The sequence below is a fragment of the Rousettus aegyptiacus genome, unplaced genomic scaffold (assembly GCF_014176215.1).
Source record: "Rousettus aegyptiacus isolate mRouAeg1 unplaced genomic scaffold, mRouAeg1.p scaffold_m13_p_15, whole genome shotgun sequence".
NCBI lineage: Eukaryota > Metazoa > Chordata > Mammalia > Chiroptera > Pteropodidae > Rousettus > Rousettus aegyptiacus.
In genome coordinates this window covers 3,059,749-3,347,450 of record NW_023416290.1, presented here as the reverse complement: position 1 = coordinate 3,347,450, position 287,702 = coordinate 3,059,749, and the positions used below count along the sequence as shown (strand labels likewise).

Sequence of the window (287,702 nt, the reverse complement as noted above, 5' to 3'; positions counted from 1 at the left end):
AGAGGGGATTCTCCCAGCTCCTTCATCACTATAAGTACCACTTACCGTCTGAATTTTTAAAAAATGTAACATGGTAACCCACCCCTTTGGTGATCTGCAGCTAGTCATGTAAACAGAAACATTATACCTGTTATTATAAAAGCAGTTTCCTATAAATGAGAATTTATGCTTATACCTAAATAAACTTGAAACCCGATCAAACACCCTGACTCCAGGAAAATAACTTTGGGTTTGGACAACACAAACCGGCGTAACGTTTTCCTGCCAGTTGAAGGTTTTTGAATATACGGGGTCATTTTTAATCACATGGTAAGAGAATAACTCGTCTGTTACAGACAGGAGAAGCTGAGATTTAGGGACGGGGTAGGGTGTGGACGGGGGAAGTAGCAGATTGAGTCCGCTCCTAACTGGGGCTTTCTTCGCCAGCTCTGTGGTATCGGTCAGATACGTGTTTGCAAATAATTACTTTTCCACTTGAGTTTTCATTGGGGATAGTAATGCTGTTGTGTTTTAGCAGTTGATTTAGTAAGCTACCATTCATGACCTTTCTGGAACATCCTCTGCAAGGTCCAGTTCTCACACTCATACAGGCTTTAGGAGTTTATCACTGGAAACGCTGAGAAACTGCTCATACCCACCACAGTGGCAATGACAAAAAAAAAAGACAAACCCTAGCAAACGTTGGCAAGGATCTGCAGAGGCCGAAACCCTGATGCATGGCTGGCTGGGAACTTAGGGCCAATTGAAGCAATTTGTCAGTTTCCTTGAAAGTTAAACATAAATTGACCACATAACCCAGCACTTCTGCTCCTATTTTCCAAAGAGAAATGAAAACATGTTCACACAAAAACTTGCATGTGAATGTGCATAGCAGCATTATTCGTAACGGTCAAAAAGGTGGAAATGTCCATCAAAAGTCCATCGACTGAGGAATGAATAAACGAAATGCGTTTATATTTATACCTCATGTGCTGGGACGTGATTCAGCAATAAAGGGGAAGTACTGACTTACTACGGAACCTTGAACACATGCTAAAACAAAGAAAGCGGTCACAAGAGATGACAGCGTAGGGTTCCATTTATAGCAAATGTTTATGAGAGGCGAGTCTGCAGGAGACAGAAAGTACGGTCGTGACTGCTTAGAGCTGGGGGCTGAGGAGCGAAGGATTGCGGGGGCGGGCGGGGGCGCGAAACCTAAAGTTTGCAGGATTAAGAGGATGTAAATGTTCTGAAATTGACCCTGGCGATGGTGGCATTTACCTGTGAATAAGCTAAAAACCAATGAGTCGTTCGCTTTAAATGGAAAATTGCACGGCACACGGATCGCATCTCAACGAAGTTATTATGCATGTAACGAAGCATCATCCCTTCCATCAATCTCGCTGACGTCGCCTTGGACCAGACGCTGGGCGCATGCGCAGGGAGCTCCCCGCGGCCGGTGCGGGCGGGCGCGCGGGGTTGGAGCGGCGGCCCCTGGCGCTGGCTGTCCCCCGCCGCCGCCCCTCGCGCCGCACGCGGCCAGCGCGGGGACCACACGTCACTCCCTGACTGCAACCCGAGCACGTTCCCCGGCGCCCGGGCGCCCGGTGCCGGCGTCCCGCGGGGGCGCCGGGTCCCCGCGCCGGGCGGGGCGTGCGCTCCCACAGGGGCGGGTCCCCAAGCTGTCGCCAGGAGGCTATCTGATGACTGTCTTTCTTCCCTCTCTTCCCTAACAAAGGGTAACCGACCTCCCGCGTGACCTGGCAAGGGCCGAGGCTCCCTAACCACGTTTCCCCCCATTGTGTGGGGACGCTCGCAGAAGGCAGGGGGTGGCCGGACCCACTGCCGGGACGGGGGGCAGGGAGGCCCAGGGGCCCCGGACCCGCCGGCCCCTCCCAGGCGGGAGGGGTGCGCGGTGGGGGAGGGGAGCTCCGGACCTCGGCGAGGCCCCGGTTCCCACGCTCCTATTGTTGGCGACTTTGTTTCCAATTCCGATCACGTGTGCTAATTAGTTAGCGATGCTGGCTGGCTGGGAGGCGTGTGGCCGCCCCGCAGCGGGAGGATCGCTTCCTGGAGCGCGCGACGCCCCCCCCCGCCCCCCCCGCGCCCCCTTCTCTGCCGCCCAGGAGGGCGGGAGTGGGAAGGGAAGGCGAAGAAATGCCGATTGTGGAGCAAATGCCACAGAACTGCACCAGCAACCAAGGAGCGGGGTGGGGGAGGGCGGGAGGGCGGGAGGAGTGGAAGACGCGGGATTAAAGGCGAAATGCCTGTCGCCCTCTCACGTAAGAGCAGCTTTGCAAAGTTCCCTGCACAATGCCATTCAGCCGAGCCTCCTCCGGGAAAGGCATGATGTTTGCACGCGGCATAAAACAAGCCCAGGGGACCAGGAGGGAGAAGGCAGCGCAGTGCAGTGACTGGTGGCTTCCTGTGCACTTTGGGGCTGCGCTTCCGGAAGGGGCGCAGAGAGGCGTGAGACGCCCCGGACAGGACAGCAGCAGGCTTGACAAAACTACTTGGCTCCATGCAAAGAAAACGTGCTTTCTGTGTTTCTTGGCTTTTCCTTGCTTTACAAGATACAATAGTATCTGATCTACACGATCAGTGAGAGGAAGACCGGCTTTTAAAGGACTGTCCGCATTACCTCATGTGCTCTAGCAACAGAGAAGCGACCGCCCTGTCCTTGGAAAGGGGCAGAGCGGTGGAGGAAGGGGGTCAGTGCCCAGCCAGCCAGCATGTTTCCAGCACCCTCAAGTGCCAGGCACTTGCCTATGGCCAGAGATGGAGCGATGAGATGCCCTGTCTCTAACTAGCTCACAAATCTAGTTGAGGAGACAGACGAATCTGTAAACCAATAATTAAGGATGACTCAGAAGCATCCTTACTGCTCAGGGACTTTGAGGGCCGGACGAGGGGGACCAGATCCAGGCAAGGGAATCTGGGAAGGCTTCTTGGAGAAGGGACGATTCATCTGGCACTTAAGTGACAAGTAACAAACAGCCATGAAAAGGGAGAAAGGACAACCGAAAAGAGGTCTGGGTGGTTCGAAAGGCCCTCGGGCCTTGGTGGGGGGTGGGGTGTGCCCTGCCGTGGCACAGGGCTGGGGTGGGGGGCTCACGAAGTCTTGTTAAGAGCTTTATGCTGTCCCCTAACCTCCACGAGAGAGTTTAAGAAAAGGAGTGAGCCCATCAGATTCGTCCTTTAGAACGATAACCTGGGCTGCGGTCTGCGGGATGAACTGAAGGGGCTCGGGCTACAGGTGGGGAGAGGAGCTCGGGGACAAACCCGATGAGGCGCTGGTGAGGAGCGGGACGGCGGGCAGGGGCCAGGTCCCAGAGGTATTTAGAAGGCGAAGCTGACAGGACGTGAGGACCGAACTCCCTCTGGCCAGCAGCAGCTGGGAGAAGTGGGGACAACTTCGGGCGCTGGCGCGCCCCGACGAAGGGCAGTGGGATGCACGGCGTGGGCACCCTGCAGGACAAGGAACAGGCTCGAGTGGAGTTCGACCCGGGCTGCGCTGTGTTAGGAGCGACTGTGGGACGCCGAGACGGATGGACACAGGAATACGGGGCTTCGGCCAGACAGGGTCGGGCGGGGTCGGATGGAGCGATCAAGACAGGAAGTCAGCTTGGTCCGCCTCTCGCCCACCGAGGTGGGTCAGTGCGCCTGTCCTTCCGCAAGCGGCTCCTAGATGTGCTGCTCTAATGGGGACTCGGGAGAAAAGACCATAGGATCCCACTCATGTGAGGTGTTGAAAGCGGTCAAGTCCATAGAAATCCAGACTGGACGATAGTGGCCGGAGGCTGAGGGAAGGGAGAAAGGGGTGTTGTGTCCTAAGGGGTACAGTTTCGGGTCTGCAAGTCGAAAACGTTCTAGTGACCCATTTCACGACAATATCAATATACTTAGCACTACTGAATGCTTAAAAATGGTTAAGATGGTAGGTCTTATTATTATTTTTAATCACAATACTAATATTTTTTTAAAGGCTAGGGGAAGGGCTTGGGAGGGAAGATAACCCCACCAGCTTCCTCTGGCCAGAACTAGCATGAGTTCTCTGCCTTCTTTCTGCTAACACACTTTCGCCTATTCTCAGAGGGCAGGTTAAGTTGGAATTGATATTTTGGATTAGACGGTGTGAATCAGGAGCCTTAAAAAATGTTTATACCCTTTGACCTACATATTCGCTGCCTGACATCCAGAATAAGAAACCAAAAACACTGGGGGGAAATGATGATGGAAAATTTTAGACGTAATTTTTAAACTAAGTGTTCAATAATAGAAAAACGAATAATAAAACATACTCAAATACCATAAAACTGTTCTAAGTTTTTACAAAGAATTTACAGCAACATGAGAAGTACTTATAAAGTTAAGCAAAACAAAATTCAGGAAACAAAATTGTATTTATACTTTGATCATGACTGCGTCAAACACAATCTATACACGGAATAAAAGCCCTGAGGAAAATATGCTAAAATGTTTATAATAGAGATTTGGGGGCCATAAGTCTTTTCCCATTTATTTTTCTATATTTTCCAAATTCCATATTCAGCATATATTGTTTTATAATGGGAAATGTAACCTATACAAATTCTTTCTCCTTATTTTTTTATATAACATTTTCTATGATTCTCCTGACTTAAAGAGCGGTGATTTGCATTTAGCTCAAAGCTGCAACAGATTATTATTACAAAAGTGTTTATGAATGTGTCGAAAGCCAAAGGGAAGGAGAAACCATCTTTCCGCAAAAACTCGAAAGACTGAAAATGCCTCAGACCTTGTAACAGGTCTGTTTCTCTTTGCCACGCTCGCTCATGTGGGAAAGAGGAAATGGAGGGCCGGCATCCGAGAGTGATGGCGGGCATTTTAGCTGATGACCAGTGCTACAAAGGCCAATTAAGACCTTCCCTTTAACTGGATGTAATGGGTTAAATGAGGTAATAGGCCACCTGTGGCTGGGACAGGCCTGGGGCCTAAGGAGCCCCGAGACCGCAGCTTTGGCGTTGAGCATCCCTACGGTCAGCTGGGATGGGCTTTTGATTCCTTGTCAAGTTACACAGGCTCTGTCACAAAGACACATTCAGTCAGACCCGAGCATACTGTTTGGTTTACAATGTGTTGATAAAAGAAAGAAAGGTATAGAAGTTTTCAAAGAGTTTATTTCTTTAAAAATCATCAACAGACGAGCGATTGAAGAGCCCTCCCTATGTGCGAGGGACTCTCCTAAGCTAACAGGCCACAAAGTAGATTCTGTTAGTATCATCATACTCATCCCTACTTTGCAGATGAGGAAACTGAGGCACGGAGCGAGATCGACTGCAGGCCACAGAGCTGCTTGTGGTAGAGCTGGGGCTTGGACCAGGACAGGTTGACTCCTCCACACCTGCCGGCTGGAGCTCGCACATGGGGCGAATGTCTGCGGTCCACTCCCACCTCTGTGTGGCCGCATCGTGACTGCAGAGGCTGCATTTGGGAGGGAAAAAGCCCATCGAAGATCATCAGATCAGCAAACCTAAAATTACCCAGAGACGACAAATGTCACAAACGCTTGGCTCATTCGCCATCGCAGCTGGGCTTTGAGCCTGACGCGAGGTGATTTAGCAAGGGGCATTCATGGAGTCCCCGCTTGGAAGCCGGAGCATGTCCTCGACGTGGTTTTGCCACATTGTGGCAGGATGATGGTCTTTACCACAGCTAGGATGGCACCTGGCTTTGCAGGCTCCTCAAAGCAGGGTGGCTTCTGGGGTCCATACACTTCTTCGCTAAGGAGGTGACCCCGACAGTTCGTCAGCTTTAAATGGCGTGAGGATCTGAGCAGCATGGTAAAATCTCATAGCTCCCGGCTCCGTCCCGCCCGGAGCGCGGCTGGTCCCTTCGTCCAGCACCTCTGCGCTGTGGCCACCTCCCGCCCGTCAGTCACTGAGCAGCCGTCTCAGATGGACTGCCGGGGGGTCACACTGCCACCCTTATCTCACTTCATAGTGCCATGTTCACATGACTTTTATTACAGTATATTATTGTAACTTCTATTTTGTTATTAGTTATTGTTGTTGACCTCTTACAGTGCCTACTTTATAAATGACACTTTATCACAGGTATGTGGGTAGGAAAACGCACAGCATATCCATAAGGTTTGGAACCAGAAATCTGTGGTTTCAGGCACAACTGGGGGTCTTGGAACGTATCCCAACAGATAAGGACGACTGTGTCCATAAGTCTCGGCAACCTCCTACACATGTGGCAGGTGGCATGTTTTAACCAACAGAAAGAGCTAACTAAACATGTTCAGGCTTTAAATAAAGTCTAATTTTCTGAAAGCGTAGCCGGCATTTTAGGAGGGAAAAAAAACTTCAGGAATGGAAATGCTCTAAAAGAAATTCAAGGAGCTATATCTTCAAGACGATAGATGAATGGGTGCCCAAAGATACTCACAGCTGACGGGAAGTAAAAATCAGCCGAAAAGCCACACAGCTGAGAGCAGTTGTCCTTGGGATTTCCACGAAGCCTCACGGTGCTCAGAGCCCAGGTGTCGCTGTACCCCTCTTTCCAGGGGGTGCCTTTGCCCAGCGCTGTGCTGTCTGGGGGCTGAGTCGTTCTCCAGTCTGTCGTATGTGTCTGCAGGTGGGGGTCCCCGGAGCACTGCCCCCCAGACCCACGGCGCCGCCCCTCCCCGGCCCCCACACTGTCGGGCGCCGCGACTGCCCCCCAGTGTGGGACACACGCGGCTCGATGCTGAGGAGCTGGCGCCGTCGCCGGGGGGAACCCGCGCAGGAGGACAGAGTGGACTCCAGGCTCTCGCCGCCGCCCGTGAACCACACAGAGGAAAAGCTCGAGGCGCAGGCCTCTCAGGAAAGCGTTCGCTCCGACACGTCCCTTGTCATCTGTCTGTCCCGCACTCCTTTTTTAAAGTCCCCACAATATGCTGGGCCCTCGTCGGGGAATAAAAAGGCCTCGCGCCTACCCAGGTCCCAGAGCCAGGGGCAGGGGGTCCGTTCCACTGAGGGCCCAGCTTCCTCACCAGCAAGGGACGGAGACCTCCGCCTCCTCACGGGCCACCCTGCAGAGCGTCTCTTACTTAGCAACACGGACGTCCGACCCTGAGACGGCGCACAGTCCCTGCACAGTGCTGGGGGACGACATATCGGCAATGGGACCTTTCTCCACTTAGCAGAGCCCCAGTCCGGTGCGCCTGAGGCCAAGCGTTGCCCCTCTAAATAACCTGGAAAATGGCACTCCAATTACAGCCTTCGGATCCAGATGATCTGCCTGACAAAAGCGGCTGCGAGTAGGGTTTGCCGAGAACGGTATTTGCCCCACGCCCCAGCTCTATTCCTGTTTTTGAAGGACAATAGAAAGACACGGCCACCTTCTCTGGGGAAGACACAAAAACATCACTCGACTATATTCACATTTCTCAGACAAACACTGGCAACGACTCCTAACGAAATGACAGCGAAGGCCATTCTGTCACAGAGCCTGAGTCAATGAGCTTCTGCAGATTTCTGTTTCACAGGTGGCGATGCCAGCGGCTTGGAGAGGGGGAGGGACTTGCAGAGGCGACTGCTTGGTGTCCCGACCCCTCACCCAGGGTGGTTTGGGAGCCCGAGGTTCAGAGGCTCCACCTGCCCCGAGCAGCGCGCAGACAGGGCGCCCACGTCTGCTGCACGGACCCTGGGCCCTGGGGCACCCCTGCTCCCCCGTCACGGGGTGCGGTTTCCTCCGCAGTTACACGGGTGACTTACCCTGTCTGAAGCCGCCTGGGGCGGGGCTTTCAGAACTGCGGTCCCGGCCCGTTCAGTTCCACGGGGTACGACCCGCATTCGTGAAAGAGGAGGAACAGAGCCCAGTGCGCTGCGCGCGGTCAAGGTGAGCTGCTTGGCGAACCTCAGCTTCAGGGGGGCGGGTAGGTCAGAGAGGCACTGTCGCCGCGGGCCGTGTCACACTGCGTCCTACCGAGCAGCGGGGCCCGGCGCGGGCCACACGCTGTTCCCAGCGGGTCTGGGGCCTCCCTTTCTCTGCTCGCGATCGGTCCACCCTGCCTGGCTGCGCCGGCGAATGCGCAATGCGCTTCAGACTCCTTCCCGCGCATGCGGAGTCCCCGGAGCTGCGGGGCCCCAGCCAGGACCTCGCCTGCCTCCGAGGGCGATGGCCAGACGGGTGCGGCTTTTTATGGTGAGAGCCGCCTGCATGGACGAGGGGGATTTGCAAAAATTCCAAACATGTTGCAGAACTTAGACTGGTTACACGCGCACACACACACGCACACAAATGCATGCACACACACACACAAACACACACACGTTCTGGTCAAGGTAGCAAAAGGTAGAGCATCTTCGGGATTGACCTAAGACTCACCAGAGCCCCCCGGACCACGGCGCCCTCCACTTTTAGGCTCCTAAAGCCCCGCTTACTGGCGAAGGCCCTCCATGGCCAGTGGCCTAGCCTGACCCCACAGTCCGCCAGCATGTGCGGTGGCTGAAACAGACTCACTGCCAGCGACTTGGCTGCAGCCAACGGGTTAATCCTCCCCGAGCCGAAGCCAGACCCCGGGGGACTCCCGCCTCCCCCTCACAGCTGCCGCGGCCCTTCACCAGCCTGACAAGGAGCCTCGCTGTCTGACCAGACCTCACCTGCTAAGACAGGACTCCCCCCCCCCCCGCCCCCTGTCAGATGGTCAGAGGGTGATCTCCAGCCTCTCCCTGGGCTCCCCACTGCACGAGGCTCTGCGGAGCCTGGGGTGCAGGGCGGGCACGCACAGCCCAGTCCCCCATCTGTCTCAGTGCCAGGCCACGTGCAGCTGAGGTCGCTGGTGTGACGAAGGCAAGAGGGAGGGGACAAGAAGAGCGGGCTCGGGAGGTGTGCTCTGGCTTGCGGCCGACCGGCGCGACCTGAAGCCGTGGGCGTGGGGTGGAGACCGGTCGCTCTCCTTCTCCGAAGAGTATCTGCCCCTAAACTCCTTCTTTTTCAAGTCTCAGCTCAGTATCCTAAATTAATCAGGCAGGCTGTGGAGACGCTCCAGGACCCCGACGAGGCCACCACACCACCCGGACCAGGCCCGACGGCGGGAAGATGGCATGTGTTTGGCTCCTGACGCTGCCAGCAAAACTGGGATCATCTACACTGAGTCCAGCTGGCTAACTTCAAAGGTGGAGTCCAGTGTGCCCGAAGCCTCATGAGCAAGGGGGTGTCGTGGCCAACCTGGAGGTCCCGGGGGCCATGGGGAGTCTTGGAAGCCAAGGGGAGATTTGAGAGGCAGATTTTGAGATACATTTTGGGCGTAAAGCCTTCAACAGGACTTGTTGAGGGATTGACTGTAAGACAAAGGGAAGTGAGGAGTTTGGGATGACTCAGGTTTTGATCCCGATGGGCTGAGGGAGCCCTTACGGGCGTGGGGAAGGTCTAGGTGGGACAGGGAAGGGAAGGCAGGACCAGGAATTGATGCCCATTAGAATGGCCAGCGGCCATGCCATGTGGGAAGCTGGGGACTGGCCTCGAGACCGGGGAGAGGCCGGGGCCAGAGACAGGAACTGGGACCCGCCCACACACACTGGCATCTGAGTCACGGCGGCAGGTGACTTCCTGGCCAGAAGGCGCAGATCCAGACGTTTAGGACACTCAGGTGTAGGACGGACCGGGGGGGGGGGGGGGTACCGCCACGGGGGACTACGGGACGTCCAGGGACGTGACCCGAAACCAGGGGCTCAGAGAAGAAGTGTCTCAAGAAGGAGAGCCGTTCCCTCTGCCGAACGATGCTAAGGGGCTGAGGACAGTGAGCCGCGGAAGAGGTGGTCGGATTTCGAGCTTCAGGTTCGTTTGGCGACCCCGCCGAGGGCGGCTTCGGAAGAGCAGAGGACCGAAGCCGGTCGCAGGGGGTTCGAGGCCACGGGCGAGGAGGAAACGCAGGTGCCGCGTCCCCCGGGCCCCGCGCGGCCTCAGAGGGAGCAGACGCAGGCGCGGGGGTGCAGGGCGTTTGGCTTAAGGGGCGCCTCGGAATCTGGGCCTCGCACCTGTTGGCCGTGCGGCCTGGACCCGGCGCTGAACTCTCCACGCCTCGGTTTCCCCGTCCGAAAACCGGATTCGGTAAACTTCACGAGAAAAAAAAAACAACCACTTTACTGGATTCGATCTGAGCAATTCAAGCCGGTGCTCACAAGCGACGGGCGTGACGACGAGCGTGAAATGCACACGGCGTCGCGCGGCAATGGGGCCCGCCTCTCCCCAGGGCCGGGAGGTCGGCCCCCGCGTCTGTCGGCTCGGCCCCCGCGTCTACCGAACGGACACGCGCAGCCACCTTTCGCTACGCGCCGCGCGGAGCCCGCGAGCCCGGCGTGACACGGGTCCTGCAGTGTCCCTGTCCGCACAGGGCGTGGAGGCGGTGACGACGACGAGGCCGGCGACAGCCGACACCTGTTCACGGCGCGCCCGGCCCCGCCGCCTCCTCGCAGCGAGGAGCGGAGCGGGCTCTGTCCACCCCCCTCCCCGCTCCTCTGCGCTGTCGCCCTTCCCAAGGGGATCGTCTAGCAAGGAGAATGAAGCCCGGCGCCCAGGAAGTCGCCCCGCTGTGTGAGGACACGGTACCGAGGGGCAAACATCGGGGGCGGCGACCAACCCTCCTCGCCTCCTCCCGATTTCCCAAAGGGCCCGGCGGAGCCCGGCGAGGGGTGCTTTCTCCCCGCATCCGGCCCGTGTCCCCTCCCTGCTTCCTTCCCGAGGCGGTTAATTAACCAGCAACACGCACGGGAGCCGTGTTGGGTCCTGCGCGGCCCAGAGACAGGTGCCGCGGGCTGGACCGTGGCCCCTCCGGACTGGCGCGTGGGAGCCCTAAGCCCCCCGCGCCTCGCAGCGGGGCTGCGGCAGGAGAGGTGGTCACACGGGTGGCTCATCTAGCACCGCGGTGTCCCCGTCAGAGGAGGTGAGCGCACCCGGACGTGAACGAAGGGAGACGCAGCATCGGCCAGCCCAGGAGGGAGGCCCCGGAGGAAGCCGCCCGCCGGCACCTGGCCTGGCGCTCCCGGCCTGGGTCTGTGAGGAAGCGAAGTCCTCCAGGTCGCCCGCCCGCCCGCCTGTGGGCTTTGCTGTCGGCCCCCGCGGCCTGAGCACAATGCCCGTGGCCGCAAGGCCAGGCGGGGCCCCCATAGAGGACCCGGGCGCCCCGACTCACCACCAGGTGGGAACTGCGTGACCAGCCCCGAGGCCGAAGTGCCGGCCCCAAGGGTAAGGTGGCCATTTTGGTCAACAAAGTGTCCAGTCAAGGGACGATCCCAGGACGAGACGGATGCTGAGCTGGGACTAGAAGGCCCTGGGGACCCCCTGGGCGTCGGGCGGGAGGCCAGGGCATTCTAGGGAGGTGGCCCGGCACGCATCGTCCTCCTCCTCTGAGGGCACCTCTTTGCCCCCCGATGCTTTATGGCTACCCGGCTCTGTGATGAATGGCTCCACGTGGGCCTTCGCTTCTTCCCAACGGCTTCCGGGCCCAGAGGCCACTTCCTTCTCAAGGCCACCACCAGTGGCACTTCCCGTGACCCTTCTGCAGACAGAAGTCTTCTTCTTCCTTGGGAAAGTCATAGCTGTATCTGCCCAGTTTTCCGCTTTCCACTTCACTTCACAGTCGTTTGTTCATGTCATATCTCTCTGATCATTGAAGAAGGAGATAAATGTTCTTAAACACTCTTTAGAAAAAAATAAAGGAAGAAAATAACTCAGCACGCCTCAGGGTATGCATGTAGAATTGGTTTATTCTCCCTCGATATTTACGAGACGCGGAGCTTCTTCTGGGCGCTTGGTGGGGGGGGGGGGCAGAGCTGCGAGCTTCCGACGATGGCCTCAGTTTGTGTGGTCTGACGAGTGGTCCCAGGGGGCTGCCTGTGAAGCAATGGGAACCTGCAGGAAACCGAGCCACGAGGAAAGCAGGTGACACGATGTCACATCGGTCAGGAAGAAAAGAGCCTCACCCCAGGGCAAGGAAGGCCAGACGCGGGAGGCTGGCGTGAGCCCCCGCCACTGCCTGTGCTAATGGCAACCTGATGCCGGCCGCTCCCTGAGACCCTCCAGCCCCGACTCCCAACACCAGGCGGCTCGTCCTGCAGGCCCCGGCCGGCCGCAGTCACAGGCTGCGCTGCGGGCACCTCGCCACCCCACTCCCACCCCCACCCCGTGGGCAGCACAGGCCCCGCGGGCACCCCGGCAGGGCTCTGGGGCCGCCCCCTCCGGTTCCCCATACAGCACCCGTCCTAATGCGCTCCCCCACAAAGTCATCCAGACTCGTCTCAGTGGTCCCCACGCGCCCCTGGCTCCAGACCCGGTGCCGGAAAGCTCACGGGGCCCGCTGGGAGTGCAGCCAGGTCTGCACACGTGCAGTGACCTCGGGCCCTGCGGACCCTGGCTGATGGGGTGGGCGGTGCCAGGAAGGGGAGCCCCCGGGCGCCTGTCCTCGAGGCCTGCCTGCATCCCCTACTTCCGTTTGCCACTGGCTGCTGACAAAGTCACCGGCAGAGCAGCCTTGTGTTTATGTGACTGGGAGCGTGTTTATGGTCCCTGGTGTTTGGGGTCAGCCTGAAGCCTGGTCCCTGGTGTTTGGGGTCAGCCCGAAGCCCAAGCCCGAGGCAGGCCAGCTTGCCCCAGCCTCCTGTTCTGGGGGGAGGGGTGTCCCGGAACGTAAAGCTTCCTGGGATCGATTGTCTGGCTTCGGTTCCCACCGGCAGCCCCAGAGTGTCCCCGTGCTGAGATTTCTAAAGTCCCCCTTTTTTTTTACCTCCCTTATCGACACAGGAGGGTGAAAAGGTAGGTGTTTAAGACAGACAACAACAGCTGGGATAAACCGCCTTGTAAAAGCCTCTCTCGGTGAAATGCATCTCTTCATGTTGGGGGCGTTTGCAGGCAGGACAGGAATGAAACTCGAGAAGATTCTGTGATAACCAGACTACATCCTGTCAAGAGAGAATTTCTCTAATGACACAAAGATGAGCTCCCAGATAGCCCCCCCCCCCAGCCCCTCTTCCGCCCAGCATCTCCCGTCGTAAATCTTCATTCTTACTCAGGTTTTCTGTAAATCTTTTGAGGATAGAGCTCATTTCCCTGGAGAGACAGGGCTACGAAAAGATCTAGAATTCCTCCAGTTAAAAAAAAAAAAAAAAAAAAAAAACGCCGCCATTCTGCTAAATCCACATTTGCTCCATCAGAATTAACATCCCGCGCGGGGCGGTTTGCATCGTTCTAAAGTCTGCTTGCAGGCGGCAGAACACAGATAGGTTCCTGCTCAAGACCTGCTGAGAAGGAAAAGAAAATATTCCTCAGGACAGCAAAGAGCCTTCTGAACTCTTTTACAAATAAGATTCCTCTTCTGAGACAGTCTGCCGGGTGTTTGTACTCTCAAGAAACTTCAGAACCGCCCCCCTCACCGCCCCCAGACAGACCACATCTCTCTTCCCGGAGCTGTTGGTTCTGACCGAAGGGGCATGGCCATCTGCGGGGCCTCTAAGTCATTGGTCCTCTTTGAACTTTCATTTCTTCATCTTTGATAAGGGCTTCCCACCCTGCAGGCTGTAAATGTGAGCCCGTGTGGGGAAGGGCCCAGCCCAGGGTGGACCCTCGATCGCAAACTCCCTACTTAGCTGGTTTTGCCCACAGAATGGAGGGGAGAGAGCAGATTTTAGAATCTGAACGGGGTTCAAGTTCTGGCCCCTTTTTTCCTCAGGAGGTGTCCCCTGAAAATCCCCTCGCTGGGTGTCTTCCCTGAACTTCAGTCTCCTCACCTGTAAAAACAGGGTAACGATACCTCTCCTGACTTCAGGAAGGGCTGATGAACCCAACGTAATATAAATGTACATATAAATATAAATCTCGTAATAGACATTTATAGATTCGTACACTGTAAAGCACATGAACCTTGGCAGTTATAATCATTACTCTTCTTTGCAATTGAATAAAATACACCGAGGACTATTGAAACCACGAATACACGTAAGAAATCAAGAAAAAAAATATCTTTCTTTCTTAGAAAACAACGATCTTGTTCTCGTTTTGACTGGTTTTCTTAAAATGTGGCCTTGTCTGAGGAAGGCTCTGATGGCTGAGGTCACCAAAGCGTGTGCCCTTGTACTAACCGGGAAGAAGCCCAGGAAATTAATGACGGTCTCTTGAAGTTGGAAATCCATGGACACCCCAATCATTAGCAAGACTCCATCTAGTAGAAGGCGGTGAGTGTCCAGGCCCATCCTCCCGCTGTCCGGGCTCCCTTGCTTCCCGCCGGGGGCCAGGCACCCCGGGACCCAGCGAAGGGGGGGCAGCTGGAGCCCCTCGGAGCTGCCTGGTGTCACAGCTTATCAGTGTTGACGGACAGAGCACAGAAGGCCTCGCCTTGCCGGCTGAACGGAAAACACACTGCCGTCTTTCTACCGTGTTCTTTCCTGCTCGCTGAGAACAACTTTATTTGTGACACTGAAATTTACAGGAAGCCATCAACGCGCTAACGTCGCTTGGCAAATCCCACCCCTGGCCCTCACTGAAACCTCATTCTATTAGTGAGTCAGCTCGTGGCAGCTCCAAAGTCCAGCACAGTTAACCTTCGCTCATCCTCGAAAGAAACAGCCCAGATTTTATGCAAACCACAGGCCTGCAGGACCCTCCTTGAGATGTGCCTAACTGGGAGAGGAGAAGGACGCTCAAACAATTCGCAAACTGAAGAACATGCACATTCGATAAAGCAAATCCACCTGAGGCAAGGGACAGCCCCGCCCCCACCACCTGCCGATTCGCAGTTGGGAGGAAGTATAGTGGACCTGAGGCTGAAGATTTCGGACAGATCCATACGCCCGATGCGTGGCAAGGTCCCAGTGGGATGCATCGGTTGTGTTGTTAATCCACCTCTCAAATGAGAAAAGCAGCATGATCCCGAAGAGGTCCAAAGTCACTTCCTCACGACGAGAGAGGTGAACACCTACGCGCTCATTCACTGTTTATTCCGCAAATACTTAGTGAGTCCCGGCCGCGCGGCAGGTGCTGGGCCCGGCACGGAACAGACGGCCGGACACGAGCCGCGGCCCCGCCCTCCGCCCGGCCTGTGTGCCTCACCCCCTCGGTATGGAGAAAGCCAGCCCCGCGCTGCCGGTGAATCCCGCTCGACGAGGGACCACAGGCAGGAAGGAGTCCCTTGTCACTTGCCAGAGCAGCAGCCTGGCACAGCCACTGAGAGCTCAGGCTCTGGAGTCCAAGCGTCTGGGCTGGATCCTGGCCGCCCCGTCCTCTAGCCATGTGCTTTTGGGCAAGATACCAATCTCCCTGGGAGTCCGTAAAGCAGAAGTCACGTCGGCTCCCAGCTCCCGCCTCATGGGGCTGCTGTGGCGATTAACCAGGTCAAAACGTGCGAAGCCCTCGGACCAGCGCCCGGAAAGCGCAGGTGCTCATAAATGCTGGCGGCTGTTATTCACATCCAGCTCGTCTCCCCTCACGGCTCCACACACAGCCAGGGCCCGGGCGGGCAGCTTCCCTTCTCCACACCTGCCCGACTTCCCTCGCCTGTCCAGCCCCCCGTCCCCGCCCCCCAGCCCCCCAGCTTTCTCTCCCACACGGCGTCCCACAGGCCCAGCAGCCTCGCCGCGTCTTTCGAGCCCAGCAAACTTCTCTTGTACCTTTGGGGCTCAGCTCGAGCACTCCCCTGGGAAAGTCTCCTTAGCCCCGAGTTGCCAGCGGCCGGGGGCCCCTCCGCATGGCTCAGGCGACAGCCCAACATGACTCGGGCGCTCTCGGGCACGCTGGACTCGGAGCGCTTCCGTGTGTCTGTCCCACCAGATGGGGGCTGCCGCGAAGCCACAGCAGAGATCGGTCACTGTTTGTTACGTGAACAGATGAGTTGGTGAGTAATTCGGCAGAGGGAAGGGAGCGGGTAGGGAGCCCTGGAGCCCCTAATTGGGGTACTTAATCGTAGCACGTGGGCTGGACAGTGAGCTCTCCCGAGGAGCTGAGCCTGGTGACCACCAGCTCTCCAGACACCCCGGCTCTGCTACTGGTCTGGAGACAATAAGGGCGACTCAGCCAATCGTGGGAGCAGCCGACTTTTTATACAGTTTTTCCACCCATGAACTTGGACCACACCAGAGCCTGCAAGCAGTCCTATGACTGTGTGTACCCACACTGCCTTCCCGCACGGGAGGCCCAGCTCTTCCCAAGGGGGCAGCTGTCCACAGCCTTGTGTGCGTGGGTCTGAAAGCGCCCGGCTGCCCTCTGGCCCCTCGTCCGGCTGTCCTGGGGGCACTCGCTTCAGGACACTTCAAGACAAAAGCTCTTCACCTCCCTAAGCCACAGTTCAAGTCCACGATTGCCGTCTCAGACCTGGTCCATTCTCTCCACCTCTGGTTCACTGACGGCCTGTTGGCATCCTCGACCAAAAAGTGAAACGTAACAAACCAAAGACCCCGGGCTCATCATTTCCCAAACGCAGGCTGAGAGAGGGGTGAGGTGATGTCATGCTTGAAGGTCACGCAGACCAGAGTGCTACAGGGATCAGCAATCCTGGCCAGTCTCGGCCGGAGGCCGCTGAAAAGGGCGGGTATTGTGTGCATCGCCTTAGACCTTTCGACTAGCAAGGGCGTTGTATTCCCCTGATCTGCACAGAAACAATCAAATGTCAGAATAACAAAGTCTAGTTTTTCAAGTTTCCAAGCTGAGCTCTCCACGCCCGCCTGCTCTCTCCCACCTCCCCTGGCCCTCTGCGGAGGCACCGCCTTTGGGTGAGTAACGAGCTCTGCCCTCACCTTGACGTCTGGTGCCCGGTGCCCGACGCCCGAGGGGACCTGCTACCATTTTAAGGAGTAAGACAGTCTGGTGGCTGTCCTCGGAGTAGGTTCGGTCTCGACCCTGCTCATTCGTTTGGGAATTATGGGCCCAGGGCACCCTGCTCTCACCGGAGGGGTTTCCAGGAGTCTGTGATTTCCTGGCGGGAGGTGATTTGCATGTGCGCATCGAACAAAGGTTCACCGATGAACATATTTGAAAAACACATTCCACACGGACTGACTCTTTTAAAATCGAATTTAGTCTTTGACAAAACAAGATACTTGTGTTCTCAGCATAGTATCTGGGCTGTCGCGGGCACTAAGTAAGCATCCATTTCTTTTTCTCCTTATTTATACAAATTGGGTCTTCTCAAGGAAAAACACGCCTATAATTTGCAACCAAACATCAACTCCAGAACGCAGGGCGGTGGGATTCTGGCACTTTGGTCATTTTCCAGGATGGATTATGACAACCACCTCTTCCTCAGGAGCCTGTCCCGCCCCAACATGTACAGGGCAGGCGGCTCACACCCCTTGCAGGGCCTGGGTCTAAATCACGCTCGACACTGATCTCACTGCCCTGTGCGCGTGGTCGATCGAGGCTGACCGAGGAGGCCGTGTGCGCTTTAAGTTTTCTCTCTTTTGTAACACATCCTCCCCAGCACCCGGGCTTGGGACTGTGACTTCGGAGCCCAAGGTGCCAGCCGACACACCCGTCCCAGGAGCACCACACCCCACCCTCGGGTCGCCCATGCGAGCAGCCCCTGTGTGGGGACACCCTGCCCGCCCCCGTTCGTCCTCCCGCGGCCATCGTTTCCATCAAGTCACGTGGGTCAAATGGGCCCAGCACGCAGTAGGCGGCTCGGCACGCAGTAGGCGGCTCAGTATACAGTACGTAGTGCATTGCACTTGGCAGAGCTGGTGACTGAGGGAAGCCAACGCCCCCCCCCCCAACACACATGCACACCCAAGACTATATTTGGAAAAATTTTAAGATAAAACAGTAGTTCTTGAATCTGGGCGAGTCTTGGACTCTTGAAAGTCTGTTGAGCCCGTAAGAGCGCTCTTCCTGGGGCTGGGGGCAACAGCTAACTTTTGCACACGGCCCCCCTGCTGTCTGCCCGGGCACCCTTCTGGGCGTGCGCCTCGAGGGGAGGCGCCAAACAGCACCAGCACCCGAGCTCTGGCTGGATTCTCATCGTCTGTCTGCATCACGAGAAACCCAGCCAATTGCGGAGGGTCTAAAAAACCCAGCACAGAGTCGGGTCAGACAGCAGCCTGTCTCTGCTCTGGGCGTCCCTGTCGGTAACGGAGGGGTGACAATTCATCCTTCTGGGGACACCCTGGCCAGTTCCGCAGCCCAGACATTGTGCAAGACACTTCTTAGTCCAAGGAAAGAAGCCGCGTGGGGACAGCTCGCTGCATGGCCACAGCAGGGGCCCCGGAGCTAGCCACTGTGCGAGGTCATTTTCTCGTCGGCAGCAGCGGGCTCAGAACTGCCGTGCGAAGTAGCCGATTCCGGGAGCTGGCATAGCTCAGGGCTGTTTTCTGCCTGGTTCCAGGGAAGCTGGGTCGGAATTTTTGCCTCCAGCCTCTTGCTGAGTGACGGGGAAAGAAAACAAGGATCATTTGAAGGCTGCGGGATTCAGACGGCCGGGCGGTCGGCGTGCACAGAGTGCCAGGCCCTCCCCGCCGGGAGAAAGCCACCCTGTGCCAGACGAGGGACAAACGCGTCCCGCTGTGCTGGGAAGGCTTCCCCCCTCTCCACCAGCCCCCCCCCCCCCCCGAGGCCGTGGCCTGCGAAGCCGCCGACTTCTTGCCCTTTTTTAAAGGGCTGAAAACGTTCCTGCTCTAATTCTAGAACATTCTCCCCATGTCTCACTCCTCTGATGCCCCCTCGCGAAAGGCTGGCGAGCCGGGTGGCTGCCATGGCGTCAGGTGACGAGATGAGAGGAGCAGTGGAGAGCAGCGCGCGGTCTGGCGCTGAGAGCTCGCGGCGCGCGTAAAGGAGGGTGTGGCGCGCCAGGCCCCGACGCCCCCCCAGGGAGCGGCCCCCACGCCCCCCTGCAGCTGCTCCGCGGCACCCCTGGGGCGGCGCCCCGGGGTGGCCCGCGCGCCTGTCATCGGCAGGGAGCAGGAGCTCTTTCCCAGCTCGGATCTAAGTCAGCTGAAACCCGATCTCCGTGCGAGCGACGCCGCCCGCGCCCCAATGCAGGCGGAGGCTGCACCGCCCCATTGCGCGCTGCGGAGACTCACTCACGGGGTCCGCGGCCAGCCCCCGGGGCCGGCCTGCTGCCCCCATCTCTGCCCGGCGCGCGCGGGCTGGACGGGGCTGTGAGCTATCGCTGCAGAGAGGGCAGCCGAGGCCGAGACCCCGCATCAGATGAAAGCGACATCTGTGCATCTTCCACGCCCCGGGGGTTTATGGCCCCTTTTAGCCTCCTCTAACACAGCCTGAGCTGGCCTCGTTTCACAGCAAGGAAACAAGCCTGGCAGTCACATGGAAAATGGCCCTGCGACGGCCGTCCCCAGGCTCCTTTGTCCTCCCTCTCTTAAGCCGCAACCTTGACCTCTGCATTTGATGGGAACAGTCCATCACCTCTGCCTAACTCCGCCCCGAACACCCTGGGGCTGCCGCGGGCATGGACCCTAAGTGTGGTGCACCATCTCCATCCCGAACAAGAAAATGATGAACGGCTTTTAGAAAGGTGGGGACCGCCAGGGGTGAGCGGACCTGGCCCTTTCCCCACCCCCTAATTGTCCTGTAATCACGCCACACTGGATCAGGCGCACTTTCTTTTGACAAAGAAAGCTTTGAACTTTGCTTTGCCCTTCCTGCGAGAAGGTTTTCCCCCGGGGCAGGGAGGCACAGGAAGGCAGAGGATTGCGGAGGTTTTTATAAGCCCTGGGAAGCAGAGGGAAGGGGTTCACAAAAGCCCGGTAATTAGGGGCGATGTGTCGAGGCAAGCCGGCACCTCTGGAACCGGACCCTGCTCTCCTCCCCCCGGGCGGCCAGCGCTAGGCACCCAAGCCACTCCCGAAGCCGCCGTCCCTCCCCCCATTCATTCCACTGCGGAGCAGGAACTGGGGGGCCAGGTCACGCTTTTATTGTTATTTTTTTTAAGAGCAATACAGCCACCACGAAGAGATTCCTTCTGGCCAGTAACCAGCTCGCTTATCTTGGTGGAGAGATAAAGGAGCTGTGGACTGTTTCCCCACCTCCTGCAGGCCCCGGAGTGGGGCGTCTGGGTCGCGCCCCCCGGGGCACCCATCCTGCCCACACAGGGAAGAGAAACGCCCACTCAATTCAGCCGCGTAGTTCACGGACGGCTGGAAAGCTCTCGTGGCCAGAAGGAAGAAGTCTTGAGCACGTAAAAAAGTTTTTTTTTTAAGTTAGGCTGTGACATGGAGGGAGGTGTCATGGCATAAGAGACGAGGTTTGTGGGGAGGAGTCTCCCCAGTCCTGAGGAAGCGCCCCGACGTTAACACGTCGAGCTTAAGGAAACGCATCTGGCTCTTACCAACTTAATTTCACACAATTATTTCAGAGTTTGAGTCTTTACAAGAAAGAGGGCGTGGAGGAAATGAGGAGAAGATTGCCGGGATGGGGTCGGAGCCGTCTCTGCCGTGGGCTCCGCGGTTCTGCCGGTGCCCGGGGCCGCGTCCGCGTTTCCGTATTTTGCGCGGAGTCGCGCGGAGGGCACCGGTTCCGGCTCGGGCCTGCTTTCCAGGGACACTTCAATCACGTGTCCCCTTGTGTCTTGGGTCGTGGGACACTAAACGTGCAGGGAAATGAGGCCGCCAGCCCCGTGCGCCAGGCCCGGCTCCTGGCCCCCGGGCTTCAGTGTCATTAGGTCCCAGGGTCCCCCCTTCCGTCTCTTAAATGGTAGTAGTAGCTCCTCGCCCGCCCTCCTCAGAGGAAAACGCCCTGAAAGGTTAAAAATGCTGCTGTACAATGAAAGGTCTTACTCTTACGAGAATACAGCCTAATTATGATTAGTATTCTGTGAGTAAATAAGCTTGACTACGTCTTGTATTCATGAGTCGGATGCATAGCCTTTGGTAAAGCAACAAAAACTCAGCCATCGCCTAGTGGATTTAAAACGAAATTACAAAGCCCCGTCCTCCAGAAGTTTCGGAGCAGGAGGTACAGAGGCCGGCCTAGGAATCTGTATTTGAAACAGACGCCTCGGGGCAGTGGCGGCCGGATGGGCAGGCGAGCCGGCCCGGAGAAGCACTCGGTTTTGAGGGATGAGGACACTCTCCTCCTCCCCCTCCCTGACCACGCCCGCGCTCCCCTCAGGCCCGGGCGTGAGGCCCGAGGACATTTCTCTCATTCACATTTCAGTATCTACAACATGCCGGACCACGGGAAAGGAACCAAGCAGAGTGGGGGATTACGCGCATGGGTTTGGTTTCCCTTTCATGATGGGAAAAATGCCCGTCCGCTCTGAGCGGGCGATAAACTGATCCAGAAAACGTTGCACAAGTGTTCTTTGCTAAGCTTCAGGGTCAGAGTCAACAATATAAAAGAAAATATACCTCTGCTGAGTTGAAAAGGACTCACGCTGAAGGCGTTGCACAATGGGGCCGGTGTGGGTTACACGCTGTCAGATGGCCCCGTTCAGTTATTCAGCGCTCCGCAGAGCTTTGCCAAAGAGGACAATAAGGGAGAGGGAGAGGGAGAGAGAGAGATTTAGCTCTGTGGTTGAGTTTGTTTCTGCACCTGTGGGCTGTGTTTTAATAGCAATAGTTTGAGGACATCACGATAATGTTTTTAAAGCGCGTCAGTGAGAGATCGTATGTGAAGTCGGGAAAATAACATGAAGAACCTCTCTTAAAAGGAATACCTTTCCGCTCACCACTGCCTGCTCTGGAATTAGGTGAAAAACAAAGAATCAAACTGAGGAAGAAGTTTCTAGAAAGAGAGATGACTCCTAGATATCTGGGAGTCACTTTTCACCAAAGTTAAACTCACTTGTCTTGCAACTTTCGATGTGCAGAGACGTTCATTTGCTAAAATGAGCGAAATGTTAACAAAAATGGCCTCTGGGAAATCAAAATAGAGAACTCGGGGCTTACTCGATTGACTCAGAGAAAACTCACAGGTCCATCACGATCCTTCACACACAGTTCTAACACAGGCACGCGTGTGCATGAGCGTGTGTGTGTGTGTGTGTGTGTGTGTGTGTTCCATGCCCACGGCAAACAATGAAAATTCAAAACTTAGGGCAGAGGAGTTTCTGAAGACCGGTACGTCGATAACCAGAAGTGACCGGTAAAGGCCGATTAAAAGCGGGGAGGCAGGGAGTCTATTTACGGGTGTACAGAATAACTTCAGAGTCACAGAAATCGAGGACCCCTCCTGTCCCATGTCCCCTCCCCAAGGCCCTCAGGGCCCTACTGCGTTGCAGCCAGTGTAAGACATTGTTCCCTGTAAGGATCCCCAGACATCAAGACAAAGTTAAATTACAGTCTATTTTCTCTGTTTAAGAAAGTTCTAAACAATGTATTTTGGAAAGATTTCCATGAAAACGGTTAACATTAAAGAAGGTTCGTACCGAAAGTGGCAAGTCCTTATCTTTCCAGAATTCTCACTTATTCAAAAATACTCTCTTCCCAGTTTCTGGATAATCAAGGTTTGTCTAAGGAGGAAAGATTGGGGCTGGGGTCGGGGGAGGAACAGCTGTTCTGAGTTAAACAAGCAGCATGTTACTGATAGTGCAGGAGTCAAAAGAGACTCAGGTTCAGCCCACGGGTCAGAGATGATGATGCACCGAATGGCTGAATGTGGCGATTCAGGGTCTGCGATCAAGGACCCGAGGAGGGAGAGTCGCGAGGCAGCGCTGACAAATGAGGTACCGGTGGCATAAAGCCGCCTCCCCCCCGCCCCGGCCTTCGGCCCACGGCTGGAGCGCGGGGCTCCCGGGGGGAGGGCGTGCTGAAAAGGGCCCGGCCGGACTCGCCAGCGCTGCGGAGAGCGTTTCCTGAGCAGGGCGATGACCCGAGCCGCCCGTGGGCCACGGTGGAGACAGCGGGGGAGAACACGGATGCTTTCGGCTCGACATTGATGATAAACACAAAATGTCACGGTTACCAGGAAAGTTACAGGCACCGAGACACCAAGCAAAGACGCCAGTAAGTCACCGTATCTTAACGGCGGTTCCAACAGGGGTCAGGGGGACGCGGCAGGAACAGCCAGTTAATTATCTCTGCAGGTCTCTAAGCCGGCAGGACGCCTCTGCTCAGGAAGCTCCCACAGCTTCCCGAGGAGACCCTGAGCTTGCTCCTGAGCTTGCTGGTGCCGACTGGGAAGGCGGGGGGTGCGGGGAGGACCCCCTCTCCTGAGGACTGGACAGACTGGCACCAGCCCGCACCCCACATCCCCCTTTCCTTGCAGCCCTGCACCGACACCCCGCAGACGAGAAGTCCCTCAAACGTCCTGCTGACCAGGGAACGCTGTCTCAGTGGAAATGAGACTGTGAACGAACCGTCCCTGCCCTACAGGTGGAGACCGGCGCGGGGACAGAGCCAGACTCGAACGCCGCTCTCGCCCGGCCGCGAACACCCGCTCCTGCCCTCACCTCTCCCCAGACACCCGGCGGGAAGCAGTAGCCGCAGAAACCCTTCAGAAAGGCTGTCGGGTTCTGTGTCACTTTATCTAATTTATGCTGGAGATTCTAGGAAATACAAATCCACCATCATCATCATCATCATCATCATCATCACTATTATTATTATTATTATTTTTAAAGCTGCAAGGTCATGGTCATCAACCTGTACGTAAATAACTCCGAAATCCAGCCCGCTCCTCAGCCCTGCTGGACATCTCAGACGCGGAGACCCTATACCTTCTCAGCTTTCAGTGCCTGGCTTTGCTTTCCTTCGTCCTCTTCCTGGTAGGTTCTCGAGATACAGTAAGACTAACAGGGCGGCCAAGCATGACACATGCCCCACCATGCCTCAGAGACAGATCGGCACAGGCCGCATCGCCAGGATGTTTGCGGGGTTCGGAGCTCGGATGGCAGTGCAGACCACGGTCCCGCACACACTGGCATCACTGCTGAATCGTGGGTACCTGAGGTACAGGAGAGCATGGAGTGTAGGTGGGTAGAAACCCGCTCAGTCAGATCGCCATTCGGAGGGCCGCTGCCCACCGGGGCTTTCCTCGTAGACTCAGCAAAGGCAGACCCCGCGAGGAGTCATAGAGATTCTTCTAGTTCGGCCTCCGTGTGCAGACGAGGCCAGGGCCGTTCAGAGGTGCTGAGCTCACGGCCGCAAAAACCCAGCGGCCGAGCTGCCACCAGACCGAGACGACCCCCTTCTGCCTTCGCAACCACGACCCGACGAGGAGAACGCGATGCCCTGCCCGGGGCCACCGACACCCTAACAGGCTTCAGAGACCCCAGCGCCCGGCTCTGAGGGTCCGGCGTCCGGGGCAACCGCAGGCGGAGCGCGGCGTTCCGGGGCGGCTGCGCGCGAGGCTTCGTGGTCCAGGATGCATCGCATCGGCATCTCAGAGGGCTGATGTTCACGCGAAGCTTCGCTGTGTCCTAGCCTGCCCCGACTAGCAACGCCGTGACAGCCGCAGAGGAAGTCCCTGGAGCGCCGCCCCGCCCCACGGCGCCGTCGGCCAGGCGTGACCACACGGAGTTCATCTCGTCCCCCGCTCCCCTCCGACACGCGCGGCCATCTGCACTATTTTCCCCAAGGAAACTTGAGGCTCATAAGGAATTCTCATTTCCTTCTCCCGCTGTTCTTGGTATCTGGTGGCCAATGCCGTGAGTGCTCAGTTATAAACCTGGACAGCAGTGTGGACCGATGGAGTAGGTGAGGCCCCGGACACGGGCTTGGACCAGGAGATCTCCGCGATTACGCCCCGCGGTGACTGTCGAGCCGTTTCCAGCCTCGCTGAGGCGCCGGAGAGCCCGCGGGCTCGGTAGCACACTGCTTCCTGAACGGGGTCTGTCTCCCGTCTCACGCCTCCAGACTTCCTTCTTCAAAGGCCGGAGACGGCGTTGCCATTTCCGTTTGCCTCCACCCCTACCGTCCCATCTCCCTCCCATTTATCTTAGCGAGGCAAACGGAAAAGAAACCGTGCAGAGGACACACAGCCCCCCACGCACGGGCGCGCTCTCTGAGAGGCCCTCGCGACTGGCTTCCTTCCCCCTGCACCTGTGAGCCGAGGAGCCGGGAGGGTCGAGCGTGGCGTTAGCTGTCAGGTGTTCGCATAGGCTGCACCTGGTGAAGATGGAAATGCTGCTTCACCGCTCGTGAGGATGAGGACTACGACTCGGGGCGGGGTCCCGGACGCGATTCTAGGTCCTGAAATGCTTCATGAACCTGAAGGGCTTCTCGCCATGGTTCCCGATCCCGGAGCGGCTCCCGATCCCACACAGAGTGCCCGACGCGCCCACCAGCACGGCGTGCAAGTTCTGCTCCTGGCTCTGAGAACCACGGCCGTTTGTCAGTCTGCTCTAGCAGACGGGCACGTGCGTCGTACTGCAAAGCCCTCCCACAGTCCCGAACGCGACAAGCGCCCCGAGAAGATGTGCCACGTTTACTGTGGCGCTCTGCCCGCCTTGTGGCCACACTGCATATTCTGATGTGAAAAACCAGCTCGGCCACGGAGGGAACCGTTCAAAGAGCCACGCTCTTTCAAGATCTGGGTTACGACTTTATTCTACCAACTTTATTCTGTCCCTTTTTTTTTTTTCCCCCATCAACTCTATAATCTGACAAACGTTTCTGTCGAATAAGCGGACAGGAACTTCGTGAGAGCCGTCCAGTCCGCATGGCATCGTTTCCTGCCTTGTTTTTACCCGCAGCTCTGCTAACGGGGCAGACCAGGCCTCCTAATGAATTCTGCGTGCCAGCTGGCTGGCCCCGGCCCACGCCGAGCCAATCAGACACTTGCCTGAGAGTTTAGAATGGGAAACCCCATGGTGATGGGGGTCGGGCCCCAGAGCCGGGAGGTCATCCTGACTCAGAGCCGTGGCGTTCTCTTTATGCCATGAACATGCAAAGCGAGAGCAAGCCGGAGCGGAGAGAAAAAGAGAAGAAGCAAGAGCATCCAAAAGGAGAAAGTAACGATAAACAAGTCAACGAAACACCTTTCCGAGCAAAATGGGATTGCATTACAAATCAATAACAAAAAGCTATAGAAAGGCCACCAAACACTTGGAAATTAAGCAGCATACTTCGAAGGTCAATCACAGGTCAAAGAAAAAATCCAAAAGCAAATGGGTGAAGGAAACCACACATTAGTGTTGATGACGGGTCTGAAATACCTGTAACTGCGAGGAACCATCGGGAAGCTGATGTCTGTGCTCAGATGAGAGGCCGCCCCACCCCCAGCCCCCACCCCCGTCCCGCTCAACTGTGACCTCTGCACATCATTACAGGGTAAAGAAGCCTCGTGTGGGCTTCTATAGGAATCAAAAGTACACGCGATTCTTCTGAGGGCTCGCTGACTGCTCTCAGCGCATCATTTTCATTTTCATCTCTGGAAAACATCAGGAACAAGGAAAACACGTCCCGCCCTCACCCCGCCAAGCCCCGGATCCATAGGAAGCGCGGCACTGAACAGCACCGAGGGCCTGGACGGACCCGCCTCTGCGTGCGAGCGGGACCCGCGCCTCCCCGCCCCACACGCAGCCCAAGGTCTGCACTGCGCGTCCGCCAAGAGCGGGCTTTGGCAGCACTCCTCGTAAACTCCAGCCGCAGGAGGCCTCGGATTGAATGGAGATTGTTTCCTCCGGGCAGGTTTTGTTGGTGGTGCAGCCCCGCCGGGAAGCGAGTTCACAGTGTTCCCCGTGGGGCAGACGGGGGGCGGGAGCAAGGGCATGTGGAGTGAGCGGACGCCACCCCCGAGGGGGCCCGGAAGAGCATGTTCCTTGGCCCTCATCCTCGGGACCGTTGAAACGCGTTGGAAACTAAGCGACAAGAAGGCGGAAATGGAAATGGCAAAAGGCGAAGACGAACTAAGCGGCAAATGTTCCACGAGGCATTAATAACCCCCCCCCCCCCCCCAAGGGTGCACCCGTCCTTCGAAGAGCCAGCAGGATTCCAAGGGTGAGGACCGAGTCCCCGGCTTCGTGGGGCCACGGGAGAGGGGAAGGAAGCGGGCTCGGGCTGTGGGGAAAGCCCACCTCGAATCTGGCGGCAAAAATCTCTGCTTCTTCAAAGCAAACCCTGCCATCTGAGCAAGGATGCTCTTATTTATTATTATTGTGGTGAAAAACACATACATTTACCAAGTTAACCATGTCAAGTGTCCAGTTCAGTAGTGTTCAGTATATTCACATTGCTGTGCCGCGGATCTCCAGAACATCCCGCCTTACGAGCCTGAAACTGCGCCCCCTTTCCCGCCCCCCCGCCCCCCCCCCGGAAAGGACACCGGCCTGTGCAAGTCTTCCTGGTGCCCCCGCCCTGGGCTCCCACGACCGCTCCCCGGGGAGTCACGGAGACACAGGGACACCGTGGCGTGTCTTCCGGTTCCTCAGCTTCGGTCGGTGGTAAGTCAGTCAAAGCTCCACAGCACAATATTCACTAATTACGAATCACAGCACGACATTTACGTGCATTTTTTAAAGAGAAAGCGCAGGCCTCCGAGGCACTGGCCGCCCGCAGTGGGGTGCCCTCAGCCACACGCGACACCCCGACGCCCGGGAGGGGTGGGTGCTGTCTCCGCCGCCACCGGAAACCTGGGGCCCGATCTGAACGCTCCCCCGGGGCCCGCAGCGCTCCGTGAGCAGAATAGGGGGGATAACCCTTAGGGAACACCTCGCCCCCACTGTCACTCCACAGAGGAGGCGACGACGGAGGCCCGAGAGGTGACATGCTGGGGTCGCACGGCGTGGCGGTGCCTCCCGCCCCCAGCCCAGGTGGCTCTGCGGGTCACGGCTGCGGAGACTTAAGCTCCTGGGAGAAGCGGCCCATGCTGCAGCTCAGATACGCAGCGAAGAGAGACGCGTCGTTTGCTCTGGGTTTAATCCGATGTGGCCTCTTCGGCTGGGAAGTGAGAAATGATAACTAAATTCTGTCCTGATCTTTAACCCGGAGCAGTACACGGAAACCGTGGGCTCCCCAGGGACACTTCGCCCCTCGGTTCTCTGCTGAAGGACGGCCCGGGGCTCTGAGAGGCCCACGGACCGCCTGGGGGCAGGATGGCCGGCTCCGAGGACCGGCCTGCTGCCCTCTGCGCCAGCTGCACAGTGGCTCCTCCGGCGCTCACTGGGGGGCGGTGGGCTCGATGGCGGAGGGTCCAGCTGGTGTCTGCCGCTGACATCGCGGGCGACAAACTCGCAGTCTAGTCTCTGTCCGCCCATCCGGGGAGCCGCCCGCCCTGCTGACTTGGCCTCCCCTTGACTTCGCTGGCGCTCGGCCCCTCTGAGCTTCTGCCCATCGTCCGTCTGGTCTGCCAGTGCCGGTGTCCCCGGCCTTGCCCCGTCTGTGTGGCGAGGCCACCCTGCTCTCCCGCGGCGGCCCCGCGAGGACTCGCTGACTCCCGACACCCACGTCACCTGGACGCCCGGACGGCCCCAGGTGCCCCCTGCTCCAGAATGCTTCCCGATGATCGAAACGAATCGGCACCTCTGAAGTCCAGCTCTTCCCTGCACCCGGCCCCTCCGAGCAGGATGGAGTCGTCCGAGTCAAAGGCTGGGGCATCCGCTCCGTCACAGGGCAAGTTGCGTCTATCACATTTACAAAAGAAAATTCTCACGCTGTCACAGGAACAAACCGTAGTTAGTTATGCGACCGATGCCGCGACTTTGCTGTCTTCTCGATCGCTGCACCTGCGACGGGTCTTCGCACCCTCGGATCGCGGCGGCGCCGAGAACACGAGGACCGTGGAGGCCGTGCCTGCGATGACCGGGCCGGACGTCACGGCCACGTGCCACCGTTTTCGCGGCGCCGAGTCCACCTTCCGACGTCGTTCTCCCTTCTCTCTCCATCTCCTCTCCCTCCCCCGCCCACCTCTCATTTACCAAACCTTTACTGACAGCCTCCTGCGCACTAGATGTTGAAGGTGACAAAAACGTAGGGACTCCCCGCTCTTGGGGACCCTCCGGCCAGAGGCATGGAGGAAGGAGCACAGAGAGTGGTGACGACTGAGAGAATTCAGTCTCCATGTTAGTTTCCTAAAAGTAAAAGGAAAACAATACGAAGGTGGCTAAATAAGAGGTTAAGAAAACACCTTCATGTTTCCATATTTTAACTGGGTCTTCGTCATCCTCTCACTGTACTTGTCTTGTATTAATGCTTTTTCATGGAAAGGTGAATCGTTAAAAGCATCTTTCGAGAATCAAAATTTTTCTGAAATGTTTATATCATTGGCCAATGGAATTTGGCGTATTACCTAATATGTATTCTTTGCTTTTGAGTGGCCAGTGATACCGTGAAAACAGTGTTGCATTGTTAGTTTGAATCAACCTGCACAATAAAAAGTCATAGGCAGAAGAAAAGATATAACGCGCAGTTTTCCGGCATTTAAATAACTGTTCTCGCTCAAAATTTCAGCTGAAGGCATGAATGGCAGTCGGTAATTAAGAACGAAACATAAAGATGTTATTATTATTGTTATTTTAAAAAAAAAAACCTTTGGGGGCAGGGCGGGGGCGGATTTTCGAGACGCATCCCCGAACGCGCCCCACGCCCCTGGAACCCACGTGCCCCGCTCCTTTGGAAGCGAGGGTAGCGCCCAGGCAACAGGAACGCAGGTCCCGCCGTGGAGTATGTGCGCTGCCCGCAGCCGAGCCAAGGCGACACAAGGCGCAGCCCTCATCACGCACCGGTCTCCGTGAAAAACGCCGCACAGTAACAACGTCCAGACGCCGCTGGGAGCCGCGGCGACGCCGAGACACCTTCGTCGGCGTTTTTCCCCTTGAGCTGAGAACCGGCAACCACCGGCTCTGCGGCTCCCCGCACCTGCGCCCTCGTCCGAGCAGGAGGCGCTGGGATCCACCGGCGGTCACTGCGGCCACCGGCCCGGAAGAGAGCGGGCGAGTGCAGGGGGCGACGTCCCCTCCGCGCCGGAGCCTGGCGGCGGCGCGTGGGCTGGCGGCGGTGGGCGCCCGGCACCCCGCTCCCCTGCCGCCGGCCCCTCGTCCGGGGACAGTCGGGCCAGCTGTCTCGGCCGCAGGAGCGGCACTCCGTTCCCAAGCCCGGGCCTGTGGGAAAGTCTTCGCTGGCCAGTAATTGATTCCGCCCTGCCGGCTCCATTACTCTAGGCTCCAGTCAAACTGGCAGCAAGCAGCGGGGGGAAGGGGCCCGCCGGAGGGGCGCGGGGGCCGGGGCGAAGGCCGCCGGGGGCCCCGCAATGAACACTAATCTGAAAATTGGCCTCTGCCAGCAAAGCCCAGCACCTGACAGCTAATTACTTATGTCAGGCTGATGTGCACTTCATAGAGAAAGGTTATTTAGCAGAGACCGGGGCTTCCTCCCCCGTCCCCCGCCCCCCCCCACCCCGTTCTTCTGTTTGCTTTAGTTGGAGACAGTGGAGAATCGTCGCTGGTTGCTGAGACCCCGGAAACCCTGGACATTCTCATACCTCATTTAACCGAGAGGCTCCCAAATGTCCTCACTAAGCCCCAGCGTGCGATGCCGTGCTGCTCACCTGTGCTCACCTGCGCCGGGGCCAGAGACAGAGAGACCTGGATCCCCCAGTGCGTGGGCCCGTTTCCGTTTATACGTGGAGCCCAAGCGATGAGAGGCGGGGAATCCAAAAATTCAGCGTCGACGCCAGAAGGGCTCCCAAACCAGCCCCCGCGCCTCCCCTCGGGAAAGCCAGTGCGCGGTGGGGGAGCTCGGCCGACGGCTGAGGTCGCAAACGAAATCGGAAGCCTTCTGTGCCACACGATTTTAAAACGTGTCCCCTGTCTCCACGTCTCTGCAGCGAGCGTCCCGGTACGCGGTCTTTGAGTCGCTGATTCCGCGGCCTTGCCGCAGCGGAGGCGGTGTCGGCAGAGGATGGGGGTGCAGCTTGGACCCCCCCTTCTTCCTTCGTCCTTTCTGTCGACAGCTGTTTCTGGGCGCCCGTTTTCTGTGAGGCGCGGCGCCGGGTGCTGGGCACAGGCAGTTCTTTGAGGACACGGATCAGTCAGGAAATCGCCAGGCGGCATGTCGCGCCTCACGAACGGCGAAACCCGAGGTGTGTGAGCACGTGACACGAGGCGCACCCCGGGGTGCGCGGCCGAGGACGCGGCCTCTGAGCCGAGAGCCGAAGAAGCCGGAGTCAGGCGGGCGGAGGACGGAGGACAGGGCGGCCGTGGGCGGAAGGGACGGAAAGGAAGTGCCGGGCACACACGAGATCGGTCGTGAGAGGTTCCGGCAGCGTCGAGCCTCAGGGCGCGCGACCCAGGTGAGGCTGGTATGTCAGGCTCAGGGTTAATTTGTCCCCGGGCCACCCAAGCAGAAATCGTGAGGCTTCCGCTGTGACGACCGTTTCGCCGTCCACCCTGGCTACCCTCTTCCGCCAGCCCGGCCTCACCTCTGGTCACCACGTGCTGGACAAGGCCAGGCCACGGGAACCCCAGGCCGACCGAAGCTCAGTAAGGGTTGCCGGGTAAATGCTGGAGCTGGAACCAGGGGACCCGGGAGAGAGCCCACCGGCCACCTGTCCCTCCCGTGGGGACCCCTCGCCCCATCACATGGGAGTCTGGGTTTTCACAGAGGTCGGCTCATTCACCCAGCAGGTGCCGACCGTGTGTTCTGTGCCAGGTGACAAAAGGCTCCGGGAGGCGAGAGGGAGCGAGGCAGGCACGGCGCCCCGGGGCCACCCCAAGGGGAAGACAGACAGACGTTAGGCAGCCGTGTAAAGAACAAATCCATGACCCACGTGCAAGTGCTGGGAATTAAGAAGCCCCCTCTCAGAAATCACCCTCCGTTTAGAAAACGGCGTGTAACATCTAAAACGAAAGAGACCGTCATTGCGATGCGTAGCGTAAAGTCATGGGTCAGGAGAGGGAAGCAGACCCCGCGGGAGCTGAGGCCTCGCCGTGCGCCTGGCACTGGGCCAGGCCTCGCACGTGCTGGGCCGCTGGTTCCTCGTAATGGACCCACGAGGGGTTGATGTTTCCCAAGAAGTTAAGAGTCAAGGAACTTGCCCATGGCCGTCCGGCCAGCACAGCGGGGAATGGTAAGGCCTGGGCCGAGCCGGTCGGCACCACCCCCCAACACCAAGAACGCCCCCCGTCAGCGCCCCGGGGGGCTCGGCTCTTCACACCCGGCGTATTGCCACATCGAGCAGCCAGAGCAGACCTAGCCAGGACATTCGGGGGCTCCCACGGGACACCTCCCTCAGCACAAGCGATCGGCGAGTCTCGCCTTGGGAAAGATACTTATCCGCTCGCAGGCGTGAGCCCTTTTCCTAAGTCCTGGTGGACATTACAACACGAATCTAATTTCTATCCCAATCTTTCTTCTGCACTTACCACCAGGCCCTTTAAGAAGCGTGATGAGTTCCACAGAAAAACTCATTAAATTTATGGGGTTCGCGAGGTAGAGAAGTCACTATCGAAGCAGAAAACCAGGGCTATTGGTTGTTTCTGAAAACAGCAGACCGGAGGAACAGCCCCCAAGGAAAGGAGCGTGCATGCAGATGCCTGTCACACGCAGGTGATTTCCGACGGGCCCCGCGGCAGAACCAGGACAGGACTGTCATTACTGCCCAGTCATTACTTAGGGGGCACGGCAGTTTCCACAGTCACGGCCAAGTCTCTGGGCATCTGCACAAAATAACCCCGCTCTACATAAGTAGTGAACAGCGAAGCACTCCTCTGGCTCAGACGCAAAATCCGGGGGAGAGCGAGCAAGCGAGCTCGCGGGCCGCCGTGCGCCCAGCCGCCCGGCTCCGAAGCCGGCCGGGGGACGAAGCCGCGGCTCCCGCCGCGTGACCCCAGAGCTGGGGCTCTCGACAAGGCGATGTCGGCAGCAGCTTCCGGAAACCGCGGCCACTGTGATCTGCGTCCGTAACAGGTCATTGTGCTCGGGCTACTCAATGGCCACCCCGGAGCACGGAGTGAGCACAGTGGCCGGGCTGTGGCCAGCGCTTGGCCCCCGCCCCTGATCAGAGGCCACCTCCCCACACCGGCTTTTTTTAGCCACTCCAGCGGGCGGGGCAGGCTCTTGGCCCCAAGCGAGGCCTTCATTCCACAGCTCCTGCTCCCGGTCCAGAAACCCACCCAAGGGTGCGATGACGCTCACATCCCCTCGTGGCTCCCAAACGCGGCTTCGGCCGGAGTAGAAAATGCTGAAACTTCGCACCTGTGCTTCATGCATCTTTCAAAACAGCTTCTTCTTTCCCCTTTTTCTTCTTCTTTAATTTTTTTTTTTTTAAGTAAAACAAAACAAAATGCCTCTGGTATCGAGAGTGACCGTGATATTTTTTTTTCCTTTTTGGTTTGGTTTTTGGTTTGTTTCTATAAACTCATCTCATGCCGATTTGCTGTTAAATCGTGAGACCGTACGATTTCTGATTAAAGCGTCTGCTTTCTATTGAGGACTCACGTTCTGGTCTTCTCAGAAGTGTGTTTTTCGTTTTGTTTCGTTTCGTTTCGTTTGGTAAGAAGCGGCGCCGGGCAGTACCTTCACGCCCAGCGCGGAGTTTCTCGTGAGCCGGCCCACGGAGCGGCCGGCGGCCAGTGGGCCCGCCTGGCTCCCGCCAACGCCGCCAGCGATTCCCAGCCCCTTCCGCTTAGCACGTACCGCGGAAGCATATGTGTGCCCGAGACCCCAAGACATTTCTGCATGAGGTGTTCCCCACACGGCCCTCTGCCCTGCTGGAGCTCAGCCATCGCTCTCAAAGCTCCTGCGGTCCCTGGACGCCCCTCCGAGCCGAGTGACACCTGCTCTCCGCCCGTCTGGACGGTGAAGCCTGCTGAGACATCACTGGCACCATGGTGGACCCCCCGAGAACCCCCTCAACCAAATGCTGGGCGGGAGGGTGCCAAGGCCGCTGCTCAGGGGCCAGCTGGGCGCTCACACTCAGAATCACCCTTGGCTGGGAAAAAAAAAAAAAACCCGAAACAGTATTTTGGCAGCCCAAACTATGAACTCCCATCAAGTTTAATTGAGAATTATTACGGAGACAGGCCTGACTTCACGCCCCCCCTCTGATCTCTCTGGGGCTTATCTGGCTCCCGCAGACAAGGACCGCATTGTTCCACCTGGAACCCCCTTTCTTAACCCGGATTAACTGCCCTGAGCAGCTACTTTACAGATCAATACTTTCTTCTTTGCATGAAGGTGATTTTTTTAAAAAAAAAAATACATAATAACAACGGCTTCCGCCTGTTCGGTGCCCATTCCGGCGAAGAGAAAGGCGCCTCTCCACACCGTCTGGCACCAGGCACCGTGCACACGCACCCCGCACCCGGCGCCCAGAGCGGCAAGCTGCACAGCTGTGAGTCATCAGACGTTAATGTGGATTTAATGCGCACGGGTGCTGGAGGTGGCGGGCGCGACTCAAATTAGACATGTGGTGGGCGTTTGACCGCCATGTCGCCAAGTCCCGCTCTGACATCTGACAGCCCTTCATAATTAACTGCATGGAAAGGGTCGGACCCCACCCCCGCCGGTCCCGCATTGTGATTGTCAGCTGAGCTCGAGACAAGTCACAGGCGGGAGATCAGGCGGCTCCGGGAGCCCTGCGCCCGCTGATGGAGCTGTCTGTTAATTGTGCTGGGAGGGCCCCCGGCAGCCCCCACGTGCTGCCTGCCTCCTTGGAAAGGCCGAGTAGTCTCTCGGACGAGGGGGAACCTGGCGGTGCTTTGAGGCCTCGCCGAAGGCTCTGGGAAGCGGCTCTCACAGGGGGACGGGCAGGGGCCGAGGCGGGCCTGCGGGCCGGACCTACACGCACGCGACTCGTCTTCTCAGCCCGCCCCCTGGTGTGACTCCTCTTCCTTCTCCTTCTGAAAGGTCTCACTCAGATTCGGGCCCCAGAGGCACAGAGCGAACTTCTTTTGGGTCTTCCACCAAACAGAGGTTGGAGCTCCCCCAAAAGCGAAGGGAAACAGTCCAGAGGCACCGAACCCAGATTACAAACCCCTCCCCTCTCGAACAAAGGAACATCAGAGTCGGGCTTGGAAGCCCACGAGCAAACACTCCACTGCTTCCCCTCGGCCCAGCTTCGGTCCGGGCCGCAGCTGCCTTTGCTGGACAACAGGGAGAGTCCGCTGATATATTCAGGAGACTCCCACTGTCCCCATGAAGATCGCACAGCACACGCACACGAACCAGTGACAACTCCACTTCTAATCAAATGATACATAATGTGGATAGGAAGAGAAATGAGTTTATTTTCGTATTATGGTTGGAAAAGACTTCACTGAGCCAACGGAGGATATAAAACTGACCTCAGAACTCGTAAAACAAGCGGAAGCATGAATTTCTGCGACGTGCCATTTAAGGACACTTGATACGCTAATTACGAAGTCCGTTCACTTTTTCACAAAATAGAACCCCCAGAACCCCCAGTGATGTGTGTTGCCCTAGTCGGACATCTTCAAAGCAGAAATCTGCACTTTTTTTTTTTTGTTGTTGTTAAGATTCTATGCTCGGAGTTGAGGCTGGATGTGCCCGCGGAGCGCGGTGGCAGGAAGGTTTTCCGTGGCGTGCAGGGCACACGGGTGGGAGGTGTCACGGGAAGCCCGCCATGCTGCGCTGAGGGGTCAGAAAGGAAACCACGAGGTGGAGGTGGCCGCGGCCTCCTCGGCCTCCTCGCCCCGGCCTCGCCCCGGCCTGAAGACTCTGCTCCGCTGGAACCCGGGGGAATGAAGGCAGGGAAGCGAGAAAACAGAAATGCGTTCAGGAGAAGGAGAGACGCGTCCCGCAAAGACCACCGCGTGCATTTGCGCACGGCATGCGCGCAGCACGGAGTAGGTGTGAGAGCCCTTGGAACTGAACCTGGGGCCGGGTCCTGGTCACTCCTCTTCCCCAGAAAAAGAATCAGCCCTTCCCGAAGCAGGGTCTGAAGGAAGGGCTGAGGTCACGCAGCCTCAGAGCAGCCAGAGGATTAAAGGCGGAGGCTGCGACTTCCGTCCTTGGAACTCACTAATCCACTTGGAGGTGGAAGGTGTGGTGGGGGCGGGGGGGGGGCCTGGGCGGGGAGGGGGTGCTGCCCGGGTCAGCAGCAGCTCGGGGCGCGCTGGAAGGCCTGGGGCCAGGAGTACGGGGACCGAGGGCCGCGCTGTCCACCCCAGCTCTGCCCCGTGACCTTGACAAGTGCACACGTGCCCCTTCTCCAGAGGCGAGCTTGCTGGCCGTCTCCCCGCGTGGCCGCCCTGCCCAGACACGCTGAGGCACAGGCAAGGCTTTCTGGCTGCAGGGGACATCGCCCGGCTTCTGGGGCCCCCTGCGGCCAGTTCTGCCATCCTGACCGCGGCGCGGCCAAGGGCACCTCCGACCTTTGCGCGTTCTCTGACTCCTCACTGGCCCCCGGGGTCATCCTCAGCTGCTCGTTCCTCAGCACTGCCCGGTCCTGCCAACTCCTGGGTCTGGCTCTCCCTCTATCCCCTCCCAGCCTCGCCCCGGCGGTCCCGAGTCCTCAGCCGTTGTTCGGGTCCATGGCACGGCCATGGTGCTTTAACCAGAAACCGAAAGTATTTCGGAAAATGCCCACGAGCCAATATGAGAGGGCAGAGCCACCTCCACCAACAGCCATGCCGACCGAGGGACCCGGTACCCTGCCGTGCGGCGAAACTTAAGAGAAACTTTGCAGGAAGTTTTAATAACACCCCAGCTTTCCCCTCCCCCCAAAGTTGAGTGTGTGTATTTGTCAGGCTTGCATCCCTGGGTACAGCTGACCAGCTCATGAAACTGAGAATACTGTTAATACTTAAACTAAAAAAAAAAAGAAGTATCTGTAAACATCTCGTAGTATCCTCAGATACTCGCCACGTCACAGAAAGTAACTTATTATATCATGTACTCCAATCTATGCAAAAGGTACTGTAACCGTCTCTTTAATGAACAAATATCAATGTTATAAAGGCAAAAATACCATCAAAATTGACGGGATGCTAGTCGGAGGTAACTTAATGCTGAAACGGAACTAACTGTAAGAATGCGTTTTCCTTTCCAGAGGTAACTTATGGTCAGACCATCCTGACCGGCCAGCCCCTCCTCCGTCGGCGCACTGACCGCCATTCGAGGTGAGTGTTATCTCGACCTGCGGTTTCTCCGAGAAGAGAAGAAAACAACGTGAACACTGATCCAGAGATTACGAATGTTCGTCAGGCAGCACCTCGCTCAAGCCGATTCATGACATGCCGGCCGGATTGTGAATGGACAGACGGACGGACGAGGGAGCACGTGAATGAAACCCCAGCCGTGCTGACGGCTGCGGAAGAAATTCGAAACCAGGATCTGGCCTGTTTTTTTTCAAATCCGGTAGCTCGGAAGCCTCGCCTCCGTCCGAGGTGGCATTCAAACGACAGCAGTACATTCAAGATGAAAAGCAGCTCACGACTCAGGTTCCTTTAAAAAGTCGAACGAGTCGGACCGGGTTGGTCTTTCCCTGTGTGCACCTGACCCCTGCCCTCCTTGGCTGCTGGAGCTGATCAAGGGGTGCGAGCGATTCCACCTGAACTGCTGTTGGTTCATAGCGATGCACCCCAAGACGGGCTGGCTTACAGAGAAGGCAAAGCGGAGAGCTAATGGTCACAATCCTGTCGGTAGCTGCGGAAGGCTCCTCTCGAAGTGCCTTTGGCGCTCTGTTTGGGCACTTTGTTTGTTTGATTGTTTTTGTTAAAACTCGATAGTCAGTGACTCCTCCAAGTAGAGAGGACTAAGTGCCCCACCTCCTACCTCTCCGGAGCCATTCCTGAACCCACGAAAGGCCAGGGGCGCCCGGAGCGCGGACTCGTGGCGCTCACACGCTGCACCCCAGACAGCTAGCCTGGCGTGGTGGAGAGGGAGCGTGAGCCGGGACGGGCAAGGGCACGCGCAGAAACCCGCCGTCCACACCGGCCGGACGAGCGGCCACCGCGGCCCAGCTGGCCGTCGGCTCTCGCCCGCCGCTCCGGGCGACCCCGGCTGCGCGGCAAACAGCTAGATCGCACACGTAACGGCGCTGCTCACCAATGCATTTCCCACCGGCGTGTGGAGGGACAGGAGAGCACAGCGCTTGCCCGAGAGGTGAATGCGAGTTGTCACCTCAACCAACGCGCTTTCTGAACGGTCTACAGCGGGCACATTGTAACTGAAAGCTGATGACTGTGCCGACCGCGCCCCTGGGGGAGGGCGGTGGCGGAAACTCTCGAGACCATCTGAGGCAGTCTGGAAACCAGCTCTAGGATGGCCATGCGGTGCCTCCGTTTCTCCATCGACAAACTAGGGATAAAGCCTGTGCAAAATGGTTCGTAAAAATTAATAATAATCATAATAAAAACGCATAGGAGGAGCAGGAGAACTACGAGCATCTAACAGGCTTTTCATAACTACTAATGCTACAGCTCTAAGTACCAGCAATGTGATTATAAATATACTAAAGGTTCGAAAGGTATCGAGCCCAGAGAAGATACACTTACGACATAATGACCACCCCCTCGCGTTTGGGGCTGGGCAGTGTGAGAAGGTTGTCTTTCTGAATTCAAAAGCAAACATGCAAGTGATAGCATAGGGATGAATAAAAAGCCCAACCAAACAGAACAGAGAGTCCAGAAACAATCCACAGATGCATTGTCAACTGATTTCCAAGCTCAGGGGCCGAATTAATCTAATGGGGAAAAGAACGTCTTTGCATTTTAATAAATATTGTTGGAACAGCTGAATATCCAAATGGAAGAAAAATCTTGATCCCTATTTCATTTAATACACGAAAATGAATTTGAGTTGGATCCTAGGCCTAAACATAAAACCCAGAACCGTGAAGCATCTAGAAGAAAATACAGAATACAGCAGTGAGGTAGGCAAAGATTTCTTAAACTACGTATAAAAAGCACCAACTACAAAAGGAATGATAAATCAGACCACATTGAAATCAAAATGTTCCACACCATTAAGGAAATTAACAGACAAGACACAGAACAGCAAAGGCAATTGTGTACACAAACACACACACACACACACATGCACACGCACACGCACCCTGGACAGAAGACTGAACTGGGATGCACGAGCTCCTACAAATGACCAGTGGAAGGGCTTTCAAATACTTTCCTTAAACCATTTTAAAAGGGGCCAAAGGCTTGAAAGACACTTTACGAAATCGGAAGTAAGCATGTCCAACAAGCACACGGAAAAATGCACGACGCCAACACCCATCAGGAAGACGCAGAGGAGAGCCGCGCGAGGTACCACTCCACGCACTCGGAAGCTAACACGAAGGACCGACATCACACACGCGGGCACCCGAGACTCTCGCGCGGTGCTCGTGGGGACGTCGCAACGCTACGCACACTTCGGAGAGCGTTAGAGAAACCGGAACGTGCTGATGAAGTGTGCGAGGAGCCCGGTCGCTCGCGCGGCACGGTGCTCGTGAGTGCTCGTGGCCCGGGACGGGGCGCCGGTAACGAGCACGATCTGGCCCAGGCCTCCGAGGCGCAAAGAGCCCCTGCGGCCTCTGTGCCCCGCTGTCCGGCAGGCAGCTGGACGGGCGTGGCAGGTGGTGGCGACGGAAGAGCCCTCGGTGATGAGCGGGTCCCTCCTCCGGCCCGCACCCTCCGCTGGGCTCAGGCCTCCCTCCGCCCACGGCCACGTGTTCACTGCTGATCCCGGAGTGGCCGCAAAGCGACCACCTCGACGGCCGCCCGCCCCCCGGCTCACGCCTCCGTCCTGGGCCCGGAAGGCAGTGGTCCCCTCGGTGCCGCTGTCAGGCGGGCTCCCTGTGTCTGTACCCTGGGGCCGCCCCGCCTTCTCATCGGTGACGTTCTGGTCGGTGGCGGCATTGGCCGAAACTTAAACGCCGCTCGGCACGAACCATTGCTGGCCCGCAGGCCACCGGGTGAAGGGAGGTGTCCTGACGGGGCTCCGGACGCCTCCAAGGGGGCGCGGAGGGAGAGGCCAAGAGCAAGGACTCTATTCCGGGCCTTGTTCCAGTTTCTAAACCATTCTACCCAGTGTCCCCTTTTCACTCACAAGCAGAATATTGTTCCCTTTCTCTCTGCCAACAGACCCGAAGCGGGAGGAGAGGGGAGGCCCGAGAGGCGGAGCAGGGAGGGGGCGTACGAGATGTCGTTTTATGAGTAAAACGTGTAGACGAGGGGAAGAGAATAAAGGTCCGTGTCCCTTTGCCCTTTAGGGCGGATTAAACGGCACCCAGCAGATGGGGACAGGTTCCAGGGGAGAGCTCGCACGCGGAGCTCCCCATTCGGGGAAAACACTTCGCACACGTGAGCGGTGGTAGACGACCACTCACTGACACCCCCGGAAACGCCCTCGTGTGGCTGCTGGTTGCCCTGCCACCGCGAACCCCCTCAACCCGGCTGTCCCACTCTCCCCCTGCGCTCCACGGTCCAGCCCTCGAGAGACGGACGGAAGCCCCCGGGAGGTCGCGCGGGGCCTTCTGCTCCGCACTGCGGCAGGGAGGTCAGAAACCACATCGCCATGGGGTTAGGGCAGCAGGTGCAGCGGAAGTGGCCGTAACAGGTGTGGACGACTCTTTCGAGACATCTGAGTATTTGAAAAAACAGAGGTGGAAGAGGAAAGGGAGGCGGAGAGGGGGATCGTGACAGAAGCAGAGGCTCGCGGGGTTTCGGGGGACCGGGCCGTGACGGGGACCGGAGCAGAGAGGAGCCCTGAGGACGAGAGAGGGAAATCGCGGTGCAGAGATCGAGGGCTCGAGGAAGGCAGGAGGAGGGCGACGTTGTGAGGAGAATGAAACGCCGCGTATTCTGAGAGGCGAAGGAGCAGAGGGAACGAAAGGGGGGAGGGAGAGACCTCGAGGGGCTCAGCCGGCGGCAGGAGCCAGCGCCTCGCCTTGTCTGAAGGGCGGCGACGAGCCGCCGAGGACCGTGAGCCCGCACCGCGACAGGCAGCTGCCCTGACGGGGCGCCGAGGGCGTCGGGGCCGGGCAGGGGGGCCGGCGGGGGCGTGCAGAAGCCGTGCCTGCGGCGTGGACGCGGAGGCGGCCCTGGAGGTGGAGAGAAGCAGCGAGCGCCCACGGGACCAGATCACCGGGGCCCGGGAGAAGAGGGCGGAGCAGAGCACAGGACGGGCCAGAGCGGGCACTGGACGGAGCCGGGGAGGGCGGTGGCCTGAACGCGCGGCCCCCACGGCCCCCTCTGGGGTGGGCCGGGCCCCGGCCCCACACGCGGGCCGACAGGTGGCCGGCCCTCCTTCCTTCCTCCTGCCCCTGGCCCAGGCCTCGGCCCGCAGCAGGGACAAGCAGGCTCTGTGAACCGGCTTTTCTTTTCTGAATCGCCAGTAGGCTTTTTACATAATCGTCAACAATAGCCGGCCTTTGAGGGCGAGCCTGGCACGGGCTGTTCTCTGCGCCGGGCGACACTTTCACCCCTGCCCTCCGATGGGGAGATAAGCGGGGGCCGTGGGCGGAGCGCGGGGCAGCACGTCCCTTCCAGTCTGCGCCCAGCCGCCGGGGGCGCCTCGGGCTTGGCGGGGCCGCCTCCGCCCGCCCCCCCCCCCCCGCATGGCCAGGGCATTTCCTGGTGACGGGGCACTCGACACCCGACACCTGCCACCACCGGGGGGGCAGGCGCATGGCCTCTGGTCTCCTTTCGTGAACAGGAAAAGGCCGGGATTCGAAACCCATAATGGGGAGCAGCTCAGGTTCCGGCCCCAAGGGGCAGGACGTCAGAGCAGTGACTGCACCACATCGGGGAGGGGGACGGGGGTGCGCGGACCCGCCGGGCGTTTAAATGGGCGCGATGGCAGTCGGGGCAGGGCTTACGCTGCAAAGCTGGGGGGTGGGGGAGGGGGCTGGGAAACCACTCCAGGCGCGGGGCCTGGGGTGCCGTGGCCCTGCCAAGGCTGAGCAGCCACAGGGTCGGCGTGGCCGGGATGAGGGGCCGATGCGGAGCGGGGTGGGAGGCGGGCCGGGCCACGCGGCAGGTGGGCCCGGCCGCCCTCGACGGCCGCTCTAGGGGCCTGAGTGTTTCCTCTGAGATGACGCGCTCCCAGCAGAGACATGACGCGGCCCCCCTGGGTTTAGAACGATCGCTCTGGCTTCTACGGCGAAACGACTCTGTGACGGGGCCAACGGCAGCGGCGGGCGGCCCACCCGGGAACCTCCCGCGTGACCCAGGAGACGCGTGACCGCGAATGGACAGCCGGACGTGACGTGGGGAGCCACGTCCCAGGGGAGACGCGGCCGCGACTGGGCCAGGGCGGCGGCCGGAAGGCGTCGCGTGCTGGAGCCGAAGGGGTCATCGTGACATCAGAAAAGGGGGGCGCACGACAGAGAAGGGCCGAGGGCGACTCCCGGACCTGTGCCCTGAGCAAGCGGGGACGCAGGGGCGGCAGAGGCTGCGGGAGGCTGGCGGCGAGGGGCCCGGAGTGCGTTCGTTCCGGGACACACGGCCATGTGCAGCGCAGCCCGGACGCCGTCGCCGAGCAAGTGGCTGAGGAAACGGTGTTCGGCAGGAGCCTGGAGCTCTGGGAGCGTTCGGGCTGGCATTCCGCATGCGGGGGTTAAAGCCGTGAGACCACATCGCCTGGGCAACGAGCGCAGGTGAGGAGACAACAGGTGTGAGGCCCGCGTCCTGGGCACCCGGCGTTAAGCTGCGGGGGGACGAGAGGCGAGCACAGGCCCCGTGTGTGACTCTCACGTCCTCTGCCTCCCTGCCACTCGGAGGCTCCCCTAGCGTGAGCCGGGCCGGACGCGTCCTCACCACGGCCAGTGCTTCTGCGCCCGGGGAGTCCCCTCCGAGCTGGCCACCAAAGGCCGTCTGCGGAGCTGATGGGCCCGACGTGCTGATCCCACGTCCTCCCTCTTGCTCTCGCAGGGGAATGGGGGAGGGATGGACAGGCCGTCACTTACTTACTCGGTCCCCTCGGTAACATTTCCCGCTCAGGGCCATTCCAGAAAGCTCCACCACCAGGGGCATGCTGGACCATCGGATATGAAGGTGACCTCATCCTGCTAATCAAGACACTGTTCACCACCACGTAGAAACGTGGAAACAGGACCGATGTCCTCGGCGGGGGTCTACGCAGAACCCCTGGACACCGTGAGCCCCGGACCAGACCGGACCGGAAATTTTCTCATTTCGAAGCAGGCTTTTTACAATGCATTTTCCCATGTGTGTTTTAAGCCCGGCTCCTGAGGTTTTAACACTGTGAATTTTTTAAAAATATGAAAATTATATCAAATAAAACCTTTAAGCTATTCATTGATTTCCCTCTCCTTCCCACCGCACACCGGGAGGAGAGAACGGTAATCCTATTTATTTTTGAGTTAAAATATTAGCTCACTGAGGAACAAACGCTATTATCTGGAACTAAATCATAGGAAATGTACATGTAAAAAAAAAAAAAGGAGATTTGATACCACGGATTAAGTATTTCCTAATTCTCTTTTTCACGAACCTAAACTTTCAGTTATTACCTCACTGTACCCCTGAGAGTTTCTTACATGTCTCAACAAAGGAGTAGAAATGATGCAGGCAGGAGAGGCTCCCCGTCCTTCCAGGGCGCAGCGAGTCCCCCCCTGGGGGTGGGCAGAGAGAGCACTTCCGTTTATCCGGCAACTCTAAAGGCATTTAAAGCCATGTGGCAATAAAAAGTGAGACTCAGACACCTGACTCAATTTCTAGATTGGTTATTTACTCCGAAAAGTTCGAACCTTTGTTGAAAGGAGGGGGAAAAGGGAATTCCAGATTTCCGACGCTTCTCCAGTAGTCAGAGTCGCAAACATATTCCCTACGTTGTAGATGCCGGACACCCGGGTGTATCCGGACCGTGGCGAGGATGAGCAGCCCTGGCCACCGGAGTCTCATTCTTACGGGGGGCAGATGGAGGAGCAGGGGCTTTAGAAAAACAGGCTGGTCTTGAAGCCTGACTCCATCGCCTCTGCCGCCCCTGTGGGTAAGGGCAAATTGCCTCTTTAAGCTTCAGCTTCCTCGTCTCAAAAAAGAAGAAGGTAATAAACACCTTCCCATTAGATGATAGTATTAACCGAGACGATGTAGGTAAGTCCCTGTAAGACGGCTGGTGGTCAACGAATGTGATGCCCCCTGGTCAGCAACGCTCGGCCACAGTTCCTGGAGAAAGGAGAGAGGTTGAGTGTGTCTTGAAATAGACGTCATCTGCCGTAGGGAACGCACACACCGTTTCTCCAAACGTTCACACGTTGCAGTGTGCATCACCTTTTCCAACGCGGCTTTGCGATGACTGGTCCAGGGCGAGCACGAGCTTTCTTTCCCTTTTCAAACTGAAAGCAGATGAGCATTTTTTCCAAATTCGAACATTAGAGTCAGTTGTGGAAACTTCCATCGGTTACCCTTGCAATTGGGCTCAGCCAAATGAACTCCTAATCTCAGACTTTCATTTCTGAAGCTGTATTTCCACTCACGTAAATTCTTTTCCTCCTCGTCTGGCACGGGGATGGCCGTGTCCTGCTTGTTTTTGTGTTCTCTAGAGAGGTTCTTTTTCCAAGTTTGCTAGACCATGACCAAGAGTGGTCCGATGCTCTCTGGGCACCTCTCATGCAACTTTCCATGTCATTCTTGCGGTCGGTTCTTAAGTCGTGTTTCCCAGCTATTTTCTGTAATTTTATCAAGCTGCCTCCCAACCCTTAATGACTTCCACAGACAACGTGCTGATCCGAACTGAATGTGCCTACAGCTCACGGTCTGAATGGGGACCTCACAAACTCAGCAAAGCCAGGCCCGACTCTCCTCCGATGGAAACCCAGAGGTAAAGAGGATGTGAGCCGAGTTACTGAGCAGATAACGAGTCTAAAGCTTACCTGGAGGGCATCCATTGGGATACTATGTAAAACTAAGGTGTGATTAGTTTTTCCTGTCACAATGCTTCATTTGTCTAAAATTCTTGAAGAATGAAGAATTCTACTTATAGATTTCATAACCGACTGAAGCTTATTCCCTTAAGTGCAAAAGCATTCTAAATCCTCATAAAATTTTCATAAAATTTTCTATCTTGCTTCCCTGCCTTTTTAAGCACAGTGCAATATGCATCACGCCATCTTGTTTTAACGATTTAAGTTCATAACAATTGTCATTTATACCAATATATACTGACGACCACCGTATCTTCTGTGCTGAAAAGAAATTTTGGCTCACTCATGCCCACAAAGGCTCTGGGTGACTGTTGGCTTTTTAAATTAGTTGTCACTTCTTTCTGGAGCCTTAAATTTTTCTTTGGGTTTCAATTATAGTCAGTGAATAATGAAAAACCAATACCTTAGAATCATGCCTTAAGGAGAAGCAAATAGGCTGTGAGTGAAAATCTGTATGAATCTCCTAATAAAAGACATACAAGCTTTATTGCATAGTTCTTTTTTTTTTTTTAAATCTTTCTAATTTGATGGTTGTCCATCTGAGAGTTAAGGCTGGAATCACAGATTGAATGAGGTGCTACTACACCAGAGAATTTATTTATAAAAGAACACAAAGCATTTGGTCATCATCTGCAGGCCATTTTTGGACAGATTCTGCTCTCTTGCCTTTATTGGTGGGATGGAACAGGCGCAGAACCAGGACAGACATTGCATTTTTTAGCTTTTCTGATCAATTCGGTAAACTCATAATAATTTCGTGCTTACCTGAACGTTCAATTGTGTGTGTGTGTGTGTGTGTGTGTTTTCTTTTTTGTAGATAAATGCTATATGGACAAAGAGGTACCAGTTCGTGACAATACTATAGTCAGTGATTTTCCTAGGTGATTAGTTTTCATAAATGGAATTGCAGAGGGCGGCCTGACAGAGAATAAAGCTTTGTCATTCCAGTTTGATGGTGCCTTTCTCTGACACTGGGAATGCAAGGATCTGAACTTTTTAAAAATAAGTTAGTGCCAATCATGTGGCCCCTCGAGGATATACAATAAAGTGAGAGGAGATATGTTTCTTGTCAGGTGTCTATAATCCCACCTGATACATAGAAGGCTTTAAGTTGATTTATTTGATTTTTAGGAAAGTAAAACCCTATACACAAACGGACAACCCCTTAGCCTAAATCTTCAGGACACGAAGTTTCTGTCGGAAGTGGAGCAGTATCTATTATTAACAGATTTATCAGAGTGCACCGCCAGCTACGCAGGCCACGGCAGGAAAACATACTACATGCATTATCAGCCCAGAGCTTCCTACCTCACCACCTGCTATTCCAACGCCGGAGCGTTGGGGTGGGGCAGGGAGGGCACCAGGTGAGGAGAGCGGGTGAGGAGAGCAGGAGGCCGCTGAAAGCAAGGTGCGCACTGCTGGCCCCGCCGCGGACTGCGGGGCTGCGCGGGCCACTGTCTGAGTGACAGGGTCTGCAGCTCCCCCGCCCCGCCCCCTTAAACTTGTAGCGAGTCAGACAGTCAGAGAGAACCCGTGAGCTTGCCGTCTGGGAGGAACAAGGTGCGTCCAGGGAACTGGCAACTTCGTTCAGTGCCATTATCTATCTTTACATTAAATTCCACTGACAGCCCTCACAATTTTTAAAACACAGACCTATCCATTTGGACATGGGCAAGAAAGCAAAACCTAAAACTAAAAACCACCACCACGACAACACACGGAGACTTCGATTCCGCTTTGCCGGCCCTGCTCACTCGGCGAAGTCTTCTGTCTGTCAAGCCGTCGGGGTCCCCAGCCCAAACTGGCGTGGCTTTCCCGGCTTTCAGGGGGTTGGCTTTTACTCTGAACCCGCACGCCGCCCGGCTCCCCAAGCTCACACACGCAGGCGCGCACAGGCCGGGAGCGGGGTGCGGACACGCGGTGGCGGTGGCCCCGGCTCCCGACGCACAGGCCCCTGACCCCCGCGCGCCACCTCCGGTCAGGTGCCCAGCGAGCAGGTGGCCGATCCGCGCCGGCGGCGCCTCGCGGCCGCGCGGGGACCACGAGGGTCCTCGGGGGGCCGCGGGGGACCTCGGGGGGCCGCGGGGGACCTCGGGCTCCGCCCCCCCCGCCCCGGCCCCGGCCCCGGGGACCTGCGCCACGAGGCCCGGGACGCGGGCGCCGGCGAGAGCGGAAACCCGGCCGCCCGCTTCATCGCTTCTGTGCTCGGAAATGCCGCTGGCACATCGCTTAGAAAAGAAGAGGAAGAAAAGTTTAACAACCCTCAGAAATCAGATGATCGGCGCCCGAATCCCGGCCCGAAGGCGGACAGTGTCCTTTCGTGGTGGGGGAACAGGCGGGGGCGGGAGAGGGGAGGGGGATTAGGGGGCGGGGAGGGCGACCCCGACCCCGTGGGCCCACGTGCTCCCAAGCCGACAAGTGGACAACCCCGGCTTGGCGGTGGCCGCTCCCGGCCCCACCCCCACCCACCCGCCAACAGGACCCTCGGCGGGGGGTGGGGGGTCCCGTGGGTGGTGGCGCCGGCGGCCCGCAGCGCCGCTCTGCCACAGTCAGCCTGCTGGCGGCCTCCGCTCCCTCCTGGGCGCCACCCGGGCTCCTGCCCCACTAGAGGCTCTTGCAGGCCCCTGCCCAGGTGAGGCCAAGATGAAGCCCTGGCGAGGAGCCGTGGGCGGAGAGCCTCCCCTAACCCCCTAGTCAGCGCGGGAGCGGTAACTGACTCCTCGCGGTTAATTCGATTCCCCCTTTCATGCAGTGTGCGCCTCAACGGGGACTTGTCCCCCAGTCCACTGAGGTACCAGCCCCTCCTCTGCGTTGCTGCACCTGAGGCCGTCTGCATTCGGCACACCTGTCGGCCAAGCCTGCCCCGGCCTCCGCCACACTCCCCCAGTCCGGGGCCAGGTGCCAAACTGCCCGCTTTCTCCCCAGCGGCAGAATGGCTTCTCTCGCCATCGCCTTGATTCTGCTTCCGGGAGAAGGAGCTGGAGCTCTTGGGAGACGCACGAGGTCCTTGTCCCTCTCAGCGTCACTTCTCGGAACCAAAGGGTCACCACCGCTCATTGCTGTGTGCATCTGGCCTTACTAACTCCGTGACACCTCAGCCGAGGGCACAGCCGGTGGCCCCGAGGACGGGCCCCGGCCTCGACGCCGCCTGCAAGCACGTCACCGCCGACTCGGTCCTACGGTGGGGCTGGGGCCACCACACGCTCCTGGTTCCAAGGACTCAGAAAATTTAAACTCCCGAGGCAGGATCCCCAGACTGCGCGCCGCTCATTTAAATGGTTACGCGTCTCCATTTGTTTCTCGTTTTTGATTATGCTTCGTTGAGGGAGCAGGAACGCGTCCAGGAACGCACCCCTGTCTCCGCCACCCCCCCCACACACACACACAGAGCAGTCCAGGCGAGCTGCCCGCTTGTCAAGCCATAGATAAGGTTTCCAGGGTGACAGGCCAGGCGCTAACCCCGCTTAGTCGCCCTACACGGAGGGGAAACGCTAACCATCCAGAGTCAGAGCCGAGAACCTCCTAATGCTTCCTCCTGTTCCTTTCTCTCTCTCTCTCTCCTTTTTATTTTAGGGGCTGTGTTCTGAAGAGGTAAATATGGACTGAAAAGTGTCTGTTTACACTCTGGTGGCAGAGCAGGCACCTGGAGAATGCTGGACCGCGGTGGCGCTCTGCTCCCAAGTAAGGTCGTTTGTTAGACTATGACAGAATTACTTGGCTTTTCAAAAAGGCGCCGTCCTCCTCCTGGCTGTGCTCAGAAGGCAGGCAGGATTTCACCATAAGCTATTCTGAGAACATCGAAACATGTGCGAACCCAAATGGAAAGACCAGGAAAAACTGGAAAGGAATCCCACACGTCATAAGAAAATTCCAGACTGTCACACTTGCTTGGAAAATCCTACCGTTTACTGCTTCCTCCGTTTCCTTTCAGCACTCACAGCAACGGGAATGCCCAGGAGGAGTCCTGACGACCAGGAAGGGTGGGCTGGCCCAGACCTGCGGGGCTTGAGTTGGGTGACACGGAGGCCGGAAGCGCGGAGAGGAGGGCGGGGGAGGGGGAGGCCGGCCGGAAGCTGCATTTCAGGCATGGGCTGCGTTGCATCCTGCAGGCCAGCGAGCTCAGTACCAGCTGAGACCAGGGCTCTGGAAGGCGGAGGCTTTTGAATCCAGATCACTTGGGTTCAAAGGGAACAGGTAGAAAGATTCCTGCTGAATAAATAAACCTGACTCAGCAGTGACTCAATTCAAGGCAGTACTTTTTTATGTTGTTTCATTTCCTACTGAAATTAGGATGTAAATGCTAAAAAAAATTTTAATTACTAAATAAAATTCACGTAAAAGTAGGGTATATGAGGAAGGACTCTAACCAACTTAGCAATCCTTTAGTGATTATTTGGGGGGCGGGGAGGCACCCACGGGAAGAGGGTAAAACATTTAACATATATATAATACGTTCATGGTTTTAATGTAACCTCAGTACACTAAAATGGCATTTTTACACCGATAATGCTCTTCGGTGCCTTTTAGACAGGAATTTTTGAACGGTTACGGGTAAGTAACCCGCCACAGAGGTAACCAACCCATCACAAAGAACCGACCAGGCAGATGTCAGAACACGGAGTTAATGAGCCCGAGGTAGAGAAGAACTGAATGCTTGCGCGCTTTCTGCATCACAGAGACAGGGTGACGAATTTAGATCCAGCGAGGAGGTGTCACTTTTGCCAGAGACAGAAATATTACCTTTGAACATTATTCCGCTGGAAAAGAACATTTTAAAACCCCGACGGGGCCAGAATATCTATCCCTCAGGAAGCTGCGCTCTCATATTTAAAGTCTCTTTCAAGTCCACGGGGACAAGGAACACAGGTGTCCTCTCTCTCTCTCTGGCCCCTGGGACTCGCACTCGTGAGGCCGAGCCCCGGGACAGAACGAGCAGCCTGGGGCATGCGGCGGGCCACCGCGGTCCCTGGGAAATCTCATCGTCCCAAGACTGTTTTCCACAGTGGTGGCCCTGAGTCATCAAGGGAAACTTTAAATCCTGTTCGGTGTTCTCTTACTTTAAAAAGCAGGAAACGTTCTGGGCCAGGCGACTGAGTAATTCACTTTGGAGTTTCAAGGCAAGGCTTGTGTAGTCATTTACATGCTCCTTAGCCACTGAAACCCTTCTGATTAGTCAGGAGTTTACAATGTTTTTGATCGACAGACTCTTAAAAGAATTTTCTCAACTAGATATCAACCATGATCACATATCATTAGAAAGAGCTAGTCAGAAAACTAGATTACATCTTCCATATAGTCCTAAAATTATTATTTTTAATGATAAAAATTCCTGGAATTATTTTTAAATACTAAACCTGGCCTATGGTGGGAAAGCATTCTGTGTACGACTTACACAGTCAGAGAGGCGAGCGCAGCAGGAGCAGCGCGGAGACCTGGCGACCTGGCAGTCGGTCCCCGTGAACCTGAACTGACCGCGCGGAGACCCCGCGGTGGGAGGCGGAGGCGGGACACCCCGGGTGAGGCCGCGGGGGTCGGAGGACGTAAAACAGTGACCCCGTGCCTCTCGACTTCTCGAAGATGGCAGTGTTTTGTCCCAATATGCAAATCCTGCCCAGGCCTGGGGAAGGGCCACCTGCCTGTCACCTGGAGGAAGGTGGCACTAGAACCGAGTAAACCTGACAAACAGGCCCGTGCGCAGCGGGGAGAGAACGCCCCGCCCAGCCCGCTCGGCGCCTTCCTGGGCCCTGCCCTGCGGCTGTAGGGTGCCACCTGAGGGGACACTCTGGTGAGAGCAGACGCCGGTCTCGGTTTTGGAGCAGGAGGGCAGGGACACAGCCACACATGCCCGAGTGTCCACCGCGCCCGACCTCACACATGAGTTCTGGGCCTGTTTCCCTAACAACCACGGAGCTTCGCAGAATCTTCCTCGCCCGCCCGTTCCGGCCCCTGGAGCGGCACCCAGACCGCACCATACACACCCACGGCGGGTCGCTTCCTGCCCGCTCGCCCGGCGGGCTTAGGGAATTATTCGGAAGAGAACCACTGTCAAGTTCACGCGCCTCGCATGAGTAAGACTTTAATTTCTGGTTTACCAGAGGATCTGACTTTATAATCGCTGTCTTGTTCTCTTGGAATAATATTTTTTTCTGGTTTTTCTAGTTCTTGTGCCACGCCCACCAAGTCTCATTTAAGTTAGGTTACACAGGGGCTGATGACAGCCCCTTGGTAGATTGTCCAGGACTTTTTCTGGTCTATTAGTCATTTCAAACTTTGCTAACACCTGCTCCAGAGGGCGAGGTAGGAGAGGGAAAGGCGTTATCAAACATAGAGATGACTAATGGACCAGAGTTTTATAAAAATAAAATTACAGGCATAGGGTTACTTAAAACTGTCATCCGTTTTGTGGTTCTGTTTTGGAAATGTACTAGCACACCGGGCGTCGCCAAACCCGTCTGAAAGACAGCTGCGCAGCGCCGTGCCGGACACCGTGCTTCCTGACCGCCGGGGCGCGGCTTTACCCACGGTCCTCGTCTCAGCTCCTGCCCCGGTGGAACCCCCACTCTGCTTAGTCCGGGTTTCGGAGCTGGGACATTATTTTCCTCTGCTGGCGTCTGTGGTATTTACTGCATCTAAAATGAAAGATTCTGCATTTACATGTTGCCTGGAAAAAAAAAAACCCAATGTCTTGCTTTCTTTTATTCATTCGTTTGAAGTAATTATTGCTATCACAGTCTCATGCGCCTTTTTCCCAAACCATAATGATTTGGGACTCACAGAGTATGGTCGAAGAGATGGCACTGTTTCTTCAAGCAGGCAATTTTGTGAAGCTAATGGTAGTAATCTGAACCGCTTTTTGGTTTCTGAGATTTCATCTGTGCACAGGATGATTTCGGGGTCCACACAATTTCCTACCTGGAGGCTAGGATCCCGCTCGACTTCCTGGTCTCCACTGCCCTACAGAGGACGCAGGTGTGAGTGTGGACAGTAAGGCACACTCGTTTCATAGCGATGCCTCATCCTTTGGCTCAGAACATCTCTGAGTTCTTTGTAATTAGTTTAAAAGAAACATGAGGAAAGGTTATAGTCTGTTCAAACTAACTACATGTTTCCCTTAGGAATTTATACTAAAATGTGTATTTATTTTTAAAAACCAAATGGTATGAATATAAGTAATGCAATACTGGGTCAGCCCAATGGTCTAACCAGCCCGCGGTTTCAGAGGCTCAGAGTATTCCATTCGCATTGGCCTCAGAAATTTGGGATTTGTTTCAAACTTCCTAGTTTCCTTAAATCTGGATTTACCACTCATGGATTCATCGACGTCTTTCCTGCACTTGCTCATACCTCTAGCTTTTATCGATCACAGACACGAGTTCAACGGCAGAGGCTCCGCCCCGTCCGTCACCATGGGACCACAGCAAGGGTTCTGCACAGCGGGAAGAGCTGGGACGAGTATGCCAATCTCTCCGTCGTCCTCCTTGTCACAACGACGCACACCCCTCCTCACCGACTCACATCCGTTGACCCTCACCCCGACCCCGGCTCATCCAACCACGGCACCTGCAGACGCCTGGGACCTGGTGCCCTCACCAGGTCCGAGTCCTGCTGCACCTGAGTCAGAGCCCTGTCAATGGAGTAGAAAATTATCTGCCTCCTACATATCCACGGTGGCAGCTCCTAAGAGGACCTCGGTGGTCCCCGCCTCTTGGTATTTGTGGCCTTGGCTACCCTCTCCCCTCGATAACTTGCTTCTAAGCAACGGAACATGGCAAGGTTGAGGGGATGTCACTTTTGCGATTAGGTCCCTTCCAGGAGGGTCTTCCATCTTGCCGGCAGTGTTTCTCCCTTAGGAAAAAAAGAACCCTTAAAAAGGGGGGCGGGCGAGAGGAAACTTTGGGAGGCGACGGAAATGGCTATGACGGTGGCGGGGGCGGGTTTCACTGCTGCGCACTCACGTCCGAACTCCTTGAGCTGTGTGCAGCTTTCGACGCGTCAGTCATGGCTCAATGACAGAGTTTTAAAGGAAAGCATCTGAATCGAGAAGGTGGCTCGCAGACAGCCTTTAGCTGCTGCACCTTCGGGATCCAGCACCATGTGAGTGCTGAGGTGACGGAGCTGGCTGGACGACCAGCAACGGGCCATTCCTGCCTAATGGGGGGCTAGAACAGGCGACCTTTGCTGTGCGGCCCTTGACCTCTGTCATCTGTGAAGTACGGTAAACAATTCTGGGAGACCGTCCAGGACATCACGCCAAAATTTTAGTCTGTCACGCTGATACCTTATAACTCAATTCCCTATAACAGTAGTTTAGTTTCAGGTATGTAACGTGATGATCTGATATCTGTATTTATTGCAAAATGATCATCACATGTCTAGTTGACATCCATCACCATACAGTCACAAAAATGCTATTCTCGTAACAAGAACTTTTAAGATCTACTTTCTTAGCAACTTGCAAAAATACAATTCAGCATCACTAACTACAGCCCCGATGCCGTCCGTCACATCCCTGTGCCTCATTTTATAGCTGGAAATTTGTACTTCCTACCCATTTCGTCCCCTTCGTCTTCCCCCCTAATTTATGTTTTCCATGTCCATCATGTTGTTGTTACTGCTGTCAGGTCCCACGTATGAGATCACACACGTATCTCTTTCTCTGACTTATTTCACTTAGCATTATGCTCCAAGGTCCCCCATGCTGTCCCAAAGGGCAAGATTTCCTTTTACATGACTGAATAATTCTCCATTGTGAGTGTGTAGCTCACATCTCTTAGTCCGTTTGCCCATGAACCTAGATCGCTTCCACATCTTGACTACTGTAAATAATGCTGCAATGAACACGGGGCACGTACATCTCGTTGGGTGAGTGTTTGCATCTTCCTTGGATAAATACCCAGAAGCAGCATGGCTGAGTCATGTGTTAGCTCTGCTTTTAATTCCCTGAGGACCTTCCCCGCTATCTTCCACAGTGACTGCACCAACTGCCGTTCCCAGCAACGATGCCCGGGGCTCCCTTGCTCCACATCTCGCCAACACTGGTTACTTCTGTCTTTAGATGACAGCCGTTCTGACAGGTGTGAGGTGGTATCTCATTCAGATTTCGATTTGAATTTCTCTGATGCTGAGCACCATTTCGTGCGCCTCCTGGCCATCTACATGTCTTCCTCTTTGGGAAAACATCTTTTCAGATCCTGCTTTACTTTTGTCCTTCGCACATATCACTATCTAACGGCCTATGTATTTTACTTATTTATTGTCTAATTCCTCCCCTTGAAGGTAAGCTCCCTGAGGCAAGCGATTTTGTCTGATTGGTTTACTGCTGTTTAGGGTAGCGCTGACTGACGGAAATCTCAGTACAGTTCACACACTCCGGTCAAAGGGAAAACGTGTATAAAAAGGGAGAAGGGGAGATACAGCTCAAGGACATTCTAACAATAAGAGCCATAATTGTAGGTTTCATTTAATATGCCTTCTTTCAATCACCCACTCGCCATTTTCCAGCTGCGTTCCTCAGGCCTTTCTGGGCTCCACAAAGGAGTGGACGCACTAGATCACGCTCAGCTATGCTCACGAGGCTCCTGCTTCGCCCTGGAGTCCTTAGTCTCCTGCAGTCCCAGCAGGACGGCATCCGCCTCCAGGATGGTCGTATCTGCTGTCGCCCCCAGGAACCTGGACGTGAGTTCCAGATCTAACAGCCGCAGCCGGACTCTGGCTCCGACCTGGTACTTCCTGAATGGCAAAAAACAAATTCCATTAATTCTGCATACCAGAACATGAACGAATAGTTTAAAGTAAAATCCAAACTCTAATTTTAATTTGTGTTGGCTCGGGATTAAGAAATTAACACTAGTATTTGAGAGACAGTTGTTTTTGACAAAAATGTAATTTAGTTCTATCAGAATTTTCATCTTAAAGTTGCCTTTTTCATCTTAAAGTTGCCTTTTTCATCTTAAAGTTGCCTTTAAAGATGCTTATCACCAAGATAAAAATGTATTTCAAACTGAAATTCAAACAAGTTGGTTCTTGCAATTGACATTGATTTTAAGGTGTCATTCATTTTTAAAGTGGGAGAGTATCAAGGGGATACAAAGGTTTCCGGGTACATTTTTTTCCTCTAAAATTAAAATCTTAAAGGAAATTTTATCCAAGCAAAATGGAAAATAAAATCTAACGGCAAAGCACTTAGTCCTGGGATTGACTGCACTGGAATTAACGAGTAATGCTGGCCATAAAACATGCATGACAGCTCAGTTTGGCCAGTAAAATATTTTGAGTATTTTACAATACCAAATAAAAACTGATACTCATTACCTTTTCTTCCTTGATCAATTATTTTAAGAGTTTAAACATCGACATTAAGGCACAGGAGAGCGAAAATATTGCTACCAAATAAAAACTACAAATAAAACTAAATTGATATTTATACTTCGAATTAAATTAAATTGATATTTATACTTCGAATACTCCCAAGTTAATTTTAAAATTAAAATGATTCTATACAAGCAGAAAATGAAGAAACAAGGTTCTCCCAAAAAGTCACTGGAAAGTGACTTCGGCGTAGGCCACGTAGTGAACAATCTCCACCTGCTGCCTGCTCAGGTATTCTGAAGGAATTTATGAAAGGTTCATTTGGCTTTAAGTTCTTTTCCTTTCTGATCATAGAAGTCAGTGTCTTTTTGTAAAATTTGGACAATGACGCAGTCGGTCATTTTCTAGTCCTGTATTTACATACGTGTGTGTGTGTGTATCTGACACATAGATTATATTCTCTGCTTTCGTTTAAAAAAATTGAACCAATATCCTAGCATATTAGTTGAGGCCTAGCTTCATATTCTTAGAAAGCTGCAATTCTAGGACACACTCCGTAAGAATTCTCCACTGAGAAAGGCAGGTTTGTTCACAGACGAGGCGAGGCGCCCTCCCTGCCTCGGATGAGCTGTCGCGCAGTCCTGTTTCCCGTGTGCTGCCCACGGCCTGGCACGGGGTCCGTATCTGTGTCCAGCGTCAGCGCGCCAGGCGCTCAAACGTCTGGCAGGAGATTAACAAGACGCTTGCCGGGAAGAGCCGCCAGCTCCCTGATGGCCCAGGATCTCTCTCTCCTCGGCTTTCGCAGCTGTGTGGGCTGGTGGTTCACTCGACTCTCCTGAGCTAGGCCCAACGCAGCCCTGCACACACTGGTTAGGAAGGGTCAGCGCTCTTCGCCCACTGTTCATTGCTGGTCCACTTCTTTTTAGGCATTTTTGGGAGTATTACTCACAGGTGGACTGTAAACTAACCATGATGAGGGGAACGGTGATTTTTTATAAGAAGAGCTGCACATGTCACAGACACTTGGGACAGAAGTGTGGGTACGGTCACACTGAAGCAGCCCTCGGTGCTGATGGCTCTGTGCCACATAAATGCTGCCAATCTCCAATCCGAAAATGAAAACTGAAACTCGACGAGGGCACAGTAGGCTTGGTAACGTGCTGCAGGCAAATCTCGGCCGCACTTTAGATGCAGTGGCCATTGATCACACAGCTTCCCACCCTCTCTAAAAATCCTGGAAATTATTCAGTGAGCTAGTAAAGGTGATGAAAAGCAAACCATGCCTTTATGTATGCGGAGTAAGGAGTCCTCCACATGTACATGTGGTACATGAAGTAAAACAAAACATCTCTAGGAGATTCCCTGACTTCTGCTGTTGGAAGTACAGCAGCCCGGTCCCCTTTATTCGCGGGGGATACGCCCCAGGACTCCAGTGGACGCCGAATCCGCGCGCGGTACAGAACCCTGGATGTGCTGTTTTTCCTATTCATATCTACCTGTGCCACAGTTTAACTGATAAGGTGGGCGCCACGAGGGATGAATAATGAAGGACACGACGGAACAGGTACTACGACGTGCGGTCGCGGGGTTCCGTGACTAGCTCTGGAGCCGCTGGCGGGGGAAACGCGGGTGCCGTGACCGCAAGCGCCGCGGGGCCGCGCCGGCTGGCCCCACCGCGGTCCCTCGGGTGCGGGGAGCGGGTGCGGCGTGCAGACGCTGCCTCCGGGACGGGACGGCCCAGGACAGCGCGACACCCCACCGCTCTTCTCAGAACTGCGGGCGATTTAAAATCCACGAATTGCTTATTTCTGGAATTTTCCATTCAAAAGTTTTGGACCGAGCCTGATCGCAGGTCACCGACACAGTGGAAAGCAAAACCTCGTACGGGGACCACGGCAGCGGTCCCCCGCCGTGGCTTACGGCTCTGGCCGGGCCACCGCGGTCTCCCCACGAGCCCGCGAGCTCCGCAGGGCAGGGGCCGAACACGCCTGTCCTGACGTTACCACGGGTGACGACGCCCCCACCCAACGGGCCCTGCGGACAGCGGTTCCCACGCTTCCCGGGGCGCCGGAAGCGCCCGGCGAGCGTGTCGAAGATGCCAGCGGAGGGGCCAGACCCGAGAGGGGCCGGCCGGTGTGGGCTGGGACCGGACCCTGCCCTTTCGGCAAGCCCGGCCGGCCCGGCGATTCCGATGGTCTTTTCTGGTCACCGCTGGAGAAAATGCGGCCCGGGATGCCGTGTGCGGCCGAGGGCGGGACGGCTCACAGCGACACGGCCCCACGACACGGCCCCACGACACGGCCCCACGACACGCGGGGCCAGCAAGGGGCGGCCCGGGACGCAGCTTGGCGGCTGTCACCAACTACTCTGCAGGTAACGCACGTTCTCCGTGCGACAACCGCCTTCCGGGGCGAGTCACTGGGACGGCAGGAAAGGCAGGCGGCGGCCACCGGCACGGAGGGAAGCGCCTCGGGGGGGCCGTCCCCCCCCCCCCGCGCGTCCCCCGGGGACACGGCACGTGGGCGGCCCGGCGGGTTCCCCGCGCCCGGGGCCAGCGGCCACGCGGCCAGCGCGGAGCGCGGCCTGGCTCGAGCTCGGGGGCGCCGGCTGGCGCGGGGAGGGGGGGACGGTCCGCGCTGCGGGGACCCCCGGCGCCCGCTAACCACGCGCACGGCTCGCCCTTCCCCCCGCGCCTCCCTCGTCGCGCGTAACGGACTCGCCAGCGCCGCTTTCCCCAGCCTGTCTGCGCGGTCGTCGCATGGTCGCCTCGCTCACGGACCTGGGCCCGGGCACGAAACGCCAGAAGCGGCGACGCGCGGAGCGGGCGCGAGGCCTGGGGGCCGGGGGCGCCCCGGCTGCCGCCCCCAGCCGCGCGGCCCTGGGCCGCCGCCTTCCCCTCTGCCGCAGGCCGCTCCGCCGGGAGCGGGGCCGTGAGCGGGGCCGACAGCCGCGCCCGCCTCCCGGGCCCCCCCCCCCCCTCCCCCCCCCCCCCCCCCCGTGCACGGCGCAGGCGAGCACGCGCCAGACCCGCACGACGCTCGGGACGCGCGAGCTGCCGCCGGCCACCGTGGGGCCGCTGTCCCGGGGGCGGGGCGGGCCCGCCGTCTGACCACGCACACCAACCACGCGGGCTGGGGCTGCTCGGGCGCGGTTCGGTCCCACGGTGCCGGGCTGACATTCGGAGCGGGCGGGCGCGGGCGGCGGGCGCGGGCGGCCTGTGACGCACGGATCTGCTCCGCACTTGCCCTGCTTCTGAACGGGACGTGCATGTGGGGGAAAACCTGCTTGTAATTCCCTGAGCCCGGAACTATGTCTACCAGAGATACAAAGAGTTTGTTTTTTAATAAAACTTTAAGCATATACTAAACTTCCGAGAATGCGATCGCTGTGTTACCTGAGGGGAGGCCGAGCTGGTTTAGCATCTTAGCAGGTGTTACTCGCTGGCGCGGAGCACAGCGCCGCGGGCAGCGCCACCGGTCCACTTCCGTTCTGCTGCGTGTCCAAGGTGCCTCCCTTAGGTCTGCCCTTGGCTCGCCCTTTGCATCGGCAGGGGTCAGTCTCCTCTGTAGCTGCCATCTAAAACCAAGGCTGATGTCCTTACCTTTCAATGCAATGCTTTGAAACCTAATTAAAATATCAGTAATTCCAAAACACTGCTGCCCAACAAAAATTTCTGTGATAAAAGAAAACACTCTATACACTGTGGTTACTGAGCACTGGAACTGTGGCTACGGTGACTGAGGAATTGAATTTCTAAATTAGTTTTAATTTAAATTAATTTAAATTTAAATAGCCATGTGAGTAAATCTCTAGATTTTTTTTTTTATTTATTTGTTTTTTTTACACCTACAGCACCTGGTCTTCCTAGGTGGTCTCTCATCCAAGAACTAAGCAGGCCCGACCCTGCTTAGCTTCCAAGATCAGACGGGATCGGGCGCGTTCAGGGTGGCATGGCTGTAGACTCTAGATAATTTTAAATTGACAATAAAAACAGTAAGCAGTAGTATCAATATACATCGTGGCAGAAAGGCTGGTTTTACAGGAAAAATACCACTCTGAAATAATTTGTTATGATAAATACTACTAATTAGAAACAGCAATAATGCACAATAAGATCCCGTTTTTGCCATTACTAACCCCTCAAACATTTCTTCCTGTTGTTTTGCATTCTTCCTCAAATCTGTGTGGCATTGTACTAGACACACAGCAACTGAACTGTCTTATTAGATAGTTAGAGGTTAAAATTAAATTCTCCGCAAAGGGAGCCTCCCCCAGTGTTTGACGCGTAAAATGAAGACACATGGAAGTCGGGTCACTTGCCGAATGCCACAAAGAGGTATAAGAAGACTCAGGCTTTTTCCTCTTCCTTTTCTTAAGTTCTCAGTTACCCGTGACTTCTTGCAAGAACTGTAAACCTAATCCCTTGGGGGACGGGTTAAAATTTATCACTTCACATGGTCTCATAATGTCTCCCCTTTGAATTAAATGTAAGCCATGCTGCTGCCACTCGACGCATTAATGGGTCCCCATCAGAAAAATGATTGCGTGTGACGGTCACAAATCATGAATCAAATTATCAGGAAAAAATCTCCATGGCTTCGTGCACTGTTGTCTATTATTTTCACATCTTTTTTTTTTTTTAATGAGAAAAAGTCTTGGATATTAATTTTTCAGAAATCATGTATTTCATATTAAAGTCATTAAATACTGTTGTTTTGAGAGGCAAATAGCCTTGTTTTTACTGCTCGGTGTGTTAACTTCAGGTGTGGGCCGCTGGCTGGAGTCTGTGAACTCCCCTAGGTGGCTCAGCCTTGACCGTGACCCCACCCCACCCCCCCCTGGTCCATTGCAGACTTTGTAGACCAGATGCTGCCCTTACCGAGTCTGCACGTCTGAGCTGTTTCGGAAAAGGGCAATTAAATCTGGTTCTGTATTTCCGCGTCAAGGACCTGGTCTGAAGACCTGCCTTCGGAGAGGTTTCTGACGTTCCTTCCACAGACATTCTTGAGCATCTGTCAGTGCGTGCTGGTGGTGGTTCTCGGACTTAAAATAGAGACTCTCTCTGACTAGTTCTTTGACACAAATACATTAAAACCCAGCTAACGATTACAAGGCTTGGACTGGACCACAGTATCCAAAGGGAATATTGTGAGAATTCCGACTTTGCTAGTCAACTGAACTGTTTTGCCATAATCATAATTCTCAGAGGTTTTAAAAACAGTTATTTTGAAATCACTAACCATCTGTATTTTCATCTCAATAAGTTAAAAGTTTAGAATGTTTTCTTATTTTCTTACAATTCCTTAAAGTTTTAAGACTTTAGAAGTTTTTCTTTTTCTTTTGAAGATAAAAAATACTTCTAATGGTTTAATTAACACCAATTTGTTTTTTCTAATTTGTATGAATGTTCACAGTAAGGTTGATCTATATGTAAAGCCAACAGTGGTGGGGGGAGGGAGCGAGGGGGAGAAAGGGAGAGAAGGAGGGAATTAGGGAGAGAGAGAAAGGGAGGGAAGGGGAAAGAAAGAGAGGGAGGGAAGGAGGGAGGGAAGGAGGGAGACAGAGGCCTTTGTTTCTTAAATGAACTATCTAGGCATCCTTCATTAAAAAGCCCTGTTAGAATAGACAAGGTCTTCTGCAGTTCTATAATTTTATTCTACTGTTAGACAATTTTAAGTGTTTGAAAACTGACATAGTACAGAGTGATATTAAATGCAAAACTGATAAATGTGTATACAAATGCAAAAATTTAAGACTTTTTACTAGCAAATATAAAATTCGCTTAGCCTTAAATATTCAATTTCAAGTGAACCTTTAAAAGCAGACTACCTAGTACACTTCAGATTCACCTCACTTTTTCAACACAGCGCCTGCCACGTTTCCTTCCTTGGCCCACCCGACCCAGGGCTTCCTTCCGGTCACCCTGTAAGACGCCTACGGAGATGCTCTCACGGCCTTACTCCCCCTACCGCCCGTGGACACCGCAGCCATGGTCAGCGACATGAAGGTGAGGGCACTCATGGAGTTCTACAACCCTCCCGTACCTCCACTCTCTGAAATTTAAAATACAGTACAAATCTTAAGTCCCGATTTATTAACCCAGGTCGTCAGAGAAAAATTATTATAATCATCACTTCTATCCAAATTGTTACCAAAAGCCCTTTGAAAAAACTACTGATCATCACTTTAAAAATACTATACAGGGTGTACCTATCAATGAAGCCAAAACGAACAATGCTGTCACCTGGCAACCGGAAACCTGCATGCTCTCGGGCACCAAGCAAAGGATGCTGTTCATAGCACCGCGCTGCATTTCCTTGACTGCAATCATCCTGGGTAAGAATTTTAATTTTTTTTTTTTCAAAGCATCTCTTCATGATTTAAAATTGTAAATAAGTTTTTTTATTTGCTTTTATTTTTATTAAGGAGGCTGTGGCTATTCCCTTGGGATTAGATAACGCTATTATTCTAAAGTTTTTACTACCCAGAAAACACCATTCAAAAAAATCAAAATTCCGAAAGAACCGTGTTAGGTTGGCATTTTCGCTAATATAAGTATCTCTGAATAAATTCTTATGTTTTCAAAGGAAAGCAAAACAGGGTAGAAGCATAGTGACTTAAAATTGTTTTCTTCACTACTCAAAAGGGATTAGGGGTCCCTAATAAGAAACTCTTAGTCTGACAAGCCTTCATGTCCCCTCTCGAATTCTACTGAACTGCGGTGGCCTGCATCTCGCTGTCCCTGCCCATGTAAACGGACTTCCCAAGTCGGTGTCTACGCAGGGGGAGGGGGAAATCTCCAGATCCTAAGATCTTTCAACTGGCCAAGAAGATGTGGGTGAACAGCAGAATTCTGTTCAGAGAGCATACGTCTCGCATCGATAACTAAAGAAAGCTGTAGTCTATTGGTAGTGGTTAGAGATAACGAAATTTTTGATTAAAAGAAATGGACAGTGTTTAAGAACAATCCTACTCCCTCATGCACTCATTGTGTGTGAAGAGCTCCATCACCACCCTGCCACCTTGGACAACGTTGTCTTTGTAGCAACATGGAGCCCCCAGGCTTCGATTTCTTTGAAGCATTCGTTATCATTCTGTACCAAGCAGACACTCTGGATGTGAAGCATAAGCCTGTGGTCTTAGGAGTTCAGAGTCCATTGGGGACGATAAGTAACTGCAGTGCGGCGTGCAATGCCACGTGCGAGGCACAGGGGACTGCGAAGAATTCCTTAGGGAAGACGGGTCAGGGCGCCGGGCAGAAGAGCTGACATTTATGTTAATTTTAGAAGGAATGGGAATTCAGCAGGGAGGCAGACAGGAGAATCGAGACGTACCTCGAGACCCAACCTCCATGAGCAAGGCCCTCCTCCGACTCCTCTAGCCTGAAGATATGCTTCCCTTCACTGACCTGCCAGTTCGCCAGTCCGCAGCTAAGACAGGGCCCCCACTGCGGTCTGGAACCACGACTTTCAGCTCTCATTACCAACAACTCCGAACGAGCACACGCCTCGTTCTCTAACTCGGATATAGGCGTCCTGAAGGTAAGGATCATACCTGATGGTCCTTCACGGAGAAAGAGCGAGTTAATGCTGCTCCGATGTTGAGACGAAGAATCCAGAAGAGAGTGAGCCTGAGTGTGAGAACCAGGAGCTTTACGACCGGGTTCTGCCTCCTCCTACTGGTTAATCCCTTTGGGTCTCACCTTTTTCTAGCGAAAGATAGTCAGCTAGCTATCCACGGTTCTCACAAGCTCCAAACCACCATGAATGTACTAGTCCAATTTCTCATTCAACAACCCATCTAATTAGGGGAGATCTGACAGTTTCCAGTCTCTGCTACCTTTTATAGTCTCCCTTCCCTTCTTGTTCAGATTTTATGCAGCAAGCAATTAAAAGGCCGTAAACATTCATTCAATACCGTATTTAACATAAAAGGGGGGAAGAGAGGGGCAAGTAAAAAAATTCAATTAACATCCCTGTTAACTGCCAATACAGCACAGCTAATTGTTCTCCTTCAAGTAAACTATGCAGAACACCCGAACAGACAACGCTGGCAAGCAAATTAAAGAATACTCACCTTTGCTCTCTAATTAGTAAATTTAAACATATGGTTTGAACATTTCACAATACAGTATTTACATTTAAACAGAAGACATTCCAAGTATACACAGAGAGATCGCGAAAATGTGAAACACGTATATCATGCCCCTTCTGTTTTGTAAGAAAACCTCATCCTAAATGAACAAGCGGGTTTAGAAGAAACAATTAAAAAGATATTTTCTTTAACTATTTTGAAACAGACTAGCAATTATCAAAAAAGAAAAAGAAAAAAGAAATAGTTCCATTTGAAAAGTGGTTACAGTTCTAACTTCACAGTCACAAACTCCTTTGTTGGATGACATTAAAATAAATTAGCTGTTAAAAACCAGTGCTTGCAAAGTCATTCTGCTGCCCAAGTACGGGACAGGCTCCCTGACCACAGAACTCTGCCAGCTCTACCTTTTACAGAGAGTTTGCCAAGATGAGTGTGTTATTAGCCAGGCTAGGCTGAAACAATCCGCTGCCCACAAAGCTACTTTAATGTACTGTCTCTATTGAAAATCACAGTAATCCAACAATACATGACGATACTTTCCCATCATTGCAGCAATTCCCACCACAGGCAACACTTTGTCCCCAACAAAGAAGCCTCACATTCTACGTCGGCGAAAACTCCGGTCCTGCCTGCAACTGTAAGGCTGCCAAGAGGAGCATCTGTGTGCTCCGCGGCGCACAAAACCGGCTCTCTTCTTGTTCCTTTCCTCCCCCCCTTTCTGTTTTCTCCTTTTTTATTTCCTAGACAATAAACTGGGTGATTGCTTGGTAAGGAAATAAGTCTTTCATCCCCTTCCTCTTCCCTTTTGTTTGTTTGTTTGTTTGTTTTATATGACAAACAACTACATCTGCCATCTCCGGTTACGTCCAAATCCTAAAAACGGTACAGTAGATTTTCTAATTTCATATGAGCTTAGAATGTGAGCATCTGAAGTGCTGACTTAAAGATGCAGGTCCCTAACAGGATATTAACAAAAAGAAGACACCCAGTTCTGAGAACATTCTAGAACTTCGTTTACATTTACAGAGTGATAAAGTCAAATAAAATACTAAAAACTGGTAATCTACTCAAGACTAAAACTTGTTAACTATATGTTTCCTGTAGAAAATTCACAATATAAGCTACTATTTCCATAGGAATAGTACATTTTGGTATTTTACACCAAGAAAGACATCTGTTATGTCAACCTTCACCTCAAATCAACACCTAGGCTAAGAGAAGTAAAAGAAATTAAGGCACACCATGAGACGAATGGACAAGATATGACTAGGAATTCACCCGAGAAAACCTACATATACAGGCTCACAGCGTCTATCTGCTCCCCGAACAGAAGAAAAAAAAGGTTCAATTTGATTAATGATCAAATAGATGCAAATTAAATCTAGATATTTTTGTTATTGATATGGTTAATATTTAAAAAGAGTACCCGAGTTTGCAAAAGAAGAGACTAGTTGGGGTTTTAAATGAGTACTGCCTTGCTAGAGAGCAATTTGGCAATGTGAGTGTTTGTACCATGTGGTCCAGCAATTTTACTTTTAAGATTTTATTCAATACAAGTGAGGAGAGATAGGCATAAGAATGTTTACTGTAGCTTTATTTAAAATAGAAACAATTTAGAGATAGCCAAACATCCAACTATGGAGGATTTGTTAAATAAATTATGATACATCTCTATAAAAAGTACTATACAACCAAGAAAAACAAGGTTTAAAAGAACATGTAATAAAATGTTTACCGTATAGTTAATATATGAAAATAACAGGTTATAAAAATTGATATGACAATCTACCTTTCAAAAAATGTATCTTGCTTAGGAAAAATAAAAATGTCAATAATAGTATTATCTCACAGTGGTATGGTAATAAATTTCTTTATTTTATAATACACGTCATTAGTTTTAGAACCAGAAATATGTCCCTGAACTACTGCCTCTTAGAATTGATAGCAAAATTTAATTATTATCATTAAAGAAAAAAAGGGTAACTCATTTCTTCTCAAAGATACATTAACATTTTCTTGGGTTTTCAAAAACTATTCCATTGAAATCACGTAAAATTTCACGTGAAAGCTGAAGCAAGTGGTAAGTAGAAAGGGAGTCAGCAGAATAATTTAAGAGGCTAAGAATGGAAAAATCTCTTAGGTTTATCACTTTAAGTAGTAGTGGGCAATCACAAAATCATAGCTCAGAAAGTTTAATACAGATAGAGCTGATTGACACCAATTTTCATTCCCAAGTGACTAGACCCTAGTAGACTGAAATGACATAAACAATTATAATTTGTGTAAGAGAATGTGTATGATTATTGGTAGAAATGAAATAAATGAAAAATAATGCAGTTTTTGCACTTTAAATCAAAGACAACAGAGTATTTTTACCTTTCATAGCTTGACATTACACTACAAAACTGGATTAATAACGAAATCACTTTCCAATTTTATCTTAAAAGGATGAAGGTATTCTCTAACACTTTACAGGCCATGTTTACTCTCCTCTGACAAGCTGCACAGGAGCCAGGATGCTACAAACGGGGGGTCTGTGAGCTCTGAAACATGCAAAGCGTGGCCTTGATGCCTCCAGATGTATTGTTTCCATGACGCATGTTGTAAACTAGTTTTAAAGCACATAGCTTGCTTGTGATTCTGCTATAGTACCTTGTCCATGTACCTCTTTTGGGGAAAAAAAAAAATCTGCTTAATATGGCAAAAAAAAAAAAAAAAAGGTGTTTGCACCTGTTACATAAATGAGAGAGACAGAGCTGCACTCTATTGAATAACACCAGTTTGACACATGGTATTTAAAAACCATCACTGGGAAGGTGAATCAGTCTCCTGGTTTGTGATCTGGATTTCTTCTCATGATACACAGAGTTCGTGTTGTATCTAAAGTATTATTATTCTAGAAGCTAATGAACCCACCTGTTTCTGTGTTCACTCGTATACAACCAAATCACGTTCATGATAAAACTAGACATGTGAAGACCTGTCGACAGATAACACAGCTTCTAAAGGATGTAGAGATTCCTTCTGATTTAATTACTGAGGACGTGCATTCGGGGTCGTCTGCCCAGTGGCGCACGAACGCCGTGCTACCCAGACGCGGAGGGGCAGGCCACAGAGGCGCCGTCTTCGGCAAGCGCCGACTTTTTCATGGAGTTTACTGACCTCCTACCATGTGCTCTGCGCTTTACACGTTACTTTACCGATTCTCACACAAACAGCTTTAGAGGCAGATGTCCCTATCAGCATTTTCCAAGTGAAAACACTTTCGCAAAGTCACACAGCGAGTGAACCACAGAGCCGGGATTCGAACCCTGGCCTCCGACTCCAGTCTGCACTGTGCTTGTTTCACTGTCGTTCGGGCAGGAGAAGTAAACGCCTGGATGCTAACCTACGGGGACACCTCGCGGTGGAAGTTTTAGCACCAAAGGCCCCCGGATCGAAACTCCTCGCCTGCCGTCAGTGCCCCGGGTCCTCGAAGATACTGGCAGAGTCCGTCTGTTTACGCGAGTTAGGTCTAAACTCAGTGTTTGACGTAAAAGGATTCATAGATAACTGGACAATTTTTTTTTTTTTTTTTTGCGCATCTGTCAAAAAGGTACATTAGACTGTCAAGTATGACCTCACTGATTTCTAGAGAAGCTGGACTGTAAGTTAATGGCATAGGTGGGTTTTCTGATCAGGGAACTCTGATCTGATCCTATAAATAAGTGAAAAAAGATGTTTATAAGCATTTGCACACGTGTACGGAGTAAGTGAAACCAAACGTCTAACATGAAGGAGTCCCTGCGCGTGCTGAGCCGGCTGGAGGCAGGGGGGCCTGGTGACTGCGCTCACTTCCAGTTTCTGTCGCTACGCACCAGCAATGAGTTTCAGAGGCGCTTACTGGCAGGTCAGGGCTGCTTCCTCTAGACTCCTCAAGACTGGGTTCGGTCGCCTCGCCCGGCTCTCACGCAGGACAGGACCCCGCCTTTCCCTTCCAGATGCGTGCACTCACACTGGAAGCCACGTCCTTTGCGGTCGCCCGCCTTCTCCCACATTTGAGAGCAGGACATCGCCCCTCCGACGAAGCCCGCGCTGGCTGAGGGACACGGTGATCCCTCAGGACCGTCGTGACACAGTCACACACTCGCTGTGCCACCAAGGGGGGCGTTCCGGGTTTAATGCGTCACACGCAGTTTTAAAGCAGAGGCGTCCCCAGTGGAGCCGCCCCAGCACACCTGCCTCGTCGCCCTCTCAGGCCTCTGTGAATGTGGCTGCATCACAAAGTTTTTGCACAGACAATACATTATTTTTTTGTAATGAAAAACAGACGGATGGGCCAGGTGCCCGTCCGGACGCCTGTTATCAGGTCCCCCTGCAGGCGTCCCTCCAAAGGGCAGTGCCTTCTGGCGCTCCGGCCTCTTCCCCCGATGCTGGCGTCACCCTTCCTGTCGCCCGGGGACCTGCCTCCACTTCCTGTACGGCTTTTATAAGTGACCCACGTCTAATCTCTCAGCTGGGAAGCCGCATCGTTTCATTCAGAAGCTCATGCTGGCGAGGGCTGGCGAGGCTCCCTCTGGGCCTTCGGCCCCCAGCAGGCGCCTGAGGGGCTGGGGGCTGTGTTGGCGCTGATCTGGGGGTCTCATTGCCACACGCTGATTCTTTACATTCGGGTAAGACTGGCGGATCACACACTGAGCAGGGACGTCCGGTAAGAAGACACCGGAGGTTTTGTGGCCACTGTTTTTAGAACCTTTTCTGCAGGTTCCCGGCTGTCGTTATAGGAATCTTATTCCAGACAAATGATTTATTTCCTCATAAATTCTGCTTTTGACCTCAGTCTCGCAGGAGGGGGCAGAGACTACGAATCCGGGAAGAAGGTGAGACGAGCGATTCGGAAGCCCGGCCTCGGCTCGCGGGCGAGAGGCTGAGCACGAGGCTGAGCGCAGCCGGCTGAGGGAGGCGGGCAGGTTCCCACAGTGTCAGGTTGCTGGCCCGGGGCACACACAACCTAGGCGACAATTCACTGAGATTTAAACTGCTTTTTCAAAGCCGACTTTTCCAAACAATGGATCATCTACCTTTTAAATGCTAGGTGAAATTCTACCGGCCTTCTCCAAAAAAAGGGACAAGGAGCTGTATTGTACTGGACAAAAGGAACAGAGAGAAGCAGGGAGGCCCGGGGCCCCATCGGGGTGGGGAGAATCGGTGACAGTTTCTCACAGGTGAAAAGGCGAGGAAGCCCACAGCACCGATGGCATTTCATCATTTTTTGGCCCTAGGTATTCAAATAACTAACAGACGAACCAGTGATATAAACCTAAGTTTAAATTTAAAATTAAAAATTTAAATCAGATTAGTAGAACACTAGCCCCGAAACTAAAAAAGGATGTGGCTTTAAGAAAAAGTGAGACCCAGAATCGTTGGTAGTTACTTTATAAATTTAATCATTTGAGTAAATACGTGAAAATCTTCAAGTCCTCCAGCCCTTTCCTCAGTCCCGAGCGTGACGCTTTAACTTCTAGACCCATCGTTCCCTTTCCTTCAAGATCACCAAATGAAGAAGCGCACTCCAAACGGAGCTCCAAGGTGCGACTGTCATTCTCCGCATCCTGTTATTCTCCATACGTGACATCCTGTGTCTGTATGGCCTTAATGCCAGAGATCTCCAGTGCTCACGTCTCCAAACTAAGCAATTCCTGATCAAGAAAGAAAAGATCTGCAGAGGAGACCCGATGTGGCATAAAAACTACCTCGGTGAGGCTCTCTGAGAAGTCAGCTATTCAAGGCCCCTGCCCCTAGTCTTCCTGAGTCGGCCTGCTGCTTAGAATGAAGTTCGGCTCCTCTGGGGACTTAGACTCGACTTTGTTAACGTCAGTTAGCTGGTATAAACTGAAGAGCTACAAACGAGCTACTTGTGAGCTACAAATGAGCTACTTGTGAAGTTTGGTTTTATATGTTGAAGTTAAGTTCATTGCCAAAGATAAATCACTTGTGATCAAAGAGAAAACTGTTTTTTGACTATTTATTCGGATCTAAAGAGAAGGTAGATATGTATATCTTCCACTGCATTATGCAGCATAAGTATTTACAACTAAAATACTGTAAATTAAAAAGGAAAGGATTAAGATGAAAAGTGCTTCTTGTGCTCACGCTAAACTGTGGAAGAAGGTCAAGCATGGTTTCTGCATTTAACCTACTCTAACGTGGTCGGGTGGTAAGGAAACAGGTAAGCTAAGTCGGAGAGAGCACCTGGAGCCGGGAGACGTACCCCAGAGCCCCCAGTGCGCACGAAGGGTCCGCCGAGGTGACAGGTAGGCCGCCGGGGCACAGTGAACTTGCGATCGCAGGGCGAAAATGAAAACCATTCCGCTTTGCCTGCGGAGGCTCGGCGGCTGCGTTTCTCCCCGCGGGACAGTGGGCAAGTCCACGGCACAGGGACGGCGCTGGCTCCCCGGCCCGTCTGAGCGGAACTCAGAAGCAACACACTTGGACGAAGGGTGAAAATAAAGTCACACTTTCCATGGAGTCACAAACTGTCATTGGCACAAACGACGCTTTGTAACTACCTCAGAACGTCTCAGTTTCGACAACCGACTCTGCTGAAAGCGAAGGTATGACATCCTGGGAAGAGCGTCAAAACCCCAGAATTATCCCCAAATTTCTGGCTCGAAGACCGATTCCAGGCAATGTCCGTATCCATCTGGCTCTGCAAACACTAGTTTCTTTCATGGAATTCCTGTGCCCAGAGCGGAGGGGATGGTCCCGGGAGCCTGGAGGCAGAGGCGTTAGGGTCCGTGTGAATCCACCCCAGTTCTCAAGAACGCGCCGTCCCCACCGGCCCCCAGACCTGGCCTCTGGGCACCCTGCGCCGGGGTTCGTGCCCTCTTAGCATTTCAAGCAAACGAAACTGCCGTTGGGAATGCGTTTAACGTACTAAAAACATTAATGGTTTGAAATTTTCTAACAAGCCATTATAACTATGGCTGGCACAAGAAATAACTTCACATGCTATCTACACATGAAAGCCATTTTGAATATGTGGCCCACTTTTGAATAAAACAGACAAAAACCCATAGTTGTATGTCCCTGTCCTAGATCACTCAAGGAGAGATTCTGGGGGGAAAAGTGGGGTGCGGGGGAGGGAGGCTGGCAGGAAACTCAATTCAAACTACTTCAACATCCTTCTCTCAACTATTCTTAGGAGAAATCAATAGCACTATTTCATTCAAACTGGGCAAAACCTCAGATTACAAGACTCCGGTGCCGGCTGTCTTGTTCACACCTCTGTTAACTCTCGCTGTTAATACCCAGTGCTCCTTCCCCAGCGGTGAGGCGGACCTAGCAGCGGCCTCGGGGTGGGCCAGGCCACCTGCCCCGCGGGGGGAAGCCGTGTGCTGCCGGCCCGGGGCACCCGTTGCTGTCGGGAGCGGCCGCGAAGGCTGCTGCACAGCGCACTGAGCGCCGGCGGCCCGAGACGAAGGGGAGAATGACCGCCCCTAACGTCTCCGATGACTCATTATATTTCCAAATAGTTTCCTTTACGGAATATTACATTGTTTTTGATCATTTCGATTTTAGATTCCTCAGCATTCTATGCACTGAAGCAAAACCTCACTAATATCACTATGTTTTAGGAAACATTTTTACTTTAACAAAAAATATTGACTATACTTGATTATGTCTGCAATTTACTTTGAAATGTTTAAAATATACACACTTCAAGGGATGGTCAACTATAATCATAAAAATCCGTGTTTTAGAGGTGACTACTCTAAGTGCCTCTATTACCTACATTTCAGTGGACAACTCGACCTTTTGCTAATCGGTGTGTTGAATGTCAGAAGATTTCGTTGGTGAAAACAGGGGGCTACAACCGGAATGACTATTAAAAACGGGGTCCCATTTGTGAACGAAAAAGCATTTAAGACTTACGGGCTGCTCAACAGCGCTCTGAGGACTCGCCTAGTGCACGCGCGGAGCCAGGAGCCGCTGGGCGCGGACGCCTGCCCCCTTCGTGGGACAGCGTCCTCCACGCCGCCCGCCCGCTGCTGGCTACAGGGGCGCACGATTCCCCCCGAGGGACCCCTTTCCTGCAAGGCGATCGTCAGAGCCTCTCTGAGGACTGAGACGGGGTTCGCTCAAGTTCAAGAACCACCTTGTGTGAGCTCGTGAACACCGAGTCCAGAAAGCTCTGCTTGGCTGTGTGTTTATCGCAGCGGAACTGGGTCTGAGGTTCGCTGTCATTATAACTCGCTAACGAGGTCTCAGGAGCTAGTCCTTGCCTACTTCAAATTTCCTTGGCGGCTATCACCTACCAAAAGGGCCCCAGAGCAGGTTCTGCCCCCACTGGCTCCGGTAAGTAAGCGGTAAGACTGGACTTAAGAATAATCCCATTTAAGCTATAATCTTGTCGAGTGCGAGATTCCAAATCAACATATGACTACTACTATCACATGGCATTTATTAATATAGTCATATTGATCTGCTTAGGAACACATGACTTTACAACGACACATATAAAACACGACAGGTTTCACGAGACCAGTGTGTGCGTCTGTTAAGTCCCAGCTTCCTGGCCACAGGGAAGGCCTCTCAGAAATCTGCTACAGGCCGTTAGAGGAAAATGCACATACAGACAGAGCAGCACTGCGAAACAAACGCTGTTGCCGAGAAGCCTGACCGCAAGGGAGTGCACTGTAAACGGAAATTTACTCTCCTAAAACCTCTGGGCAAGAGAACGGAGGAGAATGAACAGCCCTAAAACAACCCTACGTATATGCAGGAGACCGGGTATACGATCGAGCGTTTTAAATTTGTGGGGAAAAAACAATGGGCTAGTAAATAAATCGCATTACATCTGGGAAAAACCCCTGAGATCTCTACATCGAACCCTACACTGGAGTAAGCTACGCGGCGACACGGGGCTTCTCCCGAGCTGACGACGACGTCCCGGAGCGCGACCCTTGTGACGGGCGCACTGACTGCCACTACACTGTGTGCTTTAAACGGTTAAAATGGTGATTTCTGTTACATGTATTTTATCACAAAAGAAATAATTTGCAGATACATTACAGAAACTAAGTATGAGAAACCAAGCTTCGATTATATTATACAAGGACGGGGCAGTCTCTCTCTGAGCTCGGGACAGGAGGGGCTCTTCCAGCTCAGACACGCGGGTCTGTCATTCCAGCTGTCCAACAGTTATCCCAGAGCTCGGTGCCCTCAAACAACAAACTCGTTTATGTTGCTCCAGCATTGGAACGTGGGCGGCGCCCCCTGCTCCATGCCGGGGCTGCGGGGCACCGGCCTGGGACCACGGGGCTCGCGCACACTGATGGCGGATGGAGGCTGTCCACCTGTCCTTCCTGCAGGGCCTGGGCTTCCTCACAGGATGGTGGTCGCTTCCACGAACATCCCGAGACGGGAGATGGAAGCTGCCGGCTTCTTAGAGCCTGTGCGCCGGACTACCGTGCGAGGAACCACACGGCACAGACTCAAGGGGACAGAGAGAGACGCCCCAACCCTCGATGCGACGAATGTCAAAGGATTTGGGGGCCATGTTTTAAGATTATGATAGCACCTCATAAAGGATGGGCACAGTTGATTACATCGCATGATAAAAGTCATCATAAAGGTAAAACATGAGATAGTTTAAAAAGATGTAACTTGTTACACACCTAAGAATTAACATCCAGAATACATAAAGAGGTAAATTAAAATATCTCCTCTATAAGATTGTCTAAATAAAGTCTAACGAAAAATCGTGTTTTTGAATACCATTCTTCTCTGCCACCTCCATTTCCTCCTTCGTGACAAAGCCCCAATTTGTGATGTTTTTCAGGAGAAGCTGACTGCAGTCCCCACCCCAGGGATGTCTCAGGGCTAGTTCCTTGGCTGTGTGACCAGTGCATGCAGGTGCCTGTGACCGCTGGCTCGAGATTCCCAGGAGGTTAGCTCTGCGTCCGCGCTGTGTGAGTGAGTGCGCAGTGAGACGACGGTGGCCGTGCCCGGGGTGCGGAGCCTCGGCCCGCGCGCGGTCCTGTCTCCTCGGGCCCTCCTCCGCCCCATTCCACCGCCGCCCGGCACCGTTGCCATCATCTCGCAACCAGAAAGGGGTCAAGCCTGAGCACGACCCACACGGAGAGGAGGCCAGTGGAAACGAGAGGACCACACAGGCGGCTCTTCCCACGTCGCAGCTGGATCACAGCTGCCTCTGGACTCCTTGTCACGCTCAGTATTTAAGCGAGACTTCCTGGCTGCTGCAGACAGTTAGGGCGGGCCTCTGTCAGCTGCAGCTGAAACCGTTCCAAACGCCGACGGCATCCTGAAGCACGTGGCTCGGCACCTTCGCTGAGGATACAGATCTCACGGGAGCCGCTCCGACAGCTTTGGACACTTACTGCCCGTTCCTCTGACATGTCCCTAACTTTCCTTTCCCCAAGTGAATTCTATGTTATTACCAAGGTCACATTTTAAAGCAAACCATTCAGAAACACCCTCTTCCAAAACTTGTTAGAAAATATGCATGATTTCCATGATCACAGACAGATGGAGAGACCCAATGTTATTCACATAGATTGAGATGGATTATCATAATGGACTTAACGTGGGATATTGGAAAGCAACAAGTTTCTCGCAAGCCTACTTTCTTCTTCTTTCTACCCAGCCTTCCAAAATCAAGCTCATCCTCAATGGGCTGCAAACCATACAAACACAGAATAGGAACCAACCTATCCGCACGGGGATAGAAATTGCGCCACATTCTGCGTGGCAGGAGAATGACGTGAATGGTCTCCGCGGTGAGGCAGGACTGTGCTTCCTACGCAGCGCTCCGGGACCCAGGTCCCAACGGACAGGACCCGCAGCCCCACGCGGCAGGGGCCCCGCTGTGCCGGGTCCCGCTCGCCCACGCCCCTGCACCAGGCGCCTCGGCACAGGGCGGGGCCCTGCGCTTCCCACGGCTGCTTTCTCCACTGCAGGGAGCCAGCTGCTCACAGGATGACAGGGCCTCTGGAGAGCTGCCTAGTTCTGCAAAGCCAACGGGCTACTCCTGGGCAAGTTCAAGGGAAGACTGGACAGTAACACCTGCGGTCAGGTGTCCTGGATAAACTGGCCGTAGGTGAAACACCCTAGAGCAGGCTAGGAACAAAAATTTTATCTAATTTGGAGAAAAACTGTAATCCCTTAAAAAGAAAAAAAACCCAGCTAAGACCCATGATTACAGCTTCCTTAGAGATAACTTCGGGCAGTGGGAAAATTAATTAGACATTCTTCAGAAGCCATGGAGCTGAAGTCAGTGCACTGCCTAACGGAGCAGCTGTCAGTGCAGAGTGGGTTCCCGCCCTAATCCTGTTCTGACCTCACACTAGAGCCTGAGAACCTGTCAGAAAGGTGCCCTCGCAGCGGAAGACATCGAGCGGCAGCTGCTGGCGCTCAGGGGCGGCAGCCGCCTCCTCCTCGTAATGACAGTGCCACTCTGCATGTCCCCGACACGCGGAGCGCGCACGGTTCCCGCTGCTGCAGAGGACGGCGAGTTTCAATTCCGCCAGCTCGCTGGCGTCAAGGGTAGGGTCTCGTCTCCACGCAGAGCTGCGTCTGCGTGCACGCACGTGGGTATAGACACATGACAGAATACAGTTAGCGACATAACTACGCTCTTTCCAGGAAGTTAAAACTTCACAGTCACAGATCTCATTTATAGAAACTGAAATAAAAATGGCTTATAAAACTGCTTTTAGAACCCCTGAGTGCCGAAATAAGTAAAATACAGAGTAAAGGTCAAGCGAGAGAGCTAATCACAGCGATGGGCAGATGCGGCGATGAGGATGGAGATCCAGGCCATCGCCCGGAGACCCGGGGGAAGAGCCGTGCTAATGCTGCTTCGTCCCCGCCACGGTCCCGAGTGCGGTACCATCCCGGCTGCGAGCTCCCCAGCGGCAAGGTTTCCAAGAGTTTCTCTCTGATTCTTGACATTTGCATCTGGGGGAAAAATGGAACTGGTGTGCTCGTGAATTCTTCCTGATCCACTCGCACAAACCCGCAGCCACGTCCGGCCTGGAGTGGCCCCTCCACGGGCCTCTTGCCTGCATTTGCCTCCCCACAAGAGGTCGGGACGCCACTGAAAACGACTCGCAGTGGCTTTGCTGCTTCTACGCTGGTTGATGTCACATATGGTGTGACGGCTTGTTTTGTGTGTCAACTTGGCCTGGCTGTAGGCCCTAGTTGCTAAAAGATTTACTCCTAAAAACTTAAGTTATGAACCACCCAAACAGCAAATCAATTCATTTTAGCTAATAGACAAGTAGAAATTATTGAATTGTAATCTTCGCTCTTTTAGATTTGTATACTTCACAAAACTGGTGTCTGTGTTTGGAAAACTACATTCGTAATAATATTTTATTTCAAAGGCTCATAAATATTGTGACCAACGTTAATTTTATCAATAATGACAATAAAACTACTTTCTTGAAAAAGCATCGAGGCCAAACACTGACTGAAACTTCTGGGCACTGCCAAGCCTCCCCCCGGACCCTCCCCAAGCCTCACATCCTGACAACATCCTGTTTCACGGGGACACTCCGCACACGTGCAGGCTCGGGGAGACGGGGCTTTCCTCCGGGCCTGAGCTGCTCCCTGGATGGAGCGGAGCACCAGGCAGGAGTCGCGCTTAATGACAGGCGCTCCTGCCCGCTTTTAAAGAAATGCGCACAGCAGAGAAGCTGGCCAGGCCAGGACGATCGTGCTGCTCTGCCCCGGGTCCGGCCAGGCGCCCCCTCCCCGCACAGGTAGGCACAGCACAGCCTGCTGCTGAATGGTCCGGCCGCGCCAAGATGCTGGGACCCACCGCTTTCGGCAGTTGTCCCATTTTCTGCTGACCCTGGCTCTGTGCCAGCGCCCAATTAAGCCACAGAGAGGGCCCGACGATTAACCCCCTCTGCGCTGCGCCCACCGCAATCCTCTGCGAAGAAGGCACTTCGGCATGTTTTTGCTTTTCCCAAAGATAAAAATATGCATGTGGCGGATGGTGCCAACGGACTGCACGGTGAGCGCGGCGGTGTGCGCGGTCCCCGCCGTCCAGCACCTGTGACCAGCACTCGCTGTGAAGGAGGACGACCCGACAGCTAAGGCTGGGCGCAGGACTCCACTCCGAGACACACGTGGAGCTTGGTTTTTTCCGTTAGGGTCTGGGGAAAACTACGAAACAATTCTGCATTTTAGTCATGTTCGATCTTAGGGAAATAACTTTCCATTAAGAAACGGAAAACAAATATTTGGATTGCAATGTCTGTTGTGAGTCCTTTGGACCATATGAACAAAACATTGCAAGGCTTTTGAAATTCCCAGAGCCTCCGCTGTTCATTAAAAAAAGAAAGCACCCTTTTAAGATTTAGGTGCTTTATCTTTTACAAAACGAAAAGATCAAACATAAAACCCATTTATAAGCAAAGCAATAGTGTCTGTGGGTCTGTCGCTAAGATCAGCAGCAATGAGAATGAATGAGGGGAAGCGGTGACAATGGCCAAAATGGGTGAAAGGGAGCTCTCTGCCGAGGCCGGCCTTCCCTGATGCCGTCTGCAGACCCAAGGCCCGTGACTCTGCTTAACTACCATATCCTGAATGAAAAGTTAATTCTGCTCTAATGAGAAGTGAAGCTGGACGGTGGGAGGAACAGAGTAGCCTAATTGAGCCCAAACAATCTGATATCGGAGATCACATTGAAGACCATTGAAGAATATCTAAATTGAATTCAGAAGAAATGCAGGAAATCGATTTGTCAGGCTAATTATTTTCCCTTTTTGACAAACGGGCGTCCCACTTTCCACAACACAAAATTAGGTGATTTCTCATTCCAAATCCCTCAGCAACACACACCTGGTGCACAGGTCGCTGTCCACAAGGAAGCAGCTCCCAGCGGCCCCAGGTGACGGGGGTCACGGTGCAGCTAGCCACCCAGTGCCAAGTGCACTTGCCCATTTTCTCCCGAAGTCCCCCCATTCTTCCTGTGCTGCGATGACTTCCACTCGCAATTCCTATCACCTGGCAGGAAGGTCACAGCTACAGCTGGCTGCCTTCCCTAACGACGACGGTGCGTTCGCGGACACTCCTCCCTGGTGAAGACGGAGCGCCTCGCACCCTGTGTGCCACTGTGGTGCAGCCCAAGGAGAGCGGCTTCATTAACCGCTGGCCGAGAGCCACGTTCCTCCCAAATCCACACTCCCACAGGACGGCATATGGCCTGTTGTTTCTTACAGATATGAAAAGCCTTTTGGAGTGATTCCACTAGGTACCTGTCAAAATAATTCTGTATGCGAAGCTAAAAAAATGAAAAATATATATATTATTTGCGAAAAAATTTTCATTATTACGAATTTGAAAATAGTTTTCATTTCTGAGGGTTCAGATAGTGAGTGGCGAACGTTTTAGTAACTATTTTAATTGCACAGAGTGCTCCACAAAGAAGAGGCCAGCTTCACTTAGGGGCAATAACGGGAAATGTTACTTTTGAAGTGGAAGGACTATTTCTTCATTATTGGCTCATGTGTGCAAAGGTAGAACATATTTAATCTTGGATTTTTAAAATATTATTTATTGTATTTAAATTCTATCACTATGCCATTTTTTCAAAATTGTGCTTATGGTGAGGATGGTTAAAAGAAGAAGCCATTTAACCTGAGTTCCCTGAGGGTCAGGTTCGGATCACTCACGGGCCGTCACACCTCCAGCAGCGAGGCTGCAGCACGTGATGAACGGCCGGCCTCTGAGACGCCGCCACGAGCGCAGAGCCCGGTGCGGCCCGACCGCCGGGCTCCGCGCCGCGCAGCGCGGGAAGGCCCCGTGCGCGGGGCTCCGGCTCAAAAGGCGGTGACATCCGGGCACCGAGGCGTCCTGAGCGCCTTCTCGTCGAGGTCCCAGTGAGATGTGTAGGCACCAATTAGAGGGACACTGCTTCGGAACACCCGGGAAATGGAAAGTGTCAAAACCTCGGGACAACTGTGCAGCTGTAAGATCCCAGCCCTCTGCTCCCCCATCTCCTGCGTCAGCGCCCCTGCCGGACCAGCGGGCAGCGCATGCGCAGAGCGCGCCGGCGCGGACTCCTTGTCACGGCTGCTGGGCACCACGTCTGCACACCCTGCTCCTACTGGTATAAAAGCAACTCTTCTCCAGGCTGGATTTAGTCACAACTTTTGCTCTTTTGAATACTGAAAAAAAAAAAAAAACTAGAAAAAATGGACTTTCTTAACATAATTAATAGCCATCAGCCTCAATTCACTCCAACATACTTGTCGTGACGGGATGTGGACCTGTTGCAGACACCAGCCTCCCCTGGGGGAGCAGGGCACTAAAACAATGGGTAAATCCACAGGCGACAAGCAAAATGAAGTCACGAGAGACAGACCTCTCGAGATGACTTAGAGTCGGGATGGAAGCATAAAAGTCGCCTTTAGCTCACACTCCTTATAACCGAAAACTGAACCAGGACGGCTCGATCCGAGTCACAGGAAACTGTTATCACAGGGAAATGCACGCGGAAGCCGCTGTAAGGCGCCCACCTTGCTGGTCTCCTGGCTCTCCCAATCCATTATCTGCTGTCCGTTAAAAATCATTAACGTCCAGTCCATGAGACCCTCGACACAGGACAAAAACCACACATTTTCTTTCGATGGGGGCGGCGACCACATGTCAACAGCTGCAGCTGTGACCACATAATTACCTGTTTGCACTGACGGAGAGCACGGTTTAGATCTCCCAGGTCAGATGACAATGCGGCGGAATGCGCTCGGCCCGTGACTGCCCCTCTGCAAACATTCTCTCCCTCGCAGCCCGACCCTGGGAACACCGCGGGCACAGACGCAGGTCAACGAGACACACTGGCCGGCACAGCAGGCTGCGCCTCAGACGGCGCTGTTGACAGACACCGGCACAAAGGCGGTGAATAGGGGCCCCCCCAGTTCTCACACAGCGCGAAGAATGGCTCAGTGTGCCGCTGCTCGGGCGTGTTTGCACAGTGCACACAGCTTTTGTCCGCAGCCGCTGCTCGCGGCTCAATGGGGGCCGCAGGGCCGAGGGCGCAGAGGCCGAAGGACGCGCCGCGCCTCCCTGCGGCCGGCCGGCTGCCGCGTCCCCGGGCGCAGGACGGGCCGAGCGGGCGCTGGAAGTCCCGAGATCCGACTCCTACCCCCGCTCGCCTGACCGAGGGCAGGGAGTTCTGAGTTAATGCACCAAGAAGGCATTATCTAGGGTGCCTAGAAAAGTCACCATTAGTCTGATGGCTAACACAGTTACTGCCGAAATTATTGCTCATTTGGCTTTTTGCTTTTCCGTCACCTACCTCACCTTTCTTTTTCGAAGGCTTGTTAGCTGCAGAGACATCGGGAGTGGCTGCACACGGGAATGGAGATAATGTCGGGGGGACTCCACAGAGGCCACGGGGGCGGGCGGGGCGCAGGAGAGGGGCCGAGGGCCGGGGGGCGCCGGGCAGTGGCAGACGATGCGCTCCCCGGCGTGTTCGCGCCGCCCGTCGCGCCTCCCCAAGGACGCGGGGGTACGGCAGGAAAGACCCCGACCCGGGGGGAGCCAGAATTCCGAGACAGTTCAGCGGAGGCCATGCCACGGACACCAAGGGTCGCTACGTAACAGAAAACCGAGGACAGTACTCGGAAGAGTCTAAACTTGTCTCAAAGTGGTGAAACAGCCTCCAGTGACTCAGCAAGAGTTAAAAGGACGACTAGCAGAAAACACAAAGTGACCATCGACGCTGTTTTACAAATGCAACATTTAAAAAATTGACCCAATACTGGACTGAAAAGAAAGTGACCAAGTTTCAAAAGTTGATGCTGCTTCTCTTGATCACAATACAATTACGCTGGAAATTAATAATAAAAAATGCTCACTTGTTTGGCAATTTAAAATACACTTCTATGGAACTCATAAGTCAAAGAAAAAGTAATAAAATTTAGAAAACAGCGTTAAAAAGTACATCAAAATACATGAGTCAGCAGAGTTATGCAAGTGTAGCAGAAGCGCTGGTCACAGGGCCCGGGCCGCGCCCGCAGTGCGATCCCTGCGCATCGCCGGACCGCGGGAAAATACCTCCTCGGCCTGCGGCTAGAAAAACCACTGCCCGACACCCCACGGCGGGCGGCGAGGGGCAATCCCAGCGGCGGAGCGGCCGCGAAAACGACGCGACACGCCACGCCAAGCAGGCAGCGGCGGAGGCGCGCGGTCCTGGAGGTCAGGCCCGCGGCTGTCCCCGAGACCCCGACGACGCTGCCGTGACAGCTGCTCCCCGCGCGTTTTGTGAGCGGTGACTGAAGCTCCGGGACAGGGGACTCCGTGGCACCACGGGCCCTGTCTGGGCTGCGAAGCGGGGTGCGGGGTGCGCTGCGCGGCAACGCTGGGAGAACGCTGCCTTTTCCTCCAACAATGAACTTTCCTGCAGAGGCCGTGGCGACGGAGGGGAGGGCAGGGCGGCGGGGTTCGTCCAGGACACCAGCACGCCCACCACTTGGGGACCCGCGAATAGGACAGTCTGTGTGTCTGAATGCATCTCTGTTGATGGCTGTAATCAGACCATCCTCCCCAAAATTAAAGCCATGGATCTTAGAGCTGGAAATGCCCTAAAAAGATCAACGAGACAATGGGACTGAGGACCAAACAGGATGTGTGTGACTGGCTCGAGCTGACCAAACAGAACAGAAAGAAATTGAGTGCCCTGACTCCCTTGGCTGCCATTCTTACAGAGGAAAGAAAGTTCTTCCAGTTCCTGGGCGGGCTCCGTCTGGAGGAGGGCTAAGGCAGGCCAGCACCGGCGGCCACCAGGCTTAGCCATCATCACTCACGTGGGTGCTCCTGCCAAGAGCGGGTCCAGAATACTGGGAACAGCAGCAGGCAGACGGTGGCCAGGGCGGGGGGTGGAGACGGTGGGGGCCAAGGGCAGAAGGGCAGAAGGAGAGGATCAAGGTCCTGGGAAGACATAGGTAGGTGGCTGGTACACAGAAAATGGAACTTTTGTCACATGTCCTTTCTGGTCGGCAGTGGTCATAATCGTCCATAAGTGCCTTTGGCCTCGCCGTTACAGAGTAAGAAACAGTTTACATCACAACGCAGCACCGCATCCGGAGCTCGCCTTCTACACACACATATACACACACATGGAATAAGTTTCCCCTACACATAATGCCTTGCTATGTGCAATGCACTCTGATACGTCCTACTCTATTTTCACACACACACAAAAAATGAGCATGACCCAACATATTGTGATTTACAGTTTATCAAAGACATATCACAAAAATAAAAAATGACAATAACTTCACATATGAGTAGGCAATGACAACTATGTCACAAGTGTCATTTGGCGAACAGTGATTTCAAGGAGGTAAGAGAATTTAGTTAAAATTCAAAGAAATGTGTGTCTTAAGAATAACAAAAGAAGTTAATAAGAGCTCAATACATATTAACGATTATCAATATGAAGTGGAAAGAGCAGTAGGAGTCCTGATTTATTTAAAAACAAATCATAAATAGTTTGAAATAAATTGACTCAAATATAAAATTATAAAATACTAGATGGAAAGATATGACAATATACCCATGAAGGCAATGGTCTTTCTAAGTATGACAATCAAACTAGAAACTATGAAAGAAAAAATATATAAAATCAATTATATAATAACAGAAAAATTCTGCATGGCAAAAATAAGTGGCAATAAACTGAGAGTAAACAGTTTTAACAGTTATGACAAAGGGTATAAATAATAAACTAATAAATCCAAAAGGTGAATGAGCAACTGAAATAGAGCAATGAAACTAGAATACAAAATTCATTTCAGAATAAATGACAAGATGCTCACCATTGCTAGTCATCAAAAACACAAATTAAAACAATGACATAATAGTTTTGTCTATTAGACTGGTGAACACGAAAAATAACACCTAGTGTTAGAAACAACTACTTTGTGATCAATTAGAAACGTGTAAATTTTTAAAGAACGTATATCCTTTCCAGTTATCCCATTGCAAAGAATTTATTCCAAATAATCAGTTGTATCAAGATTTATGCACGGAGTTGTCACTACTGTGTTTATAAAAATAGTGAAAACTAAAAAAACATTCATATATATCAAGAAGGGACTAGCTAAATAAATTATAGTAACAGAATGCTATACAGTCTAACAATTTTGTTTATGACATATTTAGATATCTATTTGGAGGGAACCTAGTTATAAAATGGTATTCAAAAATATGATTTTTTGTTAACTTTTTACACATGTATCAAAATGTGTTTACTGGGTGATCTGTGTTTCTCCCTATTAATTTATTTGAATTTGTATTTTACGATAAGCCTGAATCGCTTTTGTAATAAAATGGTATTTTTTTTAAAAAAAGATGAACAATCTTAATTATATCAAGAGCTCCTAGAGTAGGAAGACACTATAATCCCAAAAGATAAATAAGCTAAGAAACTGACAACTTACAAAAAAAGGAAAGACTATTAATAAATATAGAAAATGTTCAATCTGTTTGCATAAGCCTGAAAAATATGGATAATCTTTAAGCCTCGTTATTCTACTTAATCTTCCCTCAGGAAGTAATCCTAGAAGTCTTTTCCATGTAGATGTTCACAGTGATGTCACTTGTAAGAGTTAAAAGAGCAGAAACGACCTAAATGTCTAACAGAAATGCTTAAAGAAACTTATATTCAGTGATATATAAAGCATCCTTCGTAATAAAAAATGCTATGCTATAAAATTATGTGAGAAATTCATAATATAATACTATATAAAGAGAATGATTACAACCATTTACAAACAAAATAAAAATCCGTGTCTAGAAGAAAAGACTGGAAGGAAATTCACGAAAATTATTGGTGAACCTATAATGCTTTTATTTATTTATTTTTAGAGTTTTAGCATTTTCTTTTTGAGATATAATTCACGTGGAATATTAGTTTCAGGTGTACAACATGACTTGAGATATGTATATATTGTGAAATGATCACTACAATAAATCTCATTAAATAGTTATAAAATTGGACTTGGGAAGTTTTTCAATTTTTCTACTTAGGAAATTTCCTATAGCTTTTTTATGAGGTGCATTACTTTTACGAGTTGAAACAAAAAAATTAGTAACCAATATACTGACATAATTTTATTAATTTAGTAATTAATAAAATTGAAGACCATTAGCTCTGCCACTGCACTGATCAACATACAGAGTATATAAGTGAATTAAAGTTTTAGTCTAAAATGAAGAAACCAAGAGAATTAATTGAGTTTGGCTTGGTTAACAGCATATTTTTGTAATAAGCAAAAGAATATATAAAAATGAGAAAGAATACTTGCATAAAATCAAGTTTATGCATTTTCAATAAGCCATAAAATTTCGATGTAAAAGAGCATAGCATTTGATGATATTTACAATGACAGATGTATAAATGCTTCTTTCTCTACTTTCCTTTTTCTTAAAAAAATGCGACTAGACATATTTTGTTTGGTTAACTATGCTATTCAAAAAAATGAACCTGAAAATAGAGCAATACATGGAGAAATGTAGACAGACCACATCGCAATGCCATCAGTTAAAGAGCTACTCTGAAATTAAGATGAGAAAGGTCGCTGTGAGAACAGTCCATCTTCTTGTTAGTCACTGGCAGTTTATGACTGACAGCGTGCATGGCTGAATTTAGCTTAACTTAGATAAAATCACTTGATAACATCTCTGGTGAAGTGAATTGGTAAAACAAATTGAAAACTGTGGCCTAGATAAACTACAGCTCAAACTTAATAATGTTTCTTAATTATTTTACAAAAGACTATTGCAAAAAAGCTGCTGAAATGTAAAAGGTGATACCTGGACGTGTGTTTTAATAAACCGTCATTTAAATGTTTTAAGAGAAGCAGAAAGTTCTGCCCTCAGTGGACAGACTGAGGGGGGCTGGGCTGCTGGTGTGTGACTTCCAGGATTTCGCCAGGCCTCCGTCTCTCTGCCCACAGAACGAAACACTGTTGTCCAGCTCCAAATGTCACTGTATCTTACCCTTTTTTCTCTATAAAATTCAATGTAATTTACCTCAAATATCAACAAGACAGAATAAAAGAGTAAGCTATGGTTATGTATTTGAGGACTGAATAGGGAATTTGGAATATGACCTAATTTCACCCACTCTTCACCCTACCCCCGTCTCTGAAAAAACAAAACAAAACAAAATAAATAAATAAGCAGTTTCCAAGAATTGTGACCTAATTTTATTTTCCAGAAAATGAAATCAGTGGATAACCACCCCTTAGGAAATGAACAAAGAACAAACTCACTTACCATGAGTTAAAACATAATAATTAGAACGGAAAGAGGCAAAAACTCATTACTTTAATTATGTATTATGTTTTCTTTACTATAGAAAGTTGAAAAATGTTATCAGAAATCTCCTGTAATAAACATATCTTAGTAGTCATTTCTAATAAAAACAGTATTCAGTCACAAATTTTTGTTTTACTTTCTATTTTATTTGACGATAGGGAGGGACACATAACTTTTATCTTCAAAATTCAGCCACCCTAAAAGGTAAATAACTTTTATTTTGAAATATACAAAATTTCAGGAAGAAAAACTGTACTATGCGGATGTCAGATGATGTTTATTCACATTGTTTGCAGAGCCTTCTGTGCAGCTGGGGAGGGGCCATCTCACACAGGTCTAACCAAGGAAAGGTGGGCTGAAGTTTAAAAGAGGTTCCTAAACAGCTTCTGCTTTCCAGGCCAGGAGGACAGAGAAGCTGACCGTCCCCCCCCCCCCCCCCCCCGCCTTCGTCCCTGGGGCGGGGTGCGCTGCTCACGCGGCAAGGTGCGTGAAGGCGCCGCCCGAGCCGTCCGGCTGCCAAAGCGAACAGAAGCCGCCAACAGCCAGAACCCTCACGCGAGAAAACAGGTCTCTGCATGTTGGAGCCACGAGTCGTCAAGTCTTCTGCGATGTGCAACTTACACGAGTCTCAGTGATTCGGAAAATCACATAAGTTCTCTGAGCCTCATTTTCCTCATCTGTAAATGACGCATAAAGATATTCGTTCACCCATTTTTAAAGAAAGGAATTGAGGCTCCATGAAGTTAAAAGCAACTTGCCTAAGATCACATGATTGATAAGTGGCAGAGCCAGGATTCAAATTCAGAAATTCTTATTTCAAGACCAATGATGCTTAGAAAAGTGACTAAACATAGCGAGAGCTAACCAGAAATGCTAGATGTTCAAACTGGATTCAGAAAGCGAGGCGCTCAGACCCGACTGCGCGTGCGCGGGACGCTGGCGCGCTCCGGAAGGCTGGTCTGCTGTAGGGACCAGAGCAAAGCCTCTGACCGCTGACCCCTTGATCATGAAAAGCTGTGGGTTGCTCTGAAGGAAGTGGGGGTGCCCCAGCGCTTGACCGTCCTGATGCCTAGCCTGTGACGTGGACAGGAAGCCAGGGACAGGACAGAACGTGGAGATCAGAATGTTTTCCTACAGGCAAAGGTGTAAGACAAGGTGCATTTTTACCTCCCCACGTGTTCGAATTGTGTGAAAAGCTGGGCTAACGGCAGAGAAAGGCGTGAACGCTGGCAGAAGACATACCAATAACAAGATTTGCAGAGGACGCCTACTGGCAGAATGCAGCGACGCGACTTCCGACGAAAGCAAATGAAGTGCCAAAGCAGGATGGCATTTGAACACCAAGACAGAAATCACGACTGCGGAAGACATGTAGAACTTTAAGACAGAAAAGGAAGACCCTGACACTGTTAAAGATTTTGCTCACCCTGGTTCAGTAGTCAATGTAAATGGAGACTGCAGCCAAGACATGACGAGAAGGCTGAGACTCTGAAGGGCAGTGGCGGAGGAATTGGCAGAGATCGCCAAGAGCAAAGATGTCGTTAGGGACCAAGGCTGAGATGGCGCACACCCTCGCACTCCCAGGTCCCACACCGGGGCACGGGCGCTGGACAGCGACGGCTGATAGGAAACGACTGATTCCCCTGGAGGACGGTGTTGCAGGAGAGCTCTGCGGACCGCCAGGAAGATGGACGAGTGGGTCCTGGAGCAAACTAAGCCAGGAATGTCGCTGGAGGCTGAACACCTGCGGCTGTCCTCCTCTGGGTGTGTCGTGAGAAGACAGTAATGCTGGGGAGAAGGGAAGGCCGCAGAAAGAGCACCCCCAAATACGAGCCGGCTGACCCCAGAGGACGCCACAGGCGTGCGGCTCCAGCAGCTGCGCAGGGCTGTTGAGGACAGGACGTGGCTGGCGGACGCCACTCACTCACGGGGTCACCTGTGAGAAGTCGGAGCCGATTCGACAGCTCGTAGCACACATGACAGTTACAGTTATGAAGCAAAAAACAGACGTGTCCTCACTTTCAATTCTGGAAAATAATGTCCTTTCATTGAATTCAATGTTAATTTAATTTGTCTTCTTCAAATTGAGATAGCTCTCATTTCTTTATTAAAACAGGAATACTCAACTCTCTTCAATGAAGGTGACTGTACACCTTTATATCACCAATGGAAAACTAAGAACAGTGCATCTCAGCCAATAATCACGAGCCCTACTGTCAGCTGAAAGCCTGTGTGACCCTGTCTATCCAGAAAGCAAGCAGTGAATATTTACGGTGAATGTATAATCTACAAGGCACTACGCCAAACATTGTTAAATGATTTTTGCCAAAAGATACCATATGTTTATTTTCTTAAAGTGACTTAAGATTCCTTTGGAGGGAAAATTTCATAACAGTCCTAACCATCAGGAAGTGGCCGCCACTGCTATCAGCCATCATCACCATCATCGCCACCCTCGGGTCACTACCGTGTACAGAAGCCCTATCGCCAATTAGCACGTGCTGAGCTTTACTTGTGGAATGTGCTCCTTTAAACTTCAGATGTTTCCTTCAGTGAAATAAGTGAAACAAAGAACTTAAAAATTTATGCTAATGCACAGTATTTGAAAAACAAGCTAAATTCAGAATTAAAGTTTCTAAACAAATTACATTCAGGAAACAGGCAGACTAAAATATTTGTAGTTGCAATTAGAAAAAGCTATTTAGTTTCTGGAATAGATTTTGAGATTTAAAGAGTTCCTGTTTGGCTGTTAACTTTCAAAAATAATTCGGCATACGTCTTTCTAGTAAATAAAAAAACGGATGTAGTATAAAGGCAAAAACAAAAAGGGTAGTGAGTAAAATAAAACTTTTGAGGCAAGGTTAACTCAAGTAAAAATGTCGAGGCTCAAAATATGTATATTCACAGCAACGTATTTTGGAAGCCAAATAATTTCAAATCATAAATTCCACACTGAAAGAGATACAGCTCTCTCCATTAACCATCACAGCCAATAGGTGGTAACCCCATTTTCAAAAAAGTACTATATATAACAGAAAATGCTTTCAAGGAAAATACATTAAGAAAAGCTCATTTACTTAATAAATTAAAAAATGACACAGGCAATAGCATAAAATCCACATGAACATTATAATATGCTCAATCAGTACTAATTAAGAATCTAATTATACCTATTTAATAGCTAATTTGCATTTTAAAAAGGAACACAGAGTATTCTATTTTAGGTTCAAATTAAGGTTTTGAATTCAAACTTTAAAAGAAACCTAATCATAGTATACTTATGGAAAAAATCATTTCTTAAAAATTAATAAGAGCTAAAAACAAGTATCATATTTTTAAGTATAAGCCTATAACCTGAGCGATTCCTAATTTACCAGATAAAAAGGGATACATTTGCATTAATGGAGACATTTATAAATGTAATTTATAGGCATACAAAATGTTTTTCAACTATTATAATGCCGTTGTTTTTAAAAGAGGGGCACTCCAAAACACGGCTCTGAACAATTCTCTTGGTTCAGCCAGCCGAGGGTTTAGACGTGGGTGAATGAACCTTCACGGTTCACGCCAACTGATGCACATGCCCTGCTCAGCTGCCCTGCGCAAGCCAAAAACTCCCATCTCCTCCCTACCATTTTTAGCCTCTAAAATTGTGTCAGGCATTCTTAGAGGAATGCAAAAAACAGGGAAGGAGCAGAACCAAGAAAATGAAGGCATATGACAATTTCAGAAAAGGGAACGGCCAACGAGCAGTGTTGGCTGCTACAGAGCTTGAGCCAAACGGCCGGGAAGGTGACCAGACGGTCACTGGTGACTTCCAGAGGTGCCTTCGGTTAGGACAGTAATAAGGGCAGAGCCAGGGGGCTGGACTGAGGAAGAAATGGGAATCTGGGCAATGTGGGGACAAGAGTTTGAAGGAGAAACAAGGTAATGTTTCAGATTTTATCAAATTCTTTAGAAAAGATAAACAGAAAATTTAAAGTATAGAAATCCAGGGAGTATAAGGTTGAATCTTACGAAATTTCAGAAATTCGACTGCTTTTAACTTTAAAAAAACATGATTTCATAAGGATTAAACTAATGGATGGACGTGATTGCAACAGAGGAGCGGGGGTGGGAGAGAGGAGTGCAGAGGGCGAAGGGGTGGGCCGGCCGCCCGCAGCGCGCGAACCGGAGCGCTCCGGGAGCCTGGCGAGGCCCCGCGGCTTCGCCCGAGGGACCCCGTCGGCTGTGTCACGTCTGCCGCCACTGTTGGAAAAAGCTGCTCAGCTCTCGGGGTGCCTGAACCGGAACACTGAAAGGTTTCTTCGAATCAGTCCCTCTCGAAGTGTCGCAGACACAACTCTGCACTGACGCCACTGCCTTCGGCGTTGGGGTTTCAGTTTGGTTTGGTTTTTGTTGATGAAGGCGGAAGATACAGAAACTTACAGCCCTGTGAAGGTGCTAATTCCAGGCCTCCTGGGATCCTACAGCCCGATTTCTCATAAATCCAATCCCATATAGCCGGGTAGCCGGAATAATCACAACGGGTCTAAAACTGAGATGCGTCCGCCGGGTGACTGACAGCGCCACCCAGCTTCCCGACTGCCACGACCCCTGTTCTTCCTCGTCACCTGCCGCAAGCACCACCTCAAGCAGCAGCCCCCAGCGCCTCTCCATCGTGTCTCGGAGCAGTCTCTCCCCGCGTTCCTGTCCCACCCTGTCTCACTCCGGTCCGGCCCCTAGCCAGCCCTGCCTGGATCGCAGTGACAGTCTCCGAACTGGCCTTGCTGTGCCCAGTCTACCTCACACGTAATACTGGAGTCATCATCCAAAAACACCAGTCCCCCAAAACCACGTCTTTATTTCTACATTGTCATAACTTTTGGGGCTGAAATTCAGTTTTCTATAAGGATCCTTGCCTGTCTAGCAGAGCTAATACTTCATTACTCCCTAAAACTTCGGCCAAGCCATGGGCTCCTGACCATTGCAGCGGCTTTAAAGTATGTCCACACATTCTGTGCACACCTTCCTCTAACAGGTGCAGACTGATTCCCCTCCCCTTGAATGTGGGCTAGGCCTAGTGACTTGCTTCTAATGAACAGGATATGGCAGAAGTCACAATATGTGACTAGGTCATAAAAGACACCACAACTGCCCCAAGCTCTCTCTCCTAGTCAGTCGGGGGGAAGCAACTGCTATGTCGGAGGACGCTCAAGCAGCCCAGGGGAGAGCCACGTGACGACGAACTGAGGCAGAGCCAGCGAGGTAGGGGGTCACTTGCAAGCTGATCCTCCAGCCTGTCGAGCCTTCCGATGGCTGTGGCTGAACCTCATGAGTTGCCCTGAGCCAGAAGCGCCCAGCTAAGACACTCCTGGACTCCTGACCCACGCATCTGTGTGAGATGAGGTTTACTGTCTGAAGTCCCAAGTTCTGGAGTAAAATGTAACACGGGGCCAGGTAACGAATACGATCCTGCCGAACTCACTCTCCGATCGGTGCCCCTGCTCATGCCTCCCGTGTTTACCCCTCCCAGAGGCCCTCTCTGTCCTGCAGAGTCTGGCTGAAGCTCCGCCTCTTCCAGGAGGCCCTTTTCTTGATATTTTATAAAACCATTTCAACGTTCGCTAGCTTCTCCCGCAAACACTTCTATGCCTCACTAAGCCACCCTCTGCGTTACTGTGCTCCATGTACTTTGCTCCTGAAGATGGCAGGCAGCCCTTCTGGACTGCACGCCGCACGCTGCGATTCACACGCTCGACAGACGCTCGCTGAGAGAATCGGCGAATCACGCGCACACCCCCGGAAGTGAACTTGACCGGCATAAAGTGGCGCTTAACAATACGGATGTATTGCACTGTCAACCATTCTCTCCTTAGTGTTTTTTAATAAGGATTCTAAGTATGTGCCTTAGAGTAATAAAAAGATTAAAGAAAAAAATACACACAAATCTCTCAGCAAAGCGCCTCGCATAGAGAGTGATCAACAAGGTCAAGCTCGTACTGTTCTTATTAACCGCAAATCACAAAATGCCTGCTGAAACCCCGGGTCCCAGAGAGTCTCCGGGTATTATCGAGTGGGGATCTAAATTTATACAAAATTCTACAAATGAAAACAGAACTCATGCCTCCTATTAATACGGCCTTTAAATTTTTTAATCTACTCTCAAGTCAACAGAACTACAGGCTGAGTCATCTGTAGGGCGCGGGCTGGACTCCCTCCTTCCCCTTCTTGTCCTATTAAGATATGAACTTCGAAGCCGTTGTGGGAACGCTTACTTGCTTACTTGCTTACATTTCTCAATGAGCAGCCATCACAGGAGTTTCCAGAGTCACTTTTAACCTTCACAGTCCAGGGAGGTCATTAATTGCAAACTTATCAGACATACAAATTCACACAATCTCTGGGCTAATATACCTGTACAAACGTTAATATGCTAAATGAAGCAAATCGATCAAAACAATGTAATAGGACGAATCAATCCATGAAAACATTGCTATGCCATATATCCTGGGGGATAAAAAAAAAAAAAAAAACTTGTATTGACGTATAATTGACTAATAACACTATATTAATTTCAGGTGTATGACATAATGATCCAATATCTGTACATATTGCAAAATGATCATCACAGTAAGTCTAGTTAATATCTGTTGCCACACATGGTTACGCAAGAAAATTTTTTTTCTCATGATGAGAACGTTTAATTTGCTACTCTCAGATCATTTCAAATATGCAACACAGTATTATTAGCTAGAGTCACCATGCTGTACCTCACACCCCAATGACTTATTTATTTTATCACTGGAAATGTCTACCTTTTTACCCCCTACCCCCACCCCCTGCCTCTGGCTACTACTGATCTGTTATCTGTATCTGTGAATCCAGCCTTTTTTGTCTTTTTAGTCTAATGCTATTCAAAGTCTGAATTACATGTTTCATGAACTCAGAACATTTCCAAGACTGTATTTTATAATTTATACTGAAAGGGTAAATATAACAGATGCTCTTTTATTCTAAAAAATAACAAGTGATCTGTAAGAAAAATTTACTAGAATAATTTTCAATCACCAATCTAGTGAAAAACATGCACTTTTTACTTGTGTACCATGACTGCTGGAATAAAAAGAACCACTTAATTCAAATTCTTATTCCCCCCTCCCCACAAATACACCTTGAAAACTTCAGTTTTTAAAACAGTCGATATCCATCCCACTCTTTATTTGCCCCTATATATCACACGAACTGAAATAGAAACAAAGACTGGGAAATTAGCTTGTTTATTCCACCTTAGTGTCAAACAAAAGTACGAATAATATTCAATGCATGTGCTGGTTACCTTAGAACTGCCAATCATGCTTGTTTTGAAACTCTTTGATTTTTCAGAGCTGTCAATCATGTGTGTTGTGCTAGAAATGCTAGTGTAGAAATAATGCTTCTGAAAAGATGTAACCTTCACTAACGCATTAATAAATAAATAGACTTTACTTATAAAACTGGACTTCAGGAATGTATACTATTCTTGAAAAATAAAAATTAAAATATAACTAATGAAATGAAAAGATTTAGAGAATTTGGCTCTTTAACCATAACGATAAGCGTGGTTTAACCACAAGATTTTATATTTCAGTAAAAAGAGGAATGTTCCTTACCTGGTACTAATTGGAAGAATTATGATCATGAGAAAATCAACCTGATCTAAATCTGGGCACTTTAATTTTTAAAACAGGCAAAAATATCAACGTAAGTCATTCTCCTTCTCCACCTCCCCAATACAACCCAACTAACTATCGACAGCCATTCACATCCCAAATTAAACATCACTTGAAACTTTTCCCTCTACGTCACAAGCCACAAGTACTTAGTCACCAAGAACTGTTTCTCCTGTCTCCTAAATTGCTAATGAAAGTCTCCTTTTCTGACATTCAGACTTAGTTCACGTCCGCATCGTTTCTTTCCAGAAGCTTCCCTACTGGCCTAACTGTAGCTGTACTCCACACCACCGCCAGAATGATCTCACTGCAACGCAAATCTGGTCCATGTTACCTGCTACCATATTTTAATGGCTCTTTATCACTTTCAGAATGAAGCTCCAAATTTTTAGAATGGCGTACAAATCCCTTGCAGACCTGGCCCCTGCCCATGTCCCCACTCTGCCAACACTCCTAAAATTAGGCCAGCAGAGCCACTTGAGCTCCCGGAAGAGCCAGGCTCCCGCTCACGGACACTCTGCCCTGGCGGCTCCCTCCCTTCTCCGCACCGCCCGCCCCCTGCCCGCCCCCTGCCCGCCCCCTGCCCGCCCCTGCAACCTGGCCCGGCTGCCAGCGTCATCGACCCCTCTCCTCCTCTCCCACAAAACTCAGGAAACTGAGCAGACGCGGTGTGACCGCTGCTTACTTCTCTGTCCCCATGACTGAACCATCAACTCCCTGAAAGCAGGGGTCGTCTTTACTCGGTACATCGCCAGCTTTTAGAAACAGAGGAGGCACGTAATAGCACCTCATTAAACATCTGCAGACTCAGTGAAACCTGTACCGTGACCCAGTTTATTTAAAAATTAATAAAGTCAGCAGCTAATTCTTGAGACTGATAAGATGTATTATATGTATGGTCCAAGCTACGCAAACTAATCAATACCATAAAACAATATTTTGGATTTAACAATGTTTTAAAGAAATTTACTGATTTACTTACAAATTCACTGTAAGAACTGGCACCAGCCCAAACTGTACCTGAGAGCCAATAACCCCATTTTATTTTCACTACTGTTCCAGCTGGAGGTGTTAAGGTCTCAACCATGACAACTGCTCATGTCCAAGACACTCAGCACCTCTCCTGGTTCAACAAACACTGTTCCGCTACGTGACAGGCCCTATCGAGAGCATCGGTGCACGGGCAGTCTGCAGAGGCCAGACCCCAACCCAGTCACACCTCACTCACCGGGAAGCTGGCTATCTGGTGACATCGAGTCTCCACAGAACACAGGCAGAACTAAGCGGAGGCGTCAGGAGCTGTCAAAACACATGTCGAAGGCCATGTGCTGAAGTGCGTACACTTACCAACGAGAGGCTGCTAGGTCCTCACGCAAACACTAGCTGTTCTTATTTTTAAGCACAACAAATCTGGTGGCCAATTTTCCAGGCATCAGAATATTAGAAGAAGAAATTAAGAGGTCTAAAAGGCTAAAGCTCCAGACACAAACACAATAGCAGAAAAAGAAAGATGGCACCCAAGGATAAAACGAAAAAAACTACATAACCGGGGGATTACGTGGTTAAGGAATAATAATGCTATATAATTGTTTATAATTATGACCTTCATCATCAAAGGAAAACAAACAATGAAAAACCCAGGGTAAATTACTTTAGGTCTGTGAGATTTAAAGAAAGTAGATGACATATAAAAAGAATCAAAGAATTAAAAATTAAGTATTACATGAATAAAGAGTCAACTTTCTACTATGTGCAGGACAAACTGTTTGAAATACATAATTCCCAGAGGGCAGCAGGGACGCCGACTCTAAGTCGCTAGCCGCTGTCAGACGTCACGCAGCTCCTGCGACCGCAGTGACCCCAGGACTGTGATGCGCACGCGCTCCAAACGAAGCCTGGACCTGCCGGTCATTAGCTTATTGGTGGTGACACTACCCAAACATACCACGGAAACCACGGTGGACCACACCAGACCACAACCGTGGACACTGTCACCAAGGCGACCTGCTGTTCTGTAACAGAGCTCCACACAGCTTGACCTCCATGCCGCCCTCGGGGCCCCGGGTATGAAACTGGTTCATACGTGAGACTATTTTAGGTTTTTACGATGCATCAGTAACTACATTGCAGGATGTAAAGACCAGCACCGTAGAGTGAAGAGAACATTTCGAGTGTTGGACCCACATCACCCTAGGTCTGAGTCCTGCCTTGATAATGACCGGTTACGTGACTGCAGCACTTTATTTATGCTTGGAAAATGGGGATAATATCTTCTACCTTCTATGCTTCTTAAGAGAAATAAATTGGACAATATATATAAAGAGCCGATGTTTTCAAAAAGCTAACTACTATGATTATCAAACGGAAAGGCATCTTGATCCACACTAGAGCTAATTCTGGGAAACTGCGTGCTGTATTAATGGCACAAGAACAATGTCTTTAAAAAAAAGGGCAGGCAGGTTCACATGATGGAAAAGTGGCTTGTATTTTTAAGTCACAGTAGAAGCCTCTGACTCATAGTTTGGTTCATGGAAAAGTAGGTGAAAGTGACTGCTCATTAAAAATGTATACACATAACACTGTGAAGACACTAACTTAGCAATTAACGCAAACACTGACACAGGGCCGGGGTGTCTCGCTGAGCAGAGGTCCAGTCACCGGCACTTGGCACGTGGCACCGGCTCCCTTACACAAACAACGCCCCACGCAACGTCTGCAGCCGCCCAGGTCAGTCCCTTTAAATTCGACTGGAGAAGAAGGGTCCTTGGAAAGCAATTCCTTCCAGGTTTTCATGTCCTCCCCTCCCCAATCTTTATGGTTTGTTTGCTTAAACTAATTCAATAGCAATTTCATTTTTAAAAATCATCTCTCCTTTATGGAGTCTTTGCAAAAACTATCTTTCATAAGAACAAAAACCCTCTCTGTCCTCATATTTTATTAACTTATGCCATAAACAAATAGATTACTTAACAAGAATATGACCAGGTTTTGGAACAAACACAATTGGTTTTTGCTAAACATATACCTCGACGAGGGAAGCGAAAGTACCCAGGTCTAGGAGGAGACTACTGATTCCCAGTTTTCCACGGAGCGCTGTTGCTGGTATCAGTCAGCGCGTTTTATGGAAGAGAAGAGAGTGCCGATTAATTCAGCAAATCAGCTAATTCAACGATAATCGCCAAAGACGTGAATGCCAGAGTCATTCTTAGTTGTTTCAATGTGGTTTCTGATTTCAATTCATAGCTGATATGAAAGAGAAAACTTATAATGGTTAAAACTTTTGAGGTAGGTATTTTAAGAATTAGGTCTCATCCACACCTCTAAATATCCAATTTTGCAATTCCCTTGAAGTAGATGACAATATTACTGATCAAGCTTAAATATTATAGTTTGTATTCTGAATGTTACCGTGTGTCTTTCTAAAACTTTTCTAGAACTTTCTAAAATTTTTCTTTTAAAACTGATTTTCAAACACTTTTTTACAGTAGGAATACTCACCGTACTCCCCACATCTGCTTTACACATAATGTTCCCAGAACTGTAATACATAAAATAATGAATGCAGGGCTGCTCTGAAAATAGTGCCCGACTTCTCTCCACCCCTGAGAAATCCCTGAAGCCTTTCTGCACAACTCAAGCGCTTCTTGGGACAAAGGCTGAAAACTGTTTCTTTAAACTATAATCAAAAACTAATATTAAACAAAAAAGTTATGAAACTTATTAAAAGGGCAAGACTTAGTTAATTAGGATATTCAGTTAACCAAAATGATTTCTGATTCGTATCCATTATTCTAAGTTTGAAATGCCACCAAATATATTAAAAGCAATAATGAAACAAAATATTTTGCTAAATTTGAATTATTTTTCATTGCATTTAATTAATCTTGAAATTGTCCTAAAATAGAATCAATTGAACCACACCTAAGTCTTAAAGAGGAAAACAATGGTTCTCAAAAAAAGATAAAAAAAGGAGGTTAGGCTGATGAATGATGAAGAAATGAACGAATCAGGTAAATACTTACGCCTTCTTTATAGCCACCTAAATAAACGTATCAAAGCAAGATCTGCATTGCTGAGGCTCAGCCTTCCAGGCCTGCTCAGTCAGAGGCCTGGCGTGAAGGCGCAGCGCGGACGCGGGTCCAGCCCCACGGGCGCCTCTGCCTGGTCGGGCCACCTAAATCGCCGGTGGGAAAGGAGACGAGCAGGTGCCCGCTGCTGGGTCTCGTGCCTTTCTCGCTTGGTGTTATCATCCTTCCACCAATGCTAAAGACAACAGGCATTCTTTTCATGGAAAATTAAAACCTGAACAAGGAATTCTCTAAGTTAGAAGTTTCTCCCCGAAAACCAGTGTATGCAGATAAGAGCGGCAGCTGTTATCTGCTGAGCCATCAGGTATGCAGCCACAGGAAGGGAGGGAAAAGAAGTGACCGAACTCTTCGGGTTAAATCTTGGCTGAAGTGAACTACCCCAAAAGCTATTCTCACTGCTCCGAGAAGACGTGAATCTGGTGTAACTCACCGACTAGCATTACGAAGAGAAATCGGCATATTCTTTCAAAAATCACCAGTGAAAGCCCAATAACACTTTTGAGGCCTCTCAACTCAAACGAACACTCTTAAAGCACCTGGAAGCAACGGTACTTACTCTCCATCCACTTCCGGCCTTCTACACACACAATGAAACTTGCCGCCAAAATCTATGTAAAGGTCATTCTCCACAATGTGAAAGATTCGGCCGATGACTAGTTTATCCTTGGCAGGGCCCATCTGTGTGAGGGGAGAATGTCTCAGCATAGATGCGAAGGATTCCACACTTTTCAGAGAGCCCTAAATAGAAAAAGAGATATTTACTTACACGCATACAATTCAATACAAAAGTATAATATGGCAGATGTAATAAAATCTTACCAGGAAAGTTTTCAAAGGTCAATTCACTGTATGTTTACATTTGGCAGCAATAATAGGTATATTTTGCTTAAAAAGCCAGGGATAGTCTTCGACTTCCTCCTCCTCCAGCCCCTTCGTGAAGAGTCAGGAGAGCTCCAGAGGGAACCAGGCGTCTGCCCTGGCGGGGGACAGGAGGGCTGCGGGGGTCCCGATGGGAACCTGGCAGACAGGGCCACGAGCGACTGCCCGGGGCGGGGGGGCTCTGGGCCCCTGCGAAGGGCACCCAACCCAAGAAGACGATGGATTTTAGTACTGACCATCTAACAAAAACATGCCTCAAGTTCAGGTTCAGTGAGAGAAACTATTCTTTTAATACAAAGTTAAATAAAATTAAAAACGATGGAAAGTCCTTCAAAGACCGGGCTGAGCATAAGTTCTTGTTAAACAATATTTTTAAATATCCTAACTTTGTTATAATTTTCTTTTTCCCTAAAGAGGAAAAATAGCTAGCTACTCTGTTTTGTGATGCTCACTTTCTAGGAGTCTTTGTATATACTGAATTTACTTGAAGTTTGACAATGAATGATGCAGGATGATCTTTTTTTTTTAACGTACAGCATTTAGTTTTGCTTCTGCTGCTTTGCTTTTGGAGTCAGATTCAAAAACCCGCAGTGAAGTCAAGAAGCTCGACGCTGGCTTCCCTGGGGGAGTGTCATGGTTTCAGGTCCTATGTCCAGTCCTTAATCCATTCTGAGTTACTTTTTGTTTGTGGTGAAAGACAGTGGTCCAGTTTCATTCTTTTGCATGCGGCTCTCCAGTTTTCCAAACACCATTTATTGAAAAGACTGCCCTTTCCCCTTGGCTCCTTTGTCATAAATTAATTGACCTTATAGTGCAGATTTATTTCTGGGCTCTCTATTCCAGTGAGCCCTGGATTAACACCTGAATTTCCTTTTCAACTGTACACTCACTGTATTTTCTGGACACTATCGAATGATTAGACAAAGCTCTCCTTCAAAGATCACAGTCTAGAACCACCTCTGGATTCCTCATTTACTTGTCAATGGCTTCTGAGGACAGCAGCAACTCCGCCACTCCACGTTAACAACCAGCACTTTGCTCCTGTCCTAGCAATGCAGACACGACGCCCACAGGCACACCGCCACCGGTGGCACGCACCGTGGACTCGGTGTCCAACCTGCTTATGCAATGGCTATAAAGCGCATTCGCAGAGCTGTCAGAGGCAAAGCAGGCGCCTAGAGTCGGCCGCTTCCTTTGAGAGTTGGTCACGGAGCTCTGATTTCCTAGGTATTCCTGTTACGTCCTGCACGGCTTTCCCCCTTTGAAGCCCGAAAGTCGAATAGGAATGGCCGGGTAGAAGGGGGGAAGGCAAAGGGGTAACAGGTGCCGGGAACAGCACCACCTTCATTCATTATTCATCCGGCAAACATGTGAACACGGAGGGCCCGCCGTGCGCCAATCTCCGTCCTGGCCTTGATACGAAAATACACGAAACGGGAGGGGACGCGGAGTTCAGCCAACGTGATACCAGAGGTCAGGGGCCAAAGAGTTGCTGAGAACAGCTGCTAGCCTCACTTAGGCTGTGAAGGGTCCTGCCCCACAGGCTAGGAGGGTCAGACACCATCCTCTAAGCAGTAGGGAATCCAGAGAGGTGTCCCGTTAACAGCGTGACAGTACTTGATCCTCGTTTTAAAAAGAAAACTTGCAGCAGTACGCAAGATGTCCCAGAGAAAGGGAGAGAAAACGAAGCGGCAAACTGTCGCGAAGCTCCCCGGCTTGGCCAGGACCGAGACCGCAACGCCCACACCCAGCAGCGGCCCCCCGCACTGCAGAAGGGAGGCGGAGCCGTTTACCAAAAGCACCGCGAGGTCTGGACCCGCAGCTGACCGCAGAGGGCTTGGAAAACCGGGAGCCCAGGACGAGGCGGAAGAGCAGTGCTGCGAGGCCCGGAAACCCGGGGAGCGCCGGCTACCCGGGGCCATTCAAAGCGACAGCGCACACGCGCAGGTGCAGGTGCGCGCCCCGTACACTTACACCTTTACAGCAACAGGATATAAATTGCTCAAGAGTACCGAATGCTAACTGTAATAATTTCTGTAGAGAACTATTTTTCTTTACGTTATTTATTGTAGAAAACCTAGGACACAAAGAATGTAAATCGCTTAAAAATTCTTCATATGTGTTTAGCATAGACATCGTGACCAGGCGCCGGAGGGCGTAATACGCAGCGTGGAATCAGAGGCTGTAATTGCTAAGGACGCGTGCAGTGCCGGCCACCCCACGGCCCCACTGTCCGGCTGGGGCGGGCCCAACGCTCCAAGTGACATGACGTGCTGAACAGTGAGTCTTAACTACACATTGCCTCAGAAGGCTGAACATAGAAACATTTAAAAACTTAAAAGGAAGCCTGCAGTACAGCAGAATGACAGAAATACTTAGGAAACGTTAAGTCCTCTGACCAACTCAGCCATTAAACAGCTAGAAAGTCTTGAGTAAGTCGTTTAACTTCTCTCTGGTTCTGTCTTCCCATCTGTAAATAAAAGGATTGGATACCTATAAATTTTAGTATTATGAGTTCTTAAATATTCTAAAATATAAAAAGGATTTTCTAAAGTAAAAAAAGAAACATTAAAAATGGAAGACAAATCCTACACAGCTTCCTCTCTTAACACAAACAATAAAAATAACGAAACGGTGTATGTATTTCACTTCATATTAGTTAGCAAGGAAAAAATTTCAATATGCGTCTTCTCTGACAAGTACTTTCAAAATGCCTCCGTTCTATTAAATGTGCTGCAGGCTCTGAGGGGGCAGGCTGGCGACCCGCACCGCCTCCCCCTTCGACTTGCCCACGCGGCCCTGCAGAAAACAGGCGTTCTTAGAGAAGGACACTTCAGTGCCATACACTGACTCGAGGGGTAACTGCAATTGCAGCTGTTGCTCCAGATGTGGTTTCACGGCCAGAGCAAACCTGGTATGCACTAACTGGTCTAACAAATGCTCTTCCTCTAGACCTGGGGGGAAAGGCTACAGAACTGCAAGCTTACATCGAGTCTGGTCCGTGGCGCATGCTCACTGACCTGGAGGCAGGAAGCTGCTAACACCCTAGACGCATGGTAAGACACGTGTAGGCCAGAGGGTGGGAAACAAATCCACAAAAATGCTGGGCCTTGGCGAAGTTCCCAGGAACCGGAGGGGTGGGCCACATCGAGACCTTTCCTCGCCACCGAAGCAGCGGCTCACTGCCTAGTGAGTGGGTCTCTGAATTTTGGAGGCAACAAATACCATATTTTGACATGCTTTCCCAACTTTTTTACCGAATAACCCAAAAAGCTGCCAGTACTGAGTGGGCCCAGGATGGGATAAGGCTCTGTGACAGGCCCAGGGCACCAGGCAGGCTGTTCTACCCTTGGCCCGTACGACTGGCAGACTGGGTGGTGCCTGGAAGTATCTGTGCCAGACACAGATGCAGAATGGAGACTGTGACAGACCTCTCTGGGTGACTCAGGGGGACAGCGGGAGGAGCCCTGAAGGCCAGCGGTAAAGAACAGTCTTGCAGTGGGCAGGACTTTGAGCAGTAGGCCTGAATGATCCTCTCGTCTGGACAAAAACACAGCCTAAGGTATGGGTTTCTATTAATTTGTGTGAAATCACTAATGATTTTGCTGGTTGATCAGGGACTTAGAGGGAACATGATTGGAAAACAGATGACAAGACGGTCAGGGAGAGACATGTAGACAGACCTCTCTGAATGGACACACAGAGTGAGGAAAGTCGCATGTGAGTGATTTGCTAGGACGAGAAGAATCGTAACAATCAGGAGACAAGATAAACAGTCCCGCGGACGTCAGCCAGCCTCTCTCTCCGGCCCTCCCGCCTCCTGCAAACGGGTTCAAGAACAAAGTGGCCATGGCCACAGGGATGTGCCTGCCTTAAGGGTAGGATGGGTATGCCAACGTGTCCCAGACTACTGGCCAAATAGAAATTTCACCAAGGCAGCAGGCGCCTGAATTTTCGTGGGATAGAGGTTATGTATGACTTCAGGAACTTCTATCCACCCAGGCTGATCTGATTACAAACTGCTAAAGGACCAACTGCGAACAGCAGAGGCCAGTACTAAGCTTCCAAGGTAGCATCATCCCCTGGGAGGCTCGGCTGGCCACCTGGTGGCAGGTTGATTACACGGGACCATTCTAAATGGAAATATTACCGCTGGGAAAGACACACTCTGCACGTGGACTGGCTTCCTTGCCCACAAAGCTTCTACCAAAACCACCATCCATAAACTGACAAAACCTCATATCCATTGTCATGGTGTTCCACACAGCATTGCTTCGAACCCAAGAAATCATTTTACAGGAAATGATATGGGATAATCGGCTCGGGCTAATGGAATTCACTGGTCTGACCAGTGCTGGGCCTAACACACTAGTGAAATGATTTTTTTTAAATTAAGCTTTGACTTTCGAGATCATTGTAAATATACATGCAATTATAAGAAATAACATGTGGAGATAACCCGTGTCCCTTTCTCTAGTTCTCCCAATGGGAACATCTCGTAAGCCCACAGTATAATACAAGGAAACGGACGCTGATACAATCCACCCGCAGCTTTTGGATTCCGCCAGTTTCATATGTAATCGCCGGGGGTGTGTTTGGTTCTATACGACTTCATCACATATGCAGGTGCATATACTCACCACCACAGTCCGGTGCCATGACAGTTCCATCACAAGGATCCCTCGTGCGGCCCCTTTATAACTCTCCATCTCCTTTTGGCCCACCCCCATCCCTCTTAGCAACCACTGATCCGTTCCCTATCTCCAATTTTGCCATTTCGAGAACGTCACTTACATGCAGCCCCACAGCATGTGACCTTTGGGACCAGCTTTCTGCACTCAGCACACTTCCCCTGGAGTTGTTCCAGTCGATGTGGGCATCAGTGGCGCGTTCCTTGTCATCGCTAAGCATTTCACGTAGAGCTGTACCAGGTTAACCACCGGCCCACCGGAGGGCAGCTGGGCTGTCTCCAGCTTGGACCATCGCAGGCCGCAGTGCAGATCTGTGTACCGGGGTTTGTATTCTTGGGGGTAAGTACTCTCCACCCACTGTGCACTGATCTCCTTTGGGAGAAACAATGCCTCGACCAGGCCAGGGGACCTGCTGAGTCACCTACTCCCAGACTGGGCGTCCTCCAGTCACTGTTTGCCAGCTGCCAAGAGCGGAGTGCCCAAAGCTTTAAAAAGAGGCGAAATCAAAACTGAATCAAACCTTCAAACCAGGTTCCACTCAAATATGAGTGGGGTGTAATTATGTTACAAAATTTAATGTAATTAAAAGACAAAAATTTAATATACCCTTTAAGAGAAAATACAAAGTAAAGCCAAACCCAAACACATAAAAGGAGTGAGATTTCTGAGCAAAAACGAGAGTTAAGAAAGATACGAATAGTGAAAGCTAATGCTGATTTGAGAAGTCCTAAGAGTGTGACTGCGTATGATCCAAGCAGATGACCACCCACGAAACAAACACATGCAGAATATATCCATCTTCTTTTAGGAAAGGTATAGTATTATTTATAAGCATATCAGTGGCATTGATAAAAACATACTTTCCCTAGAGATTTCTATCTACCTCAACACACTCTTTCATTGTTTTTCTATTAACTGGTCATTTCCTCTAAACATGCTTTGAAAATGTTATAGACTCCACTGTGAAACTGAACATTTCAGAAGGTGTTTTATTACTAATATAAAGATAACTAACTCTCTTAGAATTCTCTAATGTAAAAACCAGAGGGCACCATGGTTAAAATCAGAAATATTTTTAAACATTCCTTTACATATTAGTTTTTAAAACATGGGGATAATTTTTAAAGCTGTCTCTATAAAACCAGTGAGAAAACAAAGGATAAAATAAAACTATATAATATTGCTACTATATTAATTCAGTAGACTTAAAACTTATACTAAAAATAAGAGCATTTTCCCCAATATACTGAAATAAACCCTTAAAGTAAACTATATTTTGGATTTTTTCCTATATTCTGAAAAGACAATGTATCTGGTTTATTCTGTCTTCTGGAATACTCCAGCATTTTAAAATTAAAAATACCCATAAGAAAGATTCATGAAAAAGTAAAAAATAACATTTAAAAAATATCTACATGAAATCTAATATACCACTAAAATTAAACTATAAACGATGTAACACCAGCATTCTACATAAAGAAGCTAAAATAGTAAAATATTATCGTCCATCTTAAAACAACAAAATGTTCTACTATGTGGCCCTGAAAGCCTTCCAAACCATTTTTTCAAAGTGCTAAATGTACCACCCTCTAGCATTTAAAAAAGTAATATTCACAAAGCACAAAACCAGTTCTTTGTTCAATGATTGCCATCTGGTGGCTGTCAGATGGGTGACCTGCTAACGCTCGCAGCAGCTCCCGATTAGCTTAAGGGGTTCTACAAATTGCTTACATAAGAGGATTAAAGGCTTTTACATTTTTTTTAAAAAAAAAGGAAAAAGATATCTGTCTTTAAAAAATATATTTTATTAGGTCTTCTATACATAAGTTATGTGTTATGTTGATTACAAAAATGAAAAGGACTTTGTCTCTACTCTCAAAAAAAAAACAAAAAAAAAACTAGTTGGAGACAGATGCATAAACCAATACTAAATGTAATGAACCAAAGTGGGTAGGCCAGCATGGGATGAGGGCATCTACAAACTACCACACAGAACAAGAGCATCTCAGGTCATTTACACTTGGGATCCCTTTGACTAGTAGTAACCTCATTGAAATTTCAGGACAGGGAATCCATGAGCTGCCCTTGGTTACCATCCTGTTTGCAGGGGGAAGTTCCTTTTAAGAGTGAGCTGCTTGGCTCTTCCTGAACATCACTTAGTCCTAAGACACACATATAGACACACAAGTCTGCACTTTATGGATAAGAAGTAAATCAATGGGTACGATTTCAACTTTCATCACTATACATATATATTTTAAAATCTAATAATAGGCCACCTGAGATGTTATTTATCATGTATAATGATTTAACCACTGCACTGTGTAAGTTTAATTCCAATTCAAATCAACGAATATATATTCAGACCCTATTTGTCTAAGACATCATACAAGGAACGAAAGGGCGAATTAAAAATGACCCCTGACCTTTATGAACTACAACCCAGAACACAGGGTAAAGCGAATTCACAGATGACTTTAACATAACTTAAGAGTTGTGTGTGTACATTAAGGCAGTATTTAAAAAACGCTCCTGGACATTCAAAAGGAGTTTCAGTGGGCCCTTGAGCTGACAAAAGACTAATAGAAGAAAGAGGTGGCTTTACCATGGAATTTGCAGGCAGGGATGCTAATTCCAAGGGAAAAAGCAAAGGTCAGGTACAGATTTGTTGAGGGAACAGCAAACTAAGCAGAAACCATGTTACAAATGAAATCTTACGTAGAACACCAATATACTTAACATAAATGCAGAATTTTGTTGGTATAGTGTATGAGTTCAAATTGATAGTATTTACTTAAGTAAAAAAAAATGTGAGCATGCAGTATTGATAAAAACCACAAACTGCTTATCAGGGGTGAGGGACAGCAACCACAACCCCCAATTTCTGTATTTTGTTTTGACTGCCCAACATCAAGAATCTCCACTTACATTACCCTACGCGGATAGGGGGATGAGGAAGCCGGCATCGCCATGCACTGTACGTGGGAGCGGAGTGTAAACATGCCGTATCTATCAAAACGCAATTGTGCGCACACTTGGACCCAGCGTGTATTTCATAAATATGCAAAAAAAAAAAAGTGTGCACTATAACGCTGTCTGTATTAAAATAAAAAACAAAAAACAAAAACAACCTAGAAGCTCATCAGTGAAGGTCTGGTTAAATAAACAATGCTATATCCATATCATGGAATATCAAGCAAGTACTTTTTCAGTTAAGTATATATATATATATATATTACACATATGCAATGAGAAGGAAAACATCCAAAGTTATACTTAAGTGAAAATGGTAATTTTCATCATCAGCAACGAAGATACACTGAGCGCTTATTATCAGGCACTTATGCTGTTTCGATAATGACTTTATTTAATCCCCAAATAATCCCATGACATAAAGTTTCCTTTTATAAAAAAAGGAAATACATTTATCAATTTTCTAAGGAAACACAGTTAGCAAATGATAGAAACAGGTCTCAAACCAGGACTATCGGAATTCTCATTTTAATGTGAGCAAATATTACTTTATAAAATTAACTTTTTTTCAAAAATCCTGATCACACAATAAAAATGAACTTTATTCATCTTGTAATCTCAGGATATTGTTCAATTAAATAGCTCCACAAACTTCAATAAGTGAAACTTTTTCACAAAACTGGATCAACACCTAATACATTCCTCATCATAAATGAAAGTCAGAAAAGCACTGAAAACTTCCAATAAACATTAAAACTAAAATACACGAGGTATTTTCAGTTATCTTACAATTGTTTTTGTTCAATTATTACTCAAGATGGATGAGCTCATATAATTGATATGCTCCAGCTTGTATACTATTATCACTTGTACAACTGTTTTTGGAGCAGTCACAGAGATCTCAAGTCAAAGACAGCTCAAGCATAAATGAAGTTCAAATATGCACGATGCGTACAATTCACTTACGCACCCACTTGCCAAACACTTACTGAGAGCCCATTAAGAGTCAAACACCATACTAGATGCCAGGCAGTTTTCTTTAATCCAGTCTATGAACTGTTTGGAACTGGTCTCCAAGGAAGTAAATACAGAAACTGAGTTTGTTTCCATATAACTTACATTGCCAGACATCCACTTTCATGTCTGCTGAATCTAATAATTTAAAAATCTGGCTTGCACTTATGTCTATTTTTTCCATTTCATCTATCTAGTAATCCTACCGTATTTTACAGAAGTGTTGCTTGAAACGGATGGGAATTTTTAAGTCATTTACAGAAAAGTGAAGCACTGACAGATTTAATTGCTTGCTAAAGTTTGTAAAGTCAATAATTCTCATTCACCCAGCCACTGAATTAACACATATTTATAAAGAACCCTGTACGCCAGACACCAAGCTCCACGCTGGAGCTAGGAAGTCTAGAACAAGACCATCAGTGAGCCGCCCAGCCTCTCCGGTGTGAGCCCAATTCGTCTCCGAGTCCAGGAGTCGCCCCGGACCGCCACTCTGGCAGCGCTCGCCTCCCGAAGACACGCGCAAATCAGTGTGGACACCGCAGTCCAGTATGTAACGTCACTCAAAAGCCGATGGAGGAAAAACAGGAGCAAGAGCCACACGCTCCGTTCCCAGCGGCTGAGCAAGACGCGCTCCGAGCGCCCGCTCCACTCCCCACCCCGGGCTCCGCCCTCCCTCCCGGCTCCACCACCTGGGCCCGGTCCCCCGCTGCACCCCCTCGCCGAGCTCCGTCCCGACTCCCGTCCCCGCCCACCACGTCGCCAGCGTAGCTCCCGCGACTCACCTCCGTCCGGCCGAGCCCCGCCTTCCGCTGCAGCTCGGAGTGACGCTCCAGGGCGCTCGCGAAGCCGCCCGGGCGCGTTCTAGGCTCCGCCGACTCCGGACTCTCGCTCCCGGAGCCACTCTCAGTGCCCGCGCCTCGACAGGGCCGAGCGGAGAGGAACAGGCGCAGGAGATGTCTCTCGGCAGCCACGGCACGCGTCCGACACAGCGCCGCCATGACGGCTCCAGACCTCTGACATTTAACCTCTCCGCAAGCGCGCGGGTCACGGGCGGGGCAGCGAAGGCTCCGCCCCCTCGCCGCGAAGTGCCGAGGCCGGCGGGCGTGGTCTGGTCGGCGCATGCGCGCGCGGGTGCCAGGGCCTTGGGGCGCGCTGGTGCACTGAGCAGGTGGGGAGCGGTACCATGCTGACAGCGAGCGCTCGGTCTCGCGTGGAAAGCATTGTTCACCCCGGGAATTTCGCCCTCTCAGGCATCCCTTGGGCCTTGTCCTGCTGTAAATTCTAGTAAGGCGGCAGTTGCTGGCCCCGCCGCCTGCGCGTGCTCCCTGGATGGCCGCAAAGCTCGTCCCCCCACCGCTCTTAGATAAGAGGTTCTCCTTGATTGGCTTTTATGGAGTTGGAACCCCAAATACACACTGTCCTGGCCCCTCGGTTTTCTCTCTACCATTTAGCGCGTCTTAATATGCCACATTGTTTCCTTAGTAACCTTTAGCTTCCCCGGTTTTGAACAGGAATTTTGCTGTTGGGTCCCTGACACTGCACACAGTAGGTCTCAAACATTTGTAAAGTCCCGGATCCCAGTTTGTCTTTCTTTGCAGTCAGTCCACCCACGTTACAAAAACAGTAACAAAAACAGTAATCTCTTCGAGACGTTGTTGTCGCCTCTAGGTATGTATTTAAAAAAAGAAAAATACACCCTCCAGTCTCTTCTAGGGAACTTAGGAAATTTTAGAATGTGCTGGAATATGCACCACCAGAGCCCTCCACCCTCAGCATGATTTCCCCCCCCCCCAATGTTTTCTGAGAATTTTCCCACACTCTTAAGAACTGAGCCTAACACGAGGGGGTGGGAGGTGGAGGTGGCGTCCACCCTTTCCAATTCATTTGCAGGTACTTCAACGGAAGGAATTTTTTGTTAGGACCACAGCCCCTAATAATTAATGCCTTTGACTGGATTTTGAATCTTGCTGATGTTCTCATTAATTGAATAGTCAGACAAAATACAGAACCCTAGGAATGCACTAACCGTGGAATGGTGCATAATTGTGTGAATCACATACATACAGAGACATTACTGCTAGCCAACTGTAAGGTTATCCTTTCAAATTCAGTAAGGGGCTTATGATAACTTCTACTCCGGGTGAGCTCTCCCCTCTTGGCACTAAACCCTTTATTTCCCCTAGCCATTAATGAAGTCTTGCCCAAGACATTTTTGCATTACTCTGTATGGCTGTTGCTACTTTGACTTCCCCGCAGGAAACACTGTAGTAAATTATAATGAGCGTTGGCCAGTCGCCTTGAGAACCTTTAGTTCTAGTCCTGACTCTTCATTCTGACCTCAGGCAAGCCAATTTAATTTTAATTTGGTTTCCTCACTCGTAAAACCAAGTTATTAGACCTTGTGTTACATTTAAGGAAGTGCTGTGTAAACTTTATCAGTATCTGCAGGACAAATGGGGTTACTAACATGCCAGCTCTTAAATGCAATAGGTGTATTATGCTCATGACCTACCTCAGCCAGATGATAAATTCCTTCAGGATTGTGACAACAGGCATTTTGGGACAAATCCTCAAGTTTTTAAATGTATGACTTTAGAGCACCCAACTTCAAGTTATGCTTGCTTAATTCCCTGTCTTTGGGAGAGCATCAGAAGCATCAAGTGAGAGGAAGCGTGAAATGAGGGCTTTGGAGAGAAGTTGTCAAACCTTTCCTCAACGGACAGGCGACACATACAAAAGGACCCATACCCAAATTACAGCATTTTTATTGTTTTCAACTACTATACAAAAGAAAAATAGACAGTGTGCCTTTCTTGATTAACAGATCCAGAAATAGTGATTCCAAATTAAACATGCTTTCGCTCTATTTCAGTAGTTTCTTTGAGTTACTAAACTGATAGGCCGGTAAGTTCTACTCTCCTCCAGTCATTACTTTGTCCTCATACGCGTAAGAATTCTTGCTTTATTTCCCACAAACTCCGTAAATGTAAACGAAGGCCATTTCTTTGAAGAAGGGGACAATTTCAGGGGTTGTTTTCCTCTCTGACACTTCTTGAATCCTTGAATATAGGAGAGTTTGCTCTCAGTTGCTGTTATCTTACAGTGCCAAACAGAAAACACAGTAGAGTGTAACTGAGTCTATAACTTCGAATCTTCCACAAAGACCATTCTGAATAATATTTCTAAATCACATTTGTTTTTCTACATTCATCCTCCCTCTACTTTTGATGACTACTTTAAGAAGCAGAGTACTTTGCAATAGCTTAACTCATTTTTAGATAAAGTGTAGTGATTCTCTAATTTCTTCCTTCACAGCCATCACCAATACTCACGTACACCCATCCCATTTTCCACCCCGATTTCTATCATTTCTCCCAATAAACTAAAGGGATTTGAGGATATTTCACTCAACTAAAATAATTGCCATTTTGCCTTCTCAAAAAGATAGTAACAGACAGGAAGCTCAAGAAACAATGTGATGAGAAGATACTGTGATAAAAAATTGAAAGACTAGGTAATTGGTAGAAAAATATAACTTAACAGTTATGCTGAGTAACCACAATATTTGTATTTTTAAAAAAAATTTCTACGGATCCACTCTGGGGGGGTGCTTCAATGACCTTTGCTTTAAATCCTCTATAAGGAATAATTTATGATATGTTAGTCTGATACCATTAAGTAGTCATTTAAAGCAGATGGTAAAAAAAAAAAAAATTGCCATTTTTCAAACCATAGACACCAGTTGATTACTTATTATCCAGACCATAATGAATCTCGAGACCAATGCTACAGACATACAGAATCTATTAAGCTTTTCACATGTAATAGAGTTTCAAACGCATCTAAAGTTCTAACAAAAGCTCTAAGAATCAAGAATGGCAGCATGTTATTTTATAACAATCAACACTCATGGCTTCCCAAATTTGGTTTTCATAAGATAATGTATCCTGAAGTAAACCTAGTCATGCTTTTTAAAATTGCTTTAGGTCAGTCTAAGGTTGGCAGTTAACATTTGGCATAAACAACAATAAAACCATCACACCTTGATAAATAACAAATACAACATTGTAGGCCATAATCATACACTGCATAAGGAAAAGGTGTTGGTGACGAGTGAGTAGACATTAGAATTCACAGAGTACCGTGGCCTCGGTGCGGACGCTTGCAGAGGCTTTGGTGCATTCAGCCCTGATGGTTTTTGATGTAGGGGGCAACGTCTACGGAATCATTTAATAATTTCTAAACCACTGAAAACATATCAGTAGAAAATGATGAGTTGATTTTTATTAATGCAGTGAATCTTCTGGAGTTACCACCAATCCCTTAGTATACAACTTTTTCAAGTTATATTAGTCATATAACTTTGTGTGCTTATCTTAAATGGCGCTAAATGAATTAAATGAAGACAGCAAACCCTAGTGTGATTGATCTGAGCATTTTTACAGCTACTTAGATCTAAAAAACCTTCGGGCTTTTGAATTGAACACTTGATAAGAGTGTTCATATATCAACCTACTGATAATACAATATCCTTGATGTAAAATGTTACTTTGCAATTTATTCTGAAACTCAAATTTAATTTAGTGAAAAATAAGTTGATAGAAGTGACATATGAACCAATATACTGAAACAATTACTGTCACCAATGGTAACAAACAATGATGTAAGTTTTCCACTCTGAAGTCACCGAGGAGTTTGAATTACCATACATGTTATCATTTACAAAACTATAACGGATAGGATGTAGAGCCGATTTATTGAGTCTGGTGTCTTTGGACACCCAAGATCAGACACCTTATACCAAAACAATGTCTTTTCAAAAATATTTTTTGTAGGTAGTAGTTCTTCCCTTGGTGGTAAAGAAAATCATGCCAAAACATATAAAAATCAGGATTTGGAAAAATTTAAAGAACGATTTCAGCGAAGAATCAAATACACAGAGGGTCGAAGAGGGAAAAAAGAAAATCATATAGAAGACAAAGATCAAACTGGCATAAAACAGGAAATCCATCACGACAACCTGCAGCTTCTCAGATCATTTTTTTTTTTGGGGGGGGGGGGGTCCCAGGGACTACACATGTTGTTATAATGGTGCTTCCTACGTAACGGGCCTTCGATGCACACTAGAGGGTGTAGCCCGGGAATACAGCGGTGAAAATATATTCATTTTGCTCAACCCACAGACAGTTTGGTCAAAGGAATATATAAAGCTAAATAATAGCACATGGGGTAGAAATTCACAGCGATGAATGTGGACGAGATGTGCTTGGGCCCCGCTCGCGGCGTCTGGCAGTGTGTGGCCGGCTGGCCGGAGGCAGGCATCTCACGGCCTCTCGTGGGTCTGGTCTGGGAGGGGCTCTGTGGAGATGGCGCTGGCATTCGCCGTCGAATTCAAGACTTCGCCGAAATCGCCGCCGGCAGGCTTGGTCCCCCCTACCTTCGACTTTAAATCAAGTTCGAAAAGGAAAAGACGTCATGAAACACACACTTAGCTGACTCTGCATAAAGTAGGTCAAACTGTACTTCAAATAAATCAGGAACCCACGAGCACAGTGACGTTTAGTGCGGTTGGATAGGAAAACGTGCGACCTTTCTGCTGCGTGAGTTCGGATTGGTCCATGCTGCTCCTCCTCTCTTTTTTCCCCCTATCTGCTTATTGTTCTTTATAGGGAAACTTGTCTGAAGAAGTCTGAAAGGCCCATTATTCTAAAACATCTATCGAATTCTCTTTAGATAATACTATGCTACTATGTAGTCCATCAAATTACGCGTTCAGCTACACATTCAGCAAAGGAAAGAAACGTGTATTTTTCTCAGTGACAGGGTCAGCTTTCTAACCCGTTCCTACTTAGAGTGTGGCACAAGGACCTACAGATGAGTCGTCACCTGGGAGCGCGTGAGAAAATGCAGAGTCTCAGGCCGGCCCCCCACCTCCATCTGCAGCACTGAAATCCACACTCTAACGGCATCTCCAGGTGATTCCCACACGCCAACTTATCAATAGATGTGTGTCTGGATGAGTGTGTCTGCCTGGCGTCTGTACAACATTTATGTTTCAAGCCCTCACACGGCACTTTGTCCTGAACGACACCGATGCTCCCTCTCTGTTATATCTCAGACTACTGACCGAACAGGACAGGTGACTAACATCAAGGAACCAAGCAGTGACCAAGGATGCAACTCGCAGTGTGGTTAACTTGACCTTGCTCTTCGCTCAATCTTAACTGACCGGCTAGAGACCCATTAACAGCTGGAATCTAGTTGAAATTTTTCTCTCTCGTTCTTTTTGGTTTCCCATCTAAAAACCTTTGAATTGTTTGAAACATGTGCACAAGTTGTATCCAGTGTATATTTATTAAAATTTTTAAAACACATTCCCAAGGATAATAAAATGTGAAAAGTCCTTGCAATTCAAAGTGTCTAAGATGGAACTCCCTGCGCCTGGGCCCTTTTCCCCTCTTTCCTGAGACTTCGGACGGCTGCAGCATGGCCGACCTGTCGCCGTCCGGCCCCCGGGAGCTGCCCGTCATCGGTCGCCCTCCTGTTCCACATCCGGTCAATCGCTCACTTTTCGTCTGTCGTTTCTTCATTCTAAACATCTCTCGACTCCGACCTTCACTCGCCCCACCGTGGTCATGGCCCTAGACTGCGACTCCTCACAGCGTCTGCTTTTCCCCCCCTAAGCGTGCGCCCTGCTCCTCTAATTCAAAAATGGTGCACTCGGAAGCAAGTGGCTCGGTTACCACTCTTAAGAGTGAATCTGCACTTTCAAGGTGACTTACAGGAAACATTTAAGATATTAGTTTCGACCCTTAAAAAGTGCCCGCTGTCGTTATCAGAACTAGTTTAGGCAGAAACGAACCCGTGGGCATTGCAGGAGCTCTGCAGAGAAGGGTGGGCAGGGAACAGGACTGAACCACCTTTCTGGTGACTCGCGATCCTGAGACTGAATGATTTTATGGTTTTGAATATAATCTTGAAGATAATACACTTTATTGGAATCGAAGCGATCGACAAACGTGACTGAATCATCGACGATCATCACTGCGGCATCGTCGTCATGATAAAAACGTCAATAACTGAGGCCTGGATACACGATGTGCATTTTAAGGTACAGGCACACAGCCATTAAACAAAACATTGAGAAGGAACAATGATAGAGAAAAATGTTTATGATGTATGGTTAATTTTTAAATCACACTAGCGTAGTCACCCTGTCCACATACGTCACTGTCTCTGGGTGGTAAGACCAATGTTTCTTGTTTGGTTTTGTGCTCTTCTATATCTTTAAATTTATGCAATAACATTTGTCTTAAATTTTGTCCAATTACAAAGTATTTGAAATGAACAGTACAAAAAGCAACACAAACTTCCAAGTTACTATTGTTTTTTTTAAATCCTACGTTTCTTTTCAGGACTTAGCATGGTGCCATGTGACAACGTACACTCAAAAAAACTGACTGTGAGTACATATCACCTTAAATAGTCACTAATCGTGCAAAGAATAAAGTTATTAAAGTTCTTTAAATGTTTTTAGAGTGATTTACCCACACCAGAGAAAGTGAAGGCCCCAAGAAGGATAACACAAAGAGCCTGTTCACCTCTCTACTTGCCTTTAAGTTTTCAACCTTTTCTTCAAATGATTTGAAAGTCGGGGAGTTTCTGTGGAGAGAGAAAAAAAAACAATAGTAAAATCACGAATGCTGAAAAAGCCATCAATTTTGAAAACATTGTTACTAGACTGTATTCCTGTTGACCATTATTCTCAATGAGCGAAAGTACAGAAATGTTTCTCCACGCCGCGGTGTGCAGGCGTATACACCAACGTGTCCTGTCGCGTAAGACTGCCCAGCTCTGTTCTAAGATTTCTGCAGTGAGGCTTCTGACTCCATGGATGGGGCCAGTCTTAGACACAGAGCTATAGATACAGCCGGGCACCTGTGCGAAGAGGAAACAAGCCAGGTAGAACATCGGTTCTATCGGCTACGCCAGGTTGCCAGGCAAACGCCACCATGAGATCAGCTGGACTTGTGTCCACAGCCACGTGCTGCCTGGCATGGTTCCTGCGTGAACCCACATCTCCGAGCAGGACTGGAGGAACTTCTACGACAGGGACCCTGGGCCCCAGGGAGCACGGAAGCGGGGCTCGGCCTCCTCACAAAGCTGCCCCGGCTGACGGAAGCCCTCGGAGCCCACAGAGAGCCCCTCCCATGGCTGCAGGTTCAGCCCCATCGATCGAGGAGGGTCACGACACCTGTGTCGCTCACGCCCAGGGCTCTGAGGCCTTTGCATTATCTGCTCGACCTCAAATACTCTTCCTACTATTACAAGATGAAAAAGGTGAAGGCAGGTGCAGGGGCTTCCTGGTTCCCACGGTGGCCACGGGCAGCCATCCCCGGTGTGGTTCCCCGGACTGGCCAGCTGCATCGGTAGCTCTTGCGAAGCTATTAGCAATGCACATTGTCAGGCCCCACCCTCAGCTGACAAAGTCAGAAATACTGGGGAAGGGACAGCCTCCCGACGTGACCATAGTTCCAGCCAAGCACAGTTGGTTGGAGACCTCTGCCCCTCTAGAGAGGAAGATGAGGTAATAACATGTGCCAAGTGCTTCCTGATGAGAGAGGACAGGAATAAGCCACAGCTGGCTCCCGGTGTCAGAGCGGGGTGGGGGGAGTGACCCCGGGGAGCAGGGGGAGCAGTGAGCCGACGTGGACCGGGCTGGCAAGGCGCCTGCGCCCACCGAAATCTAAGGCTTATTATTAGATGAATCGTGTTCACTCTCTCCATTAAACGGATCACAGATGTGAAACGACAGACTGACAAAGTAAAATAGAAAATAATTTTTTTTGCTGTTTTACATCACAAACATTTACTGGATCTCCCGTGACCACCCAACACGATCGCGGCGTTAAACACGCAGCTCATTCACAGCAGAATCCGAGTTCCCCGCTTCGCGACGGTTCGAGGCAAATACCCCGGTAAAGAAGAAGAAAGCGTGAGACCAACTTTTCGTTTCATAGAAATATACTTTACCTCATAGCTGGCATGCTAATTGAATGTTGAATGGAGCGTATGCTGAGAGGCAGCATTAAAAAGAGACAGAAATGAAGTTAGTACAGCGGTGATTAGACATTATAAAAAGCAACCAAAATTTAGCTTTCTGGGAGCCCATTCTTTTGGCACCATGAAGAATTACCTACTTTTTGAGGTGAGGGGAATCACAGTTATTCCAACACAATTCACTCCTATTCCCCGGCCAATGTAACCCCGTAGTTAATAGAGATGATAATTCAACCTCGCCTCTTTATAGTAAGGGAACTGGAAGGCGTCGAGCCTTCCGAGGATTTACCCTAAGTCACGGTAGGATCAAGGATAGAACTTGAACTTCGGGACTCCAAATTCAGCATTCATCACCTCCCCTCAAAAAACGAGGCACACGGACACAGGCGTGCACACGCGCACGCACACACACACAAACACACACGCACACACACATACACACACACACGCGCACACACACACACACACACACACACACACACGCCGGGCCAGGGGAGGCTCGTCGGCCGTCTTTCTTCCACATAGTTGTCACTGCAACAGGAGGGTTTCAAAATAAATCACCTGCGTGGGGACTGTAAGTAGCAGAAGTGTCGCCTTTCTAATAAGAGGCCTCTACTGCGCCCCAATTAAACAAAATGTCCTCAATGGCCATTTGACTAAGAACTGGCCCCATGCTCCTAGGAGCATCTTCTTCCTCACGGGCAAAGCAGTCCACTGACCGCTCGGGCTCCGCCGTCCCCACGGAGGTCACCTCACACGACGAACGCACCTCAGTCCTCGGGCTTCCGAAGTCCCTCTGCCCTGCTGACACTGTTACCATGCTTATAACACTCTGATCGCCAACACGGCATTTTGGTGAAACATCTTTCCTTTGGGTATGTAGGACAGTGCAAGGTATTCTCGATTCCATTTAAATATTGTGTGCTATGATTTAGTTTTCTCAAAGACTCAGTCATAACAAATGGCAATGAATTTCAAGTGCAGCTCCCCAAATCGTTGTTGCATTATTACGGAAAAACATGGATCTCGATATAAAACATGATCTTGATATAAATCAAAACAAGCCGGCAGTTGGTGCGGTCAGGATAATGAACTATCTAGACATCTTCACACTTAACGTCACACAGGACCCAGGAAACGACCCACTGAGCTCAGCCGTCTCTCCGTCCCACACAGCGGCCACCTATTCTGCGAGGAATTTGCTCGTTCTTTTTCTGTTTGAGCTGTTGCATTCATATTTGAAGAACAGAGATTTAAAAAAAAAAAAGAACCATCCTTCTTAGTCTACGGTGTCAGAACTCCAGACCTTACCTGTCCTTCCTGAGACCCTTCTAAAGAAGCTGCCTGCACAGCCACTGCCACCCTCTCAGGAAAATTCCTCCCCCCAGCAGGACTCCTCCCCCACCACCAGCCTCCTGCGGGTCTACACATCGTCCGAATGATTACAGCATGCTATTAATAACCCTGAAATCGCCCCGTGAAACCAGACGGCCCTTTTCAAGTTTCTCTCAGAAAGTAAAAGCACGAGTCAATGCTGGCCGTCCATGCGTAGAGAGTAAGCAAGCAGGATTGGGGGGGGGGGGTTTGAACACAGCACCCCAGGGAACGCTGGGTGCCCCCAGGGGGGCCCCCAGAGTAATTCCCACCACTCTGTCCCACACCCGGCCCCGGCCTCGCTGTGGCCCACCCTCGTGCCAAGGGCACCCAAACCAGGCCTCCCTGCCTCCTCCCCCGTTCACACCCACGCGAGGCGTGACACAGACGCCCAAATACCAAGCGGTAACTGCTGAACCGGCAGCGTAAAGTAAGAGTCTGACAGTTCGAGTCAGCAGAAGAGCCGCAGCTCCCGGCAGGGAGCGACATCGTTGCCTCCCGCCCGCTGGGCACGTGTGGACACGGAGCGCAGGGGCGTCGGCGGGGTGGCGACCACGCGAGCATGAGGCAGGAGGGGCCCCCCGGCGTCCCCTCTAGGGAGGAGAGCTCCCGCCGGAGGGAAACACTCCACATCTGCTGTCCCGGCCCCTCCCCCTGGCAGCTCCGGGGACACGTGGCCTGTGTCTGCCTCCGTGACCCGCTGGTCTGAAAGACGGGGTTTTCTTTACCCGGGTTCTCTGTTTTATACGTTTTCATATATTTTCTATCTTATGCGAACGCACCGAATAAGATTGCCATCAGGAACTTTTGGCCTAGAAATTGTTTTCTTTAAGTGACTTTTCCGAGCTTCTTAGCAGGTCAGAATGATAAAACTGAGCTTGCAGAAGAGAATCTGCTTCTCCCACTCTCGAGCCGTAATCAAAGGCCTTCCTTTAACTTCCGCGTGTTGGTAGGCCAGGCGCCAGGCACTGAAAACAGGACTGAGAACGGTGCGGAGCACAATCTCGGTCATGCTTTCTAAACGAAATGGAAACGTGGCTACGCCGGGACCCACGAGAGCCACGGCGCTCAGGGTGACATCGCTCAGGGTGACATCGCCTACTTCCTAACGGCTGTGCAAGGTGCAAGGTTTCTACGGGACTCTGGTTGCGCGGAACCGACGAGACGCGCGCCCGGCGCCACCTGGCGCCCACTGGCGTCCACTGGCTTAAGCCGTCTGCGGGGACAGGGAGGGGGCGGTGGCCTGTCCCCCCTCGCCGGCGCCCGCGCACCCCGGATTGCGCGCGAGGCCACTGCGGCCGGAGCACGGGGCACGCGAGGGGCCGCGCGAGAAGGCGGCGCGCAGAGGGGGCGCCGTCCACCGCGCCCCGCCTGCTGACGTCCCGCCCCCCGCACCCCGCCCCGTGCCCCCCAACTGCTCGCTGGGGGCACGGTCCGGGTGGGCGCGGGGGAGGAGAGCTCGGCCCCTTCTGGAAGGCGTGGTTTGCGCCGCCGTCGTCACGTGCTTTCTAACCGACGGCCTGACAGACTTTGCTTTTCCTTTTGCAGCCGTGAAATTTCCTGGTGTGCGTCGTTCGAGAATGTAACGAGAGTAAAGAAACAATAAATAGTAAAATCGATAAGCTAGGAAAACAGGCACTAAAAGCGGAGAGCAATAGTCGATTTCACCTTCCACTGATTTTCTCACAAAAAAACACCTGCGTGAGACGGACAAGCACAAGCGGAGGCGGCGGACAGGCAGAACCCCACACCTGCACCTGCACCTGCACCTGCACCTGCACCGCGGGACTCTGGCCAGCGGCCCCGGCCCCGGCCCCGCAGAGCACGGAAGAAACGAGGGTGCCAAACACACACGAAGTCAGACACGGGAAGGGAGGGGTCCCGCACGCCATGGGGCTGCTCCTCCAAAACAAACAAATGAGTTTTTTAAAAAAACGACACAGTCGAAATCATTTCCCTATCCCTTTGAACCACAGTGTCAAATTCTTCCTCTTTTAATTTACCCATTGCCCATGGTATGCGAGAAACCCCTCCCATAAAAAACAACTAGCACTAGAGAAAAAATATCCCAACACGATGAGGACAGTACGTAGGGGACAAACACGGGCGTCCACGGGGGCATCACCACCGGGGGAGGCACACTGACTCGGACAAGGGCAGCCCTGCGGTCCCGGCTCACACGCTCCTTACCTAAAGGAGTGTGACAGCCCGCGCAGTCTGCGAGAAGCCGCGGTCAGCATTAAAACAGAAGGAAGTGCCGGTGAGCCTCAGGGTGACGTCGCCTGCTTCTTAACGGTCGCGCACGGTTTTTACGGGACTCTGGGTGGGGTGCTACACGACCGAGTCCGCTTCGACGGAAATGAGAGCCCCCGAGAGGTGGGTCTATCATCACCAACAGGGTTCAAGAAGGCTACGTTTATGACATCATGCTTGGAACGATGCCAGTACCAAGTGAGTCGTCTGGAGTCTGGGCCATACAGAAATAATCCGCTGATCGCCAAACTTGTTCAACCCACAAAATTCTGGTTGTAAAATCTACGTTCCCCACAGACGAAGAAACACGAAGTCATGCAATCTGAGGGTTTTGTGTTGTGAGCACAGATCTTTCATGCCAAAAGACACGCAGCCAATTTACACGACATCTGTCACTTTCAGCACGGCCCTGATCCACAGGCGGGGTGGGGAGGCACTCACAAAGGCACGGGGAAGCGGTTTTACCGAAACGGCCGGGAGAAGCTCTGCAGACTCATCCAAACCATAAATGCAAAATAAAAGGCAACAGCTTGAAATCAAGATTCGGGCCTAAGCAGGAAGGTGGACAAGTTAGTGCCAGTCAGTGCCCGAGTGAGCGTGGTGAAGTCACGACGTGGTGTAAAAACACACCGCACAGAGGGGAAGACGGGTCTCGGGCCCGGCGTGCCCTCCGGCACCCCGCACTGGTCCCCAGTGAGACACGAGGCCCGGCCCACGACCACAGACTTGCAGTCATGACAGACGTACTTACCCTGCACGATCAGGAAGGACTCAAGGGACACACGTTCACAACCAGAATTTTTCAACCATCTTAAACGTAGTCGTAAAACGATCTTTTTGAATGCTACGCCTATAAGGCGAGATGGCCGGGCCCGGACGAACCGTGGCAACGGTTTCAGTCCCGGTTTGAGGGAGCAGAGCCCAGCATCGCCCGGACCCGGAGTCAGGGAGCAAAGGCAGCCACGGCGCGCGGCCATTCGCCTCGGCTACTTAACCGAAAAGGAACAGCGAGGACATACTTTACGTCTTCCAGCTTTTTGGTGATGACCGATCCCACGGACGCAAAAGCAGCTGAAGCCTTCTGTCCGGCCTGGGACAGCGTTTCAGACGTCTTCTTGTATCTGCATCAAATTACGAAAACAGAGCGAAGAAAAGTAAGCTAGGTGTTTGTTTTTTTGTTTTTCTAGAGCGTTGTAAAACGCTTCGCGGCCATCAGCTCAGCATGGCATCATCTCATCCTTAACCATCGCTCGCTTCGGGCACAGTCTTCTGTGGTGCTGGGAAGAGAGAGGCCAAGAAGACAAGGCCAGATAAATCCAGGCAAGGGCTGAAAATGGACCCGGAGAAAGGAGACCGACCCCGGGGCGGGAGGAAATTATGCCTTGTATTCCTGCCTTTTCCACCTGAGCCAAACTACACAAAAACGAAATCAAGTTCCTCGCATGCCTTCTACGAGCTTCTCTCCTAAAAGGGGGCCAGAGCAAGACTTTATCATCCAAATGAGTTTACGAGCGTAAAGGATTTCCTTTTCAATTTTGCATGCCTGCAGAACGACCAGATAAAGACTTGTGGACTCTCCACAGAGGATGTAAAAGGTACAACACTCAAAACGAGCGTGACGTCGGCTGGGACACAAAGCTGTGAGCTACGGGCTCTCTCTTCTCACCTCCCCAGGGATTAGAAAAACAAAAAAAAAAAAATGATAGGTTAAGAGCCTCATTTACAGAAAGGAGTGCTCGGCCATTTTTACACACCCTTCCAAGTTCAGTATTAAAAACAACTACCGTTTATGGTGGTCCGGTCCAAGAACAGTTCCCCACAAAGGGGAGGGCACCGTAGCCCGGTCCCCGAAGGGCGTGGTCAGCCCCACCGCCGTGGGCCACCAGCTCGGCGGACGGGCCTGGACACACGACAGGGGGCAGAGTCTGCCATCGGCTACTGGAAGCGTGACAATGCCACGTCCAAAGCCGCGTGACCAAAACGGCAAGGGATGGGGGGGGGGGGCCTCTGCCCCCCGCGCGCAGCATGCACAAAGCAGGTGCGCAAAGGCGGCTCGGAGCCGGGCGGCCGGGGGCCCCGGAACCGGTCTGGCCCCGTCCCTTATCCGGGCCACCTCGCACGCGCTCTGTCGGCTGACGCCGATATCTCGGGGACACGCATCTGGCCAGTCGACGCGTCACATCTCGGGAACTGAGACTGTGTTTTTTCCGACTCCCTTCCGGTCCCCATCACGGTCTGGAAGATCGGAGACGGGGAGAGGCTGAGCTGCGGGGACCGGGCGGGGCGGGGGCCCTGTGTGGCGCCGGGAGGAGTCGCCGCGGCGCCCCCGGCCTCTCGCTGGCCCACTCCCCTCCCCACACGGGCGGCGCCCGGCGCCCCGCACGCCGCAGAGGGCCGCGCGGGCCACGCACGTACGCGGGCATCGCGGTCACCTCCTGCCAGCCCCTGGCGAGGTTCTCTCTCAGCTCCTGCAGCGAGCCGATGCCCAGTTTGCGCTTGATCTCCGCTAGATGCTTCTCCTTCGCTGCCAACACCTGCGAGAGGGTCTGGATCTCCTCTTCTACCTGTGAGGGAGAGGATGGTGTGAGAACACGGCGGGCCGCCCGGTGAGCTGAGATTACCAGCGCCAAGCCGCGCTCGGCGTTCTGGGCTTAAAGACACTTCTATTCCTTTACCTGTCTCTTTAGAAACAACATGTATATGTTGTTAGGAAAATCGGCTACGTGCTGCTGTCTCCCGTCGAGTTTCTCTTTTCTCTCCCGTGTACGTCCGTCTTGAGTTTGTCCTCGGCCTGCTCTTCTGTCCCCACACTCCCTGACACAGCTACCTCACGGGGACAGATGTACAGCTGGGAACTGCACAGCTAATACTCCACTTACTCTAACAGGCCCTCTCCTGACCTCCGGCGCTCATTCCCGGCTGGACGGTCACGCCTGAAAGCTCGCGAGAAAACTCACATTTGTGTGCCAGATCAAACTAATCTCCACCCCCCACCGAACGTGCACAAATCTGACCTTGCCGCGTGTGTCACGTGAGTTTAACTGGAAACGTCAGTCCCAGGGCCTGCCCAGGCCACGGCCGTAAATAAATCAGGCTGTCTCCCCCGGGGGCCGTGCAGAAGTCCCACGGGGACCCCGGACGCCGATGGGTCAGGGGAGCCAGACGCGGGCCCCGCCCACATCGAGCGGCCCCGAGGGATGTGCCTGGCGTGCAGAGAGACTCCTGACTGATCGGAGTCTTTTCCACTCGAGACTCGAGCGTGAGGAAGTGTAATGACGTTGGGAGGAGGCGCTGGAAAGAGCTGGACAGAGAAGCCCTGAGGGGGCACGGAGCATGAGACGAAGGCCGTAAACACACTGGCGGCGGCCGAGGCGCTAGGCGGAGGCTCCGAAGAGGAGGAAATGCTCGCGGGGCACAGGAAAGAGTTAGGCCAGGGAAAAGCCAGACCCCAGAGAGACGCATGCACCATGCAGGAGAGACCGACTGTCCCACGAAGCTAAAAAACGGGGTCCCTGAAGCACACGCGTTAACATTCCAGACCCCTGAAGGCTGCTCCCTTGGCCGGTGGCAGAGCCCCGTTCTCGGCCCGCACGACACTCCCGTGACTGCAGAGACAACGCGGCTTTTAAAACCACATGCGGTGTTGCCGAGTCACCTGCTTTTCCTGCCAATTAAAGCTTTTGAGAACCCCAAGTGAAGAGAAATTCCAGCACTCAACGAAAAGAGAGAGGGATAGATCGAGCGTAATGCGGCTGCCAAAATAATAAACAAACAAACAAACAAACAAACAAAAAGAATGCCACATCTCGTAGAGGGTGCGGATTAGAAAGCGGACCAGAACGAAGACGATCCTCGGTGCCTGTCAGACAGACCCCATGCTCCGTGCCCCGCTGGAGGCCGCGTTTTAAGAAGTACATAGTCAAGGCAGAATATGAGAGGAAACGGATAAGATGGATGAAGAAATAAAGTTGAAAATCTAGTACACTAAGCGATTTGCCCTAAGGCATCAAACTCTTAGTGTAGGGACCAGAGTTCCGGCCCAGGTTTTCGGACTCCATTTCGCAGTTTACCGGTTAATTCTCATCCTCCCTGTTAATACAGGTCTCCCTGGTGGCGCTGGAGATGTTTCAGGACGAGGTGACAGTCACACGACATTACGAATGCGCTAAATGCCACCCACTGACCTGTACGTGTTAACATGGTCGATTTTGAGAGAAAGAGAGTGTGCGTGCTCCAAGGTGACTGTAAGATATTACCACACAGAAACACGGATGATAATATATTTTAAATGCAAAACAGGAAATTTCAGAAAAGACGCTCCTGTACCTTTGCAAGCTCTCTCCTCAGCTCCTCCTGCTCCTCCTCGGACAGGGTCTCGGTGGCTCCGATGGCGGCAACAGCATCTTCTCCTGCCTCAGGCACAGGGTCTGTTCCCAGCAGACCTTGTTGGGAATAAAAAAATAAATAAATAAAATAAAGTGTGTGTTATAAAAGCTCGGTTAAATCCGCCGCTGCCCCGGCCGGAGTCCAGCCAGTGAGGTCGGACCCCCGCATCAACCTTCTGCACCTTCCAGGGACCCGGGTCCCCGTAAAGGACCCCAGTAAAGCCTGAGCTAACCACCGAAATCCACCAGCTCGGCTTCCGCCAACATCCGAATTTAGAAAACACTGCATTCTCTCAGCCTCCTCACGTCCTCGGTCACTGCACAGTCACCGCAAAGCAGGAGCGTTACGAGCCCAGCAGCAGGACCTCGGCAAGGCCTCAGATGCTGAGCCAGTCGAGCGCTGAGCGTGAGCAGCCCTTCCCGTGGGGTGGGGTGGGGGGCCGTAAGTGCCTTCAGCTCCCCGCTTCCCCTGGGCATCAAACCCCACAGCTAATGACCTCCTTGTGGGTAAAGGAAGTTTATTGTTTCTTTCCATTAGTCAATAGATTCAGGAAACGCCTCCTCCCCCACCCCCGCCCCACTTCCAGATACCCTTAAAACATTCCAATGCGCGTGTTCGGAGACGTGGCCCATGCCCACGTACAGGCTTGCCACGTTCCTGGAGACCGACCCCACACACCATTTCCTGGCCATTTCCTCCTGCTCACGCGGCCGGAGCTGGGGCGAGGCCAGCGAGGCCCCACGCCCCAGGTGCAAGATTTCAGGGGCCACCCAAAATCTCCATGTGACTCCTTTTACCATTTTAACGCAACGGTTTGTCAACGTCAGAGTTAACTCAAAGGGTCCGTGATGACCGCAACACCAGCGTCTTAACCGGGCGGGCTCAGTCCGCCTACTCGGCCCTCTGGCCACGGCCTCCGAAACCGCACTGCTGCCCATCTTGCCCTGATTCAAAATTTTAGTCTTTTGCTCATCATAGATTTTCTTGCACTGCTTTTCATTTGTTTAAAAACTACATTAACATATTTTGAGCTTGATCGCCGAGCTTCTGGGCGGCCCCCACCCAAATCCCACGCCTGAGGCAGGGGCTTCGTAGCCCGGTCAGAGCACCGCCACCCAGGCCAGGTCACGCTGCGTTCTCCCAGCCTCCTGGCGCGGACGCTTTGACGCCGGGGCCCGGGGGGGAGGTGCCAGCAAGCATTACGGCCACCCCAGCTGTTCCTCACCCCACGTCCGTTTCTGAGAAATGCCAGTTCAGCCACAGCAGCTGTGTGCCACCTGCCCAAGGCGACATGCCAGGCGGCAGAGGACAGACTTAACACCCGGGCGGAGAGGAAGAAGGAAGAATGATCACGTTGTTTGCTCAACAAGCAGCCAGCGCTGCGGCCAGCGCGAGCGGCCCAGGGTCTACGCTGCGAAGCCTCTCACGTGTTAACTGACGGTGGCGCTGAGCACTCGTGATGACGATCGTTACAGCATAGCAGGCCCGAAACAGTGCCTGCCTGGAAGGCGTCTACAGAATCGTTAAAGGCATGCGCCAACGCACACCGCACACTATGAAACCTCAAGCCGGCGGGGCCAACAGAGCAGGACCCTCTTCCTGTGGACAGGAGCTGTCCGAGGTTCTATCAGAGCCCACGGAGGAGGGCCCACGTGTGCGCGCAGATTTATCCCCGATGCCAGGTTACGTGAGGAGCGCGAGACTGAGTGTGGGCGATGAGCACGAAACTATAATGTATGAAGGTAACAACCGTCCAGGCCACATAGGAAGGACCGTGAGACAGCGCCTTATAAACATTCTTTACTTTGAATGCTTTGCTCAAATCTCAGGACCTTCCTGCCAAAACAACAGCACCGCAATGAAACTCAGGCGCTGACCCGTGCTTTAAATAATGACTCTTTCACGCTTTTCGATAAACACTATTTCACAAATCCACTTGAGGAAAAATGCTGTATCTGAATAATGCTTTATGCGGAGCGGCCCGATTCCACAAAGAATCTAAGGGGCTTCTAATGCTTTGCGAGTATTTAGGCGACTAGGGAAAATAAACGTCTCAGAAAAGGGGGTCACGGCGGTGCCCGCAGACGGCCTCGGGACCGCCACGACGACCCTGAGAGCCACGGAATCACACCACGACCCTGAGAGCCACGGATCACACCATGGAAGCCTCCGTTCTGCTTGCTCAATGTTAGCCTGCAGGTGGCAGCAAATTATCAACACCGTAATTCCCAGGATGATCGGCTGGAGGGGAAAATTGGAAAATACGGGACATGAAGGAGAACGGGAGGGTAGAAATTGAAATCCCCAGCAAACTGCGTCATGTGATAACCTCGGCCACCTCCAGGGCGGCTACCTGTACCCATCCTGTACCCATCCTGGAGCTGAGTGGTCCATGTACGCTGGCTGCATCACTCACCTGCGACACATCTGTCAGGTGGGGGTCACCACACCCCGACAGGTGAGGACGCTGAAGCTACAGAAGTTAAGCAGCCCGAAAACACGGGACCGAGTTAGGATTTCGAAACGAGACAAACCGGTTTGACCTGGAAGCGTTTGCTTCAAGTCACTGACTTCCCGAGCCCAAACAAAGAGCAGGGGCCGAAGGTCGGACTCTTGGACTCGGACTCGGGGACGTCTAGAAGCGACACAGACGAGACTGTGCAAAGTGAAGGAGCCCGGGAGTCTCGGTCGAGAGCAACTGCTCCACCTTGCCCGAACGGACAGCTGCCCCCAGCCTGGGGACCCGAACTGTGCCCCACAGTCTTTCTGGACGTCAGCCGCCTGCTCCCCTGTGTCCAGGGGCGGGCGGCATCCACGGCAGAGGTGGAGCCCGGCTTCGGGAGGAAAGAGGTCAACTTCTCACTCACGACGCGAAAACGGGGAGACAACAACACTTTAACGTATGGATTGCTTAAAACTGAAGCCAAAAAAAATTATGATGCGGTTATTAACGTTAACGCTCCTCCTCAGAATCGGACCGAAAACTGTTTTCAAAAGATGGAGAAGGGAAGCAGAATAGGACTAATATTTACCGAGGTCGAATCTCCCGTCAGCCGAGGAGGTTCACTTGTTACCTCCCGAAAGATAAAAGCAAAAGACAAAACCCTCGCCAACCGGGGACGAGAGCCGTGGCGTTTATTCCCGTCAGAAAAGCGAGGCCCTCCGAGGCTAGGGACGTGCGCGGCCCCAGAGGCGAGGTCCAGACGCAGGGCCTCTGACCCTGAACGCTCGCTCCCGCGCAGACTCTTTTTCTTAGAGAAGTTCGGGGGAGCAAGTCGCAGAGGAGCTGGGGGCAGCGGGCGGCGGCCCGGCCCCCGAGGGAGTAGGAGCGCAGGGTGCTCCCTGGCTTCAGGGCCGCAGGCGCTGTGATCGGGGCTGGGCCGCCCGCCCCCCCGCGCCGGGTGCACACGACGCTGGGCCACGCCCGCCCCCCCGCGCCGGGTGCCCACCCTGCGTCTTTAGCCAGGTGCGGCACCGGGCTCCCCGGCCCCTTGTCACTTGGGCTTCACCCTGTCGTTGAGCTCCGACTCCCCTACTGTGCAGCAGTAGCTCTTGAAGCTTTTCCTGCACACAGGATCTAGAGTCAGGGTGGGGGACGTCGTCCTCGCAGGGACCAGGTAGAGAGGAAGAGCCACTTTATGACCGAGGTCTGAGGTGGCCCCAGAGGCAGGGAAAGGACAGCAAAGGCCAGGGCCTCCCGGCTCTCCGACACCCCCAGCAGACACCTGGCTGCTGCTGACCAGCCCCCGACTTCCCGAGACCAGCTCTGCCCTGCTGTTTTCAATGCGTTCCCTTCCTGCAAACCTAAACTACACCCCGACTGCAAACAATCCACGAGAGGCGTCAGTAAGTCCTCAGCCAACACCGATAACCAAGTGCCGTGCTGTGCCCTTTACCACGGTGGAGTTTTTTTTTTATTATTATTTAATTATAAATGTCCTACTTTTTAAGCTGACGGAGAGCAAAATGCGACCTGTTCTTCATTAATAAGGAAAAAATTAACTTCTAGGAAAGCTGCTTCCTCCTCCGGCAAGTCACAGGCGAGGTCATCCGACCGCCTCCAAGTGTTGGCCGGGATGGTGGCTGAGCTGCTCCCAGCCCCGTGCAAACCCAGGTCCTCCCGGCAGCAGCTCGTGGCCTGCGAACATCCTCGAGCCGGCGGGCGTGACGGGCTGACCGAGCCCGCGGGCTTCAACGCCCCCTGCCTGGGCATCTCCTCTCAGCAGTCGCTCTCACTCTCACTAATCCGCAGTAAAACCCAGGACAACCTCCGACCTCCGACCTCCGACCTCCGCCAGCAGGCCTGGGAAGGGCGTCAGTGCTGCGGTCAGTCTCTTAAGGCTCCTTTCAGCAAAGACAGAACCGGGGGTGGGGTGGGAGGTCTTTGCAAATCACAGAAGCGACCGGAAACAAAGGCCTCGAGATCCTCTGCCCTTTTTTTTTTTTTGCTATTTATCAGCTCAGTGGGCGCTGAGCCATCAGATCGGCAGAATGCAAACATGCGCACAAGCAGCACCCCCTTTACAACCCCATTCCCACCGTACGCACACATACGTGCTACACATATGATGAGCCATCTTTCCGTCTGCTTGAAACCCACAAAAGCCTTGCTGAACCAGCGCCCCGACACCCCGGGCCACCTCGACGCTAACCATTTTAAAGCCAGGCCAACCCCACGTGGCGTCCAGGTTTGATTAGCCACAAACCTAACCTTCGGGAACTCGTAGTTACCAAATTTCTGCGGCAACGTCGGGGATCCGGGGGGAGACGGGTTCCCACTGGGAGACAGGTACAGGTACTTCTCATTCACTCCGGCGTCAAAATCGAACGGGGACTGGTAGTCCTCATCGAGCTCCATCTCCCGAGAGGCCATTCCCAGCAGGTGCCGGGCGCATGGCGCGACGGCCGCCGGGCTCTTCAGTCCAGTGCCCCGCCGGCCACGCGGCCTCACTGGAGCAATCAAGCCCGGGGGGGGGGGGGGAGGAGAGGCAGCGCCCTCCCCAGGTGCCTCCTCCTGGGCGCCTCCCACCCTCGGGACAGGCAGGTGTGTGTGATAAGGCCTGTGTGACAGCCCTCGCCACCTGCCGTGCCCTTGGGTCAACAAGGAACCACCTGGCCCGCAGGGCGTCCCCTGGGTCAACAAAGGAGGCCGGGCTCCACGAGGGCGTGGGTGGACGCTCAGCACAGCCCACGGCAGACACCGGCGATTCTCCGGTTCAGAACCAGTGCGCTGACCACAGCACGCCGGCCCAGCGAACCCTGCGGGGCAGGAGGGATTACCAGCCGGTAATCTCCGCCGACGCCATCTGGGCGGCGCTTCTTCCACGCGGATTACGGGGGTTCTGGGAGCTGCCTCCCCGGCTTCCCAAGCACAACTGGTGGAGGATTAAGCTGCATTTCCTGTTACCTTATCTCAGTAATGTCTGCTTGGGGCAACGAAAATTTCAGTGAGCCCTTCCTCCGTCCTGTCCTCCCTTCCTCCCTTCCCTCCTTCCTTCTTTCCTTCCCTCCTCTGTCTCTCTCTCTCTCCCTCTCTCTTTCCCCTGGAAAGATGGTGTTTCAGTTACATGTACTTTCAAACAGAAGAATCGCATCTGGAGGGAGACCTCCGGGCACCCCTGCACTGTTTAACCGAGGCCACGCCTCCACGGGGGCCACAGCCGGGGACCTGGAGGCAGACCTGCAGGGGGACACGTTCCGCTTTGCCCGGTGAGCCCCGCTGAGGACTGGGCCCGGGGAGGGGGCCCGGCGAGGGTGAGGGTGCCGGCGGAGGTCCTAAGTCGCCCCGCTCAGCTCCTTGACCCCGTCTCCGGCAGACCCTTTCTGTGCTACTCTCCCCTTCGCTCAAGGAGCCCGGCAGTCCCTGCCGCGCTGCCTGGTCACCACCGTTAGGGAGGCAGAAAATGCTGGAACCCTCCCCAGGGGGCGCGGTCCATCGCTGTGTAACAGAAAACAGCTGTTCCGCCTTCAAATCTTCCCGATGAAAAGGGAACGCAATAGACTCTCCCGGGACTGGAAGCACACAGAAAACATAAAATATTCTAAGCATTAAAAAATAAATCTGGTGCATGAAGTGCGTACGCACCGAGGCGGTCTGTATTCATTTCGCCTTATGATTCGTTTCCTTTTTCTTTTCCCGTTGGTCTCACGCCGCGCCCTATTTGGGCATGTCTTGGTCTTACTTCAGCGTTGAAACTTTATTTTTAACGACGAAAAAAGTTAATCATTATTTTTCTCCTAAAAGACAACAAAATGTGGGCAACTAGAAATGCCGCCCGTTCTCTATTTAGATAGAATAGACGGTTTCCTTTTTGCCATTTTTTGAAAGGCCGTGTGGTCTAGTTTCTCGTCACCCATGGCATCTCGGACTGGGGTGGGACAGGCGCCGGTCACACCCCCAGACCAGAGTGGGCGCACGGGGTCCCCGCCCTCTCAGAGTTCTGCGCTCGCCATCCAGTAACTGGTAGAAAACGCATTTTTCCACTGCTGCTCTTCCGCCCGCAGCCACCAGCATCAGGGGGTGTGAGGGGCCGACTGCGTCTGGGAGCTCCAACCTGTGCCGCTCAGAATGCACAGGTCGGAGCCCCCAGAATGCACAGGTCGGAGCCCCCAGCGCGATGGCACTTGGAGGTGGGGCCTCTGGGAGGCGACCGTGAGGGCGTGGCCCCAGGCTGGGACGGCCGGACCTGTGAGGACGGGGTGACAGCCCTCTGCCCCGTGGGAAGAGCGTCCTCACGAGGAATCAAGCCACCCAGCGCCCTGGCCGCGCACTTCCCCTCCTCCAGGACTGTGGGGGAGGGGTGGCCGTCCTCACGTGCCACCTGACACACATCCACATCCCCGGCCGCCCCCTCTGCCCGACATGCCGCCTTTTCTCTGCTCGCCACATCAGCCATCCTTCCAGGCCCGGGCGGAAACGCCGCCTCTTCTCAGAAGCCCTGCGAGAAGTGGATTATTTAAATGTTACGCAGAACATCTGTACAACAGAGAATTACGCCAACGGGAACACGGTGACGCAGACGTGTATGTGTTTTACAGGGAAAGGTATTCTTGGGACAGTCAACACACAAAGCAGGTTCCAAAACCGGGCGTACTGCAGGATCCACTGATGGGTGATGACAGGAGAGAGAGACCAACCGGACCAAAGAAAGAGAATGGGAAGGAGACGCCCCGCCAGGCGGCCCCGGGAAGGCGCTATGCGCCGAGGCGCCAGCAGAGGGCGCCCGCGGGCAGCCGGGGCCGCGCAGGGTCGGGTCCGCCCAGGCGCCGGCGGCAAACGCGGGCGGAGGGCTGTGCGGAATAAAGCCCGCCCTGGGTGGGTTCTGCGGCGAAGGCTGTCTGACACATAAAAACGCACTTGGTGGGCCTGGAAGGGCCCGCAGGTGACGCCGTGATGACCGGCCGGGAGGCGCGCCCGCCGGCCAGCTGGGCCCCAGCGGACCTAAGGACAGCAGTGCAATACTGGCCACTGAAAACGAGCTCAGAGTCCACGGGTGACGGCTCACGCGGTGTGTCCGTCGGACGGGACCACGGGCTGGGGCTGTGGCTGTGCGGCCGTCCGTGCACGGGGCGGACGCGGCGCCGGGGGGGAGGGCCTCCCCACCCCTGCTGTGCTGACGGGGGTCCCACTGGCACACCGGAAAAGAATGGCTGGTTAGGCGCCCGGGTAATTAGCTGCAACATACAAAGTTCTTCATTTTATAAATAGAGTCCGAGTTGTATGGTCCCGGCTGGTGGTTTCCATGACGACAGGCTCAGGGCACAGCTCTCTGACCAGTGCTTCCCAGACTCTAATGCGTCCATGGACCACCCGGACCACCCGATCGACTGCAGACTGAATGAATGGGTGTGGCTTTCTGAAGATGTGGCTGAGCAGGTCTGGGCCGGGGCCGAGGGTCTGCCTCTCGCACAAGCTCCGGGGGCTCCTCACGCTTGCTTTTGGCTAAATCTGCCCGCGGATGAAACTTGAGCGAACTCCAAATACTTGGCACTCCACGTGGCCTTCCCACGGGCGTCTCCTTTGGAAAACCAGAGCCGGACTCTGCAGCCAGAGAGCTGCTGCTGTTTGGGCGAGTGTTTCTGTTTTCCTGCTATGTAACCGCTCCCAGAGCGTACCGGGCGACACAGGAGACAGAGCTGGCTTTGTCACGACGGGCGACGACGGAGGCCCCGGCATGGCGGACGCCTGCACGGCCTTCGCAATGCGGGGGGTGGAGGGGAGGGGGTCGCTTAGAGTCTGGGAGCTCAGGAAAACAGGGGAGGAAAACAGGCCGTGCCTGCGGAGAGCACTAACCCCGCCTTTAAGGGCGCGGTGGGCCTCCCCGTGAGATGATGGGAAGCCAAACATTTCCGGTCTGCTGACTGAGGATAAACAGAGCCCCACAGGGGATGGTAAACAGGCCCGACCGGCAGAACCTGCGAGAAATGAATGACCTGGCGGACCGGGTTTGAGTCTGGAAACACTTCCACACTGCTCACACGGCGATTCTTGGCGACGCGAGGTTCGTGGGCAACATGTTTCCCTGAGGGAGAGGGAGAGGCTCGGGAACAGCGGGCGCTGATTTAAAATCACTGTTTGGCCAGGAACTCCCGCCACCAGAACGCCGGGGCAGAGCGCACAGACCCCGAACGCCCTGCCGCCAAGCCAGGCGCGGAGGCGGCGGAGCACGCTTCCAAACCGCGACCCCTTAATCAGGTCGACCACGGAAAAAAGGCACAACATGGATATTGCTTTTTATCCTAGATTTTACTAAGAAATAGTCTCGTGCCAAAACGTACAGGATTTCTATCCGAACCTGCTGCTCTGGTTAAGAAGTGCCATTCGCAATGACGAATCTCACATACTTCCCCCCTCGAAGACAAATTTCACACATCTCCTTTTTAAGGAAGAATACCTGTGCTACGAGTCCATTCAAGAGAGCCCGTTACCTTGAACCCAAATGAAGGACTGGGAAGCTTGAACATCAGACGGCCTCTCTGTCCCGTGGTGTGGACTGGCGACTGAAGATTTTTAAACATCTGAGACATCTACAGAGACGCTTGCGCTTATTGCCGCGAAGGCTCCTCACCGAGTCTCTCGGTTTCATGAAACATCATTACCGAACAGGTATTTATCACAAGGGCACACGATGCCATTTACCCCGGTGAGCTCTCTTAATGGCTGAAGGGCAGGGTGCGGAGAGACGCGATGGGAAGGGCGCGCGGGATGAGAAAACACCCTCCTGAAAAGAGTCCAGAACCATCAAGCCATGCGATCGCTGTCACAGCGTCCTCGAAAGATCAAGATCAAGAGCGAGGTGTAGGACTGAATAATGCTCATTACGGCGACGGCTACTAATCGCTGAACAATCAGCTCCCTCTGATTTCTGTGCACACGGCTAGTCTTCATCTCCCAGCCTCCCTCACAGTGAGACGCGGCCCAGCGACTCAGCTCCTCTCTCTCTCTTTCTCTCTCTCTCTCTTTCTCTCTCTCTCTCTCTCTCGATATAAAGGCTGAGATTTTGAGGTCTTTACTACGGCAGAATTTAGAGGAAGCTGGCCGGCAGAGCTCTTTTGCCGAATAGAGCTTTGGATGGAATTTTTTAAACTCCTCTTTTAAAATGATCACATTCTTAGACGAGACGGTTCTGGAAACGGACAGCACCCGAGGCACCGCCGCAGAGGGCGGCTTTATGTGTGGCTCCCAAGAAAGGTCAGAGTTCGTGGTAAAAGAAACCGGTTAACGCCCTCCAGCGCCTTCGAAAAAATAAAGCCTAGTGGTCTCAAGTCAGCTTCCTAGCCGGAGACGTGGCAAATACGCGAAGCTGGCCAGGGGTCTGACGTCTCTCTGAAATGAAACCGGAACAGACATCTATTCAACACAGAAGCAGGACACCAAGTTCAAGGCGTACGCGGGATCTTTCCAGTCTTTTTTTCTTGGCAAAGTTCAGCGCAAACAGCCTAGCAGCATGGCAGACGCATCGCTGTGCAGGATACAGTCACTGCGGGTGGCCCCCCGCCCGCAGCCCCCGCCCTCCCGTGGCCCCTAAGGCAGACATGGCTCCCCCAAGGCAGACGCGGCCCCCCAAGGCAGACGCGGCCCCTAAGGCAGATGCGGCCCCCCAAGGCCGACGCGGCCCCCCCAAGGCCAACGCGGCCCCCCCAAGACCGACGCGGCCCCCCAAGGCCGACGCGGCCCCCCCCCAGGCCGACGCGGCCCCCCCAAGGCTGACGCGGCCCCCCCAAGACCGATGCGGCCCCAGCATGCCACCGAGCGGAGCTTGCACATTGAACCCGCATGTCGCTTCCAAATCTGGATTCTCCGTAAGAGGATCTGATTTCGAACGATGATTGCCTGGACAAATCTGGCCTCCCAATTTTGAGACCTGGAAATCAAAAGGCAGGACCGGCAGAGGGCGGAAGGACAGAGGGCCGCGCTCTGGACGGTCAGAGCATCACGGCCGGCTCAGCGTTAGCCAACTGACCGGCCCTCACGACTTTCCTCCGCCACTTTTTGTTTTTAACTTTGAAACAAAAACAGAGACTCTAGTCAAACCGACTTCTTCTGGCCTTTGCTCTGCTGCATGAGAACAGGCCGAGGGGGAGAGGCAGGGAGGCAGTCCTCCCCTCTAAACCCCAAGAGCAGCGGGACCTGCCTCGCTGGGCGATGCTCCCCGCGCCGAGGCCTGGGGGCTAGGAAAGGCCGGCCCCCCGCGGGCGGGGTCTCAGCGTCAGCGCCACCCGCCACCTGCCGGCCGGAGTCGGGGCGCCGGAGTCGGGGTGCCGTGCCGAGTGCCGAGTGCCGCTGGGACGCACCACCCCGAGCCCGCGTTCTCAGCCAGCGTCCGCCTCCGAGATGGGCCGGGGCATCGGGTCTTTAACTCGTATCCCAAGGGACTCGACTACGACGGGTCCCTGGAGACACGGGGAGATGCGCCAGGCTCTGGGCGGGAGAGATCATAGCAGACGTCTGGACAAGCAAAGCAGAGCCTGTCAGGCGGGTTAACTGCTGGAATTCTCTGCGAAGGCACAAAACTACAGGACCAAGCGGGAGAATCCCACTTCCCAGTGAAAGCATCAAACCGATTCACTCGCGTGCACTTCCGGCCTCCCCCCCACCCCCCCCACTCCCCGCCCGGCCCCCAGCCTGCGCCCCCACCTGCCACCCGTCACCTGCTCACTGGCCCCACTCGCCCACCTACCTAAAATCACCGCCGTGCTCTTTCCCGAACCACGCACACACGCGGCCTGTCCCCGTCGTCCGGCTCGATGTCATGTTCGGGAACACACGTGACCCGACAGACCACGTGACATACCTGTCGCGACCACCTCTCCCCCTGGTGCGTAAGTTACGCAGGGGCAGGATTCTTGCATTTATTTTTTGCGTCGGGTTTACTTTGTGCACCGATCTACCCCAGAGCAGTGCCTGACGCGAGATCACTATTCACTGATGAACGTCCCGCCCAGCCCCGCAGTTTAGCAGACCAAGTCCGAGCCCCGTCCGGGGGTTCCGGACGCTGGTGGCCTTTCCCACCCTCAACCGCGTAGCTCGGACTCGGAACCCGGGGAGCCCGTCTCAGCCGCTCCCTGCGTCCCTACCCCGCGCCTTCGTTGGTGCGTCCGCTCTCCAGCAAGGCCCTGGCCGATCCCACAAGGCCTCCGCCCGTCGGCCTCACACCTGCTGTCAAGGAGCTGCCCCTCCCCGGGCCTCCGAAACGCTGTCCCTCGCCAAACAGCTCTCCGAATGCCGAGCCCTAACAGGCTCCCTTCCGAAGCCTTGTCTTCGGCCAACGGCCTGACCTCGCGCACCTCCCTGTGTGGTGGTGACTCCTGTCTGGCACATCCCTCCGCTGACGGGCGCTAACCCGGGGCGCCGATGGCATCTGGGGTTGGGGGTACATCGTTTCATACAGGAGAGCTGACGGCTGCACATTTTACAACTCAGACCAAGCCAGGTGCCCGTCAATCAACGAACTACATCACACCAGCAGCAGAAAGGACAAAAAACATATGATCACAGCCACAGCCACAAGAGACGCAGAAAAGGCATTTGGCAAGATTCATGACCCTTCGTCATAAAAGCAATCAACAAACTGGGAACACGAGGGAACTTTCTAAGCCTGATAACACGCGCTGACAAAACCCGGGTAACATCTGCTTAGCGCTGAGACACCGAGTGGCGTCCCCCAAGATCCGAGACGACACAGGCTGTCTGCTCTCACCGCTGGTGCTCAAGGTCGTACCGGGAGCTGGAGCCGGAACACCTAGGCAGCAAAAGGGAATAAACGGCCTCCGCTGGGAAGTGAAAGAAAACAATCTCAACCTGCAGTTGGTACGATCCTGTGCGTAGAGCTAAGGAACTGACTACAGAACTATTAAACCTCCTAGGTGAGCTCGGCAGGTTCGCAGGATATAAGGTCGGTACACAAAGATTATCACGAAGCTATATAATGCCGATGCCTAAAATGAAGATGAAATTAAGAAGTTCCACTTACAATGGCATCAAAAAAGTTAACAGAAACGCAAAATGTATATTCCGGAAACTACATAATATTGTTGAAAGAAATTAAATCTAGTCTAAGGAAATGTGAAGACATCCCACATTCATGCATCAGAAGAATTAATGTTGCTAAAATGGCAATATTCCCCAGATCAATGTACAGATTTAACGTAATTCCTATCGAAATTTCACCTGACTTCTTTGCATAAATTTACGCGCTGACCCTAAAATTCACGTGGAGATTCAAGGGACACGTGATGACCAAAACAATCTGGAAAAAGAGGAGTATGTTGGAAGGTTCACATTTTCCGGTTTCAAAACCTACTACAAAGTTGCAGTAATCGGGATCTCGCGGTATGGACAGAGGGCAGTGGCTGTGGCGTGACTTATGTATTTGGCCTCGTCCCTCAGTCGCTGACACAGAGCTCCAAAGCCCCTTGAAATTGCCTCGGTCACGGGGCCATCCTTTGTTCTGACGAGGCACTTCTTGGACAGCGTAAGGAGAGAGGCTGGCCACCGGCAAGACCACGCTGTGACCTGAACCTCGGGGAGGTCCGGCCCCAGGGAGGGGAGAGGAAGTGGAGATGGAGTTAGCGATCAATCGCGCCTGCATGATAAAGCCTCCATCGAAACCCACGAAGCACAGGGTCTGAGGCGCTTCCCATCCGTCTGGCAGACTCGCAGAGGTGCGGGAGGGTGGCGAGGCTGGAGCGTGGACGCTCCCCACACCCCTTCCCCACGCCCCTTCCCCACGCCCCCCACTACGGACCTCTGTCGCTCACTATTCAGCTGCGTCCTTTCTGACAGACCAGTGGATGTCCACACGTGTCCCCTGAGCTCCGCGAGCCATCGTGTAAGTTATGAGAGCTGAGGAGGAGTTGTGGGAACCCTCGATTTACAAACTGACTGATCGGAAACCCAGGCTTGCAGTCGGGTGCCCTAGGCGGCAGTGGGGGCCGGGCAGCAGTGTTGCGGGATTGAGCCTCCGGGAGCTCCCCGGGACTTGTAGGATGCCCGGTCGGTGTCTGGAGACTTGGAGAATGGTTATGAGTAGGCAAGAACGGTGGGCTTTTTTCCTTGTACGTTGCCATAGCAAAATACCACAGACATCATGGCTGAAACACAGAAGTTATTTCCTCACAGTTCTGGGGGACAGAAGTCCAAACTCAAGGTGCCCTCGAGGTATTTGTGATGGAGCCTCTCTCCCTGGCTTGTAGCCAGCTACCTTCTGGCTTTGTCCTCACATGGCCTTTCCTAATGCGCCAGTGTGTGGGGTGGGGGGGAGGGAGGAGGAGGGGAGAGGGAGGGGTGAGAGAGAGAGCTCTCTGGCACCTCCGCTTATAAAAGCAGCAGTCCTATTGGATTAGGGCCCCTCCCCTATGACCTCATTCACCCTAATTGTCTTCTTAAGGCTCGGTCTCTGGGGCTGTGGGTGTGGGGTGGGGGAGTAAAGAAAGACCACCACTAATGGGTGAGAGCTGCCTTTTGGGTTGATGCTCTTAAGCTGATTGTTGCAAAGATTGCACAAGTACATAAATATACCAAAAACCACTGAATTGCATACTAAATGGGTGGGTTGCATGGTATGAGAATCTTATCTCAATAAAGCTGTTATTTTTAAAAAGCAAGGTTGGGGGGGATAGGGGAGGTAGGTGGGGTAAAAGGGCTCAAATATGTGGTGACCGCAAGAAATCTAACTATGGGCAGTGAACACACAATGCAATATACACACACACACACACACACACACACACACACACACACATATATATGCTTTACTGTTGAATTGTACACCTGAAACTTACTGGATTTCGTTAACCAAAGTCACCATAATAAAAACAAATAAACTGTAATCTTTTCAGTTAAAAAATAAATAAAATAAAAATAAAAGGGCTTGGATAATCTAAAAAAAAAAAAAGTAAAATGTATTCTTCTCGGAGGCCCGATTTAAATAGAAGCCTCCTCCCCCACCCACCCACACACAAAATGCACCTGGTTAAATATTTATAATCATGGGATATGGTTAAACATTAGTTGAGAAGCTCATTTATTATATCCCCATCCTCTCGTGTCAATTTCTTAAATGTATTTTCTGCTCATTTAGCAAACCTATCGTCAAAATGTAAAATTTCAGACACTTAAAGTAAATAAATAGATAGATAAGTAAATAAATAAATAACAAATCAAAGAATAATGCTCTATATAGTATATATAATATGATCCCATTTGTACACATTTTTACACATGAGTAACTGTGTATGTTGTAACACAGAGGAACATTTTCCGGAAAGTCAAAAAATTTAACACTATCACTGGGAAGGGAGAGAGTTTGGTGAATGAGTTAAGGAAAGAGGAATTTCGATTTCCATTTTATCCCATGCTGTTCACTTAAAACTTGTTCTACACCATGTAAAAGAAAATGTAAACTTTTTAAAAATTAAAATAATAAGGGCTTTGTACAGGAGCTAAAACCACACAGTACTGGCATAATAAAAAGTTAAACGGACGAATGAAACAAACATTAGTCAGATCAGACCCCTGCGCACAAAGGAATTCATATATGACAGCAGTTAATGCCAGCAGAAAAAAAATAAATAAACCCTTCCTCAACTTAGGCCAGAAATTACGGATGGAATGAAAAGCTATAGATAAACATTAGTAAATATACCCAATAGAAGTGTTAGAAAAACTACAAGAGATTACCTTCATACCTGAAGTGCTGACTTCTCTAATATACAAAACCCAAAAGTTACTAAAAGACTGGCAGACTGGGGTACATCCCAATTTAAACTGTGTCACGATAAAAAGGCAGCATAAATTAAAAGACGAGCGGTAGCCTGCAAGAAAATATTTCCAGCAGTTGGAAGTTTATGTACCTTGCATCACCAAGATAATAAAAATTCGACAGATGGTGTCTTCGAATCACAACATCGAAATTAAATTAGTCTTTAAATAAAATAACGGGTGGACCGAATTACAGGTTCCTTCTTCGAAAGTTATTGATGGGACTTAGCACGACTTGTGTAGACGTTAAATGCAGCTTTAGTCTTGGGAATGGCTTGTGTTTTTATTATCGCGGTCATCACTCCCTCTGCGGTGAGCAGCATAAACCAATGGTTATTATAATTATTTCAGCTAAAAAAAAAGCTAGGACAACTGGGTCTCGGAAAGCAGGCTGTCTTTAATTACCATATGCCTTACGACATAAAGACAGCATTCATGTGGTGTTTAATACAAAAAAAAAAATCTGCACCAAAGTAAACATTCGAGTTGGTTTTCTCTTCCTCTGCCCGCACAGCTTTGTGAATCTACCCGGCAAGGTACAAGATCATCACCAGGAGAAGTAAGATCAACACTGCCATTTCCCACTAAGAACAACAACAACAAAAAATTTAAACTAAGAGTTTTTTAAGGCAAAACTGCCACCCTTTCAAGGGCCCGGCAAAGGCCAGATGTGGCAGCAGCCCAAACGCACACAAAGTGACAAGACCCTTCTCTCTACGCTCGATGAAAGGCCACATTATTCGATTCGAAGGTCACGGTCACACCGACTGGGGATTTTGACTGAAGGTTTTCACAACGAGCTCTAAGAAAGGCCTAGGTTGACTCTGCCCGAACGCAGCCTCATCATCGAGTCCATGCTGCAAAACTAACAAACACAGGGCGTGAAAGCAGCCGACGCCCCAGACCAGCCGAAGGACACCCCGCCCCCCCCTTCCCAGAGACGCTGGGCCACGTGGAAGAGGAAATACAACTGAGTTGGCCCCTGAACTCCGCGCAGGGACTTCCTACTGGGACCGCGTTCTCAGCCCCAATGCCTGAAGTCGATTCCAAAGCCAAGCAAGCCCAGACGGAGCCAGGCTGCCTTTAGGACATCCACTCGCCTTTTGTCACCTGTCACCCGCGGGCAGCCTGCTTTAGGGACAGGGCCCGCTCGGACTTCTTCCTTTCCTCTATTTGTTTGGAATACTTCCAGGGGTTTCCAGCCGACTTCCTAGAGCTATGGCTAATAACTCACAATGAAAGGTTTTCGGTTTCTTTCAATCATCAGGAATCGTGTAATGAAGACGAAAGGAATTACGTTTGTCATTCTCTCTTCCTAGTTTCTTTTTTGCTTTGTTTTGTTTTTTCCTTTTCTAATTCCTCAGGGTGATTTCCTGTTTTTACTTTTCCTTTATTTTTAGCACTTATTCCTTAATGACAAAGTCATTTGAGCTGTGAGATACTCTCCTGAGTTCGGCTGTGCCCCTCTCCACACTAACATGAAGTTTTCTCCTTATCGATTTCTAGGCAGTTTGCTATTGCTCTTTTCATTCTTTGATCGGAGGTTTTATGAGAGTATGAGAGAGTGTTTCTTAGTAATCAAGTAGTAAGATGTTTCTAGAGCTTCTCCACAGACTCCGTGGCCTGACAATCATTTTACAAACGCACGAATATAACTATAAAATAAAATGAACTAAATGACAAAAAAAAAAAATGTCACAAAGTCTAATTTACTTATAAATTCAGAAGGCGCGTGTGACAGAATGAGCTCCTGGTTCCTCCTCGGGGAACCTCTAATATTCTCACTTTTACGTCCCCACAGGCGGTGGCAAAGCTACCAGACGGAAGGGGCCTGAGTCCCCGAGCTTCTGCTTACTAGGAAGGTGACAAGAATGCCACCCAGTCAAGGACACCGCATACTGGACCGTTAAATGAGAACCGAAATTTTATGACGCGAAACCACTGAAACTTTCAGGTTGCTGCAGAAGGTGTCCTGTGACCTGGAACCATCTGTGATCTCTAAACGCGCGCGCGCACACACACACACACACACACACACGTCGATATAGCACATAAAAATGTAAAGGTAAATACTGAGCCATTACCAACTGTGATCTCTCAGAATAGGGACCAGGAGATTAGGAAAGTCGATAAGGGCGCGTTCGCTTTTAACTTTATATTCCTCTGTGGCTGTTTTATATATATATATATATATATATATATATATATATATATATATATATTATTTTTTACATTTACTAAAAAGGGTTTCATGAAAATCAGACAGCTGCTGGAAATGTCGCAGGTTCGACAAATGGCCGGCTGTCGATAGTGCCACCGACTGCCCCACGTTATTCTGAAGGACAAGGTACCCAGCGGCTGGTCTCAGCCATACATCCCCTACGGCTACTCCAGGTGACACCCACCTGTACCTAACGGCATAGACTAGATGTGGACACGAGAGGCGTCTGTCCGGAGAGAGAGTTTGTGCAAAAAGGCAGTTCAGAACATAGCTGTAAACTCAGGAAAACAGGACTGCACGCCCGGCCCTACTGCTTACTAGGCGTGCGAGATTCTGCAGCTGAAGCTCTCTGAACCTGAAGTTCCCCCTCAACAAAAATTGGAATAATAGAAATCTACCTCATATGGTTGCCGGGAGGGTCAGGGTTACACCTTTCTCTGTTTAACCCTACACGGTACACGGTAAATGTTCCAGAATTGATTACTAAAATTACAATGACTATTGCTCGTGAGTCAGGGTCCTGTGGGCAAATTTATCCGTCAACCAACTCTCCCTCCTCGACGCCGGTGGCCACAGAGACGCGTGCGTCTTGGGCGGACAGGACGCCATGGCGGGGTGGGCGAGGTGCCAGGAAGCGAGGGAACTTGCGAGGCATGAAGTTCGCTAACGACAGGATGTGAGCGGAGACTTCCTCCTGCTCTTCTCTGCCACTCCCCACTGATTCAGAGAAACTAGCACCGGTCTGCTTAACTAACTCGAGGGAGCGCGCCCTCACGGGGTCCGAGTACCACGCAAGGGAGTCCCCTGGCAATGGGACCGGTGATGGGCTAGAGGAAAAGAAGAGGCGAAGAGAACCTGGCGATCAGTGACCTTTAGTGATGAGTGACCGGGGGCGCCATGCTCCTTTGAGTTCCTAGTTCATAATTCTCAGATTCTAGCACTTCGAACAGCCATAACGCCCTTTGACGCTGATGAGAAAAGGAAGGTTGGTTTGTTCATAACCTGTGACTTCCAAGAATAGATTATAGACGGCGGGTCCAAGGGAGAGAGTGGCAGGGCCACACAGGGGTCCCACGGCGAGGCGGCTGAGCCATCCTGGAAGCAGGTTTTGGTCCACTCAGCTTTCAAGTGACTAGGCCTGAATCGTCATCTCGACTGCAATCTCAGGAGAGGGCCCAGAGCGGGCCACCCAGATAAACGGCTCCGCGGCTCCTGACTCGTTCCTGTCATAATAAATGTTCGTCGTTTTAAGCCACTAAGTTTTGGGGGAATTCGTTCCACACCAACAGGGACCAATACAGCTACCCAATCCGGCAACAGAGACACGAGAGGCCTGAGGACCCTCGACGAAGGTGTAGGAGGACTGGACGCCCGCGGGGTAGTACTTCCCCCTGGAGGCAAACTCACGCGGGACACAGAACTACTAAGAGATGCCACAGAAAGGACGCGGGCATGGTGACCGAACGTCACTGTGACCACGAGATCCAGCGAATGTCAACGTGAAGTCCTCCGTAGCCTAGATGTACACACTGCTAGCGTCAAAAAGAGCCACAACCGAATAGTCGATAAACTGACTCAAACCTGCCCAAACCTTCCTCCGTAGACCTGTGGACCCAACTCATAATTTTGGTAGCAAAAAGGGGTCGTCCAGGACCTCTGCCCGAACCTTTCCATTTCCAGCTCCCACCTTCGCAGACAGACTGGCTCACTCCCCTGGCCAGCGGCCGACTCCTCTGTACCTCGACCGACCACCCGTCCCAGGGCCCTCTCTCCACCTGCCGCAGGAAGGGTTCCGATGCGCCCCGGTGAGGAGGAAGCCTTGCCTGAGGCTGAGCAGCCCTGAGTCCTGAGGCCTGTGTCGCAAACGCACACACGCGCACGATTCAGAATGAAACCTGGAATTTCAGAAAACGATGCCCGGCATTACGGCGTGAGAGCTGCCATTGGTGGAGCCGTTTTAAACGGATGGAGCCACAGCCCACACCCCGGAGGGACCACCCTGCCCGTCCTGCTTCGGCTGGGCCAGGCCTCTGGACTGGGCCGCCCGGCACTGTCATTCAAACCACTGTCGCAAAGCCAGCAGGCAAGACGACGCCCTGCCCACTAGGGCTGATGACGGCTGGCCCTCTCTGAAGACACAACGGTCACCAGCCACTGTAGCTGAGGAGTAGCTCAGCTCGTCAGCGCCACCAGGAATTTCTTTCGCCTGTTCATGGAATTATTTCCTTTCGTCTTCTCGCAAAAACCCCTGTCTTCGCCCTGTGTCGGGGACACTGTTTGGGTTTCTGCCTGGATCTGTGCTGCCCTGACTGTAATTCTTTGATCCCAAATAAACGCTTTTTGCCTCTTGCTTTGGCTTTTTAATTTTAGGTTAACGACAACATGCAAGACATTTGCCATCATTCTGCTGTACTTTGTATTAAAAAAAAAAAAAAAAAAAAGCTGGTCAGAATCCACCACCCAATAATGGGCCCCAACACGCAATTTGAAAACTAAAGCCTAAGACAGACTCAGAGGCTCCCAGTTAAAGACAACCACGAAAAAGAAAAGTCAATGAATGGCCCTCAGCGCCAACCCTGTGTAAATGCTTAGTTTCCACATCCATAAAACGCAATTAACACCTCGGCTTCCCCCTAATCAAGCAGGTCCTCCAGCAGCTTCTATTCAAATGCAGGTAATTAATTACCCAGGTCCTACAACTCCTCCTGCTCTATGGGGAAAATCCACAAACAGCCTCTAACCTGCCCCTCATCACACTAACTAGTCTGGCTCAGAGGCAAATTTTCAATCTTGTCAAAAAAAAATTTTTAAAGGAAGTAGGAAGGCAGCAAACTAAAACATCAGCAAAACACTGAATCTGCTTGCATAGAGACCAGTTAAAACACATTTTCGTACTTCCACAAAATGAGCCATTTGTTACAGTTGAAAAGTAAAATCAATCTATAGGGACAGAAAGATTGGCGGCTGTCTGCAGATGGCATTGTCACGCCTTCAAATAGGCACAGGGCTGAGGGGACCACTGCTCTGTGAGTTAACTAAAAGTCCTTGAGTTGTGCCCTTCAGACAAGTGAATTTTGAGGTAAATTAGATGGTAATTATTTATTGCAAATTACCCCTCCATAAAGCTGATTTTTTTAAGATGTATCCAAATGCGTTAGCTAAGGGAAAACACCTGAGAAGATGCGTGTTATTTAAGACGGTCGCAGTGCAGAAGAACGTGTCCGCTTCGTTTCCCGTTGGGTTTTTTACATAGTTACGCATGTTACCTGCATGGACATGGCTGGAGGGACGTCCAGGAGCTCGACCGGGCAGCTGTCCCTGGGAACGGCGTCGCGGGTGCCGGTCTGAGTTAACTGTGCCCCCTGTACTGCCTGAACGTGCATTGCTTTTCATAAGCCGGAGAAGTCCTCAGAAGGGAGGATGTGCGCGGGAGCCCGAGCTGAGGACAGCTCCGCTCACACTGTCCTCGGGAGGAGGGGCCCGTCCGGACAGTCACCATTTCGATGAATCTCAGTGGAAGACTGTGTTAACGGGTGACTGTCTTTGACAATAAGAAAGCAAAAGTGACCGAATCCTCGACCTGACACCTTATTGCATAAAACCCAAGAGGAAGGGCACTTGCACGCCCTCCGAGGAGAGAGATGTGGGTGCACGAGCTTCAGGGGTTCCTCGCTCCTGCAGCTGCAGGAGCAAAACTCAGGTGGCTTCGGCTTGGCCGCTGCGGATCGGGAAAGGCCTTCGATGCTTCTGCACCAGTCCCGGGGCAGGTGCAGCTCGAGAACGGAAAACACACTTCTCGCGAACATTTACCAGAAATAAAAAGAGGACAGAAACGAAAAAACTGAAAACGAGCCCCAAGGGGGGGTTGCCCGGGGCTGGGCCTCTCTCCTGGGTTTCTGTTAGGCTGGGCACCTAGCTCAAGGACACAGACACTCTGGAAATCAAGAACTGTGGCTCACCACCTGCCTCTCTCCCCGACTTCCCCAAAGCGCAGCCATTTTTGCCCCTAACCAAGTCACCACTCTGTCGTCACATGGCTTCCTGATTCAGAAGGCCGAGGTAACCAGAATGCGGACCACGAACTACCAGCTTCCCAGTCCCTCTGACCTGCTCCCGGGACCGTCTGTGGCTCCTCCCACCAGATCCTGACCTGCTCGTGGCAGGTCTTCCTCCTCCCAGACACCCCGACAACGTCCACCCTCACTGCCACCTCTTGTCACAAGACCCTCTTGCCAACCAAGCCTGCCTGTACCACACCAGCCCCTACAGAGGTCCCCCGCCCCCCCGGGCTGCTGCCCTGGCCCCTGGAGTATCACCCCCAACACCGCAGCCCCTACCGCCACCTCGCCTACCTGGGCTACGAGGCTCACTTCACCTGCGCTTCTGACATTCAGACACCTGCACGTACCGGAGGCCTGCCGTGCCAGACACGCGCGGGGAGCAGGGGACAACGGGGTCTCGCAGACGCTGAGAACCGCGCTGTTTGCTTTTCTGATACGGCAGCAGCCGGGCTGCGTGCAGTGAGCTAGGATGCACATGCCATAAATCCGCCACGGTATAGAGCACCGTCCGGTACTTCCTGCTAGAGTCAGCGCTGTGAAACCAACACCACTGTCTACCGCTGTCTAATTTTAGAACATTTCTTTGCCCCAAAAAGAAACCCCATACTCGTCAGCCTCTAGGATCGTGGTTTTAGGGGGGAAAAAAAATCCAGAATTGCAAAGTTTTAGGACATTTGAAATTATAAAACACTCATGTCCTCCAAAGGCTGTACAGTCTGTGATTTAGATTAATCGTTAATAATTCCCTTAATACTGACCCACTGCTGGGCGAATGCAACCCAAAGGGCAGGGCTAAGGCTCTGCCTTAGGGAAAATTCAACGCGCCGTAAAATTGAGAGCAGGAAAGTGAGGAGCTGTGTGGCTCTGGACGGTGCCGGGGCTGACAGAACGAGCTCGAACGTGGTGGCTTCTTCTGTCCTCCCGAGCTGCTGGGTCAGTACCAGGGGCATTTACACACAGGGCGCCTGAGGTTCAGGGCAGCCTGCCTGACCCACGGTCCCCCAGGCAGGTCCCCAGCCCAGCTCTCCTGTCTCTTGGTCTTTTTCTTAGACCCACGAGCAGGCCCTGTGTCCCCCCCACCCCCTGCAATTTCTCATCTGACGGGAAAGGAAAAGAAGCCTACTTCCGCCCTCCGGGCGAGACAAGCCTTGCCGAACGCCAGGCCCTGGGATGTTTTTGGCGCTGGCCCAGCCGTGACAGGCTGACACTGGCTCCGCAGCCCACGCAAACGGTCTCTTTGTTTCCTGGTGCGATCGAGAGCCCTCTCTAGAGCCCAAGTGCCAGGCTCCCCTGGGGTCACTCCCAGAGTGTCTGGGGAACCCCTGGGACGAGGAGAAGTCCCTGTGCCCGCCCACGGGGGTGGGAAGATGGGCAAGAGTTATTTAGCAGCTTAATTAAAACGCAGTCCAGTTCTAATTATGTCCCGGTTTCTCCAGGAGGACATCATCCTCGCTCAGCCATCCAGGGCTGCCGATAGCCTGACCGGCGGTGCACGGGCTCTGCCTGCGAGCTGGGGAAACGGCTGGCTTTTTCTAGCTTTTTCCAGGAACAGTTTAGCTCTTTTCTCCGAGGTGATGTAGTATTGAGTGGGTGTGCTCATTAGTCGCTAAGCCTTTAATGGCCTGAAAGAGATTAACGAATTTCTGGAAAGCAATCCGTCAGCGGGAATGATGGCTCAGGCTTCCCTGTGGCCACTCAAGGCACCTCAGTGCAAGACACCCGAAGGCTGCCGCCCACGTGGACATGCACACACGCACGCACATGCACACACACACGCACGCGCGCCCGCAACCCCAGCACGGACGCTGCTCGCACACGGATCGGCCATAGACAGCTCGCCTCCCCTGAAGATGCGCTGGGCTCCCCGCACAGAACGCCCTGCTCCTTCCTCCTCCGTCCAGCCCCAGGGGTCACTCTCACCGGGCGGCTGCGTCTCCCGCTGCAGCGAAGGCGCACGAGCCCGGATCCCGCACCCGCCGCATCCCGCACCCACCGCAGGCAGACACCAGGCCCCTGTCCTCACTGCCAGCGCCAGGCAGTCAAACCGCGCCTGTGTACAAAACCGACGAGGAAGTGACCGGACCCCTGTTAGGGGTGGAGTGGTCCCCGAGCATGAAGTCTCGGTGGACGGTGGACAAGCCTGCTCTCCAGTCAGAAACCGCTTTTGGAAAATGGGGAGAGTCAGAGAAAGCAGGGGAGGAAAAGGCACAGTAAGATTTGTCCTGGGCAAGACTCGACCTTCTCCCACCAATGACGAAGGCGGCCTTGGAGGGGCTACCTGAGATCAATTCACAAGTTCCTGAGAAGCACCTGGAGGCTGGCCTTCGCCTGTCCCCTTCCGGCCCCTCAGGAGCAGCTGTGCCCCAAACCGGGAGGCCTGAGCCCTGACACGAGGACTAATTAAGTCACTTCTACTTGCCTTCTCGCTACACGTCCCCAAAGACACCCCAGGATTGGGGAGACGGCCCTCCAGTTCACCGCAGACCTGCACACAGCCCCAACGAAGAGCTTGGCTCCTTTGGAAAGTACATTTTCTCTTTGATCGAAACTCGTTAAAAACTTAGCAAGAGGCCCCCCCACAAGCACGCTCCAGGCTAATTACAGGTAGTGTCACCCCAGGTAACTTACTGCAGCCGACTCCTAGGCCGTGACCCCCCGCCTGATGCATCCTCCTCAGGGGCCGGAGCCGCGGATTCGGTTCTCAAGTGTCATGGTTAGCACTATGTCCACCACTTGAAAAGCAACCGACTGATCAATCAACTAGAAATTACCGTTTCTAGAACTTACAGGTATCACACGACCGTGCTCTGGGGACTAAAGATGTATAAACAGTAAGAAACCTACTCAAGGTTGGATAGATCCATTTTCGACATGAAATACATTTGCTAAATGTTTATGCAGATTCTGGTACACGTGACTGTACGAGTGAGGTACCAAAGCTGACAAAAAGAAGCAAAACGCTTCTCGAAAAATGTTATTTATGCTCTCGTGATGTTCGTGAAACGCGGAGATTGAATTTTTAAACAATCGCAAAAGCCACATTATTTCAATCCATAGGGTGAAGTCCACGCAAGAGATTCCAACATTGAAATTATATATGACAAATTTCGTAATCAGCTTTTAGAAAAAGAAACATTCGGGGAGCAGTCAGAACCGACCAGCCAAGGCGTTCATGTGTCTTCAAGGGGAAGTAATCCCTGTCAGGCAAATGGATATTGCGATATTTTGTTCTTTTATGTAGGATGAAGACTCTCATGCTAATATTACGAATAACTAGTAAATCAACTACATCTTAATTTTACCAACATACAAGGCTAGGATTTTGCGATAGAAAGCCAATTTTGATTAAAATAATACACTACTTAAAAAAAAAATTATAGAACGGTTCAAAAGGGTAGACATTACAACGTGGGGGCCCCTAAAGGAACTGGTCAATGCCCGTGAGAACCAGCAGGGCTCTTTGAGCTGACTGAGGTTAAATGACCTTCCGCTCCTGCTCCTGCCCCCCCCCCCCCGCTCCCGCCAGTCCGAAGGTCCTGCGGAGTGGCCTGGCCACACAGTGGGGACCAGGCCCTGCTCCTCCTCCACGGCGACTGGGAGGAGCGCAGAGCCAGCGCCCGTTAAATGCTTCTTAGGCTTCGCGGGGCCGAGGTCGTCCTGGGGAAGCTCGGGAGACGCACGCACGACTCAGAGCCCACCGCTCTCCTGTCAGACCCGATGGCATAAACCCAGAGAGGGCTGGGCAGCTGCTGGCCTGTCCCTTTTACACGGCATTCGGAGCCCATTGTAACCAAGCCCAAGGGTTTTCATTTTCGTTAGGCCATCTCAAGCCCCTCCCCACCGCATCTGGTAGATTGTAACAGAAAAACAAAATCTAAGAGAACTGTATCAGTTTAAACCCTAATCAGCCCCTAGATCTTGCTCTTTTGAGTAGAATTCAAGGTCATGAGTTGCTCTGTGGGTTTTTAATTTGTTTCCACACACCACGTGAGACAGTTACTCATTTTGACTTAGTTCTGGAGGGGCCCCCAACGTACGCAGGAAGCTCTGGTGTTAAAATGAGCACAAATTTTATTATCGTGTATTAGGGTATTTTCACGCCCCAACGCAGAAGCGCAAAAGGAGGTAATAAGAATTCGGATTTCCTGATGACAAACGGGGTTTCTCTGCTTTAACTGCAGATTCTCCCGAGAAGCTCGAGGACACAGTAGTGATTTGAGCCAGGCCCGTGGCCAGAAATGAGGAACGTATGCACAGATTTTGATGGCGAGTGATCTTCGCACGGCTGTCACCATAGAAGTCAGTTTGGGTGCTCGGAGAAGCAGCCAGACCGCCGGGCGGCGGCCAAGGTGCAGGAGCTGCCACTGCTTCTTAGGGGGACCTGGTCCAGCGCCTGGCACACGGCAGGTGCCTGGAGTGGGACCGAGGGACTCTCAGAATCCTGGGAACTGGCCCCCTTGGGGGCGGGCACACTGCGGGACCAGCCCGCCCCCCGAGGCCACTCTTAGACAGGAGCGCTGGCAAACTCGCAGAGAGGAAGACACACACCGGATCCTTTGGTCAAGGACGATGACAGCTTCCTCTACATAGTGGGCCGACCCCAGACTAGACCAACATTTTCACTTGTCTGAGGCAAAAGGAGAAAAAAAAATGTTTTTTTTTTTCCTTAAAAGCAATGCCCTTTACTCTGAGATAATATCCTTTCTTATTTATTTATTTTTTTTTGTGGGGGGAGGGGGTTGTTAAAAAATCTCATTCGTTTTTTTAAATGTTAGCTTTTCATGGGTGGTTTTAATGACTTGGCTAAACAAGGAAACAACAGCCTCCGGGATTTTAATCTTACCCATTAGGCAATGCAAACGATTAGGGAGGGCGGCCCTGGTCGGAGCACTCACTGCACCCTGCCTGGCCCTGCCCAGCTCACCTCGGGGACCCAGAGCCAGGGCAGGCAGGGAAGAGGACTAACCGGTTTAGAGGGCGGGAGGAAGCCTCACAGAAGGCTGCGGCGCCATAAACCCAGGGTCTGACATGAGGGAAGAGAGTCCAGACTGGAGACATCTGAGGAGGAGGACTCGGGAAAAGACACCTGGAACCATATCCCCCAGCGAACTTAGCGGGTGAGCGAGGCGTTCCCGAGGGCGATTCTCACCACGCGAGTGCACAGCGAGGGGAAAAGGCCGCGAGCGTCGCCGTCCTGGGAAGTCTGCAGAAAGGGCAACGCCCGGGCAGCCGCCCGCCGTGTCCGGGTGGCGCTTGCGAAGGGCCCGGGCAGCAGGTCCTTACGCTCTTCCCGGCATCTCCGGGCGAGCCCCAGGTTGGGAGGAGGCGCAGGGCGGGGTGCCGGGGCGGCCCACGTTGTCAAGGGGCGGGGCGACATTATGGATGAGAAAAACCCGAGAGAGAGAAGAAGACATGTGCTCAGCGGTTTCACTTCTCGATCCGGCCCCAGACCCGGGGGCCTGCCCGGGGCAGCGAGGAGCAGCAATGTTCCGGCCAGCGCGCGTGTGTGTCGGTTCAAAAAAGTACCGTGAAGACCTAAAACGCACATGAACCGAAGTTAAACGAAGGGATGGTGCTACTCTGGAACACTATGCAGCCGTGAAAAAGAATGGCATGAAAGCTCAGAAAGCTCACCGTGACACAGAGCTCACGAAAAACGCAGGAGCGTTTGCTTTTCTCAAGATGGGCGCGCGCGCGCGCGCACACACACACACACACACTAATTGTATGAGTGTTCCCAAAGTGCAGTACTGAGCTAGCGTCACCTGGGAACTTGGTAAAAACGCAGCTTCTCGGGCCTCCCCAGACCTGCGGAGTCAGCAGCGCGGGCCTCACCACAGGCGTCTGAACGAGCCTCGGAGGCCAGGGCCAGCCGGACTCCCGTATCCGGATGCCTACGAAAAGGCCTGGCGGGGGCTCGGAGCCACTGTCTTCACTCTTTTCTGAGCGAGTGCTGTCCTCCATACCCTTCCGCCCCTTCTCTCTGACAAGGAGCCCGCCTTCATTCTTCTCCCCCGTAACTTTTTTAGATGCTCCGGGTGCGAGTCGGGGCCTGAGCAATGGGCAACCGGCGGCCGTGCTGGAGGAAAGCTCAGGGGAGGGACGGCGATCGGGACAGCCCGGCGGAAGCTGCCCCCGCGCTGCCCGCGGAGCTCGGCCGGTCCCACCGGTGTCTGCCATGGGCAGCGCGCACGACAAACGGTCAACTCACAGGGCCGACGGCGAGCTGCCAGCGGGTCGGAAGCACATTGTTGAAGCTTCGCGAAGTCTTTTGTTTCCCTGCTTTGCTGACCCCACGGCACTGCGCACAGCGAGGCCGACGTGCTCCCAGCCCCCATTTGCTGGGACGGCTCCGCAGGCGACAAGAAAGGGAGCTCTGACACCTAAGTCACAAGTCGTCCTGAGGACGTCCAGCTACTAGCCCTCGAGGGCCTGACCTCCTCCCTTCAGGGCAGCAGGGCCTGGACACACACACACACACACACACACACACACACACAGTGTGCTTTATTTCCCAATGACTTCATAGTCAGGAGTAAGATGACAATACCATTCCTGACCAGATAAACACACCAGTGTCGGCAGGAATCCACTTGAAACTCAGGTGCACAAAAACCTGTACGTCTAATAATAAGATTAGCCAGACTTAATTTTCGGTTGAGAGAGGGCGAGGAGAGGTACCACCTTACTAACCTCCACACTACTGCTGCCAGTCCTGTTCCACACCGGGGATCACGAGAAGCGGTATTTCGTAAAGAATTACACGTGTTCCACTTTTAAGCCGATCGGTGTCAAAAGTACATGGTCCCTACACAATTTTAAAAGCCAACATCTGAGACGGCCTAGATAGTCTTATCTCCGCTCTGTGATAAATAATCAAATAAAAGCACCGTTCTCTATTAAAAGGACTCGGCAAATTTCACTTTAGAGAAAAAGCTGAATAAAAGGACACTCTCAATCCCGGGCTTGGGGACATCGGCCACTCCAATTTCAAGCTTTATTCTCCCAGACACCGAGAGGTCATCACAGCTCCCCTGGCCCCTGACACGCTGAAGCCCCACGCGGGAGGTCACAGCGGGGAGCCAAGCAGCAGCTGTGTGCGGTCCAGCGCTCTGGGCCTGGCTTCCCCACGGTACGGAGAAAAAGCATCGCTATTTTAAACCTGAAAGAAGCCGGCTCAGTTCTTTTCTCGTCTCCTTTTAACAAGGCCGAGTTTTCGGTTATATCCATTTAGGAAGCTTCGGGTCTTTACCCAGGGAGGCTGAAGCAAAAAGTGCTATCACAGCCTCGCAGAACAGAAATATCCAATTAAATATGTATATATATCTGCCACAACATCAAGAGTAGTAAAGAAAAATACCCTTTACCTCTAAAGAGAACAGACTTAAAACCTGAGCGGAGGGCATGTGGCGTAAGCTTCATTACGAGATCATTTCGCACTATACCTATTGTACTGGAGCTATTCCTAAACGAGTCAGGAAAAATTAAATTAAAGGCAGGACCCAGGACACACTGCCTTTGTGTTACTGTGTCGGAGGCGGCCTCGGCAGTCACTGATGTGTGGTTTACGACGTGAGCAAGACCCACGCCTCTCCACTACCCAGCCATGCAACCCCTGGGCCCCGCCTTCAAGGCACCACGGAGAACTGACCCCTTTGAACGCCCAGGAATGGCTGGAGAGAGGACGCAGACTGGACCTGCCTCTACCTCCCCCGCAGCCCCCACCTCAGGACCAGGTCAATCCGGAACCTCTTTTTCCTCGCGTTTAGGAATAGTTGCAGTACGATAGATATGGTACAAAATGATCTTGTAATGAAGCTTACACCACATGCTCCCCACCCTGAGCGCCCCCCCCCCCCCGGGCTCAGAGGTAGACAGCTGCCCCGCGGAGGAGGACAGGCCGTGTCCTCTGGGAAGGCCGGCCTCCCACAGCCTCTGACACAGTCACGTGGGCCGGGGTAGGGCCACCCAAGGCAGCTGAGGCTCCAAGATCAGGTCTGAAAGGCTGCGGTGAAAACACCCTTCCCACACCCTCCCCAAACGCCCACAACGACAGGACGACTCAGCATCCCAAGGGCGACTGGCAGACCCAGCTTCGAGGACGCGCCTCGGGCCGTTTCTCTTTCATCAGTGTGTGACCTGAGGGCGTGGACAGTCCACTCGGGAGACTGCCCTCTGGAATGAAAACTACTTCTCAAGAGAACCAGAGAATATGGGACAAATCCGGACACTGCGCAAGTCCATTCCACGGCCCAGACACTCCGGGACCCCAGCGAGCCCTTGCGTGTGCCGTGAGAAGTCACCTGCCAGTTTGGGGAAAGGAAGAAATCACAGCATTACTCTGGTTTGGCTCAAACGCCACCTCTGGGCTTTGAAACGCTTCTCACATCGCCCGAGGCGGGGGCGTCTGTCCTGACAACAGTAAGTGCTCACTGTCTGCGAGGCTCACACGCGAAAGCGAATGAATGATCGCTTATGGAATCGAGTTCCTCGGAGGTCAAACTTTAGACGTTACTATTAAAATACGTTTTGCTCTGAAACGTCTGCACTAGAGCCAGCGACACACACCACGGGCACAGCAAAGCCACTGGCTCACTCCCCCGGCCTCTTTCTTCCCTCATTTTACACACACACACACACACACACACACACACACACACACACGTCAAACATGCACAGGCAACTCTCCACCACTGACCCCGAAAGTCCTTGTAAAACCCTACTGGCTTCTGGAAAGAGCAGTTGGGCCTTTTGCATTCTCCCCATTTACCATTCCCACAGGCCCAAACCCACGAATCCACAGGAACTGCCCCCCAACACCCGCACCCGATCCACAGAGCTCGAGCCTCTCAGCGCTACCCACCTCGGGCCCTCATCGCCGAAGCCGGCATCCACCTTCTCCAGCCGCGCCTGTGAGCCCGGGGGCGGGCATCGTGCCCTGTCTGTCTCTGCATGAAACGTTTAATCCGAACTGAGTTCTCATTTTACGGAAACATCTAATATTCAGTTTCAGAATCAGTATCTACTGAGCACCAGCACCAGTCATGGGTTTTTACTTAATTCTCACAAACATCTGAGGCATCATTAGCCTCAAAGAGGTTGAGCGACTTATATCATAACCAGAAAACGATGAAGCCAAATTTAGAACTCGGACATAACCCCAAGCCCGGCCTTCTCTGCCCTGACCGTCTGTAATCAGTTCTCAAGGGCAGACACGCGGCCTCGTTCAGGTGTTGACACGCACCTCGCAGCTCCCGTGCTGCGCCGGCTACCCCAGCCTGCCGCTCCCGAAACGGTACCTTTGAAAGGAAAAGGGAGATTGTGCATGCCTCTTCCAGACATTTTTACACGGCATGCTACGATCGTTTAAACGGTTTAGTAGATGGAAACGAACAGACAGATGCGTAGACAGACAGACAGATGTGTACAGGAATGTGGAGTCTGGCCCCAGCAGCATCCTAAGCCAGTCGAGGAGAAATCTGTCAGTCTGTGAACGGAGCTGGCCGATTCACGGCGAAGCCAGCCAAGGGGAGGCTGGTCGAGAGCCGCGCCTCGCGCTTTTTATCGAAATAAAGATGGATGAAAGATTTAAATGTAAAAATATGAAACCATAGCTACACAAACTCAGAGTGAGGATGGCATTTCTAGGAATGAGTCAAAGCTGGAAGCTAAAAATAAAGACCCATCAATTAGTATTTCTGCTTGGGGAAAAAAACAATTATTGTAAAGCCGAAAAAGTAACAATAAAGTAGGAAAAAATATGTTAGCAATTCATATACCGTGGACGGAGAGCTACGTCCTACAAATCAAGAGGAAAAAGACTAACACGATAGGAACATGGGCCAAGCACATGAAGAGACACTTCACGGAAAATGGAACACAGACCTTAGGCGTATCAAGAGAAGCACAGCACCCGCATTCTAAGAAAAGTCTGCAATGAGACGAATGCCGAGAAACCCCCGTCCCCGGATGAGCTGAGCAGGGACGCGACCGCGTGACCACGCCCTGGCCGCCGGGCGCGGGAGACAGATGGACAGGAGAGAGCGTCCTCGATTGATTAGGATGGACGTGCCGGGAGGGGAGGGCACGAGGCCATGAGGCGCGGAGGCACGCTGGGCCGTTGAGGTCGACGCGCCATTCTGAACAAAGAGGAAGGGTTCAGGGGTCTGGATTTCGAAGGAGGAGCAGACAGCTCACCGGGAGACAAGAAGGCGCGCGCGTGCGGGGAACAAGTGCTCGCCGGGCCGCCCGGACTCCATGGGACGCGGATGGACGCCCAGCACAGGCTCCGCTGGATCCTCCCTTTCTGCCACGATCGGTTTTTATTATGGAGCCGAGGGGACGCTCCCTTCCTCTAAGCAGGTGTTGCTACCTGAATTCCTTCAGGCAGGTGAGGGGGGGAGGGTCAAAGGTTCTTTCTGAGTCTTTTGTTTCTGAATAACCAGTTTCAGATCGACATCCCAAAAGGCATGTTTTGGGGTAGCAAAACTTTGGTTCCCCCTAAGTAACATAGTATATCTACAAACAGACGTCTACGAACAGCCTTTAAAAATGAGGCAGCTCCACATAACACGTCGAGTGACCTCTACGACATACCCGGTATTTAAGTGAAGGAAGTTAAGGTGCCGAACCATTTATGCCGGTTTATATAAGACAGCCACACAAATATATATATATATATATGCATATTTAAATATAAGCGTATGCACGGCTACCTACACGGACGCTCTCTGGATGGAGAGGGAAGACACTGGTGACGATGGTGGCACTGCCACCAAGGGACACAGGCCAAGAGACGGGGATGGCCCTGGGACGTACACGCTGCCACCTGAGAGTCATTTTGAATTGCGTCATGTGCATCGAGTACTTGGCCACACTAGTCAGAACGATGCTGGAGCAGTATGTTTTAACAGTACACTGAGTTGGTTTTTTTAAGTCAAATTACACTATGAAATAGTCAATAAGAGATTATCTTGTGATTTGTTAAAAAGTTTAGATAAATGGATAGGGGCAAACCAATATGCCAATAGCAATTTTTCAGGGTAGGATTGTAGGTGATTTTTTTTTTCTCCATCTATATTTTTTAGTTTCTCTAAGACAAACGACTTCCTCAGCTACCGAAAAGTATTTTTAACTCAAACGTGTTTTTTTAACTTCTACTAAATGTTAAATCCCTTGATCCCTTGGACATTTTCCAATAAAAACACACTGCTAAGATTATAGTTTCTGTACAGCTGGTACCCACCAGTTTAAATAAAGTTTGGGAGAGTCTCAAAGAGTTAACTGATAACTCTTACAACGGTTGTCAATTAAAACAGAAACGATTAACCCCAAAAGGAAAATCGAACCATCTTAGCCTACGAGAGAAGAATGAACAGCACCAAAGTTCATGGCATTTGGGCGTTTTCTGTTTTGAGCCATGAGCGTATTTCTTTGAGCTGTGTGCACGGATTATTCTGTCTCGAGATCTTGCTAAACACTCACAACCCCTCCTACTGCTCAGCTGTCCCCTGGGGACGAGGCAGGCTGCGGAACAAAAAATAAATGTAGGAAGTGAATGTGCACTACCAGAGACAACAGCCTTGCAGAGAAAGCGGCACTCGACCAAAGACGGCAGGAGCCAGGGTGGCCACGCAGGCTCGCCCTTGGAGACGTGAGCAGCCCCTCCGAACCGCCATCCGCTCATGTCTGCACCTGTTTTTCTTCTAAGTAAGTGGCATCTCACATTTCCGACACTTCTGAGGCATGGCGACAATGCTAACATCATGGTGACATATGACGTCACCGTTGCTTACCGCCGTCCCCTCTCTCCTGAAGCCTTTCCTCTCCCTTTTAAAATAAAGTCTTGATATATATATATATTTTTTTTAATACAAACATAGATAAACTACGTAGCGACTGGCTGACGGTCACTTCAACGTAACGGCGCTAAAGTGCAGGTTCTCGCTGTAACACAAGACAGTTCCCGAGTATAAACACGCACTCAGCCCCATAAAAGGTAGTCAGAGGCTCTTCACGCAGTCAGCTCGGGGCACTGTAGGGGTGCGGGGCTGGGCTTACCACACTCACACTCCTGAGCAGAACCAGCAGTTTAAGGTCTATTTAAAACCACCTGACATTGACCGAGCTCTCAATACCACCCAAGTACTGCCAAGTCGGGGCGCAGGAGAAGGTGGGGGAAAACGGCAGAATCCGAGTCTGATATTGCGGGTATCACAATGTGTCATTGAAAATACAAGGAAAACTGTTCATTTCCAAACTTTATGGCTGTTAAAAAAAAAAAAAAAACGGGTAGCAAAGGATAGATTTTGACAACTTTACATAAGAAACAAAGTACAAGGAGACATTTTCAGTAGAGAAATGCATTTAAGATGAGGCAGGTCACTTAATTCTACATCTAGAGTTTTTCTAAAGAACAGACAAATGCAAGAAACTGCGCACATAGTAAATAAAACGTAAGTTAAACAAATCCTAAAATGTTCTGCTTTGGCTGTTAAACTGCAAAAATCACAATTCAAGAGATAAGCACAGAGTTTTATAAACCTTATTTCGGCCAACCTCGTTTGCTAGCAAACACGGGGGTTTACAGCGCCAGGTCCCTCCCTCACCTGAAGCCAGGTGTCTGTCTCACAGAGTCACTGGACACCGAGCCACCACTGCACTGGTTCATAACAGCACATGTAACTCACCCTCCACCCCAGCGCGAACCGATCAGCAACTCTCTCCACCTACCTGCCCGGTCCTGCTTCTTTAAAACACAGAGGGAAAAAAAAAAAAAAAAAAAAAAAAAAAAGGCAGGAGGAAGCGGGAAGCAAGAGGCCGGCTTCCTGGAGGGTCACCTAGGGTTCCCACAGCTGGAAGGTGCCCCTGGGCGCTTGCTTTCCCATCAGAGACAGTCAACAAACATTTCTGAGAGCCTACTAGATGCCAAGGGAACAAAAAATGAAAAGGCCAAAGAAAGGGCCAATGAAAAGGCAACCGAAAGTATAAGACCAGGCCACGTGGCCGCCACCCAGCATTGCCCCGCAGGGAGCCCGCGGACCTGCCCAGCGCAGGTGGTTCACCTTTCACTCTGAGCTCAGGCTCAGACTCCCCACTTGAAGAGGACGGAGGCCCCTTGCCCTCAAGGGACGACAACTGAAAACAAGAATTCACATGACACACTAATCTCTTGACCCGAGAAAATATATGGAAATTAGAGACAGAAAAAGAATCCTCTTATACATCGAAGAATTTATAAATTATATCTTAGACACACGCGCAAACCAGTCCTACGAAAACCACACAAAGTGCATCAGGCAACTGGACTCCTGCAGTGGCACTACTGACTGTGACTCTTACCGGCCAAGCCGGAACCCGAGATCTGATAAAACGAGCCACTCCGCTTGCCTAAGTCAGACGCGGCTGTGGAACCTACTTTGACAAGCACCAAACATGGTTATTCTAAACACATCATTCTGTTACCTATGGCAGTGGGAGACATGTACGAACACGCATGTTCACACGTCTGACACCCCGTTGCCCCCTTAAAAACCAGACAGAAGAATGCCAGCTTACATGGTGGCCCTAGATCTTTTCCTAAGGGTGCATGTAAGACCTGTGACCAGCTTTCCAACTCGAACGCTTGAATGCCTACTACGTGCAAATCGCCACGTTACCCAATTGCGAACAAAGACAAAGCACACGTTTCTAAGCGCCACAAGTTTAAAAGGTAGACAACACGTGCACACGTGTACATACGCGTACATAATGCATTACATACGCATATATGTGAAATGCATTTTACATGTTGCATGTAAGTGCTCATACCTTAGCGGCGAGGTTCATGTGAGGGGCGGGGAGAAAGGAAGGGTTCCACTTTACAACTTCTCAAAAGTAAAATACAAACTTCTATATGTGGAATCTGGTTGCATTTGCATGGCAATCATATGCATTATGGTAAACACTGATGGGTAATAAGCAAAAAAAGAGAAACTGTCGTGTTAGGATTCGAAACAGCAGTAATTCCTACGTCTGCTTTGTAAAATTTACCTGATCCTTCCCTTCTGTATTTCTTTCAGCATTTATGGACGTTTCTAAGGGCGTGCCCGGTCCACCCGGTACAGGGCCGGACCATTGCCGGCCAAGGTCTCCAGGACGGAGCAGCACTGAAATCCGAAGACCCCCGACCCTACAACCGCCACCCCTCTCTTAAACAAGGAGCCGCTGGAGGCACTTGCACCTGACTATTTTCAGAAACGAGCACCCACAGCTAGGGCGGTTCGACCGAGGGTTTCGTGCGGTGGGTTTCACCTTGACCGGTAACAGGAGGCCGTCACTATGAAAAGCCGCCTTCCCCCAAGTAAACCCCCAGGCACCACTCCGCAATCCGGGGACACCTGGCACGTTACACACCTGCGTCCGAAACCGCCGCCGTGGCATCGAACGCCACGGAAAATCCCAACCGGGCTGCTGGGCAGAAAGTCTTGCTACGGGACGGCGGGGACGCGGTCCCGTCTCGGGGGGCGACGCGGCCCCGCGCTCCTGCCTCGGTGGCCAGCGGCGACAAGCGGCAGCTGCGCGGCGCCCCCCGCCCCCCCCCCCCGGCGCTGCGCGCCCCCGGAGCGCGTGGCCGTCCGCGGCCCCGGCCGGTCGCCGCCTCCCGGCGCCGCCTCCCTGTCCCCGGCCCCGCGGCCGCAGGCGCCGCTCCCCGCCGCCGGGCCCCCCAGGAAGCGCGGGGGGCGCCGGGGCGGCGGCGACGCCGAGGGGACGCCGCGCACCTGCTCGCGCTCACCTGGCTCGCCGCGGTCCATGTCGCCCGCCCGCCGCTCCGCGTCCTCGGCGCGGCGATGCTCGCAGCCCGTCCCCGCCCGGATCGCGCGCCGGCGGCTCCGCGCCGAGTCCCCGCCCCGGAGGCGCCACCCACCACCTGACCGCGACCGGTGCGCCAGCCGCGGGGCGGGCCCGGCCGCGAGGGGGCGGGCGGCGAGCACGTGCGCCGCCCCGCGGGCGCCCGGGGACCGGGGGCGGCGGGGGGCGCTCGCGTGCCGCCCTCCGGCCACTGCTGCCGCCGAGCTTCCCGAGGCGGCCCCGCTGCCCAGCTCCGCCCCGCGATGCCCAGCTCGGTCCCCCGGTGCCCAGCTCCGCCCCCCGCTTCCTGCTCCGCCCTCCGATGCCCAGCTCGGTCCCCGCTGCCCAGCTCCGCCCCCGGTGCCCTGCTCAGTCCCCAGGGCCCAGCTCCGCCCCCCGCTGCCCGGCTCCGCCCCCGCTGCCCAGCTCCGTCTCCCGCTCCCTGCTCCGCCCCCCGTGCCATGCTCAGTCCCCAGGGCCCAGCTCCGCCCCCCGCTCCCTGCTCCGCCCCCCGTGCCATGCTCAGTCCCCAGTGCCCAGCTCCGCCCCCTGATGCCCAGCTCCGTCCCTGCTGCCCAGCTCCGCCCCCCTTCCCCCCCCCCCCCGCTCCCTGCTCCGCTCCCCCCATGCGTGCTCGGTCCCCAGTACCCTGCTCGGTCCCCGGTGCCCTGCCCCGCTCTTGGTGCCCTGCCCCGCCCTTGGTGCCCGGCTCCGCCCCCGCCAGCACCTGGTCTGCTGCACCGCCGACCAGAAAACCCTGGAAGGTTGCTTAGAAATGCCTCTTCCTCCGTTCCGGAACCCGGCTGCCGAATAACACTGTGCGAAATCTTCAACAGCTAGTTCAGGAATGAGCAAAGCGTCGAAAACTGCACAGAAGCTCCCCACATTCTATGTGCGCCTGTCTTTTCACACAAACCGCCTTTCTTTTTGTGTTTAGGTGACAAATGAGGAAGATGTTCATGCCATAAGAACTGCTCTGAGTTGCAGGATTAAACAGAGCACTCAGAAATGAATTAAATGAAATGTTTGAAGTGAATCGAATGAACCAAAGGACAGAATTATCTATCAGCTGGAATCTGCTGAAAATGTACTTTGAGGCTTCGTGTCCTTTGACCTACTCACAGTTTGAAATTCCTGTAATACCACTTTTAATTACTAGCTTTAGCGCTCTGCTTTCAAAGTGTGCTCTGCAGTTACTCATCTCCCACGAAGTCACTCTGAGTCCACAGTTCTAAGGTGGCACCTCGATTTCAAAAGCCATCTGAGTCTGAGTGATGCAACTTTCTCTCTGCCACGTGGAGACTCCGCCTGGACCTTCAGCCAGCAGTGCCTACCTGTGCTCCGGGAGCCCTAGGCTTTCACTAATGTGTTTTAGTCATCCATGGCGCGTCATGCGAAGTGCACCTCCCCCCACGGGAGACCCCTCCTCGTGAGTCACTCAGGCCTGGCACTCATCTCTCAGGCCAACCGGCTACAGCTATAGGTCCCACTAGGTTACAACCAAGCAGCTTGTAAGCACCAGGCGGTCAAGGACCATCTGGGTCATCTAGTCATCCCTTTTCTTAGTCCATGCATTTAAAACATTATAAGTTTAGTTTACAAGTCTGCATTTTAAAATTATGTATGTTGTACCTGCTAACAATCTAGTGTTTGTAACAAAGATTTGCAATAATATGCATTTTTAAACTTACTTGTTAAAGCTAACAGTAGATTTGAGCATTGGCAGGAAATTCTATAATGCAAAGAATTTTGGCTAGCGCTGCTCAGATCTATTGTATAGCGGTAACACCTGGACAGATGATCTCTCAACAAGGACTAACTTGTGGACAAATAGCCCTTGAAAATAAGCATTGTTTAGAAATGTTATTTATTCTCTTTATAGCCTCCCTGGCAGCTGGGGACGGCTCTCTCACGCATTAATGAACAATAAGATATGAGCGAAGTTTGCTAGTTGGAACCTCCAGGAAATCGCTTAAAAAGAAGACAGGCTTGGCGACATTATGGTGCCCTTTGCCCTTCCCCCTCCTGCCTAGAAGGCCAGCAGCCATCTTGCAAGCATGAGGAAGAAAGCCAAGCCAAGGATGGAGAAAGCCAGAGAGCCTCTGGGACTTCAGGGACATCCCAGAGCCGCTTCTTACAGGGGGAAATAAACGCCTGACATTTTTCAGCTGCTCTGTGGAGTTGACCTCCTCTTACCTGGGGTCAAGTGCAATCCTGACTGATACCACCCGCCCTTTAAAAGCTCCCTCCCGGGACAGTGTGGGCACAGGTGGGTTCACGCAGTCCTGGCCATCAGGCAAATGTAACCTAATGTTTTCCCTGTGAGGTTAAATAAACTCCGTTCACGCATTAAATAACCCAAGACAGGATATTTCCACAAAAGCCTGTGTCTTCCCTCTAGGTTTGCTTTTTCTCCTGACAAACAGAAATTGCACACGCAGCTCACACGGTTCCTTCTGAAATGAATGGAGCCGACGCCCTCGCCCTCCAGGGACTTGCTGGAGGATGGCTAACACCTGCACAGAGCACCTGGGCGCGCTCGGCAGGGCCGCCCTGCCAAGGCTGGGCAGACGCGAGGGGCACCAGAGCCACTCTGTAGTGTTCCTGCTGTTGACGGTGCTATAAAATTTTTTTTTAAGTTTCTTTTTTCAAATACCCGTTTATTGGTGAAACATCTACAAGGAAATTCCCCCAAAGCAGATGAACTGAAGGAAACGAAACTATGGACGAGGAGCGAGAAATGCAAGCTATAACTCGCAAGGGACCACTTCTACACTCCGTCCTCATCGTCCCCACGCCCTCCGCGGACAGGCAGCGGAAACCGCGCCAAGCGTGTGGGTGGCGGACGCACCCTGCGGGCCCTTGGTCGGGGGGCCCGGGCTTTCCGTCCCGGCTCCGTCCCTTCGCCTGGGGTTCTGCGCCACATCGCAGAGGCCTGTGCGTGGAAAGCCTTTGCCACGTCTCCCGACTCTGTCCGTCCAGCCACCCGTGGCCACGCCTCAGCTGAGGGTTACTCTCAAAAGCCCCATCCTGGGAAAAAGGCCAAGGGCACCGGAAACAGGCCAGGGCGGATTAGGCAGGAGACTGCGGAGCCGCAGGCACCCGGTGCCAGGTCTAAAAAGGAACGAGCGGGCGTGTCCACTTGGCGCCAAGGAGAGGTGCGGGCAGGGGCGGGGCCAGGGCCCCGCACAGGTGCCCCCAGGGGCTTGGTCTGGGGTAGCCAGATAAAATACAGGACACCCGGTTCAATCTGAATTTTAGATAAACAACGATTAATTTTCTTAGTGTAAATAAATATATCCCCTGCAATATTCCAAACATACTTATAGTTTAAAAAGTATCCATTGTTCATCTGAAATTCTCAACAGGTTGGTGTATTTTTATTTGCAAACTCCGTCGGCCCTCCCTGTTTATACGGGCACTTCTGGCTCTCTGATTAATCAAACAACTGACAGTACATGATACCGCAGTTTCTCAAAAGGTGTAATTGGGGGTTAGGAGGTCCAAGAAATCAAGAGCAAATTTTGGAGAAATATCGATTCACTGTCAGGTAATTAACATTTAATTGCTTAAGAAAATATTACAGCCTCACATTCTCTCAGCTATGTAAAAGGCTGTGAATGTGAAATAAACAGCTTTGAAAATGCGTAAAAACGGGTATTGGTAGGACAGAGCACTTCGTACTAATGGATGTTAGACATGTAAATCCCTAAACGTTAAGAGGAAGCGATCTCACATTATTGATTTTGGCTACGTTAAGAGAAGCCATAGACCACTTCATCTTCCCTGTATTTTTTTAAGCCACTCTGAATTCCGAGTGTTTATCGGATTACACCATGAGAGCCGGCCAGGGAGGGGAGCCCGAGCAGAGTCCCTTTTCTCCTGGATTCTCCACCATCTGTTCTCAAATATTTTCATCTTGTTAATCTGTCCTCGAGATCACTGCAGGATGTGAGCTGCGGGCACCTCGTCCCTGTGAGGATAGTGAGACACAGAGTCCCCGTGTTCATCCTGCGGAAATGGTGCAGGCCTATAGGACAAGCACCCGGGGTCAGGGCCGAGGAGCCAAAGTCAATGCCACCGTCGCCAAAACTCAACTCTGCAAGGCCTGTACAACTCAGAACATCTAGCTCAACTGTCACTTAAAAGTCATCGCTTAAAGCCGTCACAGTCCGGGCTTCTCCCTTAAGCGCCTCTGGCTCGCTGTCCTCCTCCCTGAAATTAGGAGGTATACTTCGGGACGGAGGTGGCATATCGCACACATTCGCCCATTTTAAATTTGTTTTATTAAGATACGCTTCACATAGCAAATGCGCCCTTTCAAAGCGTACAATTTAGTGGGTTTTATTATAGTCACAAAATTCATTCATTTTTACTTCCTCCCCATGCCTCTGAAATTACAGAAAAGGAAGAAATCCACAGGGAATGCTACCTAATAACATTGACCTTACAGATCTGAGACAGCCAGCTACCAAGCTGGCAGTGGAGAAAGCCCTTAGCTGACGGCCATCAAGAAAATGCAGACCTCAGTCCTACAATCACATGACACTGAATTTCGTCAACGACCTGAATAAGCCACGGAGGGTTTCTTCCCAAGAGCCTCCAGAAAGGGACGCGGCCCTGCGGGCACTTGACTTTGGTCTGATGAGGCTCACGTTAGACTTCCAAACCTCAGAACTGTGAGTCGATACACTCGTGTTATTTTAAATCACTCCACGGACAGTTTGGAATATAAAGTCAAGTCAATATCCTGGAAAGGAGAACAAAAAACGAAGAGCTGGAGAACAGAGAAGAAAACATGAGAAAATGAGAGGGCTAATCTCACAGGTCCAGCATCCAAAATAGAACTCAAGAGAGAGAGGAAGAGAACAGACAGAAAGAAATCATCGGGGAAATAACTCGAGGAATTTCTCCAAATGGAAAGGCACGAGTTCCAGGTGGACAGGCTCGCTGAAGGCCCGGAGCACAGACGTACTTATGAGTTCAGATCACTGCAGACAAATACTCTGAAAGTTCCAGAGATGGGAGGGGGAAAAATTTTTTTTAAAAAACTCATTCAAAGTAAAAGGAGTAAGAATAGGTTTTGACTTTTCCTTCCAAGAAGCATTTCTGGCGTTTTTCGCAACGAGCCTTATTTTTATCTTTAAAATATGTGCATGTATAATTTTAATACAAACAAAAAGCTGAAAAGTAAAAATAAATGAAAATCGATCACCGAAATGTCAAGTTTAAGTAAATAACGTGGCATGAACACACTGGGTAGACCAGACGTCTTTCAGGGAGAAGTGATTTTCCGTTCCCTTCAGATGGTGCTGGCCTTGAAGTCGCCAGTGGACGTCTATACTCGCTCTGTGTGGACCCCTTTCGAGCCCCTCACATTTCCAGCAGGATAGAAAGACCCTAATTGCTCTATTTCCAATTTCCCGGTTATCTCTGAATATCCAGGGTGCCTAAGAAGATGGACGCACCATCCTGGGAGATGAAAAAGCGAGGCCGAGCGGATCCCATTTTCACAAAGGCGTATCTGAGGATTCGATCGTACGCGTAGAAAAATATCTGGGAAGGTAATGACCAAATGTCAACGATAGTTACTTTCCGATGGTCAGACCAAATTGTGTGTATTATCCTCTTCCGCATGTTATTGACATTTTTCTTAACACTGAGCTTGTGAGAACAAACAAGGCTATTTTTGTTCAGAAGGGAATTTAAAGAGTCAACGACCCACACGTCCCTTCGCTCTCTCCGTCCCGCGAGAGTTTCAGGGCCTCCGGCCTCGGGAATGCTGCCCTGTGGTCCTGCCGCGTCACGGAGCTTTGTCACCCACTCTGTTTCTACCTGTTCCAGTCCTGTTTTGCACAAAGCCAAGTGTTTCGGAATCTCACACAGGAGAGGAACGAAGACGGAACGATCACATGATCACATCGAGAGTCATCCCTACCGTCTCCCAGGGACAGAGCTTCGGTCTGGGGGGACGAAGAGGTTCCCTGGAGCCAGGGGCGCGGACGGCGGCCCTCGATGCCACCGAAGCATCCGCTTCAATGGCGAATTTTATGTCACGTGTATTTTACCACAATTAAGAAAGACTCGTTTGTCCTTGATGTTCATGTCTAACTAGTCGTTACAGGTAATGGTTGAAAAAATGCTGGAGAAGAATTGCTGAGGAAGTTCGAGGAAGACGCTGAACGCTGTGTAATCTCTTCGCAAGCCATGTTTTCCGCAGGAAGCCCTCGATGGCAGGTGACCTCAAAGTCTCTGTCATAAATAAAGGCTTTGTTGCTCCTCCATTAGGGACATGGATTTACGAGATGTTTCATTCTGGAGGAAGGAACTGGAAAGGCAGTACGTCTCCCCCATGCAAAAGGTTTTGGTCGTCATTACGGCTGGATCCCCTGGGAAATCAACCGTGAGATGGAGATTTGTGTGCAGGAGGCGTGCTGGGGGGTGGTCCGGGGCTCACACCCAGGGCAGAGGAGAAAGGGTCAGCTGGGAGGAGTGACCCTCGGTGCTGTCACAGCAAAGGCCTCGTCCCAACCCTCCGAGAGCTCTGGAGCTGGCACGTCCCTTCAGAGGTGTCCCAAATTGAGGCAAGGGACTCGCGTTTACACCCCTGCATTGGCCCGTCCCAGGAAGCAGGCTGCCGTCGGAAAACAATCCCGGCAGGTGCCTTTCCCCTGCTGAGGGCAGTTCCCCAAGAGGAATGTGGCGTAGAGCCCCCGGCTGCTCGCTCGTGCTCAGTCCCGAGGGGGACCGGGGTGGAGCCACGTGGCACCCTGTCACAGCCTGTGAACCTCTTGGGCTTTTCTCCCTGCGTTATAAGTAATTATGACGAATTGGAATAGAACTAAGAACTGTCAAGCAAGGAAATGAAACTAAACCCGCCTTCCAATGAAATTGGAGTTTTAGGAAAAACATTCCACAGCCCAGATGGTAGGCCCTGGGCCCAGAACCTTCCCCCAAAGGGCCAGGAATGTACTGCCGATGACACTGTAAAGAGGTAACGGACATTATCACTGACATCTTTTCAAGGAAGCCCCAAAGAAAACTTCGCTCATGGTGTATGTTAGGCCTAGTGTCCTTCTCAAGTCAGAGGGAGACAGGGAGAGAGGTGGAGAGAGAGAGAGAGAAAGAGAGAGACAGAGAGACAGAGAGAGACAGAGACAGAGACAGAGAAAGACAGAGACAGAGAGACAGAGGAGAGAGAGACAGAGAGAGAGCGTACACGGAAGGAAGCCATTTCATGGATCTGTCTTAAAGCCCAAGACACACAATCGGGTAAGCGCCCTTTCTCCACAAATGTACCAAAGTTAAAATGATGGATCGTTGAAGAAAATCTCTTCTTCCCTCACTTATCTCCTCTCTGGCTTCCTCCCCAGGGAGAATGCCAAAGGAGCAGAGGCTCCTAAAGTAAACCATTAGATGACGATGTGGAACCTTCTACCACAGAGCTACTGCTTCTGACACAGGGAAGAAAAACGTTCACTTTTCCGTCTCCACGAATAAAGCATCCAAGGAGGCCCCGTTAGTCAAGGGACTCCTGGGGTCCCACTTGCTGGCCTGTGGGCGAATTGCCTGAAAATGTTTCCTGGGGTTCTCAACCTTTTCTTTTAAGTTTTTAATTCTGCATTGAAAAGCAAATCAAGCTGTTTTCTCCAATTCACACTTCATTGTGCTCGATCCTGGAATTTTAATGAAGATGAAACTCAATGTGAAGGCACATTAAGGCTCCGACTTCCCCATAACTTTGGGGCCACTGAACTTGACTTCCCCATAACTTTGGGGCCACTGAACTTTGAAGTCCTGCAAACGAGGACATTGAGCTGCAAAGATGTTAAGCAACTTACTGAAAGTCACCACCTCTCGAGAGGGGTCAGAGCTGGAACTCACCAGGGCTGTCCCTTCCAGTTCAGAGAACTTCCTTCCACACCATGACAGCAAAACAGCTCTGAGGACGGACAGACGCACGGGCACCAGCCTGGTGCCCGCCCGGCGGCCAGACCCAGGGCCAGCACCTGTGAGGAGGGGGCCTGACCCTACCGCCTCTCAGCACAGGCACAAGTCACCAGCTGTGGGAATAGCGCTCCAGGACTTGTATGGAGCAGAGACCCTAACTCTATAAACCACCAAGCATGGAAATTCTAACTCAGACTCGAGTTCGGCACGCCTGCAGGCACTCCATCCTAGGGAATCGCTGCCTCCCGCTCAGACGAGGACCCTCTCTACGGCTCCCTTCTCCCGTCCATCCATCCCTGTTTACGGCTTTGAACATCACGAACGCCCCGACTCCTACGCCGACACGATGCTCCTGTCTCTATGCATCCCGCATGCCATTCTCCATTCATGGTTCAATGGAGGTATTTACGTCTGGTGAAAATTCTTGCCTAGTTCTCCATATACTTCAATAGTGATATATTACCTACTGCAAAACGGAGATGCGACATGACAAACGACTTTGCTTTAGATGATGACCTCACGCAGCATGCCAGATCTTAAATGTCTATCTTTCAGCCCTTCCTCTGTATGACTAAGATAAACCGGTCCAGAGCTATTAGCTAATGGCCCACTGGCTTCGCTTAATTTCCGTAGAGAAGATTTATGTTTATTTGCGTCTGGAGCAGCGCACTTACGGGTATGCGAGGCTCCCTTCCCTCCTGTACCATAAACACGGTGAGCAAAGACCACGGTGTTATTTTTCGCACACGCTTTGCTGCCCAAAATGAAGAATTCTCCCGTTAGGCACCCCATGAAGATTTTTTTCTTTTTTGCTGACAAACATCATAAGCTATAGAAATTTAATAATCAATACAAATCTTGTAGGAGAAATTGCCTTTAAAAATGTTTTTGCTACTCTAGTTGACGTTTGGCCAGGATACAGATCTTTTAAAACCAGATATTGCCCTAGTCCTTGGAGCTGGGGAGGGACCCGCCATGGGGGCGTCAGGCGTGGGGGTGGGGGGAGGTGCGGGGGAGGTGACTGCTCTGTGACAGAGGAAGAGTTTTCTCTGCTCCTGGTGCATGCTCGGGAGGTCTTTGAGGGGCAGCAGACTGGGCAGAGAACCACCACTTTGAGGCTGACGACAAGCCGACCGACTTGTCCCTAAGTTATTAGACTGACTCCTCACAGCGACACCCTGAGGCGAACAGTACCCCGATTTTACTTGTAATGGATACGTTCAGGTCCCCCAGTCTTTGATTTTAAATAAATAAGGTCATAATTTTAAATGCTCAAGCTGTGACACTCTAAACTCCCTCCGAGGAGGGCCAAGATATGAGTGGCCACCGCACTGTGCCCAGTATCCGGCGAGCGTAGTGGCCCCGGAGCAGCCCCGCCCTGCCCGCCTCCCGCCCCCTGTGACCGCTGGGCTAGGGTCAGTGCCAGTCCATCACCGCCGGTCACAGCCAGAGATTTACTGCCAGACGCACACTCTTAAAAATGTGCCTTCTGATGAATTCCGCCAGAGAATAGCAAAAGCCCGCACGAATCCTACTGGACGTGACCGCCTTCATCTGCCCAGGCTGTCACATGGGGCCTCGGACGTGACCGCCTTGGCCCGCCCGGGCTGCCCACGGGCATCGCGCTGCGTGGCTGAGATGACAGACGTTTGTTTCTCCCCGTCGGGAGGCTGGGGCCCGTTTGGCTCCGGCCGCTCCTGGTTCACAGGTGGCTGTCCTCACGCAGCACGGAGAGAGCCAGCGAGGACGAGGCCGCGATCGTGTCTCTCCCCAGGCCTCACCTGGGACCAAACCGCCTCCCGAAGGCCCACCTCCGAACGCCATCGCCGGGCAGCTGGGGCTCTAGCAGGTGGCTTCTGAGAGGACACGCTCGGCCGTCATAGTGACGAATGTGGAAACTATGCAACGGGAGATGCGCGGGAGCCTCTTTCGCAGCCGAGCCGTTTTGTCCTATATGTTTTTAGTATGCAACATCACCAAAGTGAATTCGCTCTCAGGTGACCACCCGCCCTGGCCTCCCCGGCGTGGTCTGGGCTTACGCCTGCCGTCCGCCACTGTCCCCGGGGGAATTATCAACAACCCTCCCTTTTACTCTCAGAAGTGCCCTGGTTTGGGCAGGAAATTATATGGGCGCCCCTCTGATCCCCCACATCTCCAAAACATATCTGTAGATCAGAAAGTTTCATAATTTGGAAGCTCGGTGATTTGCATATGGAGATTTATTTAATTTACATAAGAAAATTTGTAAATCTACATATTTTTAGTTAAGTTTTTCATAGTTCTGGTTTAAACCAATTTGCTGTTAAGTTCAAGCAATGGTCCCTTAAATATAAAAATATCGTTAATGAAGCAATAACTTAGGGTTCTTTTTCCATGTACAAAATTGTGTCCTTGAAGAGTTATTGTAAACTGAAAGCATGAAAATTATTATAAGTGGCAGGTTTTTGAATGAATTCAGAGTATTTGTTACATTAAAAGACTCGAGGGAATTCTGTCACTTAATAATCTCTTTGTATAAAAAGATCATTAATGTCCTTATTTTCCTTGTGTGCAAACATGTATTTCGTAAAGTCCAAGGGACAACATAGTTCACACATTTTTTTCATCTGTAAAATGAGAAACGACACTACCTACTTAGAGTCATTATGAGGATGGATTTGTATTGCATGTAAAGAATATGGCTCATTGACTCATGGGCATGGCCAAGAGACTAGTGGTTACCAGAGGGTAGGGGAGGAGGTGGGGGGGAGGTAGTGGGGGACAAAGGGGTCAAACACGAGGTGACAGAAAGAAATCTAACTATGAGTGGTGAACACATAATGCAATATAATATGCCTTACTGTTAAATTGTACTCTTGAAACTTACTGGATTTTGTTAACCAATGTCACCATAATTGAAAAGGAAAAAAGAAAAAAGAAATAAATAAAAGTATGTTCTTCTTAAAAAAAGATTATGACTCAGTGCCCAGCATACAGTAAGAACTCAATAAATGTTACTGTTTACATCAGCCACTGCCCAAATCCGTATTTATGGTGAGCTGATGCATTACGTCGTGGATTACCACCCGACTCACTTTTTTTGTAATTGAACACGGAGAACCAAAATAACTAACATGCCTGAGCGGGCAGTCCTGGAGTCAAATTGATACCAAAAAGATACTTAAACTAATTTTGCAGTCTCCCATGGATTCTTCTGTCAGTCCTGGGAGATTTACCCAACGCCCACCCACCCTGCGCGAGCAGACGGGGCAACGTGCAGCCCTCTGTCGGGGGCCGACATGGGAGGCCACCGTGGTCGCCAGCCCACGGGCTGGGCCTAGCAGCGGGGTGCAGAACCTGGCCCGACTACGAATCTTTTCATTAATCGTTAATATTCCTGTCTGCCCTGGCCGCGGGAATTCTCCACGTTTTAGGAAGGAATGAAGATGGCTCTGATGTGCTCCTCACTGGTACATGCTCCTTGCCTGGAGGGGTACTCCAGTCTGCGGGAAAATCTTGCCTTATTTTCATTCCCTCTCAAACCTTCAAGCCTCAGGGGCCTTTGAAATAAATAAGTACTGAATTCATCCATTTAGGCATTCCAACAGAACAAAGGGAATTTCAGAGACCAAACGTGAGGAATACTTTTTTCCCCCAGAGTGCCCGCATTTTCTTATTGGGAAGCAACGATTAATGGTATTTTTAGAGTAGAATCACATTGCTTTGCTTGCAAACAAAGAAAAAGTCTTGTCGATCATCCCCTTCTCGAATTAATTTTATAAATAACAAAGTCAGCATTTTATAATTTAAACGAAGGTCACCAGTTAAAAAGAGAGAGAATGTAGTAATTAAGTGCATAATTTTTTATAACCTGCTTTCACTCTACGTTATGAATAGTCTTCAAAAAACATATACGGTTCATTATATTACAAGTTAATAATACCTGGGTAACCAACACTTTAACCTGCAAAACCAACACTTTCACCTATTTGTGAAAAGCTTACAGTATTTCAAAAGCAAAATCGGGAAAAAATAAGCACGCCCCTGGGGTATCATGCGCTCGCCAGCTTCTGGTGGCTAAAAATTCTCATCGACTTCTCAGTCAATACACACCAGGAAGCTCTAGCTGTCCATTAGCGTGTTTTCAGTTACAAAACAGAAAGCCCGATCGAACCCAGCAACAACAACCAGAACTCGTCGCCAATAACAAGGACAAGTTCAACCAGAACTGGTTAACAATAACAAGAACTAGGGCAGCCTTCGGGATGGTTTGGTTGATCACCTCCAGGATACAGCTGGAAGGACCCCGTTGGGGCGACAACTGAGACACCAGATTTTTCCTCTACACGCTCCTTTCTTTCCGAGAGCCTTTCTGTCATAATATGTACAGTCCCATAGTGATACACCCTGTCTAGAATTGGACCTACTCATATCCGGATGTCCCCTCCAAAAAAATAATAATAACAAAAGATAACAAAAACAAAGGGAAAAAATAGAATCGGGCTACCAATCGATGGTATGATTTCCAACAAACCCTCAAACTCTGTTAGCCTCAAAAATCTCACTAACCCATCATTCTCCAGAATAACTGTCTTCACGATACCTTGTTCGATGAAACTCTGCCTGGTAACAGGAGCAAAGAATTCAGTATCAGAAGATTACCACTATTGCTCAACTGCATGATCTGGGGACTTAAGGGGACACCATAAATGTCCGTCAGTGAACGAATGGATAAAGAAGTTGTGACATGTACACACGACTATTAGTCAGCCATGAGAAAGAAGGAAATCCTACCTTTTGCCACAACACAGAGAGACCTCAAGGGCATGGTGCTAAGGGAAATAAGTCAGACAGAGAAAGACAAATACAGCTGGAAATCACTTTGATGTGGAATCTAGAAAAGCTGAACTTGTAGAAACGGAGGAGAATGGTGGTTCCAGGCACGGCGGGAAGAGGAACCAGGGAGACGGTGGTCACAGGGCGCACATTTGCAACCAGGAGGCGATGAGTAAGTCCTGGGGACAGACGCCCCGCGGAGCGATTCTGGCCAGCAGTACTCTGTGACAAGCTTCAGTCGTTAGGAGATTAGGTCTCAAACGTTTGCACCACAGAAAAGGACTGATAACTATGTGATACGTTCAAGGTGTTGGCTAATGCCATTGTGGTCACACTGCAACATATGAATGTATCAAATCAACGAACCGTGTCCCTTAAACGTACATAAGGTTATATGTCAATTGTATCTCAATAGAAAAGTATATCTCGAAGATTTCCCCATGTATTCATTCAAATAGTATATATAATACAAATATAAATTAAATATGTACTAAGGTATTTCTTAGTATGGATATTAATAGGACTTGACCATACATATCATTTCAAAGCTTGCTTTTTCTTTCAGTTAAATACATATTTTGAAAATTTTTCTGGCATTCATTCATTCATTCATTCAAGAAAGACTGACACCTAATACGGAGAGAAACAGCAGTGATGACCCTAACTCCGGCATTCGGGAGTCCACGAAGAGGCAAGCAAGCAAACGAGTACGTAAACGAGCGGTGAGGGCTGCAAGGGAAACAAAACCCAGCAAGCGGGCAGAGATAACGGAGCCGTTTCCTTCTCGCTTGGTCACGAGCGAATCCCCTCAAGAAGATGGGCCAGAGGGACAACGAACTAATAAGGCCGGGCTGCTCGATGAGCGGGGAAGGGCGCTCCAGGCAGAGGGGCAGCCGGCGCGAGTGCCAGGGACGGCCGAGACCTCGGCCGGCTTAGAGAAGACCCGTGGGCTGGAACAGAGCTGGCAGGGAAGGACAGTGGTGGTGGCACGAGAAGCCTCTAGGTGCCACGGTGACAGGTTTGCAATTCATTCTAGGGCCAAGCGAAGGTCCTGAAAGGCGCCAGCAGGGAAGGGAGAGACCAGGGGGCCCAGTTTCGCGAGGAGGAACACGGAAAACGGGCAGCTCCGACCTGGGTGTGTTAGGGTCGAAAGACCCGTTCGACGCCAAAACAGAGGTGCCGCTTGGGTGCTCACCCCCACCCAGGGGACGTGAGAAGGCCGGGATGTGGACTTAGAGGTCTCCGACACATCGATGTCATTTAGAGCCACGGGACCGGAGGAGGTCGCCCCGGCAGAGGACGCAGGAGCAGAAGGGGAGGGGGCCTGGCACCCCCTGGGCTTTCAATGGTCAGCCGCCAGGAGGGGCCGGGGCGTGTGTCGGAGGCGCAGCCACCTTTAGAAACGCGGGAACATGGCTCATGCAAGTCCACTCGGCTCATGCAAGTCCACTGGGTCCTCAGAAAGCGAGGTGAGGATGAACCCACTGCTCAGGGCCTTAGCGAGAGGAAGGCGCTGGCGACCTCCACAGGCAGTTCCAGAGAGTGCAGGGCTTGGGGAGTCGAGGCGTGGTAGAGAGAGCAGGGAACGGAGGGGATCGGAACATCGGGGAGACGGAACACCGATCGCGGGGTTCCCTGAAAGCTAAGCAGAGGCGGGGCGGCTGGAAATGGACCCCGTCAGGTGGGAGTGTTGCCTGGGTTTGTTGTGCCTGTTTTTTAAATGCCCGTGACGACACCCTGTTTCACACTCACGGGAAGTGGTCCAGAGGGGGAAGGCGAGTTAGCGAGGCCAAGCGGCAGGCGGCGTCTGGGGCACAGGTGACCACGCGAGGCTTGGCAAGGGGGCTTCCCTGGTGCTCGCTCGTCTTTGAGGGGATTAGGCCGTGTCTAATTTTTCGTTTTTAAACATAATTCCGTTGTGGATATCCTTGTACCTTCATCGCTATATCCTTGTGTGACTGTCACCGAAGGGTGAATTCTAAGAAGTGTATCCTTTGGTCAAAAGATGTGAACGGTTTAAATATTATTAGATATTGGAAAATTGCCTTCCAAAATATTTCTTTTTTTTTTTTTTTTATTCTTGAAGTTGTACTTGGTAATATTAGCTCCCACCGACTGACCTTCGGCCTCGTATAGGTCGCATTTTAGACGTTACTGGTTTTAGCTCATTTCTTTGCCCTCCTGTACTTCCTCCATTTTCCCTTTGTTTCTCCTTTTTGATGACTTGTCTGTACACTGTTTGGCCAGGATCTGGGCCTGGAGGAGTCTGAACCCTGAAGGTTTACATTGTAAACAAGAAAACGCCTGGCCCCAGCTGCTCAGGCACCTGCTCCCTGGGCCTCCTGTGAGTTAACCGGCCTCTCTCAGAAATTCCTCCGAGGAGACTTCGCAGACTCAAGGGTGAAGTCTCTCCAGGGCCATGAATTCTACGGCGAGGAAAGCATATTTGATTTGCTTAAAAAGTGTTACTTATTGACATGTTGCCCTGGCTGGCATTTATTTATACACAACGGCTTACCATAAAACCCATGGGCCGTGGTCGGAGTTCAGGCACACTGCCAAGGGTAAGCCGCGAGGCAGAAGGTGGCGGTGACGTTGGGGAGGGGACTGTCCAGGTGATGGCCTGGGTGGGACTCTGGTCAGGAAGCAGGTGGCGGTGAGCCGTCTCCGAGTCTCTGAGCTGGAGAAATCGAGCAGCCGAGGTATTGGCACCACTTCTAAACCGTCTCTGCTCTCTCGAGAGCAGAATGGTTCTCGTCCTTCGCCTGCAGAATCACAGGAGTTGCCGCTCACCTGAGGGGTGCGCCCAGCTCCCTGCTCTGCCCGTGGGGACCACAGAGAAGCTGAGCAGAGTGCGGGCTGCCTCTCCGAGATGTTTAATGGGCCCATGGTTCTCACGGTGGCTCTTTTTGTCCGACAGATTCTGTCCAGCTTTCTCGAACAGTCCAGCCCCCCAGGGGTGAGTGTAGGGAGGGGAGTTGCCCTCTCGGCTTCTGACCGTGAGCCGCAGCTCTGCTCCTCTCTGAAGTCCTGGAGATGCAGGGGCATGGCCCGGGCGGGGCTGTTAAAATGTCTTGCCCATCTTTAAGGAAACAGGATGCTCTCCATGGTAAATGGAATTTCCGAAGACAGATTTAAACACATTTTAGGGTCCAGGCCTCGATGAACGTACCCGATGTTTTATTTATAGTTGCCTCCCCACAGATAGTTTCCTGGGTTTGTTAAGCCCCAGATGGGCCAACCTGGCGGGGAGGTCCTCGGCCCCCCGGGTGACGGAGCGCAGTTTGACGCCGCCCGAGCGCCCCACGCGGCCGTCTCTGGCACGGGCAGCATCTCCGGTTTACCTAATTGTGATATTTTGTGTGCGCTAAAATATGAGAGGAGTTCAGGATGTTCTGCCTTTAAGGGTTCAGCCCTCAGCAGGGTCTCGCTCCAGAGTGCACGTGGAAATGCGTGGCGGATGCACGCTGGCCCTGGGAGCGCGCACCCTCTCCGCGAGTGTCCTGGGAGCGCGCACCCTCTCGGCGGCGAGCGGGACCCTGGGACTGGTGAGCATCACGATGGCGCCCGAGTTCGTTGCTCTCACACTGCTGTGCTGATGCCGCGACATTTGAAATCGATTCGCTCTTTGTTGGGGGGGGGGGGCGGAACTCTCCTATGCACTGTAAAATGTTGGCCAATAGCACCCCCTCTTCCCAGTCAGGAAAATTTTTAAATGTCTTCAGACAAGGTCAAGTGCCTTCTAAGCGGTGATATCATCCCAGACTGAGAAATGCTGCTTTAAAGGTCTCGGAGGCAGTTGTGCGAATCCTCTAACTTCGCTCGTTTCTTTTTTTCATTGACGGTATTTTGGCTATTCTGGGGCTTTTGCATTTTCATATCAATTTTAGAAGTAGTTTGTTGATTCTGAAAAAGTTCTCCCTAAGTTTTGAATATAATTGCATTGCATCTATAGATCATTTTGGGAACAATTGGCATCTTAAAAATATTGCATTTTCTGATTCATAAATATGTTGAATAAGTTTACTTTCCTGTAAAGAAATGTAATGGGAAGAGGGCCTCTGACACCTCCTTGTCCTCCAGTGGCTCCTCCCCAGATGGTGATGGGGCGACTTCCCAGACCGTTTGGGAGACGTGGTGCAGCCTGGGTCGGTTTTTTTGTTTCTAGGCGGCAGCAGGCTCTTGAGCTTCCACTCCCGTGGTAAACCGAGTAGACTGCAGGCTTCGCTTGCTTCTGGAAGGTCCCTTCTCTTTCCCTGCTGTTGGGGATCACAGCAAATCAACGCATTCAAAAGAGTGATTCTGAGAAGGTAGGTCAGCCCATGACCCAGACTCGGACCAGGCTGGATTGTAGCCAGAGATTCTAGCTACGGTCCTCAGTTCATTTTTAGCAGTTGTGGGGCGGGCGATTTTATCTCTGTCTGCTGGACTTCGATGTCTTTCTCTTTATTGGTTTGAAATTCATGGGGGTGGAAAGAAGAGTATTTACAGAGCACCCTGCAAAGCTGCACGAGCCCTAAAATTCACAGCAGACGATTCAGTAAGCAACGCGACTTGACGTCTCTGACCCCTGCACACGATGAAAATGTAAATTTCATTTTTAAACATGAAAATAACGACGTGTCTGTTTCTGAACCAATGGAGTTGAGAGTTTACACGTGATGTTTTCCATTGATATCATACACTTCGTTCCTTAGTAGGATGGTTACCTTGGTAACTGCTATACCGAATAATAGTTTTTGCAATTTCGACATATAGAGAACCTTCTTAAGGTAACTCAATATCATTAGGTAAAAAGCAGTACCTTTACAAGCTACTAAAAGTTTTATACATCGAATAAACATTGTCTATTAACTGTGAAATTCTCAAAACTTGAAGATGTGAGATGCACAACATAGAATTATCTTTTTTTTTTTATATAGCTAAATAGGCTCCTCTTATGAATTGTGGTATAATATCTAAATTTTTGACCTGATCTTTTCTGAGCAAAAGAAAAAAAAAAGATACCAGTGATATAAATGTACAATTTAAACTTCTATAAGTATGCTCTCAAGAAAACAACCCATTTCAATAAGCGTTTATTTTACCAATCGCATCGCTAAGATCTGGAGACACAAAACCAAAAAAAAATGTGGCCCAGCATCTCGAGAAGTCTGCGGGCATGTGGGGACCTCTCGCTTGCTCACTCATTCGTTCAGCAAAGATGATAAAGCGCCTGGATTATGGCAGGTGATTTCCCAAGCGCTGCGGGCGGGGAGGGGCACAGGGTGAACAAAGACAAACACAAGTCCTTATCGTTATGGGGATTTACTTTCTAATGGAAAAAAAAAAAACAGCAAGCAAATAAAATAACATACATTTATCAGATTGTAAAAAGTGCTACTGAGAAAAATAAGACAGAGAAGAGGAATAAGGTAGAAGGGTGTGTGTGTGTGTGTGTGTGTGTGCGTGTTGGGGGCATGGTGTCATTCTTTTTCTTAGATCACAGAAATCCTCAATATGTTAAAACCGATGAGCCGGACTCCGTCACGATGATCCTCGTCTTCTTGGCAGCACTGGGAGCAGCATGGGAGGTCTAGCGGAAGGTGTGGCTGCCTCTCTCCTCAGAGCGTGACCTTGGCCACTTCAGGGCCGGCGAAGCTTCCTCACAGATGGCCGGATCTGCCCTCGACAACCGCGCTGAGCACCACCGCGTTGCTCCCCATTCTGCGTGACCACTCAGCAATCAAGGGGACTCTGAGGGCAGCGCATGGTCAAGCTTAGTCCCCCTGGGAGCGCTCTTGCGAAGGTATGTGGCCTGCCCTCAGGGCTGCAGCGTCCTGGGCCACCGGAAGGCGAAAAGAGATGTCTGGGTCTTTTCTTCTTTTAGTTGTTGGCTTCTCTCCGCGAGGCCTTCTTGGCGATTAAAGACTTCTCTTTTGTTTGTTTTTGGAAAGGATCCTTCTTTCCTTCCTGAATTATTATTATGATTATTCTTTTTTTAGAAAAGGACAGTTGTGATTTCAAGTAGGAGGGTCAAGATGGCTTCTAGAGAATGTACTATTCAAACAAGGACTTGAAGGAAGTGAGCGAGCGAGGCGTGCAGGTGGGGGTCAGTGCCAGGGCTCTGGGGTAGGAGTAGGGCTGGTGTGCCAGTTAAAGGCAGGTGAGGCAGGCAGAGAGACACACCTGCGGTAAATAGCACTTGTGATAAAGAGAACACTCCCAAGAAAGGAACCCCGAGGCCTCCCTTTGTGTAAGTAACCCACGGAAAGGACTCTTACTTTAAGGATCTCAACTGCATTGATAAACAGTGACTCCTTAACCAATACGACAGACAGACATGTTAACTGTGTCCACTTCATGCATCTGAAAACAGGGGAAGACGGTGAAGAAGAGGAAAACTCCGGCAATATGAACAAGCGTGTGGGCATGCAAGCTATTGTGCCCGAGTTTAGAATCCCAACTTTGTCCTGGGTGAGTCCTGTAACTTCTCTTTGCCTCGGTTTCCTACTTTAAAATGGAGATGATAATAGTGCCCCCGTTGCAGGATGGTCATGGCCTTTCGATCAGACCCTGCGCGGCAGAGACGCGCCTCTGACGCTGTCATGCGCATCCAAGTCTCTCTAAGACTGCGGGCTCTGAGTGGGTGGGTCTGGGGTGCCCCCCGAGAGTCTGCGTTTCTAACAAGCCCCACCTCCCCCAGCAGTGCAGATGCCGCTACATCAAGGCACCAAGGTTAGAAAGTGTTCAGAATAGTGTACGGCACATGGCCCACCCCGAAAAAATTCAATTATTACTGTGCTTTCACACAGTCCAGTGGGCAGGAAAAGGAGATTGAAAAGCCGACAGTTGTTCCTCCTTCCCCGCCAGAGGTTCCCTGAGGAGTGCGTGCCGGAGAGGGCCCCTGCTGCTTTCTGAGCTGAGGTGGCAGATGCAGCCGGCAGCAGCGCGCCCCCGGGGCTCGCGGTTTTCAGCCACGGACACCTGCGCGTAGCAGGCGTCCACGAAGCCCCGGGAGGGGCCCGCGGCCCCGACCGCGTGAATGCGTCGCCCCGCTGGGCCTCGGCAGTGCTGCTGGAGTTCGGTTTCGTTGCGTCCTCAAACCCAGAGCACGCGATCCCCCCGGGTGGCGGCGCGTCCACCGCCGCGCGCGGTAGCGGGGCGCTCGCCCGGCTTCGCGTGCCGAGGGCGCCCTCTGCTGCGCACGGACGCGCCTGCGCCCGCCGCGCCACGCCGGGGCCACCCCTGGGGGCCTCCGCCTCTCTGATGGGCGGCTGGCGGGCAGTGGCTGTCCGCGCGGGGGCCGAGCCCTGGGCCGGACGCTGGCAGCTCCCGCGTGGGGCCCGCCCGCACCCCCCGAGGGGCGACACCAACGGGGCGGGGGGGGGGGTGGCTTGCTGCCAGCCCTGCCCTGCCCTGCCCTCCCCTCCCCAGCACCAGCCGACTGTGGCCCGCCTCCCCGCACCCTGGGCCGCCCCCTCCTCTGCAGGCGGGTCCGGCTGTCAGCGCCTGGCGCCACCCGCCAAAGCGTGATTCTCCTTGGGGGCAACGCGCAAAAGTGACCAAATCCTCAGGGGGAAGCGTGTGCATCGCATCGTCCACCGCCCTGACTTTTTTTCAGTGTTTTCCCATCACCGTAATCTAATTTTTGAACACTTTCCTCGCCTCAAAAAGAAATTCCCTACCCGTCACCCCCTTTCCCGCCTCCTCGGCCCGAGGCCGCCATCAATCCACTGTCTCCGAGTCTGACCGTTCTGGACATTGAGAAGAAATGGCCTCATACAACACAAGGCCTCTTATGAACGACCTGTTTGCTAACATGCAGCAGAGATTCATTCCTTTTTATTGCTGAATGATAGTTGTATGGACAGGCCGGATTTTACTTATCCGTTTGCCAATTAATGGACATTGGGGCTGTGTCCCCTTTTCCGCTATTACAAAAAGTGCCGCTATGACTATCCGCATCCCAGTTTCTTGCAGATGTCCGGTTCCACGTCACCTGGGTAGCACCTAGGGATGGGATTACTGGGGCGTTCGGTAGCCGGAGGCGTCCCATTTTGAGGGCCGCCAGACTGTTTACACTGTCTTTTGTGTGAACTTCATAACCCAACCCCCCACACACACTTAAGAAAGATTAATAAGGGAGAAAACGCTGTTATCCTGATGGCCACTTCACAGAACGTCCCGGAATGTCCATCGGGAGGCTGCTGGCACACGGATGAGTCAGCCTGGATCCCTCCGGAGCGGAAGGCAGGTCCCCACCCAGAGAATCGCTCCTATATACTATGCCGCTCTTGAGAACCTGACTTTTTCTTTCTTGACAGTTCTACACGTAGCCACCGGCATAAACGTTTTCCCATTCCTTTGAAACAGTGTTCTGACACACTACACCGTCCGCTTCGCTCATCTCCGAATTTCCACCAAATGCTGGTTTTTATGAGGGACTCTCGTGGAAGAAAAGTAACGTGTGTGATATAAATTATTTTCACGCAATGTTTTTTTGCTGACTGCCTTACTCTTACCGCCGGGAACTAACTGCCCAGCTGGCTTTTTGTTCCCTTTAAAAGCCACTCGATTCCCTCCCTGGCTCTCTTAAGTCACACTGATCTGACTTCATTCCTGTCCATGTCACCTCGTAATTTATGACAATCAGAAAAAGGACCTGTGGAAGTGTCCCCATACCCCACAGCCTGGAAACGACGATTTGCCTGAGCTGAAATAAACATCGGTTCAGTAGAAATCCACAGTGAAATGCAAGATTTTAAAAATATGCCTTCCTTTCAGAAACTCAGACAGCGAGGCTTTGACAGATGGAGGACCACGGGCCTCAGCAAGAGGGGAACCACTCGAAGCTGGGCCTGGCACAGAACTGCAGCTTCCCACGCTGGGGATTGGAACAGTGAGCAGTTTGTACAGACCATTGTACTTGGTTTCTCTAATTAATAACTAATTAGATGCCTACTTCATTATACACCTCATTTTTCAAATTTCTCAGCATTTCCCAAATCCATATAGCCTCTTCCTCTAGCCTGGCCCCCTGAATGCTGGCGACTGGGGAGGGCCCAGACCCCGACTTTTGCCAGAGTTTCTCTTCCCATCTTAGAAATGACAGCCGACTCCGGGGGGCACAGGAAGTGCACACATCCTCCCACGCGATGAGATGCAGCTAATAAGAAAACGATGCAATTTTTCCAAATGCACGACGTCGGTAGAAGTCTCACCGGCAAATCCACGGCCACATACGGCAAGAACTGAGTGACTTGGCTTGTTTCTTTTTTCCCTCTGAAGGGCCCACTTACATATCAAGGGCCATTAGATTCTGAGAGTCCGTGTAAACATCCACGGGGCGTTCTCTTTTTACTTCTGTGCCCGGCTAGAGACTTTCAGGTACTGGAGACAGCTCTCAGGAGAAGTAGAAATGACAACCGGTGTAAGGTGCCGGCTGCGACCTCCTACACTGTCTGCTTCCTCCGCGCATCCTCCGCGCATTGCGTCCTCCATGCGTCCTCCGCGCATCCTCTGTGCATTGCGTCCTCCATGCGTCCTCCGCGCATCCTCTGCGCGTCCTCCACGCGCCTTCCGTCCATCCTCCCTGCATCCTCCCTGCATCCCTCATGCGCAATCCCCTGCATCCTCCTTGCACCATCCGCGCCTCTCCGCGCACCCTCCCTGCATCCTCCCTGCATCCTCCGCGCACCCTCCCTGCATCCCTCACCTCCTGGGCAGCCTGCTGAGCGCCAGGCTGTGGGTTCAGAGGCAGAGGATGAAGTCCCAGCAAGCTCACTGCTCACTGACCGGCTCACGACTGCATTCAACCGACCTCAGGCTGCGGACTTTACCCGGAGCCTGGAGAGCGCCCATAACAACATCTTCCGAGCTCATTGGTTGTTTTCACTGGCGGGACGGCTCTCGCCCCATTTCCGGTTTCCTTTTTTTGGCAGCATTTATCACCGTCAGAAATGACCGCAGGACTCGTGTGTTTTCTGCCCGTCGCGCCCCCTCCTGCACCTTCGTGCGGGGCTGCTCCCCCAGTGTCCGGGGCGGTGCCGGCACAGAGGGGCCGCCTGGTAAACGAACGGATGAAGGCGCAGTGCGTGCGCTTGCAGAGCACGGGCCCGACAATGCCATGGGGTCGCCGCTGCGTTCACCGCGGCGGCGTGGCAGTGACGCGCGCTGCAGCGCCGGCCGCGTCCGGCCGAGCAGGTCTTCGCCGGGTGCTCCGGCCCCTGCCGAAGGCGGCTTCCTTCCTTGCGGAGCCGCTGCCTGCCGCGTGGCCTCGTCCCCGCAGGGCCATGCCGCAGCCGCGCGAGGTCCCGGATGCAGCCCCCAGCCGCGGGCACGGCCGTCAGCAGGTGGCGCTCTCTCCCGCAGCAAGGGCGCCCGCCACCCAGGCGACGCCGCGATTCATCATCAGGCTGCGGATAGACGAACGGCAGAGCGAGGACTGCAGGGGAGTCCCTCTTCCCTTCCCGCACACCTGTCTCCTCGGCTCCTTTAGAATTTAGCGTTCGACGACCTTGAGCTTACGGACACAGGCTGGCCCTCCGGAAGGGAGACATTTGTGCTAGGTTCTATGCTTGAAGTCCAGTTCTCAGTATTTTCTCCATTCATTCATTCACTCACTCGTTCGTGTATTCGTCAGACCCGCCACCAGTGGCGAGAACGGAGTCTGGGGGCGACGCCCCGGGGCGCGGGGCGGTGGTGGTGGGGGAGCTTGGATCTGCCACTTAATGCCTTTGGGAAGGTCTCCTAACCTCTCAATGCCTGGATTTTCTGATGGGGAAAAGGAGATCTTACCTCACAGGGGTGTTTGGAAGATTCGATAATTATTTATAAAGTACTGAGAACACTGCCCGGCACACAGTAACACTGAACAAGGGTTTGTCAACAAATACTAGGCATCGGGTACTTTGCTCATGACTTACTCGACTTTTAAATGGGCGTGGCAGCATTTTTCATATGGAATATGTTGCACGCAGCCCCCCATTTTAACATCTCTGAAATCAGGACAAAATGTCATCATTTCACAACTTTTTCCTTTTGAGTGATATGCAGAATACTTATTCATCTCAAAATTGATAGCATACTGTACTTGATAAAATATGGCAATTATAAATAACATTTGCAGGTCCTTTCCTCCCAAGTTGCGTTTGTGTTCAAATTTCCCCAATTAAAAAAGAAAGAGGGAGAGACAGAGGAAGAGGTGACCCGGACCCCACCTCTCCTCCCACAGGGTCATTTGCATCTGTGCAGACACAGCCCAGGATGGATTAGGGGTCAAGGACCCCTGGAGGGTTTAAGTAGAGCTTGGAGGCCTCAGGAGAGTGGGTCTCATTTTGCGAGCATTCCCATCCCAGCTGGAGATGGCACACAGTTCCTTCGGCGAGGCGTGACACCCCCCCCCCCCCCGTCACCTGGGGAGGTGAGGTGTCCCTGAGGGAGCTCTACAAAGCGGGAACCCTCTGAAAGGAGGCCTGGGCTCCACCCCGTGACTGTGTTCTAGAAAAGGCTGGGCGTGCACTGAGAGCCGAGCGGCCTTTCAGGAAAGTGTCTCCTCAGGGCCTGGGCTGAGAGTCACAGTCAGAGGGACTGGGCCCGGACGCCCACAGAACGGGCCACAGTCCCTGCCTGCCTAATGTGTCTGAGCAAACAAATGGAACCCACGTTCTCGGGCTCCAAACCGCTGTCAGCTCACAGTGGGCACCAATCAGAATGCTGCATTTCCGCGTCTTTTTGTGCTTTCTACCTGTTCAACTCACATTCTCTTCCTTCTGTGTAATGGATCCACCTAACGCCAATCCACCTTCTTCCCTAACGTTCCTCCAAGACCCCTCCATTAGGAGACAGATGCTCCGGGGCCTCTTCAAAACGCCCAGACGCTCCCTCTGCTCTGGCCTCTGGCGCCCCTCAGACGCCCGTATGTGTAGCGCTGGACCACCTCCAGCCTCCTCTGCACATCCTGAAAGACTGTCCCCACTTTCTGCAACCAGGAACCTGCTAGTCCCCGTCCCCGCCCCCCCCCGTGGTTATCCCTTTACTGAGTGCCCTGCATGCAGTGTGGGCACACACAAACGAACATGCCACGGCCACACGGGGATGCCCAGCCACGGTCTCCCCCAGCTCACGAGAGACTTTGGCCCCCAGACGGCCGCTGAGATGGGCATCCGCTAATCACGTTTCACGGACGAGAAGCCGAGAAGAGGAGGGGTTGAGCGGCATCCTCAAGGGCAAGGGCAGAGCCAGGAGCGTCCTGGATGAAGGAGTCAGACACTAGACCGTGGTGGTCCCTGCCCCCTCCTCCTCACCGCGCCCTTACCTTACTCTGCGGAGTTTCCAGCTACGGAGAGTTAGGGGTACTGGCCCGCCCCAAACTGCAGCCCCGAACCACAGCAAGCTTTGTTAAACTTTAAAACCCTCGCGTGCGCCCACCAGAGAAGACCCTGCCCCCCACACACCCCAGCAGACTCAGCGCTTTATCCCCCAACCCTTCATTTTTGCCTTAGGTGTGTGCACTTGGCGGCTGGGAGGGACAGCCAGTCGGTCAATAGATGCTTGCCAATACTTGCCGAGCAGCAAACACCCTGCTGGCCTCTGAGACTTCACCTTGAGTTCACCTTGTGGCATAGTGGGGCGGATGTTAATACCAAAAATTCTTTGAGCAAGAACTGAGAATAGAGACCCTGTGTCGTGTGCTCGTGTTTTTAAAAGGGAGGCAGCAGGGCGTGTATTTGGTTTTTTCTATTTTTAATTGTTGTATTTTTATAGCAGGGGTTCTGTCCGAGCCTGAGGTCGGAGTGGAAGCCCCTTCGGAGCTGGGACAGTCACAAGGCCACACGGCTGCGGCCTCGGTGCCCTGCTCCGGGGTGGAGGGGGCCTGGCCACACTGAGATGCTCCCCCCACCTCCCCCCATGTGTCTGCTGAGTCACGGCCCACCCACCCCGTCTGGGCCTGGGGCGGAGGAGGGCGCTCTTGAAAGCACCTATTCGTGGCCCTGGTCGAAACGCCAGTTCTCGAACCCCGATGGTTAGGGGTCCGCTTCCTACAGAATGGTTCTGAGCAGAATAAGGGGGGCCAGGGGTGGCACGCGATCGGAAAACCTGTCGTGCTCACTGAGCGTCCAGATCTCAAGGAGGAGGCACTGTGCGCACAGAGTCTCGCACATTTGGGGTGGCCCGTTTCTGCTTTTTTTCCGGGCAAGAGTAGTTGGGTGTCGTTTCCCTCGCTGTCCTGCTTGTTCCCAAAGGAATGGGCGCCACACTCTCTCCCTGTGACATCTGTGTCCTGCTGTTTATGTCTGGTGACAACCGGATGAGTCCCCTGGGGTGAGCGGTCTAACTCTCCAAGGCCTGGCTTTGTTCCTCTGTGCCCGGGGTGGAATGAAGCCACCTCCTTTGTAAACTGCAAGGCTCTAAACAGAGGTCAGTGGCTTCGACTCTCCTTATTTGTTCTTTCACGGAGTTGTGTGAAGGCATCTGCTTCAAAACTCTCTCCGAGCATTGTGTGCCCGGCCAGCAGTAGGACTGGGTGTATCAAGGCTGTGCCTCCCAGTGGGACCGAAGCATTCAGCTAATACCTCGGTGACGCTGGGTCCTTATCATTAAGGCCTGTGAAGGAACGGTGCACACTAGTGGAGAAAAGAAAATGGCTCCGAGGAAGGAAGGATCGGATCATCGGGCCAGGATGGGCCAGGATGGGAGGGGTCTCCCCTTTCGGATGCTTTTCCTGCCCCGCCCGCCTCGCCCCAAGGTGCCCCTCATGCTGGCCTCCCTCAGAGTCCTCCCTCCCCGCCCTGACTCCCTGCGCCCTGATCCCAACCTTCAACTCTCAAGATAACATACCTAAAGCAGATGGAAACAGTCGATAGGCCTGAGGTTGTAAAACTCCGGCCCCAGATTCGAGCTTGGAGCGATCACAGATCATCTCTTGTGACAGCGTCCTGCACGGAGCAGCACCCAGGGTCACGCGGTCCCCATCAGCGACTCGGGCAGAGTTTGGAATTTGGCGTTCCAGGCTGGAGAGAGGGGGTGGGGGGGGGGAGTGGGGGGGAGGTGTCCTTCCCGCTCCCCACGGGGTGAGGCCTCGTCCGCAGAAGGGCGGCCACGGCTCTGAGGGGCGGGGGGGAGACAGGCTCCGGCTCCCGCCCCAGCCCTCCGGCCCCCTGTGGGCCTGGCGACTTGCTCGGGGTTCAGTGAAAACCGCGCTTCTCCTCCCGCCCCCCAGCCGTCCCCAGAGAAAGACAACCGCCCGCGTTTCTGAGACGGCTCCCCCCGTGCCGGCTGGGAAATTATGGCTCGGCTTCGCCATGGGAACGTAGGCCCTCACCTCTGGGAACATGGTGTTCTAACCGTAGGCCTGCTGCTCACGCACCCGACCTGCGGGTCGACAGGGGGTGAACAGGAGAAAAACAGACTTTGGTGTTCAGACTGAATGAAGAATGGGGTTTGGGGCTTAAAAACCCTGCACCTCTGCATTTCGGGGCTGCTTAATTTGGGGTCTGCGTACCCCTGGCAGATCCCACTAGCTGGTCAAGAGTGTGTTCCCTATAGCTCACTGAGTTCTGGTGCTCCGTGTGTCTTTCGGGGGGCTGGCGGCTACGACACCCTGAGACTCGTCTTTGGAGCCGTCCCCCCATCTGGGGCTGCAGCGTTGGCCTGACTGACACCTGTCACGGCTGCTGAGCCTGCTTCCACCTGCCCGTCTGCCCCCCGTCTGGACCGAGGCCTCTTTGAAGACAGGCCACGGCTTCGTGGCCTCCCCGGCCGGCGATCGGACTTAGCACGTCCCGGCGGCCAATGCTGTTGAGTGAGGGACCACGGGAGGTGGTGTCGTGGTAACTGGCCACCCCGAGCTCACGCCGGAAGCACTTCAGACACTGACAAACGCGGTGTGAAGGTTCCCTGCCCTGATTCGGAAGGAAAACACCATCTCTAACTCCCAGAAGCGAGAACGTTCCGCTCCCCTAGACCCAGCTAACTCACTCAGGAAACATTGCAGGGCCGCCTACCAGGCGCAGGGGTAAGTCCTGCCTAGGGAAGTCAGGGTCCATCCATCTCGGCCACACCTGGGCCCTCTTCCCCTCCTCTCTCCTCCGCTGGGGTGGGAACATGACATCTCACTCATCGTCTTAGGGACCAGCAATGGGAAACCATCCTCTCTACGGTGTCTTCCTGTCTGGCCTGGAGACCCGCTGTGCGGGGTCCGCCATGCGTCCAGGAGGGACAGACACTCAGGATGCAGAGGACAGAGTGGTGCAGGACCGGGCCCACCCCCAGGGCCCGCCCCAGGGCCCGCCCCAGGGCCCCTGCCCCGCCACGCACACGCGCCGTGGTCCCCTGGCCCGCCTGGGCCCTCCCAAGCTGTTGCAGACCAACCTGGTTCAGAGTGCCCAACGCGGAAGGACCCGCACACGCCACCGGTCCCTCCCCTGGGATGACCTGGTTCTGGCGAGGTCGGGTGCAGCAGGATCGAGGGAGCATGGGAGGGCCCCTGCTCAAAAACAAATTCCCCACGGACGCCTGAGCCGCTGGTGACTAATTTCTTGCTTTATTCACTGAACGAATATGTATCTAATACTCTCAGGTAGAATCCCCTCCGCCCGCCCCCCAACGGAAATGCCGTCTGTCCTCTGGCAAACCAAGAAGCAGCTGGCAATTCGGACGCGCAGCCCGTCCACCCCGCGCGAGGGGAGCCCCCCCGGGACGCCGGGGAGACCTGGGCGTGGCGCTTCCCGTCCCGCCCCGGTAGTGAGCGCACGGGTCACGCGCCCTGCGGGCCTCGCTTTGTGCCGGGCCTGGCGGTGGTGGCAGCAGCGAGCGCTGTGCCCGGCGCTGTCGCGGGCGCCCGCGGGAGCCGCGCCGGACTCGGCCAGGAGCGGACACGGAGCGTGAGTGCGCGCGCGGCGGCGGCGGCGCCTCTGCCCGGGGGCTTCGGGGGGCTCTTCGTCGGGGTGTTGGGGGTTTGGGGGGCTCTTCGTCGGGGCGTTGGGGGTTTGGGGGGCTCTTCGTCGGGGCGTTGGGGGGGTGGCGTCTGATGCGGGCCTCGAAGGCCGCGCGGCAAGGCCGGGCGCGGCGCGCCCACGCGGCTGGGTGCCGGCCGGGGGCGCGCGGCCTCGCGGCTCACCCTTCACCTTCTCCAGGGCTCGGCTCCGGTGACACCCTGACCTCCCTATGCCACAGGGCGACGCCTCCTCCCCCTGCTGGTCCCCTTTCCTGCGCTGTGTTTTTCCAAAGTATTTATTGTCGCCGATAACAGCGGCGCTCTTTTTCCCCCGGGTCCTTCTTGGCGTCCTCGCCCCTGCCCCGCCGGCCCGCCAGCCCCCCGGGAATGGGAGGGCCCCGAGGAGGGGGGCTGCGGCCTTTGCTCCACGGACGCGGCCCACGGTGGCCGGCGCAGAGCGAGCCGCACAGCAGGCCGTTCAGATCACGCGCCGCCCGCCCGCCGCTGCCCGCGGGGCAGGAGCGTGGGCTCCCGGAGCGAGGGGGGTCGGGCCTGCGGCGCCCCCGCCCCGGGTGGCTCGCGGCCGGCTGCGGACGGACCCGCGGAGACCTCTGTGTTCGCGCGGTCTCCCCTGCCCTCTCCCCACGGGCTTTAACGTGCGAATACTCCGGGGTCGAGTCCACTCGCAGGCAGTCCCCGGTGTGACCCAGCTCATGGGTCTGGTGGTGGGAAAGGTGACTTTCCAAGGAGGACGCCAGGCGCCCGGGGGGAGGAGATGGCAAAAGGCCAGGGTGGGGGTTCGGGCATGGAGGCGCCCGGAGGCGCCGAGCCTCTTGCACAACCTGGCCTGGGGCTGTCCCCGTGATTGGGCGCCTCAGCCAAGAATGTCCCCAGAATTCCAAGTCCTCTCAGATGCAGCTCTCTTACCCTGTGCCCCACAGCCCTCGATAAAGTCCATTTACAGTCTGGGAAGGAAAGGGGTGGGCGCAGTCAGCGAGGGTCAGACTTTTCTTTAGTGTTGGCTTTTCATTTTCGTTTTATGAAATATAGAAAAGAATAACTATAACTAATAGCCTAGCAAACACTCCATTTACCAGTTAAATGTCCATTAACTTCCCCCCCCCCAAATCTAGCATTGGGTTTTATTTGCCCTTTTTAACCTTAAAAAGCCATAAATAATAGTACACAGAGACTCCGCAAACGGTAAAGAACCACTCGCAGCTCCCCAGAATGTGTGGCTACCTCTGCCAATGGATAAGAAAAAGAGAAGGCATTCTGTCGGCGGCGGTGACAGCAAATCCGGGCGCGTCTCTGGGCTCCGGGTCCCCATTCCTCTCCGGCTCCCTGTCCCCTCTCCACCGCTCACGTGTGCAGGCAGAGCCTTCTCCAGGGACAGCCCGCCGACTCCCCCCCGAGCCCTGGTTCCTGTTCCGCGCCCGCCCGCGCGCCTGCCTCTGGAAGCGCGACTCAGGCGAGGCGAGGCGAGCCACATTCAACGAGATGTGGGTAACGCGCTGAGCCCAGGGCCAGGGCTGTGGAGACCTCACGCGCCTCTCCTTTAGGCCCTTCTACTTTATCTTTTTCTAACAGGGAAAAGGAAGGCTGATTTGTCCCTTCTGTGACCACGCGGAAGAGAAGGGGCCTTCATGTTTACCACAAGACTCTTTTTTGAACTTCTCACCACTTTGCAAAGTGGGCAACAATAGTTCCTTCCTACCGGCGGGAAAGCCAAGCCCAGAACAACGCAACCCCTTCCGAATGTCACAGGGGGCGCGCACGCGCAGACAGCATTTGCAGCCGGGACAGTGTGACCCTCAAGACCGAGATCGCCCCCCTAAAAGACGACCCTGCTGGAAACCCCACGCTGGCCTGGTTACTGACGAGTGCCGAGGGCCTGTGCCGGGCTGCGGGAGTGGGCACGAGGCTGGACTCAGGAGGGGACCCCCAGCTGCAGTTCCCGTGAGGCTGCTGTGGGTAACTGTAAGGGGAACTGTAAGGAGGAAGGGCACCCCGGACGTGGGGAGCTGCCGGCGGCCCCTGCTGTGCCCTGGTCTCCCCCACGCCCCCACCCAGGCCGGTGGAAGAGCCCACGCGGCCTGTCACAGGTGCTTTCTCATCCTGGGTCTCGCTGGGGACGAACGGCTCCGGCACAGGGCGCCTGGGACATTCTGTGAGATGCGGGCAACGCGCTGAGCCCAGGGCCTGGCCTGCAGCGAGCCCTCGGCGGCAGCAGCCATGTCCTTGTCACCGTGAGGTCGTCACTGGGCAGACAGGGACGACGAGAGGCAGCAGTTCCGTCACTTGTTCAACCACCAGTTACCGGACCCACACAGGTAAGAGCACCCCTGAAAATTCTGGATGCCGCCTCCTGATCAGTGGTTTCCTTTCGATCGCTGTTTTGTGTGCAGCGGGAGTAGCATCCAGTGGCCAAGTTGCTGACTTCATTATTAAAAAGCAAAAACAAAAATGCCAAGCTCCAGGCGTGACCGACGCCATTGTTCTATGAGAAGAGAATCGGCAGAAACTCCAGGCTGGAAGTCACCCCATGATTATGCTCAAGTTCCAAGGAGTGACGTGGTTCACACAGTGACTGTTTGGGCTTGAACTGGGGTGGGCGGGACCTCTACTTCCTGGGAATTATAAGCTGATAGATGTCCACGGTAAGAAAAAGGAAGATGCGGTTATTGATGGGCTTTCTCGATAACTTGCTAAGAGGGGTGAGAGATTTTCCTTCCCCAGGATGCGACTGAAAAGACAGTGGTGAGGCACGGCTGTTGTTTTTTCCTCTGGAATACCTCCAGTCAGGCAGAGCCGGGAGAGAGACGCTACCAGGATCCGGGCTGGCCAGGCCCGCAGGGCGGGCGTCGGTCTCCACCTGAGAAGTTTGGAACACACAGAGCAGTACAGAGCGCACCGATACGCAATACCCGCCCCGACCCGAACTCAACAGATTTCAACCATTTTCCTTCCTTGCTTCAGATCTCTGTTGAATGTGGGGAGACAGTAAATGGCCTCAGATACAAAGGCTGCCCCTTCCTCGCTCTCCCCAGAAGTGACCGTCATTCTGACGTCGGTGCGTATACTTCCTGTCCATGTGTCCATACGTTTCTTAACACGCACGGTCCTGCGATCAAAATACGGCATGGAATGTGGGCTTTTGAAATCTGCATAAACGACGGTCTCCGGAGTGTGTCTTACCCTAGCTCTCAGGACCCCTTTGAGATCCCTCCATGTTATTAGTCACAGATCTAGGCCTCTCCTTTAAAACTGACCCTCGGGGTGTCTGACCCGGGGACACGTTCGGAAGGGTAGCCACGTGTATCATTGCAGATAATATATTGTCTCCAGGAGTCTTCAGCTCATTCATCAAACTGTCAGCTGCCTACGACCAAAATGCCAGGACGGGGGGTCAAATCTGCTGAGACAGGAACTAAAGCAAGCCGGCCGTTCGAGGGTCAGGGAGAGGAGAGGGCAGGGCGGGGCGCGTCCTCATGGGATTTTTGAGCTCAGGCGCCTGGAGTTCTTCTTCTCTTCCCTGCCCCAGCAGAACCCACTGATATTTCACATACTGCCAGTTCCAGAACTTCATGGAAATAGGATCATCTGGCTCGGACGGGTTTCGGCTGCTCCCCTCACCGAGCGCACGGTTCGGAGGCTCTTCCCCTCTGTCCTGTGCTCACGGGGTCATTCCTTTTTCCTGGCTGCGTGACGTGTTGTTTTAGGAACACACCACGGCGTAATGCTGTATCGTCCGCGTCTGAGTTTTTATGTGGACACGGTTTTGTGCGGGCGTAAAAAAATGATCTTCCTCCTGCTCTCCAAGTTCGTCTAGCTGGGATAACAACCAAACTAACAGAGGCAGATTAACAGGAGAAAACATCCAAGATTGATTATTACGGATATATATATATATATATATATATATATATATATATATATATATATAAAACGAGACTGAAACACACGGGGCGGTCGAGGCTTATACGCCGTCATGGATGAGAGAGAACGGGCAGGAGCACTTGGGGAGTGGGAGGCAAGTTGCTTTTTCACGCCCGCACAGAGACGCGCGCTCCGAAGGCCCCGCTTCCTTGCCAACACCTGCTGCTGTCCGTCTTTTTCATTTTTAGCCATATTCGGGGCTGTGGGTGCATCTCATTTTCTGTACTAAAAATTTTTGTTAGATAAAAGTAATTTTACAAACAAACAATATTATATACGACATACATATATATCTCTAAATATATTTGTATATATTTAGAGGACAGATGTTTAAAAATCTAATAAATATTATTCTAAGGATATGGTCACAACACCGTACATAAGAAATCAAATTTAAAGAATGATACCATTATATATATTATAACAATTCTGAACTTTTATATATCTAACAACATAGCTTCAAAAGATCTCATTATAGGTTTAATTTGCTTTTCTCTGATCACTAGTGATGTTGAACATCTTTCCATGCATTTATTTGTTGATCATGTATTTTTTTTTATAAGATACATCTTTTATCATAAATCTTTTGTGCGTCCCCCTTTTAGTTCTTTGCCTATTTTTTTTATTGGATTGTTCACACTATTATGGAGTTTTCGGTATTCTGAGTCAGATACGTGTTTTGCAAAAATATATCTAGTCTTGTGGCTTACCTTTAAGAGCAAAAATTTTTAATCTCGATGAAGTCAATTTATCTTTTTTTTCTTTTATAGTTTTCATGTCTTTTCCTAATCTAATGTAAAAACGATTTTCTTCTGTTTTACTCTAAAAGTTTAATTAGTTTTAGCTCTTACAGTTAGGTCTATGAATCCATTTTGAGTTAATCTTTGTATGGTATGAAGTAAGGGTCAAGGTTAATTTTTTTCCATATAGGATATCCAGGGCTTCCAGGACTATTGTGGAAAAGACCGTCTTTTCTCCATTGAATTATCTAACTTGGCACCGTTGTTGAAAATTAATTGACCTTGTACGTGTGGGGCTATCTTTGGAAACTGTATTCTGTTCCAAATGAAAGTCATTTTCTTCTCTCTTCCTGCCAGCATTTTGGAATTACCCTGTTTAAAGGGCTCTGTGTTCCTACATATCCTTGCACCTCTGACAAACAGCCCCTTGCCCTGGTCACCGCCGACGGCTCCGGGGACGGCCGGGCACTTGGCCCGCTCTCCTGTGTTTCTCACCTGCCTCCTGCCCTCCACCAACATTTCAGGCACCTGCCTCGGCTTCCAAGGCTCGCAACTAAGTGAAAAGGTCTGACCTGAGGTTCTCACTCTTGTGTTTTTCGAATCCTCCACGGATAGCGAAGCCTTCGCAGACACGGCGCTGGTAACAGTAGCTAACACGCCCATCGCATGTGCTGTCGCTGACCTCAGCGCTCGACGACCTAGTTCACGGCCTCCACGGTCTCATGAAGCAGGAATTATCCCGATTTACGGAAGGCGTCTGAGGCCCAGCGGGACAAGGTGGCTCATCCAAGGTCTGCACACAGTGAGCAGCTGAGCTGGGACGCGTACCTCGGCTGTCCCCAGAGCCTTACACTTCTCCCAAATGCCAAACTGCCGAATGGCCCACCAGATGCCCCTCGGAGAGCATTATTCAGACGGAGAGACTGGAATGCGAGGAGAGCCGCGCCGCGAGCGGAGGCCAGGCCCAGCCTTCGAGGCCGAGGTTCCTCCCGCTGCCACTGTGGCTTCCTGGACGTGGTCCGGGCGGTGGGGTCCCCACGCGCAGCACCCCGTGCTCTCAGAGGACTGCATCCCGTTCTTAGCCTCTCCGCGGCACTCGGCAGATCGCACCTCCTCTGCGAAGGCCCATCTCCCCCACCCGCCTGTCATGGCCGGAAAGTCGCCTAGGAAGCCGACTCAGCCAGTGGCGTCCGCCAGGCGCACTCCGGTGGGCGTGCGCTGAGCCCTGCGCGGCGGAGCGTCGTGTTCAACTATGAGAACACACGGATGAGATACGACGGCATCTCCTCCGAGGGTTCGTAAACGCGATTTCAAACTAAGGTCTGTGAAATCTTTAAGAAGTTTCTGTACAGAACGTTACTTGGACCCTGACCCCAGGACCCACTTCGCCTCTCCTTCTACTAACTTTTGTGTTTCCTTCGCGTCATTACTAAACGGATTGGGTGGTTTCTTTGCCCGGCATGGTTGTATTATGACTTAGAGAAACGAGCGTTTATTTGGAGTCGGTGATCTTGATTTCTAGGGTGCTCTCTGTCACTTGTCAGCTGGGCGGCCTTTGGCAAACTCTTTAACTTCTCTGAGCCTGTCCCCTAATCTGTAAAGGGGGACGATGATAAAGTCCCCACTTCCGTGGGTTGTGGTGGGAGTCGCCGCGATAACCGAACGCTTTGAAAATCCTAATCTTTTTTGAGAGCCACAGGAGACAGAACTTGGGCTTCGGGCTCAGAAGAGGCAGCTTCCCAGCTGCCCCCAACACGTGAAAGAGCGTGTGATAACGGAGCCTCGCCGGGTCGCCGGGCGGCTGGGAAGGCGGCCCCAGAGCCCGGGGCCCGGACGCCGAGCCCGGCCCGGCCTGCTCCTTACGCGCTCTTCCTTCAGCAAAACGACAGGTTGTTACAAGTCGTGGCCCTTCTCGAATAATCAAACCGAAATGATCCATAGTCATATTTCAGAGACTTCAGCGGAGGGGGCTTTGATTGACAGGAAGAGAGACTCTTAAAGACCGATATAATAATTCCGCTGTCTCCTTTGTTGTGGCCGCCAGCCCCCGAAAGACGCACGGACCACCAGAGCTCAGTGCGTTACAGGGAGCACACTCTCTATCCAGCCGGCTGGGTCTGCCAGGGGTACGCAGACCCCAAATTAAGCAGCCCCGAAACGTAGAGGTACAGGGTTTTTAAGCCCCAAATCCCATTTTTCATTCTGTCTACACACAAAGGTCTATTTTTCTTCTATTCATTACCTGTCGGCCCACAGGTCGGGTGTGCAAGTGGGGGTACAGAAGCAGAAAGCTTGTTATTAGAATGTTACGTTCCCATAGGTAATGGCCTAGGTTCCCATGGCGAGAGCCAAGCAATCATTTCCCAGCCAGCACAATTTCACTTATCTGTGGAATCTAAAACAAAACAAAACAAATGAACAAACGAATAAACACGACCCAGAGAATAAGCTGATGGCAGCCAAGATAGAGGCGAGAGGGAGGATGAGAAAAAAATAAAGAGATGCTCAAGAAAATGCCACTGTCCTGAGACGGGGGCTGTTTGTTTGTTTGCTTGTTTGTTTTTAAAGTACTTCCACATGTGGCGTTTCGTTTGATTTAATGACAATATGAATGGAAAATGGAAAATTCCCATTTTACGGATAAGGAAACAGGCACAGAGGCTATCAAAGTCACACGTCCTGATAATAACACCGGGGGTTACAGCGTGGGTTTTCTTAGTTAAAAGAACCTTTCTAGTACGTGAATAAGTAACTTCGTTATCAACCTGATAAGAACACTATCTGTTTTGAACCTGCGTCTATCTAATTTCACTCTTTCTTTCCTGCTGTGTATTTTTTTATTCCAGAACTGAGGAAGGGCTTGGAGTCCTGTGCACTGTGACTTGAACAAGCAAGAACATGAACTATATTTTGGGACCCGAAGGCCTCATAGTTTCAAAGGCACTGTAATTACAGTCCAGCGACATTCTACCCTCAGGAAAGAATCTTGCAACCATGAAACTGTGCGGTGACTTTCTGCGATTTGTTTTTATAACCATCAATATGATTTTAAAGTGCAGGTATCCTACAGGTATCCTAAGGTAGTTCCTTCTTTGCTTTGTGCCATTTTTGCTTATGAAGTGAGTGGGCAAAACTTGTATTCATTAAAGAGACACACACACACACACACACACACACCCCCCACAGAAAAGAACTATGGACAAATACAAACCAAAATACTAATAATCGTTATCTTTGAGTAAGTCATATCTGACTTCTTTTTTGCTTTAGTATATATCTTTTTGTTGAGTAAGCATAGATAGCTTATATAATTTAGGTGATAAATATATAATTCCACTTAGTACTGAAACTGTGCCAAAAATGCTGTCAGCAGTTGGCAAAATCACAGGAACAATGGAATCTTTTCAACGAGTGGACGTCGGAGATTTCAAACTCACTGAGGATACTAAATAGTACCAGTTTTTGATGAATGGATGTTAATTCAATACTTTTTGATATATAGCCAAAGAAAGTTACTTAAAAGAGGGCGTTGGCTGCTGATCACCACGTGACACAGATTTCTAAGTTATCCCGTCTTCAAGACATATGACCAACCACACCCATGTGTAAAAGGCTCCGATTCTCCCTCAACGGCCTTATAATTTAGTGGAGTTTAATTTCATGGGGCTGGTAGTGGTTAGGGTTTGAAGGTAAAAATTGTGCCAGGTCACGATAACCCCCTAAGCATACATAAATCACCTTACGGATATCGTACACACGGGTACGCCTACTGTACGACTGCGATATTTAATAGGGTGAGATTTTGCTAACCCTGCATGGGTTTTCCAGAGTTAACCCTTCAGTCCCCAGGGGCACTGCCCGTTCGCCTGGCTTCATCGCTTCGGACCACCTGCTTTTCCTTTCATTCTTTCCTTATTTAATACTCATCGCCCCCATACATTCGCATGTGCCCACAGGGTGCCATTCACGAATAACCACTGAACAAGACCGACTGGCAGTGCTGAAAGTGACCAGCGGCCGAGGTGGGCTGCCCGCAGGACTTGTATCCCGGACCCGTCCTTTTTAAGTCGTCCATTGTGTGAGTCAGGCCCCGTGCCTGAGGCTGGGGACCCACATGGCCTACGAGGGACCCCGGGCCTCATGGAAGTGGGGAGACAGCGTGGGAGACAGTTACACAAATACGCCTAAAATGGTGAGCAAAGCAGGAGGCGCGGGTTGGGGCACCGAGCACAGCCATGGACCCCGTAAATGGGCCCCGCCGGGGTCGTGAGCGGCCAGGGAATTTAAGGAAGCGATCCGGCCTGGGGGCAGGACGTGTTCGCTGGCCGGAGGAGGGGGCACACCCCGGGAGGCGTCCGCAGCCCTCGCAGCACAGGGGAGCAGCCGGTACGATGAGCCGCAGGTTTTCACCGACGCAGGGAGGGTCGGAGAGGCGGAGAGCTGGGCACCAGCTGGGGGAGGGGGCGGGGCCGGGATAGGCTCTGGTGCCAGGCTGAGGAGCGTGGCTTCGGTGGCTGGCCGGCGAGCTGTGGTGGCTCCAGGGGAAGGTGGCTTCGGGAGGGTTTCCCGAGGTGGAGTCGGTTAGGAGCACCGTGTGGGCCAGAGCCGGGGGAGGCACCGCACGGGGGGGGGGAGGGGCAAGCTCGGAGGCGCACGGCGTGGGGAGGCCCTGACGATGAGCCATGTTATGGTTTAAAAACTCCCAGTGCACGGCATAGTGAACAAAAGAACATGTATCTATCCTCTCTGAGGCTTAATTTATGCCGCTAAGAAGTGGAACTTATAAAAAAAACAACGCCTAATGTTTTCCTGCCAAAGATAGAATTCCAGTCAAACATGGCTGAAAGCGCGGGCCAGGGAACAGGGCAGGACAGGTGGCCACTGTTTTTCTTGTAAGACAGAGTTAACCCGACTCATTATTTAAGGCACAGTTGATTCCTATGTCTTATAAATGACAGTCGTTATTTTCAATTCAGTCCTCGTTTTATATTCGACTTCGGGCCGGCTCCCTTGGGGACAGCCCCGAACTGTGTCTTTTTCACACCAGTTGCCTGAGAGGAGGAGATGGTGGCTGAGAGACTGCGGATGCTCGTCCTGGAGGAGGGGCCGGGCCTCGGGGACGTGGGGGAGCGGGCGGGCGTGACCCCCTTAGCCGCTGCCCCCTCTTCCCTGCTGCCCGCCCCTGAGCAGCAGGACCGGGCAAGGGCACCCCTCCCCACAAGGGGACTCAGGAGCCGAACGTGGCCCCGCAGGCTGGGGCTGCAGTGGAAGGAATTTGCAAAGCCTCTGCCCGGCCCTGCCCCTGGCCTGGGGGTTTGCGGCTCCTGAGCAGGTCCTCCAGGCACGTGTGGCCGGGACTCTGGCGCCCGCATGGCGATCTTATCCGGCTCCTTGCCTGTGCAGAGTTTATGGTGAAATGTTCCGCGTTGGGCCGGGGCACAGAGCGAGGCTCTCTGGAGTCCCGGCATGCCAGCCCCCTTCGGCCCAGGGAGCCGGCCCAGCCGGGCCCAGGCTTAGGCGTGGGTGTGCGATTTTTCCATCCGCATCCGCCAGTGGGAAGGGTTGACATCCTGGCCCCTCCCGGGGCCCCTCAGAGTCAGAATATGCATTTTCGACAAGACCCTAGGTGAGGTGTTGGCAAGCGGAGGTAGGCCCGGGGGTCTGACAGCAGAAGTCTCCGAGAACCATGAATACTGATGGGGTGCCCAGGGGCTCCTCCGAGTTTCAAAGGAGCGAGGTCCCAGCCACAAAGTTACATTTCTAAAAAGCCTGAAGTGGGACAAAGAAGGATTTATGGTCTTAAGAGTGTTTAATTGACAGTATTTAAAACAAAACAAAAAGGGCTTAGGGAGGCCCAGGGAGCTCGTGCCCGCCTCCGGCGAGCAGCCGCCCACTTTTCTGGCCCTGGGGTAAAGCTATTGAAAGGATGTGTGCATGATTTTTAAGAGTTTCCCTGACTTTGGGACAAAAGACTGCTTTCTCAGAATTTGAAAAAAAAAAACTTATTGGAGAGCAAAAGGGGAGGGCATTCCCCGCCCCCCCTCTATGTCTAATGGCTGCATTTAACATTGGGTCTCGGGCCCACTGAGTGGCCTGGCAACCTGGGTGAGTGTGAGGGCTCAGGCCAGCAGGCCGCATGTCCAGCCTGGCCACCAGCTGAGTCACTGTGGATAAACTCTAGCAATTTAGGCCCATCTCCCCTGCCCATAGGGAGTAACAACAATCCCGCCTCACAGGGCGGAAGGTGTGGACCGGTGCAAGGTTAGGCCAGGCCTGGGCAGGCTGAGAGGTCCCTTCCGCTTGTTTACAAAACAACGAACTGAGGGTGCCCAGCTCTGCTCACTCCCTCCCAGCTCCTGCCCCTCCAGGCCCCTCCAGGCCCCACCAGGCCCCACCAGGCCCAGCGGCACCTCTGGCCTGGCCACAGCCTGTTTTCGGCCTGCTTTCTGCCTAGGAGTCGCCCACGCCTTGGACCTCGGCCCGCACGCCCCAGAGAGCGGTCCCCCGCTCGGGAGGTGGCCTGCCATTCCTGCCGGCCCTGTCCTCTCCATTTCCTTCTTGGCACTACCACTCTCTGCGCTTACTGTAGGTTGGCCAGGTCACGTTATTTACTTCCTGGCTCGCCCGCCGTGACAGCGTTAGCCCCAAGGGGGCACAGCCTTGTCACCGCCGCCGCCTTCCCCAGAGCCTGGAACAGGCCCTCGACACAGAGAGCAGCGGAAGGACGTCGGAGTGAATGAGTCAGCCCAGGAAGAAATGTCCCAGGAAGAGGCCCTTGGAGCTTGAAGTCCCCGGGGAAGTCGGGGTTTGCTGCTGCGTCGTAGATCAGGGCAGACGGGACAAGGGCAAGGTGGGCAGTGGAGCCTCCTGGGCCCCTGTCACCCCCTGGCGCCTCCACAACCAAACGGGGCCCTGGGGACTTCCACGCGGCCACCGGCCTGTTTCCCCCAGGGGCCTTCCCGCCCCTGAAGAAAAAAGCCCTTTCTTAGGTGACTTTCCTCAGTGCCTAGCACCCCAGGGGGGCGCCGAATGGGATGCTCCACAGAAACTGACACTTTAGAAACTGATACTTTTCAAGTTAACTACAAGTTGCTGAGGCTTGTCTTTGCAAAACATCCGATTTTTAGAGAAGGCAAGTTTGTTTCAACTTGATGTTTTGGAGTCTCTTTCAAGTAGGGTATGGGAATGGGGTATCGGGTACACACTTTGGCCCTTGGCGGCCCAGGGCAGAATTTAGAGGGCAGGGAGGAATGCTGGGGAGCAAAGTCCGAAGGCAAGAGGCAGGTCGGAGGGGAGGGGCACCAGGGCTGCCCGGAAGGAGGTAGCCGAGTGCCCCGCCCCGCCCCGCCCTGTCCTGCCCCCCTGGGTCCTGGGAGTTGGGTAACAGGCCCTGCTGGACTCCTCCGGGTGCTGAGGGTGGGGGTGAGGGGTGGTGGCTGGGATGTCTTCAGGGGAGCCGCAGGTCCTCTCTGAAGTGCTTTTACATAGATAAACGAGGGTGGGGAGGGAGAAACACCCCCGGGGAGAACACCCGGGAGGCTCTGGGGGCCAGCTCTCAGGTGACCCCTGAGAATTCAGAAGCCCTCCTTAAGCCCCACCCGAAGGCCAATTGTTCTGCAATCTTCAGGGTGGTTTTGGCTCTAGGCTTATCTAAATCTTAGGGGTGGGGGGTGGGGGGTGGGGGCAGAGAACAGTTTCTGCCTTCAAAGTGGGAGGACAAAGAAAGGGCTCCCATAACAAAGGCTTTTTTTTTTTTTTTTTATGGCTGGAATTTCAATGCTTCAAAAATAAACTGCCTACAAAGGTAAGAGAGAAGCCTGGCTTTGCTTTGAACAACAGACCTTCCCCCTACCCCTATCCACCGCAGCCTCAGGGATGGGGCTCTTCTAGAACCCTGGTCATTTCTAGAATCCTGGATAGGGGCAAAAGGGCACTGTGCTGTTCCTCTGCCGACTCGGGCTGGAGGAGGCCATTCCTATGACGCGATTGGAACGTTTTTTCCAAACAAGCGCAGTGCGTGCCAGAGAGGTACACGGAGATGGACAGCGAACCGATCAGAGAGTTTGGCAAAGGGGACCTACTATGTCCCACCCTGACGGGCGTCTTAGGGCTGGTCATCAACCCCGCCGCGTTCCATCGGGAGAATGGAGACGGGGCTCCCACCTCGCGCGCTCCTTCACGGGGGTCAGATGAGACGGGTTTGGGAGAACGCCCGCCCGGCACTGGCCCACGCGGGAGCCCGGGCGCCGCGAGGCCCGTGCCGTCGAGATCCCTCGGTCCACGCCCGTTTCGCAGAGAATGAGACTTTGGGGCGGACGCACGGAGGGAGGAAACGGCCCAGCCGTCCACGAAGTTGGTCTAGAGGCGAAGACAGCCACTTAGAGACGTGGAACCGCCCCGTTCACGAATGATCCGCGTGTGCGCCGGGGGCCTGGGGACAGGCCCTCGGCCTGACCGGCCGGCGGCCGGGGAAGGGGCCGCTCTGGAAGGGAGTCGCACTGGGTGCTAGTTCTGGCTCCCGGCACACAGAAGGAGCTGAGGACAGACCTGCCGAGTGAATGGAACCAACTGAGACCTTTGCTCTGTCCTTGTCGAGAACAAGCCCGGAGAACGCTGTGCCCCGAATGGGGGGGGGGTGCCAGGCCAGCCCAGCCCAGGGCCGACACGCGTTATTCTGGGGGGGCCATCTCGTCCCCGACACTGGGCCAGGAAAGGCGTCTCAGAGCCGAGAGGAGAAAAAGAAGGGGCGGCCTCACCACCAGGTGGACATGGGCCGTGAGACCCCAGGGCCGCGCGGGAGGCTGAGCGTGCGGAGGACCGGCAGGGCCGCCCGGGGGCCTGGGCTTCGTGCGCGAGCGACTCCGCGGGCATGCAAGGCGACAGCAGCCACGTCGCAGCGGGGTCACCGCGGGGTCACCGCGAAGCCACCGCCGGCCCGCTGTCACTGCTGGGGCCCGCCTTCCTCCGCCGTCCCCAGGACAGACGGGGGTGAGGGGCACACGGCCCGGAGGCCGGCGCCCATCCCGTCCCCATCGACTGGCCTCCCCGTGCCTCGGTTTCCCCTACTGCGCCGGGGACGATTGCTGTGAGCACTGCATCGATCTGCGTCACGGCCTGAGAGAAGGGGGGAGCAGGAGTGGGTGCCGGGGGCCCCCGGCGCCGGCCGGTCCCCGGACAGCGCGTCGCCGCCCCAGAAGCGGGACCGCCCTGGCCGCCCCCACATCCAGGGGCTGCGGGAAGCCTCCGTGCGTCTGAGCTAGAGGCCCTGTCGGGTCATGTCTGCGTTTTGGAGAGAGGCGGGTCGAAAGGCCGGGGGACAGGCCTTGAGGAGGCCAGGTGCCCCTGAGGAGGAGGTGGTGGCAGAGTCTGCACGAGGACAGGGGGTCCTGACCCCAAGAGCTGCGAGTGAGGAGCAGAAAGAATCGGGGGCGAAATCGGCTCAGTGAGCGGCTGGAAGTGGGACCTGGGGGCGGACGCCCCAGCCTCCAGCCTGGGCACCTGGGCGTTGGGGGGCGGGGGGGGGGCGTCTGAGATAGAGAATGGAGGAGAGGCGGGCTTGGGGGTAACGATGGCGACCTCTCTGCTGCCGGGGGAGACGGACTCCTGCTCACCCCGATTCTCGGCTCCGCACTGGACGGCGACCCGGAGCCTCTGCTCTCCCGTGACCGGGCCCCAGCAGTGCTGTGAGCCGCCGCAAAGCGAACGTCTGAACCCAGGACCTGCACGTGGTGAGCTCCTGCGTCCTCCACCATAATTACGATTCTGTGAACGCAACTTCCACAGCCGTCCGTCGTCTGTTGTCCATCCCCCGGCCTCGTCCTCGTCCACACCCTCTTTCCCGGCTTCAATTGTGTTGAAAATGCAGATCTGATTTTCTGGGGGTGGGACCTGGGGATCTGCATTCTCAGCACAATCGACCCCTTATCTGGACCGACCTCTCCACGGCTCCAAGGACACTACCGGTTTTATTTCGCCTGGTGCTTGGGTTACGGCACCCTTCGATTCTCTTTTATTGGCTGCTTTTTCTTAATCTCTTCGGAGATTTTCCCCCCTATAATTTCACTATCACTTATAAGTGTCCTAACTACTCCCCCGAACGTGGGTATTTCCCGTGTTCCCACTGGACACTCTGCAGGGTCAGCGAAGGCCCCGGGGGACTTCCGTGCTCCGAACCCCAAAGCAGCGTCACGGACACCCTTTCAATTCTCTCCTTCCCGTCCAAATCCTGACGGACTCACAAGGAAGACTGAGTATCAAGCAGGTGACACGTATCGATCGGTATCCATCACCCTTCGCCGTCGCTTAAGCGACAGACACGCTTCAGTGGCTGCGAGACGACAGCGTGAAGTCTGCCCGTTAAAAAACCACGAACAAATATCGGACGCCTCGCCTACCCCTTGCCGGGTGCCCTCAGGGTTCTGACCAGTGCCTCTCGCTGGCCGTCTCCCAGGGCATGGGGCCCAGCCCAGGCTCAGGCCGGGCGCGGGTGCCTCGAGGTGGCTTCGGCTGTACTGAGGGCGGCAGACAAAAGGAGCTAAAATGAAAACGAAACCAAAACCAGGTCGATTTTGTCAAGTCGCCGGGCCGAGGCGTTGGCCCTACATGGGAGAATTACCGTGGGAGCCTTTCACTGGTCTTGGCCCGGAGCACGTGACTCAGAAGTCCGAGTGTCTGAAAGCCACTAAGGCTGGCCGCAGTGCGCCCAGGGACATGGGGACAGCAGTTCAGATGGGACGCCCCCGGCCCATCTGGGCGGGAGGGTGCCCTCGAAGCTGCCGTCCGATCAGACCCCCGTGCCCGAGGCCTGGGGCCTCTGCGACAGCCAGCATGACATGGACACCGACCGCAAGGTGCGCGGTGCCAACACGGACCGAGGCCTTCGGACGACCGTGTCTCAAACGGGCGCCGCTCACGGCGCTCGAGCCATTCGATTCTCACTGAGGGCCAAGGCCAGCATTCCTCAGCCTCCCCCCCTCGCGGGCGAGGACAGTCTCAGAGCGGTTAGGTCACTTCCTCGGCGTAGCTCAGCGGGTGGGCAGCGCGGGCAGGATCCGGACTCGCGCCTGCTGGCCCTGAGATGCCTGCTCCTTCCACCACACGCGGCCGTCTGTTCCACCGAGAGAGGAAGGAAAGAAAGGCTGTTGGTCTGTCCTTCGGGGCAGTCTGTGTCTTTGGTCTATTGAGGGAGGAAAAGGACGGCTGTGAAGATGAAGGATCGTGCCGTTTACAAAAAGAAGGGGAAGTTGGAAATCACTTCCTAGAAAGCTTCCTGGGGAAGCCGTTCGAAGCAGGTCCACGATGGCGGTGACTGGCAGAGCCCGGGGCCCGGGAGGGCGGGCAGGCGGGGCGTGGGAGCATGCAGGGCCGGCTCGGGAGCGGCGCGTGCAAGTGCAGAGGGCCCCGTGGGAGCACGTCAGTAGCCGAGGGACGGCCCGGGGCGGCCGGAGCGGCGAGCTCTTGGGTGCCGGGCGCAGGAGGCCGACCCGTTCTCTGGGCAAGAGAGCCTCGTGGGGGCCTGAAGGCCCGCAGTGACAGTGCGCGAGCTGGTCCGGGCACCCTCGGGCCTCAGAACGTGCCGGGGGTCGAAGTCGGGGGAGCCCGGAGGCCCCACGGCGGCGGCGGTCGGTCAGGGCCACAGGCGGGGTGGTGGCAGAGAGAAGAGACGCGGAGGAAGGAGGAGCAGAGGGAAGGATGAGAGCCGATCCGGAGAGGAGCCCCAGGACCTGAGCCGATGTTGCAGGCCGCTGGGCGGCCGCGAGGAGGGGTGTGACCAGGGAGAGCGCGTCGGACTGTGTCAAGGACCCAGCGGAGGCGGGTACCTTTATCCCGGGCAGGAAGGGCAGAGGGCCCGGAGTGGGGGGGTGCAGAGCTCGAGGGGCGGGAGGAGGCCAAGAGGCGCGTGAGGCCGCGACAGCTCAGAGCGGCCCAGAGGGCCCGGCCGCCAGGGCGGACTTAGCGCCCACCTGCCCGGGCGTGACGGTTGGCGCCTCCGGCCCGTGGAAGCGTTCCGCTCGAGTGGATTCCTATGAAACGTTAACTGCGTGAACATCACTGATTTGGAAAAAAAAAAAAACGGAAAACAGTAGTATCAGAAAACGCCGGGTAAAAAGAGTTTTGGAGTCTCTCTCGTGAAATGAAGAACAAAGAAGGCCAGCTGGTTCGATAGCTGAAGAACTTCGTGCACATCACTGAAAAGTCACGTAAAGTTAAGTAAATCGATTCTGAGACACCGACTGAGGCTTCTCCCGCAGAGGGGGCCGGGGTCGCGCGGGAGGTGAGCGCACGTAAACGCAGGTGCGGGCTCCCCGCAGTTCCTTCCTGGCGTTTGTTTTCCTTCTGGTTATATTTCACACAATTAATAGTGTCTAATGACTCGGGCTTTTGTGTAATTACCACCCGTGAGTAGAATTTTTCTCTTATGGAATGTTCTTCTCACACAGGCCCTCTGGAAATGGAAGACATTTATGATTAGTCATGAAATCCCCCTATCGGCCAAAAAGAAAAAGTGATCGGATTTTAAAATAAATTTATTATTCATCTACATCTCTATTTAGTATCCTTTCAAAAGTTCCAGTCGTTTTCTCTCTCACAAAGCGCCTCTCTTTCCTTTGACTTTAGAATGTTTGAGAGAAATGAAAATTAAATTACATTGGGAGACTTCTTTTTTTTTTTAATTCTTTGAAATGTTTGGTTTATAGGCCTCCTTTTCCCCACCCCCAGGTGTGAAAGTATTTTAGTGAAAGTTTCATCAAGTTTCATCGCGACCTTGTCAATAATTAATCCTCCGTTTCTTCGAAGAGTCTGACAATGTGAGGAGAACAATAACAGACCCGTAAAACACTCCTCCTCGTTGCGCAAGAGCTCATTCTCCCCGACTGGGTGGACTGGAATGTGCTGAAGACACATTCCGGCAGTTTCCACCGGCCTGGAGAACCACACAGGACTCCGAAGGGAGTGGATGGGAGCCTCCTCTCTATTTCTGCTGCTAGAGAGGACTGGGAGGGCCTGGGAGGCGCAGTAGAAAAGGCGGGGGGCTGGAAAGCGAAGGGCAGGTTAACCGGGGGGCGGGGGCAGAGCTGGTTCGCATGTAACGGGTGAGACAAACAAAACACAGAAAATCAAACCGAGGGTGAGGACGATTAAAATAAGTTAGGAAGGATGATGGAGAAGCAGACCAGATGCCAGTCAGTAAAGGCCAAAGGCCGGGAACCGCGTGAGGAGGGCAAAGGCTACTCGCCCAGCGGGGTGTCCTCCCTGCCCGTCTCCACCACGAAATCCAAACGGAAGACATCTCCACCGCATGGCTGAACGGAAACTAATAAAAAACGAATCCTGACATTCTCACTGGGATCTAGCCAGTCAACGCTTTAGAATGAAGACAGGTTCTATAATGGATTAAAAATCTTTTTTTTCTAATAACTTTGTGCTTTTCACTTTTTGTGTTTTAATTTGCTCTTGCACCCAAATCTTTTTTTTCTTAATAGCTTCATTGGGGTATGATAACATACCGTAAGACCTGCCAGTTTTCAATATAGAATTCAACTGTTATTATTCATTTCCCTGTTTAGATAGCCATCACCCCCGTGAAGTTGACTTCCTTTCCTACCCCAAGCCCCAAGCAACCACTGGTCTACTTCTGGTTTCTATAAATTTGGCTATTCGGGACATTTCATCTGAATGGAATTATACCATATACGGTCTTTTGTGACTGACTTCTTCCACTTTCAAGTGTGTTTTGAAGTTTACCCACGTTGTAGCAAGTATTAGTATTTTATTGTTTTACTGCTGAATAGTGTTTCATTATATGGCTACACCACATTTTGTTCACCTAATCACCAGCTGAGAGATTTGGACTGTTTCCACTTTTTGGCTGTTATGACTAATGCTGCGGAGAACATTCCAAGTGCAAGTCTTTGGGTGATCATTGTTTTCATTTCCCTGGGCTAGCCACCTAGGAATAGGATTACTGGATCGTATGGGAAAGTTATGTCTAACGTTTTAAGAAACTGCCATGATTTCCAAAGCGGACGCACCTTCTCATACGCTCACCAACAAGAACGAAGGCGTGAGGATGTCTGTCCTTGCCAACTTACATTATTGTCTGTCTTTATGTGACATACATACATCACCGTTTCTTATCCAGTCATCTGTTGATAAACACTTAGATTGTGTCCACGTCTTGGCTGTGGTGAACAATGCTGCAGTGAACATGCGGGCGCAGGTATCTCTTTGAAACCCCGTTTTCATTTATTTTGGAGATAGACCCAGAGGGGAGATTGCTGGTCATACGGTGGTTCTATTTTCGATTTCTTGAGGACCCGCCATGCTGTTTCCCATAGTGGCCGGACCCATTTACAACCCCACTTACTGGTTTCCCTTTTCTCCTCATCCTTGCCAACACTTCTTATCCTTATCTCTTTGATAACGGCCACCCCAACGGGTGTGAGGTCACGTCTCCCAGTGGTTTCGATTTGCGCTTTCCTGATGATTGGTGACGAGCACCTTTTCACGGACTTACTGGCCATTGTATGTCCTCTTTGGAAAACGTCTATTCAGTTTCTCTGCTCATTTTTAAATGACAGATTTTTACACGATGGAGTTGTATGACTTCTTAATATATTTTGGATATTAACTCTTCATCAGACATACGATTTGCGAATATTTCCTTCCGTTCTGCAGGGCGCCTTTTCATTTCTCGATGGTTTCCTTTGCTGTGCAGAAGCTCTTTGTTCAACATCGTCTCGCTTATTTGTCTTTTGCTGCCTTTGCTCTTTGTGTCAAATCCAAAACATCGTGGCCAAGACCCACGTCAAGGAGTTTACTGCCCGTGTTTTCTTCTGAGAGTTTCACGCTTTCAGGTCTTCTGTTCAAGTCTTCCCTTCACGTTGAGTTAATTTTTGTTTCTGGTGAAAGATAGTGGTCCACTTTCATTCTTTTGCTTGCGTGGCACAGTTTTCCCAACATCGTTTATTGACGAGACTGTCCCTTTCCCATTGCATATTCTTGGATCCTCTGTTGTAAATCAATTGGCCAAATATGCAGGGGTTTATTTCTTGGCCCTCTGTTCTGTTCCACTGATCTGTGTGTATGCCATACTGCCTTGATTACTATAGCTTTATAATATAGCTTGAAATCAGGGAGCATGATGCTTCCACTTTTTTGTTTTGTTTTGTTTTGATTTTTTTCCCCTCACGATTGCTTTGGCTCTTCGGGATATGAATAATGGTTTTTTAAAGGAGATTTTAAAATCAAGTAGAAACAGGACACTATTGCTTTTGTTCCATTGTTTTTGCCTGCACTTTGTTATTTTTCACAATGGATGTCAATGCGTTTTCAGTGAGGAAAATGATTTGCCTACGACCCCTAGATTAACACCCAAATTTGCTTTGTATGCTCACTGTACTTTTTGGAAACAATATCAAATAATTAGACAAAGCCCTCCTTCAAACATCACAATCTAGACCATGTCTGAGTTTCTTATTTACATGTCAAATGTGTTCTAAAAATAATACATGAAGCTAACCATTGTGGTCAGAAAAGATGCTCGTTATCATTTCAATCTTCCTAAACTTATTAAGACTTGTTTTCTGGCTCACGTATGACCTATGATGGAGAAGGCTCCTTCTGTACTTCAGAAGAATGTGTTTTCTGCTGCTGTTTGACAAAATGTTCTGTAAACGTCTGTTAAATCCATCCGGCCTAACATGTAGCTGAAGTCCAATATTTCCTCATTGGTTTTCTGGCTGGACGATTTACTCATGGTTGAAAGTGGGGTATTCAAGCCCCCTACTGTTATTATATTGCTATCTATTTCTCCCTCTAGGTCTGTTAATATTTGCTTTGTACATCTAGGTGCTCTTAAGTTGGGTGCATAATATTTACAAATGTTAGGTCCTCTTGTTTGATTGACCCCTTCATCATTATATAAGACCTTCTCTGTCCCTCATTACAGTATCAGGCTTATAGTCTGTTGGCATAACGACCCCAGCTTACTTTTGGTTTCCGTTTGTGTAATTTCTTTTTCTAACCCTTCACCCTCAGTCTGTGTGTGTCCCTGAAGCTGAAGTGAGTCTCTTACAGGCAGCATAGTTGGGTCTTTAAAAAAAAAAAAAAAAAAAATTCATCCGGCCACTCTACAGCTAGAGAATTTAGTCCTTTTACATTTAAATAATTGAGAGATGGGGACTTACTACTGCTATTTCGTTCACTGCTTTCTGGCTGTTTTGTAACTACTTTCTGTCTTCCTCTCTTGCTGTCTTCCTTGTTTTTTGTGTCCCAATTTACCTCTTTTTACCCATGACTTAATTATTGTAATTACAATTATTTTTAATGCTTTGTTATTGAACCTTCGTGCTAAACGTATAAGCGACTTACCCACCACCATTATAACATTAGAGTGTTCTGACTTTAACTGTACATTTACCTTTACCGATGAGATTTATACTCTCAGACGTTTTCCTGTTACTAATTAGCATCCTTCTATTTAAGCTTCGAGAAGTCCCTTTGGCAGTTCAAGGCCTCTCGAGTGGCGCTGACTTCCTTTAGCGTTTGTTCATCTAGAAAACTCTCCCGTTTCCTTCAGTTCTGAGGAACAGCTTTGTCAGATGGAGTAGTCTTGGTTGGCATTTTTTTCTTTCAGCACTTTTAATTTATCATGCCACTCCTTTCTGGTCCAAAAAGTTTCCGCTCGAAAATTTGCTGACGGTCTTACGGGGGTTCCCTTGTCGGTAACATGTTATTTTTTTCTTGCTGCTTTTAAGATCCTCTCCTTGTCTTTAACTTTGACAATTTAATTAGAATGTGTCTCACTGTGGGTATGTCTTTTAAATTATAGCCTTTCTAGTGGGTGTGAAGTGGTACTTCATGTGGTTTTAATTTGCATTTCCCGAATGATTAATGATGTTAAGCATCTTTTCATGAACTTATTAGCTATTCATATATCTTCTTTAGTGAAACATATATTCACGTCTTTTGCCTGTTTTTTAATTGGATTGTTTTTCTTTTCACTATTGAACTGTAAGAGTTTTTGTGTGTCCTGGATACAAGTTTTTTATTATTGTTTTTTTAATCCAACATATTATTTGCAAATATTTTCTCACGGTCTGCAACTTATCTTTTCATTTCCTTAATGCTGTCTTTAAAACACAAAAGTTTTTAATTTTGATGATGTCCAATTTATCAATTTTTTAATCTATTGTGCTTTTTGTGTTCTATCCAAGAAATTTTTGTTTAAGCCAAGTTCACAGAGATTTTTTTTTCCTATGTAGTCTTCCGAAAGTTTTATAGTTTTCAACTTTACATCTTGGTCTCTGGTCCATTTTATGTTCACTTATTCATTATGGTATGAGGTAAGGATCTAAATTTACCTTTTGGTATCCAATATCTTTAAAGAAGGAGAACAATAACTATTACATTTTTTCATAACGATTGGGATTTATGACACCATGTTTCTTCATTAAATTATTTAAATTACCTGATAATGTATCATTAATTAATTTTTTTATTCCACTTTTGTCTGTCTTCTTTAGGACAAATCTTAGAGGTAAAAAACAAACAAACAAACAAACAAACAAAATGTGGCCTTATCTGTGTTTTCCACTGCTGTATCCTCAACACCTTGCAGGTGGTAAGTACTCAATACATAGCTGATGAGTGAATGAATGAATGAATGAATGCATGAAAGGCCAGGGCAGTAACCCGGAGGGGAACTTCACACCGTAGTTAAGGAATAAGCTTTATACTACATATTATTCATTTGTTCAATAAATATATTCGTGTCACTGGCCACGTACCAGGCACTTTGCTGAAAATTTGGGGATTTAGGGGCAGACGAGGCAGCTGTTTCATGGAGCCTGAAGTCGCGGCCGGCTCCCAAGCACTTCCTAACCCGCTGTGTGACCTTGTGAATAATATGTAACCTCTCTGAGCCTGTTTCCTCATTCGTAAACTGGGGATTCTAAAGAAACCTTCTCATTCGATTTTGACGGGGATTAAGTAGTCGCAGGAAGCAAAGAGGATGGCCGGATGGCCATGGCATACAGGACGTGCTCACGGCGGTGTCATTACAAGCGGCTCAGCCCCTCAGGTGAGGCAGGATCGTTCTGTATCCTCCAGGCCTAACTTCCGCTTAGTGTCTCACGCACGGTCCTTGGAGAATCGCTAAGGGACCGGAAACAGATATTTCTTTTAAAAAGTCTATCAACTTACTTTGTGTAAAGGCGACAGACACATGCCCTGGAGGGAAAACAAATTCAAACGGCACCGAAGTGTGTGCAGCAGCTAAAGGTCACCGCGGCCCTTTGCTCCGAAGCGCTGGCCGCAGACAACCCCGCGTCCCTCCCCCCGGCGAAGCCCCCGCGCGGGGACACACACGTGCGCGCGCGCATCCTCGGACTCGCGCCGCGGGCGGGACCGGGCGCTCCTGCCGGCTCGCCACTGGCGGCTGCACCTGCGGCGTGGTCTGGTTCAAGGGCAGCGCGCACCGTTCCTATTCAGAATGAGGATGTCTTAATAGTCTCAGCATGATTTTTTTTTTTTTAAAAGCTCCCTTAAGCTTTTTGAGAGAGTCTGTGGGCCACGCCCTCCTCCCCTCCACCCCCGCACCTCCCCGGTCCCGGCCCCCACAGCTCCGAGCAGGGCCTGGCACCGGCCCACCCAGGTTTTCTGGGCCTGCGGCCTGTGGTCAGACCAGCAGCAGAGAGTGAGGGCGTGGGTGGGGGAAGCAAAAGAGGAAGAGAAAACAAATTTTCCATGAGTAGCTGAGAAAGAGCAGCAAGAGTAAAATCGAACTGACACGAGGCACTGGCTCCCCGAAGGGTTTCGCTGCGTGCATATAAGTGAAAGGGATCAGGAGCAGGGTTGCACACGGGTGTGAGAGGCAGTGGGCACAGGGGCACCCGGCTCTTAAAGGGCTCTTAAAGCCGCAGCAGCAGCTGCACAGGAAAGCATAACCTGTGGGCGTGGGGGGGGGGGAGGGGGGAGGAGACGGGGAGCCGGAGGGGAGCGGGGGAGGGAGAGCCATCCCCTCAGAGAAGTGAAATAGCAAGATAGCCAGACCCGGCCCAGGCAGATGGAGGTGGGGGAAGGCCCCACCCCGCCCCACTCAAAACCAGACTGGCTTCCTTTTCCACCTGCCGGGTCTTCTCCCACCTCGCTGCTCTGAGCCCAGCTGCCCCACTGCACCTCTGTGGGGGAGGAGGGTGCTAGAGCTCAGCCCCAGCCGACAGGGGATGACGGACGGACGTCTGCCCGCTGGACCATGGATGTCTCCCCGCCGGACCACAAAGGATTCTGCATGGTTGACGCGCGAAAGCAAGTAAAATCTGAAACAAATGCTGATACTCTCGGGGGATGGAGAGAGACCTGTCTTCGGTCTCCACCTTCCTTATTGTTGACTTGTTTAATCTCCATCGGCATTGTTTCTACCTCCACCTAGGCCACAAAATCTGATTCTAGAATGGCTCAGAGCTTCTAAATGAGGCTGGTAGAAGGGCCAGCACCTCAGCCCACAGGCCTGGCTCAGAGCCCACACCCCAGAAGGCAAAATCCCTTCTTGGGTGGGGCTTTCCTAGACATAAAGCTTTACCATGCCTCTAAGCAGGGGAAGCTTGAGCCAAAATTATATTGGGCAGGTAATAAAATTAGGGGCAATAAAACCAGATAAACCGCCTCATTAGCAGCGTTTACTGGTGGAGCTGTTTGATGGGGAGGCGAGGTGGAGGTTCGGGGCCCGGATGGCCCCCCTGCAAAGGGAGCGTGCCTCTCAGGAGAGTGGGCTCGGCTTAGAGCAAAACGCGCCTTTATCTGGCACTCTGAGAGCCGGCAGCTACTCAGAGGGGCGTGTCTGGGGCCTGGACCCCTCGCCCTGCTGCTCTGAGCGGTCCCGCAGGGTGCTCGGCCTCTCAGAATCTCTTTCGCAGCCGCGGAGTGGCGAGAGTGGAGGTCCAGGCCGTCCGTTCAGACTCGACAGATAGTTCAGCGTTGGTTTACACACTAAAAACCAACCTAGTTTGTAAAGATGGAACCATTTCTTAACCGTACACATCATGGTGATATCATGATGCTTTGAAGGGATAATCGGGAAAGAAAAACAAGAAAAGTCAATCGGATTCTCAAAACGGCCTGACACACACACACATGCACACGCGCGTGCCTACGAAAACACACACCTACGCACACGTGCAGGTAAAATAACCAAATTAAGGTACGCCTCTAAATCACTTTTTTTAAGCATTAGCGAATTTTTTTTCTATAAATTAATACTTGCCCTTTTCGACTTTATTTCTACACAGTCCAAACTTCTCCAAAGGATCACCTGGTGACTGGGTTTCTCAACATTAATTACGACGTCTTCCTGACCCTCGCGAGCTACGTTTTCTAGCCAAGAAGAGGCACGGAGAAGACCTGTGGCCGCGTGATTCTCTGCGGCAGTGCGGGCACTGTCCCTTCAGGACACAGCGGGCTGGCGAAGCGCTGGCCCGTCAAGCAGTCGGGACCCAGGCTCACCTGCGGCCAGGTGTGCCACCTCCCGCCTGCAGCAGAATCCTAGGTGCCGGGGACCATGCCTACCCTTCCCCCTTTCCTTCCCGCCTGCACCCAGCCGATGACCACCCTCCCTCACCCGCTTCCTTCCTTCTCCTCGATGCCGCTCCGCCCGTTGGCGCCTTCCGAGGCCGGCGGGCCCGGTTTCCCCGAGCGGGCTCCGTGCGTCCACTTCCAGCCCCTCCGGTGCAGTGGGTGGGTGGGCCGGGTCCCTCTCCTCTTTCCCAGGGTCTAGTCGCTTCGCTTTTGCGCTGAGCTGTCAGACCAGAGTCCGCCGTGGCCTGGAGGCCACGGACGAGCCGGCCGCAGGCGAGCCGGCCGCTGCTCACGGCCCTGGTCTCCCTGTCGAGCGACACCAGTTCCCAGATCTCCGCAGTGCTCTGGCCCCCTCAGGGCTCCTCGCAGCTCAAGAGATCGGGGACGGGGAAGGGCCAGGTACCCGACTTTTTCCCAAAGGCTCTGAGGGGGTCAGAACCACTGCCCTGGCCCAAGGCCACGTGACTGCGATGCGCATCCCAGCCGCCTACGGTGCGTTCGGGCCTGTCTGCATCGCGGTCGGACGCGGGCCAGGCGGACCTCCCGGAAGAGCAGGCCGCTGCTGTGTCTTCGCCGCCCGCAAAGGGCGCGAGCGTGGCCTCCGCTCCGTACAGTCCGCCCGCTGGGCGCGTCTTTTCTCTCTGGACGATCTGAACCTGGCGAGAACGCGCCCGCGAAGGCGCCGCAGGACCGTCGTCCTGGGCGAAGCGCGGCCAGCCCCTCCCCGGAGGGACACAGCTCCGCGTGCGCGGACTCTGGTTCCTTCTGCTGGAACTCAGCTCGGTAAGCGGGTTCGGGTCCCACCGCGTTCCCCAAACTGCACGACCAGGAGGGCGAAGCCTGATCAGACCGGTGGGTGCCGCCCCCGCTCTGGCCGGCCAGTTCCGGGACAGAGCGATTCCAGGGTGTTGGTCAAGGTCGCTTTTCGGCAGCCGTCTCATTGACTGCGTTTCGAAGGCAGGACCGATTTTATTCACAGCGCACGCTGAGTCCTCGGCGAGCTGGGGGAGGACACGGCTAGGTTCGGATCCCCATCCGCGCCGTGTGTGACGGCGACGGTCGTTACGCGGAGAGCAACCGCAAAGGGAGAGAAATCAACGCTCAATGTCAGGACGTCTCATCCTCTCTCACACTTTTTGGATACGAATGAGGCAGTAGTTGTGTAATTAACCTTGATCTTATTGCTCCAAAGGCAGACGACTACGTGACCAAAAGGTGCTATTTATCACACACACACTTATTTAATTAAGAAGAAAACTTTCCAGACTAGGCAAAAATAATCTTCTTTAAAAAATGATGATTTTATGTAAGCAATACATGCCAAAATTCCCGAAGTCAAAATGTTCCGAAGAACACTCAATGACAGGCTGACCCGGCTCACCTATTACCCGGTAACCAGGGACCGTTCACCTGTCCAGAGAAATGTCATGCATTTTATACACACGCACGCTGATTGCCCCGCGGCGGCACGCAGAGACGCGCCTGATTTCATTGTTAACGGCCGTGCCCCGACTGCCCTTCTCGCCCGTCCAGACCTTTCACGGCACCTCGGTGCTCGGGTGTGACGCCGAGACGCCTCCGCCACCACGTCCGAAGCCGCGACTGGCCCGCCGTGCTCCGGCGCGGAGCTCCAGCCCCTGCCCTTTGGCGAACTTGCTGCAGACCAGGGATCTTGTCCTTCTGGCCCTCGGTCTTCTCACTGACGGACTAGGGGTCGTCCGGGGCGGGGAAGGGAGTGGACCCGTCTCTGAGGTCCTTTGTGGCTCTCGCATTCTGTGAATCTGTCACTAGATGAGGTCAAAGGGCCTTTCCAACTTTACACTTTGATCCGCACTTTAGACTTTCATGGGTTTGGTCGTGTTTCCTAAACTGCCTGTAAACTCATTAAGAGTGAGGCCGTCTCTGCATTTCCCAGAATGCTCTGCCGGAACGGCCGCTCCAGAAGCGTGTGTTGATTCTCTGGGTTATCGCTGAAAATGCTGTGCATTGGTAACTGCTCCAATCCATGCGCTTGAAGTGGGTCAGCGACCCCGGTTTCTTTATTTTAGGACGGGCCCTGGGAATTACGATGCCAGCGCTCCACCAGTGGGAACCATTTCTGATTTCAGCAGCGGGTCCTCAGCAGCACATCTAACTTAGGCGATCTACGTGCCCCCAACAGCACACAGATAACTATCATTAGTAACTGGAAGACTGAAAGTATAGATGATTAGAAATAAAGGGGGTTTGGGGGATAACAGAATTCACACTGTTTGCCTTATAGACGTGAAAAACGAAGGCCTGGAATTAAAGAATTGGATCGGGACTCGGCTGGTGACAGACAGAACCAGGGTCTGACTCCTGTTCTAGAGGGAGAAAAAGGGGAAGCAGACCCTTTCCACGGCGCTCATCGCACGCTGTCGTTAACTGGAACTTGCAGCTCCATGAAACTGTGTGCCCTTAGTTTAGTGATATGATGCCGGGTGTGACCCTTACTGTGCTTTCTTGTCTGAAAACTTAGACGAATAAATGTACTTTCCTTATTAGGCGACGGAAAGACTGCATGAGGGGGTTGGATTTAAATACCAGGTTTTGTTAAAAGAAGGCCCACCTCGGTACGACCCAAGGTAACGTCGTAGCCACTCGTTGACTTCGTCTTAAAAGGGGACAATTAGCCCTGATTTTTGCCCATCTTTCGGTGATCATGAAAATTTCATTCACCTACATGTATCTTCACGCATTTTACCAAACCTGCATACCATCTCTATTATTATTTACTTATTGTTTTTATTTAAATAGACTCATTATTCAAATAATTTATGTAAAATTACATCGCCATACAGAACTCTCTAAATATAAAAAATGTTTGTTCATATACCACTTAAGAAACACTGGTATAATAAAATGCATTTGACTTGAAGGTATGGGTCCAAATCCTAGCTCTGCTCTTTGCTGATCATGTAATTTTGAGCAAGTTATCTCAGTTTCTTTATAGAATAATGACCATGATTTATAACCCATAGTGTTCTTATGGCGATAAATAGGAAAATCTATAGCACTGTGAAAAATTTAAAACGCGGTGTGCATTATTAGCTTTGGTTGTTAAATAAAGGGAAAATTCATATACTGGGAGAGGAGGTGGTATTGTTTCAGCAGTGAAGTTTATTTCGCAGGGAGGGAGGGTGTAGAAAGCGTCTATATTTTAACAAATGGATACACAACGGTGCACTATTAGAGGGGTTAGAAAACGGAGTAAGTTTTAACATACTGCAACGAGGACGGGGGGCAAAACCCACTTACATTCACTTTGATCAAAAGGACACTCCTAGAGCAGGCCCGGCGTGAACTTGTGACAAGTTTATGGGGAGTTTTAAAAATAGAACGTAATATTTTTACGTGTTAAACTTAATTATATACGATGAATCCAAAGATACCTTCGCAGTAATTAATATTTTATATATTCCATTGCAAGCATTAATTTTGTCCTAATGTAATTTTCTTCATCGCCATGTCAGTCACGGCTGCTTAGGTGCAAAGCGCAGGATAGTCGGCTACAAGCCCCTCGGACTCAAACCACGCTTCCTCTGATAAAAAGCGCTTCGAAACGCATCGCGCACGACCCTTCTCCGCCCGCCTCGCCGCCTTGACCCCCCGCTCGCGGCCCCCTCGTTCGTGCCTGGGACTGCGCCTTCAGCCTCACAGGGCAGCCAGAGAGAGTCAGGTGAAGCACCGTCACCTCCCTGTCCCCAGGGCTCCCTGGCGATGCGGCCGTCCCCGCCTCCCGGGACGCCTCTCTGGGTCTGCAGCATCCTGCGCTCGCTGGGTTCGCTCTGGGACTCACCGGCGTCCGGCACTTTCGCGCCGTCCCGGACCACAGGCTCCCAGGCAGCCCTGCTGACTCTCTGTCCCTTACGGCCACACGTGTCTAAAGAACTCCATTCCTGACGTCCTCTTCTGGCCTCCTGTGCATTCCTCACCTCCCAGTTTAACCTCCATAGCGCCCTTAACACTAAGAATGTTATTTCCCCCAAAGTGTAATCCACAGGAAGTTTATATACCGTCACGCGAGGGCCATAATAAAATAAAAAAATACGTAGAATTTGCTCTCAGCGTCGCTGCATGAGCTGCCCACACGCTCCCATGTCCCCTCGCGTGACTTCTTCCCGTGCGACGAGGTCCCCTGCAAAGGCCACCACCAGCCGCTCAAGCCAGAAACCTGGGAACCGCCGATGCTTCGCCCTCCGCTGACCTCGTCCCCCCCCCCCCGTCCCCTCTCCCCGTCAGTGAATCGCCTTTTCCATTCCGTTTCCCAAACAGTCCACGCTTTTACCTCCCTCCATGCCGCCGTCACCGCCCCGAGGCCAAGGCGCCACCGTTTCCCAGCCGGACTCCGCGACCGCCTCTTACCCCCACTGCAGTGGGGGTGTGCCCCTCTGCCCCACACCCCTCACGGCTCGTGCTGCCACGGGACAAAGGCCCGGACCCCGACGGCCCGCGAGGCCCGGGGCGAGCTCCCTCCCGCCTCGCCGTGGCGGCTCGTCCTGTGTCTGTCTGTCCCTCGTCCCTGCCCGTTCCAGGAGCCGGCCCCTCAGCTCTTTGCCAGGAGAAGCCACGTCTCTTCGCACCTGGAGACCTGGCCTGGAACACGTCGGTTGAGCGTGCAGGCCCGACGCCACTCTCCTTCCTCTGTCGTCCCCCGCGATTCTCCAGACCTCCCCCACCCCAACTTTAACACGTGACCTTACTCCCGAGGTCTGTGCACACGCGCCCCACGCTCGGAGAAGGCTCTGTGACCTTCGCTTTGGGTCCTCACGTAGCCGTGTGCTCCCTCTCGGCTCTATCATAATTACATTTGCATAAATGCTCGGGATCTTTCCAGCTGCTCACCTGAGTGCTCCGTGAGGACAGTGAATTTGCGTCATCCCTGACACATAGTAGGTATAGAATAAATATGCGATGAAGGGATATTTTTCAGAAATCTTTTACTTCTGGCTATTAACTTATTTAAGACTTATTTATGGTAATAGATTTGAATAACTCTTCACTCACTAATAATTGGGATAATTGGAAGTATGAGGATTATTTTAAACTTTTGAATAATAAAGTGTAAATTAATTGAAGGAGTCACTCGACAAAGATTGAAGGCAGAGGGCTGGGTCCTACAAGGGGGGTGCGCGGTAAGGCTTAGTTCTTCTTGCTGGGGAGATCAAGAGGTTTTCGACAAGGGATTTTGATATTTACTCTTAAGTGTCATATAGTCAATATAAACCCCCTCCATTTCCCCAGACATTCAGTAAAATCTCCCAACGGTAGAGATGTCTTGTGTGGCAGTTTCGGGGTGGGGTATGGGGGTGGGGAACCGAACCTTTAGATGGATGGGGAATAGAAACGAGGAACAGCTCGAGGTGAATTCACGGTAAATGCGGTGGGGTCAGAACGGGAGCCAGAAATGACCGCGACTGTAAACCCCTTGGACTCTGCAGCTGTCTGAAGAGAAGGAGCGGCAACCCCAGGGAGATGGGGGGGGGGTTCTGGGGGGCGCCATGACCCGACCGACCTGTCCTATATCTCAAAGTTCAGGGGCATCTCAGCTGACATCTCAGTCACAGAGGTGAAATTTTAACCTTTTTAGAAATTCCTAGGAAAAGGACAGACTATTACAAGTGCTTACCTCTGTAGTACTGAATTACAAATGATTTTTATTTTTCATACCTCTCTGAGTTTTCTGAATGTTCCATAACGAGCATAAGTTAATTTTATAAGAAAAGTTTGCCAGGGGACAGAAAGAGCTGGGGACAAGCGCGGCTTCCCCAGGTCACTGGCTTGGCGTCTGCGAGCGGGTCGCGGCACACGATTCCCGCAGGGTCTCGGCTTTAGCCACAGCTCTTGATCGCGGCTCTCACTGTAGGCGCTTTGCCATCGTTTTAGAGCCCAGCGCCAGGGCGAGCCACACATCGCCCCCCACTGACCGGCCCCTCCTCTCCGCCCTACGCTGAGCCGCTGTCTGGGCGTCGCACGGGCCTCAATGCCAACGAGGCTGCAGACTTGTCACGTCTTACATCTCTGCTGATGCGCCAGCCGGGACCTGGAGGCGACCGTCAGGAAAAACGGAGGGATCGGTAACAACTCTTAAAGACCAAATTCACCCAGATGATGCAGCGATATTACAGGTTTTTAACTTTTCGTGGGCTTTTCCTCCCGAGGCAGCCGGGGAAGACGCCTACGCTAGTTAATTATTTAAGTTGTGTTTAACGAACTGATGGTAGGTTGATATAGAGCTATGGAACAGTACTTTACACTTATACCTGTATTTAGAGCTGTAGAGCTTTGTTATCGGATCAGCGTCTTTCCTTCGTGAGTTCCTCGAAGGCACCCGTATCTGCGTTCCGCGTCCATCGTAATGCTTGGCGCCCAGCAGGCACTCAACAAACGGTGCGGAGCCGGCGACCTCGATGGGTTTCCAAATGAGAGCCACACGAAGACGACAACGATAAAGCTAAAATGACGAGGACTGCTGACGTCTACTGAGTGCGCCCCATGGGCCAGCCACGATGCTGAGCATTTCACACGACGTGTTTCGTTCATTCCTGAGGATAACCCCACGCGGCAGGTGCTGTGACTATGTCAGCTCCCCAACATGGACAGAGCCTTCGGAAGGTCAAAAGCGCTGGCCAGTGTCTGGGAAGCTGCGGAGCTGAGCGCAGAATCGAGGTCCCCTGGTTATCACCCGATTCACTGCCCTTTCCGCCCCGACGTGGCCTTTCGTAAAACCGAATTTCGTCTCAATATCTGGGATCCTCTCCTTGCCCAACTGGAAACAAAAATCTGAGCTCTTTGAAGATAAAATCTGATGAGGAGTCTAACATGTGTAGAACCACCGCTCTGGATAGTGCAAAGGAATGAACTATTTAGCGCCAAGGTCGGCAATGCCATAACACAAACAAAGATTTCAGACCGAAAGAATATTAGTTTGATTAGGAGACTGACTTTCTGGATGATTAAATTTAGGGGAAAAAAAATCCCAGTTTGAACTGGTTCATGATAGAGAACATTTGGCCTACCCACCCCAACACCCCATCCCCTCCATGTTTACAAAATGTTATCAAATTTATATTTAAAATGACGAAGGCCTTATTTGTTAAGTTTGCCAGATAGGGAGCAGATCAGAGCAACTCCGAACCACAGAAAGTCAATAAAGACTTTGTTCCCTAGACTTCCCGAACTGGCTCTTGAGATGGCTTTCATTACCCCTCGAGCAGAAAATCAGGTGAGTGTGGGAAGGAGTGCATATCTCCGTTCAAAGACCGTTCGGGCAGGTGTCGCCCCTTGTCCTGCCTCCTTACAGCTCCCAGAGGCGGGCACGGAGCAAAGGCAGCCCAGGTTCGCTGACGACCGGCCAGGTGCAGCTGTTTGGGGACAGTGGACGGTGCGTTTGGGGGCAGAGGAAGACACTCCCACCCTTCACTCTCACGCCCCCGGCTTCCGCGTGACACGGGTCAGAGCAGGGGTCCCCGACCCGTGGGCCACGGGCCAGCACCGGGCTGCGGGAGGTGAGCAGCCGGCTAGCACAGCGTCCTCCGTACTTGCAGCCGCTCCCCAGAGCCAGCGTCGACACCCCAGCTCCCACTCAGACCGTCAGGCGTTGGACTCGCACACAAGCACCGGTCCTTGGTACCAGAAAGGTTGAGGACCGCCGGAGAGATCGGAATCACCTGCGGCCCACGGACGGCCGGTGAGAGGCAGCGGGCCCGGGCGGGTGGAGGTGGCCTCGGCAAGGCCCAGCCGAGCTCCCCGAAGCCCTGGGGTGGCAGGAGACAGCCCGACCGGGCCGCTTTATACACCCGTCTTGCCACCTCCCGCCGCGGGACCTTGGGACCTGAGCAGAACCTTTCAGCCCCAGAAAGCGGCAGCATCAGCGGGAACTGTAATTTAGGAATTTTATAATGCAGTTCATTCCTCTGAGACCTGAAAACCCCGTATAACATGCGTACTAATCTCCTATTGCTGCTGTACCAAAAATGCCACACGCGTGACGGCTTACACGGGATAAACGTGTCGGCTTACGGTTCTGGAGGTCGCCGTCTCAACGGGCCGAGCTGGGCCGCGTCCCCCGAGGCACTCGGCAGGCTCTGTCTTCTCGCCTCCTCCAGCACCCAGAGGCTCCTTCCCTCACCTTCAAAGAATGAGCTCGGCGCCTCCGCGCCTCCGTTCCCGGAAGGAGCTGGTGATTGCAGAGGGCCCACCTGGGTACCCCGGAGAGCTCTCACCAGCTCCAGATCCTTCCTTCAATCACAGCTGCGCCCTTCCTCACGCCACGGAAGGGGGCGTGTTTGCAGGTTCCGGGGCGAGGACGTGGCCGCGTCGGGGGGCCACCAGCCAGCCCGTCGCCACGTGGGAATCTGGCTTCCCACTTTCACACGCCTGATCTTCATTTTCACAGAAATGCATCAGTTAGGCTACTTCTGGTATTTCGATTAAGCGTGAACTGGTGGCCGATGGTCTTATAAGAATGGTAAATAAAGGCAACAATTTATATCTAAGTCGCCTCTGACGTTTATGTGTGTGTGTGTGTGTGTGTGTGTGTGTGTTTTATTTATTTATTTATTTATTTATTTATTTATTTATTTATTTATTTTGCAGGGGGCGTGGTAGGCGCTTTATTTCTTTTTGAGGTTGAAAAGGTTTGTGCTCAGGATAAAACTTCAATCTTTGACCCTAAAAGAAAACATTCCGATCTGCTCATCCACCGTTTCCCGTCGATCCCTTGAGGAAGCCGTCGCGGGACTGTTTCTGGGCCGCTCGGTGTTCCCGGGCAGTTATCCGGACAAACCGAACTGCCGGCCCTACCGTCTGCAGGTCGAGGGCCGCGGTGAGCGAAGCCCGCGTTCGGCGAGGATGGGGCTCTGCACATCTACTTACAGGTACGGCTTCCCCGCTATTACCTAATAGCTGTGCCTGGCTGCTTTACGCGGTAGTTACATCCCTTACGGGGGGCGGGGAGGCCCCACTTCCCTGTCACTGCAGTGGTGCTCCTTGGAGCACCCGCCCGCCCTATCCCGGGACGGTGCTGGGGCTTCCAGGTAAAAGGAACAGAGAGGAGGCCCCGGCAAGCTGGAGGGGTGAGGCGGCCGTCCACCCTCATCCTGCAGGAAATGCAAAGGGGTCCTCGGCCCCCTTCTGGCATAGATCGAAGTGACTGAGTTTTCAGTCTTTAGGGAAAATTCTTTAAAGGGAACCGGATGTTCACGGGGACATTCTCGGCTAGCTCTCATGCCCTCTTCTGCTGCCCGGGTCCCCAAATTCCCCCCTCTGCTACCCGGCCGGGTGAGGGAACGCTCCTGCAACTCGAGATGCTCGATTCGAGGTGCCTGGATGGCGTGCGTGACCCAGGACGGCCTCGGGCAGGGTGAGGCTGCGGGGCGACTCACACGGGAGACCTCGGCGTACTGTGTGGAGGGGGAAAAAGGACCAGCTGTAGCTCCGGGGAGCAGCGTGAAGGGCGCAGGGCGGGCGGCCTGGGCGGCTGCACCGGCTCGGCCAGCCCTCCTTCCCCTGCCCGCCTCCCGAGGACGCTGCCCAGGTGCCTGTTCCGAAGTCTGGGGCCTAGGAGGAGTTCCGGAATTCCGTACGGATGGCAGTGCGCGGAGCCTCAGTGGGTGACAGAGGGAAAGAACAGCCCTGGACACCAACACGTCTCGGCTGTGGTCAGTAGTTGCTGCTGCTGGTCGTAACACATCAGAAAAACGGCCGCCTGTGCCGGACCGGTGCAGTGAACGCTCGGCAAGAGGCGTCCGTCCCGATGCGGGGGGGCGGGGGGGGAGGTCTGCATTTTCAGGTTTTTCCGGTGCGTTGACGCGTGTGCCGTGCAGCCCAGAGTTGGCGGAGGCCAGCTCTCTACCTGGCTGCGTATCACGCGACATCCTCCACCACCGTCGGCGCTGACTCTTGACAAGTGAGCTGCTTCCGGGCGAAAACGCCCAGGTGGGAGGAGGCCCGTCCCCCCACGGAGAGTGAGCCACCACTCGGAATCCACGAGGCCACCCCAACAAGGGTGCAGGGCACCAAGGCCTCGCAACCCCTCCGGCTGCAGAGCAAGGTGTTGGCCGCTCCCAGGCACCTCGCCCAGGTGGTAATTAGCAGCACGTAAATGCTAATGACTAATTAGCATGTGTAGACATCAGGAGAGTCGAAGTAAACTATGGTCCAGGATCGACTTCGCAGAGATATAAGCAGTAAAACCCCATGTTTTAACGGCTTTCAATCACTCCTGGGCTGGGGGAGGCGGGGAGGGGGGAGGCGGGGAAGGGGTGGGAATAAATTAACGTGATTTACCTTTTGGGAGGCGGAACGAGGCAGTTCTTGGCCTCTGTATGCTAATGTCTCAGAACATAAATTTAATTCGCAGAGGCAGACGCAGCCTTCGCACACATTTACTTGAAGGTCTGTTTTCGCTCTGGACTCTGCCGTCAGGGTGTGAGACCTGAAATCTCCTGCGGCAACATCTGGTCCCCTTAATAAAACATGTCAGATAAACGGGCGGCTTCTGGCCAGCATATGTGGCTATGAGAAGAAATAAATAATCCACTTTTCTGGAGGAAAAAAAAAACATCAAGGTCACAGAGATGACTCTTCATAACAAGGTGTTAATGAGGTGCCACAGGACTCCGGGGCCCTGCCTGGAAAGCCCCCCTCCTGGCCCCCAGGAGAAGCTTGAGGCTTCAAGGCCTTGCTGTGAGGGAGGCGAGGGGCAGGGGCCGCAGGGACCGGGCGGACGAGGGAAACGGTTGTCTCCAGGCCGTGTTGGCCAAACGAGCACAGTCCGACTTGGTTTGTTTGGTTTGCCAAGTGACTCTGGGGAAGGGGCCCTCAGGGAAGCCGCCTCGCCCGCCCTGCAGGCCGCCCCCCGCCCCCCCACACACCTCCCCTTGGTGGGAAGGAAATGCATCTTTGAAGTTTTTCCTTCCCCCTGGTTTTCCTCACCTGCCTGATGTAATTGATTTTTTTTTTTTTTCTGGAGGAAACCAGGAAAAGGGAACACATTCCTATCAGCTAATCTTAGCTATACCTAAATGTCTGTGTTCAAACCCTGTTCGTTTGTTTTATATAACTGAAACGCATTTCTTTTCTGTTGAGAAATTAAAGTTCAGCTTTGCTTTCATGCTATTTTCCGTCCTTTCAAAGAGCAGAAACGATTCTTCGGGGGATGAAATCGCACACACATTACCTTTCTCGACTCCATCCGAGCACACACGTTTCCAGCTCACTGTCTCCTCATTTCATGTTGGCTATGCTGTACGACGGGGATCGAGGACCATACGTCTAAAATACTAAATCCTAATTCCAACTCCTCAGCACCAGACTCATAAAATATACGCATTTTAGAGTGAAACCACGCCAAAATTAGTGCGGGCTTTGTTCTTTTAGGTTTGAAAGCGAGTGTGCTTGTAATTTCCGTAGGACGTCGTATGTAACATGCGGACACTGTGACACTCGGAGGTTCAGAATCACTTAAGAGTTCTGGTCATTTCAAATGCATTTCCATTCTGACATGTCAACCACACGACCTGCCACTTCCGAGAACCTGGTTACAATAAAACGAGGGAGATAAGTTAATATCCTCAGGCTCCTGAACGTCAGAGATTACTTCAAAACCCGAACAGAGTTTGGAAAAATGACCCTGAACGTCACGGCCGCGGAATCTCTCCACACGCACATCACACACACCAGGGCCGGCCTGAGACGGGGTGGCAGGGCCTTCGCAAGGACGCTCCGCAAACATCGCTCGCCCTCTGTTTCGAGGAAGTGCAGAGAAAGGAACACAGGGAAGGAACTCACACGTACTGTTTCAAGCCCTCCGGCTGTCACTCCAGGCTAGCAGACCACAACAACCCTGAATTTAATGAGACCCCTTTTCCTGAAAAGGCAGGGGGCCCGTACCCCAGCTGCTTAGTGGAGTAGCTCTCTACCTACATCTTGTGTGAGAGAAATTCTGGCCAATGCTGTGCTTTTTGAACCCCTTAAAGTCTCACACCTAACTAGCTGTCATCTGCTCCTGTGCACACAACCCCCACCCCCCACCCCGGACTCCATTTTTATGGTCTTATTCAAATGAAGCAGTTCTCCTGCTGGGGAAGCATAGTATTTTAAAGTTTCTTAGCTCTAGCGCTTTTTAATTCCCACTTCTTTTCCCAATATGAGGCATCTGGGAATCTTGAGAAACAAAGCCTAGGAAATTAGGCTTTCTTGTTCCCGTTTTTCTTATCCCAGTGATTAAAGTCTTGCCAAGCTTCATGCTTGTCCTTGATCATCTCAGTTAAAGCTTTTCCAATTTTCTTCCCCCTAGAGTGAGGAACTGTTTGTGAGAAGACTCCGATCAGGAAGAAACTTGAGAAAGTTGCACAGCAAGAAGCAGTTTTGTTTAGAAATTGCTGCATAAAAGCGTCACCCGATTCGTCCAGACGACAAACTTCAGTTTCCGTCCGTATCAGTTTCCGATTGCTGCTGTAAGAAATCACCGCAGGTTCAGTGGCTTAAAACCACCGACGTTCATCGTCTTAGGGTTTGGGGGATCGCAGTTCTGAAATGGGTCTCGGGGGGCTGGAATCGAAACGGCGGCAGGGCCGCGTTCCTGCCGGAGCTTCGGGGAAGAACACGCGTCCGCTTCCGGCTGTTGGAGGCTGCCCGCTTGTGCTCGACACCTGAGCCCCTTCCTCCACCTTCCGAGGCGGCCATGGCTGGGCCAGCCGTCCTCCCGACACTCGGACGCTGCCTCTCCTGCCCTGCCGTCCACATTGAAGGGCCCTCGTGATCGCACGGGGCCCGCTGGATGATCCGGGCGAGGCGAATCTCCCCCCGCAGGATCAGCCGATCAGAACCTCGATTCCATCTGCCGCCTCACGCCCTGTGCCGTGTAATGTGACATCTTCCTGGGCTCCGGAAATCAGACGTGGCCGTCACCGCAGGGCCGTTACTCTGCCTACCGTACCGTCTAAAACTCTCGTCTGGTATCGGAAAGCCTGGAGCGGCCTCTTTTTCAGTGTTTATTCCTGACGGACCATCTACTCGTGAGACTTCTTGTCTTCCAAAGCATTGCACAGCGGGAACCACTTCTGACAAAGCAGTTAGCTGCGCGACAAGAGCGACGTGGCCCAGGGCGACCCAGTTCCCCTGAGGCCATGAACACTGGCCAGGCGGGAGGCCGGCAGCTGCGAGCGGAGGACTGGATGCAAGTGACCTCGTCCGCTGGGACTCGTCCCACTGCCGGACGCAAACTGGGCAAGCTATTAAATTTAATCCATTTCGACTTGATTCAACCGAAAAAATTGGAGAACGCCAGGCTCAGAGGCCCTTGCGTGCCTTCCTAGCATGTGGGGGTGCGTGAGCCGTGCCCCCAGGGGTGCGGGAGCCGTGCTCCCAGACACCGACGCGCAGCAGAGTGAGGCGCTGTCACAGCGGGGGTCCCGGTGCAGCAGGGCGCAGATGGCGGGGGCGTGTCCGAGCGGATGGCGTTCGCGATGGCCCTGGATGGACGAGGAGGTGCAGGAGCAAAGCCAAGTCACGTGCAAGTGGCCCTGGGTGCCACCCCCCGCCCCCCCGTGACGATCCATGGTCAGCTCCAAATATTTCCAAATGTTCCTTGAGGGGCAAAGTTGTCCCTGCCCATCCCGATGAGGGCCATCGATCTAGATTCAACTTTAATTTTCCTCTCAGATTGTGATTTGGGACCAGGATGACGGTAAAAGCTGGTCAGGCACAGCTGCGGGCTGGCAGTGTTTACGGGGCCCTTGTTTCTCTAGAAACGGTCCAGACTCTCCGAGAGCCAACGAGCAGAAGCTCTGAAAACATGTAATTATTATCCATGGCAGCTTAGCCAGTCCAGAGCATCCCTGTTCTGGAGAGACAGGCATCGTCTACAAAACACAAGGCATAACGTTCCAAGGACGGGGCCGAGGCCACCCAGGAGACAGGTCTGAGGAGCCCACACGCACCTCTTCACACTTCGAGAACTTTCACCAAATTTTTGTTGTTTATAACTTCAAACGATAGGACACACTAAGTCCAAAATATCCCGGGTTTACTCTTCAGGGAGAAATCTTTGGAGCTATCTTCGGACACTTTACAATCCTTAGCAAAGGATTCCAAACCTTTTAAATGGCAAATAATAGAAAATCAAGCCTTTTAGCGTCAGGCGTCCACACTTAGCATTTGTGTGGGGTGATGAGTGGTCCAGGAAATGAACATTTGCTTCCAGCTGCGCACACGTTAAGAGTTGGGAAAATGACTAATGGAAAAATGTGTGATCCTAAGCAAGGAAAAGCTAAAGGAGTTCCTCACCACCAAAGCGGTCTTACGAGAAATGCTAAAGGGACTTCTTTACAAAGAAGAAAAAGATAAAAAATATGAAATATGAATAATAAAATGGTAATATGGCAATAACTACATGCCTATCGACAATTACTTTAAATGTAAATGGATTAAATGCTCCAATCAAAAGATACAGGGTGGGTGAATGGGTAAGAAAATAAAGCCCTTCCATACACTGCCTACAAGCCTCACTTCAGATTGAAAGATACACACTGACTTGAAAGTAAAGAGAAGGAAAAAGATATTTCATGAAAATGGAAATATAAAAAAAAAAAAAAGCTGGGGTAGAAGTACTTACACCAGACAAAACAGACTTTAATGCAAAGGCTATAATGAGACAAAGAAGGACCCAGTGATCCCACTTATGGGTATTTATCCAAAAAAAAAAAAAAAACACACGAAACATTACTTCAAAGGGACATGCACATCCATGTGCTCACTGCGGCATGGTTTATAATAGCCGAGATACGGAAGCAACCTGGGCGTCCATCACGGGATGAGGAAGGGGTGGTGCATACGTACAGCGGACTATTACTCGGCCATAAAAAAGAAGGAAACCTTGCCGTCTGCCACGACGCGGAGGGGCCTGGACGGTACCGTGCCGAGTGGAGTGCGTCAGGCGGAGGAAGGCAAATGCCGTATGATTTCACTTACGCGTGGAATCTAAAACGACAACGATGAAAACGAACAAACAAAACGGAAACAAACTCACACAGAGCGCATCTCGATGGTTGCCAGATGGGGGGGGGGTCAGGCGAGTGGACGACAAAGGGAAAAGGACTGCCGGGTACCGACGGGCGCTTGCGAAGCCGTCACGGAGGGGTAGAGCGCGGCATGGGACGTCGGTGGATAACACTGTAGTAACTGTGTGCGGTGGCAAACGGGCAGCAGACTCGGTGAGGCGGTCACCCACGGCACCGCAAGGGAAGGGGGACTGTCCTCTGGCAGTGGGGCTGCCCGGCCCGCAGGAAGCACGGGAGCTGCCCACGGGGCTTCGAGCCCCCCAGCTGGCGGGCCGATGACAGCTGCCTCCAGGGGGGCGGGGGGCAGCCGGGAAGTGCGCTGGGCCCCTGAGCTCCCCCGGGGTCGGGCCGAGGCCGGCGCCCCGCCTGAAGCCGCCCCTCCGCTCGGCTCCTTACCCTCCCTGTCCCGTTTGTCCGCGTCCTTGCTTGTTTCTTCTGGGATCGTTTCCTGGAAACATCACTTGAACTCAAACCCTCGATCCGGGGATTTGCTCCTGGGAGAACCCAACTCACACGTGCGCCTCCGATGCCTTCACCAGAAATCTCTCTGAAGCCACGATCCGGCCACGCCGCTCCCCGGCCGAAGCCCTCGCGTGGCGGTCAAGGCCGGCCGCTAGTGGCCTCCGCCCGCCTCTCCGGCCTCAGGTCCCACCGCTCTGCGGCGCAGTAACGGCGAACGCGCCTGGGCCCATTCATCGCCGCGTCGCCGGCCTGGCTTCTGGGGTTCCCGTTATCTACGGACCTTCCGGCCCCCTCCAGCCCCGCAGGGCGTGGAAACTAGAAACGCACTCTTAGGATAACAAACATGGCAAAGGCCTTAGAACTACTCCTGCTCCTGGCAGTCGACGCATGGGCGGCGGCTTCAGCGATGGGGCTCAGGACAGGCATCAGGGCTTCGCCCCGCAGCCCTGCACGCCGTGGGCTTTTCTGCTCAAAACCCTTTTGCTCCGTCTTGGGTGATCCGGCCTTTACGTAACCCGCGTCGTTTGCTTAGTGGCTTCGTTTACAGAACATGTATTTTTTTTAGCTTCGTGGTTTTGTGGACTCCTGGGACGGCTCTCTGACCTGCCTCCTGGGTCCAGAGCCCAGCTGACCGGCGCGACGGCACCCCACACCGCCCCGCCATGCCCCTCTGCGGGGTTGGCAGGGGCGAAATGCCACAGGAAAACAACAGGGAGGAAGCTAAAATAAGCTCGCTCGGCTTCCTCCTGCCAGAAAGCATTTGGGAGAATTCATCAGATGCGAAATGTCAAAATTAGGAGAAAAAGAAATGTAGCTTCTACTTTTAAAGAGAAGCCCCGCCCTGCAAACTGGAGGAGAGTGTTCGCAGCGCTTGGAAGCTCGGCCGCAGGATTTGTCACACGGAGAGCCAGGGTCATCCCGAGGTGAGAGGTCAGAGGTCAGAGCAAGCCCGGCGCACGGAGGCTCTGCTGTGCGAGGCGAGGCCTGTCCCTACCTGCGAGGGGTCCACATCTGGAAGGTATCGCCTTCCGACCCGCCCCCTCCTCACTGCCTCTGCCGCCTGCTGCGGTCTGCCAAGTCACCGCCACCTCCGTCCTGGGTTTATGGCAATGACACGCTCCCTGGTTCCCGTTTAAAAATGACATCAGTCTACGGCCACGCCACCCTGAACGCGTCCGATCCCGCCTGATCGCGGAAGCTCAGCAGGGCCGGGCCTGGGGAGTACTTGGATGGGAGACAACCTAGGAAGACCAGGTGCTGCAGGTGCTAAAAAATAAATAAAAATGAAAAATAAAGACGACACCAGCCCCACGGTGTCCGCACCCACACCCTGCTTCCTGTACCATCTGCCAACACTTAATTTTACACACACACACACACACGCGCGCACACACACGCAATTATACAGTTTATATGCAACTCAAAACACCCATTTACCTGTGCGTTTTGATGACTTTGACAATTTATACACGTGCAACTGTTACCACAGTGAAGACGCAGAATGTCTCTATCATGTCAGAAAGTCTCCTTTTCCCCCTTTCTTTGCAGTAAGTTTATCCCTGCTCCCCCCCTGCCCCCCGCCAGCTGCCGAGGGTCAGGACTGCCGAGCTGTGTAATGATGACCACGGGAACGAGAGAGAGAACAGTCTAATGGGAAAGACCCAGCAGAGAAGAGGTTATATGAGGCTTTTCCAGAACTCCTTGCGAATGGAATCGTTAGCGCGTGTACTCTGGGCCTGGCATCTCCTGTTCAGCACAGTTTTTGTTTTTGAGAATAACCCGTGTTGTCGTGTGCACCAGAAGTTCACGCCTTTTCATCTCTGAGTCCATTTTAAAGACGAACCGCAACTTGCTTATTAATTCACCAGCGGATCGTTTCCAAGTTGGGATTCTTAGGCGTGAAGTTGAATAAACTCTAATAAAACCCTGGTGGACAAAATCTGGCATGGATATGTTTTCCTGGCGCTTGGGTCAACACCTAGACTTGCCGGGTCATGTGCTAAATGCACATTTAATAACTGCCGGACGGCCCTCCACATGCCTGCACCCTTCTCCACACCCGCCGGCAGCGGGCCAGGGTCCTGGCTGCTCTGCGTCCTCGGCAAACACTCGCTTTTTCGGTCTTTTTAATTTTACCTATTCTGGTAGGTGTGTGGTGGTATCTCCTTGTGGCTTTTTATTTCCACGAGTAGTAAGTGTCTTTTCCTTTGCTTATCAGCCATCCATACGTTTTCTTTGGTAGAGCATGTCCGGATCATTTGCCCATGTTCGAACTGGGTTATTGCCTTCCTGTCGAATTGTAAGAGTTCTCCATACATTCTGGACTCAGTCTTTTGTCAGGTCTTTGTACCATACATGTTGGTTCCCAGTATACAGGCTGCTTTTTATTTTCTTAATGGCGTCTTTTGAAGAGAAGACATTTAAAACTTTCTGACGGAGTCCAATTTATCAACTTTTTAAAAAATTATTTGAGTGTTTTGTGTCTTAAGGAATCTTTGCTTGCCTCGAAGTTGCAGAAATTTTCTTCTATGTCAAAATCTATATTTTGATTATTTTGTCTCATAAAATAAAAATGCTACTCAGTGGTACAAAGTGCTTGAGAAGCATATGAATATAACCCAGTTGGGTATGTATGTCTACACTTTCCAGTGCAGCTTAACTGGACTGGAGCGTTTCAGTTCGCTGATGAGTTTTTATACAGGGACAAGATAGCCCAGTGGTTAAGAGTAAAGACATGCAAAACAGACGAATCTGGAACTGAAACCTGCAGCCTATGCACAGTGGCCTTGATTGGGCAACTCACTTCTCAGAGCCTCTTTCCTCACAGGCAAAACCGAAACGACAGTTTTGTAAGAAAGAATGCACAGAGCTCCCGGCCCGGCCCTCAGCTCGCGGACAGGGCTTCATGAATGTTAGCTCACCATCATCATCACTGCAGTGGATCTGAAGGCCTCTGTGCAAGCTTGGCCATCAGGACACAGTAAACAGCACTTATAAAATAGTCAGAAGTTAAAAGTATCACTACGATTATTAAATTATTATAGGAGCATTTCCCGAGAGTAATGAGCCACACATTTCAATGCCGGCAGCATGTTTCCTAACAAAAATTCGGGGGTGTTTGTAATTTGCTAGAACCATATGTCAACAGATTCCTTCCAAACTTCTAAGAATAGAATAACCTCAAATTATTTTCACCACGAAAGGACCATCTAAAAACGTCTGGGCTCGGGCCGCCTCTGTTCCGTAAAGCCAGGTCTGCAAGAGTTTTGTGAGTTTAATGCACTTGTAGCCAGTGCCCGTCTGTCCTCGCCTCGCGCTCGGCCATCGCCGCCATCCCTCGGCCACGTGCCAGCTCTTCGGACAGGACGCAGCTTGATACTGACACAGGCGACGTCTCTTGCCCACTCACCATTCCTGATAACGTGTTGCTGAGGGAAGTTTGGTTCCGAGAGCTTGTGGCCGGGTTAGCGTCACAGCCAAGCCCCCCACGTTATTCGTGTGTCATTCGTAAGTAAGAAAGCTTGTCTGTCACGTTTCGAATCCCGGGCCAAACACTTAATAAGCAATCGGGGCTTAAACGTCGGTTGCATTTGCATTTAATTAATAAGTGTTCTAAACCAGCCACTCAGAAAGGACCTAAGCTCCACGCACCAGCCTCGCGACGAGCTCCGCGGCGACTTCCCCGGAAGAGGCACAGGGAAGCCCGCGCGGCGTGCACGGGCCCTGCACGGGCCCTGCGGTGCGGGTCACACTGAGGCCGCAAGCCTGGGCGGTGATGCCCCTCTCCGGAGCAGCGTCCCGAGGGCAGGAAGTGACTCAGCCCTCACTCTCTCACTGACCCGCGCTCTGACTCAGCCCACCCAGAGGCATGGAGTTCGGTTCTGAGTCCTCGTCACGCAGTTAAGCGGGGTTCGGCTCAGCATCGATGTGCGTCCTCCCTCTGGGATGACAGTCTCCCTCCCGAGTCCGCTCAGGGCACAGCTGGCTCTCTGCGCAACAGGATCATTGCGCTTTCTGGTCACTCATCAAGCCACACAGGTGGTCTCTGGGTGTCAGCGAGTGCTGTTTTTTCTGCTTCTCTGCCTCTTCTAGGTTTTGCAGGGTCCTAACCAAGTCGCAGCCGTATCAAGGGGGGTGCTGGGAGAAACGGCCAGCAGGCCGCAGGAGCGGGGGTCTCCCGGCCTGGCGGAGGCCGCGTTCCCTGAGCACTGGGGGCCGGGCTGATGCCCGATGTCCTTGGTGAATCACGGCTTAACTCCCTTGGCCATATTCTATAGTACACATGAATAATATATCAATGTCCCTGAGAGGGCGATCATTTTAGGTCATCGATTTTATATATTTTAATGCAAATGGGTTCCTGATCATCTCCTGTGAACTAATGCCTGTAGGAGAGGAAGTATATGGGGACACAGAACCACACAGGACCCCAGAGGAGGTCAAAGTTAAAAGGGTGGCAGAGAAGAAGGGTGCCAATGCCCCAGTCTTCATACTCTCCAGCTTCTCCGCGTGACCGTGCGAGGGGGTGCAGAGCCCTACGTGGGGATCGGGCAGACAGCCTATGGCGGTGGTTCTCAGTCTAACCATGCATTGTATCACCCGGAAGCTTCTCGAACTGCCCGGCCCGGGCGCCCCCGCCCACCTCCGGCCAGGCCGATCTGATTGGCTGGGACAAGGCCTGGGGTTCAGTATTTTATAAACTCTCCCAGTGTTCCTCAAACACCACCTGGGTCGAGCACCCCAGCCTAAAGGAACGTCCAGGAGTCCCCAACACTGGGGATCCCCACTTTGGTACCTTCTTTAAGGAGCCTGGGGAAGTCCTAAGGGCTGCTCGGCAATGGAAGAAATCCCCACTTCTGTCTCGTGGGGAGAGGAGGAGGCGACACCGGTCAGGGCCCCGGAAACCCCCCGGGGCCTTGTGACTCTCCAGCCTCTCCATGGGGACAGGACGGGATGCAGACTGCCTTCCCGAGGGGAGGGGACGCTCACACCCATCATTTCACATTCCTTCAGGACCAAATTCCTTTGGAAATATCTACAATTAACCTTTTTCTCAAGTTAGATTTCAGACAAGTTGGTACGGTTATAACACGATTTTCCAGTTTGGCCTGGATCGAGACCTACTTCCCCAACAGCAAGGAAGACCTACGGGGTTTTATGGCGTAATTCTTAAGTGCAATCATAACGCAGTTTATGGCGGATGCGGACGAAACATGTAGCAATATAAGTCCGCTTAAAATTGGATTAATAATTCCAAGCTTCTAGATTAGAACTAAAAAAAACCCAAAAACCAAAAACCAAAACCAAAACTAAAAAACCACACACATCTCTTTCAAGATCTTGTTAAGCTGATAAACATGGAACAATCAGGAAACTTTCTGGCATAGTGAAAAATCATACTGGCTCTCAGTTTTCTCATCTGAAAAATGGGATTGCAAATACCTACCTTATTTGTGAAGATTAAATTAGGTAATTTAGATGAGTACACTTTAGACACTATAATTTATACTCTTCGGAGGTGAAATACTGTTATAGTCCAGTTGACATGTGGTTTTCAATTTGGAATTGATTGCACTGAAACAAAAAAATCACCGTATTTAGCCAGTTTCCAATATCAGAAGGCATGGAGGATGAGAATGCCGAGATCAGCTCAAACATACGCCCATCGAGATTTGCCACAGAGATCCTGCATTGATAAATATTTTAAAGTTTTTTTATTTTTATTTTTTAACCTTTCAGAGGTTTTGGTCACTTTATCTGATTTTATCCTTACAGCCACTAAATGGAAACTATACCCCCACCTTAAACGACTTTCGACACATGGAGAGATTCATATTCTTCTAGACTGAAAGTACTCCCCTAAGTCTTCGGGTGATTTTGAAACAAATCCAAAACTTTTCTTTTTCTTTCCTTTTTTTTTTTTTTTTTTAAGCATTTCATTCATAGGTATTTTGATGTTTAAAAGCACTGTTTGAGATAAATGGTAGTGGTGTTAACAGCGAATGTGGAAACTGACCACGTTAGCACCGTGCCGAAGGTCACAGGATTTATTAGTAGAACTGGGACTTGAAATAAGCTCTTCAGATTTTATTAGAAAGAGGCAACACTTTTTTTTTCCCCCTAGCTCATTAAAAAATGTCTATCTTATGGGTAAACATGTTTTGTTAAAAACAGTACCAAATATGTATTGTTTGGGGTTGGTTCTCATGGTTTAGGGAAAAAGTAAGTTGTAGAAACAAATCATAAGAGAGCTAGAAGAAACAAATCATGAAGTCAGAGAACCAGATGGGACTTGATTTTTGCGTCTAACTCCCTCATTTTAAAGACAAGGAAACTGAGCTCCACAGAGTTTGAGACTTTTAATACAGTAAAGCCTGTATTCACTGTGTAGAAGTTTATAAAGAAAATCGATTAGTTGAGATTTTGCAGAGATGAGGCAAAAGATTTCAACAGGTAAAAAAATTAAGAACTTGCTTTAAGAGAGTTAGGAATTTAAATGAGTTCTTCAAAGACCTGTTCTATGTTTTCTCGATTTTGTGCCACAGTGGCGCTGATGCTGGAGATTTTAAAGGTGAGAAGGTGATGACAAAGGCCAAGGCGCCACAGGTAAGTGAGACTCGCTTCCGAGCCAGGAAAGCAGGACCGAGGTCTCCGTGGAGCGATGGCTCTCGGCTGAACACAGGAGACGAACAGTGACGACATCCAGATACCCCGGATGCCGAAGGTCCGGCTGTGGAGAGGAAAGGCGTGTGTTGGGGGGTGTGTGGGGGGTACGTAACAGCACCGGATTCCACGGTCCCCTGAAGAACCCGTAAGTTACGGCCGGGCGCCGTGGGCTCCGCGCCCAGAGGCCGGTGCCTCGGCAAGCGCGCCCGAGGGGTGCCAAGGAGTCGCCGTACCCCCGGGAGGCCACACCCCCCTTCAGCTGACACCCCTCGGAGCACGACTGTGAAGACCCCGATGTTGTCATCGGAGTCTCATCGTTAGGGACCTGGATGTCCTGCGAAGCCGCTGGAGGAGGACCTCTTCAGGACAGAGCTGAAGGGAGCACCCCGGGGGCCAGACCTCCGCCCTGCGCCCAGCGAGCGCAGCTGTCAGAGCAGCAGCTGTCAGGCCGGGCCGCATGCGGCCTGGGAAGAACCGCGCCTCGGCGCCCGCGGGTCCGCGCCGGCCAGCAGCCTGTCCCCGGGGCTCGCGGCCAGCGTCCACGGCTCCTGCCGCGGGGCTTCGACAGCAAACGCTGTCTCCACTTTAGGATGAGAACGAGAATGCAGATGATTTCCCTGGATTCGTGGGAATGAGGTGATGCGCTCACCCTTTTCACCCGCGAGCAGGAAATGCGTTTCTTTTTTATTTCCTATGACGAGACGAGTCGGACGAGCTGGGTCAAGCGGGCACCTTCCTTTTACTACATCACGGGCGGTTCTTCCCTTGAGCTACCTCTTGGGCCGGCCCCGAGTCTCCTGACGCCTGCCGCGAGTCTCCCGACCCCGCTGTTTGACCCTCTTGCTCCCCTGCTCGGAAACTAAAAACGGCTCCGCATGGCCGTCTGACTGGGTCGCTTCCAAAGTCCCCGCCGGCTTTCGCGGTTCTCGGCAACGTTGATGGGCCTGCCATTCTGGCACGGTCGCCGCGGCCCCTGCGCCCACAGCGCCGGCTGGCCTGGAAGGTCCCGCCTCCTCCCCTGTGTACCGCCCGTCCCGCTAGGCCCGGATCTCGTCACAGCTCCGGACTCTCCCAGCTCACACCGAGGCACGTCTTCTCGGCCCTACCACGCCAGCCATTTACCATCCCTCACTTTTGTTACCTGTTTCTTCTCAACTTGACTGCAAGCTGATTGTAACGAAATCTGTACTATATGTTGTGGGCTGAACGATGCCCCCGTTGGCCCCCTCAAATTCACGTGCTGAAGTCTGAACCCCGGCACCGCAGGATGTGGCCGTACTTGGAGACAAAGTCTTCAAAGACGTGATTACGTTAACATGGGCCTTTCGGGGTGTGGGGGGCTGACTGCTGTCTTTTTAAGAGGAGGCGGGTGGGACACAGAGCACACACCACGGGACACTCGTGCACAGATTCCCTCCTCCTTCCTTCGGAGACGGTTTAGAATGAACACGAACTTCCGTTTAGAGCACACGCAGCGCTTCAAGAGAGTGAACGAGCCGCTGTAATCTGGCACAGGTGGCTGGACCTTCACCTGGGGTCTGCACACGAAATTTCTAGCTTATTAAGAAGCGTCATCCTCTGTAAAGTGGGGAACGCGGGCCAGGTGATGTACAAAGTTCTTCGCAGCTACAAGCACAAGTTCTAGGCCTCGAGGTCTAAGCCTTACCTACGCGGTGCCTAGCACAAAGGAGGCTCCCGATAAATGGTGCTGAGTTAAATTAAACAGGGACAGAAAAGACTTCAGTTAACTAGATTAATTACTTTGTCAAAAATTAAATCGAGACCTCGTCTAGGTGACGGAATGAAGCAAATTCCACTGTGGCAGGATGTCTGGTAATTATTTTGCTCTTAATTAGTCTTAAGTTGATGATTGCCCAAACGTTGGCTGGTCAAAGAATTAGAGCCTCAAGTGTCACATACCCAGATTGAGGAAATAAACAGTAAGGCGTGAGTCCACTCTAACTGGACGCGAGTTAGAGTTTGGCAAGTCACGCAGGACTCCCGCGCAGAATTCAAGAAGGGTGGGTGGAGCCCAGCGGGCGACGAGGGGCGGCCACCCTCCCTTGTCGTCGGGGCAGGAGCCCCCCACCCCACACATGGCCCTCTCGCTGCACGTCGGCACTGATGACGTCTCGTCCTCGAGTCTGTTCACGCGGCAAGGCTTTGCCCTCTGAACGCCCTGGAGGGGGTTCTGGGGTGGCCCGGACGCATCGTGGGGTTTGCCCTGGGCACCCACGCCTCCGCTGAAACGGAAGGCCACGCGTGGGCCCACCGGAGGCGAAGCCACGCGGGCACCCGGGCCGATGAGAGTGTCAGCTCCCTCGACGATGCCGCTCACCCTCCCGACACTGCGCCTTCGAAGAGAAGGTGTGTCAAGAGGGGAAATCGCGTAAAAACAGATGCCTCCAAACGCTGGAGCTCAATTATCTGAGGATGATGTTTCTTTAACTTGAGCGAAACCGGAGGATCGTCTCAAGGCTTCACTTCGCAGTCCGTGGCTGGTCCCGGCCGATCGACCTCAGCATCTCCCGCACCCGCAGCGCCCGCGGCGTCGAGAACGGGGCTGCCGGCCACGCTGCCAGGTCAGAGCCGAGCTTAGCCGCGCTGCGTGTCGCCGGCCACGCAAACGAACGCGCGAGATCTGTACCTTCGGAACGTGTGCGGTGCTTGTGTTTGCTGTTGAGCATGTCGTGAGAAACTCGCCGTCATCTCGAGGACGCTCGTGAAATAACCAGCCGCACGGACGATAACCAGTCACGTTACACCCGCGCCGCGGAGCGTCTTGTCCGCCTGCGACGGGTTATTTGAAAAACAGAATTAAGACGACGCTCAAGCGGACCTCGCCTGCCGAGGTGACAGATGCACTGGCGGCCCAGCGCGCACGATGCGCACCTGCTCCACGCGGTCCGACGTGGTCACTCGGGCAGTTCCCGTGAACCGTGTTCACTCCGCCTCCCAGAGAACTCCGTCCACTCGCCCATTGTAATCCCTCTGGGATTTCCGGACGGTGCCACGTGGGGCGCCTGGGTCCGTGTGCGGAGTGCACACAGCCTTGAGGTGTCCTCGCTGTTGACTGCCAGCCAGCGGGGAGCCTTTCTGGAAGACCCAATGCGGTCACACCCCGGGAGGTCCTCTGTAACCGAGTTCACACCAATGCCGGACTAAGCAATGCGAGTTCAGGGGTTACGGCCCCACCCTCTGCCTGGCGCCTGCACAGCAAATATTAGTTGGATAAATAAATATGTCCATAAGCAAGAATAATTAGCAAATTTGTTGACGTTCACTTATTCTTTTCCTGTCAAGTTTGAATTAGTACGATCTATGGCTAATAAGGACATCAGTGCTTGAGACGAAGGCTATTCTTTGTAAAGACAAATGAGTAAACACTCCCTCTCCTTAGGGCTACAGTTTAGCACAGTAACTGACTCATTTTAGGGTCAGTAAATTGTTTTAGACTTAGCCATTCTCTATATTACCAAGATCCATTCAGACAATAACAATTTTATCCTGCTGAGCACTCTCAGACTGAAATTACATAGGAAAATAATTTTTTAAGTAATATCTAAAGTGCCTAGAAAAACGCTTGGCATCTAGTAAGTATTCAATACATATTAATTCTTTCCCTCACACACATTTTGAAAGACTAATGAAAACCCTAACTCTAAAGGTTTGTGGAAAACATAAAATTGATTTTAGTAGAGGACAAATTTCAAAAGGAGGTCGGTGTTATCTTTTGACCATAGCAAAGCGCTTTAACTATCTCATCGGAATTTTTAAATGTTACCGTGCCCTTCTCGTATTTCTTGGCACCACAGAGAAAATGCATCTAAATTAAAACTGCCCGATAAAATACACAACATCTAGTTAAATTTGAATTTCAGATAAACAACAAATCTTTTCTTTTTTTTTTTTTAGCATAAGTATGTCCCAAGTAATGCTTGTGTTTTTATTTGCTAAATCTGTCCATCCTGATCTAATGGTAATGAACGCTGGCCACTGAAAAACAGGAGTTCTTTGGTGAGGCCTTTTTAAAAAAAAAAAAAAAAAATTTTAAGGAATGTTTGATTGGCAGTCAATGAATTTCTTTAAAGTTTTTAAACTCGTTTTTTCTCTCATCCTAAACCTATGGTTCATTTGCATAATGGCCCTGTGATGTCCACCTTCCCTTAAAAAATGCTCCGGAATCAAAACGTCTATTTTGACTCTCCATGGCCACTGGAACACGGCTTGCAAAAACGAGCAGTTGTCAGTCCTGGCGAAAAGCCAGACATTTGGCGTGGAATTATCAGTTGCTCATTCTACCAGAAGTTTCGGCGGAAGCGCGTGGAGCAGGTTTTCCTGATTGGCTTGGATCACGCAGCCAGGAGCCCATTTACGTCGCCCCCTGTGATCCTCGCATAGCAAAGGGCCCCAAGCCTTCCCACGGAAGCAGAGGAGGACAAGGCCTGAGAGGCAGTGTGGCTGGGGACAGTAACCAGCTTGTGGCCGCCCCAGGGCGCTCTGGGTCACAGAGCGAAGGAGCAGCGAGCCAAGTCTGGTGGAGGTCTGGGCAGGGCACCACCGGCAATGACGGGAAAAACAGAAGCTTTGCTAAATTGTTTTTTGTTTTTTTTTTTTATATAGATATTTTACTTCTTCATTGTTCACTGCTTTCAAGCAGCCCTATAAATCATCCCGTGCCTGAAATCTAAAATTCCTGAGAGTGGGTAGGTGAGCAGCTGTGGGGGGCCGAGGCCGCTTGCCAAGATGAAACCCTCGGGACGTTCTGGGTGCTCAGCCAGCTCCCCGAAGCCCTGTGTCCGTCCCCTCTGAGCCCTGGGGACCGGCCAGCCCGCTCCCCTCTCACTGCTGCCACCTGTCATTCCCAACTGTGCTCTCTCCCCCCGTGGCGCGGCGAGGGACAGGCACGGCCTCGCCACGCCCGGCCGGCCGCGCTCGGGCCAGCTGCCGCGGGCCACATGGCCACCAGGCGCCACCGCTCGCGGCCGGCGCCACGCGGTCCGACTCGCGCCACGGCCTGGAGATGGGCGCTGCTGTCCCCGCCTGGGGGCTGCGGTGCCGGTGCCGGTGCCAGCAGCAAAGCCGTGAGAAACGCGCTTTTCCTGACGCGGCCACGCGTCTTCTTACAGGAAAACACAGAGACCACAGCGGTGATCATATGGATCTTTGAGGCTGAACGAGACTTTCTGAGGTGAGATGAGGAGACAGATAAGAGATCCGGTGAAGAAGTGGTTTTCAAACTTTGATGTAAAAATCGTGAAGGGGACTTGTTAAAACATAGAAGAAAAGATTTAAGTGTCAGAGAGAGAGAGAGAGAGGACTATAAAACTACTAAACTCGGGTGAATTTCTATTCCTACACCCACGCTAAGTACATTTTATACGCTCGATGGGATCGTAGTGATGTTACTCTGTTGAAGTCCTAGCTGAAATTATACAGCAAAACATTTTTTAAATAATATGTGAAAGTGACTCGGAAAATACCTGACATTGCGCTAAATATACCTCAGACTCCAGGAGGCACAAGAGAAAAGATGGACCGTTTTAACTTCATGAAAGATATTTTAAAGTCCTCACGGCATAAAAACAGCATAAACAGAAAAGATAAAGGGATAAATTTTGGTATAAGTAAATACAGGAAAACCATACATGTGATGGTATGTCCATTCAGTGAAAAAACATGCCGTCGTAAAAATGAATGTACAAAGTCCCTTGTGCCAACATGAAACGATTTCCAAGACGTGTTAATAAATCAGTGACTAAAGCGTGGCGGAGGGCAGAGTGGAGGGCATGCTTCTATGCGTCCTCTGTGCAAATGAGTGGGAAGGATAAAGAGATGATGGATGGACGGATGGACGATGATGATAGACAGATGATAGATAGATGGGTGCAGGGGACGGAAACGACACTTTAGGAGCGAGTGTCTATGATCTGCAATGAGGAACCGGGGACGTGGGGAGAGAGGAAATGGAGTTGAAGAAAAACCCTTCACCATATACCTTCGTACATTTTTTTTTTTTTTGAGTTTTGAACCACACGAATATATTATTTATTCAAAAAACAAAATAATGAACCTACCATACAACCTGCCGCCCTAAAAACCTTTGCGGAGGCCAGAGCCTCGACTCGGGGGGCTCCGATTCGGCGGGCATTGCTCAGAGACCCGCATTGTCTGTTAGCTTCGCCCGGTGATCCCGACACAGGTGTCTGGTGAGACCTGCGCTCTGAGAAGCACAGGTATGACAGTTACAGACCTCCCGGGAGGAAGGAGGAAGGGCAAGAGGCGGTCCGTGCGACTTCCTTCTCTTCCGCTCTTCCTTCGGGACTTCCGTCCACGGCCACTGACTGCTCTGCATTGGACCAAGGTAAATACTCTCGACCCAGTGCGGGAAGCCCCGAGTCACAGGAAGGAGAGGAACGGTGAATTCCAGGCTCGGTGAGAAGGAAGAAAAGAATTTCTATTGCCACTCAGAGATCTAGATATCATTTTAGGTGTCCGTGCCTATGGAAATCGAGGTTTATTGGAAATTTGATCCTTTTAATACAATGTTTAACGATATTCATAGTCGTCTTTCTTTTTCTATCATTCCGCTCTGTCTTTCCTACTCTTGATCTTTATTGCTTTGTTTATAAACAAGAGGAAACACACGCCCTTCGATCTAGACCAGCGCCTTCCCTCACAATGCAATTTATCTAACATTCGTGGGCAACGGTCATCGTTAGGCTTTGAATCGTCCTTTCTTGAGTCAGAATTGGCCAGGATCCAGCGCTGCACCCTGGGCGCGGGCGGCGGCGGCTACGGTGGCACGAAGGAGCGAAAGATTGCGTTCGGCCGTTTCCCCCCGTGCCTTCCCGCCATCCACCCAGGCCGCCCTGGACTTCTCTCTTCCGCAGATGTTAGGTCTATGCTCGGCGCTGGCTACAGAGACATGCGGAAGTCGGACACGGCTCCGGCCAGCTGTCATCGAGAGAAGCCGGCGTGGCTTCCTGCAGTCCTGAGGCGGAGCGCAAAGGAAGGCGGCCAGGGTCGGGAGCAGTCTGCCCCGGCCACGGGCCAGAGAGGGTGGCGGCACAGAGCCCCAGGGCGGCCACGCCCGGGCCCCCGCGAGGTCAGCCAGGGCTTCTGGAGGGGAGAACCCTGTGACCGCTTCGCCGTCAGCATTTCAGCCAGAGCTCCCTCTCGTCTCCTTTCTGGGGGACGTGCACCTTCTCCCAACCTATTTTTTCTTTTTGGCCCCCAAAATCCTGCTTCCTCCCATGGGTTCTACGAGATCCTTTCTGCTCACGTTGGCATAAAACAAGCTGTCCTCCTGGTTTCCTGGATTCGCCGTGCGGCGTGAGACATAACATGCGCCCCCAGCCCCAGAGCTGGCGCCTTCCAGCGCGACAAAGCCGGCCCCTCACAAGTCTGCGGGTCCCCGTGTTGTACGGCCTGCCCCGAGCCTGTGACAAAGCCAGCTCGTGACATCAACAGGTCCTTAAAGGAAGTGCTCTCTTAAAATATATATATATATATGTGTACATATATATGTGTGTATATATATATATAAAAAACATTCCAATATAGCTAAATGATTCTGAAAATTGGATATCATTCACAGAAACGGAAATGGGATCACAGGGTAATTAAGCTAAGTACTAGATAATAAAGACGATGCTGGCATAAGAAAACCTGTCGATTTAGTGCGCAGCCGCCGAGGTTTGTTAGGGGTAGTAAGCAGTACACTTGTCTTTTCTACCAGTTAGCTTTTCAAATCCAGCCTCTTTGGAGGAGAAAAGAAAGAAGAAACTCAGTTTCTTACCAGCCTTTTTTGTGCTTAAAATGTTCATTCTCTATCTTATTTAATTTTCATAATAATATTTGGCGTAAATGACATTTTTCTGTATTTTCTCTCATCCTTCAAGCCACATACTTTTTCTCAGAACAATTTCTAGTTAATTATTTTAAAAGAAAACAAAATAAAACAACAGGTTGTTTTAATATGATTTAAGGAAGAGCGAAGTGACAGGTGCTCATTCTTTAATGCGTTCTTCCTAGACTTCGCTACACAATAGCAAAATCACATGGAAAGTAGGGCTCTTCAGTCCGTAAAAGACGTAGTAGGTAACAAAGTGTCAGTGTCTTAGAAATGACCTCAGGAGGGAGGAGCACTCTGGGGAGGGGGATTCCGGTGCAGGAAGGCCCGAGAGGACGGGGCAAGGCGAAGGGAGAGGCGAGGGAGTCAGGACAGCTCCCACCCGCCGCATCTGGCCGGCCACACAGCTGTGCACGGCCCGCGAGCCAAAAGGGGGTCTAACAAGACTCCTCGGTGTTTGAAAAACAATCACAAAGAGAATATTTTGACAAATAAAAATTACATAAAATTCAGATTTTAGTGTCCATAGATAGAGTCTTATCGGAACACAGACACACCATGTCTTTCTGCATTGCGCCTGGTTACTTTCGCGCTACACCTGCCCAGGTGAGTCCCTGAAACAGAGACTGCGCGAGGCGCCCTCACTGCTTCTCGGCGCTGCTCAACGCGCCAGAAATCGCGGTGATGCCGTCATAGCTCGATCGACAGCATCTTGAAGGCCATGCACATCACTACGCCAAATCGTTTGTGTTTATTACCACGTCAAACAGAAAAGAACCTGTCATGTCAAGACGGGAAAGGAAGAGTGGGTTTCGAGCACCGCAGAGTGGAGTGAGGGTTATTTTGTTACGATGCGGCGAAGCACTGTGCTCACGATGCAAGGACAAGGCAGCTGAGCTCAGAGGATGCAGAGCGCGTCCGTGTCAGACGCGCCCTGCCCACACGCCCCTCCTCGCAGGAAGGCAGCAGCCACAAAAAATAATTTTAATTTAAAGCAGACTATCTCGTCACGGCCAGATTTCTGCACAAACATAAAAAAATGGAAATGAAGCTGCAATCAGAGTTTCCGAGTGCCCTGGCATTCAAGCAGAAAGCTGACGGGACTCCAGCAGCGGGAGGAGACAGACGTCAGGAACGCCCGTGTCTCGGGGACCGCGGGCGCCCGCGGGGGAGGACGCGGGCAGCAGCGGCAACGGCCGACCCAGAAACGAAGCGGACGACTCCGAGCGGCTTCTCCTGGCTCCCGACGAACGGCCAGGTGGTACGGACGCCCCTGCGTGGCTGGTCCTCGGGGCCCAGGCCACGGCCGAGGTGGCCGGAGCATGGGCCTCCTTGCAGAGCGCGCACAGAGGACGTGCAGGAAATTCGGTGCCACCTGAAGGGGGACCTGCCACGACGCGCTGCAGCCGACGGCGGTGGAGACGCGCGAGCCGCGGACCCGGGCTGAGCCGGACGGCTTTGCGAAGCCGCGAAGGCGCCGGGCTGCTCGGTGCCCCGGTGGGCGGCAGCCGTGCCGCGGAAATGCCTGGCTGGGTTCTCTTACTGCGTCTGCTGCGCGTGTTATCGTAGAGTCAGACCCACCATCGCCAGTGCCATGAATTTTTGTCAGAAACACAAGAAAACTGGTTTTGATTTGGTGAAGTTTGTCGTCAGCTTCAAAGCTTAGGGCTGAGACTGACTTTTTTTTTTTTTTTTAATTTCTGAATGAGATACACAACTCTCAGCCACTATCACTGACCGCTGAACGGCTCTGGGACAGCCTTTGCCTCAGGTCCGATCATGTTTCTCAGTGAATTAAATCTGAAACTACCAGTTCACGGCAGTCTTTCTCTGTGTGACTCGCACTGTGGCAAAGTCATTTGGAAGATGTCGATCTGCTTTATATACTCTGCACGCCACAGAAAGTGGGTCCGAGAAGGGAGCTCTCTTACTCCTAGGAGGCCGTGGCCGAGCTCTGACCAGAGCCCTGGCAGGATTTTGGCACCTCAGCGCAAGCTCCGAAGATTTCCACGTTTCAGAATCCATTTAGCTGCACAGTGGAGGGGCAGGCACCCAACTTTCCATCGTAAGTGAGCAATCTGCAACCTAATGACATGCCAAAAGGCAGATGTTCAGAGAAGAATCCAATAGAATTCTCTAAGTGCCTTCTAAGCAATGAACATGTTCAATTAAAACCATAGGCTAATGGATCAATAGCAGCATTTGGCAGTACCTACCTGTCTCTGCAAAGAGGCGTTTCAAAGATAAAATCGTGTTACAGACTAGCATCCACATATGAACAAGTACAATCAATTCCGATACTAGAGAACACTAATATTAAATAATATTATAACTATTATAATATTATATAATACATTAATATGTATTATGGATGATATAAATACATATTAAAATTAATATAATGTAAATATATATAGAACATAGAATATAACATACTATAATATAACTGACAATAACTGATATTAACACGAATAGAGAACACTAATATTGAGAATATTTTTGTGAACCGGAGCAGGAAAATTTTTGAAAAATCACACAAAAAAGTGCTAAACAGCAAAGAAAATGGATTAACTTTACTAAAAATTTAAATTTGGGAATTTTACTCATCAAAATATTGCATTAATAAGTGAAAAGGCAACCAACGAAAGACTACCAAACCCAGAATACATAAAGGACTACAAAACCAACATTAAACAGACAACCCGTAAGTGAACGGGCACGACTCGAAGAGGCGCCGCACAGAAGGAGGTTACGAACGCTCCACAGGCACGTGCAGAGGCGTTCATCGCTGTTAGTCAGAGGAGAAGCGCGAAATACAGCCACAAGGAGGTTCCGGGTCACGCCACGATTTTAAAAACCGACTCCACGGAGCGCTGGTGAGCATGAGGACTGACCGGGACGTGCGCACGCTGCTGATGGGCATGTAAAATGCGACGGACACTCTGAAAAACTGTCAGGCGGGGAGCACGGCCAATCGTAGCGTAGTGGCTGTGTGCGGTGCCAGGCGGGTACTAATCGGGGAATCGCTTCATGAATTATATAACTGTCTAACCACGATGCTGCACTCTTGAAACTGATATAAAATGATATTGAATGTCAACTCTAAATGAAAAAGAAAGAAGAAGAAAAAAAAAAACGATCTGGCAATTCCTTACAAAAGACGCCCAGAAATTCCACTCGTAGGTGCTTGTTTATCCAAAGGAAATAAAAAACGAATGTCCCGGGAAAGGCCTGCCTGCGGATGCTCTTGGTGCTTTATCCGTAACAGCCAAACATGCAAACAGCTCGAATGTCCCTCAGAAGAACAGATACACAAATCGTGATCTGTGTGTCCAGTAGGATACGCCCCAGCAATTAAATCAAAAGGGACGACTGGTCCACAGGAAAAAGTGCGCACGGGGCACGAAGGGTCGCACACCGCGCGGGACCCTCTGCTGTGCAGCTCGGCGGCCGGCAGAGCTGCTGTGGGGGAGAGCCTGGGGCCTGGGGGGCAGGGGTCGACTAGGAGGGGGCTCGCAGGGAACGTCACAACTCACCGACCTGCACACTTACGTTTTGCGCATTTTGTCAAACGTAAATATTGGCTCCCGCCACCCCGCTCCAGGCCGCCCCTGTCCCCGCCTGGTTCTCGCCGGCACCGAGGTTCGGCCTTTAATGCTGCAGCCCGTGGTGGACCTCACGGGGCCTCCGGGGGGGCGTTTCATTCATGTTGATGCTGGTCGGGCCTTTCGTTTATCGTGGCCCAGAGTCCAAATCAGGGTTAAGATACGACGGAGGCCACGGGCTCCACGTGGCTCACAGGGCGCGTTTGGGCTAGGCCTGCTTTGTTTTATGAATACAGGATCAAACTGTATTTCTGGGCTCGCTGCTGTGCATCTTCCAGAATTTTCTGGAACCACCCCATTACCTATCCATCTTCTTCTCCTCTGCTAATTCTGCAAGCCACGCCCTGCAGTCCACCAGTCTTCAGTGAAACAGCTGTTTCTATGAGGTTAAGCAAAATTTCTGGTTAAAATGAAACTCTCAGTATGCTCACTCAGCTGTATCACTTCAAAGAGAAAAACAAATAAAACCCAGCTTCCTGTCATCTCCCGGCATTAAAGGATGACAAACTACAGTTGCTTTCCATTTTGACTAGAAGCAAAACTGCAGATGAATAACATAGCGGATCCAGAAGCCAAACAAACCGAAGTAACCTCTTCATCAGCAAGTCAACTAGTTAAAGACAGAGTGAAAACCGCCCACACCGACGCCCTTCCCCCTCCGAGGAGGGCGAGAAGAGAAACGGAAAGAGAAAGTCTTTTCTGAGCCACCCAATCCGAAGCCAGTACGACACCTGAACTACTGACATCTGCGACTCCTTTCCAGCCACTGACGAGGAATAAAAAAGAACCAACTAAAATAACAGGACGGAACTCACGGTGCAGGCACTTCCTTCCCTACAGATGACCCCAGCGTCCTGCTCTGTGCTCTTGACCTTAGCCGAAAGGCTGAGTGGCGACCGCCCTGCTGTCTGACAGGAGGCCCTGACCATGAGGGGCCGGGGCGGGGATTCCGGGGGACGCTGAGACGGCCTCGCACTGCCCGAACCTCCCGGGCAGGACTCGTCGGCTCAGTCATTCATTCATTCACCATGTTACTCACTCGCTCGCTGCCCACTCTGTCCGGGATACCGTCAGAGGACCAAGCGAAAGCGTGACTTGTATTTTTAATTTACTCCGTGGAGCAACGGCGCGAGTGTTTTTCCACAAATCCCCGGCCCTTCCTCTCCCCTGGGGGCCGGGGTAGCAGCTTCCTATGAAAGCAACCACGTTTTGGGCCCTGTCCTTTAACTTTATTATTATAATAATAATATTAGTCTTTTTAGAAGAGAAGCAGAGGGGTGTCAAGAGCAGCGGTGGAAACGCCGTGATGACGGTCGCATCGACTAGATCCCCAAAGGTCACGGGCAGGTCACGCCTCGAGCCTCAGCGCCCTCACCTACATGAGGAGGGCTCGGGGGGATTAAGCGTTCTGCGACGTGTGGTGTGTGGGCTCGGAATTACTTGGGGTGCTTTTAGTAAGTGTACGTTCCCAGGCTCCACCCCAGAGCTACTGAATCAGGATGTCTGAGACGGAGGTCCCTACGTCTGCCCGTAAACAGGCCCCCGAGGAGAGTCTGTACACGTGGGGCGTGAAGTTGGCAACGACCGAACTAATGACGTCCGCGACCCCGTCCCCTTCGAAGGCCACGACCAGTGGTCTGTGTCGGGCGGCGCGCCACCGACAGGATGAGATTTTCAACCAAGGTTGGGGGCGTGTTGGGGTGGGGAGCAATTCTGGAAAACAGAGAACTTGAGGAATTATACAACCGCGTGTGCAGAGAAAAAATTATATAGAAACACGTGTGATATTTAGTCCTCAAAAGAGTAAAAACAATACTGAGATGAATATTTCTAGTGCGTTTTGCAAAAGAGAAACCTACTAGGAAGAACCATTTTAAAAATGTGCGGTTGATAAATTAAGCTAAAATTAGAAGGAGAGTAAAGAGAATAAATTCCAGATGCTTCTGTTTCGTGTAACAGTGGAGACACTTAAGCTCGGGCTGTTCGACTTAAGTTGGAGATGACAAGTGTTTGCCACAGAATGGAGTAAATATTTTTGGTAGAATGCCTTTAATCATCATCCTGGTGGTGGATTAGAGTTCACTGGTGAGAGAGAGAAAACAAACCGAAGAATCCTAGCATAACTGAGGAAACATAACATTTTGATTTATAGTTAACGGTGATTGTTTGAACACTATCATTTACTCAGCTGTTTTGGGAGAGCCGCTGAAATAAGAAGCATATTTCTGGGTCAGAAAAATCACAAAAAGGAAAACATGTTAGAATCCAATAAGTCCTCTCGCTCAGTGGTCCAGCCCCTCGAGGCCGGAAGCAGCCGCACACGCTCCCTGGGACTTGCGGTCTCTCCCGGGAAGGCAGTGAGAGCCACGAGGCGGGCTCGCGGGTGTCCCCCACACGGGCGCGGCGCGTTCCTGCCACATCGACGCTTCGGCCGTGCCCGTTCTCTGTCCCTCCGGCCTCGAGGTGAAGTTTGAAAATGCACGAGCCCGTCCGGGTTTCTGCGAGGCGGCTCTCCGAGGGCCCCCTCCCCCTCGTTCGACGTGCAGACCGGGGCGTCGTCTTCAGCTGCAAGTGCGTTTCGACAGACGTGGAGTTCACAGAATTGTCGTCCGCGGACAGCGTGGGGAGCGCCCGTCCTCTCTGGCGGCGCCACAGCCGCCGACTCTGGGACGCCTCGCTGGGCCCTCCTGCCGACGCTCTGCGGCCCGGCCCGCGCGGCCGCCCGGGAGAGCCACGCGCAGCTGGACGGCCGCCGCTTTGCCCTGCCGTCCGCGTGCGGCACCCCTGAAGAGAACGCCGGTCTCGCTTCGGTCTTCTAAACGTCCCTTCGGACAGCGCGCGGTCCACTCCCCCTGTGGGGACCCTGCCACGGCCGCACTCTGCCCGCCCCCGGCTTCTCTGGTCGGCGGCTCGCCTCAACCATTTTGCTAGCGGGAACAAAGGGCCGTTCAGCAGAGACACTGTCAAGCTTCTTGTCCAGCTGTCCTCTTCCGGCCCACAAACTACCGAACAGCTCGGCGCCCGTTCCCGTGTTCGCAGGACAACGCCGCTTCGGAGCACTGGGAATGACCACTTTGCCTTGTCACACAATGATTACACCCTCCGCGCGGCAGAGTGAGACGGCCACACGGTCCACGTGCTCAGGAACGGGCTTCCCGCTTCTCGCCCTGCTCCGACGCGGCCGGACCCTGCCTGTCCACGTCCGGCCACCGCTGACTCTCAGGTCCGCACCTTCGGCCCGGAGCCGCTTCCCTTCTGAGCCCCGGGCGCGCACGCCCCGCCGGGGCCGTCCACGCGGCGACCCACGGACACCTCGCCCGCAAGGAGTCCTCAGCCACGGGCCGCTCTTCCTCCCCGTTCTCTCTTCGCCGTGGCCGAGATCGCTCGTCCCTGGTCCCTCCGCTTGTCATCTCTCCAGCTGATCACATGACGGATCTTGAATGTCACTCCGCCCCACCCCAGGCCCCTACCTGGCTGACGGCGCCCATCGCGGCTGGTCTCGCGCCCAGCCTGGCGCCGACGGGCCCCACGAGGCGTCCTCGCTACAATCACGGCCGCGTCCCTCCCCCCCCTGACGGTCCTCCCCTGGAGCCTCGCCCTGCTTCACAGCATCACGTCCGAATCCCTGCAGACTGGGCCCCCGCTGGCGTGGACCCGCCTGTCGCCCCCACCCCCACGCTCCGGGTCGCGGGTGCGGCCTCCTGCTGCTCTCCGGCCACGCGGCCAGCCGTCCCCTCCCCTCCGCCGGTCTGCGGGCGAGCACGGCCTCACCCCGGGTCCCTGTCCCCCCTCCCCTGGGCGTCCTCCCCGACACCCGCGGGCACGGTTACGCGCATCGTCCTCCGTGCCCCCGCGGAACCCGACGCCCACTCCCTTTCACGCGCTCTGTCCAGACACATCCGACTTCGGTCAGTTCCTCAGCCACACGCTCTTTCCTCTGCCTGGAACTTTCTTTCCCCCTTTCTCTGTCTGACTGACGGCCACTGCCTCTCGGCCGTCAGCCTACAGATCACTTCCGTCGGGAGGCCCTCCCGGTGGTCCAGCGCTCAGGCGCCCTTGCCGTCGGATCGTTCACGGTCACGACTCTTCACTGTTGCTGCCTGAGTCACTGCCCGTGTTCCCCGAGAGACTGTGAACGTAACGGGGCGAGGACCGGGTCCCTCTCTTTCCCCTCCGGTATCCAAGGACCGGCAGCATGCCCGGCCTCTCACCGGGACCCAGGAGATACTGACTAAATAAACGGACGGGTCGCACTCCTCATCACGTGGCTGTTGTAATGTGTCTGATGTCTGTCTCTCTGGACAAGAATAGTTCTGTTCGTGGTCGCGCACCTAGCCCCTAGGACGCCGCCCGCACACAGTAGGCAGTCAACATACATGAGCCGAATGAACGAGCTGCAGCCGGTGCCTCGGGACGGCTCGACCTCCACCGAGCAGGTGTGGACGTCTCTGGCTCGTTTGCTTTGCAACCCTCGGTCTGTCTGCCTAGACGCTGAGACCCACAGGCAATGGAGAGACGTTATTGTCAATATAAATGTATTTCTCTCGCCGGAAGCATACGTGAAAACCTAAATCGCTGCAAGTTTGGCCTCCTTCTTCTTGCCTTTCAAGCACTATGAGAACGATACTAGATTATAGGTTGGACTAAAAAGGAGTGGGTGGCGAATGTGCTACAAAAGACGAATATTTAAAGGGGGCCAGGACCCGGGGAACTAAGCTCACACTCGCACGAGGAGCACGACTCCACCACGACGCCCGGGAGGTGGTGTGATTGTGTTCGTTTCCACGGATCAGAAAAGAATGCGCAGGTGATGGGGAAACCTGACGCGGGCAGGTGGGCCGCTCGACCCCACCCGCGTCCCACGGTACCGTGCCGCGTCGGCGCCAAAGACGCCTTGTTTTATGCTTTTGTAATTTATCTTCTGCGTTGTCCTCCTTACACATACAATCGTCATTTAAACAGATTAGTGAACATTTGTACAGAGCCCACGTTGCATGAGCTTAGCACAACTGAGTGTTATAACAGCTTGGAACATAGCTCGTGAGCCATAAGCAGCCGAACAGGAATCCAAACCCTGCTCCGGGTGACTATAAACCCCGGCCTGCTCTTCACACTTTACCGCGGCCGGTGGACGCTGTATCTTTGTTGGGCTAAATAAGGACGAAAGTTCAGATTATGCACCCAGAAGCTCTCTGGCTCTTGCCCCTGCCTCGGAAGGGAAGGGAAGGTTCCGGGAGGGGAAGAACGTTCCAGCCCATCAGCTGGTACCTTTGACCTCTTCGATGTACAAGCCGGGGCAGGGAAGGGATGAATGGAGAGATTTTGCTCACATCAGTTTACACAGAATAAGTAGGAAAGTGAGTTAAGTTGCCAGGTACAAGGCAGATGACAATGTTACTAATGACAATGTACTAATGACAATGTTAGTGTTAGATAGTAATTGAAAAACGTGACGATCCTCAAAACTACATCAGCAAACGGCATTACCCGTCTGTGCAGAATGTACCTAAGAAGCTCTGAAATCTTTAGCCAGTTTAATGTAAATGGGGAAGTAGCTTCGCTGTATGCTAAACTGTCTCTTTTCAAAATTAGTTTACAAGCACTTTAAAATCGATAGAATTTTTCAAAAATTTCCACGGCCTCCATTTCTAGAGAGGCTGTCTGAGGGCTCACTTTCAATCCAAATCAATTTTCAGCAACGTGAGAACTTCACATTAAAATTGTCATAAACATGTTGACCCTTTTAGGCTTGAAGGCAGCTTTCCCCAGGTCGTCTTGTGGCTGCTTGAATCAGGGATAGTCCAGGTGTCTGTCACATTGTTCCTGACCAGCAACTTTGTATTGTATACATTCCGGAACTTCTTTAACAGTTTCTTTCAGATTCTAGGAAGTAGTAACAGGAACTGAGTTAAACTAACTTGCTACTTCTCAGATGTCCTTCAAAAATATTTCAGCGTGTCCGCGTGCTGTGCTCATGGAACTGGCAATCATAGAGTCCCCGCGTAGTAACACCGCTGAAGTAAGAGGCAAGCTGCTACGTAATCACCGGGCTGTGCCGAGAGCTGCCTGCTCAGGCTGCTTCCCCATAATTCGTAAGAAGCTAGTTTACTTATCTTGAGACAATTAATTCTGGGACCAGTAATTGATATGCGCCTAAGAACAACATAGGGAATCCTTCCTTAAAGAACATATTTTTCAACCCTGGCTGCATGGTCTGATAAGGAGCAGGATGGAATCTCTGAGACAGGGTCTGTCCCAGAAAATCTTGGGCCTACGGCGACCGTGACGAGCATCCAGCATTTTTCACTTCTCATCATCCTTTAAGCAAATAGTCTACGATTCCTACATGCAGGCAATGCAGTGTTATGACTTTAAACTGGTCATAGTAGATCACCGGAATCCGTTCTTTGTGTCTGAAAAAGAATTAAGTCATGCAGAAGAATCCTTATGGTGTCTTTCCGGGGCTTACGTACCAGCACACTCTACCGCCCTGAAAAACTTCTTGGAGAAGAGGACATGACAGGCTCGCATTTGCTCCTTGGGACCGTCGGAAAGTGCATCCTCTACTTCCGAGCTCATTTCCGCGGGCTCGGTCAGTGATCCTGCTTCGTTCACAGGAACCTCAGAGTTGGGAGATCAGAAAAGATGAACCGATGACGCTATTTGCTGCCACTTACTGGAGAACCACTCCTCTGGCCCAAACCAGCGGAGGAGCATTAACTGCTTCCTGGCAGTCATCACACGAACCTTCGAATTCCTACGAATGTCAGAAAAATGCTAGGGACAGAATTAATAGGAAAATTACTTCCCAAATCGATTATATGTCCTCTTCATAAATTATACACTCTCTCGTGCTATGTTATTTTTATTGTTTTTCCCAGGAGAAAAAGAAAAGTCTAGTTTATATCAAAAACAGAGTCCCTGGGGGAAAGAGGGCAAGGGCGGAATGCCACATGGAATGAGGGACTGAGAAGGACCTTCGTGGTTAATTATAACTCGCGGAGTGTCCCCGTAGCACGAAGCCCCGAAATGCAGAGCTTTTCTCAGAGTGGGCGGCATCTGTTGAACCCACAACCGTGCGCGCAGTTGATTTGCCTTGGCGCAGAATGTTCCGGCTGGGGACAGGAAGCGCTACTGCACGCCCTAGCCCGTTCACGTAGCGCCGCGAGCCCCTGAGAAAGGAGGCTTTGAACGCTGGCCTCGGCAAACAGGCGTCTAATCTTTCTCACGATGCACATTTTGCCCCTGATTGCACCTCAGCTGTTACTGAAGTTTGCGTCCTTAAAGCTAGGGACATCGGCTCATCCAAATGTCCCCTCTATTTGGAGGATGTTATGGTTTGTGAAACCACTGCAGCCTTTTTTGGACATCTGTGTAAATTTAGTCGGAATACCTTCAGTTCTAATCCACCGCCCCCCCCCCACACACAAAAAGAAGTCTTTATCAAAAATATTATCAGAAAAAAAAATACAATGGAATTAAATTAGCCCTATTGGACATGGATTATATTATACATTTGTGGTGGAAGCAGCTTTAAAGGCACTAAATAATCCTTAGATAGTGGGGTGGGCTGGCAGGTTCTTTCTCTTATACAGAACCACAGGAAGATGACCTTGCCGGCAAAGCGTGACGGTGACGGTGACACTGATCATCACCACGGAGCCCTGCACGTTGCTAAGCACCTTGCACATACCCTTGTATTCACTCTGCACGACGCCACAAGCAGGTAGAAGTGTCCTGTTTGACAGATAAAGAAACCGATGCTGCACGAGGCAGAGCCGCTCGTCACGGGGCAGGTGCAGAGCGGGGGCGCCACGTGACTGACCGCAGAGCACCCCTCTCAACCGCGGCGCCCTGCTGCAGCCCCAGGTAACCCAGGGGAGTGTTACTACTCTTGGCACATGAAGTGACACTTTGACTACCATTCGCTGATACTGTAATTAATAAAAAATACTGCTAGCTGACATATTGTTAAAGACATGTATAGAAGCAGCATCTTTATCTCCAAGCCACAGGTATTTTGGAGGATTCTGATTCTCGAGAGTTGGAGGATTCCCCTCTCATAATCCTCAAGCTCAATCCATCCCAAGCAGACTGTGTGTTGACCCTCAGGATTGCTCCTGAGCCTGCGGCCCCATGGCAGCTGGTCATCCAGGCCTCAGCAGTCTGAGCCAGAAACCTGGGTATCCGCGGGATTTCTCCTCCATGCCCCCCCGACCCCGCTGCATAAATTCACTAAGTCTCCTAAACATGTCTTAAACCCATCACCGCTTTCCACCCCGATGCGCGATGCTGGGGTCACGTCGCCGCCATCCTAGCTCAGGCTGCCCCAGCAGGCTCCCGACGGGCCTTCCTCTCTCTGCCCCGCTCCAAACCGTCCTGCCACAGAGCTACGGCCACTATGACCCCATCCCTCTCTCCCCCTTGCTTAAACCTTTTCTCCGGCTCTGCTTTTCTCCTGGAGTCGGGTCCCTTCGTGAAAGAGCCTCTGTGCGCTCTGGGTCCTGCTCACCTCTGCGGAGGGCGACAGATGGGAAAGCAAGCCAAGGAGCGAGTACGGGCATTTACAGGCTGCTCCAGACGGTGGAGGGACACAGACAGGGGACGGAGTCAGAGAGCAGCGGTGCTCGGGGGCTGAGGCCACTCGGGGTCCCTCGGGTGGCGGGAAGCCCGGCGAGGACCCACGTGAAAGCCCCGAGCGGAGGAGCGTCAGGCGGCGCGTCCTCCGCGTGGTCCAGGCCACACGCCGCCTTCTTTCTCGCGTCCCGTCGAGCCGGGCGTGAGCGAGAGGCGGCGAGGGGCTCTCGGTGCCACGCGCTGAGGCGGCACGGGCAGGACGGCCCGCGGTGCCACAAGGCACGCACGATTTCCTTAAGAAAACGAAGTTTTATCTGCTTTACCAAGCGAGGACTCTGGGATGATTTTTCGGAACGCTCGCGCACCTCAAAGCTTTCCCGGAGTCCCCCACCCACGCGGACAGAGCCGCCCTCCTGGGTGCTGGGGCGTCCCCCGCCTTCCGCCCCCCGCAGTCGGCCGGCCCGGCAGCTTCCCCCGCGTTTCTCTGAAAAGACGATGCGCGACAGGCGGACGGCGGGCAGCGGAGTGCAGCGCGGGTTCTAGCAACGCGCTTCTCGCGGGCAGGAGAGAGCACTCGAGACCGATCGATCTCATTATCGGTTTACGCTGGCGGGAAAATGCCGCCTTTCTGGTCCCAGGCCACGACGACAAGCGAATAAAAGGACTTCCACAACAAAAAAATGCTTGCCAACCTAATGACAAATAATTCCGAGTTTTAATCGCTAATTTACAATGGGCAGTAAAAAGGTTCATTGCTGTTCTTATCACTATCTGTTCTTTCGAGAAAGTTTGCTGGCAAGTGGAAATATTGCTGCTTGTCGAGGTTTTGTTTGCTCTGGGATTAGCAAGGCAAACAGAGGCACGGGCCGCCGCAGAGGCGGCCTGACGTTGTGTTACCCCGATTTATCATTAGACGGAGGCTCCGCTAAACCTTTTTTAAAGAGGCTGGTAGAAGTCCCTTGATTAACTTTGCTCTTAAGGAACTGTTTTACAATGTCATAAAATAAATTTTATCTAGTCGACAGCGGAGATAGAGGAGCTCCACTTAGATGCTGTACCTCCAGATGCGGCTGACTTCCTGGTTTCTTCTGTAAAGAAATTATGATTTTTTTGGCTCCGCATTTTCTCTGACGTTACCGCGTCTTCTCACACCCAACCACCTCGGTACTTCCCGCTATTTCAGACCCGACCTGAGCTTTTCTCTTCACTAGATCGAATGCCGGATTACAGAAGATCGACGTGTAGACACAGTTGCACTGCGAGGACAGCGACGGAGAGAAATTCTGTTGCTTTTGCACCGACTGTCCACCGGCTTCCTTCCCGTCAGCCCAGCGGTCCCAACCTCTGCGGCGCCAGGGCCCAGGGCCGCGACGAGACTCTAACGCCTGACGGCCCGAGGCGGTGATGCCGGTGCTGGGGAGCGGCCGCAGACACGCGCTCACTCGCCCGCTGCTCCCCTGCTGAGCGGCCTGGTTTCTAACAGGCCACTGACCACACTGGTCCGCGGCCGGAGGCCGGGGACCCCCGCATTCGGGGGTCTTGTACTTCCTGCCGGGATGAGAAGTGGGCACTCTGTCCCTCGGCAGGCAGCCAGGCCCATCTTTGGCTGCCTCTATTATTTTAATAGAAAACTCATCTTTTAATAGACTCCTGTCTACCTGCCTGTTCCTTTAACCGGCTGGCCATCTGCCCCCTGGGGCTATGCCGCGGACCCCCCCTTCCCCGGCCCGCAGTGCGCGTTTAGTCAGTGTGAGCCAGGTGTGGGACTCAAACCTAGACGCCACTTCCATCGGCATCGGGCGGGGAAGACCTGGCACCTGGGGGCGGGTGGGGCTCACCCCCCGCGCCCTCGTGAGGCAGGGCTGACTCCCGCCGCGGTCGTCAGGCCTGCCCGGGCGCTCACACGGACGCTTCCAGGTGACCACGTTCCATTCACCTGCACCTGCGCAGTGTTTGTCGGTTTTGCTGCTGGCGTTCTTGGTGTGGTGTTGCTATTTGTGCTTGGTGAACTCGGGCACGTCGGGTGCGGCCCATCGTCCCAGCTCACAGACCGCCCGGAGTCCGTGCTCACCGGGCTAGAAGGTTCTGGAGTATGGAACAGGGTCTGATGCCAGTGCAGTAGGAACTCATGTGATCAGGACACATAAACACAATTTTGGTGCCTACATTTTTTTCTATAGCACAATTCTATCAAAGTCTCCTTTCCACTTTAAATTCTTGAAACAAAATATATAAACCCAAGAGTGACTAGACAGTAAGAGTGCATCTAAAAAGAATCCTGCCCGACACAGTTACAGTCCCAAATAAAAATTTAACCTTCTTGAAATTCCTCAGGAAATACAGTATGCTGAGGGAAAGTCTTCTAAATGTCCTCATTATTCTCCTCAGCAAATATTTACTGAGGGCACAGTGTTTGCTGAGCCTTGAAACGAGCACCGGGGGACAGGGCGAGGGGTGACACCCGGCCCTGGTCCCCACGGGAGTCAGAGTCTGGTGAGGGACCAGACGCTACGCTAACAAAAAAACAAACAATGATGAAACGCTAAAACACGAAGCGCCCGCTAACTGATAAAGGCCGGGTGTTCACACAAAATCCCCGTGGTCTGAGATGGCCTCGCGGACAGAGCGGCATTTAAGCTGAGTCCTAAGGTGTGGAAAGAAACCAGCCACTCACGAAACATTCTGGGCAGAGCAAAGGGCACGCACAAGGCCCCAAGGCGGGAAAACCTCGGGAAAACAGAAAGGACGCCCTCGTGGGGGCCACCTGCAAAGCGAGGCCGGGGCTGTGGGACAGGAGCTGGGACAGTGCCCAGAGGCTGACCACAGGGCGTAAGGTGAGGGTGCCGTTCGAAATGCAGTGGGAAGCCAGCTAAGGGCTCTCTTCAGGGGCGGACGGGATCCAATTTATACTTTTAAAGACGTGTGAAGGAGAGGAGAATATCTTTGGGGTTTGGGGCTGGGTGAAGACTACCTAGACATGACGCCATAAGCATAATACATAACATGAAAACAATGACACACCGAACTTTATCAAGATTAAAAATTTTCATTCTGTAAAGTCCCAGTGAAGAAGATGGAAAGACTACAGACCGGGAGAAAATATTTGTAAATGACATACCAGAAAGAGGACCGGTATCTAGAATATATAAAGGACTCTCTAAATTCGACAGTAAAAAAAACCCTAGTAATTCAATTAGAATATGAGCAAAAGATACGAATTTATTGAAGGAAGGGTATACGCAGGGCGAATACACACATGAGAAGATATTCAAAATCGTTAATCATCAGGGAAATGCACATTGAAACCACAACGGCGTGTCACTACCCAACTATCAGAATGGCTAAAATAAAAAATAGTGACAACCCAAATGCTGGAGAGGATGTGGAGAAACTGGGTATGTAAAACGGGACGGCCACTCCGGAAAATTCTTTGGCTAAACGTGCAACTAACATATGACTCAGCAATTTTACTCTTGGGCCTTTATCCTAGGGAAGTGAAATTTTATGCTCACACAAAAATCTGTACGTGCATTTTCATAGCTGCTTTACCTGTAATAGCCAAAAACTAGAAACAGCTCATGCACCTTTCAGAGGGGGAAGGGTTAAATAAACTGGGGCACCTACATGCCACGGAACACTCCTCAGCAGTGAAGAGGAATACACTACCGACACAAGCAAAAACAAGAGCGAGCGTCCAGGGAACTACGCTGAGTACGAGAAGCCGAAAGGGTCCACACTGCGAGACTCCACAATGTGATATTCTTGAAAAGAATAAAAAAAAATAGCAGTAGAGAGATGAGCAGTTGCCTGAAGTGAGGGACGGGGGCGGGAGGAGGAAGAGGGGCCGGGGAGGTTGTAGAAGAGCCGTGGGCGGGGTCCGTGGGAAGGAGCTCTGGGTCTTGACCGTGACGGCGGGGCCGTGCCAGGTGAACTTATAAACACCCCCCCCACACACACACATGCACACACACACACGAGGAGGTCTGAGCAACGCTGGCACACCTACGTCCATACTCTGGTGTGACAGCGTACAGTGATTCCGTAGGACCTTACCCTTGGGCGACACGGGCAAACGGGACCTAGGATCTCTCTCTGTTACTCCTGAGTACATGTGAATCTACAACTAAACAAAAATCCTTCTGCGAGGTCCTCCTAACGGACGGCCAGTGCGCCCCGTTCTGCGCCTGCTTGTTCGCTGCATGGTAAACACTGGCTTCCTCGTCTGCCCACGGTTTATTCACTAGCTTCATTAACCTAGTTGGGAGCTGCGAGAGCCTTTTCTTCACCTTTGTACTGCTCAGGTTAGTGCAGGGCCTGGAACACAGTAGGGCTCAATAAAACTCTGCTGAATAAGAGAGAAGCCAGATCAAAAAAATAACCAATAGGCTCGATATTAAATCATTAAAGCCATTTGCTCTTCTGGTCACGTGATTTTAACGGGCCGTGACTAAGTTCCAGAAGCAGCAGCCTCTACTGGTCTCCTTGATCATTTTATCATCACTGGCACGGCTTCTTCTAGGAAATGCTTTAGCTCGGGCGGCAGTGCCGAGCCCCTGTGTGCAGGCGGGTGATGCCCGCCAAAGGCGTCCCTCCCATCAAGCTTGTGAGCAGGTCGCGCATCGTCATTGAGAAGAAAACAAGCTCTTCCCATTACAGCGAAACTACTTGCCTGTCTCACCAGTGCTTACAGCTAACAGGTCCTACGAAAATCCGCCATCCAAAACATGCAATGCACAGAAGCTATTAAATACACGTTAAAAGTTCGTGTGAACAATCCCAAACTCAGAGGAAACCTGCAAGTACAGTACAAGAAACGTTTTTCCTTCGCCATCCGAGAGTAAATGGCTGATTTAATGCCCTATCACTCGCCAATACTTTTGTATCTCCTACTAATGGAGAGATCCTCATCTTTAACTACAGTATAACCATCAAAATCAGGAGAGTCACATCGACTCTTCAGTAAAATCCTCAGACCCCATTCAAGTCCCTTCGAGGCCCCAGCTGTGTCCTTCATAGACACAGGGGGCAGCCCTGAGGCCAGCGCCCGCGAAGCACACGGGGCGCACTGTCGTCACGCCCTCGGAACTCCCATCGGGAGCAGTTCTCAGCCTCTCCTGCACTACCAGAACGTGGCCACTTTTGATGCTTACGAGCCATTTACTTTGTAGGCTGTTTCCCCGTTTGGGTTTGTCTGATGCTTCCTCATGATGAGGCACCTGTTACATGTCTTAGGCAGGAATATCACAGAAGTGACAATATGTTTTAATTTATCTCACTCAAGTGACATGATTTGTATTTGTACCATTTACTGGTGACATTTACTTTGATCACTTGTTTAAGGTCCTGTCTGCTAGGCTTGTCCACTGTGAAATTATTTTTTTCCCCTTTGCAATTTTAGATTATGTATCATTCATTCCTCATCAAACTGTTAATTTACCTGTTAATTTTTATATCTGTATGAAGTCATGGTGTTCTATTTTATTCAATGCATTACAGCTGTTACTATCATATTTACTCCGATGCTCAAATTGTTCCAGATTTTTCCAGGAGGAGCCCCTGCAAGGTGGACTCTGTGTCCCCATCACCGTCTGAACACGTCTTTATTTCAGGCGCAATGAGAGGTTCCAGGCTCATCTCGTAATTTCCTTACTCTAGCACCGAATCAACCAATTCTCCAAGGACCTCTGAAGAATGGTGCTTAGGAACCAAGATCCGAAAGCTAGGCGCACGCAATGCCACTGGGGTGCCACGGCTCCCAGACGCGCTCAGCGGACGGCGCTCGAATATATGTATTTGAATCTCTCTTGCGCGCGCCTTTTTAGAGCCACGAGTTCACACCCCTCTCAGCCATCCCAGCCCAACACCGTTCCTTGCTATTGTCTTTCTGGATGAATTCCTCTGCATGTCGCCATTCTGCTCGAGCCGCTGCAGCCACCTCCACGTGGGGCGGGGCCGCCTCATCACCCCCCACGGCAGGAAGCCCCTTCTCACGGACCCCGCCCTCAGCCTGCTTAGGCTCCGACACGCGGCCGGAGCCACGACAGGCCTGTTCTTCCGCCCGCGCCATGCACGGCCTCGCTCGGCCCCACCTGGCAGCCTTCGGGCTGGACTAGGCCTGTCTCAGTTCCCAGGCTCCGGGCTGCGTCTGCGACTTCCTGCTTTCTGGGTTTTCCCTTCAGTATAAACCACAGCTCCAGGCTCCAGGTTTTGTCGGCCTCCTCTCCGGAAGGATAAACGGAGCCCCATTCCAGCCTAGGGCTTCAAGCTGTGGACCGCACACTCTTCCATCACCTTTGGTGGGGCATCTTTATGCCCCGTGATGCCACAAAAGTGACACTCCCGGCCTGGCCTGCCCCGGATCTTTCTTACTGGACTTCTCCTTCTTCGAGAGTCCATAGGTGCCATCTCCTGCCCGTTCTCAGTTAACATAGTCTTTCTTTGTCAGGGTGCAATAGAATTGAATAGGAAAGAGCTTTTAAGGCTGTTCCCTAATCCACTCAACATTATAGTCACAAATTATCGCTCAGGGTGGGCTAGTTCTATCGCCCGGCCTACAGATCCGCTGCTCCCAGTTTGGTTCTGCGAGAAGTCACCTCGTTTCCAGGTTACAGGGTTACTTCTCTGTTGTCCCCATTCACTGATGCCACGGTCAGTGGCAGCATGAATTAGCTCTTAGAACTCTGATCGCGATTTGAAATTAAGAAGTTATATGATTGAACCATTGGGAAAAAGTCTTAGAGAAAGCATACACAAAAGGCGTCTTCCTCTGTCGTCTTTGCTGAGGGAAGAGCCTACAAAGCCTCAAATCTAGAAGCGGCACTTAGGCTACGCTATGCAGGCAGCAAAAGCAGAATACCATAACCAGGCGGGGGGCTCATCTCGTACTTTCTCTAAGTGCCACTTCAAGCAAGGCGGATTCATTTTACTGCTGACGACCACCGATTCAGATGGAAGGCGCAAACGACAGTGTGCGCAGAGGGCGACAGAGGAAGGCTTGCCTTCAGAGAGCGTCACTCTGACACTAGAAGTAAAGCGTACAAATGAAACATGATCTCGAACGGTTATTTTTACATCATCGATAATTTTAAACAATTGCTGGAGACAAGCCAAAGAGGTGAAGCTTGGAAGAAATCAGTCATAAAAACAGCAATGGCAATGCCGCCATTTGGCGAAGGCTTACGATGACCACTGAGGTGGCTGTCTTAATATCTGCATTTCCCAGATGAAGACACTGAGGTCCAGAGAGGCTTATCACACAGCTAGTAAAAAAGAGAGTCATGATTCAAAGTCTTACCCTAGGAGGGCTGGGTAAGGATTTGGGGAAAAGCAGTATAGAGGGAATGAATGAATGAAGACAGCCCAGGATGACCAGCTGACTGAGGGCAGGACCACAGTGGAGAGCACAGAGGACAGGTACGGGACAGGGCCAGCTGGCAGCTGGGCGGGGGGCGCTGGGGGCTTCCCTCAGGCTTGGCCCTCCAAGCCGGTGCGATAAGCAAGCAGGAGTCAACCAGGGGGAGTGGTTCTTTTTTCACAGTGTTTTGCTAGAATCTAACTACCCGGTGGGAAAAGGAAGGCTCTTTGTAACTAGCAGCATCACTGAAGATGAGTCTACACTGATGGATATTTACCCATCACCTGGCAGGTGCCTAGATAAACAGTAAACAAAGATATGAGCAGGACAGGAACATTTCGGTGTAAGTGCTAGGAAGGCAGCAAACAGGGTGACTTACAGTGACAGGCGTGGGGGACCCAGCTTTCAATAGGGAGACGTTGGTCAAACAATACACCTTTCGGCCACCCCGATTCGCACAAGTAGCAAACACTGATGAATCTCAGTAACTTTTTCTGCTGAAGTACACAGTATGAAATATGCATATATATATATATTACTGAATATGATAATATTTCAGAACTACACAAAACTACAGAGGTGCCTCATACTTTTATAAGAGGTGTTTCCTCTGGTAAAACTGGCTATAAGACGTTTCCTTGAACAGTTATCAAAAAAGAATATAAACTGAATTTAAAGACCTTGATATCATAGGGAAGTTGCCATTTAGAAGGAAAGACCTGGAACACTTCGAAAGCCTTCGAGAATGGCGGTGTTATAAAGCACGTTTTCATTTCAAAATACAAACATACAGCTTGAAAACTGCTGTCTTCACTAGCTTAGTGAGTGAAGGTTTTGCTGTCAAAGAGTGACCCCAAGGGTATCTGAAAGTCCCATAAATCCCAGGGAACTAACGTGACTACCCCCCCCCCCCCGCCACCCAGGGTGTGAGCGGCAGGAAACCGTGTCCCTAAAAAGGGACCATGTGACACCGAGTGCCCTCGCTCAGCTCAGACGGCAAGGCAGGAGAGGGCCCAGTTACGAGCGTCTGGAGTGAACCAATAGGATTCACTTGTTCCTTCTTCCATTAAAACAGTAACAGGAACCAGACAACAGACAGAGAAGTTATCAGGAGCAGAGGTGGCTCTCCCGTGTGGCCAATGCAGTGCGAGCGTCAGGACCCAGCCCTCTCCCCGTTAGCCACCCGGTCGCCCTCCAGGTTCCTAGGAGAGGCCTCGCAGCACTCTGGGGTGAGGGGGGCATTAGTGACAGAGAAAATAAGAACTCACGAGGAGACCGGTTTGCGGGGAGATGCAAAGTTTGAGCTGGTTTCACCGCCTCTGAGATTCTGCTAGGTCAAAACGGTGGAGCTGCCTCGTGCCCTGCTGCTCCGGGTCGGCCTGGCCCGTGTGGCGGCCGCTCTGGCACCACCCCGGAACCTACCAGGAAGGCGGCGCGGACCTGCCGAGCCCCATGTGAACGGCGCCCCTGACGCCCTGTCTCTGCCTTGGCTCCAGACCACCGATCGCCCCACTCCCGCTGCCCCGGAGGCTGGAACTCCCGGGGGTTCGGGCCCGTGCTGTAGGTGTGGTGATGGCAAGGTCGCTGCGGGGAAAACGGACCTGTGAAGGGGGCTGGGACCCTTCCGGAACACCCGCTCATCGAGAGCCCGCCGAAGAGCACCTCCAGACCCGTGCGGGGCTGTCGCCGCCCGCCGCGGCGCCGCTCAGGGTCCTGTGTTTACCGGCAGCGACGAAAATAGCTTACAGGGTTCTTAGCAAACTTGCCAAATCATAAGAATTTGGGTATCGACAATGAGTGAGAATCTGAGTATAGCACCATAACGATAAGACCAGCGTCGCGTTCTTCGAAACGCTCCCTGTTTACAAACGCCCGCGTTCCCTCGCTCGTCGCGTGGGTCAGTTCCTCGGGTCCCCACGAGACTGACGTGCGTGCGCAGGAAGCCATGCCACGACCTCGCCGGAAGGAATCGCCACGCCCAGGGCACTGCTACGAATTCGGTCCACGCGCATCCGCAGCAAGCCCCTTCCTGCTGTTTTCGACCTCTGTTAACCGTCAGAAGAGTGTGTAGGCAATAATGCGACACCATCTTTTAAATACGTGCTACGTGGTTTCACATCTCGGTCACACATGCCGAGAATGGGTTTTTAGGAGAATGATGTGTTTAAAAAAAGAATATAGAACCAGTAAAGACCATATCACAGTAGGTAACTATTATGGCCAGATGGACTCGCACTGGTGACTTTTGTGGTGAGATCTAATCGCTCAATGCTCCTGAGCACCTGCTATGTGCCAGGAATTTGGTTGGGAAATTTACACGTGAATCCTGTATAAACACCTTAAAATCTTAATTTCATAGATTTCTGAAGTTTTTAACAAGAGGGAAAAAATCGGAAGTGACCTTCACTTGAAGAGTGTGCAAAATCGCATATGTTTCCACTGGCGTGAGCTTTCAGAGAGGCTGCGGGTGACATGCCACTGCTCCGCGAACTGCTCCCATCAGCGCCAGAGCCAGCAGGACGTGCCGCACCAGACCGCTGCCCAGTGTCACGCCGGCACTGGGCCACAGATTAGTGACCAAATAGTGGCCACTTCCTACGGCTCAACCTCTACACGACCCGGGCCATTTCTTCTGGGCCGACCGACGCTGTGACTAGCCCGCAAAGCACAAAGCGAGGCCGAGGGCATGCACAGAGGACTTCTTCCTTTGATGTGACTGGTTTTTGAACGGAGCCATCACTGTTACAATGCTATTACCCAGAATTTTTTAACAACTCTGAAACTTGACTGCCAAGAGAGAACCGAAATTTCGTGACGAGCCACCAGTTAGACGGCCCTGCCCTGACGGTGGCTCCCGCCCTCAGAGAGGAGCTGCCAGGCAGTGCGGGAATGACGTCCAGCCCTCAGGAAACCCCTTCTGTTTTGTTTCCTTTGCCCACTGGAGAGGATCGGGGGATGCTCCAGCCTCCTGATTGTGCCTTCTTTGAACTGAAACTCTAAAAACGTAAAACGCGAAGACCTGAGGGTAAATGCCATCTCGTTGTTTAAAATCTGTTGCCAAAAAAGCTGTCGTGACACAAATAACGAGCTAACTATGTTTACTTTCGGGTCGTCTTATTTCATGCAATCAAATTTTGAATCCACAGCCAATGCACGCCACCGACCACAGGGCTGATTTGGGATGAATAAATCCTCCCACAGTTATAGGGAAAAAATGTTGTTATCTGGAAGGCTTTTTAGGATATTTTATATATATATATTAAAATAATTTTATAAAACCTTAAATGGTCAGACAAGGGCCAACAGAGTCAGGTGAAATTTCTTTCACTCACCCATCATGAAATCCTCCGATGTGGATTATTTCCGAGTTTAAAAAAAGACCTGAAAGAATGAACAGGAAATTAAAAACAGGTGACATGGATTAGTGGTTACATTAGGACAATACTAGAAAAAAACGAATGCTGAACATATAATAAACACTCAAAAATTTTAACTCTTGCTATTACTAACATCGCCATCACTCGTACTATTATTATTGACAATGTAAAATTGTCTTTGAAATCAGTTTTTTAATGTTATTTTTACATATGTTCATATCCAAGGTGTCGACTGGGCTCCAGATTCGTCAGTCAGGCCCAGAGAGTAAAGGCGCTTTTACCCGCAATAAATGATAAACAAATCGTGCATGTAGCACATCATCCCGTCTTTATAAGGCGCTGTGGTCAATGCTCAAAGCAGAATTTGCACAAACTGGGCTCTGTCGCCAGTGTTAGCCAAGGAGAAGTCGCTTCACGTCCAGAGATTACACAGGGCTCAGCCCGTGGCAGTAAGAGCAGCTAACGTTCAGAGGGTGACGCGTCCTAGGTGCCAGGGACCTTCCTAAGCAGCTAGTGCCTCACCCGACGGCGTGCGTCCACCTAGGACAAGGGGAGTGGGGGGCGGGCTCCACCTGCCCCCTCGTGCCCCGCTCTGCCGGGAAGTGGCCCCTGCAGATGGGCGGCGGGCGCCCTTCACACCCCACTTCCGGTTCGGACAGGGGGGTGACTAGCACGAGCTCTGAGGCCAGCAGGGAGAGAGGCGGGGTGCCCCTTCCCCACTTCGCCTGCCGCGGCAGCTCTCCCCTCACCTGCGCGTGGCGGTGGCCCCCACACCTGCGCCCCTGCCCTGTCCCACGGGGCCTCGGCATCCCACATCCTTCCTCAGCCGCTCCAGGCCCGGTGCTAACGACTTCCTGTAGCGACGTCCCTCTCTTGCCCCTTAACACCGCCCCCACCCCCGCCCGGCCACTGCACATCTCCGTAAGAAGTCCCTTCATCAAAACGTCCTGATTTGAACCTCATGAGTGGAATGCTCTTTCTTGCTGGGACCCAGCCTCTTAAAGGGATTAATGACTTTAATATCTCAGTCAACTGCTTGTTATTGAGCATAAGGGTATCTAAACAGAGTTTGGTTTGGTTTTTAATGAATTGGTACATTAGGAAATATAATCTTGTATTTCGATCGTTTTAAAAAACCAAGAGGTTTGTTTCTAATTTGAACTAGTTCGCTATCTTTTTTTTTTTTTTTTAACAGAAAAACCTCTTTTATTTGGTTCCCACTTCAGGGAAAGGGTCCTTGGGATCCGATTTACTTGTGGAGAGCAACAAATTAGCTTACATCTATCCCGGTTAAACGGTTCACAGCTGGGTGGGGTTCAGGTTCAAGCATAAAACCCTGCGATGAAAGCGAAAAGTGAGCTGGAGATATTGGTTTCTCTGAGTGAGACTAACGCACACTCTAATTATGGGCAAGCATTCCTAGGATGGTCACCCTAGTAATAAAATAAAATTAGTGATTCTCGCTTAAATGAAAGTCTCGTCAGCCACTGGACTTCCAATGCATGTAGTTTGGCTTCTGAAACTAAATCATGATGAACTGTGTACACATTTTGTAATGGATGTTAGTCTCTTTTTTTTCCTAAATGAATTCTCTTTTTAATTAGACCAGTGTTTCTCAAAATATAGGCCCAGACTGTTACCTGAAATTTTTTAGAAATGCAGATTTTTTTGGTCCACATCCTAGATCTACTAAACTGGCACTTCTGGGCGTCGGCCCAGCAATCCGGGGCCTGAGCGGCCCCTTGGGGCTGGACTCTGCTCACAGAGCACGCTGGTGCTATGAGTTTCCTGTGCGTGTCTGTGACAAGATGACAGGGACAACTGGTGGCGTGCCCGGAGACCCAGGGACGGAGCCAGCGTTTGGACGCGGACAGCGGCGCTTCTCAACCACGACGCTGGGGCGGCTCCCGAAGGGCCACGCGGGGGCGGGACCCGGACGCGAGGGGAAGCTCCACACGGCCAACTTCGAGAAATACGAGTCGCGTCCGCTTTTCCACTCGCAACATCCCTGACGTAAGAACGAAACAGCTACTGAGAATGACACGCTTGTTTAGTTACTTTTATCTGGTGGAAAAAGTCAAGATGCGATTTTGCGAACACACGACTACATTCTCAAACACAAGTCTCTGGTTACCCTGCAACTGGGTTTCCGTGTTTTTGCTCTTGAAAGCCAGGTTCTCTGCTTGACGAAGACCAGGCAGAGCGGCACACACGCGGCCAGCTGCGGTCCGTGCAAAGCCGCGGACACCCACGCCCCGCACCCCTGGCTCTCACGCTTCCTCCAGGACGATACCTCCGTTTTAGTCACACACGCATAGGTGCCCGGGGCCAGATCTCGCAGCTTCCTGAGCAACACAGACAGAAAAAGCAGGCGTGGGGCGGCCGGGGGATCGCTAATCTGGGGGCTCCCTTAGTCGGAGAGCCGCCCCGTTCCCCAGGGCAGGCGCGCCTTCCGTCTCGCAGTGAATAACGGGTGAAGTTTGGGGGGAGACAGTGGGAGACCGCCGGGTCCAAAGCCGGTGATTCGGCAGACCTGGCCCCTCCCTCTCGCGCCCCCAAACTCATCTGTCACCAAGCTCTGCGGGTCCTGGCTGCGCCGCCTTCTCCACCCGCCCGATGCTCTCCAGGCTCCTTACGCCGGCTGAATTCTGCACTCCGTCCTCCTTTCCCCTGCTCACATTTGCCTCATTGTCATGACAACTGTACTTTTCACAGTATCATCCTGTTTCTCTATTTTAAATGTCGCGACGACCCCGCCCCATCTCCCACCTGATTACATCCCTAGCGGGTGATCCTCACACCTCTTCCCATCCCGCGTCAGGGCCTCCCAGGCTTGCTTCCAGCCATCTGCTCTACCTGGAAGTCTCTCTCGCCTCGAAGGCCTAGAAGGACACACGCTGTGTTCCCTTCCAAACCTAGGTCACAGGGAGACTTCCCGGCCCCACGAGCACAAGGGACTTCTCTGTCCCATGCCATCGCCGTGCCTTGGACATGGGCTCGCAACCCGACACCGAGCATCACAGTCATCTGCATGCCGTGGCCAGTTTGGATTCCACACACTGCCCACGACGCCTGGCACGAAACGGGCGCACCGCTGTCAGGAAGGACCGCGCGCCCACGCTGTACGACAGGCTCCGGCTTGGGCAGACGGCGCCAGGCACGGCCACGCCGGGAAGGTTTTTCTCTCTTCACGCAAAAGTTGTCCAAAGCCAGGTGCTCGGCATTAAAACAGCTTCGCTGCCTCCATCACCCACAGCATTTGCTCACTCTTTGTCTTCGGATGTGGAGTAAAAGCAAAAATAGTTTTATCTACTGCAAAAACCTTCCTGTTACTGAAGTTAAAGCTTTATGGCGTAAAGGAATCAGAGAGAAGTGCGGTGACCAATTTGTTTGCCTTATTCTGCCCTGCTCACACAATCTTTGTTGTTTAGTCCAGATACGTGTCTAGGTGTGCCCAAGGAATTTGATTTTGAAAATGATCTTGAAGTGTCGGGATTGTTAGGCCTAACTACTAAACTCAACAGTCATATTATAAAAACTTAAGATATAAAACAAAATGCAAATGTATCAACTAACAATAAAAGATACGTGTTCAAAGGCCCATTCCTTCCCACTGCTGCCTTAAACGGGAGGCAGGACGGGACATCGGCGGGCTGCTGTACTTGTCGAGTGCGAACTCGGAGCACAGGGAAACCGCGGGCCTCTGGGACATTTCTGCACCAGAAAACAGCCAGATGACCCTCCGTCTTCTCCGTATCGGAGGGCGCGCATTCTCCAGGACCTGGCGCGGCTGTGTCCTGCAGAGAGAACGACCCCCTCCTCCGGCACGGGGACGCACTGCGCCTCTGTTTGTGGGGATGGCCATGGTCACCCCCATGCCAGGTCCTCGCCTTCCACTCACTGTTCTGTTTTGCTTTGTTTAGAAAGCGGACGTGATAAGCGGCGGCCTCAGAACTCACCCCGCTCACTCCTGACTTGCCCGGCCACCTTCGCTGCTTGGCCTTTTGTCCTGGTCTGGCCTAGTTAGATGCCACTTCCTCTCCGTCACCTGGCAGGCAGGTGGACCAGGGAACCGTCACCCAGAGGAGAGCTCGGTGGTCGTCTGTCAGCCCTCCAGTTACACTCTGTCTCATCTGCAGAGGTCAGGTCTCATTCTCCGCATTTTCATACTCTCTGGCGTTATTCTCAGAGAATACCACTGCGGAAGAACCCACCGGAAGGTCCCCAGATGCTGACCGTATTTACCCCGACCACCATGGCAACAAGACGGTCTCTTGGAAAGGAAGCGGTAAAGTTAAGTACGAAGGGCTGAGTTTTTCTCATACTGACTCCTCACGACATGTCCCGTTCTGCCACCGCTCGAAGGCAGAGGACAGAGGTGGCCCGCACCGAGTTGTACCTGGCCTCTGCCGGCGGCCGGAGGGAGCGGCTCCCCGCTCGCGTCCCCTTCCCCCGGGTGTTCTGTGGTCCGGAGGCTCGGGAGGGTGTGCGCGCGAAGTCTCTGCGTGGCTCACGAGCTGACTTCGCTTATTTCGTTAGTCCCACTCCTGAGGGGCCTGACTCCTCGTCCAAGGTTGGCCGTGACTCTTCATGGCCTTGAAGGGCACAACGCGTGTGTTTTCTGCATTACCTTTCACACCTGTATAATAGGGACAAAAATACACCGTCTTGATCTACTGTACAGATAAAAACCGATGTTAGCTCCTAGGAAGAGATTAGTCAATGTGTTATTTATTTAAGGTTTTAATTCTGGTTGCTGCATTTTGGGCGCTCTTCTCAAATGTGATTCTAATTATTTACATAATACACACAAAAAAATTAAGCCTCTTTCAGTATGTGACTCACAACTTTTTTCTACCCACACGCGAATTTTAAAATGGTCTTTACACAGTATTAGCATAGTTTGCTGCTACCTATGCTAAAACTGGCCACTGAGAAATGTTAGATAAAGCTCTCGGTGAGTCTGTGAGGGTCATTTACTTCGCGGGCCCTTTTTCAATGGATCCACTCGCAGGCCCTTCCAACCTCGATTCCTGATTCCTCCTCCTCATGTCGTAAAGTGCTCGGGAAGGCAGCTTATACATCCGTGCTAGGCCGCATACGGAGAGCACTGGAGGAAACGGGCCTTATCTTTAGGAAGTTTACGGTTTCACATATACTGGTGTGTAGTATGTGAACGGCAAAGTAGAGCAAGTTGCTAGAAAATTAGTAAATCAGAATATCTGTGTTAGGGATAAGTGTCTTTAGGGTTCATAAAAACAAACGAGGCGGGGAACGCTGACTTACAGGCGCGGACGGGCGGCAGTGTGTTGCAGGGCTGAGGAGGGGGGTACCGGAGCCAGGCGGGCTGGGCCCCTGGCCCGGCTCGCCACCAACTTGCCTTGTGACTAGTCATGTGACCGCGTCCTTTGGACCTTTGGCATTTAACTGGCCTAAGCCTCTGTTTCCTCTTCTGTAAAATGGGGTTAGTAATACCTTCTTGTTTGTTGATTAAGCGCTATGAATCTTATACAGCACTGAGCGTAGTGCCTGGACATCATGAGAGCTCCACAAAGCGTTGCTTCAAAGCTACAGCGCTTTGGATTCATTCAGAGAGCTTTTGGGTGCATCATCTCACTTGATCTCACTTGGCAGAGGAGATGAGGTGGGTATTACACACCCCTCGCCACCATCACCACCCCCCCCCACACGTGCGTGCGCGCGCACGCACACACACACACACACACTCACACGCACCCACCTTCCAGCTAGACGAGGAAACAGAGACACAGAAAACAGAAACGACTTGCTCAAGGTGGTGACAGCACCAGGACCGGCCTAGCTCTCTGCATCCCAGCTCACTGAGCAGGGGGCGCGGCCACGGACGCCCTCGGTCCCGGCCCAGTGACCCCCTGCAGGCGGCTACCGCTCTCCGAAAGCCCAGGAAAACGTCATAGGAAACACGGAGGGTCTCGAGGGCTATCCGACTGGTGAGGAACAGGTGGCTTTTAGATGAGGCGAAGAATTGGTACCTGGCCCTACCTGGGGAAAAAGCTCACCAGAGGTATAAGAGATCCTGAGACTAAGGAATTTTAATCAAATATGCCTGAGAAAATTAGAGGTTTGTCCATTTTTTTCTGTAAACTGTAAATAAAGAGTAACTTTGGGGTGGGGTGGGTGGAAAAGATGAGGGGGGATATAGTCGATAGTAACGTGATAAGTTCACACGGTGATTCAGAGAGACGACCGCATGGTAAGATGTATAAATGCCAAGTCATTATACTGTACGCCCGAAACTACTATACTATTATATGTCAACTATGCTTTTAAAAAACATGTCTTGATTTTCTACTGTTATTGGTCAGTGTATTTTTTGGTATTACTTTAAAAACATCATGAAACAGGAGAAGAAATGGATATGTTTTGTATTTTTCAAAGATAGCTCCAATTGTTTAATTGCACCAAAATGGTTTGGCAGAATTGTTCAAAGTAAGAAGTTCATCCTCCGAAAATGTCTACTCTCATGCGTCGCAAAATAGACCGCTGAATAAATCCATGTTTTTTTATAGAACTAGATAGCAATATCTATTAGAAAGCCTTGCTAAGTCATCAAGCTATTCTAATGACAATTGATATCTTTTTTTTCTAAACACACTGTTTCTAATTGATTTGCAACCCTGAGTGAAAATCCCCAAGTATGCCTGGCACCCAAAATTTTCTGTACAAAAATTTTCAGGGCAAATGAAATCTATTCAGTATTACTCGCACGCTAGCTGACCTCCTTTATTTTTCATTGCATGTAAGTCAGGGTTACCGGATTTACGACTTAATCTGAGTCAGCTTCTAAAGCATCACATTTAAATACAAGGACTGAGACCCCTGCTCTGTCTTAGGCCAAGTTACCACTATCTCTTATCTGGCATTTCACAGTAGTTTCTGGAATCGGTTTCTTTGCTTTAACTCTGCCATCTGCAATCAAGTCTCAACACAACAGTCAAAGCGATATTTTTAAATGAATTAGATTGTGTCACGTTCCAGCTGAAATTCCTCCAAGTGCTGACCGCTGCACTCAAAATAAAATTTAAACGTCTTGCCACGGCCCATGAGAACCTACGTGGCCCGGTTCACCTCTTTTCTTGGCCTTCCCCCACTCGTTTCCATGCTCCGGCCCCTCTCTGTGCTTCTCGAGGAAGTCCGGTGCGGCCCCTGCCCGGGTCTTTGGCACCGTGACTTCCATCAGCAACGCCTGGCTCCCGGACTTCACAAATCCGATTCTGTCTTCAGGTCTCAGCCATTCCCTGCCCATCCCTGCAACCGTGGCCCACCCGGTCCCTCTCTGGAACATGATTCCGACTTATTCCCTTCGTAGTACTTGCTACTAACAGTAATTATTTTATTTATAGCCATCTCTCTGTTTTTCTTCCCTTCCCACTAGAGTTTCAGCTCCACGAGGACCTTGCCTCGTTCCCAGGCACTATCGCTGAGCATCATTCCTGGTGAACTCACGAGACTTTCCACTGTTAACACTGTATTTTAGAAGAGAAGGAGACCTTCAATACCATAACGTAAAATTTTTCATGTTATAAATAAACATTAGAGCACATTAGCGATTAAAGCACATATTTGGGAAATTATAAGACCAGTACCAGAAGCCAGTTCTCCTAAGCCTGAATTACACGTGGCCTCACCATTACAGCTTGTTGCCCTCAATTTTCTCCAATTTTTCAGCTAACTTGAGCTTATTTCTCCTCTTCCTTCCTTATGCGATTTTTTCCCTAAGCTATCATTTGGTTCATTCGTCACTGCGAACACAATTTATTTCTGATGCTTACTAGCTTTGTTATTGACTCCACGAAGTGCTTCGTGATGCTACTTATAAAGAATATCTTAAGAAAAGAAAGCATAACGTGGAAAAAGCCGCAGCCTGCAACAAGGGCTCGGTTGTGCTGTTGCAAGGAAGCGCCAATAATTAGTAACACATTTCTAAAGGTCTCTCTTGCATAATTTTTGTGTCCAGATGTCTATGACATTTGGGTTCTAAAATAGAGTTCCAAATACCACACATTCATGCACATTTTCCAAGAATAATTGGATGATTTTTGAGTCTTTCTATTAAACAAACATCAGGACGAAAGATGGACAACTCCGCAACAGCGAGTTTCTTCATCGTAAATGCCCGTTTTGATGTGGAAAGTGTCTGGAATAAACACAATTAGAGGAGTGCCAGATCGCAAGTCCTTTGAAGCCTCTGTTTATGATATGTCTCTTCCAACTGCTAGTAGTGTAAAAATGGAAAGTAATTTACATAAAATTTTTCAATTCGCATGTTCTTTGAGATTAACTACTAACACGATTCCCACAGAGCCCCTTGCCGGGCCCCCACGGCCTGGGGTGTGAAGTCCGAGCGCTCTGACAAGGTACACGTACCGCGTCCCACGTCCGGCCCTGCCCACGCCAGCGCTCCAACCAAACCCCTCCAGCCTCCAAGTTCACGCTGCAGGACCCTGAGCTGCTCGTGGCTCCCGGACGCCGTGGGACGCTTCCTGTGCAGTGTCCCTGTGACCCCCCCAGTTGGGTGAGGCGGCTCCTGGTTGGGGGGGGGGGTGCGGGAGGGGTGGGCAACTCCCTCCCTGGACTATACTGAGCTACAGCTGTGTATGCCGGTTCCCGTAGGGCCACGGACTACTAAAGGGAGCTCACCTGGTGCCCACAGCATCTAGCAGGAATTGAATAAAGGCTAACTCAATAAATAAGGCATTTGCATAAGAAAATTAAATTAGAGAAAAGCAAAGGTTAGACTTCAGGGATCGCTCAGGGCAAGAAAACCTCAATTAATTAGAACCAGCTAACTGTTTGAATTTACTGGAATTTTGGAAGACAGGATACAGTAGACTGCTTATGCTTAAAAAGAAAAATCTCAGAAAGAAAATGTTTTTACCAAGGATCTCTTAAAAATGAATGAAGGGACGAAAAGGTAATTTCTAGGGTGTATCACAGCACAAGCAAGATTTTAGCATGATTTCTAAGCCTTCTACATCTACTCTGGTGGCCATCGATCCCTAGAGAAGTTGGGTTCCTCATAACTATTTAAAATGATCTTTAATCAAGTACTGTGGTCTGGATATCTATGTATATGTAATTCAATAATTATGCTATATTAATATTTTAAATGTGTGTTGATATTTGAGATTAATAAAGTATAAATCCATTTAAAGCAATACTTAACTCATAGAACCAATGTCATGATATATTTTCTCGACCCACATAGTCATACATTTACTTGACAAATACATAAAGTATTCAGAGACTAGTAAGTGCCAGGCCCCGCACAGACACTGGGTTCAGTAGTGAATAAGTCAGAGGTGGCTCCTACCCTCGGGTGTTTACAGTGTAGTAGGAAAGACAACAAACAAACAAATAATGGCAAGTTGAGTAAGCCTTGGAAAAGGAAAAAACTGGGAGCTAGGTTTGAAAACAATAGGAGAGAAGGAGACAGACATTCGAACAAAGCTTTTCCTGGAAAGTGACTTTCAGACTGAGCACTAAGGTCTAAGAAACAGCCGCTATGGAACAGGGCGAGGGGATCGCATTCCAGAGGGGGACCTGCGCACGCGGGCCCAGCAAGGAGAGGGCCTCAGGGGCCTGGGGACCCGAAAGGAGGCCAGTGCGGACGGGGCGTGCCGGGCAGGGAGTGCGGTGGGGGGTTGCAGGAGGCGGCCGAGCCAGGCCATCCGGCGCGGGGCGCGGGCGGCGTGGGGCGCCCTTCTGGTCGCGGCAGGGAGCGGAGAGCCGTGGGCTGCTGTCCGCCCCAACTACCTAACACAGGGCTAACTTGTGCTGTGTGCAAATAAGCACTTCACTGTGCGTCTCGGCTACTCCAGGAAGATTTATGAAAATATTTAGCTTCGAGAATACAGAGAGAACACTGGCATACTGAACAGTTTCCTAAAATACCAGCAGTTTATTCTAATAGATCTAGTCGGTTGAGTTCTGATGGGACCTTCTCAACCAACCTCGAACGGACAGCCAGAGAAAAAAAAGGGCTATTAAGATTAGCATCCGAAGGGCTAATTTTTTTCTCTTTCATTCCGGGAACACTGGCTCCAAACGGCGGCATTTCGACCGTTGGTTATTGCCCTGGCCTTCGGCGGGGTCCGGCCCGAGGCGGCTCGAGGAGCAGCGGCTCGGAGGCCAGAGACGGAGGCGGCCGTCTTCCCGCTGCGGTTCTATGGGATCACTGCACCGTCTCCTCGAAACTCGTTCGCGTTATTTATTTTCACAGAAGCTGAATTTTTGTGCCCACGAGGTAATTTTCCAAAGGAGGAGGAGGCCGCGTTTCTACGTCCTTCTGCGTTGGAAGGGCAGTCTCGAACTTGAAGTAAGAACACGGTGATCGCACACGTACCTCGATGAGCATCTGCAGAGTAGTTTACGATTTCTAAGCACCTTTACCCAGCGGTGAAGCCAGTTCTAGGCAGCTGGAGGCATCTGCCCTCCACGGTCCTCCTCAGAGGAGAGACTGAGAAATCAGCTGTCAGTGATTCCCCCGGGGTCTCTCGGCTTTGGTGATGTAAGCACTTTTTTTTCCATCCGGTTAAATTTAGGAGGAAAGAAAAATCTGCTGACTTTGTATTTTCTATGGCCCTAAGCCAGTTTTCCTTTCCATATGCTGTTTGCCCTGGGGCACTTATAAGGGACATGAGATTCGCTTCCACTGGAGGGGCAGCCTTGGGGGGGGGGGCAAGGAGAGGACGATTAGCTATTTACTGTGATCTGCAAAAGGGGAGAAAAATGGGACTGGAGGCTGGGGATGAGAAATTTCCACAAAGTCAGGCTGGCATTCATGAAAGCAGGGCGGTTTTCTTGAATTATTATGCAAAAGAGGTTGCTGGAGGTCAAGGCCAGGACCGTTTGAAGTGCGGGCCCTCACTGAGATCACACTCCAGTGGGATTTCACACAAAGAGGCGACCCAGGGTTTGTTAAGTGCTCTGACAGGGAAGTAGAGATTACTGGGCTACACACAGGAAGGGCTTGGGGCCTCGGAAGAGGTAGGTTTCCTGCGGGGAGTCCTTGCTAAATAATGAAGACTGACTGGCATTCCAGGCACAGGAGCGGGGTGGTCGGACTAGAACGGGGAGCAGGACGTGCCGTGAGGAGTGGAGGGGGCCAGGGGTGACTGAGCCGGGCGGGCGGCTAGCGACGTGTCCGACCAGCAGCCTCGCAGGGCAAGGCCAAGACCTATGCGAAGACAGTGGGGACCCAGTAAGTGTCTTCGCAAGGAGAGTGATCAGTGGTAAAGATCAGGCATCAGCATGAAGAATGGACTGGAGGGGTCAGAGGAAAGACGGGAAGCCGGCAGGAAGCTGTGGCGATAAGGCCCCTGATCGATAACGACCTGGACCACAGCAGTGACTGTGGAGCGGGCGGAAGCGGATGGGCTTGGGAAGTGAAAATAATGAGATTTGGGGACTGGCTGGATGGAGGCCTACGCCTCCTAGTTTGCCAGTTTAAAGAGCTGGTGGGCGACGAGTCTGTTCTCTGAGCGGGAGCCCGAGGCTGCCTGGTCGGGGCCCTTGGCACTGAGACGCGACCTCCCCTCTGCTGCAGGCCGAGCTGTGCCGAGGGCCCCGCGGGCAGCCATTGCGTGGCGCGACCCCGCCACCGCGACCCCGCCACCGCGGCCGTCACTTCCCGGGGTCTGCTTTCACACTGCTCCCCTGACTCCTCATCTGGTCTAGCATTTTTCCAGGAGAGAGTGTCCTGCTTTGGACTAAATGACAGTCGCCACGGCATGAGTGACTTTCCCGAGAAGGAGAAGTAAGTGCGGCTGCTGTCGTAAGCTAGTGTCTAAAAGAAATGAGCAGCTGGAATAATTTAGTAACAAATAAATCACTACTCATATCAGTTATCTGAGCAAAATTACTACAGAAGAAATTCTAGGCTATATCTATTGAAAAGAGTTCAAGTACTTGCTGAACTTTGGAAGTTACTTCGCCCCAACTTGCCATTCTACTTTTTAAATTGTGGGCATAAGTGATTCCGAATATCCCACAGCGAGTTAATAAACCATGGACCTGGCGATGGCATCATAAATGTTTTGCAGAACTTTTTGTCCCCACAGAGATGTGATTTATTATAGATGAGATTCTTCTTAGGATATATTTAAGGAAGCCCCATTATATCCAAAAGTGAACAGCTAATCTCAGGACTACGGAAAAAGAAGATTTCCAGGATGTCTGCACATGGTGATACAATTCTATAGTTTTGTCTAAAAAGTCTCAAAATCTATGTAAATGTTTTTATCATCACACCTCAATTATATATTTATAGCCCGTCTCCTTCCAAGAATTATATAACTGCCAATGATTCCGCTCCATTCGAGACCAGTTTCCTGCAGAAGCTGGTAGGTTTCCAGGTGCGAACCTGTTTGAAAGATGCCTTAACAGGCCCCCGGGCAACTCGCTGCGGAACGGACCGTTCCAGAGGCGCGCGCGAGGGGGCTCTCTGGGGGCTGAGCACGCTTGGGTGGAACTGTTTGAATTCTGGGTCCTACAAGTATTACCGGAGAGTATGATAAAGAGGGCTTTCCCCCAATTTTCTATACAAAGAGGAAAATTCTAGAAAGTGTTTGGTCTGCCTTGCTATCTCCACCCATTCTCCCTGATCCTCCGGGGGCCCCGCGCAGCACCTACTCCCTGAAAAAGTCGTTCTTCCTAACAATTGCATCCTTATTTCCTAATAAAACTCCTCGGCCCTCAGTGTAGTTATCGTAACTTCCCATGAAAACATTCTAACCGAACACCCATATGTGAATGACTAATGGATCCTGAAGATTTTCAGAGCTCTTCTGTAAAAAGACAGGGAATATGTATTATTTCAAATGTTTGTTTTTTGGAGGAAGAACATAATGCCCTTTAACAACAGAAAGGAGGGAATTCAAGCTAGGACGAGGTATTTTTGGACCAGGGCCTCCAAAGTTCAATTATTTAAGTTCCTACTTTTATTTGTTCATTTGTTTACAACACTTGCCTTCATTTTTCAATGATGTAAACAATTAACATTAGTATATTACTTTATAAAATAAAATGAAACATGTTCATAACCATCTGAAGCTGTAAGGTATGTGTCCTATTTAACAGAAAGGGACAGAAGGCTCGAGAAGCTAGTGCCCTGCCGAGGGCCTCCAGCTCAGACCGGAGGGGACCCAGGGCCCGAGACCCAGCTTCCGGGCCACTTCTGCTGCACTGGCTGCCTCTCTAGATCCCAAACCCCCCGGTGCCTCCTGCTGCCAGGGAAGGTTCTGGCACTACTGCTGCGGGGAGGGGCATGGAGAGTTAGGGACTTAGTTCGGGACTGAACCCTAGAAAAACATTGGTCAGAATGTAGGGGTGTCTCCTCCTGAAAGAAGAGGTTTCTCTACCGATAGCTGGGGTCCACTTGAGATCTGGTCAGAAGAGAGGGAGGAAGGGAGTCGGGAATAAATGAGGCACTTGCACGTTCATGGCATATATGCATATACTTTATGGGTGTGCGTGTGTGCGCGTGTGTGTGCGCGTGTGTGCGCATGTGTGTGCGCGTGCATGTGTGTACATATGACTTTACACTGCAGATCAGAGAACATAGACCAGTATTTACCATCACTGGTTTTTGATTTTGCTGAGACAATGAAGTCATGCAGCCTATAAACACCAATGTTTAGCAAACACTCGGAGATAGAGAACATACGCCTGACCAAACAGTCAAGAAAGAGGAGGGAGAAAAAGGAGGTACGATTCAAGAAGCCGAATGTTCAGAGTGGTAATCAGAATTAAAATGAACCCTATCAAAGTAAGATAAGGGTCTGTCGGTACCTTTGGAAGAAATAAAGTGCCTTGATGGCAAGATCTGATCGTGAATGACACGCACGGACCTGTTAGAAGACTTAGGTCACTTTCTTTTGAGGGAGGGGGGCCGAGCGAGCTGGTCAGCAGTGACAAAGGGTACGGAGGAAGCGCATTTGCTCAGGAGTCCGAGCCGCAGCTGTGGGCACAAAGCAACCGGCGCCATCAAGACGCGTAGAGCCGCGAGCCCGCCGGACTCCCGCCCCGTACCAGCAGCACCAGAAAGAGAAGAATCAAATACTTAACTCTTTCCATGTTAAAGATTTAAAGATAAACCTGGACTTAATAACATGAGGCAAACATTTATGAAAACGTCTCCACCAGGGAAAAACTTCGCAACCATGCGATGAAAGGAAGGTGCGTTAAAAAAAAAAATGAGTCACAGGAGCTTCTTGCAGGAAAGAAAGGGGTTTGGGGTGTGTGTGGCGGGGGGGCGGGGGGAGCAGAAAGCTAAGGAGGGCTGTGTTGGTGGGATTTTTCCTTTAAATTGATGATAATCTATCAAACCTAGATTGGAGAAAATCTCAACAATAAAAATCTTAATCCGTTTACTTTGAAAAAAGGCTAAGACTGGAAGTAAGCAGATAGAGAAGAACTCGTCATTCATTATTTGGGAGTGACTGATCTATCTGAAATTCAGAACCTCCTCAAAGAATTAGTTCGAAGGTTAAATCAGAGCAAAAGAAGGAAGCATTTTTCTTTCTTTCTTTTTTTGAGTTTTGTTTTTCTGAGTAGGTGGACCTGTTTGTATAGAAGCTTATTTGGGTTCACAAAAGTGTAGGAAAATTCACTAAGATGAATTTCCTGTACCACATTTTATGAGTAAAAGAAAGATTCTAAAGTCAAAGACATTTCTGTGCAATGGTTATTCTTGATTTTCTTTACTCAGTAAAGAAAAATAATTTGTCATTATTTATTTAGACATAAAAATATTCTGAGTCTCTGCAACCCTAATTTCCAGTGCAAATTATGAGTCTGTTCTGTTATTTTCCATCAACATACTTTGCTTATGCCAACACATAATTCTCGTAGTTGATAAAGGAACATCTTTTGTATTTATAAAACCTTTTACAGAGCAAGTATATCTTTGAATGAAAATAATATGTGAATTATGTTTTGGATCAATTTATATTCAAATCTGCTACCTACACAGATTTATGCTAAGAGCTCAATATTTTTAGTTTAATGAATATTTCTCAAATACATGAATTTTATATTGAGAATTTATGAGCCGACTTAATTGGATAAGACAGGCGATGCGGAGCACGTACGAAGACCAGATGCCACGAGGTCCCCCTGGCAGCGAGGAACGTGATGCGGTCCCCTCAGCTCAACGGGCTCAGAGAGCCGACTGTCGCGCTCAGGGCACGCACAGTACTTTGTAGCTTATGAAGTCTGGCCAATTTGTTACTCTGTAGCGCCTCATCATTTCTGCCTCTACAGTATGTCTTAAGCGTGTCCACATCTCTCCCCCCACAGGCCGTGCCCGAGTCCAGGCCTCGCCACTGCTCTCTTGGGCACCGCCGATGCCTCTCATTTGATTCCATTATCCATGCCACCCAGGACAATTCAAATTGGATTACGTCACTCCCTGGTTTAAACCCCTCTGCTGCCCCATAAGCCTTGGAATAATGTGCGTGACTCCCATTGCGGGCTCTGAGGCTCTGCAGATCTGGCCCCCGCCCGCCTCCAGCAGCTCCTCGCACCATTCCCTCCGCTCTCCTCATTCAGTTTGCTCGGTGTTTCTGTCCTTCGCCTGCTAGACCCATAAGCACAGAGCCCACGCCCATCTTGTTCTGGTGAAGGCCCAGGACCTAAGGCAGAGCCTGAGGAGGGGTAAATACACAACAGAAACCTTGTTATGTGTGAATTCATACATGAAAACACGAGCCATAACCCTGTGACATCCTTTTCAAAGCTTTTCAAAGAGGACGGAAGTATTTACTGATGGCCGCGTACCTGTTTAGTGGAGAGCCAAACAGAAGCTGAGCCTGCGTGACTGGTAGTTTAGGGTTCCGTCCTGTTCGCTGACGGGCCGTCTGGCTGTCTCCCCTCCTGCCACACACCCTGGCTGAGAAAATTAATAATAAAAGGGAATCTTAAATCTTTCCATTGAAACGCAATCACAGAGCCGTCAGGTTAACGTTAATCTTTTTGAGATTAATGGCGAATCAATCAATCAATGAAAAGAAGGCGGGCTTCTAAGCTCTAAAGCAAACTCCGTAGTGGTAACTCCAGAAGAGACTGGCTGCCCCCAGCACCTACACGGTGGACTTCACGTCTCACAGGATGTTCGATCGAAAGTATTTGTTTACCTGTTAGTTACAAGTGGCACAGACATAATTTGAACTTCTGTGAGGATAAGGGGGGCCAAGGGGGGGGGATTTGGGAGTGTTTCAGGAGACCTGAAGAGATCTGTCGGGATCTTGGGGAACTGGACCCAAGGACTCGAGTCATGGATGTCCCCAGAGTCTCAAGTCTCTGTTTCTCTGTTTCTTTACACATCTACTTCCCCTCCCTTCTTATATATCAATTAATGTTATTTTCAGAACCACTGAAGTAGATACAGCTAACATTTCCATTTTCTGAATGAGGAAACTGAGGAAGAGTAACTTGTTTGGGGTCACAAGGTTAAAAGGGAGGCAGAGCCAGGATTCGAAGCCGAGCGGCCTACTGCCAGAGCCCACACCCAGCTTTTTGCTATGGGATTTTAAAGATATTCCGAAGCAGAGAGACCAATACTATTAATCCCATGCATGGACTAATCATGTAGCTGTAACAACCAGCTTATACTCACGCGGTTTCATATACCCCCCCCCAATCGCTCCCCACCGGCACTGGATTATTTTGAAGCAAACCCTAGACATAATTTCATTTCAGCCAAAAGTTTTTTAGTGCATTATGTTTAAAAGAGAATTTTTAACATAATGGCAGCACCACTATTAGGCCCAACAATAAACCATAATTCGTAAACCATCCCTTTTAATATCATCGAATACTCAGTCAACATCGAACTTTCCAGTTGTTCCGTAAGTTTTTCCTCCTTCTCGGACAGCCAGCTATTAGATATTTCCAGCACAACACTGCCCATGACACACGTCATTTGGACTGGCCGCGTTCCAGGTGCTCGGTCGCCCTGTGCGGCCGGTGGACGTCATATACTGCATAGCCCATTAGGGGTTTGCAAGAGAGTGCAATCTGGTCTATCATTTCTTCTTCGTTCATTAGAGGGAACGGTTCTTTCAGAAAATCTTCCTTCATTAACTACGTAGCTCCCCCAGTGTACAGTAAATTCGAGGAAGACAAGATAAATCCTTCACGCTTTTCTTTACTAATTATTGTTCAAAATAACGATTTGGTTCCCTAGCAAAAGCAACCGATTAGTATTTTTTGGTATCATTCTGAATTCATAGATCCTAGCATATCTGATTGTTTGAATCTGCTGCATTTACATTTATTAATGCCCGAATTGTCGCATCCTTGGCCAGGGAAAACCTCTTCAAGCTCAGAGCCTACGCTTTAAGCCACTAAGCTGCCACCAGCACCATCCTGACTCTACATCTTATAATCTCAGCTATTAGAAAGCAATCAACCTTATTTTCTAGATCAAAAGTTCAAAAAGTCTGAGATTCACTGGCCCTGCTGGTTTCAAGTGCCCACCACTGTGGCCAGCAAGTGTCACATGGGAATCCGGCAGCTCTGTGAGGGATCAAGGGAGGGGCCACCCCATAAGAAGGATTGCTTGGTAGCAAAACCATAGATGTCCACTGTAATGTATTTAAATTTTTACATAGAAAATTTAAAGCACATCATCCCTCTCACATCATTGATTGGTTGCTTTGTTTACTCATCCATACAAATCTATTAAGAGTGTACGATACTCATGAAACTATTATTTGAACTGTAAAAGTTAAAGAAACATAAACCTATGTGAAATTTTTGACTCTCCGAAATTTTTTACTTTATTGAACTGAAAGAGAATGAGTGTCCAAAACACTGTATTTAAGAAGATAGATAGTATTCAAGAAGACAGAGCATCTTGTTTCATGTGAGTTCAAGAAAGAGGCGCCTTTTACTCAGGTTGTCCCTTAGCCATAAAAAGTAAAGTTCACAAACTGAGTGACTGTGGTCTCTCTGACTCCCTAGTACTCTCTCACTGAAATCTCTGACGGAACAAGCAATGATCCAACATTCCTACGAATCAACCGAAGATGGGTGTTTTAGTCATGGTCATATGCTTGCATAATTTTCAGTGAGCAAAATGTGAAGAACCTGTTTTCTTATAAAAATAGAATGCAAAATGTTCAAAGAATGATTCGTTAAAATTCATCAGTACTCCAAAAGAAGCAAAGAAGCATTTCCATGAGTTCCTTTTTAAAAACAAAACTATCAATAAAGGTTTCAAGCCTGGTTAAAATTGTAGTTGTCCTGTAATAGTAAAGGTTTTTAAAGAAAAACCTTGCACGAGTACATATGTAGACAATTTAATAAACACGATCGTCAGACGTGAGCCGGGAAAATAAGTAAGTGACCTGGGGGAATGAACAGGGAAAGCGACCAGGCAAAGCGAGGCCGAGACGCCAAGACCACAAGAGAGGAATCGGCATCCTGTCGTTTCCCTTCAGAACCGCGGCTCTCAGCTTCTGCGTTCTACTCCGTGCACTAACAACCATATACTGTCATTTCTTTTCAACCAACATCCGTGGGAAGATTGCCGGCGTAAGGCACTATGCTGGGATGCCGTGGATATAAAGGGTACTGTGACGTGATGTCCCTTAGAGCGCACAGTGAATGGTAAGATGTGGAGGGTGGTGATGGGAGATCAGGACAGAGAGTTAGATGCGGGCAAGGCCACACATCTTGGATTTCACGTTAGGGAACTTGAACGTCGTCTTACAAGCGATGAGGACGCACTGAACTTTTTAAATAGGGGGACAAGATGGCAAGATGCAGACAGGGCCGGACCAGAGACCGGGAGCCCAGTTAAGAGGAGACTTCAGGACGAGGACGGGGGGCGGGGGCGCGGGCCTGGACCAGGACAGCAAGCGGAGGGTTCGAGGACCCATTCGGAGGCAGACGTGGTAGGCCGTGGTGGCTGACTGAATGGGGCAGATGCAGACAATGGAAGAGTCAGAGACAGCTGTGAAGCGCAGCGTCAATACCAAGTGCACCGGGGACCTCGGGAGGAGGGGTGGGCTTGCCGGCAGGGATGCCGTCGTCGAGCCCACGCCCACGGAGGCGGAGGTGGTGCCTACGCGCCTGGAGCACACACGTGGCCGACCGTCAGCACCTCTGCAGAAGCCTCTGGGGTGTGGCTGTACACCGAGTGGCGGTTCCAAGTATGTCCATGGCCCAGGAACTCAGAAAGAGCGTAGGGTCAGAATTTTCCTCTCTCAACTCACCGAAGTTATGCTGTAGAATGCGCGTCCCCACCATTAATTGTGAGCCATACGGATGTAGTGCCCGTCCATCATGAGTGGGTCGACCGACTTGATTTGTCATTAATTTCTATATCGTCGGGGGCGTTTTCCACAGCCTAAACATAGAGGCTCGTGGTGAGTGAACAGAACAACAATGACAAGCAAACAAAAGTACCTAAAATTGAGTGTATTACAGTCGTTCAGGGCTACTTCTCACATTCCAGGGGCTCGACAATGCCCCCAACGTGCTAATTCTTCAGCTCGTCTTACCCCTTAGTTTAGCTTTTATAGCAAACGCTACCTGTCTAGCAAAGATGTCACTGAATTTTTAGTGATCTGGCTCTGTGTCTATTAGTGAAGCATTTGACAATATGCCGTCAAGGTGACATTTAACAACTGCACCATGAGATTTTCTTGTGGAACTTTCAAAGTGGCAGCTGAATGAAACCTTGTATTATTTGTGTTTTGACTTTTGAATTAAATCAGAACTGTTTCCTGAGCAGCTTCGAAGAAAGAACCACGAACTCCTGTGACAACATCTCAGAGCCGTGTGTGGCAACCACGCAGATCAGCCCTCGATTTCCAAGAGCTACTAAACACAGATCTTGTGCAATCGTGCAAAAGGAGCAGGCGGAGAGGCGTTTTTCGGGACGGCCGTGACCTCTGAGGCGTTCCGCTGTCTTCGCTATGATCCACAAACCGGACGACAGGCTGCTGTCTTTTGCGCAGGAACGAAGGTAGTCTGGGACCACGACACTGCACGGCGATGAGACCCGTCTCCTGCTGTTGTCGCCGTGGGCCGTTGTTCATTATGCGATGTTGATATCATCAGCTTTCAAGAGTACAATTCCAAATAAGATTGCCTGCTGAGCAAAGGTGTTTCTAACACAATGCTGTTGCATGATCTGAGGCCCTGCTGCTGTTTTAATGGCTGACATGGGCTGCCTCTCCCACGTCCTCCTCTCCCATGCCCCGCGTCCACGGCAGACAATCGGCTACAGCGATGCACAGTTCTAAGGCCCAACGACTCTGACTTGCCGCAGTAGTTTTTGATGATCCAGGACTCTGCTTCAGAATCCTTCCAATTGCACAGTTTGGCAATAACTAGACTACTACCCACGGGTTGGGAGTGCCAGCCCTGGTCCAGACCTTCCCGTCACACGCTTGATTTAAGGCGGGCATCGAATGTGTTTTCCTCCAGTTAAAAAAGTGAACTGAGAGTGTCAAGACAACCAGACTTGTGCTCCCCCTTTGAGGAGCCCGCAGTGGAGTGAGGGAGACAGGCATGTGAGATAATGAAATGGGGGGAGTTCCTTCACAGCCACGGTTTAATCCGCGTTCACAGTTAAAACGAGAGAGGGCGGATGAAGACCACGGCCCTCGGTCTGCATCTTCCTGCGCAAGCACAGGACGACAGCGCTCCTGTCTCCTCCCCAAACTGATACCCACGCAGCCGGCCGGGGCGGCTCGACTTACTTCACTCATCACACGAGGGTACCGAGAATGAGCCACAATCGACTGAGATTTAATGTTAACAATAAATACCAAAACTTAGCTGGTTAGACATAAATAGCCAAAGGAAGCTCGTTTACTAGAAATCTTGTATTTAACACGGAGAAAATCCAAGCACAGCACTGGGAGAAAGTTACCGTCTAAGATATTTGAGACAATTCTTCCACGATCCTCAAAGTGAATCTCGAAAGTACAAGGTCCAGCAGCAGCCTCTACAACTTAAAGAGAGATGTGGAGGAAGCAGAAGGGATTCAACGGGGAGCCACGGAGATGATTAAAGGGCTGGAAAAGTCAGAGCCAGGAATTATTTAGCCTAAGTTAGAGAAGACTAGCAGGTTTCTTAATAATAGTATTCGAGCACGGGAAGGGTGGTTATAGACAAGATGATGAACAGCGGCTTTCTAGCTCAACCGAGAGTGAAAAGAAGAAATTGACTTAGATTACAGCATGAAAGATCTAAGTTAGATACAAAACGGAACTTTTGAGAATGAGCATTATTGGACGAGGAACCTTCCCAGGATCCTCTTCTTGCACCTGCTGTTCTTTCTAAGTCCTAGATCTCTTCTCACTTCACGTGTTCTCCTTAGTCTAGTTCACTTACTCTGATTTTAATCGCCCACTATAAGGTGATCATCTCCAAACGTGTATCCAGATACCTCCGGTCCAGACTACCTTCCAGACGCCTTCTGGGCGTCCGGCTCTCATCTTTTCCCTGCCCCGTCGCGAGAGCGTCACGGCCGTACCCGTCTCTCCGCCCTGCTTCCGTTCCCTGGCCCACGCGATGGTCTGAACCCT

General features: G+C 51.8%; 2 protein-coding genes and 2 pseudogenes across 11 annotated transcripts; 1 reads left to right on the top strand and 3 right to left on the bottom strand.

Moving 5' to 3' along the window:
- Positions 1-53,903: 53,903 nt before the first annotated feature.
- On the bottom strand, positions 53,904-106,779 carry MRPS28 (mitochondrial ribosomal protein S28). The gene is made up of 3 exons (XM_016151482.2): positions 106,530-106,779; positions 96,747-96,928; positions 53,904-54,396 (listed from the first exon to the last, which is right to left on the bottom strand). Exons 1-3 carry the CDS (start codon positions 106,743-106,745, stop codon positions 54,225-54,227), a joined length of 570 nt encoding a protein of 189 aa, XP_016006968.1. The 5' UTR covers positions 106,746-106,779; the 3' UTR covers positions 53,904-54,224.
- On the bottom strand, positions 58,819-58,937 carry LOC118612358 (annotated as a pseudogene).
- Positions 106,780-108,494: 1,715 nt separating the features above from the next.
- Positions 108,495-282,045, bottom strand: TPD52 (tumor protein D52). 10 transcript variants are annotated; one of them, XM_016151479.2, is made up of 10 exons: positions 281,935-282,045; positions 270,515-270,754; positions 266,071-266,119; positions 122,761-122,876; positions 120,850-120,998; positions 119,454-119,555; positions 118,372-118,398; positions 114,781-114,822; positions 113,349-113,409; positions 108,495-111,190 (listed from the first exon to the last, which is right to left on the bottom strand). In XM_016151479.2, exons 3-10 carry the CDS (start codon positions 266,075-266,077, stop codon positions 111,071-111,073), a joined length of 624 nt encoding a protein of 207 aa, XP_016006965.1. In that variant the 5' UTR covers positions 266,078-266,119; positions 270,515-270,754; positions 281,935-282,045; the 3' UTR covers positions 108,495-111,070. The 10 variants fall into 10 exon arrangements, with proteins under 10 accessions (XP_016006965.1, XP_016006960.1, XP_016006963.1 ...); XM_016151474.2 differs by lacking the exons at positions 266,071-266,119; positions 270,515-270,754; positions 281,935-282,045 and adding an exon at positions 185,780-185,876; XM_016151477.2 differs by lacking the exons at positions 266,071-266,119; positions 270,515-270,754; positions 281,935-282,045 and adding an exon at positions 159,138-159,489.
- On the top strand, positions 229,829-229,947 carry LOC118612295 (annotated as a pseudogene).
- Positions 282,046-287,702: the final 5,657 nt, after the last annotated feature.

Bases quoted from the DNA above. Each gene is read 5' to 3' on its own strand.
- TPD52 (XM_016151480.2), bottom strand. From the start codon at position 127,693: ATGGCCTCTCGGGAGATGGAGCTCGATGAGGACTACCAGTCCCCGTTC. The intron at 122,877-127,551 runs GTAACTACGAGT...ATTCCCAACAAG, and splicing joins GACGTTGCCGCAGAAATTTG to GTCTGCTGGGAACAGACCCT. The intron at 120,999-122,760 runs GTACAGGAGCGT...TCTCCCTCACAG, and splicing joins TGAGGAGAGAGCTTGCAAAG to GTAGAAGAGGAGATCCAGAC.
- MRPS28 (XM_016151482.2), bottom strand. From the start codon at position 106,745: ATGGCGGCGCTGTGTCGGACGCGTGCCGTGGCTGCCGAGAGACATCTC. The intron at 96,929-106,529 runs GTGAGTCGCGGG...TTTTCTATTTAG, and splicing joins CGGGGCTCGGCCGGACGGAG to GGCTCTCTGAAAAGTGTGGA. The intron at 54,397-96,746 runs GTAAGTACCGTT...TTTGCCATTCAG, and splicing joins AGGCCGGAAGTGGATGGAGA to GAAGTACCAGGTCGGAGCCA.